The following is a 256,431-nucleotide window of genomic DNA, read 5'->3' as shown; positions in this document are numbered from 1 at the left end:
AGAAATTTCGGCCTCATCTGTTGAGGTCGCCGTCCCCAAGCCAAGAGCAACATGTTTGCTTTCCTCCGTCCTTCTCCATTTTGTTACAGCGACCCCCAGGAGGAGCATAAATATCCACCCAGCACATGTTTGTCCAGGGAGCACAGAGCGAAGACCCATCTCCTAGAATACACAGTCCTGAAATAATTCTTTAATCCCTCCTGCCCTCCCTCCTCCACCAGAGAAAAGAATGTCTCGGCTTCATTTTTTTAAGAACCAAGAAATATGGGAAAGTATGTCGGAAGGAAAGTCTGGCTTATGCTAAGTGCGCACACACATTTACATGGGCACACACATGCATAATAAAAGGTCCTGGTAGAGCCAAGAGGCTGACCGCTGCACTGGAAGTCCCGGTCAGAAATGCAAGGTCAAGCCCTGTGAACATTCCCAAGTTTTTTCCATGAAGAAGACTGAAGTTTCCTCAGTGTGATGCCAGTAGAAAAGCCTGACCTCCTCAGTGTACTGTATTTTGGTTGGTGGGCATGTCCATATGTAAATCAGAGCTGTCAGCAGGCACTTTTTATTCAGTAAGACCATTATTAAGTACAGTATTCCTCCTCTCCTCTCCCCCCTCACCCTCCCTTACCGTCCATCTCCTCCTCCCCCTCATCTCTGACCTTCCTCTCCCTCCTTTTCTCCCTCTCTCTCTGAGTAATTACAGCACGGCCTATCTGCACCTGGTCACTAATAATCCGTGCTCGTCCTTTTCTCACCTGCTCTGTCTGTCTCATTCTCCCTGCACTTCTGTCATCTCCACCCCCCCTGCCCCTGTCCGTCCATCTATCTCTTGATTTATCATTCCTGACGGAGATGGAGGGGGGTGGTGGGAGGTAGAGGTGGAGAGTAACTTGTGAGGAGAGAAAGATGACAACAAGAAAGACAAGAGGAGAGAGGGAAGTAGGAGAGAGACTGAAAGCAGAGCTCTCCCAACAAAGCAGGAGAAGAGACAGTTGAGAGAGGAGGAAAAAAAAGAGAAAGAGAGAGAAAGGAGAGAGCAGCAATCGGCAGTGGCGGCTCTTAATTACGGCACTGGGGCCGGCTTTATCAGAATCCCCTCACCTCACTGCTCTTTGTCAGGGGGTATTAAGGAGGAGGACACACAATCAGGCTTTTCATTAAGGCCCTACCGGCAGCGCACACAAAGGACGGCTTTAACAGCTGCAGAGAGAGGGACTCAGGTGGTGGCAGTGGTGGGAGGACGGGGGTGGGGGTGGGGGTGGGGGATGAAGGTGGGATGAGAAGGAGGACAAAAACAAGAGGATGAGGGTTAAGGCAAGGCAAGGATGAGGAAGGGTTGAGAGAAGAAGAGGATGTAACAGGAAAAAGACGGAGATAAGAAAAGGGGAGAAAAGAGCACTGATGTGTAAAAATGCACTAAAACCAATCACTGTTTTTGACTTTATAACAGTAAAATGGACTGAAAATGCTAATAGAAAATTCTTGTCTGGTTTTCCTCAGGTGACCCCTACCCTCTCCAGCTCATCCCCACAACAATGGCTGCTGCTGCTGCTGCCACACCAGGCCTGGGACCCCTACAGCTCCAGGTATGAACACAGCATCCACACATGACCTCCTGTAGGCAAGTGCACAAACAGTAAATTACAACAAGCCTTTAAATATCACAAACTGATAATTATAGTAGAACAAATGCTGTTTTCCATTTCACTTGGGTGGTCTTGTTGGGAATAAATCCCCCGTAACCCTGACACTGTTCACACCACACACTACTGCCCACTGAGCCACACAAGACCACAAACACCGCCAGAGGGTGGATGCACAGCTGTGTGGACAGTGAAGTGAAATCTCATAAAAACATGATCTTCATGATCAGAGCTCAAAATCACACAGAACTGACAAGTGTAACGCTCGCCTTTGGCTCTGTCCTGCAACAGGGAGTAAATGGGGGCTGAGGTAGTTGTGTTGCTGTCGAGGCGGGAGCAGGAAGACAGAGATGTTTTCAGATCGAGTGTCAGAGCTAATCTGTGGGTGATGCTGAGGAGATCTCAATCTGTTTTAACAGCATCAATAGAGTGTGATCTGACTGATAACTGTGATCATGTTGACCAAACGCTTTTCATGTCTCTACAAAATAAGTTTTGGAAATATACACTAAAGGTGTGAAAAAACAAAAAACATTTAAAACACATCCATCAATATAAAATCCTACTGTGTGCTTAAAATAAAGTGGCCACCACTTGTCCCTAAATTGTTTCATTATGGACCAGGATTTGCAGCCACATCACTGCAACAGACCACAAAAGAAAAACAAAGGACAGGGTTCTACTTTTTCAGGCACAAGCAACGGGATGGTTTGTGGTGTGTTTTAACTGATAGATAAAGGAATTTGAGCGGAAGGTATATGGCAGTTTGGAGCCATTAGATTTAAAGGGTCAAACCATGCTGTTTGTACATGCACGCATAAGTTTGATAAAGTGGTCTGCTGTGTGCTCTGCTGCCGTAAATCAGCAGGAAAGCAGGAAAGATAGAGGTAAAACAGTAAAAGAGTCAACATCTGTTATCCCAATTTAAGGAAAGATGAGTCTGACTTAGCTCCTTTTCCTGTCTGCAGATTTAGGATAAGTGGCCTGTCGGTTGGTAATCCTCACCCCCCCCCCCACTCTCTCTCCTTCTGACCCCCACATGCAGACAAACACACACAACTGGACCTCACATACTTCCACTCAGATCTACGTGGGCTTTGGGGGCCCCCCTTCTCTCCCAGGGGTTAAGAGCCTGCGCGGGCGTCCTCTCAGTTGCCTGCCTGAAACGCATTAACCTCCGCAAAAGCATGCACCCCTACCCTCCCCGTCTCTTTGACACGCATATCATAAAATATACCACACACATTAACATCTGAGAGAAGCAGCTGCACTGATGCACATATTTTCCTGTACATCTTTTTCTCTTACTGTTCATACACAGGGAATGATGGGAATATGATGATGGGCGTGTAATACATTTGCACCTGTCAGGCAAATGCGCTGCCCCCAAATGCTAGACACTACAGGGAGAGTAGAATAGCTGTGTAACTCTATCATGGAGAACGGACCCTGCTGTCATCACTGTTTTCATTATTACTCATGTGTGTGTGTGTGAGTGTGTTTAGACTGAGAATAATGTCCTCTGTGCTGTTAATACTGCTCCAATCTAGCTGTCCATATGTTCAGCTGTGTTCAGACTCACTCAAAATCTCCAGTTGAACGGCTTTGTCCACCTTGCAATTGGATTTTTAAACCAGCAGGGAGGGGCGAGAGGAAACAACAAGTACAAAAAAAACACATCTCACTAGCAGATTTCTTTCATTCAATCCGCCCAGAGAAAAACACACATCCATCCATCCACACACACACAAACCCACAGTCACACTTTGAGATTAAGGCTTTGTCAGAAAGAAACGGATTTGCCCGGGCTAACACGAGTACAGATGTCTCAATGTGGATGGATTTCCTTTGGGATCGTCTCCGCGCGGCCCCCTCCATTTGATAAGGAGGTGTTTCTGTCTGCCGAGACGAGACACGACAGTCCGTTCGGGCGCCTCGGGTCTCCACGGCAACACAGTGGTTTGGCAGGGAGGACAAGAGTGAACCCACTTAGCTGAGACACACACACACAAATAGAGATGGAAAAGGACAGATTTTCAGATACAGTGCACAATAAAGTCTCATAGAAGAGTGTATGGAAATATGCTGACAGATACACACACACACAGTCATGTCATACAGCTGCATAAAACAGGCATATTTGTAATTTAATCAATATATTCTTGATTCTTGTATCCTGTGGGTTTTGTAAAGGTGTTTAAGGCCGAGATGAGACCAAGTCTAATTATTTCAGTCCACAGAGGAATAATGTAAACTGTTTACTTCCCTTTTAAAGTCTGACTCATACATAACTATAGTGATTTAATATTGTACATGTACTGAAGTGGGGGGACTTGAAAGACTCTGACAGCAGCAGATGCAGAGATATCACAACTTTTAAGTCTCATGTATACAGTCCCAAAAACTCAACTCAACTCAACTGCACAACTCACAGGTGTCTTTTGTTAACCTGATATAGTGTATTATATATATTTGATCTCAGATCTGTTGGAAATCTGACTTCAGCATTCCAGTTGAAATTTCCAACTTGGAACTAGGAACTCTGACTGGAGTGCACCATTAGCCTGAAACAAATTACCTTGATGACATAATGAGGGACTACAAAAACAGACATATTTGTAGTTTCAAGTCAGTATATTTATAATGGAAGTATGAACAATTCTGTAACTTCTCAATCTGACCGAAAAAAATCCATAAAGCCGATAAAACAAATATATATCACATTTATTTGACAGTGTCCTCAGTCATGATTTTTGTCCTGTTAACACTGCTTTTAAACTGTATACATAGAAAGAAAGACGACTGAGAGAAAAAACTCTCAACAGCATGGCTTTGAGCTAAGTGCAGTTCTTAGAAAAATGTATTAATCTCTCAATGATTTAAAGCTCTTTCTATGTTTGAAACATCCTCCATAGAAATCAACAGAGTAGCTCTTACAGTCAATGGGAGCTTAACATACAATCCTCCACAGAAGGTTTTTCAAGGCAATGGAGGCTTTGCAGTGTACAAGGTTGGCATTTAGCATCTTAATCTGGGGGATGAGTGTGACATTGTGCATTAGAGCATGTTAATCTGGCTCCCTATTGACCCTTGATATCATTGATATCATCCACATCGCACAAATGGACTGAGAAGGACAGACAGAGCACTGAAAAATGAAAAGAAAAAATGCACTTATCTAGGCAAAGACAGGGAAAGAGAGAGAGAGAGAGAGAGAGAGAGAGAGAGAGAGAGCACAAGATCGGCAATATAGATGAAAAGGCAGAGGTACCAGAGAGGTATTTAGAAGGATGATCAGTTAAAAGGATAAACAGAGAGAAAGAGCGATTGGGGGGGGTTAGAGGTAAGTGGAGGAGAGAAGTGTGGATGTGTGAGAGGAGGGGGAGAAAATGTGTGTGTGTGACGTGGTATAAAGAGGGTCAATGGCACAGGTCAGGCATCATATGGAGAGGCAGATGTTGGAACATATTGTCCTGGATTACCGCACTGTACACCGGAGGGATGGACAGACAGACAGGCAGGGATGGGGGTGGGGGGTAGTGAGAGAGGAGAGGAGGGGAGGTAGACGAGAAATCAATCCAGCGACTTGTTTCTCCACAAAACCTTATCTGGATGAAGGAAAGAGCTCAGCAAAGCGTTTTCCTCAGGTGTGAGAATTGCTTCATTGTTAGTATCTTCTCCTCTTCCTCCTCCTCCTCCTCCTCTTCAGTCTTGGAGTTACAAGGAAATGCCATTTGGTGATAGCGGTGTGAGATCAATATGAAATCAGTAAGCAGCAGAGATAGGTGGTTGTAGTTAAGAAAGTTCTGCTTTACCACCTCTGAACACATAATGAGCACTGGAGAGGGGTTTTACAATGTATTACTCTATAATAATCCATTATATATATTATTGATGTAAAAGTCTACTTACTTATTGAGGCATTCACTTTTTGTGCTTTGTCTCCATCTGCTACATATAATTGACTCTAGGTAATTCAGCAAAGACACAATGAAAGCTACCTTTTGGCTCTTTTATAAACGCTCTTTGCAAAAATCAAATGCAAGCACAAACAGAAAATAACCTAAATAGTTGTGCTGCTTGTTGTTAAGGAAAATTCCCAAGATTTTTTGTTGTGTTTGTCCTTGAGGCTGCACCATAAAGGTATAAGAAAGGCATTGGAATCATGTTTTCAAAGTTGACCACTGTATTCATCTTTGTGTGTGGGTTGTTTTTTAGTTTATTTACTCTTTACTTCAAATTGGATGAGATGTAAAAGCAGGGAAGTGTTTGTGACTCAACACCTGCTTTCTTCTTTCTTTTTTTTCTTTCCATATCCAAAACATGCTGCAGCTGAAAAAAATGCGGTCAGACAGACAGGAAGTCAGACAGACAGAAAGACAGAGGAGAATCCATTAAGATCCATACAATAGTCCTCGTTGTCCGTGTAAACAATAGAGCTCAAACTGCTCTGAAGCGCCGCTAACTCCAACAACAAAGACCAGGCAAGCTGGTAATCTGACTAAAGCTGCAGATTATTGACCAAGACACACACACATACACACACACATACAGATTCCCACCGACTAAGATGGCAGAAGAAATAGCAGCTTAGTGTGTGTATCTGAGCGCACACACGCCATCCATGTTTTCACTCAGAAAACACCAGCAGTCACATGTCACCTTTTCACCTCTCGTCAATAGAACTCAGGCTGGACATGATTACACACACACACACTCATACAAACACACAATTGGGTAGAGGAGGGAGGGTCATGTGACATGCACTGACCGCTAGACACACTCACATGCGCACACAAACACAAAAACACATGCAGATGTCTCAGCGCTGGTCTCACATTAGGGGATTAGGGACAGACGGAGTGAGGAGCAGGTCTTAACAGTTCAAAGGGACACACGCACACGCACACACACACACACACACACACACACACACACACACAGCTCAGCAGTATGCCTGGCTAGTGAGTGACATTTCAAATTCCTTCGTTTCATCCTGCAACTACGATTGCCCACCCCCGCCCCCACCCCCATTGTGTTTCTGTTAGTGTGTGTGTGTGTGTGTGTGTGTGTGTGGGTGCCTGTGCCTGTGTGTGTGTTCGCTCCTCCGGTCACCCCAGGGGGCTTTGCGCTGTCACTTCCTGTTTGTTGACATGCATGTCGTTGTGGCGACGCTCTGGGCGCGCTCCTTGGTGCCTCTGCCCTCTGTAACGTCTATGTGTGTGTGTATGTGTGTGTGTGTGTCACTGCTCACCGGCCCATTGAGCAGGCTTTGAGTGACGGGAGCTGGCCTTGTAATGGAACTCAATTCACTCCGCAAATAAAGAGGCCTTTGAACCACTGGTCCGAATATGGCAGGACACACACACACACACACCTCACACACTCATGCACACGCACCGCCTGTGGTCCACTCGCCAGGGGGCTTGGCTGGTAGGGAAGGGAGTGGGGGAATGAGGGGTGTTCATGCTCGGCTGCACCCCCCCTCCCTCCTCCATCACCCTCTCTTCCAGGAGCCACAGTGCAGCTAATTGAAGAGAGACGGGCGAGCGGAGGCTGATCTGATCTCAGCGAGCCAGTCCTCCACCGCCACCGTGTCCACATAGCTCGCCGGAGCATGACCGATCTCCTGCTGATTTCAGCAGCAGCAGCAGCGGTGGTGGCACACCCAGTCTCCTGCATTTACCTCAATTATCATCCTTCCCCGTGGTGTCTGCAGCAGTGGCAGATGCTGACACTCTGGGCACAGGTTAACTTTCCAAAAACCAGGACTATCTGATTCACGGAAGAGGAATTCTCTCTTCCATAGTTTTTAAAATCTGTTGAGAAGGATTTAAGAGTTCATGACAAAATGCTAAGGTGAAACAAAGCTGAAAGAAATCAAATAAGGAGAAAAGAATGTGCCCAAAAGTCACTCAAACACATGATTTCTCCATTACTGTCCATCACCTCAGTTTCACAATTCAAAATTTGTTAACTCCAAAGCAGCCAGTCTCAAACTATTTGTCAGGGATGAAGTTGCCTCATTTCAGAGTGGAGTTCATCTTTTTGGAATGGCAGGTTTGTCATTTAAGAGTAGAATTGAAAGTTTGGGAATTCAATAAAAGTGTCTGTAATAGAAAACATGTTGCTCTTACAACGCTGCTGCATTGTTGCACAGTGAATATTGTTGCTGCCACATGTGAGTGACAGTCAGGCAGAGAGTATTTCACATTCAAATCTGAGTTTCTTCCAAAAAGTACTTCTTTGTGTGAGTGTGTGCACTGCCAGTTTGAATGTCTTTTTTTTCACTTGTTTGTATAAAAAGAGATAAATGTCTTTATTTAAGATAGCAGAGGAGAGCAGACGCTAATGTGGCTGTCAAGGGAGATAGAGAGAGGTACAAAAAGACAGAGAGAGAGAGAAATAGCAGTGACAGCATCTCTTCCTTGTCCATTTGCATAAACCAGCCTTTGTTTGACGCTGGTGGCCGGCAGCCAAGCGCCAACAGAAGGACGGAAGTTAAACTCAAAAAAAAAAAAAAAAAAAAAGAATGGTCCTCTTCCAGAAAAATCTTCCACCAGAAATAAATAATAACAATTATAACTATTCAAAAAAAAAAAACAACACATCAGTTACTTCTTGCAAAAACAACCGTTCTGTTGCTCTTCAGAGGAGGAGAATAACAATTCTGCGAAAAGCAAAACAGCGTCTTGGAGATTTGTATTAGCCGACATGAAAGTAATTGAGCTTCGCAGGATGATTTTTGAGGAGGAAGATAGAGACAGAAAGAAGCGTTTATGAATATTGAAGCTCCTTCCAAGTTGTGAATATTATGTTGTGTCTGTTACTGTGGAAATACTGGCCAGAGACTGTTTGTGTGATACAATGGTATTGCATAAATATTCCCCGAGTATGTTCACACCATAGCAGCTCACGCCATAATGCTTTTATTTAATTGGAAATTAATTAAATACATAAATAAGAATTGGGAAGAAACCTGGTTTTTTTGTTTCCCTCAGCAGTTATTGAATCAATTTATCTCTGTTTTAGACTATTTTATAGCGTTTCTGTGTGTTTGTGCATCTTATTGTCGGCACACTAAAAACATCGCAGGGGCACAAGACACTTCTGGCATGTCCCATCTGGCATGTAGCTTCACAAATTTTCCTCCCTCTCTCCCTCCCTCCCCCCCCTCTCTCTCTCTTCCTCCCTCCCTCTGTCTCTCTCTCTTTTCCCTCTCCATCATCACTTTTTTTCACCTTGAGCAAGAACCGGGCTCTCCGGCGTGACCTCGATAGCCGGAATGTTTTCCCTTTCTCCCACGATGCACCTGGAGGGGACATGGCCATCTCTGGGCCTGTCAGAGAGGCTGTTAGCGCTTCTCCCATGGGGTGAGGGAGGGGGGAGGACAGTGGAGATGTCCCTCTCTATCTCTCTCTGTCACACAAACAGAGGCTGGGCCACTAATGGCCTCTTCTTCCACAGCTTTTTAGCCGGCGTCTTCTTTTTTGTTTGTTCGCTCTCAAGTATTCATTTATTCATGTTGTCCCTTTCTTCTTTTTTTTTCTTCCTCCTCCGGTCTCTTCTCCCTTTCTTACCTCCCCCCACTCCAACCCTGTCTGTCTCTCTCTGGCTTCCCTCCCTGTCTCTCTACCTGTCTCTCTGACCTTGCAGCAGTTGTATGCAGCTCAGCTGGCGGCCATGCAGGTTTCCCCGGGGGCCAAGCAGCACGGAGGCAGCCTGCCACCCCAAGCCAACCTGGGCACACACTCGCCACCCACCAACACACACTCACAGAGTGACAAGGGCCGCTGTTCCCCGCTGCCAAACAAGACCAAGGTAAAAGAAAAATGTGTGCATGTTTATGTGTTTAACACCAGAACTGCCAGTGGACACTTGTCAGTTTTCTTTAAAAAGTCCAGTCTTGGAAGGAACATAAATAGACATAAAGGCTGAACATATTCATTCCTAAATTTTTAATGTGGCTTCAGATCTTCTTCTTATCAGGTTATTTTTGTCTGTACTTAAGTATTTTTTATAAATACAGCTTTAATCCTGCCAATGGAGAAAAGATAATTCCACCTATTCTCAGTGCAAATCAACTTTTTAAAAGTATTTTCCAATATTAAGTTGAATTTTTCTCAACTTCAGTGACTTACTGTTTTTATTTGAAGATAAAGATACAAATTTCTTACAAAAAAGTTCTCTGCCGGCAAATTCTTTCATCTTTTTAAGAAAGCACATTTTTTTGGACTCCGTTATGTTTAACTATCTGTATACACTCTGGCCGTTCTAGTGTTATAACACAGACAGAGAGACTGAATGTCAAGATGAGATTGTCTGTCACTGCAGTGCATGATCTGAAAATGTGTGTCCAGTTTGAAACTTGCATTGCATCCCAAATCTTCTTTTTTCCAATCAAACAAGCGTCCTGAGCAACGGTCAGCTCCTCATACTAATGCACGCCTCTGGTAAAACTTGGACCCTCAGCCCGAAAACTCGCAGTGCACCTCCGCAAAATCAAACACCATTCCGACTTTATCACAGAACTCCAGGTGGTATCTATTCGCAGCGGATTTTCAGGACTTACAGGTGTTTGTGCTGTTTTCTCGGCTGGCTGCCCAATAGGGGCGAAGGGAAGCCTTGTGTCCATTCAAGTGGAATTCTATGAATATCTGGCCGGCTGTTTGGACCCTGAACCCCTCCCCTCACCCACACACACTTATATATAACCCCCGTGCTCTGTCTGCTCTGGGACCCCCCACAAGTGTAGTGGTCAGTCACAAATCAACACACACACACTGACACACACATGGGATCAGGATAGTCTGGAACAACACTATCAAAATCCCACAGAGTTTGACAGTCTGAATGTAGATTTGTGCTAACTCCACATTTCATCACATAAACCAAACTTTTCCATTTTTCTTTCTTTCCCTTGCTTTTCTTCTCCTCTTCTCTTCCTCTCCTTCCATATTTCCACCTCCACATCTTTTCCGTAGTTACATGTAACTTAGTCATCCTCCTTCATCACTCCTTTCTTTCCACATTGTTCTTGAATTCACACTAGGTCCTGGCCCAGATTAAAGCTTGTGGTTGACCCCAGAGCTTGCACCCCTGCTTTCCTGTCCATCAACCCCTCCCTACACCTCCATCACACACACACACACACACACACACACACACACACACACACACACACACACACACATTACATCCCACCCCACTGACACACGTCTTATTACCATATATATGGAGTTGGAGCTGACAGGCAAGTGCTGCGGCCTGTGGTGGAGGGGAAGTGGGAAGCCGTAATGGCCTCCCCAGTCCAGCGGGAGTGGCAGACTGGGGAGTGGACCCACACGGACCCCGACTGGCCCCGTGGAGCCAAAATGGCCGATTGACCACAGAGCCTTTTTGGTGTTACTCCCCCATGCAGAAACACTGTGTGTCTGTGTGCCCAGAGAGAGGAACATTAGATAAGTAATGTTTCTTTCTTTTTCTTTTTTCTCTGTCTCTGTCAGTCTCTTTCATTCAGTCTGACTATTGCAGCACTCTCACTCATTCTCTCTCAAGCTCTCTCTCTCTGTCTCTCTCTGGGTGAGTGACATGTATATTTCAGAGGTGTGCTCCCCCTGTGGGCTCTATCTCAGGTCTCTAGTCATTTAGAGAGCCGCTGCCTGCCTCTGCTCACAGCTGTTTGGACTCAGGCACACACCGCTTAAGTGCTTTACCCTCGGGTGAGACATGGACACACACACACGTGCACAAATGCATGGGCGCACACACACACACGCACACACAGGTGTACAACAAGATACCAACTAGAAACCATGCAGCCCCCTCTCCTCACACACACAGACACACAGCCATGCACAAATCACTGCAGCATACATGCAGCTTTCTTATACGCAACAGTGGATTTGTAGATGTAGGCAGGCATGCATACAGACACATACAATAGTGCAGCTCAAATGATGCACCATATGCAGGCAGTTTGCTGACATGCATCACACACACGCAGTGGTGGAAAGTAACTAAACATATTTACTCTAATACTTTTATATAAAGTGGTGCAGGGATGACGTAAAGTTAGAATCCCCCTGGTTCCCACCACACAAAGCCAATGAGATTTTTTCATTAGGTTTTGGATTATTCCAGAAAATTAACTGTGACCAACTGAAGTAGCTAAAAGCTAAAATGCCAACTTACTTCCTGGTTCTGTTTCTTGAGTATTTCCATTTTATGGGACTACTAGTTACTTTGCATTAGCATTTTTTCATCCAAAACATATGATTATCTAATGTATCATTATACTAAAAAGTATACAAAGAAGTTCAAATGAGCCCCTGCAGGGTTTTTTCAGGCCTCCATGACACACACATTCAAATTGTAAATTAGCATTCAGCTGTAATGGAGACCAAAACCTCAATTGCCAACAAATGCTGCCAAATAGCACTGTTACTGACTGTGTGTGCACATACAGTCACACTCATACACTCGCTTAAAAAGGTTTTTGGGAGGAGGATTGTGGCTTTCTGTCTGCTGCAAAAATGTCATCTATTTATGACCCTTGATGGCCTGGTCTAACCCTTAAACTATGAACTTTTAAAGAATTCCTGGATTGATATCAAGTCAGTTTGGAAGCTGAATATTTCTTTTTAAATCTAATTCATTGGAATATTAATAAAGACAGTGTCAAGACAGCAGGCGTACTCCAAGTTGGGCAGGGGAGGATTTATCAGGTTGTCAAGGACTGACATGACTGTTTTCTCCAAATATAAATTAGGTGAATATTTGAGGCACATTTACTTGAGGAGTTAGAGTTTGAATTGTTGCCACATACTGTAAGAAACTGTGTCATATCTGCCTCCTCTGTGTCGTCTGCTGTCTAACAGAATTAGAGATTACAATATAATTAATATCCAAACAGTCACTTACAGCTGGAGGGAGAGGAGGAAGACAGAGGGATGCAGGAGGAGAGGCACACGTAAAGGTCTTGATATGGACGTCATAGCACACACACCTACACAAACACACGTACACACAGGCCTGACCAGGATAAATGATAGTGGCACACACACTTGTCCTGTTAATTGAACCGTCAGCTCCTGTGATAAGATGCAGTACCCTGATGTTGCTTTCACATGTCTGCATCCACAGAAGCGATACAGCCCACACACACACACACACACAATCTCTCCCCTCCTGCTTCCTCCCTCTCTCTCTCTCTCTCTCTCTCTCTCTCTCTCTCTCTCTCTCTCTCTCTCTCTCTCTCTCTCTCTCTCTCTCTCTCTCTCTCTCTCTCTCTCTGTCCCTCTGGCTCTTTGCTGTCACTCTGCATGTTTTCGGCCTCAAAGCTGGAGACTGTTTCATCAGCCAAGAGAGACACAAAAGCAATTGTATTAATTCAAGATTCCAAGCCTTTCAGAGGCTTTAGAGGCCTCTCTCACACACACACACACACACACACACACACACACACACACACACACACACACAGAGTCATGAGATTTAGAGCTTGTTGAACAATGACACATGCACACAAACAAGTCGGTCCAAGCCTCTCAGCTCCACTGTCTAAACTAATTCCTCCACACTGGCATAATGCAGGTTGGCCACCTTCCCACCATAGGATTTGGCTTGGCGCAGAGAGGAAACTCCCCCATCCACTGTACAAGAGGCGGAGGCATTATCTATTTGTAATAAATATTCAAACGCGTTCCCAGCCAAAGCCCACCATAATATGGGTCAGGATTGAGAAGATCCCGCTCAGTTTTTCTTCTTCTCCTTTCTCTCCTCTTCTTCTCCGGCCCATTGTCTCACTGAAGGCATCTTTGGGGGTCCTCCGTCTATTTAGAAAGACCCCCCCCCCCCTAATGAAGGACAATCCGGTTAGGGCCTCATCGCACACACACAAACTTGCAATCACACACACACTCACAGGCACGTACACATGTAGGGGCTTAATTGGAAGGGCTTAATTGAGTTGTGAGGGGCTCATAAGGCTTAGTACGACTCAAGGAGTGGGAATCAGGGAAAGTCGGCCTTAATGAGTGGAGATACCACACACACACACACACACACACACACACACACACACAGAGTACTTGCTCTCTTTTTGGATCCCACTGTATGCTGGATTCTTCTCCCTCTAAGCAGCAATTAGACTAATGATCAGAAAATTAGGAAAAATAACAGCTCTGTTTTGTTCTAAATTTAACTACAATAGAACCACACCTGTAATTCTAAAAGTTCCCACTGTAAAAAATATACTTAAATCGAATTAATATGTTGCTAAAAAGATAAACAAACAGTATTTCCACAGCACATACACATTGTTGTGCGACTTTAGTGGCGGGCACATTAAGCCGTCTCCTGCCCCATGTTGTGTCTGCCTTTTAATTGTGGAGTTTTAATTACACAGAGTGGTCTGTGTGCATCTGGCCCCTCGGCGATCTAATTCCTTCCTTCCTGTCATGTGACCCTCCTAGGCTCCCCCCCTGATTGGATTAGGTCATCGGCGGGGGTGATGTTGCCATGACAATTAACGTGATAACAGCCCCCGGGCTCGGTGGGGTGGTCCACATGCCGATTCATTTAGGGGGCCGCTGTCTGCCGCCTGCACCCTCTGCCGACAGCCATTGATTTAGATGAATGGGTGAATTTAATGATACAGATGTTTGAGTGCAAAGGCCTTTTTGACAGCTTAATACGTGTCTCCTGCGTCCTCTGTTCTGCTCACTGTTTGATACACAGAGACATCATCGTGTCTTTAGTCTCTCACGGCTGTAAAGACGGTCTGTCTGTGGGAGGTGTTGTTCTTTCATGAAAGACACAGAGTTCACTGTTGTTTTAATAACGATTTTAAGGTGTTTCTCCTTCTCTCGTGTCTGATTGTTGCTCTTGCCGCTGGCCTTGGTTGAAGCATGTTGTGGAGCAGCATTACACAAAGTGATACATGTTTACCAGAGCCTGCCTGTGGAGTGTGCACGTGCATGCGCATGAATCGTGTCGTCTGTGCCCTGTGTGAAGGGTGACTTTGCTATTATAGGAAGTCAGCCATTTTGCATGTGAATGTCAAGTGGTTTGCACCAAAACTGTATGAATATTAATAGTTTCGCTTATGACAAACTGTTTGGAGACGGGCTGTGGCATGCACCTTGTCACCTGTCCCGCCAGGCTTGCCTCAGATTGCTGTGCATGGGTTCCCGTTGAATTAGCACGTGTCAAAGCCTCGATTGCGGGTGATCTCAGTGAGGGATGGCGAGGGTTCCCACCCTGCCTCCTGCCTCCAAATTCCCTACGGTGGTCACAGCAGGCGAAACTGTGCTGTTTTGGTTTTTGCAGGACAGTGAGGGTGCACAGCCACTGAACCTGTCGGCCAAGCCTAAGGCATCCGAGAGCAAGTCACCCAACTCCCCCCCAACTTCCCCACAGGTCCCTGCTGCTGCTGCCGCCACCAAGCTGGGCCCTGCCGGCTCCATGAAGCACAGCGTCGCCCCCTCCAGCATCGGAGGACCACCGACCAGAGTTAGCTCAATAGGTAAGTGGACTGAAATAGCCATCACACACTCACTTCTTTTTTGTACTTTTGCCAACACTGTATTCACAAAGTTAATTGCTGATGTCACCTACATCTTCTCAAAGTTGAAAAGCAAGTTGTTGTTTCTTTGTCGTCTCTCTGTGAAAATAAGATTTGAATTGTGATAAATTATTATTTAAATGCGCACACACTCGTTCTGTACACAACAAAATGTCCAAACAAAGCATATGAAGCCATACATATTGTTTACATGCAGTATAAGTGCGACGACACTTCAGTCCACAAATCATTTCCCATAATTACCATGTGTGTCTTTAAGGGAAACAGTAATAGCTGTGCTGGTAGTGCCGATGACAAGAATAGTGTTTTCCTCGTAGTGCTGCTATTGTTGTTAGCGCCAGCATCGTAATCATACTCGGCCATATGCACACATACATAAAATATGACATAAATGAATCACTATTTTGTACTCTTAATCCATTTTTCACGCAACACTGATAGTTCAAATATTACACATATGTAACAGGCTATAATTAGTGTGTTTGTGTTTTTCTTCCATGTCGCTATTCGCCTCGAGGCTGCTTCATTGTTATGTGTTTATTAGTGACTGAAAGAGACAGAGAGACACAGGAGTGAGGGGAAGGAGAGAGAGAGAGAGAGAGATGAGGGATTAGCAATTTTTTATTTTTTTTTCCTGAGCGATGAAGCGGGGGAATAATAAAGAGAGGAGCGCATGACAGACAGGAGGTATCACCAATGAGATTAGACAAGCCTCTTACATGAGCCAGGACAGCGTAAACACCCAGCATTAATGACACAATGACAGCACACACACTCAAACACACACAAAGGCTCACACTCACACACACACACACAATCACAATCCCACCTCCTCCTCCTATGCAATAGGCAGTTAGTCATTTTTTTCTGACTTCTTGGCTAATCTCACTGTTTTTCAACAAATCGGCGGATTTAATATCAGATTAGTGGATTTGCGGTCCCAGATGTTTTTTGTTCAGAAAAATGGATTACAGTGTTTAAAGTTTGTGTGTGATCCCCCGCTGAATTATTTGTGTGTGTGTTTTGTATCAAGGATCTCAGTTGTGTCGTAGGAAACTCATGGTCCCATCTGTTGCCACTGAGTTCACCCAAGTCACCAGAAACACTCGTTATTACAGGTCATGGCAGTATTAAGGATTCCTGTTAGGAGTTCAGAGGGGAGTAGAAGGTTGCAGACAAATTGGAAAAGAGACTAGAGGCGGTCGTGTTGATATGGGAGTGTGTGTGTTCAGGTTATTTAACTGAAGAGCAGACGGATAAACACACATACAATGAATGTAGTGCAAATTGAAAAGGTGACAGTGTACACAGAGCTAAAATCTGCTTTTAGGGCAGATTTCATGCAGGTGTTTTCTTCACTAGGACACAGGATCGCTGAGTTTTTGTCTCCCAGAGAAGAAAAAAAAAACTGCAGGAATTCAGGAGGAAGTCCTGTACTTGCTACTTTGTACTTCTACTCCTCCATATTTCACAGACAAATATTGTATTTTTATTTCATTTCATTTATCTGATAGTTTTAGTTACTTGTTAATTACAGCTTTTACACACAAAATAAATGACCAGATAAAACCACCTCAACCAACTAAAACATAAAAGTAATACTATTTAATAATGATATAACACTGCATAATACCTTTCAGTTGTTGTATTTGTACTTTTACCCACCTGTAACTAAAGGATCTCAGTACTTCTTCCACTACCGACTATATGAAATTGAATTCTGCATATTGCTAAATAACTATATTCATACACGACTTGTTAACAAAGTCATTTAGACATTAAAAGAGCCTATGCTCATTTCACTTTCACTGCATCCGCTTTATATCACTTGTGTTATATGAGTTGATGTCATAAAGATGTATGTCTGGATGCATTTTATAGGCTTCAATTAAAATGAAAGCTCATGAATAAGTGCAAACCTGCAGCATATCAGATTGGTGTCATAAAGGATTCATGATTTAACTGAGTTCATTTAGCATAAAGAGGAGAGTTAGGAGATCGTTTCAGTTTGTTTGCCTCTGCTAACTTCTCCACAGTGTACCTCTCTTTCCTTTCTGACACCTACCGACCCAGAGGCATGTTCCTCTTTCTCCAACTTCCATCCATCCATCCATCTGCTCATCTCAAACCAAACTGAAGGGCTGTCGGCGCCTGTAACTTCTACCACGATCACACATTTGTCTTTGCCCCCTCCGTGTCACAAAATGCTGCAGCTCCCTCTGATCTCCCTGAGTGTTTTTGTGGTCAAAAGTGTATTGCGCCTGTCTGGAGAGATTTGGCGCTCGGAGACTAAACTTGTGTGTGTGGAGTGAGAAAGAAAGAGAGAGAGAGAGAGAGAGAGAGAGACGAGAGACACCCCCCCCCCTTCTATCTGGGTCACATTCACTTGTCTGGATGGTTGGCATCGCTGTCAGTCTGAGTGAGACCCACACACACATTCATGTGCACAAGAATATCTATCTGTCCCCCTCCCTCTCTTTTGACTCCAGATTAAAATTGACTGCCACCCGATTCCATCGCCCTCTCTCCCTTCTCCCTCCTCTGTCCTCTCCTACCCCCTCCACCCCTTTTCGGCCCTGCTCACATCCAGATTTTCCGGTTATGACTTCTGAAAGAGTTCACGGCTCTGTCATTACCAATCTGAAGCTGGTAATCTGGCCTGAGATGGCATTAGCAGCACGGATTAGCGCAGATAAAGGCCCCATAAGCCAGCCGCGGCTCTTTGTTAAGAGCTAACCCGGCTGATAGAGAGAGGCGATAGCGGTGCACACACAGCCACACACAGACACACAGACACACACACAGTCAGAGCAGATGCCTCAGATGCCTCATCAGTGGCTAAGCTGTGGAAATAATACAAATAATAGGTGTTGAGGAGGAGCGGGGAGATGTGATCTTAGCTAGGCGGCAGGGCAGATGTTTTCAACTGGGGAAATTAGCAGGACTTCAGCCATAATAAGAGTCATCTGGCCACATCTCTTCACAGCAGAACTGTGAGGGTTCACATGAAAAGAGGCAGAGGTGTGTGTGAACAGAGGAAAGTGTTGTGAAAGTGTTGTGAAGGTGTTCTAATGTGATTTAAAGGAGAGTCTAGGGTTTGAGGTCTTGATAGAGTCAGAGTGTTTATTGTTTTTTGTGTGTGTGTGTGTGTGTTGACAGCTGAGGGCAGGTGGGGAGGCAGTGGGCAGGACGTAGCAAGGCTAGCCGTGGGCACAATCTGACTCACATGCCCTGCTTGACGAGCTAAAGTGGTCAGTGTGTGTGCGTGCAAGAGTCTGAGTAAAACACACACACACACACACACACACACACACACAGATTCCCCGGCAAAACTCCCCTCATCAAGTGCATGTTAATGTCTTTACCTCATGGTTCAGGGGAAGATTTATTCTGGATGAAAACCTCCTGCCAGCTTCCCAAACATAAACACACACTCACACACTCGACTGTAAAAGCAAGATGCTATTACAAATTTCCCTTTATTATTCTCTCATTTTATTTTTCTTAACAACAATCAACATGCAAAACCAAATTAATTGCCCGCCCTCTCTCCGTGTCTCCATCTGTTTTGCCTGTGTCTCAGCAGACTTGTTGTCGTCGCTGTCCTCGACAGCCTACCTGAACGACCACGAGGCGGTGACCAAGGCCTTCGCCGAGGCCCGGCAGATGAAGGAGCAGCTGAAGAGGGAGCAGCAGGTCCTGGACGCCAAGGTGGCCGCCGTCAGCAGCCTCAGCCTCAACAACGGACGCACGGACAAGGTGAGCCGCTTTAAATCACACACCTACACACCGGACATCACCGGACATCGAACTTAAAGCACACCAGGCACAATTTTCATTATATCCTCAACTTTAGTTTATAATAACAGAAGTTCAGAAGGTCACCTGACACTTTTTAATGACATGATATGATACAAAATCATTCAAATGATCTGTTCTTCATTTTAAAATCTTCATTTACACTTGTTTTGACCTTTGGGATGATAATTCATGCAGAGATGAAACAGACAGTCTTTCTCAGAGGTTTTAAAATGCTGCTTGTGGTAAAATACTAATTATGAAATTAGGATGTTTATGATAAATGAGTCCCACACATTGATCACAAAAACCCAAGCATCCCCTGACAAACAAATACAGATTGTTGTATTTTATCTCAGAAACGCAAACGATTCCAAAGGTCTAAATTCTTAAATTCTTCCAAAATGCAAAAAAAAAAAAGAAGAAAGAAATGTCTCCAAAGTCATCACAAGCTGTACCGTCTCATTGTCAGTGTGTAATAATTTGTCTTGCCATATGCCATCCCCACTGCACTATGTAGGAGGTAAATCAGTGTACATTGTGCTCACTGAAATGTGTTGAAGCTAAACACGGCCAGATAAGGTAAAACCAGAGGCGTCTCAGAGGTAATGAGTGTGTCTGTAAGGCGCACTGCAGGGCTATGTGCGTGCGTGCGTGTGTGTGTGGCAGAGCCGAGCGTCGAGGAGACGGTAATGTGAAGTGACGGTGCCGGCTCCTCAGCAGCGTGGCTAAATTGTGGTTATTTGTTAAACACATTGGGAGTCAGCTGGTGCACGCTCACACACAACACACACACACAGAGCAACAGTGTGCTTGAAGCATCTGCACCACTGACATTCAACAGCTCTATCTGTCTCTTTCTTTTTCTTCCTTTTTTTTAAACTCAGTTTCAAACAGTCAAACCCACACTCTGTTTTCAGCCCAGGTTTATTGTCCACATTTAGACACCGTATAGGCAGTAATAAACTGTAGATACAGTATAAAGGCTCGGGTCTAATGGCCAATTAGATTTACTCTAGAGGAAGTTGGGGAGTTTGATAAATTCTGCGGGGAAGAGAATTTTACTGTTTTTCAGGAGCATATTTTACACTTTGCTCCACACATTCAGTGCATTAAATGGAGGTGTTTAGCCGTTTAACTCCACTGCAGGGGATCATAAAGTACTAGATATAATTTTATTACACTCATTTTGTCATTTCTTATTAAATTGCTGTATGTTATCATATAAGAATTGAGTGAAATTAGGAGACGAAGGAAGGTTTTCCTGTTATACAGCATTTATAATGTTTTATACAGTAGGAATTTTACCCATTTTAATGTTAAATTAAGAACATAAATATATGTTTTGTATTTTTTAAAGAGGTGTTAAACACTTGACAAGCTTAAAACATGGAGTCTTTTTTTTATTTAACATCCTGGATTTTTAGGTTGGTTTTTTTTTCCGACTCTTCCTCAGCCTCCGAACACAAAGTCGCGCTCTCTCTCGTCGATTCCTCTCCCTCCTCGGCCCTTTGGCTTTGTGCTGCCGCGAGTGTGAAGCCGAAGCAAGCAAGCTCTCGGCATTCGGATGGCGATGGTGTCATCTCTGACACACTCGGGAGGATTAGTTTTGTCGCTTACTTTGTGTCTTGGCTCCAGTGTCAGCCATTCAATCCACTTTTCTCGTGTACTGTACCAGGGCTTAATGTCAGACTAAGACTGTCATCCACTCTGTCTCCCTATTCATCTCTGTCTCTCGCCTCGCTGCAAAAAACCCCCTTGTAACAGCACATTTAATCTTAAAATCTAAAAGTGTGAGACACATTTTCTGCTTCTTTTTGCCTGGAACAAGGTTTGAATGAGGTTGATCATTTGTGTCAAATGGGGAAAATATTTCTTATTTACATACAAAATGACTGAATAATTCCAACCCAAATAGCAGATTATTGTTCGTTTATTAAAACATAATAAATTCAAAATAAAGCACTTTTTAAATGGCTTGCAAAAAAACAAAAAAAAGAGCATTTACTGTAGCATGTTTCTGGCTTTTATTCTCCCCTCCTGCCTTTTTAAGCCATATTTATTCCAATCTGGTGGGGGGGGGGGGGGATTTATCTCTAACAATTAAACTCTGTTGGACTAAAAACAGAGAAAATGCATTTCATTATCATTCTGCCCTCCCTCCATCCAGTCACCCAGCTCACCAGGGTCACATGTAAATGGAGAGGGACACTTTTTGGAAGGTTGTTTTAGAAGACGACAGTGTTTTGGGTACCGCTCCTAATCGTATAATTAAACTGTAAAATGCTGGCGCTGGTGCGCTGCGGTGCGTGTGTGTGTGTGTTCGTCGAAAGCCAGGTTCCAGTGCAGAGTGTGCCGGCTGCTTGCATTAAGCATGTAAATGCTCAGTAAATCAGCCTTTTATTGGTTGTAATAAATACCCAGGGGGCTGCACGGCGTGGCCTCACTCTCGTCCGCGCTGCACTCCCTCGTTCTCTCTCTCTCTAATGCGTCGACCCTCAGGGGCCTCTGCAAGAGAGAGGCAAGCCGCGGCACTCCACTCTCGCAGGTGGCTGCCAGGAGTCGCTGCACAAACACACACACACACACACACACACATATAATATACAATATACACAAAAAACAGTAAACATCTAAATAGGACAAAATGTAATCAACATTCTTGCACATGCAAACATACATGCAGATGTGTGCTCGAGCATGCAGCGTACGGCACTCGAACAATTTGATGTTGACAGCTGGTTTTTTTTGTTTTTTTTTTTTACTGCAACTTTGACATAAACAATATGAGAGATAAAGAGTTGGTAAATCTATTTTAAAATCAGACACAGGAATTTATATGTTTAGCCGTAAAAGGAAATGAGTTGAAAGTTTGGCGTCACTAGTTTCCTTCATTAATTCATACATTCACACAGTCACTGACTCACTCACTAACCGACTGCGAACTGTGAACTGTTTGTGTCGTGCAGGACAAGGCTGCCTTGGAGAGTCTGAGTCAACAACTGAAGCAGCAGGCGGAGGACAAGTTCAGCCACGCCATGCTGGACTTCACCATGAGCGGAGACTCTGATGGTAGGGAAGACACACACTCATGCATGGTCATGACTAAAAGAGTGTGATTTTTTAAAATTGCTTCATAGAAGGATTGGAAAATGTGATTTCTCTTACGTTTTAGAGCTTAGTTTTGATATTTCTCCACTAACACACTATGTTTTCCTGTGAAAACATGTATCTCTAAACCTTTGCCTGAGCTAAGAAAGAAAGGCAGGCTTTCAGCGTTGTGACAATGCGTTTTTCATATAATTGAACAGCTTTTTATGTAGTTTATTAAGCTTAAAAAGCAACAGAATTTTCTCAACACATTAGGGACTTCTTCCTTTTTCAGTTTATCTAAAAAAAATTACATATAATTGGTTTTCTCTTGACAGAATGTAATAAAAGATTCCTGAAAACCACCTGATTTCTGTCTGTATTTTTAGTTTACTTGACTTTTGTCTACCTCTCCTTACTCCACTTCCTGTCCCCGCCCCCCACCCATCCTCCCTCAGGCTCCCCCAGTGTGTCAGACTCCAGGATATTCCGGGAGTCTCGGGGTCGCGGCAGCAGTGAGCCGCACATCAAACGGCCAATGAACGCCTTCATGGTCTGGGCTAAGGACGAGAGGAGAAAGATTCTCCAGGCCTTCCCCGACATGCACAACTCCAACATCAGCAAGATCCTCGGTAAAAACCTTTACCCCACCCTCATCACCATACCCACTACTCCAAGACACTGTGTGTCGTGTGGGTTGTATTTCCCACTTTCTCAAACACACACACACACAAATACACACTCGCAGTGATTTCCTTACAGGCAGTGGCATCATGTAAGCGGCTGTTAATGAACGGCTGGGGAGAGCACGGCTCCGACAAATGATGATATAATTCATTATGCATTAAACAAGCAGCGCGAGGCCGCCTGACATTTCCCCCAGACCGCCGGGACCGGCCCTGACATTTTAAAGAGCTCCTAAGCGTTTTATAACACAGGGAAATCTGGTTTTAATAAGCCTCCTCTCTCTCTCTCCTCTCTCTCTCTCTCTCTCTCTCGATTGCTAACAGATCACAGAACAGAGAAAGACATAGAGAGAGAACAGCTAAGTGCTGACAGCTTTTACCCATTAAACATACAGTAGTCAAGTGCAAATTCAGACCAGATATGAAAAACACAGGGGAAGACATGCTCAAGATTACACCAACACACACTCACACATAAACACACACATGTAGTGGACTAATCTGTGAGCAGAAGCTGAGCTCAGAGAGACGACAGCAGGTTAAGTGAAGTTCTCATTAGTTGAGATGAGTACCTGTCGTCCTCGCTGCTCTCCTCATTAACCTCGTTTTTCTTCGCTCTGCGTTCTCTTTCTGGGTGAAACTCACACCATTATCTGTGTAAAACGCTGCCAAACGAGCTACAGTATGCACATGTGATGCAGGGTCACGCACGCCACACAGACATTTGTGCCTCAGACACAATGTAATTGATATCCAAGCAGACATTCATGCTCAATTTAAACCCCTTCATCAAACTGATTTTGATCAGAACTCTCTTTAATGGTTTATTTTTATGTTTACAGCTTTTCTTTAATTACCATGCCGATTTTATCTCCTGTTCTACCCTTCTGTGAAGACTCAGTACATAACAGGGATCGTTATTATTATCATTATTAACGTCGTGTTCCCTTCACTGCCCAGGCTCGCGCTGGAAAGCCATGACCAACCTGGAGAAACAGCCGTACTACGAAGAGCAGGCTCGCCTCAGCAAGCAGCACCTGGAAAAATACCCGGACTACAAGTACAAGCCGCGGCCAAAACGCACCTGCCTGGTGGATGGAAAGAAGCTGCGCATCGGCGAGTACAAGGCCATCATGAGGTCCCGCAGACAGGAAATGAGACAATATTTCAGCGTGGGGTAAGAGGCATTTTTTCATGTGTGCTGCTTAGAAATAATGGAAGCAAGCATCTTATTTTATAATTATATTCTGATTTGTTTGAATTTTGTACAAGGTGAAATAGCTTATTTAGATGTTTCAGGTTAAATTCTGAAGTTTAATTGATTGCTTTTTTCTTCTAACTCACTCTCTTTTTGGTTTTACTTTCTGTGTGTTGAATCTTTCTGGGTAGTAGATGTGTAGAATAAAAGCTCAAGGACGGTGGTTCCCAACCTTGGGGTCTTGATCCCTACAAGTAGCTGCAAAATAAATAAGAGAGGTGGTGAAATAATAAAGACAAAACTGAAGGAAGGCAGGAAAAGCATATTTCTGCTTCACTTATGTTATTTTTTTCTGACCTTTCCTAAAAACTTTTTTTTCTTGTTATTTACTTGATTATTTGACCTTTTCAGACTAAGAGAAAACGAAGAAGAAAAACACTCTTAGGTAGAACAGGTCACAACAGGTTTTGAGGGATTGTGAGTAAACATTTTAGAGGAGGAGGAGAAAAACACTTTTTTATTTTCATTTCTGTAAGGTAAATATGAAGCTACATCCATCATCTGGTTAGCCTTGCTTAGCATAAAGAGTGGAAACAGCTAGCCTAGCTCTGTCCAAAGGTTAAAAAAATCCACACACCAGACACATTATATCTTCAATTCATACAAACAGACGAGAGTGATATTAATCAAGCGAGAGCAGCACTAACATCCTTTTTTGTTACAGGCAGCAGGGTCAGCTCCCCCTATCCTCCGCGGGCGTGGTTTACCCAGGTGCCCTCTCCATGGCGGGGATGCCCTCACCCCAGATGCCCTCGGAGCACTCAAGCATGTCCAGCAGCCCTGAACCCAACGCCAACCACCACCAGAACCCCCACGTGCCAGGCCTGAAGGGGGAGGAGCCGCGCATCAAGGAGGAGGAGCTGCGGCTGGATGACAGCAACGGCGACGTGTACGACGATTTCGACTATGAGGATGAAGAGGCTGATTACGCTAGCGATAATGAGAATCATATCACCCAATAGGACGGCGCGACAGCAGCCTGCTTTTTAAGCCAATCACAGCTGGTTATCCCACACCCCCACTCCTTCCTCCTAAAATCCCTAACACGCCAATCAGGAAGAAAACTTTTCTCTTTTGCCAATCACCTTGATTCCCAACCACACAAAACCTGCCCCCCCCCCCCCCCCCCCCCTCTCCCCTTCCTGACTATCATAGACTCTTTTAACAGAGCAGAGCCAACCCCCTTCTCCCCTCCCACTGGAGTCCTGATACCAGCATCTGATCAATCAACTGAAGCACAGGACCTGTCACTCACACTGACTGTTACACAAACTGGAGTCTGAGAGGAAGAGATGACCAGAGACGACTCTGAAGCTTGCTGAGGAAATATCCAAGTACTACTGCAAGAGTTTGAGTAATGCCACGAGTGAGGAGAAATCAAAATCACACTCAGAAAGCAACCTTTTAGACCCGTTTGTAGACATTTTGAAATGAAAGACGGAACAGCGGACCTGTCAAAAGGCTAACAGATGACACTTTAAGAAGGCGGACCTGTTTATTATCAAGAGACACTTTTAAAAAAAAAAACAGCTTTTTTGTTCTTTGGTTCTATAATATTCTCACTCAGGTACACGGTGCCAATAAGTGGCTTGTGAATGTGATTTGTTGTTTTGTGCTACAAGTTTGAATAATAATAGAAAAAAGAGACTTTTCTTTTTTCCCCTTTTGTTGTAAAGCACCTGAAAGACATCAGACATGTTTATTTTTAACAAAAAGATATCTTTTCTTCGACCTCGCAGCGTGCTGTCAGCGCCCCCCTCCCCACAAACTTCCCTATTTTTCTCTGTATTTTTGTGACTGCCCACTCCCCCCACACCCCTCAAGTTTTGGAATCCAATGGGACCGTCCAGCCAGGACTGACCAGTACAGCATGGACTGTCCCACTTTTTTGTGGGGAGGTGGGGGGTGGAGAAGGGGAGTCTCTTTCCCTCTCTCTGGTGTCATGGAGCAGAAACGAAAAAGCACTGTGTTGTGAGACAATCCACCAGTTTTTCTTCTCGCTCCGTCCCCCTCCCCTCTATCTTGATCTCATCCCTGTTTTGTGTTTTGGGGGGGTGGGGTGGGGGGCTCGAAAACATTCGACTGGTGTGTGTGTGTGTGTGTGTGATTTTCTGGGCAAAAAATGTCCAGGATACAGAAAGACAGGCAACTCTAGCTGCTGCTGTTATTCACTATACCCCACACACACACACACACGTTGTTCTGTCCCTCAGTGTGTTTTCCTGCTCCCTCCAATCAACATTGTCCTGCTGTCCCCAGCGGGCAGAGCCGAGGTGAAGTCAGCCAGTCAGTGTTTCTGTTTGTATTTGAATACTGTATTTTATTATTTCTCTTCAAACTGCCTCTAGTCTAATAATATTATTAACAATAATTATAAGGATGGTCAGCGTTTCCTAAGTTTAGTAAGTTATGTACAGTATAATTTATTTTTCTCCTCTTTATCGGGTTTTTATGACCATATGAAACTATGACAGTCAATGAGACATTATTCTATTTAGCTGTAGGTATTTAGATCTAAACAAAAAGTTGTCCTCTTACCTTTCTTTGTTTTACCCTTCTTTTTTTTGGGGTGCATTCGTTTTGTATTAATCCTGCGGACGGGTGGGCAGGCAGGCAGAGTTAGGACAGTGAGCTGGACTGACAGACTCGATGCCGGCCCTCCTCCTCCGAGCTGAAGATGTAACCTTTTCATGTCCACACCCATTTCTAAAAAGCACTCAGACTCTGTGCTGTCAGAGAAAAAGAAGAACATGATTTTTTTTTATTGTTATTATAATTTTATTTGTAATGGTTATTATAATGTATAATGTGAAGTTTCCTGTGTTTTATTTTGCCTTTTTTTTTTTTTTTTTTTTTTTTTTGGGGGGGGGAAATCAGTTTTATCACTTTTTCTGTGAACAAAGAGTCCCGTCCCCGTTTACTAGTTTGGCCGCCTCACTGAGACACAGTGGAACATCATTGGCTTGGATCCACACACACGTACACATATATATACATAATCACAATCACATGCACACATCTAAAAAGAAGAGATTATCATGACAACCAAACAAATCCTATGCTGTCCTTTTTCTGCTTTTTCAAATCTAGTATTCTAGATTTCAAACCCTGTACATATATTTTTTGTTTTCGTGATAGCAGTGATTTTTTTTTAACTCTAGGAAAGCAGTGTTTACCATGATCCACCAAGGGTGTTCCACTGTGTGTGTGTGTGTGTGTGCGCGTGCACACGAGACGACCGGGCGCATATACAGCATCTTCTAAGTCACTTCTCATCAGGAGCCCATTGCTTTGTTTTAGCTCCACGCGATGCTACAGGAGCCATGACTACTCTTCAGGTGTGCTGTCACATAGTGATCCCCCCTCCCCTCACAATCATTCTTGCTATAGATGTCTCGCTACATGCCACATAATGAGCCTCTGAGTGTTAATTTTGCTGTATAGTCACCCCTGCTATCATGCCGTGGTTCAACCCGATGCTGGAGAGAAGGGGGCTAAAGTGGATCAATCCATTTTTAGGGTGGGGTGGGGTGGGGTGCATTAAAACGTCAATCATCCCTGCTGGCAAGGTCCCCTTATCAAGACAATGAAAATGATGATGATGATAATATTATTTAAGACAATCAAAGTCATGAGTGGAGCTCAAAACAAAGTAAGAATTATTACAAGTTAAAAAAAATATCTTACCATCTCAACTTGAAAAATCAAGAAAGATAATTATGTAAATATAACATAGAGTTATAGATTTATATTTTGTTCATAACACAGTGTAATATAAGTTGTATATTTCTTTTTTCTCTCCCTACTGTCTCTTTTATTGATGTTATCCATGCCACAGAAAAAGCAGGAGTCGCAGTGCTCTCACAAAAAAAATGAAGAAAAATATCAAAGAAATAAAGAAAAACAGAAAAAAAAAAAGCCGTGGGCTGCCACCACCATCTGTTCTAAGTTCACTTTTTTTTCAGTATTACTGCCAGACAAGGCTCTAATAAAGACAGCAATGTGTTCGGTAAAACTTGTGCTGGTCCTGGTCACTTCTTTCCTTCCACACATACATTCACACAATGGCTTTACTGTTCTAACACATTCATACAAACATAAATATACACCATCCCAGTTTAAAAAAGGACAGTGAACGCATCCACGCTTGTTTATGTGAAATTAATAAAGACAAAACGATAAATAAATGAGTAGATATGCACAAACTGTTACACTGAAGTGAGTTAAATCTATTTTAAAGGAATCATGAAAAAAACATATATATATAAATCTAATTTTGATGTTTTCCATCCACGTTTTATTTTTGCCTTCCTCTCAGTGGCACAATGTAAGCTACCACGGCGGTGGCACTTGCCCGTGTGTCGCCGAACAATTCAATCATCTCCATAACAACGTGTTAATTATGCTAAGTCCACCTCCTTGCCCCTCCAATCAGAGGGCCAGCTGGGAGGAGTGGAGCCGAATCATGGCCCGTTAGCAACCTGATAACCTAATTAAGCACAACAAGGGACATGGGAGAAAGAGGAGGGGTGAGGGGTGAGGGGAGGGTGAGTGATGAAATGTGTGTGTGTGTGTGTGTGTGTGTGTGTGTGTGTGTGTGTGTGTGTACATGTGCGAGTCAGAAAAACAAAAACAAAAACAAAAAGAGAGAGAAGACTGTGTACTCTCATCGTCTCTCTAAGCCCCCGTCAAAGTGCTGGACGCTAGCCGCCTGTGCTGCTGTCGCCGGTTTTAAAAGCAAAATCTTTAATTGATGCTCCCTTAAGGATGTTTAGGTCGTTCATGCCTCCACTTTTTAAGGGTTAAAAACACAAAACCCCACTCAGCGCGCCCATTAATATGCTGTCCCCATCTGTGTCCATATGTTCTACAATCAACCCCCACCGCCCCGGTCTGACGCTCGCCGCATAAAAACAGTTAAATGCACTCCGAGGAGATGATTTTACGTGATTTGCTAATTACCATAGCTTCACACACACACACACACACACACACACACACACATACAGAAAAGCCCCTTTGATGCAATAAAGAGGCACGATGGGGGCAGATCCACAACTCCTACGGTAAGTGAAGGACTTAGTTGTTCTGTGGGCATTGTGAATTTTTCAGTGGCAGCCTGAAGGTAAAAACCTGAGAAAAGGTTTATGTTTGAATAGTTGAGGAGCAGAGAGGGGATTCAGATTCTTCTTTTTCCTTTATTGTCAGCAGTACATGAGATGCTGGAGGAAGCAAATGGTGGCTAGACTCACAGATTAAATCACATGCATATACTATGCACACACCCTAAGGTGCACTGTAGGAGTTAGCTCAGCTTAAACCACAATTACCCACTGGGTATTTCCATCACAATAGTTGAGACAAAAGAGAGAAAACTATTACAGTGCTCACATCTGAACGCCCGTTCCTATTTCTCTGTGCATATGAATTAATTCGCTTCAACTTTTTCTGCTTGTGCAAATCCAGCGCAAACTTGTACGTTTGTCTCGACGAGCGCATGCGTCGTCTTAACGCCGTGTGACACTGAGCGCGGCCCTCACTCCCTCTCCTTCTCCTGCACTGGCTCGGTGAAAATGTGCAGCTTTCGACCGTGGGTGTTTGGAAATTGAGTGAAAACGATGTCACATTAATGATTTAAAGTCGGTAATAGGATGTGCTGTGACGCTGAGCCGCCAGCTAAGCTGAGTTTAAGGCTCCGGCGTTAATGTATTCATGAGGAGGAGGGATTATACAGAGACAAGAGCAGCTAGAGAGCTGAGTGCAGCAGAGCAGCCAGGGCCAACAGGCCTGTTAGATATTATATATAACTACATTTATACTGCGGGAGTGCACATTTTGACAATGCAGGAGGTGGGACTACACACTAACACACACACACAGCTGCAGAATGGAATTTAAAAAAAGAAGAAAAAATATGCGCCATATTAGAATTGCATGTAACTGTAATGCAACATATCATTTATGTTTTTGAAAATGATGTAAAGCTGCTTCTGCTGCAGAGAAAACACATGCGATACAGGACTGACACCACACTGATTGAGTGATATTAATCAATACTCAAAAAATTCCCCAAAAAATTGAAAAGACAAAAAATGGTAAATATAAAAAATAAAAGCCTATGAAACCAGATTCTCTTTTTGAGAATATAATATTGTTTAGTTGCAAGCAGAAATGCAAATAAAGCTCACAATTACATATGAAATCAAGCCCCAAAAAAACACATACTATTACAAATACATGTTTATCTGGTAGCGCTGTTCCTTATTCTTTCATCTCCGATTCTGGCAGCCACACTAATCCCCTGTCTAACACACTAATGTACACACAAACTGCAGCATCATTAAAACAGGAGGAGACGGTCATAAAAGTCTCATAAAAATGATTTCAGCAAAGTACTTAAGCTGCAACATTTTTCAAATATTTCACCAGTCGTTCCTCATTTTCAACCCAGTGGTAAAAATGTGAGAGGAGGTGTCCATGTCTGGCCGTTAATATTAGGTGGCTGATGCATTAAGAGTCCATAAAATAAATCTGAGCCTGCACTCAAACCATAAAAATAAAGTAACGCAAATGCTGAGATGCAAAATAAAATCTAGATATGCAAGCATATGGTACATTAAATATATATATATTTTATCATTTTGGCAAATGGCCACACAGTTACTTTATTTTCAGTGATTTAAGTGAGTTTTACACGCAGGATTAATGTGTGACAGTTCACATGTAGCACATATCATGGTATCACTTGACAGCACTGCTCAGTCCTTGTGTCTTTACATACAAACATGACAAAATATGTTCAATCAGTTGTAGCTAGCATCTGTTGTTTCTGGAGAGGAGAGGGGTTCGACAACGAGGAGAAGAAGAAGAACGCTATGTTTGATTAGGAGGGTTTAAGGAAACGTGGCTGATGACCGAGCAGGTTGCGATTTCATCCACTTCCTTCACTCAGGTCTCAACAAGCAAATTAATCAGCGTGACACGAGGCGAACGATCACAAAGCAGTGTCAGTGTTTGAGCGACGGCCCTAATGTGACAGATCTAAGCGCAGCGGCGTGTGTGAGGGACAGGCGTGGCACGCGGTGGAACAGCGAGGCCTGTGGGCTGATCCCCCCACCCCGATCGAGACTGGGAAAACTGGCTCGACGCCCCTGACACGTCGCCACTCTCAAACTCTCACCAGTGTCATCAGTGGCGGCAGCGGCAGTAGCTGGCCTACTTTCACCCCTCTCCCCCCATCTGTCTCCATCAAAAATACATGTATTTATTTATTTCCCTTCATCTATCCACATTTTTGAGCCGTGGTTGGTTGTTGGCTGTGTCTCTCCCAATGATTTGTGCTCATTTTTGCCCTCACCCTGCCTGTCTGGCCACATTCTTACTCTCCTCTTTTATCCCTCTCCTTTGACCTTTGACCTCGAACACCTGAGCTTTCTTCCTGCAGAAACACAACCCCACACAAACTATGAGACACACATCTACAAAACATTGTTTCTGATTCAAAGCTGAGTAGCTGAGATAAAATACACTTTTTAATTTTTGCAACACTGAAATGGTTAAAAGACTGACATTTATGTAACGGTTTGCTAAGAACACGATTGTGATATAACAAATTCGAAGAGCAGGAATGATTGGAATGATCGTCAGATGTTAACGTGTAGGTGGGCCAATCACACGAGAGCCACACAACTTTTCGCAGCAAACTTGAAAACATGATGTTGTTCACTGAGCAGCAGTATCAAAGTGAGATAAAGAAGCCCGTGGGTGCTTTAACGTCATTCCATGAAATATATATTTTTTGAGAGAAGAAGCAGAAAAAAAACCTTGTAAAACTGTTATTTTCTCTCCCCATCAACACCCTAATGCACACATGCAAATATTATGCTAATGGTATGTTAATTGGTGGAGTAGCTGCAAAGCAGCCCTGCTGTTCAAATGACTGGTGAGAAAATAGGTGGGGTCAGTCGCAAGCTGTAAAAGCAGCTCCAACACAAATAAACAAAACCCTCGGGGATTAACAGAACAAGGGCCAGTGATAAACGGATGAGAAGAGAGACAGGGAATACAACAGGCTGTGAGCGAATGGGACAAGAGGAATCAGCTCAGGGATATGGAAATAGGAAGAAACAGAGGAACAAGGGTAAAAGCAGTGAGAGCAGGAAGAGGAGTGAGAGGGGTTTACGAGGGAGACACAGGGATTAAAAGGGGACATGGTGAGGGGAAATAAGAAACAGGACAGAGGTGAAGCAAGTGATTGAGGGTAAAGAAGGCTGAAAGGGGTTATATTAAAAGGCAAGAGGTTGTAAATAAAAGGATAAAGCAATAAGCACTGTGAAAGGAATTGGGTGTAAAAAAAAAAAGAAAAGAATAAGAGGCCTGAGATAAAGACAGGAAACATAAAGAAAAGAAAAACAGGTTCCCCAAACAAAGTTTTTAAGAGTAACGTGCAAATTAATCATGAGAAAAACACCCTCAGTGTGAAAAGGCCTTAAGTCAGTCTGCTGGACGATAGCATCTTATAATAATCATCTTTATTGCCCATACACTTTGTGCACTGTTGCAGTTATGGGAAGCACATTTGATAACACATGAATGGATGAAGTTTCATACGAAAAAGGACGACGCAAACAACATGCAAAATCTTCTCTAAGAGCGAGTGAGTGCTGACTCTCCTGGAAGAAATCACTCCATCCCAATTAAAAAAAAACTATCATCATAGAGTCACAAACTGCAGATAGATGGCACACTATACACTGTACCCTGACCAATGACAACTTTCCATCTTTCAGATTTTGAAGCACGGATGCCTTCACTGTCCCACCCGACAACAACAAGTGTTTAGAAATGTAACAAAGGTTTATGAACGAAAGTGAACCTGGAACTATTCGTTATCGCTCTGCAGTGAAGACAGAAGCTCTGAGTGTGAGAGTGTGGGTTGAACGGCATAAATCTAGGCCCTCTTTTCATACCTGGTATGACAAGGACTTGACATTAACTTTTTTGGCTCACCAGCCACTGTAGCTAATGGTTTTCCAAAGTTCCTAGCCACTCAGCATTTTCACTAGCCATGAGTTTACATTTTATTTCATTTAAGTTGACTATAGAAGTAGTCAAACATAACTTACAAAAGGTGAAGTAGAACGCTTTTCTAATATAAATGACCAAATGAAGACTACATAAAATGTATATAACTGAGCTCTGACAAGGTAAAGCTCCTTTAGCTTGAAAACATACAACCAATTCAAGACAAAGACAAAAAGAGTAAAAAGAGTATCTTATTTAGTCAGCAGATGTGTCAAGTCCTGGTTAACAACTATGGACGGACATGTTGTCACTGCTGCTGCTGCTACTGTACAAGTTCACTGAAACAGAATAAAACTCCTGCTCTTGGAGGTCTTTTTGTTGGGACGTTTTAGTCGTTGCTTCAGCTATGAGTTCCCATAAACAAGCATTTGTTACATCTCGTGTCATGTAGTCTGATCCTAACAGAAAAGCATAGGTAATAAAAGCATCTTTGGTCTTGTTGCAGGCAAACCCAGGATCATAATAACAAGTAGGGCTAAATGATTTTGGGAAAATATCGAATTGCAAATTTTCTGACAGATATTGTAATTGTACAGAGCCCAGAAGGGGAAACGGAGCCAAAAGAAAAAAAAAAGATCTTGCAAAAGTACTTTTTCTTTTTTTTAAATACCTTCAGATTTTGGTCATAGTTCAGCTAGTTCTCTTTCCCTTTGTTTCACTCCTTGGAACATGCCATTGCAGAGCACAAGTTGTGAACATTAATTATCATTTAGTGTTGGTTGGTGTGCTGCTGCTGTAACAAAGCTATTTCCTGTTAAGGATCAATAAAGTAATATATTCTCTTCTCTCTTCTCTATTGATCTCTCCTGCCGGGCAGCTGACTCTCTTAACTCTGTTACTCTGTTTTAACTCGTCATAACACCAGTAGTTTCAGCTTTAGCAGTCTCCGTTCTCGCTACTAGCATGACCTCTCAGCAGGTAGAGTTTACCTGACACCAGAAAAAAGTGTAACGACTCGTCCACTGACATTCTGTTGTAAAAATAATCGCAGCACATAACATTGGTTCAGGTCACGATTTCAGTTCAAATTCAACAAATCATTCAGCCCTAATAGTGAGGACTTCAAATCACAGATGAGATGGGGTCAGTTACAATATCTCGCTTTCCTAAGTGAACAAAATGCAGTTGCAGGCTGAAGAGATTAAAACTAGAAAACAGATGTCGGTAAGGCACAAATACACCCAGTAAATATAATGTATACTGTATAAAGACTATTAAAGTGTGCAGGAGTTACAGAGTACAATGATATAAAAAAGTTCTGGGAAATTCTTCTACACAATTATCAAGAGATTCATGAAGTCTGTTTTCTACCAGGAATTATACTCTCCATACCCCATGTTGCAACATATAATTGTTTGGAGTATTGAGAGTTGCGAAACATTACAGTACGAACACCCTAAATAAATAAGGCACCCAATCGTTTTCTTATGAATCTGTCAGGGGCTTTATTGCACCAGGCCTCCAGTGCCTCTGGTCTTTTCCTGCGTGTAGTGTAATGTGTAAGAGCTCAGCAGGCCCTGGCAGGAGCAGCGCTATTTGGAAAACTGTCAGTGTCCGCTCCATGCCAACCAGCCACAAGAAACCCCCCAAAAAAACATCCCCTCTGGAACCCCCACCCCCGAATAGCTGCCAGTTTCTCAGACAGCCCACCGCTGACCCCTTCAGGCCAGGAAACTGTCGTCCAGCCAAGGAGCCAAAAGAGCCCAGGGGCCTCTGATTCCCCCCCCTCATCCCCCCTCCCCTCTCGGCCTCTAAGACGGTTGTGTTGGCTGCTTTTTGAGGCCTGGGAAAAGAAAGGCAGAGAGACATGGAGAGAGAGAGAGAGAGAGAGAGTTTTGCATGTTTGATTCAATCGCCTCGTCACTTCACTTTGCTCCACGATTAAAAAGCCCACTTACTCCTCTACTTTTCTTTTCTTTTTTTTTTTTTTTTTTAATATGACAAGGATTTCCCCAGTTTGCATGCTCTCCAGACGCCACAAGCCATGCAGCAGACAGCCATGTGTCCTGACAGTTGACTTTGAATCAGAGTTGAGATTAACTTGATTTCGCCAGCTTTATTATTATTTTTAGAAGAGGTTGCGGAAAGGTTGCATGAAAGACAACCTGCCCTCTCGGCTGTCGTCACGTATTTGTCCTCTTCTCTTGCTTTTGTGTCCCCACACTGTCTCTCGTCGTGACCAAATATGACCAGCTGGCTCCGTCCACCCCCCCCCGCCTCTGGGCGGCCCTGCGCAGAATTGTTAAGACTTTTTTCGATTGGGACAAATCCAGGACAATCCAGCCAGAGTGTGGCTAAGCGGGGGGGGTGGTAAAAACACAGGGAAAAAGAGAGACAGGAAGAGGCGCTACAGTGGAGGGATTGTCGGTTTAAAGTTTCAACTTCGGACAGCTGTTTGTATCACAAGGGTCAGAGGGATTTCCTGGATGGAGGTGTCCTAATGGCTCAGTGTTAATATGAATTCATAGACGACCCATTAGCGCCCTTCACTAACCCACCATCTCCCTCCTCTTCCTCCTCCTCTTCCTCAGTCCCACCATAATGGCCCTGGCTCAGGCCGCTAGTCTGCATGTAGCGGATATAGCATGGATTTATTCTGATGTTCAGAGGGATTACACCCTCAGTGAGCTCTGTATTATGAGTAGATTTAGGCCCATAACTCCTGAAGATAAGGGGGGATTGGGGCGATTGTTTAAACGGCATGTGTTAGCCATCATCACTGTGACACGAGGTCAACGGTATGTGTGTGTTTGTGTGTGTGTGTATGTGGGTGAGAGAGAGAGAGAGAGCGAGAGAGAGAGAGGAGGGAAATAAGAGAAAGATTCAGGACAATAGAATGTTCAGAGCGGCGATGTTCATTGAAATTCCAATCCAATCTCACTCACAATACAAAACACTATTCTGAAATGCTTTAAGTGAATTTTAATGAATGCTTTATGTAACTGAAATGCTTTTTTGGATAATGAAAGCCTTCCATTGCATTCATCAAAAAAGGAAATTCCACCGATTATGCACAATCGATGGAATTTCTTTTCGCATCATCACTTTGGTAGAGTTTCGTTTTATAAAAGAGAAATGATTACAAAATAAGGGACAGTACAATAAAAGGCAAATTGAGGTTATTCTTTTAGAGGAAAAATAAGTTGTTTGAATGATTGGTAATGCCTTTCCACAATGGATCGTTTGAAATGTAGCATTTCTGAGTCTGACCCAATTTCACCCAAATATGTCTGAATCCAAGTCGCTTTCACCTCCAAGAGTCGTATAACAAAAGCTTTTTCCAATGATAAATCATGCCACGAAACTAAAACTACTGTTTAGAGCCAGAGAGCGCTGCAAACCCAAAGCGAGACATCCAGCCTTCCTGATGGCCTGTCGGGTCCCCGGACATAAATTTTGTGGAGCTCCGACATGCTGCTGCTGCTGCTCGACAGATGTGCGAGTTCTGGTATTGTGGTGGGGGGAGAGCAGCAGTGCGGCCGAGCAGCCCTGTGGTGAGGCTTTTTACAAGGCCTCCGGGAAACGAGCAAGAGACCACACTGACCACAAAACACAGCTCCATAAACACTGTCAGAGAGCTTGACTTCAACAGGGGACGCCCGGCGCACTGAGCCAAGGACTGTGGAGGTCTGTGGGATAACTTCACTGACAATGATGGAGTCCCACACTGATACAGCACAACTCTTTATTCTGACGTTGGCCTGTGACTATTTTGGTGTTTCAAGTTCCATTAGGATGATTTTATGTATTATGTATAGGTGGGAAATTCTCAATATATAATACGATATTGGAAGCGATGAATCAGAAGTTTGTGTACAATTAAAAGTGGCTCTCTTAAGCAACAGCGAGCCAGAAGTCAGCTCTGCGAAATCCATGCTGTGAGACCGCAGAGCTCATTAAAAGTCGTAGTGAAAAGCTTACAGGTTATCACTAACTTAATTAACTTAATTATTTGCTAATAAAAGTAATTATTAGCTGCAACTCTAACATAAACAACCGAGTCTAGTAGCAGTTCATATTCGTGAATTTTATGCACATGGACACAAATTTACCTTTTTTTGTGACAGCAGCAGTGTGTGTGTGTGTGTGTGTGTGTGTGTGTGTGTGTGTGTGTGTATTGTGACTACAGCTCTATTAAACCTTTTCATGGTTATGTTTAGGCACAGGCAGCACTTGGTTAAGGTCAGTGGTTTAATAGAGAAAAAGTTAAGTCACTTTAGACACAATGTGCTGATTTAAATTTAACCAAAACTACAATCTTTTACTAACCTAAGGCCTAAATCTAAGCACAGGTGGGATATGAACCCCAGTCTCTTCTATGACGGTCATACATTTTGCACGTCTGCCATCCACCCCAACCTCTGTACTTGTAACTCTGCTTCTGTTAATGAACATAGAAATGAATTCAAAAAATGTGTTTGCAATACATGAGTTTGAAGGTCATGCTCGCTGTCACAAAAAAAAGAGTACCTTACAATTTGTGTACATGGTCACAAACTGCTGTGAGAGCAGGTTTAGCATACAGTACCAAAAGCTGTTTAATACCTTAATGAGGACAGAAGTCATATTAAAAAACTTTACAGCTTTAAGTGTGTATTGGCACAAAGTTAGAAAGGGTTTGGGCTTAACAAATGGCTGATTTAAATTTAATGTTGCTTCACAGACTAGTAATGAGCCATTAACAACTTTAACAAAATTATATTTTTAGTTGTTTCTTTAATTGTAATCTTACAGATTTGAGTGTTAAATCAATAACCTGTATGAGTTTCCCCCATTTTATAGAAATTGTAACAAATACTGAATAAGTCAAGTCAAAAACATCTAATAATGCTTTATAAATCAATAATAATATGAACAACTCGCCATAGTATGTATTTTTAACTTGCTCTAACCAATTAACCACTTAACCTGCGGGAAAAAGCTGCAGAGCACCCACGCCAAACTCCATTTAAAGTTATTAAGATTATACTAACACTTGCAAAACTATCTGAATTATCAGAAAGTGAGAATTTAATGTCTCACTAACATTCATATAAGACTTGTTGGCCTATCAGAAAGTACTTTTATTTGAGTAAAATGTAAGAGTACAGTAACAGTCCTAATCAGTGGGATATTTTTCCTCCTCCATCAATGCCAATCAATCATTCTTGATATGAAGCAGCAGTCCAGTGAGCTTTTCCCTTCAGTATTGTGCCAAGCTGTCAATTTACAGACAGAAGTATGCCGACTCCAAAATGTTCCAATAAATAAACATTACTGTGCAAGAGGACAGCTCATTCTGCTTGTCTGTGTGTGTGTGTGCTGGTAAACTGTGTGTTGCCAGATCTGCAGCCTACATTCAGACAGCGACAGACAGACATTATGTAGCTGTGTCACACACACAGAGAGGGAGAGAGGAGCAGGGAGAGAACGAACATCTCTGCTTGTTATTCAGCTTATGGATTATGTTCTGTTTAAATGACATCTCTTCAGCTCTGCAAAAACAACTTTAAAGCCCCCCTTCTTCTTCTTCTTCTTTTTTTTTTTATCATGCGACATATTTCATCAAAGTTCTTCCAAAAATAAACGCGGTCACAATGAACATGTTGCAGAAATTGAGCTGGATGGGGACCAGCAAACAGGAAGTCATCTAATCCTCTCCAGCCAGAGGTCAGAGGTTAACCTCCTGCTTTTGATGTTAAAGAGGGAAAGTTGACAGATGAAAAATATTATTGTCTCATCAAATTTTGTTACAGTGTTTTTATGTGACAATTGTTTTGCTTTCAACTTTGCTTTTTCCCCCTCTCTCTCTCTTTCTCTCTCTCCTTCTCTCTCTCTCTCAGAGTACAGAAATGCCCCAGACGGGTGTAATTGGTGTGTAGGGACGGTTGCGGCAAATAACTGTAATTACCAGAAATGACTTGTTGCATGAAAACAGTCACGCGTGTCATTTTATGTTTGAATGCGGCGGTCAGATGTCAGTGGAACTTTGGGTAACAGCACTTTGCAACTCATTTTTAACACATTAAAGCTCATTGTTTTCAGTCACGCTGCGGTTCCCGCTGAACTCTTCACACGCTGGTGTGAAATGAACTTGTGAGTGATTTTACTGCCGCAAAGCTGCTAGAAAGAGGGGTCAGCAGCCCCCTTTGATAATGATAATGCACAAAACACGCAAGCATACGGATACACATAACGAGCAGGCGCGCATGCAGAAGCACTTGTCAACAGAGAGGCGTAAACACACACACACACACAAAACTCGCTCATCATTTCAGCCGTGCCCTTTGAAGTCCTCAAATATCATGAAGCATTTACAATCTAATTATGTGCATTTCTCCTTTTTTTCCCTCTCTTTTACTCTCTCTGTTCTCCCCCCCTCCGATGCCAGCTGTGAATTGAGGGGGAGAAAAAAAAACACACACACACACACATATACGTGCAACAATCAGGAAAGAGGGAAAGCATGAAGATGAGACCGCATGGAGAGAAATAAACACAGGGAGGGAGGGATGTGGGGGAGAGGAAGAGGGGGACGTTTGTTGACAGTTGGTATGTCCGCCACTCTTTGGGTCATTAAGAAAGAGATGCCCATACCCCCACCAGCCCCCCAGCTCAAGGAAGCTGATCTACGACCTGCAGGGGAGCTTGAACCAGAACCAGGGCTCATCACTGAGGCCAAAACATGTCCCCCCAAACCTCACCAGGGTGAGGGTGATCTGGGATAAGAAGCCTCTCTAAAAGCCTCTGTGGAGATGACTGGAGGTGTTTCGTCAGCATTTAAGTTGGAGTATGTGAATTTATGAGTGAATAAAAAAGCAGCTCCGGGGCTGTAGGGGGCCTTTCTCTGGCCATATCTGTCCTCTTGGTAAATAAATCTAAAAACTGTCTTTTCACCAAGAGCCACAAAGATTCATTAAATCAAAGGCAAACTCTCACTCCGAGGGAACAAATTAGTAAAAGGCAATCTGGGGAACAGGCTGTAAGTGTTGTGTGTTAGGACAACTGCTCCTGTGTGCGAATGTGTGTCTGCTGTCGCTGCTCAGTTCGAAGTGATACAGTTTTATCTGCGATGGTATATGTGTGTCAGTATAACAAGAACATAATCTATAGGAGGGTGCAAGGTGTGTGTCTGTGTATGTGGGCGGGTAACGGCTTGTGCCTCGAGTTTGTGTGTGTGTTTTTTTTCTATGAATGCTAAGAAGGGAAAGAAAACACATTTAAAGAATGTGTGTGTTTGTGTGTACATGAAGGGGTGGGGTGGGGGGGATCATGTGCATCGGATGTGTCCCCATTTCTGCACGGTTGCTCGTCTCTTCCCCTGCTTCCAAACCCTCCACAAATCTCGGATGGCGGCAGCAGCGGCGGCAAGTGACATTTGGGAGCAATTTTGAAGTGCGCCCGCAAAGGTTGTCAAGGGATTAATCTCATCTCACGCTGGGGCGCAGAAAAAAACGGCTTCCTCCAAGAATTAAACACAATTTACCCATCAAGACAAGTCTTTCAGGATGGGAGACAAGCATAAATAATATCTCCTCGGTCCAGATTCGCTAATTTACAAGCTTAGCATCTCCAAATGTTATTAGCGGGAATGACGAGGTTACCAGAAGGCGCTGTAGGGAATGATTTGTTATCCGGGCGAGCAGCAGCTGCAGCAGAAAGCGCATGTTGGAGTGCTTGGATAGAAAGAGAGACATACCTGACACCCACTGCCTCACCCCTCCCTCCCTCCCCTGCCACTACGATACCCAGGACTGCACACACCTCAGGCTGGCAGATAGTGAACTTGGCATCTCTCAAGCTAATGTTCTTTTCCACTCCTCTCATTCTCATTCGCTTTCAGTCCTCCCCTTTCTCCCTCTCTCTCTCTCCCTTATTGCCGTTTATTTTCTCTGTTTTCCCTCAGTTTTCCTCTCTCTCTCTCTCTCTCTCTCTCCCTCTCTCTCTATCACTCTTTCTCTCCCACTTGCTCTTGAGGCTCGAAACATCAAATAGAACATTTGGGCAACCGTTGTCATCTTGGCAAATGTTGAAGTAGCTCTCATATTCAATAAAAAAAGGGAGAGAGAGAGAGAGAGAGAGAGAGGAAAGTTAGTTTTTTTAGATATTCAGCCGCTCTCAACATATCAGTCAAAGCGAATACAGATGTCTCTATGCCTCGTCCAAATATATGTTCGTTTCTTCTAAAGATCTATATTGGCATCTTTGCTCGGTCACCGTCAATCACAGAGCCGCCTGAGTTCTCTGGCCAAGTTTAGCAGAATTTTCCATGATTAACTTTGTAAATAACCAGGTGCCACCTGAATTTGGATGCTGCATCTTTTTTTTTCTAAGCTGACAAGAAGCTAACACCCTCAGCCTGACGTTGCCGTTGTTGCAAGATGGATTGCTCGCTCCATGTGCGCCTTTGTGCATGCGTGTAGGTGTGCATGTACCAAGTGTGTGTGTGTGTGTGTGTGTGTGTGTGTGTGTGTGTGTGTTTTAAGGGAGAGTATTTTGATCTGTGCTGGCTGTTTATCTTGCTGAAACAGGAGTCTCCCGTCACTCCAGCCCCTTTCTGATCCTGACAGATGAGTTCAACCCCAGCCTGCAGCCTCAGAGGAGAGGGAGAGAGAGAAAAGGAAAGGAGATGGGGGGGTTAGAGAAAGAAACAGATGGATATAAGGAAAAATAGAAATAGGAGAGGAAGTGTGCGAAAGAAAGAAACGCACATAGAGGTGGAGAAAGGGTAGAAGACAGACAGAAAGGGAGAGGAGTGGAGGAGAAAAGAGAGGGCGCTTAGCTTCACCTGCCAGTCTGTGTTAGCGGGGATGAGCCAGAGTTCCCTGCTTCTGGAAGCTTAGTGTCAAAGGTGGGACTGCAGGGCTCTGTCTGACGTGCATGTGTGTGTGTATACTGTATATATGTCTGTGTGTGTCCGCGTGTGTGTGTGGGGGCATGTGTCTTCATGCCCAGTAGGGGTTCCCCCACTCGTTCCCACTTCTCGCCTCTCCACCACCCCTCACATCACTTCTCCCTCTTGCCATCACTCAGGGGCTGGGGGGGTTGAGGGATATGTGTATATGTGTGTTTATATGTGTGTATGTGTGAATGGTGGTGTGGATGGGCAATGTGGCATCTCCTCAGACAACCAAAACAGAGGATCCTGATCTCTGCCAGACTAATTGGATGATACATCTGTGTCTTGTTTTGACAATATTCCTTTTTTAAAAACTACATCTACTACAACTACAAAATTCTGGTCGATGTTGTTTGGCAAAAAAAAAAAAAAAAAAAAAAAAAAAAGGTATTCCTGGAGTTAAAATTAAAATTTCTCCACCAATATTTGAGGAAAAACACAGCAAGCGGACATTCAAAGCTGCTGCACTGCTCAGCTAAACCAACTGTCTCTACATTATGAAATATTACACACACACCCCTAATATTTTCCATTAGAGCACCAGGGATTACCATTCATTTTTACATGCGTGGGGGAGAAAGGGAAAATAATAACTGAATGTGTTTCAAATACTCCATCTATGCAATGACATCATTCTACCAGTAAACATGTGCCACATCAGCACCAATTTAGACACGATTGTAAGATCTGAATGATCTAAAAACATCTCAGCTTACTTAACATCCCAGTGCATCCTGTTTGTCATGTCGGATACTACAGAAACAGTAACTCTGGCTGTTCTACATTATTCCCACATTAGTCAAAACTCTTTGAATTTATGTTCAGCCAACCATCAGACAAAATGACTTGAATTTCAAACTTGCAACTCTGAAAGCAGAATCAGTTACACATGAAATACCTGCTAGGGCAACCACATTGCCAGGAGAGTGAATAGAAATGAAATATGAAAGATAAAAAATATGACCTGTAAAAGCCTTACTTTTCCTACAATAACAAACTCCTGAACTAAACTGACTAACAGCTTTCTTGTTAGGGCCCAAGTACAAAGCGTGCTATTATTTCCATAGCAAATAATAGCAAATAAAACGCCTTTTTGAGGGCCTAAACATGCCCAAAAACTCACAAAACTTTGCACACGCGTCAGTCCTGGCAAAATTATTACATATTTAAAGGTTCTCATCCCCTTGCCACCCCTTGCTTGTTTGTAATCAATAAACAAAATTCAGGACCACATACATAAAATGCCCAGATGTACAAAAAAGTCTCAACGTCATGGCCTCAAACCTACAGGAAGTTGGACATTTTAATTTTTATATGAAAATTTTGCTAATTCATTCATTCATTCATTCATTCATCAATCCATTCGGACACGTATGATTGAACTCCCCCTACAGATTTTATCATATCTACCTCAAACTTCAGGATACGTCAGGATACTCTTGAGACTTTTGTGATTCACTTTAGATTACTTTAACTCTGCATCACTTTTACATCACAGATAACTCAGATATTAGACTACTTTTACCATTACATATTACTTCTAAATTTACAGGTAACTTTTACTCATTGATTATTGCAAACTACTTTTATACTACAGATAAATTTGACTAGTACATCTTTCTTCTGATATTACGAATTATCTTTAAATTACATTACTTCTATTAATACAGATTACTAATACATTACACTACTTTTAATTTGCAGATTGCTTCTATTATTACACTTTTCTGATGTTATTACTTCTGTTACATGGTTTTTGTTTAGCTCTGTGACATTTGAGAAACAGTTCTAGCGTCTCCTTCTTTCATAATTATATTTTTTTTAGCTATTTTTTTTTTAAATATAAAAATATTTTCTTACCTTCACCTTTGGTGGATCCTGTTGTTTCTGTGAATTCAGCTGAAACACACAGAATATTTGTTTGAAACCAGGTTTTTCAAAACGCAACATTAATCAAAAATAGCTACTACTAACAAGGCATAACTGATCATCATCTTTCCAATATTTCACAGTAACAGTCATTCTATCCTTAAATTCTTCCTTTTCTTTGAACTCTTCTTACATGAACTATGTAAATAAACTTAATCAATGGGTTGTATATTTTTTTTGACAAATTATGAACTATTCAGACTGAAGATCAAATATTGAACATAAACAATTTAATGTCAGTGCTTTGTGTTAGACAGTTGATGTACAGCTGTTTGTTACCTGGAGGCCTCTGTTCTTGTTTCATGGACAAAGTCTCTGCAATTGTGGGCAACGTCTTTGTGATTGTGGACGATGTCTCTGAGATCATAGACGTGTCTCGGTGATCGTCGACAATGTCTCCATGATCACGGTCAATGCAATCGTGGATGACTTCTCTGAGATCGTGGATGACGTCTCTGCGATCTTGGATGATGATGTGGACAAAGTGGTGACACCTGGAGGAAATCAAAGAGAAACATATGAAGGAAAATGATCAATGCACTACTACCTATTCCTCATCAACAGTTTAACCATGAAAACACAGAGAAATATTCAACATTACAGCTGAACCAGAACATTTTCCACACGTTGGAGGGCTGTTTCAGAAAATGAACAATTGACTATCATCACCTCCTGAAGAACCAACAAATACAACAAATACTTGGGAAAAAGTAAAATGATTAATTGTGTGTCTATCAACTAATCACTGAAGCAATGATGTACGTTACTGTGAACTGCACAACAATAATAATCACAGTTAAGTAAATCTTTGAATGCATATACTAAGACATTTTTAGGGCCCAAGCACAAAGCATGCAAAGGCCCTATTGGTATTGCTCTGATTATTATTATCGTATCAAATGAATCGCCTTTTTGAGGGCCTAAACATGCTCAAAAACTAACAAAACTTTTTACATGTGTCAGACCTGGTGAAAAATGTATGTATTTTAGTATTTCACAATAATGCTGAAAACTGTCTGCTGTGATTAAAAAAAAACACAATATGAGTGATGACAATGAACTAAAACAGTAAAGTTTGTGAGGCAGAAAATCTGTTCTTGGGTTGTATCAAAAAGTTTTCTGTTCAAACTAACAGCAAGAAACAATGACAGTCTTTAATACACTATCACCATGACGTCTGTGTCCTTCACTTCCTCCTCCCTGCTTTCAATTGCTTTCAGCTTCCGCCTGAACCCAAGTGTGCAACATGTGAGTCAACTGGCAGTACCCAGAAAAATTACTCACCTAGCATTCAACAATGGAAATTTCAGTTATACTTCTACAACTGGCCTATTAGGCTCCAGCAAGGATATATTTTCTACTTCCTGCAGGCTACAAGAACCCTATCAATGTCGCCTTATTATCCATCCCTCTCACCTCAGATGCTTGCATTCAGTTCACGCAAAAAGACCAATGAATCTCTGTTGAAGGAAAGAAACACTCTTGTGTGTCAATTGCTCTCTACAACACCTCTTATGTGCAGATTGTTAGCTTTGTTCTCTTTTAAACATTACACTCCCTTCAACTTTTAGCTCTTGCAGTTTTCTCATTGCGTTTTTCAACAGCTGCCAGTCGTGCCTATTTTGTCACTCCTTCATATTATAGTCTGATGGCTGCTACAAAAGTCAGCAAATCGCACTAGGTCAGAGAGTTTATCCCCTAACAATAAAACTTTTTATTGAATGTCCAATCTTGAGAACAAGACAAAGTAGATGGACCAGTACAGGGAACACAGACAGAAGTAGAGAGAGCTATTACGATTGACTAGCACTAGCCTGTCCCCAACTAACTAGCATGTTAGCAGATAGTTTGCTAGTTTACCAAACAGCCCACGAGTAGTCACTCCAGCATACCTGCAAATGATTTTTTTTTCCTAAACAGGTTTTACTTTTATATATCACCCCACCACACTGCTTCCATATCATTGTTATTCCTCTTGGACCCCCAGCAGTACCCTATCACACTGCTGCCGTCACCTCCTCAACTCCCACCTGCCCCTCTGACTGATGTCTTACCCCTCTGACAACCCCCCATGAGCTCTCCAAATCATTTCATACCTCTGCCGGTGCCTGCCCACGCAGGCCTCTTCCTCGCTCGCTTCCCTCCGCCAAGTCACACAGGGCCCCCCTCTGATGCCCGAGGCTCCACAACACTTTATTCCCACGTGCACGCACACAAACACACATACACACACACCACGGCCGTAGCCACCTCGGCAACACCGGGCCATCTGTAGAGTCTCCGTATGCCGGTGCGGTGAGCCAAGTCACCTGGCTGTTACACAACTACTTTTACAACCTTTCACATGCGCTCCACACGCACACCTTCAGTTAACTACACAGCCTGCAACAATGTGCGTCTTTGTGTGTGTATTTGTGTGGAGGTTGGAGGCTTTTTCTGCATGTGTGTAGGTGTAAAAGTGTGTTTCTGTGTCTGAAGGAGATACTGTAGCAGGAGAGCACAAACACAGGAGGCCAATGTGATTTCAGCCTGTCTATTGAACTGGTGTAATTGGGAGCATGACCAACAGTGTAGCGGCTGGAACGCTATATGTCAGACCAACTGCTTTTAGTGCCATCTCTCCTTCCCTTTCTCTCTCCTTTGCACACGTTCCTTGACTCTTTCATCTCTCCCCCATCGCTTTACATTGCCCGTTCTCACCTCCCGGCCCCTCAGCCTATGTGTCTCTCCTGAATGGGATGGAGGCTCATTCTTTTCACAGCCAAACATCCTCACCAAGGGGCCATAAAGAATGCACCGTATGTGCAAAAAGGGGGGTCCGACCTCTCACCCTGGCCTAACCCACCCAGAAACAAGGAAAAACAGCAGGTCTTTGTAAAGGTTTATAAGAAGGATCTGACGTTTCTCCCACTCAGCAACGCAGGGAGACCTTGACTCTGACCTCTCGTTGTATCGGGCTTCGCAAAATGGGGAGCCGTAAATGCAGAATAGTTTTCATTGAAAAGAATGCCACGCCAAAAGATGTTGCTCACCAAATAGGCCAAACTGTCTGAAAACACCCCTCCTACAAGGTGTGTGTTTGCATCCTCACATTCTGTTATTTTATTAGAGTGCTCACTTCTTGAAAAGTGGTGATAATGCTACAGGGCCTATAAAAATTAGACCTTTCAGAGAGGTAACTCAGCCACTTAGATACAGTGCCCTAGAGTGTTTCTTTCTCTTTTATTCTTACTTGTTTACCTTAAACGCCTTTCTCCACAACTCAAATCTGCCTCGTTTTTTCAGTGTTTCATTTTCCCCTCTCTCCTCTCTCTTTCTTTCTCTCAGATCTGTGACAGATAGAAAGAGGACTACAGGGCCACGGAGCGGAGGCTGTGAAAATCTCACCACACTTTTAATGACTTTTAATGAGATTCATAAAACATGCAGAAACTTGCAGAAAAAGGAAGAGCGAGAGAGAGAGAGAGCGAGAGAGAGAAAGAAACAGAGGGAGGGAGTGAGAGTGAGAGACAGAGAGAAAGCAGCACCGCCCGCCACCAAGCTGACAGCGAGCAGGCTTGACATTTGGCCTCTCGTAATTAGGGAAGTGCCAGATTCCGTCCCACTAAATCTCAGCTCAAAATCATTATTCTCGACGGTGTTGACTCCGCAATGTCCGACCCGCTTAAGCCCTCCTCGGTGCTTTTTTGTTCCCCCCTCCCCAACTCCAACTCCCTTCTCCCCCGTAAATATCGCAGCCAAAATTACATTACAGTTTTGCGCTTGCCTCCCCCTTAATTGCTTGCCCTCCAAACACAATCTGCTTTGGCAATACATAAGATGGTATGTGAGTTAACAGCGACAGTGAGTTGGCAGCGAGGCAGCTGAACGGCGGTCTGTGAAAAAAAGGGAGCACTAAGACGAGGAGATAAAGTGTGGAGGAGAGCTGGAGAGGAGCTGATCACACACAGACAAGCTGGGGAGCAGCAGACAGATGCCATGAGAGCACGGCTGTCATCCGCAAAGCCAGGGATGGAGGGGAGGAGAGGAGGGGGGGACCAGGAAAGACAGGAGGAGGGGAAGGAAAGGGGAAAGAGTGGCTGACAAAAGCAGAGGATGGAGGTGTAATGAAAAAAGGTGGGAAGGAGCAGATCAGGTGTGAGTGGAAAGAATGGGATGGAGAGGAGGAGAGGAAGGAATGAACAAAAAAAAAGATAAACTTTTAGAATTTAAAAATAAGGACAAAGTAACATACACAGGTACTATAACTTCAATTTTCCCCTTCCATGCTTCCTCTTGCTCTCTAAAAAAATTGCTTTCTTTAAAGAATGTCTATTATATCACACTGTATCTGCATAAACATTATATACATATATACAATTAGTATACTGACATTAAATATATAAATCATTATCCAAGCTAAAAAGAGTAGAATAAAATATGCTCTTGCCTAAATATGCAAAAATGTAAGAACAGAAATGACTCTGCTGGGATTTAGTTTTAGTAGTTTCAGTAGTTTTACTCTGTGCTTTATATGTTCTATAGTCAAAGTAGTAATTAGTTTATAGATTTGTGCAGTGTGGACTAACATTACAAGCCAGAAACATGAAGAAAACAAAGATCACGAGCAGGTTTAAGTGAATATGTTTCGGTGCATTCACCCAAGTTTTTTCCTCACAGGTTTCACTGTCTGCACCCTCTCTGAATATTGCATATTGATCTATATTCAGAGGAAAAGAAAACAATCAAAGACTGTGCAAACACATGTATCTGTACTTTTGCTAAATTAAATCAAACCAGTGCCCCAGTGTGCAACAGATACCAGACTGAATGTTATTTTCTATCTGTTAAATCAATTAAAATAGCAGCTAAGAAAAGCAGTCTTTTCTGTAATATTAACAAAATAAAGTAAATAAATGGGAGCAAAGAGAAATAAAGAGAGCAATAAAGGGAGTTTTATATTGTAAAAACTGCGTGGGGGTTGAAGCAAGACAGCATCCAAATTCACTATCTAATATACCAGTGATCATATTTCCATAACGTGACCTGTAACTCTGCTGCCACTCATATATGTAAGAGGAATGACAGTGAAGCTGCACCCTAACCTTTATTTTGAAAGTTAACCATGTCTCATATAAGGAGTATAAGAGGCAAAAGTCCTGTTCTCTGTATCTGTTGCAGTGCATCATTCAACATCTTTTAAATCCAGATGATCCTGTGAGTGTCATCTTTAAAAAAAAAATAGCACTGTGATTTATTTTAAGCCTTTGCAGTCGATCACTTTGTATCAGAATTTAAAAAAAAACTTTTCAAATGTGCTATAACCTCAAGCTTATACCACCCAGCATGCACCATCATCTCATTGCCCACAAAAAACTACCACCACAAGCTCATTTTTCCCCCCACTTTAAAAGAAGTTTAGACAAAGTTCCCTCCTTTTCCTTCCACTCAGAGGCTTGTGTCTTGCAGAGAGAGCCCATCACAAAGCGTCAGCTAATCTGGGAGATGGCAAAGAGGGGACATGGGTTTGACAGGGGCTCGCTTTCTCCATAAGCCTGCCATTAACGCTAATCCCTGTGGGTGACGAGCAGAGGAGGGGCAGTGGCGAGCTGGGGAGGGACAAGACAGGGGCCTGTAAATATCAATAACAAATAGGGAGATGTGGTGGTATTAGCCCCCGCCACCCAGTTCCGCTGCCGCTGCTGCTGCCACCACCACATCCTCACCCAGCCCAGTTTGGCCCCCATGTCTTTATCCTTTATCTTGCAGGGATTGGGCTGAAGTTAATCTCTCCAGCCGTTATGACAGTCAATTAACAGGGAAGAATGTAGCTGGACTCAAGATGCTTGAAAGTGAATGTATGGGGGGTTCATGGGGTGCATTTGTGTGTGTGTGTGTGTGTGTGTGTGTGTGTGTGTGTGTGTGTCAGCAAGTTTGGTATCGGGGTGTGTGTGTGTGTGTCTGTGGAGAGATGTTCCACAATGACAACTATCTCTCTGTCCGCCCCCCTGGAGAGCAGATGGGATATGAGCTTGCCAATGAGACAAGAAGAAAGAGTGGTGTGTGTGTGTGTGTGTGTACAAGTGTGTGTCAGTCATGCATATGCGCACACACATGCGTAAGGGCGCTGTGTGTGTGTGTGGCTGTTTTTCTGTGCATTCAGCAACAGTGTGTGTCTTTCCATAGTTCCACAGTTGCACAGTTCTTACAGAGACAGTCTGGTGAGTTGATGACAGTACATTTACTTAAACACTTGGCCGCCTTGTGATAATGTGACACCTATGGACGTGACTCATAGGAAAAAACACTGGCATTACAAGCATCAGAAATTAGATTTTTATCTGTCATGCTTCCACAGGAAACTTTAAAAGTTGGGGTCAGCTCTGAGGATGCAAAATCACATTTGTTAATTCATAATTTTTTAATACTGTTAATCAGGTTTGTTTCTGGTCATTTTTCATGTAAGAAATCATGAGCCATTATTAAGTTGCAGGTAACTAAGCTGAATGCAGCACACCAAACACCCAACTATTCCTTAAATTTTTTCTTAACATTTTGTATAAGCCCTTCTCCAACCTGCCAGACTTGGCTGTTAATTTTAAGATGCAGTTTAGCACTCCCTTTTCCCACACTTTGGAGGTAATATTATGATCAATAGCCACAGAGTGAATGATCTAACAGCAACAGATGGATGATTTTAGTGTCTGTGTTCTCATTATTTAGCTGATAAGTTTGCCAACGGGGCTGACGCTTAAAAAACTTGGTGTTCACTTTTGATTTAACTTCTTAATTTGAGGCAAATGATTTTTTTGAGAGACATGAGAGCAAAACAAAATGATCTAATAATTTGCTGATTATTTTCCTGACTGATAAATTAATAATTCCATAAAATGTCAGAAAACAGTGAAAAAAAATTTCCATCATTACTTTCCAAACCCCCCCAGTGACAACTTCAGAGAGCAACATAGACATCTATCAAATCAAATATCTCATCGTGTAAAACTAAGCAAAAAAAAAAAAAAAATGTGTGTGTGTGTGGGGGGGGTCGGCTAAAGGCATCGTTGTAAGCTTGTTCACCTTTTAAGAGGCTGGTGAAACAACCAGCCGGCGGTAGAGCCTGGCTCTGTCCCGGCCTCTGGGGAGAGGTTAGGGCAGCCACCCAGGTGCCCTGAACCAGAATGAGAGGCTAAACTGGGCCGTAGGATGCCCCCAGTCCCCTCGAATGCCTCTCCCAGGGCAGAGAGGATCCGGAGGCCAGCCCATTGCAGTCCAAAACTGAGCTCAAGTCAGCCCAGGGGACCAGAACAATAGCCAAGAATGTGTTCATATGGTAATGCAATCAACATCAAATCCAACCAGAACAGATTTGGGTTTTTTTTGTTTATTTATGATCCCTTTTTTTAAAGTTATGAAGGCACACATACTCTCATGCCTATAAACCCTGCTGAACTGTGAGTAAACATAGCCACATACACACATACAAGCAGCCTTACACACACATGACAAAACACACACAGCAGCAGCAGCAGCAGTAGCAGCAGTAGCAGCTGCATAAGTCTTTGGGTGAGTGCACATCTGTTAGACTGGCTTAGTACAGGGAAACTAGCTGTTGACAGCAAATGTTTTCACTCAAGCCCACGTCGTGAGTTATCGTATATGGAGGCTGTTGTGCAGAGGGGTAGAGGACGAATTAATTTATGCTCTTTCTTTCTTTCTTTCTCTCTTTGTCATTCTTTGTCTCTTGTGAAAACTCCTCATGTCTCCCTCTGGTTTTACCTTTCATCCACTGCCCATCTTGAGGAGCACTGGCCGGCAAGTTAAATCAATTACACCCCTCGGCAGATGAAATATCTTCGGCCATTTCAAATAAATGCTTTGCCCAGGTATCTCTTTAAAAAAAAAAGCCCTATTTCCAGAGGGGGAGAGGGCAGGTCGAGGCTGCATAACTCCTGACAATCTATCATCTGGCATCTCGCCGTTGCCTGTAATAGCCTCTCATACAAGTGAAGGTGGCAGTGGTAGAATGGTATGTTTTCATGTAGCTGAGATGTGGATTGATGTGATTGTATGACTGATGTGAATCCCAGTGTTCTTTCCTGTGAGTCAGACTATTTGTGTGTAGGCAGCAAATGAAAAATACCAGCATGTAGTGATTGGAACAAAATGATCTGACCCTCAACCTCTTTTTAAGCTGGTTTCCTTTCAGAGGTAGCTTTCAAGACGTTGACATTCAGTGGTATGATTACTCAGATACAGCGTGTGTTTGTGTGTGTGTGAGGTGTGGTTTACCATGAATAGGTGTTTGGGGGGGGGGTATGTGTACGTGCCATCACCTGTAGGGCTACTGGCTGGGAGGCGTTTGCGTTGAGGGCACCAAACAGGCCTTTAGAGCGAGGTTGAGTGAGCAGCACAGTCACACACACAAACACACACATATATGCACACAGACACCCATGTAGCAGCCAAGTCCAAGCCAGAGCCAAGCCAAGACTCTGTGTTTAGAACAAGAAAAACACTTTGTTTACGCTTTAGGGCCCTTCACTGCTCAACCAGCGAAAGAGGGAAATCAACTCATCTCTGGTTCCCTAACCACCGCCACGTCGTCAACAGATGAAGTCAGCATCTCACACCCAACAGATGGGGCGAGGAGAACAGCAGCCTACTTTACCAAATGGACTTTTCTTTTTCCCTGTTTCCCAATCTACTAATCAATGCCTGTCGTCTGCTGAGACGGCGCTCAGAGCTGCAGGCGCAGGAAGGTTAGGAAGTTGCTGGTTGAAGCAAAAAGCGTGACTATTTGAGGTGTGTGTCAGATCTGAACTCGCTGCAGCACCGGAGCAAAGTAAAGAAAAATAAATAAATAAAGATATAATTTATTGTTCAAAAGGAAATGTCTTTTCTTGGAAATAATCCTGCAGGGCTTGGTGGAAGTGTGTCTGCGGCAGAGGGATGTTTTAATATCAGATGCTGCTTATTTGAAATTGTCTTGCTTTGGTGAGATCAGAGCATCCAGATGATAAGGACACGCCCACCTAAACGCCCTCAATCAGATGAACAAACAAACTCTGGCTCCAGAGGAAAAAACACACACACAATCTATTTATTTATTTTTTATCATTTATCCTTTAAGTCGTCTGTTTTTTTGTCCGTATAATTCCTTTATTCTTCACACCCAAATCAAGTGCCTCTGTGCGCAGCAGATAAATAGGAATTCCAAACTCCAATGGTTCATTTGTCATGGTGTGAATTCCAAGAGTGGAATCTAGAAATAGCTCGAGTGTTCAAGCGCGGTTGTTGCCTGGGGCTCGGTGGCATGTAGGAGGCTTTGGTGATATTTGCTTTTTGCATATTTTCTACTAGGGGGCTTTTTTGGAAGGGAGATATGCACTTTTCCCATTGCAAACATTGCAAAAAAAAAAAAAAAAAAACAGAGAAAAGAATTTTTTGTGTGTGTTCTGAGCTGCACGTTGTAGGAGGCTATGCCCATTATTTTGGTATGACATTACAGTTTTAATTGAATTGAATGCAATTTATTCTTAAGAAAACTTTTAATTAAGTGCCATATGGACAGATTGTGGAGTAGTGGCCTCCATGATATTCCCTTGGGGACATTTGCTGCATAATTAAGAATATGAACTGTAATGACACAGTGAGATTTAATGGAAACTCGCAGTCTAAATAGGCGACGTTGGAAAGCCATTATTACCCAGCCAGAGAGGGCTTAGTAGGGTTCTCTAGGGACAGTGGGCTCCCCAGAGTGGAAACCTGGGAATTCAAAACCCTAGAGAACGAGAAGGGAAGAAGGTAAGGAAGGAAGGAAGCACAGTGCTTTCTATAGTGCACTCTCATGCTGAAGTTGAATTCAGATTTTTTAAATACAGGCAGTGACACTTATATACAGTTATAAGTTTAGGCTGAAGTGAGAAAGCGGGAGCTTTCAAAGCTTTTCCCTCAATACATCCGTCTTCAGACTGAATGTGAAGCAAATTTGAGCCTCGCTTTATTCAAACCAAAGACTCTGTGCAGTTTCTAATAACTGACCACAGCCAAGACACTGACCATGCCTGTGTGGATTATCTAACAAGGTACGCCGAGCATGCCTGTGTTTGATCTGTGTCTCAAAACCGTTTTTTCCTTTTGTCTATAGCTTTTCAAAGTTGACTCATACAGCCACGTCTTAGCTGAAATATTTAGCTCAAATTTGAACATATCCTACTCAAATTGATGCCTCTTTGCTTAAGTCTGTGCCAGCTGTGTCTTTCCACTGACTCAGGTGAGTCTAAGCTACGTTCAGACCAACAAGAACATTAAGAAAAGGATACAGAAGCTGCTGTTTTGGTTGCTACAAGTGATTAACTTGATGTTCTTCAAAATGCCCAATGAAATTTGTAGATTTAAGAGCTGTAATTTCTAAGTATGAACAGCTGGCTAGCTAGCTACAGAGGAGGAGGATGTGTTCCCCACTCCTAAGGCACATGATTGTTCAACTATTTCAGAAAACAGACATTAATGGTCACACTGAAATAAAACATATTTGAATTGCTGAACAGATCAGAGATCTGTGGAGTAAATTCAGAGGTCTGTAACCAGGCAAAAACATTCACACATACAATCACACTATGCTGCACTTTGTCTCTTTCATTTTGACTCACTTTCGGTTGCAATTATGGCAACCTAGCACTGAACGGTTACAGTTGTTATTGTGCATCTGCAATTATTGCAACTTGTTCTGTAGGATGTAGATAAGCTGGACTGTTTAAAGAACTCCACAGTTTGGGAAATCTAAACTCTGTTTAGTAACATTTCTTTTTACAGAGAGACATAGATAGATAGGGAGAGGATACAATGAGAAATCAAGTTAACTGCTAATGTCTAACTGTATACCTATAAAAACAGGTTGATGTCTTTCAGACTTCATTGAGGCTGCTTAAACAGTATACTCTGTGTTCCTGTAACTGTCCAGACAGCCATTTTGTAATTGTAATTTGTAAGGACTTATTACTGGCCATAGGAAGCTCCTTGTTCATTGCTCGTTTACGATTTGCTTCCCATGGGACAAACAACTTCCACAGTTATTTTTTGTGTGTGTGACGGAAACTGGAATGCCCACAATGGCTGAGAGCTGAACTCAACTTGTGTTTTGTGGGAATCTTCAATTGTTGTGGAGCACTAATAACAGTCAGAGGAAAACACAACGGGACAAGGCTGCTGAAGTCAAGGTAAACTATTTGCTGTGAACAACACACGGCAAAAAAAATAGAGAATTCCTCTTGTTGTTAGCGCTCAGTGAGCAAACAAAACAAAGAAAGGGAACAAGGAGTAAAGCAAAGATGTAAAAAGCCCCGCCGCACCAAAGAATGTGGAACTGAGAGAACAGAGAGGGAGAAAAGAAAGATTGAGAAGAAAGAAAGTGAAAGAGAGGGCATTGAGAGAGCCAAGGAGAGGGTAAATATGGAGGCCAGATAACAAGGAAACAAAGGCAAAGAGAAGAAAATCAAATAAGTGTGTGTGTGTGTGTGTGTGAAAAGGAGAGAGAAATGAAAGGAAGGAAAGACACAGTTAGCTGCTCGCAGAACAGAACAAACTCATTTACAGAGCAGTGCCAGACTTGAAAACAATTATCTGCCATCTCCGTTGCCTCTGTAGAAGAGTAGCCCGTTTTGTGGGGCTCTTTGTTTTTCTCAAGGACATATTCATTATTTCAGATGAGACCCATTTGAGTCTAAATAAAGACTTTCTCTCCTCTCTGTCAGATTCACTGGTGCTGTGATGTTGCATCTGAGGGGATGTGAAAACACGTTTGAAAAGGAGTCTGATGAAAGCTCATCTTTGCCACTAATGCATGTTCATTAAGTTCAAATTCTCTTTTATTCCACCTCCCTTTTCACATTTGAGTCCAGGTGCTAATATTTGTTTTTGTGTTTTTTTCTGTGTTTGCGCAGTGCACAAGTTCTCTTGAAAAACTGAACGCCGGAGCAAAACGGTGACATCTTTTTTTTTCTTTCGCCCGCCACCCACGACAATAGTCTTCTGTCCGAGTGGGCCCTTTGAAAAAGCAGGGCTGCATCTTTCTCCTGTGCATGCATAGAAAAAGGAAAAGGCTGGCGCTAATCACATCCAGACAAAAGACACCTCTGACAAACAGTAAACAAGGAGCCAGAAGTCTTTTATGACTCACAGGGAACACACACACACACACATTTACAGAAAGTGTTATTCCTCAGATGACAAGATTTTTGACATTGCAAGAAATAATTTGCTGTTGTATCTGTAGCCTCCTCGTTCCCTCCTAAGGTCACGACACCAAACACAGGCAGGAATCAAACTGACACGAAGGACAACACAGAAAAATAACCGCTCAGGTTTCAGGTCCCATCTTTACCTGCTCGGGAGGTTGTCTCGTCTCCACTGAAAGACGCCTGTATGTGTATGTGTGTGTGTGGAAATGAAAGAGAAGGGTACGGAGACAAAGAAACACACACACACACACACACACACACACACACACACAAACACAACACACTTCAAATGGCCTTCGAGAGTTGCTGCATTCCACATTTAATTGGAAGCGAAAAAATGCGGCATACAGCACCCTCCAAAGTAAACTTCTCACAGCCACGAGCCAGCCAATCACACCGGCCGGGGGGGCAGGTCACCCCCCCACCCTCCAGAAATAGGCACAGATAACCTATTGTTGAAGCTCAAACAGCGGTCACACACAGCGAAGACCTCACACACAAAAACACATATTCAGAGTTAGTATTACTTCAAAAGCCAGCGGTAAACATGTTTTCTAAAAAACTGGGTGCGAGGGAGCGAGCGAGCAGCAGGTACTGCAAGTGTTTTCACAGCTTTTTCATCCCCAAAAATTGTACATGCAATGAGAAACTAATGGAAACTAATGGATCAGAGTAAAAAGCAGAGCAGGGAAAGACAATGAGGAAGAGGGCATTTGTTCTGTGAGAGGGTAAAAACACAGGTATCCTTGGTAACTAGTCAAACAAACGTAATATCACATCCACAAAGATGTATTTTCTACCCTCTTACACACCTTTAAGGCTGCAAGGGGAGACAATATCACAGGATAAATGTGTATTCTTTAATTCACGCGTCATATTAATGCGATGTGACGTTTGCGCTGTAGCATCAGAATGACAGCAGGTCTGTGAGCCCATGTGGGAAATTTGACGACTTTGATCTGAGCTTGTGTGACTGCAATCCATGTCAAGATGAGGACAAAGGGCAGACAAATAAAAAAGAGAACGGAGAGTGTTTTATTTTCAACTGGAATTGTGTAAAATTTTTGTGCAGAATTATCTAAGTGTTAATAATCAGTTTGACGTCTCTTCAGCGCCTAAAAAGACAAAAATCACATAGATGTTTCTCCCATATTTCACACAATTTAGGGTTTGTTTTTGCTTCGGTACTTTCTCTTTTTTTCCCAAGCATTTTTTAAACTCACACGCTCTGAAATAAATAAATGTGTCTGAATCCAATCTGGATTAAAACATTATAACTGTGAGCATTTATCCCCGAAAATCCACCGCTGAATTTTTAAGAGGATGTGAGCACTAGTTTTTATTTAACAGCAAACACACACAGGGGGGACATCTGTGCTGAACACTGACCAAATCCGCGGCGACTTTGCTCACAATACAATTTTGTTGGAAGTGTTAGAATTTGTTTCAAGTTGATGGCACAGCCTCCATTTTGAGTTGACTTTGATATCATTCTGCGAACAGTGAAATGTCTGGATAAGTGTTGCGTTTAGGCCAGCCATCTGTACCATCTCCAACTCCAAAGCAGTTAGATGCAGAGAGCACCCTCAGTTTGAGAGGAGGGAAGAGCCGTGGCATGTTTTAAATGGTTCACTGCTGGCATCTACTGGAGACAGAGGGAACTGCGGGCGCTAGGAGGACTCAACGGACCCCACGCTCGCAGATTCAGAGAGGTAGTCACTCTCCTCTCTCTACTCCTCTCTTCCAAGTGGATGATTAACTCCACAGATGAGGCATCACCTCCAATTCCAGCATCAAACATACCATGAATAACAGATATTATGCGGTTTGGCAAAGAGAGAAATTATTTCATCAATGTTTTAGCCAAAAGTGACAGGTTTTCTGATGGAGGATCAGTTTCAACTATGAAGTAAAAATGTGCTTGATGAATCACACTAGTATACATCTCAAATATACATCTTGACCCCTGCTAAGTGTAGTTTACATAAGGGACATTTTCATACTGAAAAACAATTGAAAAATGCAGTGTTTGGATCACTTTTAAAAATGCTCTTTATCTTTGTTTCTTTATTTACATCCTGTTAATCCTTATCTCTACCTGATTAACCTGATTTAACAAGGCAAAGCAATCAGAGAAAATGGGTTTTACTTGAAATTTACAAACTATAAATTAAGAGTTGAAAGTCTTGTTTCTAGATGTAAAGCGTTAGGATTCAATATTTGGATGTGAGGTTCCCATTTTCAAGTAAAAGTCAACATTTTTAAAACATATTAATTATAAAATGATCATATTTTACTTTTTCAGGTATTGCACCATCTCTCTGGTTGTTATAATTTGCCAGGATGCCAACATGATGGAATTCTAAGATGACAGACTAGTGAAAAATGAAAAATAAATGAAACTTGAAACTGCAAGCACATTTATATTTGTTTTTTTAAGAACATTTTAACTATAGAAATGTTTTCTATGGTGCAGCACAGCCTATTCAATAAATAGAACTACTGATTTCTCTAGGGGAAATAATGGAATAAATGCCTGTACATACTCTGCATGTGTTTATGTAGCTGTTTACACACATGCACACATGGAACTCTGTGTTTATTTACCACAGCATCGCTGACAAATCCGCCTGCTTCTCTTTCCCAAGTCTAAAGATTATAAAGCACGTGACAGTGGGAGTAAAAAATAGTGTAGAAATCATAAATAATAAATAAATAAATAATAACATGCATATGACATGTTTCAACTGTCATATCAGATAACTGTGCAGCTACATTCTCCTGGGGAATTAGTGAATGTATGTGTCACCAAGTCAGGTGAAAATGAAAAATTAAAGCCGATTTAAGTATAATAAAAAATTCTATTGTTCCTCTTTCTTCATTTTTATGTGTCTGTGTGTGTTTGGGTATGTCCATGTGTGGCTTGGGAAATCACTCCTGACTGACGAGAGGCAAAAACAATCAGTGCGGGGGGGCGGCGCAGAAAAAGATCTCCTGTGTGAAGGAATGTGATTACTTTGCCAAACACAATTCTCATCTAATTCTTGTAATTGTTGCCTCATAATGTGACACATTCATATCAGCAAACGCATTCAGCTCCAGCCTGTTTAGGACGTGGTGGATTGAGTTGGAGAGTTCATCCATTACAATAAAGGACAAAGCGGCCCCCTATCTGTTTCAGACATTTGGCTCTTTATGATGCGGAGTATGGCTCTGAGGTTGTCAAAGAATTCAGGCGAAAACAATGTACGGCTTTGAGATATATCAAGAGCTCCACAATGAGATCCTGTGTTTGTTGATCATTTTGAAAGGAGACAGCGAGAGAGAGAGAGAGAGAGAGACAAACTCCAGACAAAAGGGATTGTCTTGATTATTTGTCCGTCAGCAATGTCAGGAGCACATTTATGAGCGACGATGGCTTCGAGGATAACGGTGATTGAGATTAGGCCCCGCTGAGAGAGAGGGGGCGACGAAAAAAAAGAGAGTAGAGAGAAAGAGCGAGGGGAGAAGAGTGAAGAGTGGAGAATAGGGATGTGACTAGACTAGAAGAAAGCTCTGTGATAACTGCCAGCCAACAGCCTGTTTGATCCTGAGGGATGGCGGAGGGATGTAAGGCGTTTGAAGCTGACAATCCCTTTGTGATGATAACACATGTTTTTCAGTGTGTGCGCTGATCCTCCCTCTCCTATTGTATTATGGGCAGCAGACGGCAGCTGCCTGGGCATTGTAGCACTGCCGCTAATCTGAAACAATATCTTTAGGCCCAGCGTGGTTATGAGCAGCTGTCGGCATTGTTGGAAGCGCTGCTAATCTGCTTCAGTATCTTTAGCCCCTCGTTTAGCTCTTTGATCCTCTCCCATTATGCCTCCCTTCCCATCACAACGAGCGACCAAGCTTGGCAAAGCTGTGCTGGAATGTTGGATAGATAGCAGGAAAGAGAGAGAGAGAGAGAAGGAGAAAAGGAGGGAAAAATACACAGTGCTCCCATCAGAGACTCATCTATTAACAGATGTTTCTTACTGTTTTTCCATTTGTGTCTCTCTCAGAGCTTTTTACGCCTGTCACAGCCAGTCAGACATAGAGACGGGACAAGATAGAGATGACAGTTTTTTGGGGTTTTTTTGCTCTCAAACGGCACAGAAATCTGCCAAACCCTTCATTTGTACTCCATCACTCCGTTCAGGCTTTCAACTCAGAGGTTTGCGGTCGGGAGGCGAGGTTTTGAATCCCCTCCAGGCACAATGGGGCACGAGAGCTCAGCAGTTAACATCACCTCAGCTCGTGGTTTAAATCCCAGCCCCAGCCTGTCTTTGGAATCTTAATTTTCATAGCTCCAGGAACTTTCCCAGGGGCCAAGAACTCTTTGAGGAACTTGGGAACTGTACTGGGTTCCACCAGAGGAACCAGGGTTGAGGCTGCACTTAATTCTTGCTGGCCCAAAAAGGCCCTGCTCAGGAGTAGTACTTTGCAACTGTCCAGGAACTTTTGGGTTGATGGTAGGGATGGGCATTTGAAGAAATTTGATCATCTGGAAACTAACGATCAAAATCAATTAATCATTATTTTTATACCAAAAATGCCTATGGCAATAAATGGCTACAAAGGATGAAAAAAGTGTGTTCTTCCTCAATTAAATCTTTTTTTCAAGAAGAAATTATAGTCCAAAAACAATCCTCTTAAACAAAGCCTTTAAAGTTGAACTGAAAGTAAACAACAAAGACCTGAGGCCTCATAAAGGCTCTAAGTCAAACCCAACAAATTAACAAATTAACAAACCAAAGCTATGGCGCTCGTTGGAAACACAAGTGAGAGGCTTTTACACACAGTACAACAAAGTTATCAATCAAAACAAACATTAATAAAATACAAAATATAACATTAGGCTATTTAGTGCAGAATGTAAAGAGATGATCGATAAAATTCTTAACAACCAATAATCCATCATCGATTAATTATGCCCATCCCTAGCTGGGGACCTGCACTCCTTCTTTGAGTATGCTGGTGTTTTCTGCAGCATTTTACAGCATGCTGTTTTGCTCTGTAACTCACTCACTCACAATCGAGAACAGTTTTCCAGATAACGACGGCTTACAACCCTTTCAACTCATACTTAAAACTGTTATCCTCAGGGAGATGCTAAAGAAGAGCCAAGAAAAGGGCATTCTTTTTTATTTTCAGGGTATTTACAAGTCCTTGCTGTTTCTTAATGCTATATGGTGAGGCACACAATTTTTCACATTGTGGGGAAAGCAAAGTTTCTAACTAACTAACTAACTAAATCTAATCATAACAGAGCCACAAAGGAAACGTCTACAACTGATGGCACAACAAAGTCCAGGCTTTTTTGGTTAATCTCTCCAAGTCTTTAAACTACTGTGGTAAACACAGAAACCAATGCACCGAAGGAACCTTTCAGTTCCTGGGATAGTTCCAGTGCCTGGGAATAAAAAGTTCCCAGAAACGTTTTGGTCAGAAAAACCTATTTTCAAGTCAAAGATATTTTTCTCAAGGAGAAAATATAGCCAAAATATGGAAAACTGGCAGGTAATTTTTCACAACTTATCACTGTTTTGAGCCGTTCCCACATCCTCAAAGACTCGTCTATCCTGCCAGAACCATCAAATTTCAGTCCAGTGTGACAGATTTTATCCAGTTTCCCAATCCGACTTCATTCTTCCAGGTGGAAACCAGAGGTAACATATCTCTTTGATTTTCTTGTTGTTACAAAGCATCACCAAAACTGCAGATTTTCTTGTTTAGTTTAAGTTTATTTTTCTATAATCTATTTTGTGTATAATCAGGAGTTCGTATCTAAGTCACAAATTGTGGACAATCTGATGTTGAAAATCTGAAATAATTTTAAGCCAAGAGCACCTTGGTCAGACAATGCCAACAGAAAAACACATATACACTTCCGCCACTCCTGCACTGCTTCATTATTACAGATTCACATCCTACTGTGCCTCTTCTTATACTTAAGTGCAGTTAAATTCACTGAGAGTCACCAAAATACCCAAAACAAGAAATGCAAGGTGAGAAAAAAGGAGCTTTTCTTCCTCCTACAGCAGTGAAATGTTAAACAAGGGATCCAAGCTAATAAGGTAATTATGACAAAGAAACAAATCAGGTATGAGACAAATTACAGTCCTTTAACAGCGCTGACTGTTTGACCAACACAGTGAGTAGTAGCTTGTAATGAGATGAGGTAGGTGTAGTGGAGGCGTGTCTGTGTGGGGGGGGGGGGGGGGGGGGGGGTGCCGGAGCGGATACAAGCTGCAGACAATTAACAGAAACATAAATATCTCGCCATGCTTAAGCAAGCCATTAATCAGATATAAATAGAGCGAAGGAGCCCTTTGTGATTAACGAGGTGAGACTCGCTGCTAATTACTGTTTCCCTCTCCTCTGGTAATTAGGTTGGCGCTTAGAATGGGGATGAACGGGACTTGCCCTGACCCCATTTCACCCCCCACCCCCCACCCCCGTCACCCTGCCACTGCTGGTTTGCTCTCTGCCCTTGTATTTCACTGTAGTAGGATATACGACCATGTATGACTTTTCATAGGCGCAGTATAGTGTTGCATTGTGAAGGCACGAAACACAAAATCTCAGAGAGATTTACCTAAAATAAGCAGAAGACTGAGCTATCAGATAAGTTTTGAGCAAGGGTCTAAAATTGTTAGTATAGTGTAAGTTAAAATTTAATGGTTGGGTACCACAAGTCCAGTTTTATGCCAATGAAACAATACATTCCAACAGATATTTCCTACCTGACAGAAGATGTGACTCTACCTTTAACTTCATTTGCCTGCTTTTCATACATATCTGACCTGAATAGCTACACAACAATGCTTTTTGCTACGAGTGAGAGGTAGGGATGATATCGTATCATGTAAAATTCCCCACAGTAGGAAATAGTCATACGATATGATAATAACGATAAACTCTAATTGATGACATGTGTGTGTGTAACACACCCGCAGCTCATATGCAGAATGAGAACAAGCATGGCAGAAGGCAGAGTTGAAGCTGAGGAGGACAGAGGTGGTGCCCCCCCACTCCTCCACCCAGACATCCCAGGGGAAACACTGTGATAAGATGGAGTTGAATGGTACGATTTTTTATCATCATTTGTATCGTTATCACAATAAACACCAGAAAGTATTGTGACAAAAATTTTTCCATGTCGCCCATCATAGAGAGAGGCTTCGATCATCAGACTAGACTGACAGGAGAAAACTGTCAGAACACTGGACCCATTCACGGTTCTCCAAGGCATGGGCAACTACAGGGCCCCTCGGCTCTTTCATGGTCAAAATCCAGGTCAGTTCAACAAACAACTGAAGTTGAGTGCAAACTGTTTTATTTAAATATTTTGGGTAATTAGCTTGCTTATTTAGTGTAGATACTTTGGCATTAGAGGTCAAGTAAGCCACATCCAAACAGGTTATTGGATCTATGGTTAGTTATGGTATTCTGCTTCATAGTGGCTTCCACCTCACTTAGCATCTTGCCACTGTGTTTTTAAACCCAATGAAAAGTTGAGGAAAGAAATCAGACTCTCTCCATCTGGATTTAACTCAACCACAGGGTCTGTTCTGCCTGCAGAGAACCGAGACCAATGAGATAGTCCTGCCCTCCTGAAATGTTTGTTACCGCTCCACGGGGATTTCACCTTATTGAAATGACATCTCTGATGGATGCACATCACAGCTGTGTCAGCTCCTCTCCTCTCAGCCTCAGCCTCTGACTACCAACAGGCTAACTTCACCACCACCCCCACCCCCCATCACACACACACACCCTGAGTCCTGCTGATATACAAGTATAATCCATTACTACACACTTCTACCAATTGTCTTCAGTTGGAAGTGGCTGCTATGACCTTTTTATGGGAAATGAAAATAAGTGGAGGCGCAGAACAGCCGATATTGGATCCTGTTGTTAATTAATGTGTGTATTATCCGGGTGGATGAAGCCGGGGGGAGGAAGTTAATTGAATTACAGTCAGTGAGTTGGATAATGCACTGTTGTAATTGTTCGACTGTATAAGACAGTGCGCACATTAGGGAGACGAAAGGCAGGCCTGATTTGCTTCCAGAGAATGGTAAGAAATTACTTGTTTGGTTTTGGGGTGTGAGGCATGAATGGGTTTCTAATTTAACCCTTGGGATGGCAAACTGTAAACATGTGCACTACTAAAGCCTGTGTATGCTCTCTTTATTACTGCACGTAAACAAACACATCACACGATTCTATCTTAGAGTGATTTTCACTGACAGGCATAACAAATAACATTTTGTCCAACATCAGGCTCAAGCCCCCTGAACTCACCAAAACACTTTCTGAATTTATGCCATATTGCTATTGCGTTATTTAGGCTTTATTTTTTTTATATCCAGACTGTAGAAAGGAAAACTGGCCCAGTGCTCAGTGTCACAAAGCCTATTTCAACGTGATGTTTTCTTAAGTAAATTCAGTATTTTATGTGCTTTGAATAGAGGGGGTTCAATATAAGGCATATTAATAAGCTGCCTTTATTTTAAATATAGAAATCTCTGTTAATAAGCATTAATATCACAAATAATAAATGTTGAATAGGATTATTTTTGTACCCTGTGGTGAGCTTCCTGCCAGGTTTAGGGACCTGAAACAGACTCATTTCTTTCTATAGGTTGTGCTGCCATCTTGTGGTCATGACTAGTAACAACTCCTAGCAAAGTACATGTATCAAAAGGTAACCTGAAAAGACTGTAGATGTCAGGGTATCACACAAAGAAACTTCACTTCTTGTGCCTTCTGCCAGTTTATAGACTGTAGGTTAGATTGTGATTTAGCAGCTGATTGAAGGGGGTTCATCTATTCATCTAACCTGTTTCTATTCATTTATCCAGCATCAATTATAAAATGTTTTATAAGTTTCCAACTTGGAATATTCCCAAAATTCCCCATCTTAGTATCCCATGGAAATTAAGATTTACCAAACTGACATTAAATTGGTAAATCTGTTTTAGACAACAAACTTATATTTTATATATATATTCTTATCATACAAAAATATAGACAGTACTGCAAAGCTTATACTCTGATATAGTTATAGACCATGCTCAATAGAATAAACAACTTAACAATAAAGTCATTCACAGATTTAAAAGTGTATGCCCACCTCAAGAACTTTCAATACATGACTCAACTCCATGACTTACAGTATTATCTGTGTGTTTGGCATATTTCAGCAGTACAATATGTATTCATTTTGCATGGTACATTTTTGTTTAAACTGCTCAGGAAGCTGAAAGTCAAGTCCTTTCTTTTGAGACTCTTTTCTGAATATATAATATTTACCAAACATCTACATACTCTCAAAGACCTCAGTTTTAACATTACCATTTAAATAAGTAAGAAAGTAGAAGTCTATATAATTGTCATTCTGATCCTCATTGTGCTACATAGAAAATGAAACAGTGTGCTTTATGTACAAGCAAAAAAACAGATGTCAGCACTTGATGTAGGCTTATTAAAGTAACCAAGAGATAAATTTGTTTTAGATTTTAAAGAGCCTCCTTAAGTTCCTTTTAAAAACACTAATATTTAACAGGAAGGCCAAGGACAGCAACTATTCTCTCCAGTAGATGGTGCTCTTGCTCCTGAAGTCCCACTAACAGCTGACTTCCATTACATTTTTTAACTAAATAGATACTTTCTTTTTTGCCAAAACACTAAACTTTTCTACAGACTTTCATTTCACCATTGGGTGCTTAAAATGATGCATACCAAATATTCAATGACATGACCAAAATATTTAGAGTACTGCAAATCTCATACAGGTACGGATCATGCTGAATATTTAAACTTCAGTGGAAATATCATCACAACACAGCTTAAAAAGAAAAGAAGGATGAAGCAACTCCCTCAAATAAACAGCAGACCTTCTCAAAAAGTGAAAAAAGCTAATTATTCCAATCCTTGTGTCTGTGTGGACAGCAGCAAAAACTCAACAGCTTTAGTGTTCACTCAAATTACATAATATGACCTCTAAAACACCAACAGCACAACATGCAGGTATTCACGGCCACAGAGAGACATTTAAACACCTGGAAATATACTAGTTAGCAAAGAGACCGACAGGCATGAGGTGTATTCGACTCAATGTCATTTCCCTCATCTCAAAGTCAGTGGGTTTTTGGTTAAATGTCTGAAATAAGGTCTGTGGTTTTAAAACAAGCTCAAGATATTTTCACATTAAGAAATAAAATACACCAGAAAATACCTCATTTGTGATTTTTGAGCTTTTACATGTCTTCAAAAAGGCAGTTGCTAACAAGTGTCTCAATGAGACTACAGAGGTTGTTGACATCACAATGCCACACACAAAAACCGGTCTACTCACCAGTCCACCTTTACAGCCTTGTTATGTTTATACTCATGCTCTTTCAAATGACCAATAACTTTTCAAAAGGAAAGCCATTTATAGAAGAGATCAGGAAAATTAAATTATAAGTTGAAAGCTTAGTGGTGAAGTTGACATCATACAATCACGCATCATATACCATTAGTCTTTTACTTCTTTACTTCAAAAATCATAAAAATTGTGTTCATTAGTGAGGATTATCTTGCTGAACAAAACATTTAAGTTACATTAACTCTGGTTGCTCAGAGAGCTTATTTTCTGCAATAATCTAAAACTTTATCGAAGCAACAGATTTATGCTATGTTCCCATGTCTTGCCTGGAGAATAACATTTTTCACAGACAATATGTGGGGAAAAATGTAGCAACCCTCACTCTATAATAAAGGGTCTTTGCATTGCATGCATTTAACTAAGAAAGTTAGCCCAAAAAAAAAAGTTTTGCTTGGTTGGTAATATCTTCATTTGGCCTTTTGGATCAGGGAAAGACTAACCAACTATATAATGTATTGTAATGCTTATTAATGTATTTCAGTCAATACTTGATCCATTTAAACCATGAGTTGCTTGATTCTTTGTAAAATATGAAAAAAGGTCACTGTACCATGACGTCAGCGCTGAAGTGATGAATCTCAGTGTTCACTGGGGCGTCTTGTCAGGAGTCCAGATCTGTCTCCTCATGTTACGCATCCCTTGGTTCAGCCTTTCTGGATCACCCAGAGGAAACCTGCACAGACAAATAAATATATAAAGAAATACATGTGTTAAGATACCTCCTTCACAGACTTCTTTACATGCAAACAATAAAACTCATCAGATCATTTCTTTTCTTTCTCTGCCATATTTACTTGACTAACGACTGACAAAAGGTTCTGTTGGGTGGTGTAATGTAAACAATGCAACTGACAAGCCCAGTTTTCTCGGAAATCGCACATAACAACACATAACAACAATCAAAACGTTACTTTAAACATAGTGCGTGTCAGTAGAGGTGGAACATTACATCATATGATCACAATCAGTCGGTTTCTGGGGTGTAATAACCTTAAAATGTCTGTTCTGGTAACAATATTGCTTTAAAAATGGTGAGGTTTGAGTTAATATTGCATGACGTTAGCTTTATTGTCAAACCTCATGCAGACGCCTTCGGTTCAAAAATATTGTCACCTTAAAATTTAACACTTCTCCATTAAGTTTCAGTGCATGCTGATTTAAAAACTGTTGCAAATATCCATGGGCATCTTGCTCGGAGGCTAATTCATTAGCTGGCTAATTTGCTCGTTAATGAGGTAAGCTAAAAAGCCAGGTAAAGTGAGGGGTGACACGGACACCTGCTAATTAGTGCTAGCGTTTAAATAAAATACTACTGGAATTTCACTCACCGAAGAAACTGGAGCATAGGTTCTTTGACGGTCTGTTTGACCTCCAAATGCACCAACTAGGACACCAAAGTCTCCAAAATGCACCAACACTACCAGACAAACGGCCGAGAGGTCACGTTCAATGACACAGATTAGCTGGGGTGACGCCTAGCAGAGAGCTAACGGCTAGCCCTCGAGCAGCAAACCAATTGTGACGGGGCCGAGTTGTCACTCAAAGCGGCAATGCCCCAGTTATGCATAATTTTAAGCATTAATACAGTGTTAACGGGTGATGAATAAACATGTTTTTCTATTGTAAAGTTGGGCATTTTTACATGGTAGAGCATGGGAATTGACTCGCTTTGAAAGCCACCCTCAAACGGCTTCCGAGGAATTACAGTTTTGGCACTTCCGCATTGGCGTCATTTTTCAGCCGTTTGGGTTAGCAATATAGACTGTAGGTTTGCAAACGCCTCTTTTAAAATACATACACGCTTAGAAAATAACATGTTTTCTCACGTATTTTGTGTCCCAGAATAAAATGTGACAGAATCTTGGGCTTGGGCCCAAAGTCATACATTAAACCCATTTAAAAAACGAATTAACTTTGGGACGAGGAAACCGGAAGTGCTAAAATGCGTACTATTTCCAGGTTTTCGGACTGTACCACCACTTCCTGCACCACTCAATTGTTGCTTGCAAAACGTGTTAGCTTAGCTGATACAATATCGTTAACACTGGAAAACGAGCTAATTCTCCGGGGTGTTTCCTTTAAATTATGTAGTTAATAGCTGTAGTTGTTTATTGTGAGGCCATGTATTTGTGTCACAATTCCAGAGACATGTTAATTCACAGTTAATCAGTGCATTAGGAAAGTTCTTTCTTTCTTTTCTTTCTTTAAAAAAAAAAAAAAAACTCAGTTAAACGTAGTGAAACCTGGGGAGCCACAGCAACCAAGTAAGAGGTGTCTGTTTTCTGCTAAATATATTTTTTTAATCTTTTAAATAAAATTAAATTTCTAGCTACTTTGGTAAGTAACCATACAGTTGTTTCACTAATTCTATTTATTGCTAGAATGAAATTTGTCCATCCACAAGATGAGAGAAGACACAGATAAGGGTAAATAGAATTTATTTTTCAAAGCATGTTTACAGTAACGGAAATGTCATTTTTAAATTTCACCTTTACCCCAGGCAACTATTCACTTTAATGCAACGTTTAGAAAACAAAAAAATAAAAGGACTCCCTCTATGTACATTCATTCACATTTGAGAACAAGCAAAGATATTATTACATTTGTTTACTGTACATATAAACATATGCTACAGTGGCCAGGGAGATTTAAAGATACATATTTTTTTACAATGTTAAATACAAACACACACGTCAGAAATGTAGTGCTCGTTCATGTTATAATCAGAACCGAGATTACCTCTGATACACCGTGAAATGCATTCATTTATTTCCGATGTATGGGGAAATTAAAGCCTATAGGAAATATTTCAGCAGTGTAATTTTTGAATTTGTTAATATTCTGATTATATGGCAGTCGAATTTGACCAACTACATTAATTTGTGCATGTTATGTGTAAACGTGGTGCGACAGTGTATTAAACAGACTCCAAACAGAAAACAGTCTTCCCCAGAACCATAACATGTTCCTCCAACACAACTTAAACCAGTAACTTCATCAAAACCACTTACCATCAAATGCTTTTATGGAAAATTTTCATATTAAAAGCCGACACATACACATTTGAAATTCATATAAGGTTTGACTTAAACTACTTCTTAAATCGTCCATCTTAATTCACCAGCATTAAAAACAGACAACACTAAATTAAAGACAGAAGAGAAGTAACAGGGCTACCCTTCAAACTTCAAAATTGTAAATACAAAATAAGAGCTTTCACAGGCACACAGGCAGACTAACATATCAATGTCTTCTTATCTAGTACTGTGTGGGAGTGTATACATGAATGGACAATCCTGCCTTGTCAGTTACGGAGCTTCACAAACTTGTTACAGCAGAGGTCACCTAGGTAAATATGTAACTAGCAAATATACTTTTGAGTAAACAAGAAAACTTGTATCACCACATTATACATGTGAGGTTTTGCTGAAACTTCTCACTTTTAAGCTGCTTTTTTGAATATACAATATTTACCCAGGTGTCATGTGTTACTGTACCAGCAAACGTCTACACACTCTCAAAGACCTCAGCCTTAACATTCCCATTTGAATAAGTAAAAAAATGTTGTTTTTAATAAGTCTATATAATTGTCATTCTAATCGTCTTTGTGCTACATAGAAAATGAAACAGTGTGCATTATGTACAAGCAAAAAACAGATGTCAGCACTTTGGTGTAGGCTTGTTAAAGTAACCAAGAGATGAACTTGTTTTAGTTGGTAAAGAGCCTCCTTTAAAACATTATCATTTAACATAAAGGTCAAAGGTGAATATAAAGGACAGTAGCTGGCAGCAGCCATTCTTATTCTCTCCAATAGATGGTGCTCTTGTTCCTTAGGTCCCCCTGACAGCTGACTTTAAATGAACACAGATCAACTTAACCTCTCTGAGATAACCAACTACACTTTCTTCTCTGCCAAAACTCCACACTTTTCTACAAACCTTCATTTCAACATTTGGCGCTTGAAATGATGAATGCCAACAGAGACTCAGACATCTAACAGTCAAGCAAGGCCATATCACTTATCTTAATAACATATTTGTGAACGAAGACTGGTCTACAAGTACATAATATGGTCAGTTCCTTAGTTCGTCAGGACTGAACAACAGTGTTTTGTAATATTAAAGATGATTCCCAAACTTTCCCTGAAATGGAGCAGACAATAATATGGTTTGGTCTTGTCTAGTGCAGCATGGCTTACAGTCGGTGTCACAGTGAAAAAAGTCCCTAACACTGCTGACTCATTGTGTTACCTACAACCAAATTTCTTGTCTTAGTATTATGAACATGGAATGTTCAAAATTACAGTGAGATGCATTTTTTGTCTCCAGTTAAGATTTAGACAAAAACCAAGTGTCAAAACAAACCTGAAACCTAAATTACAGTGAAACTCCCTCGAGTCAAACGGCTGCTCGGTGATGTACAACTGTTTAACTAAAAGGAGAGGTTAGATGTAAACACAAGATGCTCTCCAACAACTTCATGTTTCTACCTTTAAGTTAGAAAAGCCAAAACACAAACCCTCACCAAAAAACTACACAGCAACAATGACTACATGGCTATTTTGGCGCACCACCCATGCACAATATGCTGGGGCAAATAAGGGTGAAAACAAGAGTCACAGGGTAGGCCACGCGTTTTTTTATCACATGGGATTAACGGATCGCACTGGCCTTTCCATCTCAGCATTTGTTTCTCCTTTTCATCTTGGTTCCTTAGCAAACAAAGCAGGCTTTATTGCCATCATGTCGTTATAAATTTGGCTGGCTTTCAAGGGTTTTCCCCATGAATGTGCATATGAGGAAGGTGAATCCAGGCAATTGGATTAGTGTTTGGGCCACCTGTCAGTCATCAAGGTGGTTGCTATGTAATTGAATTTTGAGCAATGAAAAGAGCCGCTTACAAATAGATATGCTGATATCATGTTAATATCCTGATTGATATTAGAATATTGGATAATCACAATAAATCTTGCCATGTGAGCTTCACATTATAGCAGGCCTCAAGTCAGTCCTTCACACACACCCATACTATAAATTTGGGATACCTCCTGGTTAACTGAAGGTGTGACTGTAGATGATGGATAAGATTGTGGTCCATTCAGTCTCTAGAGATAAGGACAGTGGAGGGGGGACCCGTAGGCACTGAACAGGACAGACTCTCAGTCTGGCTCTTCCCCACACCCCTAGAGGGCACTAGGCTGTTGGAGTATGAGGCGCAGAGAGCAGGTTGGAGGGGAGGAAGAGCAGGAGAAGAAGGAGAAAATGAGGGGTTGGCAGCGATTATTCTGGTAAGTTCAGTGCAGCCACCTCTGGTTTCATTTTGAAGTATTGGTTGAAGCGCAGGACTGCATATCTGGCAGACAGACAGAAGTGTCAGCAATAACATAAAAATGTATGTGTCATGTTAGCTAGATGGATACCAGTGCAAAAATATCAGACTGCTTAGATCTGGATGCTTAACATTATGTTCATAAACATATGATTAAATGACTGAAATCAGAATAGCAGCAGACATAAAACAGCGCATGATAAAGAATGCTTGCTGGTATTATTTCAAGATGACAACATACCCCAAGAAGTCAAAGTCGATGGTGGAGAACTTGGCCTGAATCAGAGCCCAGAGACCCCAGAAGAAATGAGACGCCTGGACACAGAGGGGAGAGAGTGGACAACAGGGAGACACAATGGATTAGCATGTACCTGCTGTCTAAAGGTAAATGTCGTTTCTAATTACCCAACACAGCTCACTTGAGCATGTACAAAGCCAGCAGTAGCCCTATGGCTACACAGCTGACACAGAAACACAATTGCTTCTCTTGCCCATCCTCCACACTGCCCTCTTTTCCACTTGACAGTAAACAAGGCAGAATGCATCTCAGGAGAGAGCGCTGAGTCTCACAAGGGTTACAACGACAACTACAAGAGTGCCTCCTGTATGCTGGCCACACTGAGTACATCATAAATATCCTCTCTTACTGAGAGCAGGTAGAGCAGGTTATAGCCCACATCACTCTGCACTATGTTTAACCCACATCACGCTATAATCTGTGTTTGCTGGCCCAACACCTGTGGAAGCAGGGATGGAAAATCAACTCACAACAAGCCCCCAAGGAACTTAATCTACGAGAGTTTTTAGGGCTGTAATGTTAGCAATACTTGTCCTTGACCATATAACATATGTCAAGACTAGGCATGGGCCAGTATGGACGGTATGATAACCTTAAGTAAAAATATCAAGGTTTTGCAGCATCACAGTATTGCAATTACAGCTCTAAAATTTGTTATTTTTAAAATGCCTGCTAAGAAAAACAACTTTTTTCCCATTAAACATGATCTATTTTATTTTTAAACAACACAGAATATAATTGTTTCACAAATGTTTCCTGAATTGTGGACTCATCTGCAGCATTTGATGTGAATGCCCCTTTGCTGCTAATGCTACTGCTGCCCTAAAATAGAATAAACATAGAGACTGACCTTAATTTAAATTAAATCTGTAATGACAGTTAACTCTGCAGTAAAATTATGCGTACTTTGGTAATATATGATAGTACTGGATTAACCATAAAGTCAAACTATGTATTACATTATGTAAAAAACGTCTACTACTACTCCTGAGAATAATCTCAAACAATGCTATAATGCAGATTCTGTTATTTCAATGTTGATGCAACACAAGCGCTCTCTCTTCTCTCCCTCTCTCTCTGTGCAACACAGTCAGAAAAACATCAGAGAGCCATCAGTCTGTTGAGGTTGTAAAAGTGTTGTGATTTTGAACACATGTACATTATGTGGAAAACTATAGCAGTGATAACAGGACATGATATCAGCCAAATGTAACTAATTTTGCAGAAATTAGTACTTCTCTGCGTAACGGTGTTTAGTCAAGTAACGTTAGCAGGGAAACTGGCTGATGTTAGCTAGTTAATTGTTACCTGCCACAGTAGCAAGCCTATAGTGTTTATTTCACCATTGCTAGACATGCTAACTCTCACAGCTGTTGCATACGTTCATGTCTAGACAAGACTAGACCATACAAATGCTTACCAGGGCAAATCGGTTGACTTGGACATAAAGAATCTCCACCTCTCTATCAGTCACGTCACTGCCCTGGCCTTTGTGCTCCTTATAGGCCTCCAAGTAGGAGCGGAGCCACTGCAGCTGAAAGGCCCGCCCTGGATAATGACTGTAATCCACCTCGTTCAGGCCTGGAACAAATAAACGCACAAGTTAAAACATATTTCAGTGAACATTTCAAACACACATCTTTTTATGTAATACCAGGAAGGGCACTCACCGGCAAACTCATTGAAATGGTTCCCAATGTCGTAGGCTTGGTAATTGTACCCAGCATATTCGTAGTCAATGAACTTTACATTGCCTGGAAAGAGAAGCAGTGTTGTTTAGACAGAGACACAGGAAGCAGATAAAATGATTATGTTGTGTTTTCCCTTTGATAACTCAGAATGTCAAGGCTTTTCATTTCATACTGTAACTTTCTCCCTGTCTGACTGGACTGGAGTAAGAGTTTGCATTTTGAGGGACAAGGACTGTAAAGAAAGACTTGAGCACAGAAGAAATGAAATACGAGGAATTAAAGAGAGACGAATTTAGACTGGAGAGGTAGCCTTCTAAAAATAGCTGCTGACAAACATTTCCTAGAAAAACAACCATGCTGTTAAGATTTGGGGAAATCAGAGTCAACACATAAACTGAGAATAAAATCTATTGCTCTTCCTTTATGTTGACTTTGCTAGTTTAAATTAGGTATACTTAGGGGAAGCAATCAAAAAGACTAGCTAGCACATCCTCATGAAGTTTCAGCAGTCAGTCTGCAAGAGTATCTAAGTTATCAGATGTACCACTAGGTGAGTTATCAGCCCCTTTTTCCAAGAAACCACAGAACAGGCAGCCGGGACGCATTAGCAGAACTGAAAATGTGCAAAGTTTGACGCAAGACATGGAACACATACAACCGTCTCGGGGAGGAGGAGGAGTCCAGCTGCCTCTTCAAAGAATGTTTGTTTTGGATACATGCACAGAATAAAATGAAAAAAACATTTCGAAGAAAGCAGAGGGACAAAGGAGGGAAAATAGTAAAATACAAAGACGCTCAAGTTCACTGAGCTGCCAAAACAAATGTACAGCAACACACTCTTTAATAAAAAAAATATCTCAGAACTTTGTTGACTCACAGCAAACAATGTACCCGATGCTAGCAGAGCCAACTGCAATTATAGCTCTTTGATAAGGTTTGTTAAATAGACTCTCTAAAATGGTCTCTAAGTGCCCGTGAAATATAGGTGAAAATAACAGAAGATTAGAGGCCAACTTTGCTGATTTTCAACCAGCTTTTTATCATTACAACATAATAAATGAACAATGTTTACTTTTCCTCCATGTTGCCGGCACCCAGAGCTCCTCACTCATGTACATGGAGGGAAGGTAAACACTGGCTGGCTGAAAAATCGGCAAAGTCGCCCCTTTAAAGCCGATCATCTCCCTGTAACTTTAAATCCAATATCAGAGAGGGAAGGTCGGAGAGTGTGTTGCTGTCTGATTGCATTTGTAGGTCAATGAAAACATGAGGTGACTGTGTTAATAATGAATACAGAAGGGAAGCATTCAGTCATGAAGTGATGAAGTGCTGACCTCAAAATACAAACTCTTAATTTTACAAGCCCGTTTGTTACAGTTAGATAAAAAAAAAGTGGAATTTTGAAGAACAATACATTTAATTAAATCTCTCTGCTCTTAACTGTTTTTGTTTGTTTTGGCCTTAGCTTATGTCTTTGCCCTAACATGTGGAACATAATTTTTTGAGGTGTTGCTGGACTACAAGAAAGACACTTTGAGGTGGGTTACCAGCCGGCGTGTAGGTCCTAGCGGGACACAACTGAACACCTCCGGGCAGTGGCTATAGCCCCCCTGTGCAGCAGATGAAAAGGTTGGGGCAAACACATCTTTCACACATGCTCACTCTCTCACTGACACATTTGTCTTTTATCCATTCTTACTCTCACGCACAGTGTCGAAACATCAGGCCCTGCAGCCAAACTCCCAATCCTTTTTTTTTTACCCCCTCCCCTCCAACCCTCACGCATGCAACCTCACTTCCCCTTCTCACTACACTCCCCTCCAATGCTCCCTTCCCATTGGCCTGCTGTGAACCCAATAGCGTGACACCTCTGCTGCTTCTGCAAATGACAGCATCTTTGAGAGGCTTCCTGTTGGCTGCTGAACTGCAGATTTTGTGACCCTTGGGACCAAGTAAAGTGTGTGCAGATTTTTTATTTTTCAAACATCTGAGTAAAGTGAGAGGGGCAGGGAGACTAAGCATGTAAAGGAGGCTGAGAGATGAAGATAGAGAAGAAAAGCTGACAGAATCATGGGAAAAGAGCAATGAAGATATTTGAGCTTCCACCACTTCTGTTTATGGTTTTATCAATACAGGAAGTGGTGGCCTCTCGGCTGTCGCTGTCTGGCAGGCAAGCGGTTTCAACTCAGCAACTACAGCTGAGAAGAGGTGACAGGAAGCAGCGTGGTAGCTGTTAAGTTTCTTTTCATGCCTACTCTGTTTTTCAATTCAACAAGAAGATGTCAAGCACAGGTGTAAGACAGGGATTACTACGATGACAGTTCAGACAGCCTGAGTGGGCACCGTCAGAAATGTAGTAACTGAGGCGTGGAGCTGAAATGCCTGGACTCTACTGTTGTATCCATTCCATTGTGGTTTTCATTTGTGGGCATGGTTCAGCTGTGTTTTCAGTGTTAAGATTACTGTGTGATTACACCAGTAGTACAGAGATAAGGGGAATTCCTTTCTATTCTGGCTTTTAATCAATAATATTTCCAAACAGAAGCACTGATAACCTTTCATCTTACATTTTCAAAGCATGAAACATGATTCTGCAAGTCTGCAAACATGCATGAATTTCAGAAACAGACTTTTAAACGTCTGTACAAGAGATCTACTGTATACATTAACTGAGTATTACAGTAACATGTGCTCTCAGGACAATGCTGCATTTCTCAGAAGTGGATGTGCAGGAATTTACAGGAGTGTGTTGTCTCAGTATCACCAATGATGGATATCTCTCCTTGCTGGAACTGTCAGCTCTTGTTTGATAACCCGAATCACAAATTCAAGTGAGGTGTGTACATCAATTCCTCCATACATTACTGCTACCCAGACATTCCTGGTTTGTGTGCTTAGGCTAAGTTATTTCCCTGCATTTTTGCAGAAGCATGTTTCACCTTTACAGGATAAAGCTGACGATATTCTATAGTCTTGTAAATGTCAAAAAATCCCATGAAAAGACCAAAACCAACAACCCATCTCTCAGTACTTTCCAACTTCCTCAGACTGTGTCCCAGCCCTGAGCCAATTCATTCTTTCTGAGAACAAATGTCCCTTAAAAAATGGGGTAGTCACAAATGTTTTCTTTAAATTTTAAAGGTCTCATTAATTTCCTACAAAAGCTGGATACTGTAGTTGTAGTTAGCGGATATTTTCAGCTGCAGACCAGAACACGTGAATGAGCATTGAGTATGTTTTTAATGAAATTTAACATATTAAGAGCAGGACAGTTTTATGTGATACTAACTCAAAATGTCACCCACTGAAACTGTGTGGCTGACTGGTGTTTGTAATAGTTCCTCACAGCAAAAAATGTTTGTTGGATAAATTCATTGTTGATTTTGATCTTTACATGGATGTGTTGACAATTAGATAAAATACAGAATATCATCAGACATATCCATTCACTTATAAGGTCTGCTGAGTGATCAATATTGATGCTTTGAAATGGAAATTGCGGAATAAGGAGCCGTGACAGAAAGTAGCTTTATATATTTCAGGCATGTAGCTGGTGCTCAGAGTGACTTAAAGCAAGTGAAAATTATAAAACAGTATAATAATCGGTATTGTAAGTAGCCTAGCAATAAGAGGTCAGAGGGAACTGGTGGCTAAGTAGCATTGGAGGGTGATAAGCAGGTATGTGGCTCCTACTGCTGCCATGAACTCATCCCGATTAGCCTGAGCACTGGGCAGACTACGCGAGGGCCCTCAGAGCCGACTGTGCGTGAGGTTTGTCTCTCTCCATTGCCTCTCTCCAGCCTCAGCTGTCATTCCTAGGGGAGAAAGGCTAGAGACAAGGAGCTGTGAGAAGGGCCCCACCCCTCGTCGCAAGCCGACGAGAGAGCTGACAGCTCTGAAACCCTCCCTTTAACACCACCACCCTGCCTCCCGAATATATACCCCCCACCCCCTCGTAAGTCACTTACTTATCAGTTTGCCCGAGTATATGTTGCTTGACATCCATACCATCAAAAAACAGCAACATTGCAAAAGCACCAAACACATGTGCTGTAAATAAAACTTGGTATGATGTAATGGTTTTGTTTGTTCAGGCTGACAATAGTGGCTTTCCCTCTAAGTTTTCAGCAGAGAATTAGAACGACAGATCAGACATGAAATCCAAATTAGAAAAGGCTTTTAAATGGTACAACTGAAATCTGTGACAGATGCATTCACAAAAAAGTAGATTTTTGCTAAATGTATTGGTGGAACATAAACAGTTGTCTTGTCTGACCGTTCTAGTTCTACACCTGCAGCCCAATGCACTGACAATGAGTGAAGCATATGACTAGGGTTGAGAAGGTGCAGGTAACAACACAATTCAACCACACAGTAATGCGTACATCTACACTTTTGCAGTTTATATTATATTTTTACCTTCATCCCGGTTGTAGATGATGTTTTTGCAGAGCAGGTCGTTGTGGCAGAGAACGACGGGGGAGCCCAGCACCGACAAGCTCTGCTGGAGCCACACCAGCTCTTCTCTGAGGCATCGTGGGCTGGGTACCTCTATGCTCAACCTGGAGGGGAAGGCAGAGAGTCAAAGAGAGTGAGGACATTGAGAGGAGGTGGGAGTATAAATGGAAAGACAGATGGAGGTGAAAATCAGTATGGGGAACCCGAGAGTAGAATTAGAAATAAAGGTTACTCTTGGTGTAAAATTTAATTTACTTAGCTGCAATACTGCAACAATGGTTAGCATAACAGATGTGTCTCACACACCTTATGTGAATACTCCTAATTACAGACAGCAGTTAAAATGGACAGACATGACTTAACACCTACACAAATAAGCACAGTGCCTTTTTCCGGCTGCACAGTTTAGTTTAGTTCATTAGTTTATGTGCCAAATATGCTATGCTAACATTTTCTTGTACCAGACTTATTATATAATTAATTCATGCACAGTTAACATTCATTACTTCATCATTAGGACCTGTTAAGGAGGCAATGCAACGAAGGTGAACAAACATTGTGCAACACAAGGAGCGAGATTCAGGCCCTGCGGCCACAAGCACTCCACCTATTTGTTTTTGACTTCAACACACAACAACCCCAAGATACTGCGGGTGTCGCAGTCTTTCCTGAGTCTTTATCAGCAGTCCTCTCATAATGTTAATATTTGGGTGGCCTCCATGGAAATAAAACAGCCTGTAAAAGTCAATGTTTGTTTTGGATTCATTTTGTGTGCTAAAAGTGATGGTAGTTCGTTGCTGTTTTCAAACAATGAAGAATTAATGGTGCCAAAGCAGCCAGAGCATGTGAGTGAACCATGATAATTGTAACTCAATTTGCCTGTGATGTAGCACACCTGTGTTCTTCTGTGTCAGCGCTGACGCAATCTGAAACTTACATAACCTACATATTTAAATGGGGATTTAATAGCGAAGTAATGTAATAATGATTTTATCTTATATGAGATTAACAGAACACTTTAGGAGCTCACTAAATGTAATATTTATGACGCCTTCCTTGCAGTGCTGAGTATAAAAAAGAATGTGTGACAAGCCTTTTTAATTATATTGTTATTTTCAGGCTGCTGCTCTTTTATGTTTCACAGTTGTGAAACAGTGAAATTGTTACACACTCAGTTATGCCATGGCTGTCACACCTGCTGAGATTATGACAGGAATTCCACGTACTTCCCCAGTCATGTGAGCCATGCAGAACTGATGATGAATACCCTTGTGTTGTGCCATTTCACCTCATGGTTGTTGGCATCATTTGTGATTCACTGATAAGAGGCTGGGGGGTCATAGTTCTACGTGGAGATAACAGAGTAAAAAAGCACACAAGAAGGAAGGCTATATGTTTCCAAATGTATTTATAGCTCTGTTATTTCACTAATCAGCCTTCTTATATAAATATATTGTAAAAGGTCTGAAAAAAAATGACATAATAATGATGCAAGTTTGTCAAATCCATTAATTTAGGTGTACTTTTTTGACGCGGTACCAATATCAGTCTTATTCATTAATTATACTCCTAATTCATATTTAAATCACTACACTTTGGTTTTGGGAGTTATTTTTGCTGCTTTCAGTCTTTAGTTATAAATTCAAGTCTATGTGTTATTATGTCATGCAGATAACCTGCAGCTGAGTCACACTGAAAAGGTGACTGGAGGAAAATTTCCATTGTCTTTTATGAGAGCTGGGTCTCACCTGGCATTCCACTCAGGGTCCTTGAAGTACTTGGGGATGAGAGCAAAGTACTTGCCCATCTTCAGCCACAGGTCAGACTGGGGCACCCAGCCATTGTGGGCATGGATGGCGTGGTACTTGGCCAGCTGTCTGGCGATGAGCCTGCAAGGTAGAAGAGAAAGGAAATGAATGGGGGAACAGAGTTAGACTCAGGTTATGGAAACAAATCTTTAAAAAACACTATCACCTCAAGTCTAATTAAATGTTTTAATTTAACTTCAGAATTTTGGCCAGTCTTAGATAAATGGATTACATTTACAGTTAAGATTTACTTTTGAGAAAAAAAAATAAATAATTGTTTGATTTGGTAAATTAGTATTTTGGTGAAACTATAAAAAAAGTTAATTTTAAGTTTAAGACTTAATAATTAGTTTTATACTCCTGGGTAAAACCTTAGACTTCATAATATTCACTATGTCGCAATGTAAATAATATTCTCCTCACACAGCCTACATTTTGGTAAAATCTGTAAAGTAACTCTCAAGTCAGATGTTTTCTTGAATACAACCCTCAAGGCTCTTTATCAAAGCATTTTTACCTGAAAACAGGTTGGCTGCGAATGTGTTCAGGCTCCAGGGCAGTTCCTTGGAGAAATTCATAACACAGGCCATTGTTGAAGGTACAGTAGAGGCGCGGTGCACAGCGGTGAGCGTGTAGTACTCTGAAACTTTTCACCTCATTTCCCCGGTCCACCAACAGCTCTGTTTTGTTGCCGTAAATACGGACCAAAACCACATCCTGCATGGCTGTACCCACATAGCAGCCCAGCAGCTTATTGGTTATTCCATCTGTGAAAAACTGAAGACACAAGAAAAAGAGGAAGAGAGTGAGAACAGGTGAAACAATGAAAAGTCATAATTTGTCCTGTGCTCCAAGAATCTTGCTAGACGCCTACAGGTAAACGACAGCAGGACCATTCTCCACATTATGCTATTCAAGCCTGAACACCTACATTTTTTTGAGCATTACATAAGTTCTGAGAGGAGTCAAGATCTGGCAGGCAACAGAAGTTAGAGGAGGAATTCATGTCACCATAAAAAAATAGGGCATGTCTGTGGTGATTTATGTTAAGCTGTCTCTGTTGTCAAGCTGGGAACATTTTTTGCAGAGTGGGACAGGATGGGGTGCTGACATACTAGCCCTAATTGTTCACTCTAGAAGGGATTGACTGAGAATGACAGGATTGCAGGGAATTTTATTTTGCATGGAGGAAGCAATGGCTGGCATTTGCTGAGTTCCCAATTTGCTCTCATTGATGAGTACAGGCAATGGTGGCGGAGCATGTGATCTCTGCTAGTGTGTTTACAAAGCAGAACCACACCCCCAGACTGTCTGAGACTAATTCACTTTCAGGGTGTCTGACCAGGCTGTAAGGTGGCGCTTTAGGATGTTAAGAAATAATGCTCCCTGTTGTGTTCTGTTTGCTTGATTGTCAAACTAAACCTGTTTGACACTAATGTAAAGAATAAATGCAAATAGTCATGCTCTATTTGTCATCCATTTCTCCCATAGGTTCACAAGAATAGACAAGAGATTCCTACCTATACCTAACACCTCCCTACCAATCTAATAAAATTCCTGAAACTCAGTCACAGCAGCGCTGCATGATGATAATTTAAGACTACCACACTCCTCTATCTGTACACCCATCTCCAGGCAAGCTTGGATCAGTCATTACCTCTCAAACAGCTGGTGCCAGACATAGCATTCTCTAGGATTACATAATATGTTTAAGTAAGGTATAACGTCGTTGAGGTAACAAGCTTGACTGACTTTTTACAGGCTGCGCCAAAAGCGGCGGAGGAGACTCCCGCAGTCCGATCATGACCTAAGCTGACGCAGATGCTATTTGCAAAGGCAAAACATTAACCCTAACGGCGATGAAGGGAAATTTGCCGCAGTATGTCCGGAACTGTAATATAGCGAGGAAATTGTCTGTTTAAGGCGATTTTATAGCGACATTAACGTGGAGTTTCAGCCGTTATAAGCTGTCATTATGTTTGCTAGTTTAGCTTCTAGAATCAACTCACGTCAATGTAAGCTAACTTGAGTTTTAACAGGGAAGCACCTTGCTAGCTTAGCAACTTCAACTGAAAAACGAGTAAACTTAATCATGTCATACCATACAGAGAAACAGTAAAGTATAGTAAGTATTTTTTTTTTAATTATTATGAACAGCACCTTCATTTTGACCTCGGACGGCTTCCAGTTGGGTCTCAGCTCCTTGATCAGTTTCAGTGCACCGGGTCTGTAGTCGCTCTCGTCAACTGTCACATCTATTTTGGGCACAGCGGGAGCCTCGTCGGGTACGTGTATGTAGTTGGCCATGGCTTAAATCTTTATTTCTCGGGAATATATCGTATACTCTGACAACAGCGGTGGCGTACGCGGGCAGTAAAATGCGCAATGTATGAAAATGTGCAAGTAGTACAATCGTGAAGTACTCCCTATGCGGCAACGCCTCTCTAAAAAATCCCACCCACCTGAAAAAAAAATCACCCGGTGCATGCTGGTAGTCGAATGACTCACTAGAGGCGCGTTTACATCATCAGCACACGCCACCGGTGGAGTGTAACCATTAAAAATGTCTTGATACGTTACAGAATTTCTAAAAAAAAAATAACGTTAATTTAGTGCTTTAGACTAACAACAAACAGATATATAAAGTCATAAGAAATATGAGTACAAGTAGAGGACGCAACTCAAACTTCTCAGTGGCAATTCAAATCGGTGGTCCATGGTGTATACAAACAAGCGCGCACTCATTTCAGACATAGCTCACTACGCCGCTTGCGTCACGTCCGTAATCTACTTGAATGAAATGAGCTTTGTGTCAAACCTGAGTGTTTAAAAGGTCAATGTAGTGAGGGGCCAGTGGCACAGCAGACAGAGTAAATCCATTTTAATTTAGGTTAATCCGCCTCTCTTGTCACAAATGCGTGAGATGTTAGCTGTAAAGGAAAAAACCAAAAAGTTACTGATTTTAGCGGTTGAATCGGTGTCATAATAACTGACTGTGTTTAAGATCCGCCCTCTCCTCTTATACCTGTATTGTGTATTCATTGGCAACATACTGGAAATATCTATCTATCTATCTATCTATCTATCTATCTAGCTATCTATCTACCTAAAGGCCTGTAGTCATCTTAACATGAGCCTGAGCTTTTATTTTGTTTTATTAATGTGGACTGAATGGTAGAAGAGCAGGTCATTCTTTAGGACAGAAATCAGACTGGTTTTTCGGGCTCATCCTATTTGACTCCCAACCCTTAGTTTCTATAACATGTACCACATCTTGAAAAAACTGCCTTTTTATTTATAGCCATCCACCTGGGAGAACCACACCCCTAGAACCCCCAGTATCATAGGAATACCCTTCTAAATACTGTATATAAACAGTGACAACAGTGGTGTATTTCAAAGACAGTTTAACTGTGTAATGTGTTTCCTATGTGGCACACGGTTCACCCCTGATCTGACTCGTTGCTTAGTAACATACTGTATAAAATGGTGCATGGGATCTCATTGTACCAGTTGTCCTGCCCTCTATTGTTGCAACCTCTGTGTCAAACAAGGATTTGAATTTTATCTTGATACATATGCCAATCTGTCCAGTGCTGAGTCATCTCATTAACAATGCTCTCCACCCACACAGGTACACACACTTACACCTGGGAGCACTGCCCGGTGCTTTCAGTCAGCCAGCCATTACCCCTTCTCACACAAGGAGCTCCTGAGGAAGAGAAGTGCTTCTTCATTCATATTTATTACCCTTATTTGTCACGAGTCTCCACATGGGACTCGTGACTTGTTTCCACACACAAATTAGCCAAAACAACTGGAACATGTTCCTATTTACCCCTCTCTGTTAGGAGGCTTATTGCACAATTATTGCTGCCTTTCACACACATTGTTTTTCCTTGTTTTGCATAACACTCAGTAAGTAAAAACACAAGGTTGCCATATCAACCTTTTCCAGCCGATGTGGGCGGGTTCCTGTAGGTGACCCAAAAAACACAAACCCACAAGAAGAGATAGGAGATTGGCTTATTTTAGTCATTTAAATTCTCTTTGTGTGGGTAACTCTTTCTACTTCTAGTGTTTCTTGTCCTTTCAAAAGTGGATTTTCAAAATAGCAACATCCCTGAGAGCAACATCTCCTTGGAACAATGGACAGCAATGTGCAAGCTTGATAATGTCTATTGTTATAAAGCCCATGGAGGCACAGGAGGGGCCGTGGTTGCTGTTTAGGTTGAAACTTGATAAAGAGTCACTAAGACAACACGGCAACGAGAGGATTTTCCTTTTTTACTAGCAAGTATCTCTGAACATATCCAGTTCCTCTGTGCAAAGAAATGTGTTTGCCTATCAAAACAGTGTTATTGTATTTCACATTCACCCACGACTCTGTCAATGTCTCTTATCCGGAGCTGCTTGTCATTTAAATTTATGATGTGAGAGATTTGCATTCATGCTACCACTGAGTGAAACCACCTTTTCTAAACATATCACTCAAGTACTTTAGAATAAGGGGTTTTGAAAATAATTTGAAGCAAAAATAGATTCTTAAATTTACAACAGCATTCATAAGAACCAAGATCATCTCTCCTGACACACCCATGACATGACAGAATGCAGAACTCCTCCCCCTGTCACTCTAGACATTCTTCAGGCATGACTTCCTCCGCCCTGCATGACTTTACAGTTTTTAATGCTTAACATTCTCCAAAGTCTCAGTCATAGCCCTGGTGCTTAGTCAAAGTAGTCCTCTATATCAACATTGGGGTTGAGCAACTCCTCTCCATATGGCGTGAGATCCATCTGGTTGAGGATCAGGTTCTCAAAAGTCTCCTCCAGGTCTGTTTCCCCGATCAGCACCGCTCCCACCATCCTGCCTCCACTGAGAACCACCTGCAACAAAAACCAAGGAGTAGTCTGTGTGAAGCTAAACTAAAATTAGAAGCAAGTGTTTCCCCATCAGATGCTATCTCTTTATCTCTACAGTTTCAATAGATTACTGATCAAATGTTTTCCTTTCCTGTTTTCCTGGCTCAAACCCAGAATTAGATCACACACATTAGTAGCATATATGTAGACGAACAGTGGTTCCTTTCACACACTTGACAAAAATTCAAAAATGTATCACATGGCATATTTTCCAGATGCCAGTGGCACTACAAGAATGTTCAACAACTTGAGATTTTGATACTGCTCACAAAGAAGTCACAGTTCACTAAGTTTGTATGCAGAATAAATGAATCTTTTGTTTATATGTGAGTGAATCAGTGTTGGTTAATGAGCCACCAGGAAAAATACACTGGAATAACAAATAACCACATTCATTCATACATTCTCCTTCTGCTCAATATCACCTTGACATACTCCTGGCCTTTGGTGCAGCGGACCAGCAGCTCGTGATCGGGCCCCAGCCCCTGCCCGTTAAACTTTCCCAGCAGGACCACCTGTGGAACGACCAGCAGAGAGGAAGTTGTTTAAATGAACAGTGTGAATAATAAACCCAGAGGCAGAGAGAGGAGAACACCTTGCATCACTGCCAAATGACCTTGAAGGCTCCTGAGGTACAATTTGCATAGTAGATGATTAACATATTTGTTATTATGGAATGACTTGACTCTCGTGCACTAAAATGCCACGCACCTTGTAGTTGAAGAATTTGGTGATGTGAGAGAAGAGCTCGAAGCAGAAGTCCAGTTCTATTGGTTCTGACAGGATGTCCGCCACCATGCAGCGGCCTGCATACCAGCCCATTTGACGGGCCTGGGTCCACAAACGCATCTGCACACAACACACACACACACGTACACAGTATGAAATTCAAATTTATAAAGGAAAAAAATACCAGTTTTTTAAAGCTTTTTTCCCTTCTAACTCCCTGACCAACCTGCCACTAGAGAAAGGAAATAAATGAAATATACTTTTTAGTTTCTTCTGATTGGGATATCCTACAGTAAAGTAAGTAATTCTGTAAGTACTGTGTGTAAATTCAGAAACAGACTCATTAACTTCTTTCAAGTGTGTCTTTCAACTTTAGTAAAAGGTTTACAGCATGTGTTTAATTATTGATAATGGAATCATTTTGGTTGCTTTTCATAATTTACTCATGTAGAGCTGTTATACTTCTGTTAGAAATGGAAGAACTGTGGGCAGTATGTGAGAAGTGTCTGTTTGTTTACCTGCTGCCACAGTGGGCTGTGTTCCCAGCATGCAGTGCACACATCACCTGCGGCATAGACATCTGGCTCTGATGTCATCATGTGGTCATCTACCTGCAAGCCACCATCATCTGCAAGTGCAAACTTAACACATAAAACTAAAGTTAATGATTATTATCAAAGATGATTCACATTTTCTGTTCTGCTAATCCTGGTGAGGTGGTTACAGAGGAAGATCTTTGTGACGACAGCTCATCTGTCCTTTACTGACATCTAGAGGCATCAGAATCTGCTGAGACTTTTGCCTGACTTTCTCTGTCTGTTTTACTTTACTAACATTTATGGGGATCTATTATCAGAAATGGAATATAATATACAAAGATATGTTTTTATAAATGTGATCACCTAAAACTAATCATCACTGTGTTTTCGTTCACTTAGAATGAGCAATTAATGTCTACATAAGAAGTAGGTCCTCTTCATGGATGTAATATTAGATATAATTCCATAGTGCTGTCATGGGGTAGTTGGCATGGTTGTATAATAATAATAATCAACAAACTTGCAGCAGAGGACTCGGGCTAGCTTCCCTGCCATCAGCAGCAGAGCCACTGCCATCAGACTGCATGCGTTTTTGTTTTGTTTTTTAAAAACAATATTTTGGCCTGACTTTGAGACATTTAGGATTAACCTCTGTCCACCTGTGATTTAAAAGACTTTTAATAACATTTCTGGGAGCTTTTCTTGCTTAACATAGTGAGTTGTCATGTTTGTGGAGGGGCTACACACACGTGAAACAGGAGAAGAGATAAACGCAGCTGTAACAACAAAAGGCAATAGACACACACTATCTCACACTCACACTGAGCTGAAATAAAACAAGTGCACATAGATCAAGAAAATAACATATTTAGTTTGCTTGAGAATCAATGGGGAAGTTGACTCCATTTTATCACCTGACAGCCACCGCAGACTCTCCAACATGCTTGGAGACAGAGAGTTCAGGGGACAGGTGTTCAGTTGACTGCAGTTGTCGTTCTCACCGCTTGATGCCACTAAATCCTACACACTGCCCCTTTAACAGGCTATTTACAGTGACACTGTGAATATGCTTCATATCACTGTATAACAAATATCAAACTTTGTGCAAACCACTAACAAACTTACAGTTAACAGTTATTTTGCATATGGTTGAGTTTACTTACATTGTTGCCATAGAGAAATGGCTCAGCATTTGGCACGACACCGGTGGCACTGACAATAAAATCACAGCCAAATGTCTTGCCATTGGTCAGCTGGATATAAACTGGCCAGGAACCTACTGTGAGGGAAGAAAACTATAAGAAGGAGGAGGGGGGAAAAAAGTAGGATGAATCCGAGCGGCAAATCTAGTTCTCACCATTCTCAGGTCTGAGTGTTTGCTGTTGGGAATTGAGCAGCTCCTCAGAGGTGAAGATCTTTTCCACCTCACACTGGTATTCCACTGAAACTCTGCGAGACACCTGAGCACACAACAGGAGCAGGAAGTCAGGGCAGATACAGATTAATTCACAGGGGGTATTTCCCATGCAAACAGACCTCCATGCTTGATGTAGCAAATGTGTACACACTCTCTCACCTGCTCTGCTCCATGGAGAGCTATTCCTTCATGCCAGTCTGGACCGAGGGCACTACCAGGCTCTGTAGGACCAGAACTGCGCCCTTGCATATTTCGATCTGGGAATCAACAAACACATCACACACCTCAATAACATCTGTATTAAAATATGAGAGTAGGATGATTCAGAAACAGCAGCATAAGAGAAGAGAGAGATGAAGACCTGCAGTGAAGGTGTGCGACGCTCCAGCTGCTGGTTCCTCTGTGGTGTAGCGAGGCCTCTTACAGGGAGCAGCTCTCTCTGGTTTTTCAGCCTCCAGTGACGGGATGAGGAACTGGGCTGCTCCTGCATCAAAAAACGTGTTTCCTATGGCCTTGTCCTTCACAGCCCAGATCACCTCACAGCCTTCCACCTCATACCTGCACAGCACATGTTTATTAATGCTGTAAATAATCTCTGGGCATGTTGATAATGTAATATGAAGGGGTTTCATACAGTGCTCTTCAGTAACTTTTGGCTACAGTTTACTCACACTAATTCCAAGGCAATTCCACCATTTCCAACAACAACAATTCTCTTTGCTTTGGATAACCGCTTTTGAAACTCCTGAAACACAAACACAAGAAATCTGCTGAGCATCAGTGTAGAACTTTTTTTAAAACCTCTGACAAGAGGGTTAATTTTTTGACTGTTTGTAAATTAGCACAATATCTTAAAAACTAGCAAAGTTAGCAATCCAGTACAACACCGCAACTAACCAGGACCCCAGTGTTAAAATATGTGATTAAATTAATGTCTCTGTAACCGTGCCAACAAAAGCTGAACATTACAGGCATCATAAAAATAGACTGTGGCAGAGCTGCTGTACTGGATGGCATGAGATTGTACAGGTGTATCTAATAAAGAGGCCAGGGAGCATATATCCCATCATTTTTGATTATTCTGTCTTTTTAGATGATGTACACTGACATTTTTAAACATTGTCTATCAAAATAAATCTATAATATCATACAGCCTTTTTTGTACATTGAGCGAAGGTCTGGTACAATCACAAAAAAGCAGCATCTACATCTACTGAATTTGAGACTGTTTGCCTGAAGAAAGAAAAAAAGAGCACTTTATGAAAACAAACTCTAATGAGAGGGATGTTCTTTTTCTTTGGGCAAATGCTTTCTTGCTACTGTAAGAAAGTCTCAATAGCTCAGTGTCGTCAGGAATTTCGCACCACCATGTCGATAACAACACAAACATCCAGAGTGACAGGGTCATACCTGTGCACTGTCTGTGTCACGTATCCCCAGCACATAAGGGTTTTCCTGAGTTAGGAGCTTAGGTCTGCCTCCGCTGCAGATACACAGCTTCTCATAACCAAAAATCCGACCATCTGCAGTTTCCACAGACTGAGAAAAGAGCATAGAATTCATGAGAAACAGTGATTTATTTTAACACCAAGCTTTAATTTTTGTTCCTCACCTCTAACTTTGGAAAAATGCTGTTTTCCCACTAAATGGGAATGTGATTTTAGTCACAAAATTACCTTTTGCCACATTTTCAGTCTAAATCACAGAGCTATTACATCATTTTAGACCACATGATGTAACCACATGTCCACAAGGTGGCGACAGTAGACAGATAATAATAAAAGAAAAATAAAATAAATAAAGCCTTTGTAGGGATATTTTACAGGGAATCGGTGTCTGCACTTTCATGCTGTAATTCCTACTGAGTAAACAGCTAATTATGAATTACAGCATGTATGGATTTTGCAGTCAGTTTCACAGTCTATCAAATTTTACTTTTCTTTGCAAAAAAGTTACTTACGTGTGATTGTGTGTGAAGTGATTTGACAGCAGAGTGGATGACAGTCAGGTTGGGAAATTTCTCCTCCAGTACACTGGCCGGTCGCTCCTCCACATCAAACTCCTCCAGCATCTTCGACACCTTCCCAGTAATGACAGAGGAAAATGATGAAAGGCTCAGTCACCGCCACTCACTCAGAGGAACTTCATAAGACAGTCTAATGTTTGTCAAATGAGCATGAACACGGATATCATGCTCATTAAAAGCAAAACGAGCCCTTCTGTGTGGTATTTTTGTAATTATTTAGTGGATCATTGAGGTACATGAGTGCATATGGAGTGGGAGACTCAGTGGAAAACAAACCCATAGTGTCACCTTCAGCATCACCATCATCATTCCTACCTGTTTGTAGTTGGTTACTGCTTTAATATGAGGACCTGCTGTGATCAGAGCCACCTCAGCTGACGGAATCTGGGATGACAGCTGTCAATAAAGATGAAAAAATGGTGTTAAGTAGCTACATGTAATGCAATACAGTAGTGGAGCTTCTATATCTGGGTTAATAAATATATTTATCCAGAGCTGACAGAGCCTCTCTATCAGTTCATTTTCACCTGCTCAACACATGTCACACCCGCGATGCCACCTCCCACGATCACAAACTTAAACGTTTTCTCCACTTTATCTGCCATATCTCCTTTCACACAAAGCTAAGCTAACGGGCTAAGCTATCTAGCTAACACTAGCCGCCGTGCATTTTCCGACAACAAAAACATTCCTACACTCTCTTTGTCTGTCTGATAAACATTTAGAACAAAATGCTTATAGGAAATTCCTGTGATAGCTAGCCGGCCAAAGTTTTCTACAGCACATGAGACTGAGGAGTCAAGTCACGTAACTTCCGTGTTTACAAATAACTACGGCAAGCGGTAGGGAAAAGTTTTTCCGGCGCCCGCACAGGGATGACATGTCATGTCAGGCTAAAGATTATAAATACAGCACAAACCCTGCAGGTTCACTGTCTGCTCCTCAGGTTTATGTGTCAATGTGTTAAGAAGACAAAAGTATTAGATGTGTTATTATAATAATAATAATAATAATGTTCTCTTTTCACATATCAGCAGTGCTAGTCAAATCTCTACTCACTCTATTCATGCAAACCTATGAGAAATAATAAGCCCAGTCCTTTTTTAAAGCCATATCCAAGCACAATTTTGATTGTTATAGTAAGCACAATGATTTACAAATAGTCCTCTGTGTTTGTCAGGAATAATTGAAAACGAAAGCCTACATTATAACCAATACAAACCGAATCAGAGTTAACCTTACTAGCAAAACAGGCTATGAATACATAAACATAGCTTTAAATCCTGAATGGATAGTGTAGTGTTTATAGTATATACTGTCTGTTTGAGTAACATTAAGGGATATAAAACATTTTTAACTTTAGTTGACTCAGTTGTAAATTAATTTAGCAGTGAGAGCAGGTTACAGTTCTTTGTTCAAAATTTTGGTTTAGAGGCGGCCTTCTTGTTTCTATTTGAATCACAACTGTACCTTTAATGTCAGAGTTTAACGCAGCCACTGGGTCACGAATCAGACCTGAAATTCCATCAAAACATTCATCAGCCGTCATTACTGCAGCGATAAACAACTCAGCACCAGATAGCAGCTGAAGTACAGTGCCATTTGTGATTTTTCATGAAATAATCGACAGGATCTTGACACGATCCCTGCTCTCTGTCAGGGTGTTTGGTGGATAATGGCTGCATTGTTTTTGGATTCATCAGCAAAAGCCGGCACTTGTTCTATTTTTGAAAAACCTTTTATGCCTGTGTTAACCATGCATGGGAGTATTGATGTCAGTGTCTGAGATGATCGGGTCACTGGTAATCAAACGCAGGTTAATGCTGTGCGTCATACTTCCCCTCTTGATTTTCATTATATTACCCCGAATAACCCCTTCAGGAAGACAACACATACATATGTACATATACATACATACATATGGAATACAGTACTGTGATCACAAGTCTGGTCAGTCATAAAAAATAATTTGGGCAAATCTATTTTCTCAATCAGTTTTTTACTGTGAGCAAAAAGATTTTTTGAACATTTCTGTTTTTTCACGAGAGGTTTCTGCATTTCTGTTACTGTCTTTGCTGTTTTTTTGTTTTGGTTTTTTTTCTCTTGCAGGAACTGGAAGAGGATGATAGTCTATATTTCAGCTGGTTAGCTTAGCTTATCACAAAAACTTAAAACAAGGGAAACAGCTAGCCTAGCTCACAATCTCACAGATTTTATCCCCTTTGTTTAACCTGCACAAATATTCATTTTACAAGGAGCTATCTGCCAGACTGTTTCTCAGCTGGGACTCACATCTTCCTAGTTAGTTGTTTCCTGTTGAAATTCTGACCTAAGCTAAACCACTGCTGGCTCCAGCTACATATTTACCGTACAGATGTGATAGTGGTATTACAATTTTAATACTGAACTATTGCTTTGAAAGGTTGTGCTGAAAGATTGCATAAAAGCTGATGGTTGGTGCAAAAAGGACAGACTAAACTCTTTTAGGCCTCCATGTTCCCAGGCAATGACTCAAGCATGCAGTGGTGCACAAGTCAGCACTAAACACATGTAGCTTAAAGCATTCCTCTCAGGTCACCTGTCCTGTGGCAACTCCCTGCATGTGAAGTTATAGCTTCTCATTTCAGACTGTAGCTTATCTACAACTGATTTATTGGATGCTTCCTGACCTATGGAGACACATTATGAAGCTGTGTCTCCATAAGTAAAATACTTGTAATTGTTTTAATGGACATCTCCTGAAGGATTATGTCTCTTGTAACTCATCAAATAGATATTAATAGCTCACAGCCCCTGCACGCAGCTGTTATAATATGCAATAATAATGTGGCTTAAAACGCATGAAGATTTTAAAAATATATTTTCACACTTTTATTATCAAAACAACAGATGATAACATTTATTTCATATGGCTTTACATTTGTTTTCTTTTATTTATTGTTTTATTACTTTTATGTATTTTTATATTCATATCATGCCATTATGGAACATTATTAACAGAGCCACAACACAAACAAATCCAGGAAAACATACAAATGGAGTTTGATGGTTTAAATTAAAGGCACTGTTTCTTAAAGTATAAAATAAACACAATAACACTCCGTCATTCTCACAATTGCTGTTACATAAGATGACTGGTTATATCATCAGAGCACTGGGAGTGCTGGTGCAGTTTCTACAGTCAGTACTAGAGAGGCAGGTAGCTGGGAGGCTGCAGTAGGTCCCTCTTGCCGTAGGCGGCAGATCCCACGTTGGTGGGTGCGTAGACGGTGCCGATGGTGTTACTGGAGCGCACCAAGAAGTCTGCTAGCCTTTGAGTGACACAGGTGGCTGTGTTGCACTTCCTCTTCTGTATGTGGTGGCTGAGAGAGACAGTATATTCATAGCTGTGTTAGCATGTTTTTGATGTAATAAGGGAATAATAGAGCTGCTGATTTATGAACACTCTGCTACCTGTTCATAGCTGTGAGCCCTCTCTGCGGCCGCGTACCCATGAGGCCGAGGAATGGGTTAGAGACAAACCCTGGAGCTAACCAGCCTTCGCCGTCTGGAAGAGCACTTTCCTGCTCGCTGGATGAGCTGGGACTGAAGTACCTGAATCACAGAGGGAAAAGGGGCCAAACCGTTTTCACACTGATAGCTGATGATACCCTCTTCAAAAACAGCCACTAGTCCCAGGAGAAGAAGAAAAAGTGGCCACTTCAGCTCCCCCCGAGATGCACAATGAAGCACTTTGCTACTGACAGGCACAATTGGCTTCCACCTTCACAGTTATACATTAGTGCCCTGCTGCTCCTCACACAGAGCAGCCCTTCTTATCACACAGTTTCCATGATATTCAGCTGTTTGTCTGTTGACCTCGGGTTAAACTCTATATTTGTTTTCTGGCTGTTAAGACAACACCATTTAAGCAATCTGCTGGCATCTGATCTGATATGATTGAAAAGTTGAACACATATATACTGTATGTACTGTATATATCACTAGTTACTGCACAGACACACCAAAGAGCCCGCTGCTCTGCTTGTAATATATTCATTTACCTGTGGCTTGGGGCAGCGGCGACACAATGCAGCAACACAAGCAGCATCAGAAGAAACACAGGCACCCTCAGGTGATACATAGTGTAGGGTGATTACCTGAAAAACACAGTAGATACAGCACAGTTTGACTTTATTGTTACAGAGGGTGACAGGGGCATAACAGTGTATAAGAACAGCAGAAGAGAAGATTTGTGTTATCGGTGCAATACATGATGTCAAAATTTAACGCATAACACCAAGAATAAAATACTCAATGATTCAGTGATGGTAATCCACACAAACGTGAACCAGTTCTACCCTCTCTATGCAATTTATCAATGATCTTTTAGTCTGTAAAATGTCAGATAACAGTGAAAAATGGCAGTCAGCTTATCTGAAGCCAAGGTGATGTGTCTAAAATGTTTGTTTTGTTCATCCAACAGTCCAAAATCCAAAGATATTCACTTCATTATCACAGAAGACAAAGAAAAGAAACAAATCCTCACAAACAAGAAACTGGAACCAGAACATATCATTTACATATATTTGTGAGAAAGAGCACATTAATGATTGATTGATTTATTGATTATCAAAATAGTTACCAATTATTTCTGTCAGTTGGCATTTCAGCCTTACATACAGTTCTTCCAATTCATTATGCCCGACAGTAACATATAATTATAGTCAAAACAACATTTTTTTATGGCTGCATCCTTAGATTAAATAGAAAATCCAATGTTACTAACAGCAGCATGTTCATTCACATATATGATGAAGACATATGATATTTGATGTCTTTGAAAACACCCAACATGAATTGTAAGGCTCTGACAAAAGATCTGAAAAGAGGTAGAGATTTAGCAAATATCATATTCAAATCTACAACTATTGTTACACATACTAAAAACAGCCTTAGGTGAAGGAGTACTTACTTTGTGTTGTGTTTGCCAGTAGCCAGCAGATCCCAGTCTGTCAGTGGAGCAGTCCAGGGTTTGTCAGACTGTCACACAAACTGACTCCAACAGTTATAGGCTCTCTGCTCAAACCACTTGTGACATCAGCTCTCTCCAAATATAGCATTGCATTTTCATTTACACAGAATGGGAAGGGTTAGAGGAGGAGGGATGGGGGTGTAAGGAAGACCTGGAGAGTCTTATGTATGTCATACACACCCTCAACTGTGCTGTAATGTTTACTCTTAGATCCACAACAAAATGCAAACTTTGACAAAGAAACACATAAACACACACACACACACATACACACACACATTGTTGTACGTCACCACCCTCATCATCACCTTCGTCATCGTTGCCATCACCGCCCGTGATGGGACTGACCCACCATAAACCCACATCAGGGAGAGGAGCACTGTCAAAGTGGAAAGCTGTCTTCCTATTTACCTTGAGACACGTAATGAAGTTTTAGGTCGTCAGACACTGGCCTCAGCGCCTCCCTCTGGGCATCGTCAACAATGAATAATGAATATGAAGTTGAATTATCATTAATAATGAATAGTGTCTCATTATTTTGATGGGACACGTCACGAACAAGTGAGAAAGTACTAATTAGTGAAGTGTTGGTCAAACGTGAGAGTAGCACTTTACAAGCAAGTGACCTGGGAACATGACTAATTTAAAAGTGGATTAGCAATCACATCTCTCAGCAATAGTTTCTAGAAAACTTCATTTGAAATATCTGCTGGATATGTAAATAGGCAGCTGTTAGCTAACAAGTTAGCTATTATCAACAAAAAAAGATATGTCAGTGTTGTGTTTAAAGTATGTATCTGCTGCCCCCACATAGCTGATAAGCTGATCAATTATTGCAGGTTTAAATATTCATCAACAACATGATTCAAATGCAGCTAAACTCTGAGTGAAATACATGGCGTCACCTACTTTAAATCAGAGAGAAAAACAAGGACAACGACATGAATACAGAAATCTCTCATGTGAAATAACCACATCTGTTCCATCTGACCCTGAGGAAAGAAGGTTTTTGGGGGCTTTAACTCTTGGTTTCCGGTAGATCTGAAGCCGGAGAAATCCTCTGCTGTGTGGTAGCTGATGTGTTTTCAACGGAAACAGGGATTTGTTTGGAATGAATAGAAAAAACTGTTTACTTGAGATACACTGAAGGAGCAGTGGCTATCACTGTGGAAAGAAAAGTGCTCATAAAAATCTAATTATTAGAGAATGCAGAGAAAAAACACACCACACTTGATTTTAATTTATTACCATGACTTTCCGTCACTTTGATAACATCACAGTGCATGATTCTTAATGTCGTGATTATTGTTTCTGATGATCTGTGCCCATAGAGATCATCCCACCGCAGGCTGCAGGCTGCTGGTAAGTGCAGGTGGTTTTCACCACAGCTAACAGAGATGCAGCTCAGTCCTAATGGACATGTAACACCTCCAAACCCACCAAGGTCCAACGATCACCTCCCTGTGTTTCCTGTAAGTTTCCAATGAATATATGTGGTAATTATAGACCAAGACAGGATGATTTCTCTACTTTGACAACATGAGCACAAACAACACAAACATTTCAGGCTAAAAACGATTGATTTGGCCATGTGCAATAGATTTATCAATGGCATTATATCTCATTTTGCCAGCAAACACTGGTGGATTTTTAAAAAACTGGAAAATTGGATTTCATAAATAATTAAAATATTAAACTGTGGTGCGGATATGAGGGTATTTAGTAGGTTAATATGCATAATCTTGAAAGATAGGACAAGGTGGAGAGAAAGAAAAGGGAGAGAAAGAAGAATGTGGGTGGCATGTGTGGGACTTAAAGTCTATTTTTGTAAGTTATAGTCTGGGGAAACGTGTCGCTCAAATCGCTCCGATGTCTCGTCCCTTGGATTAAATAGGTGGCAGCTAAATTTCCTGCTCATGTCACAGAGAGAAAGCCATTTATACCACAACTTACCCCCAATTTACAGAAGGCTGAATGAACCCACCTGAGCTTTAGAGTATCAGAAACACTTTTCCATTCTCATTTTATACTGTTGGAGATGCTCCTCTATGAAGCAGCTTTGCCACCATTCACATTTTCACAGTCCAGCACACAAGCTCAGTGCGGCTTTATTAGTATTCCTGTAGCATTGGGTATAAGAGGGATCAAAAGTCATCAGGGGAATAATTAGCAGATAAGTAGCTAGTGCCAATAAAGTTAATGGTGCTGTGCCCTCTAATAATGACTGCTCATACTGAGAGAATCCACACCTGGAGGTTTACAGTGAAAATGTCCAACTCCAAACCAGAGTCACAGAAATAAGCCTCACTCACACACATAACCAGTTTATACGATCTCCTTTTGGCCTATAACACATCCATAGACTCACCAACACCTGTCTGTACTGCAACAACAGATGCCAGCTGTTTGCTAATTACCTGTATGGAAATGAACTGCTCTTTGGTCAGCAAGACTGGTGGTGTGTTTCAGTGCCTTGTGTGAAAAGTACTGCATATTATGGGCATATAATGACAGTACTAGTTGAAAGAAGGCATTCTAATAGTTTTGCATCAACAATGGATCAAAAATAGAAGAATAGTCCTTTTAGCTTAGGAGGGTTACTATATGAGTGAAATGACCTGGAAGTATCTCAGTGACAGCCATTAACAGAGCTGGTCGAATTCTCTAAATACTGGAAGGAAAAGCTCTTCAGTGCTTCCTATCTTATCTCCTTTAGCAGAAGAGACACTGGACCTTCCTTTACAAAAGGAGAGAATGCCATCCCACAGTTCCTTGCAGCAGCAGCATTTAAAGCCACGCACTGTCGTAGTTTCACCGCATCAGATCCACGTACATGTAGACGCAATCTTCACGTTGTCTGTGTCTGTAGCATGGTGTTGTGTGAACACTGGTTTCATTAATGTTTTTGAGATGACACTGTGCATAGGTCTGATATGTAAAATTTAATGTAACAGTAATATCACACATTCAGTGATTCATTTATTGACATAAAAAGGAAAACATTTATTTTGGCCGAGAGGTCTCTAGTGTTTTGTTTTTTCGGTCTGGACCTCACAGGGATGCTGCACATACGAGTCAGTATTTTGTGCTATTTCATTTTTATACCAAGTTCTGTTTCTACAGTTGTGGACAATATTTCTTCAGGACTAAGTGTGATATAAGAGCTCTGTCCTGTCATAAAAGAGAGGGAAATGCTGTTAGAATAGAGCTTGCTGCAACCCAGAGGAAGAAGCAGTCCCTCTTGACAAACTTTTGGCCAAACATTTCTACAGTGGTCCCATTTTTCCTTGTCTGACATTGGTCACCACCTTAGCTTTGTGGGCCGTCAGTTTTTTTTGCTGTGCTGTGTTTCTTTCTCCAGCTCATTCTTGTCTTTCAGCTTTTCTTTTTCCACCCGTGCGTTTGTCTCCACACAGACTTTGTCTTTCCGCTCTTTCTCCTCCTCCTCCTCCGGCTTCAGCCCATGCAGCTCTAACTTTGCTCTGGAGAACTCAACAGTGGCCTCTGTCAGGGATTCAGACTGTTGCTTCTCCTTTGTGTTATTTACGGAGGCGAGTCTATCTCCATCATCAACAAGCCACTCCGTTCTATGAACCTCCCCTTCCTCCTCCACATCTGCTGAAATCCTCACACAAACTTTTGGGGCATGAGACAGTTTGGGAGTCTTAGGAGCACCAGGCTCAGTGGGGTTCATTGTGGTCTTGAGTTCAATTTCCTTTGAAGCTTTTGGTTGCTGCATCTCTGTTTCCCGCTCTGGCTTTCGAAACTGTCTTCTGAGCAGGACGATGACAGCAATGATGAAGAAATATGCAGAACCACTGAGACAAGTGATCAGACCCAGGAAGATGATCCTGAAAATAGAGATGAAAAATCAAAGGCAATAAAGGGCGGAAATCTGCATTGCTGTGGTGTGGTGGAAACAAATTATTACATATAATCATAACAAACACTTTTGAGCAAAGTTGTGTTAGCAATCATGTTCTACTGTGGCGCACCTGTACATATCAGCATCGTAAATGCGACATGCACCTCTGCCCCCACACTTCTTCATCGACCACTTCAGGCAAGTCGAATCAATCAGGGCCCCAAAATACACCGGTGCAGGAATTCCACCTACAGACAAAGAACCACCCAGAACATTGCGATGCAGACAAATACTGTGTGTAGTGGCAAATTTGCTCAGTTTACTCATTAAATATGTGTTTTGAAAATGAGTTGATTAGGGAGGATTAGGAAAAAATAATGGGATGTGAAAAGTGGAGCCTCCAAAACACCTGGGAAAACCTGAAACTCAGATCCAGTCTCGTCTTTTGTCCGTCTAGTGACTGTTGTTGCTTTTCAACTAGTCCCAGGACCTTTGGGTTTATTGATATTGCTGCTGTGATACTTCTTGCTTTTAGAAGACCAGTGACATAGAGCCTTCTGACTTGTGATTCAACATGTGCCTCTCAAAAATATCTCTCATATTATCTTATTTTGACTGGCACACACCAAACTAATACAAAAATTATGCACTCAAACTAAAGGTGACATTTTTACCAAGGGAATTAGTACAGACATTGAAATGTACTTTTCATGCAACTGGAGGAAAAGAGGCTCACCAAGAGTCCTGGTTACCAAGGCCTGGATACCCAGCGCTAGTGATTTGAGCTCTGGTGAGATGCATCTGTAATTATAACACAAGCTCACTGTTATAGATCATTCTATAGAAAAAGTCTATCTTTGACAGTAAGAGTCTCTAATATGCATAAGACTGGTAGAATTCCATCAAAACAATGATATGTGATCACTGAGGCTCAAATTTTAAGAAGAATATTTCCAGTCCTCTTGGGTGCACAGACCGTATGATGACCATGTAGCCCGGAGTGGCTCCCAGAGAGTTGATAAAGGAGCTGAGAACAGACACAGCCATGTAGGAGGTGAAACTGCGGCTGCAGTCCTTGGCGTGCGGACACTGGCCCAGCTTCACTGACGTACTGCTGCCTGCTGGGAAGGAGGCTGACACGCAGCTGCAATTGTGAAAGACCTGGTGAATAAGGGACAAACAATGCAATGTAGTGAGAGGACTTACTACTCTACACTTTACAGAAAGAAATACCACGAACAGCTAACATTAATTATTCCAATATTTGCCACCTACATACTAAAATAGAGCATCACAATATAGATATGCCCAGTCATTAGTTATACAGTAAGTTTTGTCTGGAATATAATGAATAAAATATTCTCAATTTCTGAAAAATGAATGAAAGGGAATGAAAGAGAAAGAAGTAGATGATCTAGTTCTAAATAATTTTGAAATTTTTGTGACATCAACAGCAGATTCACACATTAGGATAAATGGGTCACAGAAAGAAAAATGAGAAAATGGAGGAAAATAACAAATACAAGGACCTTTATTTGCTGAATGAAGACAGGAGAAATGCAGCTGAAAGCTCTGAAAGCTAATAAGTGGACCTTTGATCTTAGATTATTTTGTTACATACAGTAGTGAATGTAATTTTGGGTTAAAACACAATGTGTGCTTTGTTGAATCCATTAGCAGCTGTTGTAAAATGTATATTTCAGAGAATAACAGAAACATCTTAGTTTTTCATCATCATAGTTTTCCATGCATGAAAGATTAAAATACATATAATAATATGCTACTTCATGTTTGACTTTAAAACAAATAAAAGTTCATGCATATATGTAAAATGGAAGAGGCCCCACTGTGTTCTTGCCGTATCCACTGGAGCCGAGGCAGCCAGCCAAACATGGAGAGATGTAGGTGATGCCGCTGTCTGAACACACAGGGTCCCACTCCTCTGCTGAACATGAGCAGTCTCTGTTACAGTCTGCGAACAGCATTTCACTGCCATATGATATACCCTCTGTCCTGCAAGGCAAAGATAATTTATATTTTATAATAGATTTTAAAAATGTAAGAGTTGATGATAAAGAACAATTGCAGAAAATAGAAATGTCAATTTATTTTGAAGCTGAAGGGTTCATATGTTTTGTATCCATTCATGTCTCAGCACTGACCCATTGTATGAAATGGTGAGGCCAGCCACGGGAATGTTGTCACACTTGGTGCCAAACTGCAACAGCAGGAGGAGGTACGCCATGAAGGACGTAGCAAAGGAGAGCTGAGCCCCCGACACCACACTCAGCTTATACCTCTTCATCAGCAGCCCTCCCAGGAAGATCCCCACTGCCACCGCTGGCAGGTTTAACACACCTAGGAGAAACACTCAAAGGGGTCAGGACACTGGGAAGCTCTTTGTACGTGAGCATTGGAGGCCTCACAGATAACTTCTGACCTTTTTCACTTTATCTCAGAGACCAAATACTGCTTAATCATAGAAAGCTTTTCCTACAGGATAAATACAGATGTCTTGATTCATTTAAATATAGTCAGGCATTTAGCCTTGACTGAATTAGTCCATTTTTGGCTCCTGTTCATACACCTTTCAGCCAGCTAGCCGTGTTAGCTGGTTAATGTTAGCTTACACTGCCAGCTAATAAAACCACAGATGTCATTTCAAACAATAAAAGCAGCAGTCAACTTTCTTCCTTCATCCATTCTGTATATTATTTGATATTTTTCTCTCAGCTCTAATCTATATGGAGTTACAACTCTACATAGACTAGATATGTTGTATGTCTACAACTATGTCTGACTTTTCTTGGATAACACAGCTGTAAAAACATGTTTTTTGTTTGTTTTTTTTTTTTTTTTTTACCTATGAGGAAGTTAGCTCTGGATGCAGACTGTCCAAACTGTTGTTCCATGTATTTGGCTTTGAAGGTGAACAGGCCGATGAAGGAGTTGAACTTCAGGATGCTGCCACAAAGGAGCAAGAAGTAGGCAGGAGTTCCTAACAGGCGCTTCAGGGACGGAAGAAACCCTGTAGAAATAAAATATTAAGTATGTAACAATGAACTGGAAATGCAATTAAATGTTATCATTATTCTGTCATGAAGATTTTTTTTACAGTACCTTTTGCGATTTCAGTCAACTTGAGGTTGTGGTTGGTGTTGAGGGCATCATCTGTCCCGTCTGGGGTCTCACGTGCTGGGGTTGGCTTGCTCTCGTCTTCCTCCTGCTTGGGCAGCGAGCGAGGCAGGAACCAGAACGGGATGCTGGAGATGAGCAGGAGAGCAGAAGACACCAAGAAGCCCATCCACCAGGCACCCACCCAGCGGGCATCTTTTGGAGTGATGGTCACACTTTCTGCATGAAAAGAAAAGAGTTTCCAAGTGAGCGCACAGCAGGAGCATGGAGCCTAATATGTGTGTGGTGTAATTTCAGTCTGTTGCTTCCTTTTGTGTGAAGTGACCATATTGGACACCAGACATTATTTGGGAAAGACAGGCTAATTTTGTCCTAATTAGCAGGAAAGGATGAGACACTCTACTCTCTAGTAACGACACTGCCGACTTAAGGTAGACTGATTGAGTTGTTTGACAAATAAATTATTGATTTTACTTATTTATCTCTGGAAGTCAAGACATTTCCAAGAGGGCCTACAGGGACAAAGTGGAGTCCAAAATCACTAAAGAGATTGATGGAGGCACCACAGCACATCACTTACACCCAACCATTCGGGATATCACACACAGCTATCCAGCATGCAGACTGGTCTCCTTGTTACTGTTTTGAGAAAATACAGGAGCATGGCAGTACACCAGAATTATGGACAGTTTTTACCACCAGGTCATTTGGCTTCTCAACTAAATTCTAACTATTGCATATTACATATTTGCTTACCTGCTTGTCTGCACTGTGTGCTACACCCGCCCAATTCCTCATTTTCATATATGTATGAATTTTTTATCTCAACCTATTATTATTCATTTTTTAAAATCTTATTCTATATTTTAATGGACTAGTGATCTTATTGCTGAGCTGACCCCGTGTTTTCTCATCCAACACATTTCATTGTACCATTGACCCTGCATTCACCTACAGCTAATAAAACTGCACTGAACTGAACTGAATTCCTCACAGGAACGCTCGGAGAAGTCCTCACTAACCTGTTCCGACAGGTGTGCAGTCTATTTTTATGATGGCATGTCAAACCTTTGCACCGTGAGCAGCAGGCTTGGTCAAAATGCGGCAGAACCAAAGCTGCAGCCAGGTCCCTGTGTCAACGTGAGATTTTAGTCAAAAAGCATTCTTTGGTTTAACTCTATGGGAGTTTCCAAACCATCTTTACTTTTGAGTACACCAACTTCAAACACATAACCACTGGACTAGTTGTAGATTTTTAAGTGCTCACACAGTAAATGTTTTACTTTCTTAAAATCACAAAGGTTTTTAATTCTTACTGCAACAGCCAATACGATGGTGGATGCCGAAAGAAATGCTAAATGAGAGAGTTACAGAAGATAGGGCAACAGAGTGGTACAGGAATGAGCCCAAAAACCTGGAAGTAAGTTAGCATTTTAGCACGCCCGGTTCCCTCATTTCAGAGTCAAAGGGGTTTTGGTTAAATTCCTGAAATAAGGTCTGTGGTTTTAACACAAGCTCAAAAAATTTTCAAATTTTATTCTACAGCATAAAATCTGTCAGTAATCCCCAACTCCTGATGTTCGAATCTTTTATGTGTCTTAAAAAAGACGGTTGCTAACGAGAGTCTGTTGATGTCTGACTGTGGTGTAGTTGGTTTATAGCCTAACATTTGCTTTTTACTTCTGGATATTGGATTTAAGCTTCAAACATCAGAACAGTGGTGTTCATCTGTGAAGATTATCTAATGAACTAAACTTTTGGATCATAAACTTTTGTTTATGACGGTATATTTTCTGTAATAATCCAAAACCCACTTGAGGGTTGGACTACAAAAATACATCATCCCTGCAGTTGTCTCAGATGTAACGTCATGACTTCCACCTTCTATACTTCTCACAAAACATATACATTACACTCACCCATATCCACATATCCAATGTCAACATATAATTTGGCACAATAGGAGCCCAGGAGGAAACCAAACATGGGACCCAGGAGAGTAATGGTCTGGAGACATGCTGCCAAGGACAAAACAATCATAAGATTATCATTTAGTATGATGTGTTCTAGAGAGGAAATGAAAGAATGAATGAAAATTTAAGCACAGCAGGGATAAGAGTTCAAACTTTAGTTTAGAAGGAAGGTTTAACTTATTAAAGGAATACACATAACTGTAAAACTACAAAACTCTTGAATAAACACAAAGGAAAATCAATGTACATATTGTATACTCCTTAAGAAATACACAGTGTGTTGAGGAAATACTATACAGATCAGCCCCTTTCAGAATCCCACTGCAAACCCAAAACAAGCAGTAAAGTCTTACCGATGTAGAACGGTGAGTTTTCAGCTTTTGCAAAGTCATCGATGTAGGAGATGCCCAGAGGTGTGACTGGGGTTTCTCCGATCCCCCGCAGAGCGTTCCCCAGGAACACATAGATCCACATGTTGGAGCCAGATTCTCTCACACAGGCTGCAGAATAACACACACACACTCATACGTTTGGGATTCATGATATTGATTTCATCACAAAGACCTGATAAATAATGATTTTAATTGAGGCAGAAACCAAAGTGTTATGTTAATGTATTTGTGTGTCTATACTGCAACAACGATGTTTGACCTTAAAAACTGTCAGGTAACTTTTTACATTATACATGTTGAGGTTTCAATCCATCACTTCAGAGTTTGGACTGCATTGTTCACAGATTCTCATGAAAAGTTTGCAACTAAAGAAAACTTTGCTGCATGTTTATCTAAAGATTTAATAAAAAAGAAATACATCAAACTTAGAAAACCCTTTATTCTCCCTTTATTCCCCTCACATGTCCCTCAGAGAGAGGAAATAATGTCTGCTACCTCAAACCAGATGTATGAATACAGTCTGGTGTTGATTAAAAGTCGTTTGAATAGGACTGCATACCTCTACATTGTATGTGACTTCCATATTATGTTTCTTTCTAAACGCATCTCATCTGAATGGCTGAACGAGATCAATACGTTGCATTCTGTTTGTGTATGACATGTTTTTTCTGAGGATAAGAATTAATTATGGCCCAACAATAGAAAGGCTGAAGCAAGATTTCAACTGTCACCCACCTCAGGGAACCAGAATTAATAGAAACAGTGAAAAATACATGAAAAGAAATGCATCCAAACTGAATTTATTTTCATGAATACTATAGACGTCTGCTTATGTCTGTCTAAACATGTTATTCTCTCTTTCTGTCTCCTCCTGTTGGTTTGCTCTGCAGTCTGTACAAAGACTGATCAGTGCGAGGCTGTGAAAACTGTGTCTCTGTTGAATTCTGGTAGTAGCGATGGGGAGACTGTCAGATTTATATTTTGACTAATCAGCCACCCAAGAAGTGCAGCTTTGGTGCTGAGCCTTTCAGTGGCTGTACATGTACACTGCATGGGAGGTGAGTGGCTTTGGAGGTCAGACCAGGATCAGTGCATTCCAGGGTTGGTTGAAAGAACACCAGTGAGTTGTTAAGGGTTTTAACCAGGTTTATATACAAAAGCAGGCTCTTTGTTTTTGCTACCCCTCTCTGTTGACCAGAGGGAAAGTCAGGGGATACCAAAGTTAATAGCTCATCTCTGTGACCATGAATGCTCAGAAATACATGACTGCACTGCACATTTAAACTGTAAATAAATAAACAGCACTTCAAATTATTGATATGTTTGTGGAATCATGTTGAAGGCCTTCATTTTGTCCCAACATATAGCTCTCACTCTTACCTGTGTTGTCCTCTAAAGAAGGCTCTATCTGAATTTCAGGTGCTTCTGATGTTTTCAGAGGATCCACACAGGCAGCGATGTTCATGCTGTCATTCTGGAAAACCTGGATGACTGTGTCATACTTATAGCTGTGAAAAACAGCAGTGACAATTAAACATTAAACAAGATTATTCGGAGGATTTTATTCATCATTTTTTAAGTTTCTAAAGTCAAGCGTTTGTTGATGTTACCGTCCCATGAAGAAGTGTGTCAGGCCAGTGAGAAAGGCCCCCACTGCCATGAGGAAACAACCCCCGGCGATGAGTCTGGGCCGATGCAGCTTGGCACCAAAATGGCTGACCACAGCTAGGAACAACAAGTTCCCTATCCCCAAGAAAGCGAACCCAAGAGAGCAGAGGAGAAAATGTGTACATTTAGAAAATCATCAGCTACAGAGTGAGGGGAATGTGCAAAAGATCAGACTTAGAGTTTGACTGTACCCATCTCAAAACTGCCATCTATGAGTCCAATGTGGGTGCTGGAGAGGTCAAAACGTCTCTCGATCTGAGTGATGGAGCTCTTCATGTAGGTTCCTGTGAGGGCCTTGGAGAAATAGGCGAAGGACAGCGCCACAATGAACAACTACAAAACAAAAAGGAGGGGGAAATATTAGCATATAGTCATCCACCTGAGAACCAAAATGCACCATACAATGTTTGGTTCATGCCACGACATAATAATCATCTTGACTTTGAAACTGTTCCACCTCCTCCACAGCAGCCTCCACTTGCTTTACTCTGTGTGTGAGCACCCTGGAAATTCTTTATTACGGAGTTAATTCCCATCAGGGATTACAGCAGCTCTCCGGCATGTTTTGCTACATACAGTATTTGATGTATTATTCTGTGTGGCAACTATAATTTCTCCTGAAAAGCTAGACAGAAAATGACCTATACACACTTATATATGAAAGAGGATGAGTCAAGTAATGGTTCAGAGCCCATCATGAGGAATCTGAGAATATACAGTACTTTGCAACCCAGTATCTATAGACTGAACTGAAATCTATGTGGAGAAAGAAAGTCTGAGCTAAAACTGTTTTGTAAGAAACATTCCATTAACTCACTGATGATGACTACTGTGTAGTGCTGCAATCAGACAGGGCCCGAGCTCACGACTGACACTGAAGTGTCTGACAAACGTTGATATGCTGATCTAGAGTAAGAATTTGGTCTGTCAAAATTTTCGAAAACAACATAAGATCAGCTCTTAGCTTGATTCTAGCTGCTTTCCGGGGAAAACATATCTCTAAAAATGTTGTTTGCCCCAAAACAGATGTGTATCTCACATTTGAAGCAATTATCCATCCATCATCTATACCAGCTCAGCCCCTGCAGGGATGAAGAGTGAGCTGCTGCCTGCAGCACACACTGCTGAGAGGTGGGCACAGCGTGGACAGGCTGTCAGTCTAACACAGTTCTGACACACGTTTGTGTGTAGGAAACTAAAACACCCACAGGACAACCCAAGCAGGCAGCTGTGCCAGGTCAAAGTTTGAGCCCAGAGTTAACAACTGCAGCACTGCGCCGCCTTTTAGGCTTTTAACTGATGTTTTTATCCAGTGCAATTTATACTGAGTGCAGCAGCAGAATGAAGAAAAACAGATTTACAAGTAACCGTGTGAAAGAGATGTGTTGATTACAGATTTAGTACTTTGAGAGTGGAGATGCCAGGGCGTTTGCTGGTCTTCTGGTCAGAGACACACAGAGCCTGCTGGCTGGTCATCCTGTCTCTGTCATCTGCTGCTTCTTCCATCCCTGCTGTACCCTCAGTGTTTGTCAGCTGGTGAATCTACAGGGACCAGCACTCAGGGCTCTGCAAGAAAAGCAGCATAGACAATACAGTGTGTAGAAAAAAAGATAGGCAGTATGCAGTGGTGGCATGTAAGTACAGTAAATAGATGTGCACATGTAGTGTAGGATTTTCATGTACTTGTACTTTAGTTGATTATTTCCATATAATGTTAACTTCTACTTAAGTACAGCTAAATACATTACAGTACATACAAAAGATATGATGAATATGCATAAACACTGTTAGAGACTGACTGAATTTATTTAATGATTAAAAAACACATGTAACACTGCACTGCAGTCATTACACACATCAAGAAATCACAGAGGATAAGGTCATTTTTGCCCATTAGGTTACTGAATTGAAAAGGTTTTAAATTTGTTGTGCTACCTTGTGAAGTGGCTCTGACTGTCAGAGTTAATCAGATATTGTGGAACCATATTTTAACTATTTTATAGGTGAGTATCATCTTGATATATATATTTTATTTTTCCACCATCAACCAGTTAAGCTTTTTAAAATGTGTAGGATCAAGATGTGTCAGAGGATGGACCTTTAATATAGCCCTAATTTATTTATTTTAAATCAAATTACTTTTTGAAATAAGTACCACCTTGACCACCTACATCAGTAGAGATATGTGATATTAGTGAATAATTATCAAGCGTATTAATATGATGTTTAATACTGTAACAGTAACGTAAGTAATTTTACTTCTAATAAGCATTCTAAGCATCCAAATCAAAATGACACCAGTGCATCAACATTTTTTTATCTTCTGTTTCTTATCAAAACACTTCCTCATGTGCAAAAAAAACAGTCCCATCACTTCAGACTCACATGACTGTGACGTGAGTGAAAACAGAGGACCTTTAACACCAGACACCACCTGTGGAAACTCCACTAGCGTCCTCCCTTCACAGTCCTCTCAGCTGCAGTCAGGAGCTGAGTCCATATCAGAGAGAAAACCAGTTTCCAGTGACAGCTATGATTTCATTCAGGTTTTAGCCTGGTTTAGACTCCCATCCAAAGCCACACATGCATACATCATGTAAACAAGAGAAATAGACAGAAAAATCACTACTGCAAAGAAACTACTGAGGAAGTTTAGTAAAATACCTAGTGCATCTCCAGGCCGAGGGGACTGGAGTCTCCCCTCTCTTCTTCTGCTCCTCTTTTACACAGGAGACAGACCTGCTCTCCTCATGCTCCTTTTCTCCTGTCTGAGGGCAGAGCTGTTACTTGGAACCAGTGGGACAAAAGGCCTCGCACATTTTCATTCCACACACATGCCTGCCAGGAGGGGGACAGCAACAAGAGAACAGGGGGAGGGTTGAGGGGGAGACAGATTAGTAACTCCAAACTAGGCCATTTCGATTTTTTTTGCCTCACAAGGTAAAACATCAGGTGCTTGTTGCTGTTACACAGGAGTCCACTTATTTTACACATTAGATTGTGTTAAAAGTAACTAATCAGTGTCATGATTGTTCAAACTGTCCTTCATGCATCAGCAGATACTGAACTGGATGACTCTGATGAGGACCTCAAAGGTGGAACAGTGTGTTCAGTGTAAATGTGGCAGGGAATGCTCTGTTAGTCCAGTAACCCGTGGGGGGTTCAGGCAGCCTGGTGGCAGGTCACACAATCAGCTTTGGCCCCACACAAATTCCAAGGATTAAGATTTAGAGTCATCACATTCCTGCACAGCAACAGTGAAAGAGGTGTTTACCACTTCCTCTCTCTGAAAAATTATACTTCGCTCCAATATTGTGCATTTGTCACTGTATCTAGTTTCAGGTACATCTAGACAGGAAAGCAGTTGGGAACTAGATCAGTTTTACCTGATGCATTTAGTCAAATAACTATATATACTTGTGTTTTGTGCAAGTCCACGTGATTTTTTAAACTCTACAAAACAAATCTTCCTAATTCTGACTGGCTCTGGTTAATAAAATCTATGAAAACTAAAAACAGAGACACTCTTGTGGCATTGCAGTGCTGTTCAATGGTTATTTTGTTGTATAGAGCACAGCCTACTGGTGAAAGCAGACACTGCACTGCCCCACAGGGTCATCAGGAGCATTACATTTGGGAAAAATAAAATTAAATGGATTACTAAAATCGTAAATGTAGAGGAGATACAAATTAAAAATAAAATAACAACATAAAATACAGAAGTTATTACACTGAAGTGTAGATATGAAATTCGGTTATAAAAGTAATAAAAGTGACTCCCAATCATAAAATATCATTATCACCAGTCATGACAGTTGTAATACATTATATAGCATGGTAAAAGGTAAAAAAAATAAAATAATAAATTAATTAAAAAAGAAAGAAAGGGCATGTTAAAAAAAAGAAAAGGAGGTCACTTTTGGTCTAATAAAAGAAAGGGGAAACTTATTTAGTGAAGCTCAAAGTAAACAGAGAGGAATCAAAGTCTGATCAGACCAAGTTATATAATTTTCTATAACCTTCAACTTTAAGCATGCACGTGTATAAGTGTAAATATCAATGCACACGTGCACAGAGAATGATGATGTAGTGTTGTTGTCTACAGATTTACTCAGAAACATAGACAGAGAAGTCAGTTTACCTGGGAGTAGTCCTCACTTATCTGTTTGGTAAGACAAAGGGGTGTGTGTTAATAAACCTGTTTGCTATTTTTCCTGAGCTTTCTAGCCTCCCTTATTGTACCTGCTATAAGCACTGTCATTGTGTGAGCATGTTAGCATGTTGACTTTAGCAATTAGCCCAAAGTACTGATGCTAGCATGGCTGATGACTCTTATTACCAATTACATTGAGTTGAGGGTAGAGTGGAGTGATATTTCTCCGGCTCATCAACACATGAGACTTTTATAAGTAGTCATGTGATCTATAGTTAGTATTGAAATATTGATTATAGCTGCTTTAATAGGACAGTAGCAGCTTTATAGTGGGATCAAAACAGCACATGGAGAAGATGTCACATGTAAACTGAAGGGCAAAAAAGTTAAAAGTTAACAGGTGAGACAACACTGTAACAGGCTTTTTATAAAAATAAATAAATAAATAATATATATATAAAATAATAAATAATAAATAAATCTGTGAATAAATATATTGTGAAATTTGGTTTTTAATGCTTACAGATATGCTTCAAGGACAATCAACAAAATTGTAAAAAAAATAAAAAAAGAAGAAGACGCAAAAAGGCAGAAATGATGATAAAACAAAATACACAGACACAATATAAACATATCTGACTCAATATATAAATTCTTATTAATAATAATTATATATATTAATTGCTTATACATTTAATCAACAACTAGTGTATAACAATAAAAACAGTCAAGTGTAAGTCACACTCCACTCGCTCTTCGTCCACTGTTCAGACAATAGTGAACTTTTCCAGACAAACAGTGGTGAGTCAGGATTATGTGAACGTTCATGACCTTCTTTGGGATTTGTGTAAAATGATGTGATGCAACAAGAAGTGTGTGCAGTGTCAAAAAGGTGAGCTATCTAAGTATGTAAAATGTTGCTGGGTCATATTGCTAACAGTCAGAATAAAGTTGCCATCCTACATGCTACAAAAACTTTTTGTAGCATGAAAAAAAAGCCTTACTGTGTCTCACATAAAATGCAAGTATGTATGTATAGTAGTAGCCCAACATGGTTCCAAGGACAGATGATATTCACATTTTTAAAAGACACTGAGATCAATTTCATTGCGTTTATTTTACAAGATGATATGGTCTGTGAGGTTGCGCCACAACCACAGTGACTAAGTACAATAAAGGCTATGATGTTGTCAGTGTCCAACATTTTTGAAAACTGTCTTTAAAGAATAGTTCTACATTTTCAGAAATATGCTTATTTGCTTTCTGGCTAAAAAAAACCCACAAGAAACATACATACAAGTCATACAAAAATGTATGGATGCGTGCATGCCTCACATCTTGTAGTTTTTACTCTTTGGCTTTGACAAACCAGTGGGCATAGCTGTTGCAAATCTCTGTGCTAAACAAAGCTAACAAACATTTGGCTGTAGTTTCATATTTCAGATATGAAAATGACTCACTCTATCACTCTAATTCTTGGCAAGACTGGCAGAACATTTTTTTCGAGGTTCCTCAATCTTTTTCTCAATCAGAGCAAGCAGGATAGTCTGAGGATGCATACTACTGAAACAAATGCAAATAAAGAAAATGCCAATACAAAGCTTCAACAGCTTTGCATCTGTATGAACATAGTGCTCATAGACAGACACTGTCAAGTATTACTTGCTCACTTTGTGTTGCTTTCACTCACTCAATCAACCTGTAACAATCACAGGCTTCATTGTGAATCTGCACATCTGCCTGGCAAAAGCAAAGCAAAGCAAGCACACTTCTTCAGCTCTGCTGGCACAGGTACCATTTACAGCAACGTATATTTAAGTAAAGGGGGTCTTGCAACAGAAATAGTCACCTAAATGAAAAATCAAATCTCTGACAGTCCTAATTATAGCAAAAACATTTACATTATGATTATCCCTTCATAATCCCAATTTTGTCATATATTTACGATGGTTTATATACTCATCATGTCTAAACTCTACATTACTTTTTTACTAAACCATTACATGCTCTAAATCCAAACCTTAACCATCCTCAGTGTCTTCATAATAACACAGTTCACTGAGGACAGTGAGGACGGCTGTATTATCTCACAAATTCTCACCCATAACTGAAAAACATGAAAGAAAACACTGTCATTAACTGATAACAACACTCAAGTTGTCTTGTAGTAGTATTTAAAATGAAATACTGTACATATTTTGTATACTGTATACATGTTTGCCAAACTATCACTGCACATTAATCACCTTGAGTGTAAGGCTGTAGGGTGAGACATTGCTATCATATCCTGACCTAATGCTATTCAAGTATAAATGGTGGACACGAGCCAAAATTTCCCAAATATCTGACATATTTTCTTCTCTCTTCCTCCGACATTGACTCTGAAATGTTTCATCTTCAGTGAATCTTGGCTGATGAGGTGCTTTGCCCACACTGACACACTCAGCAGCACATAGTATGTTCCCATTATGGTTTGGTACACGAGAAATAAAGAGAAAAAGGCCTCTAAGTTTACATGCTGTCCCCTATTACAGCATTTTTGTTCAGATGTGGATTGCATATCATTTAAAAGTGCTGTATGCAAATTTTTGCTATCGCTACATAACTTAAATTAGCATCAACAGGGGTTTATAAGCATTGAGAATTTCATTCCTTTACTTACTAAGAGCTGTCTGCAGCTTTGGAAAGCAACACCAATGTTAACTCTTGCTTTGCTTCTATTTCTGTCTCCTCTTCTACTGAAGTTAGCATGCTAACCAGCACGATCCAGTCCATCCCCTCTTGTAATACTGTTTGTCAATAGTAGGTGTGGTTCACTGCAGCGTCCAGTCTGCCCCCAGTCCAATATAAGAGGACGAAGAAGCAGCGCTGCCCAGAGGTGTATTCCAGCCTTGTGTGTAAAAGCAGCAATGGCTGAAGTTCACGTAAACAGCTGTTAATGTTAAGATTGGTTATGTAGTGATAGCAAGAATGTTCGTATAGCACTGACATGTGAATGTATTAAAATGAAGCCCTGCTCAGGATCTTTGACCTGTGAAGTGAACAAAAATATTTTTTGCACAATATCTGTGTAAAAAAAAGAGGTATACTGCTTGAAGGCCAAAGAGCATTGACACTGTACCATTACCACATTTGGGTGCAGCACAGTAGTTTGGCAACTAAAAATACTGTATGTGTTGTTCACCTGCATTACACAAAGATGTTTCTCTCCTTAAACATCTCAAATCGTGCTCTCCTCTCCTGTCCTCTCCTCGTCTTCTTTGTTCTTGGCGATGCTGATGTTGGCGTGCCCGTTGACCGCCCCATTACCCTCCTGTCCATTTTCTTTGGCCTGATTCCTCAGTGCTAACTTCTTCTGTCTCTTGACAATTTTGATATAGAGACCTCCCCACAGCATGTTGGCCAGGAAGTAGAGTCCAGTAATCAACCCCATGAATGTCATTCTGGAAGGATATTTTATTGGCGATCTTTAGTTGTAAACAAACTTGAACATGAAGGTTTTGTATAGTTAAATCTTGTTTGAACCGCTGTACAAATATTTAAATAAATCATATAAAATACCTTAATACCTGTAACATTTTTATCACTATGGTGTTTGTTCATATTGCACATTATTTAATATTTTCAAAGGTAACAATGTAAAATTGATTTTGCAAGATGCTAAAAATATTTAAATATTTTAAAAATATTTTTTTCATAATATGTATTAATGTTATTTGACTTTCAACTTTCAGAGTAAATATCCTGCTGAAATGTTTAAATTAAACATGTCTGGGGAATATTAGTCTAGAAAAAAAAGGACTTGTTTCAGTGTACCTAAAGGCATCAGCATCGTAGAGTCTACATGCTCCTCGACCTCCACACTGCTTGGTACCCCACTTCAAACATGTTCGGTCGATGAGTGCTCCAAAATAAATAGGAGGAGGTATCCCACCTGAAAACACACAGTCACATGTGCTTACACTTGTGCACACAGGCTGAATATTATCAGTGCTCTGTTATGTCATTTCTGTAACAGAGACTAAGTCCAGTACTTACCCAGAGTTCTTACTATCAGTGTCTGCATACCCAAAGCCAGTGACTTCAGGTCTTGCTGTATGGACCTGGAACATGTGTCAAAAGTCAATATTAGAAGTAAATGTAAGCATAAGATGCTCGTGATGCAGTTTGGTAGCTTCCTTTCTCCAAGTGAAGTGTGTGGCCAGGACTTAACTGTTTACTTTTCAATGCATGAATTTTGTGTCTCATTGTCTAAATCAGACTAGACCAGAGATTAGAAGTCCGCGTTTTGATTCTTGTTGACACCTTTTCATGCCGAAAATCAACAGAACACTGCAGTGGAAGATATCATTATACTCAGTTGTAATAGAGCCATTAACTCCTTCAACTTTAATGTTTCTGACCTGAGCAGTACAATGTATCCTGGCGTGCCCCCGCAGGCAGAAATAAAAGACCCCACGACGGACAGAGCCATGTAGATTTTAAATATGCGATCGCAGTCGCTCTTCCTGGGACACTGGCCCAGTACTGCAGACGTGTTCATGCCTGGAGTCATCATCTCCCCAATGCAGGTACAGTTATGAAACACCTAAAACGAACCAGAGAAAAGAGAGAAGCTGTAAATAATCACCTTTTACTGTAGGTGGGTTGTGCTGTTTATCATATTTGAGAAGACTTTGATCTCTAAAATTAAAGAGCTCATTATTTATTTAGCTTTGATATAGGTTCATGAGTACATTCATGCTCCCAGAGGGACAAAACCTAATTTTAATTATCTTTTACTGTCTCAGGCATATCAGTGCTCTGACTGTCAGCTGCTGCCTCACCATTTCCTTGCCAGTACCAGTGGAGGTCTGGCAGCCAGCAAGGCAGGGCGAGGTGTATGTCATGCCGTTGTAGGCACACACCGGGTCCCAGTGCTTCATTGAGCAGGAGCAGCCCATATTGCACTGTGACAGCAACGTCTGTGGGTTGTAGGACACCTGAGGAGCCCTGGTGCACACATGAACAGACGTGACAAATTTAGACACTCACTCATTCATTGACCTTCATACAGTAACTATGTCAAAGGCTGATTCACGTGCCACTCACCCCTGATATGAGACGGTGAGGCCAGCCACCTCTGCATTTTCACAGCGGATGAAGACCTGAATGGCGAGCAGACAGAAGGACCCGACAGAGGCAGAAATTGACACCCTAGCTGCTCCGATGACACCCAGCTTGAAACGTTTCAACACAAAACCTCCGGTGATGATTCCCAAAGCCACTGCTGGCAGGTTCAGTATACCTGTATGGATTGATGCAAGGATGGATCAATATGCTGGAATTATTTTAACACAAAAATATCCACCTGGTCACAACATTGGGATATATTGTCATAATTGGATTGGTTGAACATTGGAGTGGTTGAACAGTAGAAATATGAAGGGAACTGGGGAATTATGAGACAGTGTAATGATGCCTTGGAAGGTTGAATAGTTATAGTAGCTCAGATATGATAATCAAAGTTTGAATTCTTAGTGTTGCCAGTTACAATTAGCAATTTATCTTTTACCTTTTTACCTATTTATTAGTGACTTTTAACCAATTATTTCAGCAGCTTTTATCTAACCATTTTAACTGTTTATTCATAACTTTTAACTAACTCTTTCAATTTTTGCATACTATTAGGTAACTATTTTAACCATTTACTATTTCAAAATTGCTTTTAACTCACTATTTGAATAGTTAATTCATTACAACAGCCAACTGCATTCATAATAATAGGTAACTGTAGAACAATGACTTTAAACCATAAACATTCCAACAATAACACTGTTAGCTAGCCATGCTGGTAAACAGTCATTAAAAAATAATTATAGCTCAAGGTGTTATTTTACAGACAAACAAACACACACAAAAGAAGAGGCCACAGTGGGCTACTTACTGCTGACATGCCAAGCCAACTTTATCTCTCACAATCACACTTCCCTTCAATAACATCATTGTTTCAAGTGCAGTAAACGCAGAGTAAGCAGTCAGTTGTTGCTCTGTACCTATGAGGAAAATGGCCTTGGAGGCTGATTGGCCATAGATCTGCTCCAAGTACTTTGGCTTGAAAGTGATCATGCCAATGAAGCCGTTGACAGCCACCAGATAAGTGAGGATCATCAGTGAGAAGATGCTGTTCCTGAAGAGTCGTTTCAGAGACGGAATAAAATCTGGTGAAGCACAAAGACAGAGAAATAGTTTTATTGAGCTACACAACTGTGTTTTTTGCTTATTTGTTTGTTATCATTAACTTTTTTCCCATTTTGCTGGATTAAAAAAAAAAAATTCATTTACAAAAGAGAATATTTTGGAGACACTGTTATGATATAATGTTGTGTAATGTACTATGCTGCTCCTACATGTCTATCTGTCCTGATGTGTCATTCAACTCATGCCCAGATTGCATGGTGGTTAGTCCAGAAATCAGGGTTACTGGTCTGTGCTTGGGTTTTTATTGGCTATACCTGGTTAATGATTAAATGCATTAACTCTAAAATGGATTTGCACAGTGACACATTTCTTGGTGTTTGAAGTCTCAGAAGTGGATTAAGTTAATTGTAAATGACGCCTCCTTGATGAGTATTTCTTTGAACGCTGATCTTTATGTCAGGTTGGTTCTAAATTAGTGATGGAACAGGCTGTGTGGTACCTTTAGCCAATTCCTGGAACGTTACCGGCTTCTCTTTCTCCTCTTGTTCCTGGTTTTCCTCTGGGAGGAAATTCTCCTGCTCCGCTACTGTGGCGAGCTCTGTGCTCTTACTCTTACTCTCGCTCTGCTCTTGGCCCTGCTTGGGCAGAGTCTTGGGCAGGAACCAGAACGGGATACTGGACAGCAGGATCAAGGTGCCAGTGACAATGAAGCCCAGCCACCAGGCCCCAACCCAGCGGGAGTCCTTATAGTTAATGGTGATGCTGTCTGTGAGAAAGAGAAGGGCGAAGACAGCAGATTGTGACTCTAATCCAGGCAGTAAATAGTGAACTAGTCCAACTATGTCAACAAGGTGAAATGTTGGGAAACTGTCTGGTCTCTGGAAGACAAACCACTGCTTTTTAACTTTGCCATGAAGGTTTAAAGGGAGGAGGGGTTGGCTGTTTTGCTGAAGGACACTTTGATGGCAGATTTCGACACAAGGGAAACTCTGTTGCTCACCTCAACCCTCTGTTAGAAATAGGTCTGGACGCTGCCAATTTGCCTGTTTAACTCTTATCAATGTATGAAATAAATAGGTAAACATTAATGATGCAAGGTGAGAGTTTTTGCAGGGTTGCAATGCCACATCAACACATTTTGTACTTCTTTCCCCTGATATTGAGAAGTCCCATACCTAAATCCACTGATCCAATGTCTACATAGATCTTGGCGAGGTAGGACCCGAGCATGAACCCAAACATAGGTCCTAAAATTCCCACTGTATGGATACAGGCTGGCAAACAGAGAAACAGAGAGAGAATGGTTGAAAATAAAAACAGGAGGAAAGTGTGTTAAAGGTTGTAAAAACTAGCACAGACAACAGGTTGTAAAAAGTAACTAACCCAGATAGAAAGGAGTGTTCTCCTCTCTGGAGAAATCATCCAGGTAGGACACACCCAGAGGCATGACAGGAGTCTCTCCAATCCCTCGCAGCATGTTTCCCAGGAATACATATATCCACATGGATGAGCCAGCTGCCTTCTCACAAGCTGAAGGGAAGAAATTGGACTTAGAATGTGAACTGAAACTGCATGAAATGTTAACAATTCTTTTTTATTATTTGAGTATTTTTCATCCTCTGCTGCTGTGAATGTATTGATGTGGCACCATATCTAATCCTGAAAACATCTGAGGTTTGAATTTATTAGCTGAATACCTGTTTTGGTCTCTAAATCAGGTGTGTCATCTGCTTCAGTCATGCTGTGGTTGGACAGACAGGGCAGGATGCTCTCTGTGCTGTTGACATCTTTGTTGTGAGACACACTGGTCTCATATTTATACCTGTAAAACATCAAGGATTATTACTGAAGTTACACAATCTAGTGTTGGGTTTATCATCCTCCAGCACTCAACTGAAGCCAGACAATTTAACAAAGGCAGAACATGCCACAAAATGTAATGTATTGTCTCAATATCCTCTTAACAACAACTTTCAAAATGGCCATCAAGATACACATTCAAGGCTGGAATAGCATAAACTGGCCCCTGACCTCCAGGTTTACTGTATATCAGTTGGTTTTGGGTAAATTGAATTAAATGTAAGTTTATTAAAAAATTTGCACCGGGTTTGTTTTCAACTAAAACATTCTTTAAACATTCTTTAAATTTATGTTGCATTCAAATGGGACACACTCCTATATTACGTTTTGTCAAATCAAATTACCACTGACACAGAAACCCTCAAGCTTGGTGGTATTATTCCAGCATATAGTACTTGTTATATTGTCGTTTGGTATATGAACTGAAGTACAGTCTGCTGTGTGCACTGTGTTTGGCTTGGAGGGCACAGGGGATATATACTGTATACAAGCTCAAACTGGGCTCTAATTCATTGTGTGAATAATTGCTGGGCCACAGTGTTTAATATGAAAAGTTAAAGGAAACTGTGTACTGACGGTCCCTGGAGTAAGTGAGGCAGGGCTATGAGGAAAGATCCAGCAGCCATGATCACGCAGCCAATACCAATCAGCCTGGGACGATGGAGCTTAGCACCAAAGTAGCTAACAAAGGCTATCACCAGCAGGTTGCCTGCGGAGGAGAAGGATTAAAAATAACTGAATGAATGAATGAATTGTTGGCTCAACAGAATACTTTTTTTTCTTTATTTCTTTTAACTTTTTTTTCATCATTTAAATTTTTCAAAATATATTATTATACGTAAAAATATTCAAAAATTGCACATACCCATTTCAAAGCTGCCATCTATAACCCCAATGAGGGAGCTCGGGATGTCAAAGCGCCTCTCAATCTGGGTGATGGAGCTCTTCATGTAGGCTCCACCGAAGGCTTTGGCAAAATACACAAATGCCAGCGAGGCCAGGAAGAGCTGGAAAACAAACACAATAAGATGTTGGATGAAGCTATTCTTCATTGAAATAAGTTCAGTTAGGGGATGTTGATGTGATTAGGCTTAGAGGAAAGAGCTTCCTGCTCAGACTAATTCTCAGAATAATGTCTTTAATGTTGAAATGAATGTTGTTGCCTGTTGAAAGATGAATACATGGCTGATAATCTCTCCTCAAGGGATTTAAATGAGAGGATTAAGCTATGTTTCTGCAGTTCCAGTAATATAATGAAAGGGTTTGAAAGGGTGAAACGCCTCCCATGACAGACAAGCCTCACACGCAACACTTAAAACACATTTAAAGACTTACAGTACTCCACACCTGCCTTCAACATTGATTGGATTACATTCATTTACATTTGGTTAGAGCCATTTTAAAGACAGAAACCGGTATTTGCAAAGATTTGAGTACGTGTAATTATTTATTGTCCTTTAAGGGCAACTGTCCAATCATAGCCCAGCTTGATGAGTGTATTTATTGTAAACATTGCAAATCTAAATTTACAGCAGCCAAAAAAGTTTGATATGAACTAGAGTCACATAGATGTTTAAATCTTCTTTTTCACATCGTGTCTATGACGGGCAAAAAAAATGGATTTTGGATGCCTCAACTAAGTATAAGAAATGCTTGGATTCTAGATATAAAATTTAACAAATATTCAGTGAAACCTTCAACTTAAATCTTTGGAGACGACTTAATAATAATACATACAATAATTCTGATTGTTTTATTAGTTTTATTTTTTTTGTTTGATTAACTAGTACCAATCCAACTTGTTTGCAGCCATATCCTTTCCCCAAAGATGGTTAAAGATTAAAAGGGATTCACACTGGGCTGTAGGTCATAGACCATTCTGTAAATACACTTAGATAACTGCTGTTAAAGCCTCTCAGTAAACAACATTTAAGTTCATCTATAGTTCAGCAGGTTTCATACTTTTCCTTGATTGGGACTTCTCAAAGAAATCAGTGCAATCAACCAATATTTAATTGCTACTTAGAGCTGATAATAGTGCCCTTTTTTATATGATTAGTCTGTTATCAGAAAGCATGTAATGAATAGTCACCACACTGACAAAGTTAACAGATAAAAACAGTTCTTACATGTATATGTAAGAGCGTATACTTTTCAAACCAAACCAATTTAATCATCCTTATCTCTGTTGACCTGTCTGCAGTTTAAGACTCATAAACAGCTCTGTGCCCATTCCTCAAGCAGGAGAAAACACTCTTTTCTGTCTTTTCATGGCCTCAAAGTCTGAAATTTGCCTTTTTTGTGTTAATGCTTTACCTTTTTAGTGCCTCATTAGTCATTTATCAGGCACAGATAATGTGGACGTAAAAATACCAGTTACCAAGACAAATACACAGAGATAAGGTGGGGAGAAAGAAAAAGCATTTGGCTTGGCTTTTTGGATGTTTGTTTGAGTGTAAGTCATTCCACATTTGCAACACAGTGAATAGAAGAATATATGAAGTCATGAGTGATACTCCCTGACATTTTAAAACTAGAAAATGGTGTAATTTCACTGACCTTGAGCTTGGAGCAACAAGCCTCACGTGGTTTTTTGGACTCTACACTCATGATGCTACTGTGTGCTCAACACCAACAGCAAGGGACCTGCAGAAAGAGACCAAGATTACAAGTACATCAGAGTTTTTGAGGAAATTACATTCAAGTCACCTGATTTATCAAATAGATCTTATTAAAAATATACGAAATTGAAGAAAGCAAAGTCTAAAATGAGAGTTAAATGAGGTAACAGGATGTACAGAAAGACTCAAATCTCAGTGTAGTAGTGTAAATGAACAGAAATAATTTGTGTAATATTGTGTCCCCAGCTTTGATTTGTTGAGATTTGTTACCAAATTAACTTTCTTAGTCAGTTTTTTGATCACAATATACCAGTAGATATTATTTCCTCAGTGCATGCTAAAAAATAAGTGCAGAATTAGAAGAGTTGAAAAACCAGAAAAAAGTATTTACCTGAGAGGCAGCAGTTGTCCAGTGAGGGATGGGAGGGATGTGGTGAAGTGGCTGAAGGCTTGTTGTACCTGGTAGGACTTTGTGCTTAAAGCAAGAGCCTTATCACAAACAAACTACAACATCACCTGTAATCAGTAACCCGGCTACTCATGTGCACTTGTTGATCATGTCAATAAAAAGCCCTCAAACCTCTCAAGCCATCACGCACACAGACACGCACAGACAACACACAACACCCAAACGTGACTGCACCTGGTTGGGTAAGGTCCAGTGGGATGCATGTCTTACCAGCACCGGAAGGTTCTGGGGTTCAGTGAATGCGAACACACACAGACGTTCACGGTTTGCACACAGTCGCACATCCTCCCCTGTGAACATCACAAGCCTCCCGAGTATCCATCCTTTTGAATGTACAACAAACAGCAGCAGCATGAAGCTGGCCAAAGCTTATTTTACAAGCCTGTTGTTTCTGGTAGTTTGCTGTTCAAAGAATGAAATGCTTTCCTCTCCTGGAGAAATTCAGCTTTTGTAAGACTGGGTGTTTCCTAGGCCTGATCAAAGTCTTCCTGTCCTATTGATAGCTCCTAACAATGGCTTTTTCTCTCTGTCCTAATGCCCAAGTAGCACACATCACATCACCTGATCAGTATATAAGACATTCATTATAAATGCTCATTATTTGATTCTGACATATCTAAAATTTTCCAACCCAGGCATTACGACTGCATCAGTAATACCAGCTCCACAATGTACGATTCTTAGCTGAATGTCATATTTTTGTAATCCATACCTTCACTGTCGTAAAGAATCTTAAAGGGCCAGTTCACCCAATCTACTAAAATCTAATTTTCTTGCTTTCCTCTGTTGGTTTAATAAGAATTAAATCAACAGTGACAGAGGAGTGTTCCTGTTACTGCACTAATAGTTGTGATAGGGATTGTTTCTTCCACAGAAAGTATTTTTCATACATTTTTTCACAGTGAAGTTTCTGGATTATTTAGAGTAATGACAGTATTTTTTAAAAACTTGGACAAATAAAATCAAAACTACCTCCACGGCTAAACACCACCACTGATGAGAGGCTATGTCTTCTGTCTTTTGGGTGTAATGACCCTTTAACTTCTAGAAGAAAGGCCATTGGCACAGAAATGGGAGTGATCAAAGTCAGAGCAGTGCAGCTGCCAAAAGACACTTAGGGAGAAAGAGTGAGAATAAAGTAAATTTACTATGGGGAGGCCCAATTTTTTTTTTATGAAGCTGAACTGAAGGAAAATACGTTCTACAAACCTTGGTGATTAGTAAATGATTCATTTTACATTTAAAAGCATTGAATTTTGCTCCTCTGCTCCACCTGCAGGATGATGCTTAAAACCAGCCGTGGTACTGTAAACCTCATGAGACTCTCAACTTGGAAATGGCTTAGAGGTGACTCCCGGTTAACACGTAGTCTCAGTGGTGGTTTTCAGCTTTGTCTGGGGGGCAGAGAGAGGAGAGCGTGGGAATGGCTAGCGAAGGGGAGGAAGAAGGAGGGAGATAGATGTAAACTTAATTAGACTCTTTTCTGACAACAGAAACAGAAAAACATGTTTTTTCGAGTGAGGCTCCTGGATGTCACACTCTGTGCAGCCAAACCAGAGCAATGGTGGTTTAGCAGGATGTGAAATAAATGTGTGAGGATGTTATTTGTAAAAGTTTCCAACCCTTGCCTCCGCAGAGATCATCCAGCTTCTTTGTAAACCAATCAGGACAATCAGGTTATTAAAAACATCATCATTACAGTCAGGTTCATAAAAGAAAAGTGTGAGAATACATTGAGACAACAAAAACAGTAGATTATAGTTGTCAGTAGTCTACATGGTACAGTACATTGGGTCATACACTGGGACAGTGCTCTGTTTCCTCAGTTCCTCATAGTTTCTCACCCATTTTGTCTTTGTGAAGCTGGTTGACATAAAGAGAGAGGATAAAGTTTCCTCAGGCCTGTATTTTCCTCCTGTAATCTACAACTTGATTAGCACATTAACAAATGACAGTTTGAAACTTGAACCTGTTTTTATTCCTTTAAACCTGGTGTTTCCTGGAATAGTTGCCAGAAATAACACTCGGTCCTGTTTGTATACTCCTACATTTATGTAGTATGGATTAGGTATAGTAAAAGTCAGTGACACCAACTTCACCCCTAAAATGAGGGCCTATCATTTAATAATCAAATAGTAATCATCCCTCTGTTATGAACAAAGAGGGATGTTTACTTTTGGAAAACACCAGTGAACTAAACAGTGTCTTGAAGGTTAACAGAGGACGACTGATCAGTGACAAAACGAGAGACGGGGCTGGGTAAAGGGTGCATGATCCAGGATGTAGTTAGATATTTTCCAATTGTTTTATGTAGTTACATGTGTATAATAATAAACCTGTGTTTCCTAAAATTTGGTTAATGAGAGTTGTAAAAAAAAATGTGTGTTGAGTTATTCCACCTGTTCAAAACACTGACTTGTAATACTAAAGTCAGTCCAGCAGAAGGCAGCCATTTTCCTCCACTTCTACCGTCTTACCCTTCCTCCCATTTCTTCTTCATCTCTCCCATCTGGATCACACACAGGGATGTGATACACTGATACACACAAGGCTGGAGAGCAGCTTTATCCTGCACATTCATGGAGAAGATCCTGCAGGATGTCACACACTTGGTGAACGTCCTGGACACCAGGACGATCTTGGGGGTGACGCTCCTGCTGAAGAGGGAAACCAGTGAAATGATCTCTCCTGATTGATTTTTGCTCCAACATTTCCCCTGCACTTACTTGCCGTTAGAAAGGTCAGAGGTCAGGATCAGCTGAATAGCCCCTTAAGGTCATAGAGAGCTGTCTCTTCTCTCGCTGCCTCTCATTGAAATGCTGTACCAAGACAAATACACAAAGGATAAAAAAGCAGTTCTATGATGAGAGTTTACATCTAGGCACTATTAAGCTTTACCTTTTAAGGCCATATAGGATGGAGAATTTGCAGGATGACCACTGCTCTGCTGGTGATTATTTTTGCTGGAAGCATCAAAAAATGATAGAAAAAGATCTCTGCACACTTAGATCCATGCAGTGTTTATTTGTGACCTTTCGGTGTAACTTTACACTACCGTGAATACTAAGTAAACCTAGTCTCCAGCCTACATTTGGTAATTGATTGTAAGTTTTCTGATACCGTACTGACAATATACAGTAATCTACAATCAAACACTAACAAACAGTATAATTTAGCTTCAGTGCATCTTAGTAGTTGAAAAGTATTTACCTGAGGGGCAGCAGAGGTCCTACAGGGGATGGGAGGGATCCAAACCGTAGTTTATATTTAAAAATCATGAAATTCAGAAGGAGCTGGTATTTCTGCTGCAGGTGAAAAGTCAAAATGTTCCTCAAAGGTTCTCCGGTGTGGAAAAGTTTCGATATGTTAGAATCAAATTATGAGCATTTATAATGAATATCTCATACACTCTGTCTGATGAGTCTGATTAAGTGATGTGATATGTTTTACTCGGGCATTAAGACACAGAGAGAAAGCCATTGTTAAGAGCTATCAATGGGACAGGAAGACTTTGAGCAGGCTGAGGAAACACCCAGTCCTCCAGGAGAGGAAACAACAAACTATCAGACTATTGGACACCTTCACTCTATTCAGGACAATAACAGGATGTCAAAACCTGCACAATTAAAGCCAAAACTACCTGGATGGCTAAATGCCACCACTTTTGAAAGGCTATGTTTTCTCTACTGCCACAAAAATGGGAATAATCAAAGCCAGAGCAGTGTGAAAGAAGATGCAATAGATACTCTAGTGATTAGCAAATGATTTACTTTATTTGATTGAAAACAGATTCAGTAATTGTTTTAAATAAAGACCTTCAATTTTAAATTAATTTATTTTAATTTGGAAGTCTAACAGATACATCACAGAACTGTGTATTCTTGGATTTGGTCTGTGCTGTCTGTGCTCTTCAGCGCAGTATGCTACAGGTTCTACACTCACAGCTGGTGATATGCTTGTAGGTATAATGTCTGGTTGTGAGGTCAGTGCACTGCAGGGTCACTGATCTCCTCTCTGTGTGCTGCTTCTGACAGCATCTGCTCTCCTGCTCCACCTGTAGGTCAGCAAATACCAGCACCCTGATGCCATGGGCCGAGGTACAGATGGAGGAGGAGGAGAGGTGAAGGAAGGGGAGACGGAGGGAGAGAGAGAGGTGTCACTATAAGCTTAATCAGTGACATTAACCACACAGGACTGAAGGAGCAAATAATCACGCAGCTCCAGACCTGAACATGTGTTAATTGTTTGTGTTAAGTATTTCTATTGACCAGCAGTGGTGGGTAGAGTAGACAAAAACACTACTCAAGTAAAAGTATTGTTACTTTATAACATAATGACTCAAGTAGAAATAAAAGCACCCATAAAAATAACTACTTGAAGTACAATTTATCAAAAACAAATTACTAAATCAGAGGTTGTAAATAAATCATGTTACTAACCACCACTGTTGACCAGTTACATATTTCTTCTCACCTGGACTGAGATGCACACTGGCCCTGACACGCAGGCATCTCTATGACAGTAGTGCAGTTGTCTACAGTGATGCTGAAGTTGGACAACTTGGGTGCACAGCTCTGGTTACCTAGAGTTGAAGGAGATGTAATATGAGAGATGAAGATGAGTCATGGCTGTTAATTTGCACAATAAGTTTGCAACTGGAGTAATGGGACCATTTCGTTCTCAATATTTGTCCCATTCATTGGCGTTTGAATACCGAATTGCCCCACATTAACTAAAAGTACATGATCTGAAAGGTAAAAAAAAGGAAAGTGAAATGATCTTTCAACAGCTGATCAGTTATATCTGACAGCTTTTTATCGGTTCTAAACTTACATGTAAAGCAGCAGTGTTGGTTATCCCAAATCCTGTCCTCCTGGAGAAAAAATCCACAAGAATCCATGATCAGAAAAATACTTAATTATGGTTCCGGTGCATCAGCTTTGCAAGTATATTGTCTGATATCTTAAAGGTGCTCTGTGTAAATTGCTTCTTTGCTTGCCAAGAGCTCAGTCATCGTTGCATTTACAAGACAAGAGGTTGGAATTTTCCCTTTAGGCAGTGCTACTTCTTCATCCTCTCATGTTGGACTGAGGGCAGACTGGATGCTACAGTGACTCAGTATTACAAAGTGGCATTACAATATGGGATGGGTTAGGGCTAGCAGGTTAGCACACTAACTTCAGTTGAAGAAGTGACAGGAATAGAAGCAAAACAAGAATTAACATTAATGGCATTGCTTTCCACCACTGGAGACAGCTCTTGGTGAGTAAAGGAATGAAGTTTGATACTGAACTTGCAACATTTCTTCTAGACTGGTGAGCAAACAGCTGTTAATGCTAACGTTGGCTATGTCACGATAGTGAAACATGCTTATAAACTGGCTTATAAGCCTATAAAATGTTACAATTATTAGTTTAAAGAGCAGAGCAGGGCTATGAGGTACCTCAGGACAGTTTTCTGTTGGACAGACTCTAGTCTCAGTCTGAACACCCTCTCTGCTGCAGCTGAGCGACATGCAGGGATGAGCGGCATCCTTCCACGTGTCTCCCACCTTCACACACAAAGATACTATCATTACAAGGCACTACACAATATATTAATTCATTTCATTCCTTTATTAATATGAGATCCACACAACATACCTTGTATGTCTCGTCATTATAACTGCAGGTCTTCTCAACTGAAATATAGCACAGTAAGTAAAAACAGTCCAGGTAACAAGGATTAAATATGTATTAGTATTAGAGGAGGAAATTATCTGAGAGCGTTAAACCACCATTTTAAAATATGTGATGAAATACTGGTGCTTACCACAAGCCTGATCACCACAGCAAGATGTGTTAACCAAAACAGCATTGGGGCCACAGAGAGGAGCTGGCTGGACAGGTTTTGGAGAACACTCTTCTGTTCGAGTCTGATTGTTACACGTACACAGCTCACAGTGGGACTCCCACACCTCACCAGGCTGGAAGACAGGTGTAGAAATACTTTTTAAATCTACAGTTTATATAAATATATAAAAAATGTTTTTACGTTGATGACACAACCATTCTCACCAGTTTTGGCTCTCCAAGTGGTCCTTTACAGTCTGTCAGGAGAAAAAGGAAAGAAACTCACACTTTTCTTCTGTAAGAGTTCAAACAAAAATCTTCCAGGAGTTATTGTGACCCTTATAAGCTATAGCTATGTTACTCACAAGGACAGTCAAACACACAGTCGTTTGAATGATTTCCTGCCCTGAACTGGCCGCTGGGACAGAAACAACCTGTACTGCGTTTCTCGAGGGAGGCGCCTGGATATCGCACTCTATGCAGCCGAACCAGAGGAAAGATGAAGATAGAAATGAGAACATCTCGACAATCTTGACTACTCTGGATGTAGAAGGATGTGAAATAAATATATATGGATATTATTTGTAAAACTAAAGTCTCCTAACCCTCCAAAGCAGAAGTCATCCAGCTTGTCTTGACATTCTTTGTAAACCAATCCTTTTTGGCATGTCACATCTGAAACACAAGAACACGCAAGTTATTAAACTGGTTGTCAGTTTAAGGAACATTCTTAAGCAACAGCAGCAAATTTTTGCAGGCTTTGCTTTGCTGGGTGTATGTAAAAAAAATAAAAATAAAAGACACATACTGCAGCTTCCGTTAGTCAGTTGTCTCCAGTCGATGCAGATACCAGCAGTGATGCATTCCCCAGCAGCTTGCTCTAGAGAGGAGCAAGCACTGTGTGTGGTCCCACATGAATCAGACTCACAGTTCTTCTTTATAAGTTTCAGATTCACATACTCACTACAATTTAAAAATACTCTAAGGAGACAGAATAGAGTAGAGTTTTAGTCAGTGGTTAAAGAAGACAAACTGCTGAAACTGCTGGAAAAAAACACAGAAACTAGACACAGAGAAAACTAACTTAGGTGTTCAACGTGGTTGCTAGGTTGACATTTAAAGGTTCCCTGGAGGTTTTTAGGGTGTTAGCTCCTATGTTTCTATATTGTCACAAAGGTAGTTCTTCTGTAAAGTAAAAGCATTGTGCCTCACATTTATGACTCATAGTATGATCGTAGTACAGTCTGTGTTAGTGTGTGGAGCTTACGGATGGTCTAGCAGCTCACATAGTGGGCTCGCAATGCAGATAGCGGTGGTAGGGGGTTTGTCAGTGGGTCCCAGAGTCGGCCCAGGATGACAGGGTACGTTCCTTGGTGCAGAAAAACAGGCTGGCTTCAGGGGATCTGCGGACACCCAGTCATAGGCCGTCTTATCACAGCAGCTGTTATCCTCGATCTGCCCTCCTCTACGAATACATGTTCCGCCACCACATACACCTAGAGAAAAGATGGAGAGTACATATATATTTTAATGCACATTAACACCCATTCCATGGACTGACTGCATTAAACAATCAGGAAAGGAGGTTTTTAGTTGCATTTCAAATGACAGAAATAATCTTTGTCAGGAGATGATGAATAAAAAAGCAAGAGAAACTTAAATTTATCAGGTGGCCAAACACAAAACTCCAAGTGAATGTTTGTGCCACTATACGTCTGTTGTTGTGTTGTATTGTGCCAAAGAGTTTCTTTGGGACTGTTGAGTCCAGTGGGCAGAAATAGTTTATGCAACACATACTAATTAGCTTTGTTAGCTATATAACTTGCAAGTTAATTTAATAAAATGTTGTCCCAAATGTTGTATCACTGTGACAGACAAGATTAAGCTGATGGTAAGTTCAAAAAACTTTGTGAAACATAGAAGGATTTTTGAATAACCCGAAATTCCTAATAATAGACAAATACACGCCGATAGACGATATGCACTTGACCACACCTGTAGAGCATTCCTTTCAATCGTTACCCACCACATTGTCCCTGGGTGTTGTTGAGGAAGTGTTCCATGGCCAGACTGACCACCAGGGTGTACGACGGACTTAGAGAGACATAAGAGCGGATCTCTGGGATATGGATTGACACCATGTACCCTGTTGTCTCAAACCTCAACGCTTGCTCCTCATATGGCGGCTGTATGGTCACATTGTTCAGAGTGGCCTATGACAGGTTAGATCAGTGTTACACCAATTGTCTCAAACTTTATCCTTAGTCAGTATTCTTAATGTACAAAGATGCATGGTGATATGGTTTCAGTAATATATCCTACCTGTACTGCAAACAAATCTGGGACGATACTGAGTGTAGCAATATTGTTCTGATATTTCAGGATGATGCCCTTGGCACAGGAGCCTTCGAGCCCTGGCACACAGTAGAAGTTGTCCACAGCAATGGACAGATGATGTTGTGGTGACTGCTCCTCCACCAGGATGTAGGTGCAGTCATCCAGGAAATCAAAGGTTACACCTTCGAAAGAGATGTAGTGGGGGTCCCCATATAGGTCACAACGACCTAGAGAGGATATGGTAGATATGGACAGACAAGAAGACATCTATGAAAAAGAAATTAAGCCTATCCTTGGAAATGGCACTGTCACGTATGTAATTCTCTTTTGACATTTGCACTTAGTCCAAGCACCAATGTTCCTGCATCCTCACAGAGCCACTAACTTAGCATAGACTTAGTCTTGTTATAGGGACAGATACATTAGTTTGGATTGATTCACGGAAATTGGGAGCAAGATAACTTGATACTATTCTATGGAGCAGCACTTTGAGCTATAACTCAATATAAACTATATTGTTTAACCATATGAAAAACAAGCAACTGTACACGTAACTGTTAATATACACAGAAAGAGACAGACACAGATACACTTACAGTCACATTTCCATGTTTCACAGCATCCGTCTGAGACTTTTGTGACCTGATCTCTGGGGCAAGTGGGAACTGTGGGCTCTGGACAAACCACAGGGGTCAACTCTATCTTCCCATTTGCACAGGTCTTATAGAAACAGTCCTCTGTCCATGTGTCACCACAAGCCCAGATTTTCTTCCTCTTCAGGTCTTTACAGTCACTGCATGGTGTTGTGTAAGTTGGTGACGTTGTGAAACTATGTGTCACTTCATGAGATGTTGGTGATTCTGAGTTGGTAGTGGGTTGAGTGGGGGTAAAAGAGGTTTCAGTGGACACTTCTGTGATAGTAATTTCAGGTGGACCAGAGGTTTCAGCAGGTGTAGCATTTGTTGCAAATGTGGTTGTTAACTGAGGTGTTGCTGTTGGCTCTGTATGTTTTGTTGTTGACTGAGTTGAGGAAGTATCTGCTGATGTTGCTGATTCGTGGGGCTTTGCTGTTGGTGTCCATGTTGACTTTGCTGTGCCTGTCTCTTCTGGGATGAAGTCAGTGGTCGTTGACCATTTTTCAGTAGTAGTTGAGACATTGGTAATGGCTGCCAATGGAGTAGTGGTAGTGGAAAGCATTGTTGACGATGTTTCAGTGGTAGTTGAGACATTGGTAATGGTTGTCAGTGGTATAGTGGTACTGGAAGGTGTTGACCATTTTTCAGTAGTAGTTGAGACATTGGTAATGGCTGTCAATGGTGTAGTGGTAGTGGAAGGCGTTGTTGACCATTTTTCAGTAGTAGTTGAGACATTGGTAATGGCTGTCAGTGATGTAGTGGTAGTGGAAGGTGTTGTTGACGATGTTTCAGTGGTAGTTGAGACATTGGTAATGGCTGTCAGTGATGTAGTGGTAGTGGAAGGTGTTGTTGACGATGTTTCAGTGGTAGTTGAGACATTGGTAATGGCTGTCAATGGTGTAGTGGTAGTGGAAGGCATTGTTGACAATTTTTCAGTGGTAGTTGAGACATTGGTAATGGCTGTCAGTGATGTAGTGGTAGTGGAAGGCGTTGTTGACAATTTTTCAGTGGTAGTTGAGACATTGGTTATGGCTGTCAATGGTGTAGTGGTAGTGGAAGGCGTTGTTGACGATGTTTCCATGGTAGTTGAGACATTGGTAATGGCTGTCAATGGAGTAGTGGTAGTGGAAGGCGTTGTTGACGATGTTTCAGTAGTAGCTGAGACATTGGTTAATGGCTGTCAATGGTGTAGTGGTAGTGGAAGGTGTTGTTGACCATTTTTCAGTGGTAGTTGAGACATTGGTAATGGCTGTCAATGGAGTAGTGGTAGTGGAAGGCATAGTTGACGATGTTTCAGTGGTAGTTGAGACATTGGTAATGGTTGTCAATGGTGTAGTGGTGGTGGAAGGTGTTGTTGACGATGTCTCAGTGGTAGTTGAGACATTGGTAATGGCTGTCAATGGAGTAGTGGTAGTGGAAGACATTGTTGATGATGTTTCAGTGGTAGCTGAGACATTGGTAATGGTTGTCAATGGTGTAGTGGTAGTGGAAGGCGTTGTTGACAATGCTTCAGTGGTAGTTGAGACATTGGTAATGGTTGTCAATGGAGTAGTGGTAGTGGAAGGCGTTGTTGACGATGTTTCAGTGGTAGTTGAGACATTGGTAATGGTTGTCAATGGAGTAGTGGTAGTGGAAGACATTGTTGACAATGCTTCAGTGGTAGTTGAGACATTGGTAATGGCTGTCAATGGAGTAGTGGTAGTGGAAGACATTGTTGATGATGTTTCAGTGGTAGCTGAGACATTGGTAATGGTTGTCAATGGTGTAGTGGTAGTGGAAGGCGTTGTTGACAATGCTTCAGTGGTAGTTGAGACATTGGTAATGGTTGTCAATGGAGTAGTGGTAGTGGAAGGCGTTGTTGACGATGTTTCAGTGGTAGTTGAGACATTGGTAATGGTTGTCAATGGTGTAGGGGTGGTGGAAGCCATTGTTGACCATGGCTCAACTACAGTTGACACAGATGTAGTGGTTGTTGTAGTAGAAAGCACAGTTGTCTCTGGGGTGGTGGTGGTAAGTGCTGTTGGGGTAGATGTGATAGTAAGCTGTGGTGTTTTGAAAGCAAGTTCTGTCAAACACTAAGTAAGTTAGGTAGTAGTAAGTTAATATAATTAATACTTACGACAGGAAATGATTCCATTTTCACAGGGGCTGACAAGAATAGAAAAGAAGTAAGAAATATCGAGTAATGAATGTAATGACTAATTTTAAGTGCACAAATTCTCATAATACATTACACTGTGCATTACAAATGGCTCATCTTACCACTCATCAGACTCTATCCTCACCACTGCCCCAGGCTGAATGACTGTGTTATTGAAATAACAGGTGCAGTTCCTCAATTTGGTGCATTCACCAGTATTTTCATCATAATATGGTGCATCTTTTGGACATCTGGGGTAGCATCCTTTTCCAAGAACAAACATAATGTTAATGGGTTACAGTTACTCTTAACAATGCCTAATTACTTAACATAAAGGCATAATTGTAATACATTTAGTTGTTATATTTGAATACTGGGTTACCTTCCAGCTTGTGAGTGAAAAAGTTGCCTTTTCCACAGGTTAGCATCTCACCACAGGCCTCATAGTGCCAGCTACACTGGCCCTGCTCATTGTAGTAGTCACAGTAGACAGCTAAGGGTGACATTATCACAGGTTAAATTATTACAGATTGACTTATAGTATATTTTTAGAGAATTTCCAGTAATAATTAACCCACCTTTCATCATACAGATTGTTGGCTATATTGATTGATGTCTTACATAATGTCAGTTTTTGGCATAATAACAAAGATTTACTTTTGAATTGTTGGAAATGTGCAGTATGTGAGATAATATTCAACTCTTTAGCAGGAAAGTTTGCTTTTTTTTTAATGCATAGCCCACTAAAAATGTGAGTTTTATTAAAATGCCTCTGATCTGTCACATCACTGTTATCTCCCTGTTAACTACCTGAAAAAAGACAGCTTTAAGAGTTAGGTAAAACTTCTGTGAGGTTACAAAAAGGGGTCTTAACTTACGACACAGATCAGGAGTTCTCCATTTGACACACACATCCTGGTCACTGCAGGCCTCAGCATAGGCTGCCACAGCTGTGCAGAAGCCCAGAAACTTCCCTTCAAACTCACAGGAGCAGGACTCCTGCACACAGGCATGGTAGTAGGGCTCTGGGTCCACCTGGGGATGGTTGATCATAAAACAGATTTCTTATTGACATGTGTAGGGGCTCAGGAATCTGTTAATGTTCATTAAAATAGTTATTTGATTAGATAAATTTCAGTGTTGACTGTTGTTATGGGTGATTGGCTCCTTAACAATCTGAGTTCCTTTTAGACTACACCCTTAACCTTTATTCCACTCATCTTCCCAAATTTGTAAGAGTCCCTAAATAGAAACGCTGACCCTGATGATAGTGGAATGCTAAACATGTATAAATGCATACTTTTAAGTGGCAGTCTTTGAATGTGTCCCCTCTAATGATCAGACAGCGCCGCATGGCCCAGGCTGAGCAGTAGGAGTTACGTTCACAAGGAAATATCTCAGTGGTCACATCAGAACAAGGAGGTGTGGCAGCCTTCCAGCTGTTGCCAAAGGCCAGGGGGCTGGATACCACTAAAAACATATTTTTGTGGGTTATTTTAATAATCATGGAGAACATATATCTGAATCATAAAATAAAGAGAAAAGAAATTTACCTGCAGAGCCACTTATCTGTAGGTCATTCATCTCATTGGAGTCAAAGTTCCCACAGAGGCCACACACTCGCCTCTACAGGAGAGATGATTAAAACATTTTGTGTCAATTTAAAAAGTATGAAACATCAATTGCTTTAAGAGAGGAAAACATGGAGTGACACAGGAATGTTTAAAATTCAAAATACATCTTAACATCCTCATCTCACCCTCCAGTTTGGCTGCAGCTCTATAGTGATCCTGGTGTGTTTGTCCCAGATGAGAGTTATCCCTTTGCTTGGCACTGAGATTATGATGTAGAGCCCAACGGTATGTGTGGTGTAAAGTGAATCTTTTTGCAGAGTCCAGTCTTTTTGGAGACGTCTGGTCACTCTCATGTCACTCAGTGTTAGACTGACTATGCCCTGGATGGGATAAGACAGGACAGTTACAACCTTTATGCGTGATAAAATTCAGTCTATGGCACACTATTACACTTTAAATCATCACAACCTTAGGTGAGTGAAGAACCAGTTTATTATCTCAAAGATGTAGTTGATTAAATGGATGAAAGGATAGAATAACTAAGCATATAAGTCAATGAAAAGTATACAGCAACATCATCTTGTGAAGAGAAATTGGAATCACAGAAAGTCATCCACCTGCAGGTCCAGGACAATGGAGCGAGAGCAGGTCAGTGCCTCATCACAGCAGGGTACGCTCTCCACCCTGACAGAGAAGGAGCCAGTTGTCTTTCCACAATAATCCTGAAGTAAAAAGAGCAAAGTAAAAAAACATATAACTATGCAAAATGTGACAAACTATAGCCAATATTTAAAAAACGCCATAGGTCAGGGATGTAATGTAAGTACTGTACCATGTCCCTTAAATGAAATATACTGGAGGTCTACGAAGTCTGATCAAAGAAATATGCAAATAAATAATTTTTGTCCGATCTTTAAACCAGCTTTTATGTTTGGTCTCACCTCTATAAGTGTGTACTGGCAGTGTCCATCAAAGCGGTACCACTTAGAATCAAAAGTCTGGTAATGTCCATTTCCATAAACTTGACACTTCCCAGGACATGGCTCGTCTTTGCAGCGCCACTGGCCCTGACCACAGATACTGTGAGACAGAGGGATGTCAGTGTTGTCACTTACAGATGAGATATTGTGAATGGACAAGAAGTAAAGCAGCTGCAGGTATTACCATGTTTTACAATTGGTTTTGACCTGCTGTCCGGTGCTGAACACTTTACCGCCATACACACAGGTGCAGTTGTCCAGAGAAACACAGTTTCCACTGTGATCTTCATACTGGTCATGTGGGCAGTAACAGCCACTCTCACAGGTCAAATTGGCAGCCTAGAAATCACACAAAAAGAAAATCTTTTAGCTCAACTACACAAAAGGAAGCACCACCACAAGAACCATGTTTCCTTAATGCTTACAAAAATCACGAATAAACAAAATAATGAATCTTACAGTTTCAAATAAAGAATGAATAACACTAATACATGAATAACATATAACCTGTTGACCTACCTGTGGTCTGCTGAGACTGTCACAGGTTTTTTGAGCCGTGTTAACCAGGTACTCTGAGCAGTGAACACAAACCTTCCCATTTCTACAACCTGAAACAAAAATCAATTGTTTGCTCATTGTTTGCTATTTGGCACAGTGTTGTTGAGAGATTTGCTTGTAGTGTCAATATGCTCCATTAGACTCCATTAGATTTTGTATTACAAAATTAATGCATTTGCAACAACAAAGGAGCTTTTGTTTATTCTCTGGTCAGAAGATAACAAAGATAACTATGATTTTAAAATATATACAGAATAATTTATAATAATACAATATTTATTTACCACAGTCCTTGGAACAGCGCAGTTCTCCATTCTCACAGAGGCTTCAGAAGACACAATATTAGATTTGAGATACTGAACAATAACTGAGCTAACATTGATGTAATCAACTTATAAAACAAGATGTTAAAAGGTGTTTCATGGTTACAGACACTTCAATGATGAACTCACCACTGTCGTCCGTCAATAACCACAGGCCCCGGCGGTGTTGTACTGCCATGGTAGTGACATACGCACTCTGCCTTTGGGGTGCAGGTGTGTCCTTGGTTCAGGTGGGTTCCTTCAGGACAGCCACAGCCCTCCACAGGAGCATCATTCAGCCAGCAGCGAGGGTCAGGGCCAGACAGGGAGAGGCACGTACGGTTGCAGGCCCGCATGTCGTAGAAGAATTCTTGGTTCTTTTGACATTTCAGAGCTGACACACAAAATTGAGATTAATACTAAACAGGCAACTGTCATATGGACAGTCTGACAAAAGAGGAGGAAAGTCTTTTGAGCTTTTTATATTTATTTAAAGCTGAACTCACTGCAGTTGGTAGCTTCCCTCCAGTCACCAACTGCAACACCCAGGATGGCGCAGGCTTTGGCATAGCTGCCCAAAGCAACGCACAAACACTGCTGCACATTGCTGCCACAGTTACAGGTTCTCTGAATGCATTCCTGAAAAGAATAATCAGTTTCATGTTAACAGGAGTTCATATTTGCTGAAAACATATTAAGATCTCTTATTAAGAACTGATGTGTAAGAGTCCTCTTACAGTGTGGAACTGGTCAGTTGGGATATGACTATGGCATTTAGCAAATATCCCAGTTGGGTTGTTCAACACAGAGCACTTTTCATCAGCAAATATTTCTGCAAAAAATACACAGTAAGATAATGAAATATGTTTGCTAAACCATTAGGTGATACATTAGAGGTACAGAATGTGTTAAGTAGAACAGAGAAGCAAACAGGCTGGTGTTTTATTATGTCACTGATTGGTACCATTGTCTGTGTTGCTGCAGGTTGGGGGTATGTTCACTGCACAAGTGCCCACACTCCAGGACAGAGCAAAAGGCTGCGGTGAGTTCTCGATGATCCCGCTGCTGGTGGTGAAGTCGTCTGTGGTGTCGTTGTTGCTGTTGCCACAGAGACCTGAAGGACAGACCGACTCGGATAACAAATCCAACTGGAACGTGGCACATATAAAAACATTAAAAGTCCAGGGTTGCGCAGGCTGCAGGCCTTATGGCCGGACATTGAAACATTGTCAGCCTTCTACTTTCTTACTGTTACAAGTCACCTCACTGTCATTTTTTAAACTAATTATAATCTAAAACTGGATGAAGGATTTTTGTCATCGGACGTCTGGTTCTTCAGTAATTAGAGAAACAAGCTGAGCAAAAATCAAACAGTGTCACAGAGAAACACTGATTTGTAATGTTAAACCGCTTTATTTAGTGTTTTTTTTAAATAAATTTTGTTAACCCCCTCCTGGCTGGCTACTTCTGTCATCCAGCTGGACATTGTATGCACTTGTGGAAAACCCTGAAAGTCATGGTGAAAGTGAATCCTAGTGCCAGTTTGTTTGGCCTGCGTGTTTAAGATCCTAACCTGAGATTGCACCAGTGTGGTTTCTGGGTGGAGTGATGTAGAGCTGAATTTCAGGAGACATCTGGACTTGGATCTTCATACCAAAGGATGTGTGGACTTGGACATACATGGAGGACTGCCAGAAAACCAGGGCATGATCTGACATGTGACAGAGATTAGTAAGTGCCTCGGCAGACAAGTAACTAAACCATTATTATTGTCTGTTTTTGTCTTTTCTCAGAGTTTCTTCTTACCAGACTGATGCAGTTCAGTTATCTCCTCTCCTCCTAGTTTAACACTGTTGTATGAGAATGTATACATTTCCTGCAAAACCCAAAGGACATTTACATTCACTTTTGATACTCCTGCTTGACATTTGTTTGATAAAATAAATCATATATCTTTGACATTAATGCACCTGAAAAAGCTGAAGGACAACTGTTTTCAGAGACGCTTCCTTTTCAGAAAACTTAACAGTTATCGATCCAATTGAGACCCTTGAAAGGAAGATTTAAAAGAGCAGTGAGGATCCCAGAAAGGCACCATGAGTTGGTTAATGTTAAATGTTGAAATAGTGGGAAATTTTTTTACCTGTGATGCCACATATGCACATTTACCAGGGACGACATATTGTTTGCCATCAAATGTTGTCACAAACGGCCCCTCAATGAGACATCTGGCTGGGCAGAAGTTTTCAGAGCAATTCCAACTCCCAGCCCCACACACACTGAGAAGAGTTCAAATTAAAAACTTCAAACAAAAAATTCATGAATTCATGAATCTTCCATTAGCATGAGTAATTTTTTCCTGCCTCCTTACCACAACTGACATTTGGTGCTGCGTATGTCTCCAGTTAAGTAGCTCCTGCCAGCAAACACACAGGGGCAGCTGGACGCAGTCACACACCGGAAACCAACTGCATGATCATTAAGCACCTTACCTACACACAACGTTTAGTACAGTCTTAACAAGCAGATAAGCAACAAACTCACTGTACATCGCGAAGAACTAAATTATACAGTCAGACAGTGCTCACCCATTGGGCAGACACAGGAGCTTGTGAGATCCTGGTTGGAGAATCTGGGGTTTAGGTTGGAGCAGCTGGGAATGAAGGCAGCACCCTGCTCTACATAAAGCAGGTCTCCTGGACAACTAGGTGGAGCTGCACTCACCCACAGAAACAATCACATCAATCAACTGTAACTAAAGAAGATGTCGATCAAACCAAGTCTATTAAGTCCATGTCTCTTTTTTAGACACTAATTTGAGTTGCTTTTCAACTAAAATTTGACAGTAAATTAATCAAAAATCACCTACCACATCGGGTTACCGCTCTCCATATGTGCCAGACATAGCTGCGATTTCCACACTGTTGGACAACTTCTTTGAAGAAAGCACAGCTGATGTATTTATTGTTTTCATGGCTGTAAATGTTCTCCTCACACAGTTGGATATACTGAGGCGTCCTGGCTTGCAGACAATCCAAGGTGTAGGAGAAGAACAGTCTGCATTCCTGCAAACATCGGCAAAGAAAGCACATGCATATCTGGGGCTTACTACAGGAAGTGTGAGGCTGTTCTGTGTTTCCTTTCAGTAGAAAGTTCAGTAGAAAGCACATCATAACAACATCCCCTTGGTTCTGTTTTAAAGTGAAATGGCTACTTATTGCAACAGTTAACTTACTGGATTCACAGCAGAAATGGGATCTCGGGTTTGACATGTGTCTTCAGTAAGTTCGCTGTCTGTAATCAACTGCTGCCTGCTGCCTAATTTCACAAAAAGGTACTTTGTTAGAGCAAACTGTATGTGAACAGTTATCAAAACTTGCAAAAACAAAAGCTTTTACATTTGTATTATCACCTATGTTATAGAAAATTCAAATGAAACTGACATTTTAAGAACTTTTTAAGAACACACCTAAAGAACATCTAGGCCCACTTAGCTTTAAATTTTACATTTGTGCTTTCTCTTGACTCTTAACATTTTCCGTTTATTTGATTTTAAAGGTGCTATATGTTACCCCAGTATTGGGAAATGGATAAAGGAACATGCCTGAATGTGTATCCTTAAAAAAATACTTATTTGAAAGGAAAAAAACATCTTTAAAAAAGTAGTAGCGGTAGTAGTGATATTGCTCCTAATGTTTCTACTACTATAATGCAGCAACAAGTACAATTACAGTCATACCTGGAACATTGTGTTTTCCACACAGTCCGGTCATGTCAGTGCTCAGCTCCTGCTCCAGGTCCACCTAAACACCAAGTCATTAGAGAAGCCTCAGTGGGTGAGGTTAGTGTAGAGCTCCACAATACTATACAAGCTGTAAATATTCTTAACAAGATGCATATGTCTGGTTTGTACGCAATTGTGTGCCTGTATTCATGCCCTCCTGCGTATATATCTGTAGCAAACAGGAGCAGATAGGCAGCGTTAGTGTCCCTCACCCACAAAGTGCCTATTCCTCCAGGTACACTATGCCAGGTGACGGACAGAGGAAGCAGCGAGCTCCTTAGTTTAGTGTAGATGCCGTAGTGAAAAATATGCTGGTAGGTGTGATCATACGGAAGTGAAACACTGTCAACAATTAAACATACAGAGGAATCAGCACAGTGACCACAGTTCTTAAAAAGATAATAAATAATAACACTGGTAAAATATTACACTGCCTACCTCCCCCACAACAACCTGTTAAGTCACCTTGCAGATTGTGAGGACCTCCAGTAAAACTCTCACAGTAGGTTTTTAATTAATAATGCACAGTCTCCCAGTATCAAAGTTAATAATAAACTAACAATGATGACATTAAGTATACATAAAGCTGTTAACCACCTGTGTGGCTGAACATGAAAGCTAAATGATCTGAAGTGTCTTGGGGCAAAACCCTCACCAACTGCTATCTCACACTCTTAATGTAGTTAGAGAGATTTAGTGAGAGTATATTTTTGATCTAAAACAAATACAGATGTGAAATTAAATCAGATTAACACAATAAAGAGTTGGGGCCAAACCTTCTCGTCTCCACCTGGATGCTTCCATTCTGCACAACAGTTCTGATTTTGTTGATGATGATCTCGACTTGAAGCAGCAGCCCGCTCGCACCTCGCCGTATGGTGATGTCACATTCAACCCGGTTGTGGGTGAAGCGGGTGAGGGTGAAAGGGCAGTTGGATCGCACATAGAAACGCGAACCATTGAAAGGCTGGACGACACCACTGCCAAACGTCCTGCAAGTGTCTGATCACAACAAAAGTCGATGGCTGAAGACATGACTGAATTCACTGATGAAGAAATTCACTTGGGCTTTGAAATATTAACTTCAATTTACCAATTAAATGTAACTTTAAGTTTTACAATTCCTCCAAATAATAACCTGGAGAAACAAGACCAATTAAGTCTACTGTATAGAGAAATATGTGACTAACTTCTTAATGTTTGCCATTTAAAATCATTAAACACAATGACCAATTATTGTTTCAAGATATGTTAATAAGTAACTGATCAAGATCCAACACTGACTGACTTATACTCACATTTCTGAGTTTCTGTCGTTGAGATTGATTCACCTGTCCCTAAAACTAGGACAGAAATAGTAACGATTATAATTACGAATAATAACACAAATACTTTGAATATAACTCTTTCATAAACTGTGAAGTTGCTTTATCTACAACAGTAATTTATAAATATGTTTAATCACATGTTTTACTCATTTGTAAAATAAATGTAGTGGAGTAAAAAGAACAATATTCATTTAGCAAGTCCTTGTCTCGTGTTGCCTTTTCTGCTAAAAAGAATTAATTGATATTCAAATGATTAAATGAAAGATTGCATGGTACCTGAGGCCAGTAGAAAGCAGACAGCCAGCATCCATCTCTGTGAGGTCAAGCTGCCTGATGCCCCCATACTGCAGGAGTACAGGTGAAACCAGGAGGGACTGCACAAACATCCCACCACAGGGCTTATATACACAGCGTCAATGCGCACACACTGCCTGAAACACCACCTTCATTTTTTCAGTGAAAACACCAGGAAAGAAAACACTGATTAAACATTAATCTAAACGGCAATTAAGCAAAAATGGGGAAATGATCACACAATGCTGGAAAAACCAGTTTATTTTAAAACATATCCTGCTTATCATGTTGCATTTGAACTTGCAAACTACAAATCTATCTAATGGAAACAACAGTCCATGTAATATATACTCCATGAGAAACTGGGAGTGTGCTTTTGCGTGTGTGAAGGACAAAGGGAGATCTCAATGTGCAAAACTTAGCGAAGAAATCCAGACATGAATGGATGTTTTAGAGACTAAAAACGAGTAAAAATACATAATGACTGTGCTATTTTTCCTCAATTTTTGGGATCATTATATCACAATTACTTTTGTCTTCTTCATAGTTTCTCACCCTTTTTTGTCTTTGTGAGGCTGGTTTACATAAAGAGAGAGGATAGAGTTCCCTTAGGCCTCTACTTTCCCCCTGTAATGTTGTACTTCAGCTGGTCTGACAACCCACCGAAAAGTGAAATGTGATTGTTTGTATGAAAGAGAAAACTTGGTCAACAAGAGGTCAGACAACTACAGAAAGACTCAACATCAAGAGCAGAGTTGGAAACTTGAGCATGTTCCCTCTTTAAGGTGCATGTTTCCTGGTGCAATACTTATTGCAATACTACGTGCAATATTAATGATGCCTGGTAAATATCTGTGGGGTTTTTAAATTGGAATTAGAAACTATTCTTTTGAACATATTTCATTCTTTCTGCAAACTATTGAGTAAAACTAAGGGAAACAGCTAAAGACAGCAATATGTCAATGCCAACAACCTCACCCCTAATGGGTAAGATATTAAGTCCTGTGTTATGAAGAAAGAGGGATGCTTACTTTTGGCAAACACTGGTAGGCTAGATAATGCCTTGCAGGTTAAGAAAGGGCAACAGACTAATGACAAATGAGGCTGGGTAAACGGTCAGGGTGCATGAACCAGGATGTAGTTAATTATTTTTCAATTTGAGAGCTGAAGTCAAGTACCACATCACATTTAAAGATGTATTCTGCAGCTATTCAGATTTCTTTTTAGTAAACATTCTATTTAGAGCTGCAAACTGAGTCAAATGCTTATTATTAGCTTAAATAAGTGAGGTGGTAAAAGGATTAAGTGGCTTATCAGCACATCAGTAAACCTGAGATCAGCCACCTGTCACTTGAGACACACTGTAATTAAAATTCCTAGTGTGTAGAAATTAGAACTCAGGACTGAAGATCAACTGTAAATATACATTTTCTGAAGTTAAAGGTAAAACTAAAGTCAAATTTGTACTTCTACTTGCCTGTACTTCTCTCCTGCTATGTTCCTAGTAGTGATTTGCTTTATTTCACAGGTGAAGCCTGAATATTGAGTCTTGGTTAAAGGAGGAAATTATTCTGTTCCAATATCATAAACACAGAAACAGAGGAAAAACTGCTGATACCAGCTGCTGCCACCTGAGGCTTGGAAATCTGACAACCCATCAGGATGTTAAAGATGTTCCACCCTTTCTGGCTGAGGGCCTTCATCAATTATATCTGGCTGCAAACAATACAGAGGCTAAGTCAATCAGTTGCACCATGGAAGCTGCTGTCTTACTTCAGATCAATAAAGGAACACAACTTGCCTATTTAATCAATGTGTATGCTGCTATGAAATGTCTACTCACAAATTAACTTCTGAGCTTGATTTCTGCGTCCACATGGTATGCAGGCTGTTGGTTTAGAAGCAGCTGAAATGGAAAGAGTTTGCTTTATTCTCGTGGAGCATGAATGAGTTCAGTAAATTTTATGGGAATCTTGGTCTGATTTTGGTGATAGTGAAAAGATCAAACACTGCCTGATTTCTAGCTGTGATCCACACCAAATTTTAGATTACCTGGCCAGTTGTCGACAGCCTGACCAACAAACATCACCACCCTTAGGCCCTACTACTAGCAGATCTAAATCAGCTGGAGTCACAAGGTTAAATTCTGTTGGAGAGACATTATAGGTTTTCACCATGAAACCATAAGCACCACCATGTGTAACCCTGTCCCATTATTGCCCTCCTTCTCTAATGGACTCCATCATAGGCCATTATCAAGCCATACTCATTCTCCACTTTGTGTGACACCACTGTCCACATATTGATCTGCCCCATACATGAATGCACATGGATGCACTTACAGTCAAGCCATTTCTCCAGTCTGCAGCCATATAGCACATTCACAGAGGTTACTCTTTGTGTTATAAGCTTCATCAAAAATGGAGAAGGCAGGCAGTGATAATGGTCGAGTGTGTGAAGATAGTTCTCAACAGGACAGATGAAAATGTCTGGTTTTTGGACTTGAATATGTCAGCCTGGGATTTTAGAAAGTGTGGTGGGCATTGTCCATTATTCTTGAGATTTTATAGACCAAACAATTACTAAATAAATCAAGAAAGTGATCTCATGAAAGCAAGTATAGTCATTGTGTCACAAACTGCATCTCCCGGCAGTGATCATAAAAGTGATCATTAGGCAGGTTGTTGTTAACCTTGAGTAATGCCAGATTACTAACTGTGAATCATTCTATAAAGGTAAGTACAAAGGTTATAAGTTTGATAATGTCTTACACTTGGATTCAACTCTTTAATAGACATTTAGATCCCAAGTTCACAAAGACAGTGGATCTGTTCTTGTTGGCAGAAATTTTCGATATCTGAATTCACTGAACACTGAAATATTGTATATTCAGTTCTTTTGAGATGATTAACTTGTATGCAGGCCATAGCCAGTACTGTACTTTTGTACTTTGTCCCAGGAAAACTTTAGTGTCAGACATGTAATTTCCTGCATTCTAGTGAATGTTTAATGCATGTGAATCACTGTGTAACTTACAAACAGCAAAATTATTATGGGGAAAAAAGTTTATCTTAACAATTTTGAAAAATAAATAAGTAACAACACCACAATATGCCTGCTGCAAAAATTAAACATAGCTAGTTAGCAAGCTAATTTGGCATTCACGCACTTTGCTCAGTTGTGATATCACTAAGAGCTAGTTAGCTACAAACTTATACAGCTTCATCACGTCTCTTCTGGCCAGGTAGTTAATTTTACCACAGACACTGCAAGCAACCTGTTGCGACAACTTTATTACTGTTGGCTAGTTTGCTAGTTACCCCTGACCCACCGGAACAGCACCTTCTCTGTGTTCCGGGACTTCCCGCTTTACCGCTAGCAAGCCTAGCTAACTAGCTAGCTACAATTAGATTGCATTAGCTAACGCTAGCTAATTATTCGGGTAGCTAGCTTGATAACGTTTAGCTGATACAAAATGTCGCTCGAAGGCGCTGCTGTCCCACGGGTTGTTAAGGAACCGGTTCAACAGATATGTGAACAAGGTAAATATGTAACGTTAATATGTACCTAGGCTGATCAAATTCTGGTTTTCCAAATAGAGAATATACTTGTCGGTAGACAAACTCTTACTTACTGCTGGTAGGGTCATGTCCTTATCCATTCGACTATCAGATGTGACAAAAACACGGGCACATATCACTGATAAATAAGTTCACATTGGCTTAAAAAGTCTTATTTAGCAGATCGATACGACTGTGGAGCTTTTACAAACACTTCGTTCAGATTTGTTGACTGTTCTGCCTGGTGTTTTCTCCAACATTAGCCTAACAGATACGTCGGCAGGGGGTTTGTAAGTGTCACAACACATTCGCTCACATAATAAAATGAAATGTATTCGCCACATGCACATAGGTCCAGACCTGGTCTAGACCTCATAGCTGACTATGGGGCTGCTTGTGTGTTCAGAAAAGGGGTACAGTAGCTCAGATACCACCTGTTCTCCAGAAACACGGAGCTGTAATACCACAGTTGGTCCTGCAGAGGGCAGCCATTTTCTTTTTTCTTTTACAGTGTGTCAGGTGAAACATCATGATTATGAAGCCTGTTTTAAATGTGTCTTATCGGTATGAATCTATATTTATATTTGCATATATCAACTAATTTCATGAATATGTTATATGTAGACTACATATATTTACATTCAGTTACTTGTGTGTTAAGAGGGGTAGATGTTGCTTGTGCCTGCTGTGTGTGTGTGTCTATTTTCAATGTGCAATTTCCATGTTTTAATTGAATTATAACCCAGTGAATCCTTACCATAAATGATCTACTCTCTCCACTCCAGCATCATGCTTTCAAAACAATATTTCTTTGCGTCACGCCGACGCTGTTAGTGACGGAGTCGTCCACTACACTCCTCCTATCTTACCTTTCCCTCTCCCTCAGTCTTCTTCAACTCTCCCATCAGGACCACAGGGATGTGATAGGCAACACTGATACACACAAGGCTGGAGAGCAACTTTATTCAGCAGCCAGTGTTTGTATTTGGGAGTGGTTTCGGACAACAAACTTAGCAGCAACTCCAGACTGAGGGAGGGTAAATTAGTTAAGTGGGTGAGTGTGTTTTCTTTTTTTAAGAGCATCAAATAGAACTCAGCAGCACTGTCTTGTGTTGTATTTCCCATATGTCGCGAAAGCAGGTCGACCATGACTACAACCTCCGTAGTATGAGCAACCTGATGGGCGAGCGGTGGAAGAAAGTGAACGACGGAGGAGAGCGGAGTCTCATCAAAGCTCCCTCCAGCGCCAGCATCAGCAGCCAGGGCGCCTCCGCGGGAGCCTCCGCCGCCGGGTCCACACCACCACCAGCAGCAGCAGCAGCAGCCTCCTCTTCCTCCACCGGGGACCTGGAGAGGGCTGCCCGCAAGCAGTTCCAGCAAGATGTCACGCCCGGCTTCGTCTACGTCCTGGCCGTCTTCTCCGCTCTCGGGGGGTTCATGTTCGGCTACGACACCGGGGTGATCTCCGGGGCCATGCTCCTGCTCAAGAGGGAGCTGGACCTGAGCGCCCTGTGGCAGGAAGTGCTCATATCAAGTACTGTGGCCGCGGCCGCCCTGTCTGCCCTGCTGGGCGGCTTCCTCAACGGGCTCTTCGGGCGCAGAGTGTGCATACTGGTGGCCAGCTTCTGCTTCACCGTCGGGGGGATCGTGCTCAGCACCGCCCCCGGCAAAGAGGTGCTCCTGACGGGGAGGCTCATCGTCGGAGTGGGGCTCGGTAAGACGCATTTTGCATTGCATGCATTTTTTTGAGCAAACATTGCATTATAATCCTACAGGCGTGGGTTTTAGCTTGGTTTTGTGAAAACAACAAACTGTGAAATGAGTTTTAAATTACATTTTAAAAACACTTTATTGCATTTAAACTGTCACAGAGCCAAAGACAAAGTTGCTTCTCATGGAAACCAGTGAAATAATCTCACCCTGTTGACAGCAATAATGACAATGTAACTTTTATTGATTTTTGCTTTAATATTTCCCCTGCTCTTGCTCTCCATAAGAAAGTTCAGGGGTCAGAATCAGTTGAAGTGGTCCTCAACGCCAGAGGTCTTAAAGCCTGCTGTTGTGTTTCTGTTTGTTGCTCTCCGTCCTCCTCCCCTCAGCCCCTGCCTCGGGGCCTGATATTTGCAATTACTCACAGCTTCTGATTACACAGCATGGCTCTCTGCTTGCTCAAGCTGCATGCCACTGGCTGTCAGACAACTTGCTGTCTTTGTTATTATTCTCCTCATTATGATTATTATTGGATTTGGTTATGTACCATTAAGTGATAAAGGGGAAAGTCATTCTGAATGACAAATACAGGGCGGATATTATCCCAGCGTGCCCAGAGGAAGCCAAGATAAACCCACAAAGCACACACACAAAGAGACTTTTAGTGTCAGTGAGGTTGCTTTCATTACACCCTGATGTCTGAGTTGCATTTATCTGATTGGCTGCCCCATCCCTGCTTTCTCCCCTACACACACCTTTGCACATTCCCTTTCCACTACTTCCTCCCCTCTATGAATATTTTTCACTCTCTGCTTTCTCCCCTCTTGAATCATCCCTCTCTTTGCCTCCCTGCGTCCTGTGCATGCTTTTACATGCAACATGCCTTTTGATCAAAATTCAATGTACCCCAAATTATTTATAGTGGCTGCTGTTACTCATGAGTCACATCCTCCGTGCAGAGGGCTGTTAAAACTGGCTGAGCGCCACGTTGATGGCACTCGTCTGCTGCTGCCACCTCCTTTGAGAGTAGTAAGCGCTCCTCTCTGCGATGAGTGGAGGAATTGCAGAACGTTTTCCCCTCCTTATCTAACCTCTGGGATAGGAGAAGAAGCTTAATTCTATAATAAACATCCCTGACCATAGTGAAGAACTACATGTTTACTTCCTCTTCAAACTAAATTAAAGCTTCGTAGCCCTAATATCTTCAGCTACACTGTGCATGTTACAGCATTGAGAAAAGCTCATAAAACATATATTAGCCTTTTCCTTTGCACTAAAACAGTACAAAGGAGAAGCCAGTTCTATAAAGACATCAGTTCTTCTCAAACTTATTTTTTCTGTGTATCAATTAGAGCATTTACAGAGGAGTTTATAAAAACAAGCTAAACAAAGGGTTCCGTTGATGACAGCAGATTGCTGCCACTTTTTTTTATGAAGACAAATAGAATGTGTAATTTTGAGCAGTTAACATAGTAAGTTAGACAGATGGTTCTGATCAGTTTAATTATCCAAATTTTCTGGCATACAGAAATGCAAATGTTTATAAAATTCCCCATTGCATACCCTTTGAATCTTATCCATCATGGACTCTCTCACTTCCCATCCACTTCTTTTTTTCTTTTTCTTTTTTTTTTGCATTGCCCATAAAGCACCAGAATGAAACCTTATGAGGTTTAGTTTACTTGTCGCGGGGAGTACTAGTCTGCATGTGAACTCTAACATAATGTCATCTGGGGATCTGGAGGAGCTTCATGCAGCCAGCCAGCTTGATATATCTTATTGGCTTGTTGCAGATACGGTATCTTTGTGTTGGTGTAAATGTTAGCCAATAAGTAACAGGAAAATTGTTGAAATTGCCAAGTTAGGTTTGAGTTTTGTATAAAGACTGCCACCTTTAAATAGTTTGTCCACCACTTAGATTAAACTCCTAAACATCAATATTGGTATTGCCCTCAAAAATCCACTATTGGTCTGGCTATACTAGGCATGCTGCGTTAAAGGAACTATTTGTAAGCTTTGCAGCGCCTGCACAGCCAACATTTACTTACCAGTCTAGAAGAAACATTGCAAGCTCAGCATCAATCTTCAGTCTGTTACTAGTCAAGATCTGTCTCCTGTCACAAAAAACAACACAACAAACCATATGCTGACACATTTTCTACTCCCACTGCTCTTTTGCCAGCACATTCATTGTACCCTTTTCAGGATATTAGTATACTTGTTGCTGGTGGAAGCACACAGTGATTGTTTACTACTGTAGGCTTTTTGGAAATTTAACACTAGACCTGTCGCGAAAAAATATCCTATGGCAGTAATGCCAGTATGTTATGCCAGTAATGTTTGTTTACAATCACAGATAATGAAAGGTGAGATGGAAAAATAAATATTTTAAGAGATTTTAATATGAAAAGATAATAGGTGAGGAAATTATGTTGCCTTTTCCCAAATGAACATGTGAAATGAGGATTGAAAATACTGCTATCATTTACACATGAGCTCTGATTTCTAATATAGGGAGGAAACTAATCACATGGGTCATTTCGGCTGTTCAAATTATAAGTGGCTGTTTCATTATAAGTATCTCCTCCCCTTCTGCCATCAAAATCTTTTCCCATACAGTGATCTTCATTACACAAGCATGCACGAGCCAGGCCCTGATGGATAATGAAACACATTCTGGCACTGTAATTAGCTGCTGGAGACACTAATAAAGCAACATTTTTCATCGCATGCAATTATTCCGGCCCGAGCCTGTCACCTGCACGCTCACATTAACATGACCGCCGGTTCTCAGAGAAGCCCAATTGCTTAGCATTTCCGAGCTGAACTCGCCAAAAAGGTCATCAGAGCTGTTTGTCAGACCAGGAAAGGCCATACACCGCCATGCCCTGCCTCCATGTATCTCTACCCGTACGCCCCTGGTATGTCTGCTCCTGGCCAGTTATTGTTGAGCTGACCTTTGCCTGAGCACATGAACTGTTGTGTGTTGCGAGCCGTTGTTAGTCTGAGCAGACAGACCGTATTGAACCAGACTGTCAGGATTGACAAGATTTATTACACGACTTGGCAACTGCAATTTTCTTGCCACGCAGGATATTGGTGGAAAGATGTTTCAATCTTATAGGAGAAATCTACTTTTGTTAGCCATCTTTATTGTGTGATTTTCAATTAGTTATTTTGCAGTAAGCAGAAATTTACTTACTTACTTTACCAACCAACCATCTCTACATCTACTTCAGTCAATGATTTACAGAATCCCTTTAAGCCGGGCACACACTAAAAGATTTTTACAATCTTAACTGATGTAGAAAACACATGATGACAAATAACCAACACAGTCACACCACACACTAATAGATTCACCACCAACAACCAGAGTCTGGACTCTCAAAACTCCAGATCTCACATCAAATGTGACTTTTGTGACATCACTAACTTCAATTCTCAGTGAGCTCTGTGTGCCGAAAGGTTGGAACTGAAGGGTTAACAAGAGCCATAACATTTTTTTAAAAAGAAATCTACTCTAATACCTGCAGCCTCAGTTAGTCAGAATCTATTCCCCCACACACAAACACACTTACGCACAAACAGAAGTACACACAGTCATCCTCCCAGTGTGTGAATAATCCTGTTTTCTGGCTAGATTGTCAAGCAGTTGCTAATGTTGAATTGTTCTGTCCTTGGAAACAGTAGACGGAGGGTCTGCATAAAAATAGTGCTCTTAATTAGATTGTGATAACATTTAATTATTACCTTGAGGCTTGGTAATTAATTGGTTGGTTTATATAATTAAGCCGCAATTCTTGCACTAACTAGGTGGAAGCCAAATGTAGACTTAATGAGAGATTTGTTTATGCGCATATTTTTGTTGCAATGTGGAAATCACATCACTAAAATGTCAAGTGTTTAGGAAATGAGTTGTTTCTGGCTTGACATTTGTGTATTTTTATTTTTTCCCCAAAATGGTTTTGCAAGAACAAGAAGTCATAGAATTTTGTGTGACGAATCTCTGAGGAAGTTACATCATAATGAGGAGCTATATAGTAGTAGTGTACGATAATATGCCTTTGGACAAACATAATTGTTGACTAAATCCAGTGTGAAATAGGTACATGTTATTTAATTTAATTAATAAAGGTCACAATCTCTCCTGCTTTTATCACTCATCATCTTCATTTAAAAGTCAACAGCAGCTTTGTCTGGGGGAGTTTTTGCTTTTCCTCAGTCTGCATTTTCAGCAATCCTCCATTAGCATCTAATTAGCTTCCTGCATCACAACCAGCTACTTAGTACCAGAAAATGTCCTGCCTATGTCTTTACTACATCACAGTGAGGGAGGATCTAGTGAAGTATCTCCCTCGTACTCTGATCAAATGAGTCAGTCCCGAGCTTTGTACTTTGTGCCTTCAGGTTGCCTTCACAAGACCAGACAGATCCTTTGTTTAACTGTGCTTTGCTGCTTTGAGGCTGAGTCTGACCAGACAATGACTTTAGAGTCTTTTTCTGTGTGTGTGTGTGTGTGTGTGTGTGTGTGTGTTGCTGGGAGCTGTCCCTGGTGCTGAAAACACAGCTCATTAATGAGAAAGGGAACACAGCGTGTCTGAGTTTGTAAGAGACTCATATCCAAGTGAGTGTAAAAATGCAGCCTGTAATCGTGGTAATTCTGCTTGTTTTTGCAGTTTCTCCCCTGGAGAGCTTCAGAGGAATATGAAGACTTAAGATGCCTTCACTTGTATCAAAATACTGTAATGCCACTTGACTCGAAACATGTCCTCTACGCAGTCAGAGTGATGTAGGACGAGAGCAGCTCCCACTGAATCTAGTTTACTTTTCTGATCTCTCACTGTCTAGTCAAAGTAAAGTTCTGCACAGAGAATGACACTGATCAGAATTAGACACCAGCATTAGACTTAAGAGACCAAAACAACAACCAAAGACATACAGTTACATAATGTAAAGATAAAATATGTTATTTCAACTGTAACTTTACTTTTTTTTTGAATGAATAATTTGTATTTTGGTTATATGTATATTGAAAAACAACAGTTAATTTCCCACAAATTCTATCATAGTATGTAACCGAAAAAGGCCTATAATTATGAACATGTATTACTTATTGTTTCAGCACAGTGATTTTTCAGTGGAGGTAAAGCTTACTGGAAATATGCAACATCAACACACAGGATATGTGGAATTTGTAGCATTCTTAAAAATGAACAAACGCTGCTTTTTTAAAGCCAGTGCAACATAAAATGACTATTTAGCTGCTCTAGACACTCCTAGCCAGAAATACTTCATTTTAGATGGTCAATAAACTGAGGCAAGGCTGCACAGTATTTGACCTTTTTTCTGGCCTGTAACGGTTGTCGCTTTAATGGGATCGAGCATATTTGCCCTGTAACCACCTGCAGCAAGATGTGAAATGGAAATGATCCTTTACTCAGTAGATGCTGTAGTATCTCACTAACAGGCATATGGGTTGTCTCTAGCAGCAGGCGTGGCTTGCATGGAGACAAGCTGCTGATGCATATGGATAAATAGATAGAACAAGGGAGCAAGGAGGGAAATCTAGCAGAGAGAAGAGGGAGGAGAGGAGGTCCAGTTGAATGAGGGGAATACAGATGGAGACATTACAGCCAATAAAGATCTTAAGGATTCCTGCTACGCACGCTGAAATCTGTGCATATGTCTATGCATGTGTGCATCTGCATAATGTTACACAAGTATATAAACATACAGTGTCACACAGTCACAATTCAGCTGTCTGTCAGATAGATAGGAGTGAAAACAGATTTCTTGTCTTTTGGTGTTTGCTGTCTCTGCTGATGAACTGCACTATAGATTGGAATGAAATCTATCTGTGTCTACATTTTTCACAGCACTCAGAGAAATCAGAGTACAGAGGCTAATCACTGTTCCCAGACATATAAATAGAGCTAGATATTTCATACCAGACTCAAAGATGGTCTGGTTTCATTTACTGAGTAAGGGATCATTTCCATTTCACATCTTGCTGCAGGTGGTTACAGGTTATCCTCAGTGAGATGATCTCACCTTAAATGAAACCAGCTTGCCTGGTGTTCAAGTCTATGTGCAGCCAAGAATTGATGTGACACTATTGTGTCACTATTGTGACATGTTAGCGATAACATGTGATTCCTGGACTTCTGTCATGGCAGGGTCTTATGTAACGATACGATAACGGTACATTACATTAGAGAGGACTGGCAGATTATTACTCATACAGGTGCTCACCTAGCAGAGCTACTGACTCATGTCTGTCATGTCTGTGATGGTCTCTACATTCAGGAAATGTCCTTTCTAAGAGCAGAAGACAGCTGCTAGAAGCTAGACTGCGGAGGTATTAATTTTGTTTTTGAGGATGGAACAATTTCTCACACAAATATAGGAAGGCTAGTAAATAGTGGGACAAACCGGCAGCAACACTGAATGGTGACACCAAACCTGATGCTCTTAATACATTCATGGTTATAAGGTTTCCAGAGGTTTCCTAACATTACATGGCAACTTCCAAAACCCTTGACACTTCAAATAACATAGCTGTCAGTGTACTTCTACTTCTACTACTGAAGACCAAAATTAAGAAGTTTCTCACAGAATTCCACCTATTCAATCAAAATTGTATATAATGATCTTTAGTTTGGCACAGGCCATAAGAGTCTGTGTCTGTGTGTTATGCTGCTAAGTCATGCTTCAGGGTGAAAAGAGTATTAATTTGCAGGCCTTTGCTAGGCAGCAGCAGAGTGTGCTGCTTATGTTTCTGAAGTAAAGAGCAGGCTGTGATCAGCTGAATGCTAAAGCCAGAGCAAAAGTCTCTTAAGATGTATTTCTTCTATGCACTGTTTCCTAAAAGTCAGGTTGTACTGAGAAACTTATGGGTGGTGTCACAGATGCGACATGTCACAAGGCCACTGCGCCGTGTACACGACAAAACAAGTACACTGTGTTTTGTTATTTTAAAAGCTCTAGTGCTGCTGTAACCTCTGCCACAGAGGTTATGGGTTTCCCGTCTCTCTTTCAGCAGCATCTCTCAAAAGCTTATGAATAGATTTCCATCAAATTGCCCAGAGCAGACAGGCTTCATGCCAAAGAGCAGCTGATTAGATTTCGGTGATGATCTGGATCTTGGATTTCCGCCATCAGATGCTAATCCTTTTTTAGCCATAACTAAGATAAAGATTTGACTCTAAATCTTCAGGATGTGTTTGCACGGTCAATAAATCAATTTGGAAGAAAAACAAAAGAGACAAGAATCATATCTCTCGGTGTAACCGCAGACTGGAAAACTGATTTTGGGGTCTTCTCTGATTATTCAGAGACATGACCACAGGGCACTGAGCTATGACTTTACCCAGAGTCCCGTGTGGTGGACACTGCTTTGTCATGCTGATGAAGGTGAGTTCCCTTCCCAAACCTCTGCACTCTCTTGTGAAAAAGCAAAAAGGAAGAAGAGAAATCCTCCTCTCTCTCCCTCCGTTATCGATTTGCCTTCCCAGAGCTGCCACAGTGTGGTGCCCGCTCGGAGACAAGCGCGCCTGGTTTCCCAGCAAGTGGTTTCCATAGCAACAGGTAGCCACGTAGTCATGGCGGGCTGTTGAGGGCAGGGTGGTGGCAGTAAGGAGGGGAAGAGAGGGGAGGAGAGGGGAGGTGAGGAGGGGGAAGTGTAGAAAGCAGTGGCAGACTATTAATAGAGCTTATCAGGAGCCAGCTGTAGAAAGCTACGGTCTCATGGTACCTCGTCAGATTCATCCTGGGCAAACACACACTGTTTGCTCTGTGCGTGTGTGTGTGTGTGTGTGTGAGAGAGAGAGAACACAAGTGTGACTGCATGTGTGTCTTGTTGTGAATGTGTATACACTGTGTGATCACAGTAGTGCACAACCCATTACTGACATGGACTATAGTATTTCTTTGTGTCTGTTGGGTTTGCTTTACATCCACATGACGCTGTTGTTATTGTTAATGTCAAGGTCAAAGGTCAAAGTAATTTTAAATAAGTAACTTTGTTATCAACAATAGAGGTAATTGAAATAATTGAAATTACTATTAATGATGTAAAACCCACATATTTTGTAAAACAAAGCACAGATTTTAATAAAAAAAATCCCCTTTCACATTGCACAGATCAATCCATTGTAATTATGAAAATATTACTATAGCAGCATTAAGATAAGTTTATTAGTTTAATGTTGATAGATTCATACCTTATGCATCATGTACAGTTGTAATGTAAACTCCTTTCATGTAACTGTATTTCCTCAAGCTTTGCTACAGCAGCTAACTCTCTTGCCTCCCTGCAGGTATTGCCTCTATGACAGTGCCTGTGTACATCGCTGAGGCCTCTCCACCCCATCTCAGGGGTCAGCTGGTGACCGTTAACACCCTCTTCATCACTGGGGGACAGTTCACTGCCAGCCTCATCGATGGCGCCTTCAGCTACATGCAGCACGGCGGGTGGAGGTCAGACACACAGACACACATTTCAGACATACGAACATAAAATGTGAAGTTACAATTTAGACCAAAAGCACAAAACACCAGGTGCATGTGCTTCTCTTATGTGGGTACACAAAGGACACCAACAGAAACAGATATGATATTAGCATCTTTTCTTTGGGTTCTTATCATATCAAATGCCAGAAAAAGTCGTCCTGGCTCAGACTCTCATTTTAAATGTCAGCACATGCATGGGTCAGCCCCTAACATTTGCTGAGAGCAGACGTACTGTACATTTGAAAGATACAGTATGCTTTCTTTTATCTGTTACCTTCTCTTTTCTTTCCCGCTTCTGTTTGCGCTCTTTCCTGACGTCACACTGAATGCCGTTTTATAGTCTCTGGGGTGTTTGAATATTGAGCTGTATGATAAGAATCGTCCTTTTCGTAAGGATTTGCTTCAGCTGCAGTTCTGATGGAGACAGCAGGGATCGTTTAGAAAGCCCTAGATTGGCATGATTCATACATGATAATGGCTTTTTGGAGACACTTATTGAGTTTAGAGCATGAATGTTGTCTGATTGACGTCTGTGTCTGCGCCACAGAAGAACAGCCTTAAATGTCTGGTTCACTTCAGTATAAATGTATGGATTTTTGTCCTCTCTTTGGACTTGATAAAATCAACTACCTGCTGCTTCTACACTTCTTCTACCTCTAAAATTAAAGCTCTATGACCATTTATCACTATTACAGTCTTTTCCTCCCTCACTCACCTCTCTTGTACCCTCTTATTCTTTGGCCTTCCTACCATATAATTCTTTTTGGATTCTCAGGGTGACCTTTTTGCAGAATGAGTTGAACCCTGATTGCGTGCATGAGTGGATACAGAGCTGCAATTTTCCTCTCAACATAATAGTCGAGTGTATCACTGGTTTTGTTTGGGTAAAGTTGCTCTGTCATGATATGAGAAATAAACTTTATAGTTTGGGTTTGAAGTGCAAAACATAAGCATGCATTCAATTAGTATGTTTCTGTGTGTACTAATGGTTATATTTATATTAAATAATTTCTTCTAGTTTATTTTATACTGTTCACTTAACCCTATGGACCAATTAGAAGTATATGTCTGTAATATACTTATAGTAACTGGTGCACATAATTACAACGCTTCAAATGTTACATTCAGGCTTAAAGCTGGATGCTAATTGCAAATGCTAAGGTTATTTTAAGCAGAAGAATCTAAGCCTTGACATTCTCCCCCATGTTTAATTTTAATGAACTAAACCACCTGATGCTTGCTGGCAAATAGCTCAACATAAATGGAATACTGAGGACAACCTTTGTGGATCATATTTCTGCATCAAATTCACATTTGCGTGGCATACTCCAGTTTACAAAATCTGTAATTACCCCAAAACTCTGAGCACCTTTTTGTTGTTTCTGTGATTGTAATTCAATTCCTCATTCTGTGCATTCTCCCCCTCCCTCTCTACCTCCTCAGGTACATGTTGGGTCTGTCAGTGCTCCCCGCCGTGCTCCAGTTCATGGGATTCCTGTTCCTGCCGGAGAGCCCTCGCTGGTTAATCCAGCGCGGGCTGACCCAGAAGGCCCGCCGTGTGCTCAGTCAGATCCGGGGCAACCAGAACATTGACGAGGAGTACGACAGCATCAAGAACAGCATCGAGGAGGAGGAGAAGGACAGTGGAGGAGGTGAGTAGACGGGAAGAGAGAAGGAGGGGAGTTGTTCAAGGGGGTTGACAGGGAGGCAAGAGAGGCAAAAAGCTTTTGGTAATATCCATAATGAGTTGGACATCAGTTTAGCATGCAGACATGACATGCAACGCCTTTAGAGTGAAGCTGCAGCAGTATGAAATGGTGGGATTACAGTCACTTGACACAACTCTAATACGGCATTAGTGCTGGAGCTTGTGCTGGATTATATGTATGTACTGTTTCCTGTGAATCCCTTGTGTGTATGAAAGCAACTTCAAGTGTCAGAATGGTGGACCCCGCCACAAACAATTAAAACTGTTATAGAGAAGTAACTACTGACTGTAAATAACAACTGACTGGAAGGCTATTCCTGAAGAAATTCAGATGGTAAATAGTTTCAAAACTGGGGTCTGAGTTCATGAAAATCTTAAGGATCATAACTTTAATATAGCACTGTTCCTACCTATTATAATTGTGAAGGAACATACAAAGCACAAGGTAAGCACACTTTGTACAACAGCTTGGTAGAACAGTACAACTAGACCATCTAACATTAAATTCTTGGAATATTTTATTTTTATTAAGCAAAGTGAACCGGTGTTTCTCCACGTTTTTGATTACCTCAGCAGCTAAATCTCGCTGTCAGGTAGCTTTAGCTTAGTTCAGGTAGCTTGTCAGACTTTTGTAAGAGTGGAAAAATAGATGACCTCCTCCTGCAAAGGAGTACATTGATGTGGGATTCAAGAGATGATTGGAAATATGTTTGAAAGGAACTGGCTAATTCCTGCGATCATATTATTAACACCTCACAGCTGGCAGAGTCACGACCTTGGGCCTTGAAGGCAGCAGAATCCTTTTCAGTCTCTTTGATTCTCCTCGGTGAGGCTGATTAGACAGTTCATGCTCCCCTCCTGCTGCGTGATGAAGTCTTTCCTATTGAAGCAAGTCATTCAGTTGCTCAGTAACATTCCCTCGACGCCTGGGGCAATGGCGGTGGCCTGTCAATAGAGCAGTGTGAGCAGAACTGTGGCTACTGTAATTTGAGTTTCTGTGGGTGGAGCTATTTTATCCGCCTCTTCATCTAACATGACTTTCGGTGTTCGTGATAACTTTGTTGTTCTTCTTTTTATTCAGAAAAACATCTGTTACCGTCAGAAATATAAAGTGGATAATTTCCTATACAACAGGGATGTTTCATCACACCTCAACAGGTGTGAAGAGGAGCATGTAATCCTTTTAGGTCAGCCATCCTCTGAAAATATCAAAGATTACTACTTTGAGTTGGAGTATTTTCAATTTTGAGACCTACTGCTTTATACAACGAAGTTGTGTGGTCAACATCCCATCATTTCAGCTTTCAACAAGGTGAATCAGCTTTAAATAGAGATCTCTGCTGGACAGTGAGAGGAGGAGGTTAATGTGACAGAGCAGATAGAAATGTTCTTCTTCGTGATCATTTATTGTGAGAGCGGACCTTTTCTTGACCACATGGATGCTGCTGCTTGATGTGACACTTTGCCACTGTGAGCAGATGTATTCGAACAAGGTTGTCAGAATGATGGCTGATTGAGTTTTATAAGCTAATATTGCTGTTTCATCACCTCAAATCTCCTTTCAATCCTTGTTCAAACCAGTTGAAGAAATCACTCCCTATTCACATTTTATAATAGTCTTTATCAGCCATCTGTTTGTGCTCATGTGTGTGTGAGAGAGCAAAAGTGAAGTACAATTAAACCCACAAAAGAGAGACATTATGCACATTCACACACAGAGCATATGGTGTCATAATTGCTGCAGTGATGTGAATTTAAATTCAATCTCTGAAGCTGTCTTTGTGTCACATTCACTCCTTACAACCCTCCTGTTTCTCCCTAGAACCCTCCTTTCAAAACTGTTGTGTCATTTTAATTTTGATTTTATTCATTTGTTTACAGGGACAATGAACATTGATAATCATAACTGTGAATGTGCCAATCTTACGCAAAAGGCTGACTCTTGTCCCATGGCCAGATGTTAAATTAGCCACTGAAATAACAAAGCAAACCACATGTAAAATCATAACAGGAGAAGGAAGGCAGGCAAAGCTTCAAACACACAAAAAAGCAGCTGACATGTAGTAGGAAATGTTTGGAGGGTGGTGTCTTTTTTTTAGCCTCTCTAAAGTCAAAAACATGAGAACAAAAGTGTAAGGAATGGATTAAATTGATTGTGTGGCAGCTCTGATGTAAGATGCAAACTTAAACATCTATAGCTAACTAGCTTAGCAGTTTAACCCTGCATTACTTCCAAGGCCAAGGAACATTTCATTAGCTGCTGCATTTTGTGGGATTATGATGGATTATGATGGATGGCACATACACCATGTGGCAATAAGACTCTGTTATATCTGAGTTTAGATTAGCATTTCAGAATGTCCTGGAACAATCCTGTGGCCAAAGTTCTTTTAAGAGAGCATTACAACTGTGAGACACATTGGTTGGTCCTCAACCAAAAAGATGTTTCTCATGTAGAATTAAAAGTGAAACATACAATACAATAAAGCACAAAGCGTAGTGTCTTAGCTCAGCAGCCAGAGAGGGTTAGCATCAGTCTCAGCCATCAAGCTAGCTTTAATTACTGTTAAGCTTGAATCTGCTTTTGTCACAATGCTCAGAACTGGTCTGTGAAGTGGAGATGACGTTGGAAATGACTTCTCTCTTGATACATATCTCTTAGCACGAAAACAATTAAAGGACAACATTTCCACATCTATCGTAACAGCTACAATCCATGTACATAACATGATTCCCCGATTCACTCCATCTAAAAATTTGGGTACAATATTCCAGTCTCTCAATTGTGCATTTGCTGCGAAAGTCTTAATTGGCCATTACCTCCATGCGTGAAACATTAAAGTGATACGTGTATCTCATTCCCAGGTCTTTATTTGTTTTATAGCTTTCTCTGCAGAGCTTATTGTTTGTTTGAGCCTGTCTATGATGAGGAGTGCCTTGAGAGTAATGGAGGGGAAAAGAGAGGAAATTGGAGGGTTGATTAACAGGCAGGAGAGGATAAGTGGGCTAAAAGACTGAAAGAATAGTAAAAGAAGGTGGAGATAAGGAAAGGGAGAAGGAGAACTGGATTCATCCTGCAACTAATCAACCTTGACAACAAAGGACACATAACTCTGGAAGGTGTGGCATACATAGATCCCATGAGTCCGTGTGTCCTGTATCACACAGCATGCTCCCATAATCATAATCCTCTGCCTGCTTGTCATCTTGTAGCCATTTAACACTTGGATTCAATCTGAAATGTGAGTAATGGACCCACTGTCTAGATTTGAGACATGGGAATATTGTTGTTTTGCTTGAGTTTGACTTTGGCGTCTCTGTAACTCCAGTTGGCATGGCAGACAATTTCCTGCAGAGACGCTGCCATTATTCTGTACACAGCTCATCATTTGGTTTTGGTTTGGATGATGATGATGATGATGATGATGGAGCTGGAGGATTGAATTGGCAGCTGGCCCATGGCACATAAATTGGAAACATACCAAATGAATTCTGTAATGACAGTTGCTTTCTGCTGAACTCTGAGAGAAGTTCCTGACAAGTCACTGTGATTCACCAACTTTTGGTACATGTGAGAGAAGTACATTCTCATATATGACATTTCACAATCTCAGATCCCTGATTGAGATTGTTTTATTGCTCTGCCCTAACTTTAAAGTGTATTTGAGTATCTTTTGATTTGCTGAGAACAAAGATTTCTTTTTGCTTGTTGACATCAAACCAGCTCTTCATCAACAAATCAACACTAAATGAGATGATTTGAAGACAGCAAATGAAATATGTTTTTTGTTTTGAATGCATAAATGCAATCAGAGCCTCTTGGACTATGGGTCAGAATCGTCGCTCCAAGTTGCTTGCAGTGTAAACACATAGTAGCATTACAGCTTTAATGAGGGCGTCCAATTAGGTTACCAGACAGCGAGCTGTTTCTAGACCTGCAGCAAGACCACTGTGTCTGAGGTACTGCACGCGTGGCCAACTTCTTTAAGTTTGAGGAGGTTTTATTTTGTCAGCTCACACTGCAAAATTCATGTAGTCTGAGATTAACATAAAGAGTGTTTTTTAAACTTTGCGAGGAATCAAACAGAAAAGGAAGACAGTACATGGCACAATGTTATTTGACCTTTTTAATTTAGTTCCACCTTTCTGAAGAACTAAAAACCCAATGCTGCTCATGTCTCCCCTCATCCTCTCCTCTATATTTACCGTACTTCTTTTTTTTTCTTTCTTTCTTTTTGCTTTTGTAAATATGCACATATGTTCAAACGCTCTTTCTCAAGATCTGTTGTAGCGCTGTAACAAAACAGCTCGTGTTTGGTGTTTCCTTTTGTGAGGTCTTGAGGTGCTTTGTGACTAAAATGCAAAGTGAAGAATCTTTTAATGTGTGACCACCATCTGTGCCACATCAATTCGTGGCTACGTTTGCAATTTACATGCTCTTCTTTAGGGTCGGTGTACGACCTCGAGACCAGCTGTCACCTAGCAACCAGACAGACAGACAGATGGAAAGGACAGAGAGATTGGTAGACAGACAGATGGAGGGAGAATTAACTGGTGGAAAAAAAACACTCTTGTGGGTTCAAAACTATTTATTTGGTTACTGAGCCGTCTGATTGGCCCAGTCTTTGCAGGTGACATCGAACCCACACCTGATTGATCTAGGAGCAAAGTTCTTGTAGATAGACTGATGTCAAAGCACTGGAACAGTGTGCTCCATGTTTTCCAACACAGTCTATCTCAGGAGTTAACACTGCACAAACCTTGGAACAAAATGCCAGGAGAGATTAAACTGCCCATAAGAAGGAAGAACAGAAAGGAGGTGACTGACGAGTGCTAGCATGTCCCAGCTAGCTAGTGTGTTAGCGGTTAGCTCGCCGGTATTTCACCCAAGTCAAAGCATCGGCAAGATACATGGGTTAATTTTGCAGGGCCACATTGATAAAACCTTTGACAGGCCAGAGTGATTCTGTCTCCAACAATATGAACTTTTTTTCACATGCAGCATAAAGCAACTTGGGTTAAACACTACTCTGATAAACATTAGACGTTGTAAGGTATTGTAAAGGCCAAATTAGCATGGATAGTTTAAAGAATTGCAAGCTCTCCATCAGCTTCTCTTTTTTGCCCTTTAGAGCACTTGTTAAGTCTGCTGTTACACTTCAGCTGGAGATTCTCATAGAAAACTGGCTTCACTCCTCAGACCCCATAATTAACCTTTTTCTCTGAGAGATCTGCTCCTTTGGTTTGAAATTCTCCTCTGTGATTGGCCCTTGCTCTCTCTAACTTGTGGTCAGTGGCTCCACTCATGAGCCTGACAAAGATGTAAATGTTTACCTGTAGCCTCAAAGTGTGTGTGTGTGTGTGTGTGTATGTGTGTGTTTTCACCTGGAAAAACAAAGGCACACAGCCCCTTGCTGACATGTCAGTTACCATGGAAACAACACTTCTCACCCCCCCCTTTTTTTTACCTCCCTCTCACCTCTCGACGTAACAGTGATTATAGTGTGTACAACCCTCCCATCCTCCCTCTCGCATGCACGCACACACACATGCTTAACACATCGTGAATTGCCAGAGGTGCAAAAAACACCCAGTGGTCAGAAAGCTGATAATGACAGAGGGATTATTATAGAAAGAACAGCAGTGCACGTAGCTTTTCATCACATGGCTCCCATCGCCTCCTGTCAAAGTGCTGTCAGTATCCTATTTAAGGCTTATTTTACATGAATTGCAATTCTCAACCGTGCGTGTGTTGACATTTGCTTAGTAGAAACTAACATCTACTCACCAGGAATATGACCTTTAAATCCTAATCAAAAAGCAAACTTTTCCTATTCTTCTGGAAATGGTTTATTAGTACAAATGATTGAATCCAAGACAATTCAGTCAGAGCTTACTGTAAATATAAAAATATAAGGTTATGGCAGCATCTGTATTCTCTCCAATTTAAAATGAATTTCCAATGTTTCTTACATAATATCTGTGTTTCATTTTAGTTCCAATAAAATAATAGTGGATATTGTATCTATGGTTGTATTTTTGGTGCTGAAATGTCAGGGTTATGTAGAAATAATGAAAAGAACACAGACTGCCAACTTTATCTTTCTCTCTGAAACACATTCAAAAATGTGATGATGATGTGCTGTCACCTCCAAGTCAATGAGCTGCGATTACCGTCTTTTCAGCCTGAGAGGCGGAGAGGAGGCGGGGGAGGGGAGGGTTTTTTTAGGGGGAGGATAAGAGGGGAGGGGAGGAGAGGTCGAAGACAAAGAGAAAGTGAAGTGGAAAATGGAGGTGTTGGGGGCCAGCAATTATGATGGAGAAGCAATATTGTGGCAATATTGCGGGCTGGTCCTGTCAGCCATTATACTGCCATTCTTCACCAGAAACTTCATAGTGCACTGTATTGAACACATTGATTTCTTTGGAAGGCCTGTTCATAACAATTCTTGTTTCAAGCAACGCTGAGCAGAGTCAGATGTAACCTCAGAAAAACAAAGGGCATGTGTGGACACTGAGTGATGGAGGCAGCATCAAGCAGTGAATCACTTTATACGCAGCTATTGTACATGACATTTCTGTAACAAAGAGATATGGAGAGCACTTTTAAAACATTAGCAAAGCAATAAACATTAAAGGAAAAGTGATTCAAAGTCTGAATACATCTACATTTTGTTCAGTGGAGTGGAATTCATCTTCCCACACAAAGGCTTGTAGATTGCAACTTGAATTTATGAATGGAGGCTGTAATCAGCCTGGATTCATGGAAGTTATTATGGAAATGGTAACCAGTTTTAACAACAACATACAAGTATCTTCTGAAACCAAAAGAAAGTGCATGTATTCGTTTATGCAGGTTAGATTATTAGATTGTTTTCTGGTCCTCCATTAAGCCTTGATTAGACTCCAGAACACACATGGACAGCTGCAGATTTGTATACAGTTGTGCTCCCCTACAACTACTACAATTGGGCGAATGCATATGTTCCAATCCAATGTTCCAGCCATGAATCAGCCTTTACTCAGGTGTGTCCAGTGGTAGGGCTGAACCATTTTGGGAAAATATCTAGAGCCACTGTTGGGAGAATTTTTCTTATAAAAGGTGATAATTTGATCTGACTCATGGATGTTTGGGTTCGACACCTGTCCATCTATGATTTTACAGAGACTTACAACACTTGAAGGAGCTTTTCTTGCTCCTAACGTAGTGAGTTGTCGACCTGTTCCCTCTGCGGCAGCAGCCATTTCAGCACCACAAACTACTTCTGATTGGTGAGCATGACTGTCTGTCACAGAGGGCCAACAATGCAACGTGCACTGGGTCAGAGTCAGGAGTTGTTAAAATAATCGCAGTCTTTGCGGTTTGCTAATCGCATTACTTCAAATTGTAATTTTGGTTAAAATTTGATAAATCATTCAGCCTGCAGGTTGATGAAAGTGATGACAGTGGATCAAAACAATGAGCTTAAAGATGCTAAAATGCTCAGTGAGTCACGTGTTCATTGTTGAAACAAAAATATTGATTAGTTCAGCTTTAAAGAGTGATACACAGATATTTGGTAGAATATCCCTTTAAAGAAAGACATCTGTTTATTCAGTCTGCACGAATCAGTTTTGATTTCGGAGAGATGAAAGAAATCGCTCAATGTCAAGCACTTTGACATCAATTTAGCACAGTGCCATCACTACATTATATAAGACGTCTTGGTAGGCCAACAGTCACAGCCAGTAATCAAGATGAATGCACAAATGTTTTGTAAATGAATGCAACTTCATTTGAAAGCTATAAAGACGGAGAGAGTTGAGACAGATTTAAAGTAGGGACTGTAGCATTACATACATAATCACAACATCAGTTGAGGCGTGGGGAATTAAATTAGAGCTATGTAGAGTCTGTTTTATATTTGTTTATTCATATCAGTTTGAAGACAATTGCTTTTCTCTGTATTTATTTGTGTTCCATCTCCTCTTAAACCTGCCTCTCTGTTTGACTCAGGATCGTTTTAACCATTTGTTTCCAAGTAATTGACTGGTACACTGTGTTACTTGTCAACTAAAGCATTCAGCATTTATGCTCTTGCTGCCTGTTTTTAAATGATTTATTTTATGCCATTTTTTCTGTTATTCCATTATAATCGCTACTTATTCATACGGACTCACAGGCACAAACACGTTGCACGCACATCTGACAGATGTCTGAGACCAGGGCTTTACACAGAGGAAAAAAAGAGTTTGGAGTTGCAGAACAGCCTCATTCTGCATCTTAAATTCAAGCATGACCCATACATATAAATCAATAAATAACCATCATTAGGTTTGAGTGACCTTTTTTGATGAACTCAGTAGTAGCCGCCTCACATCGAGCATCACAATTTCTTGACGTAAGCTTGGGTTCACAGGTTTCGCTCTCAAATCAAGACTTAATTGAATCTAAACATCCTAGAGGCACTGTCTTCTCTGCTAATCTACTTTCCAATAAATTTGCTTTCTGCTCTAGTGCTCTTCATTCCCACTTGTTGTTCCACCCCTTGTTCTTAAGCATTAAGAAAACCTAAACGGGTTGACAGAATATGTGAGGGTAATGTGAACAAATATTTTGATACAAGATAAGTGGAAATGACACGTTGCCGTTGGTTTTTACAACAATGAGCCAGTGGCTGGGGTAGCAGGGTGGAGTGCAGGGAAATGAAGCCAACATCCCAACTGGGAAATTATTATTGAGGCTGCATTAGCAGAGGATGCAAAGCAAGGCAAGCTGCTTCTGCTGAAAGCAAAGAGGGGAGATTAGGGAATTATCTTTCTCCTTACTGCAGTAATTGGTTTCTATCTAGGCCCACATAGTCCAAAAACAAAAGTATGAATGCATTCAAATCCAGATTGAAGTGATCCAGTATTTTATCGCTATTGCAGATTGTTAATTCACTATTCATCAGTTGCAGAACTATATTGATCCTCACAGTACGTGTAGGTGCTCACATTATTCATTACTTTTTGTTGAAAAATCAATACACAATGCAGAGCATGGGATTGTTTTTTTTTATTCTCAGCAGAAAGAACAGGTAAGCTAGAAAGTTTGGAGAAGAGTTAGAAATGTTAATTTGTTTACAGATCAGCGCGTTACTGGATGACACAGGGAGTTGGTGTATTTTTCATAAGAAAATACATTTTTAATAAGTCAATATAATCCATTGAAGCAAGAAACCACAATGTCAGGAGGAAATTGAAGGCTTAAAAGAGGAGTTTGACATTTTGGGAAATTGCTGTACTCGCTTTCTAGCCAAGAGATGGATGAGTGGATACATTTTCTCATTGCTCCCAAGAAATAACTGTCCATAAAACCACAACCTATTGTGTTCACACTTTTATTGCATCAGATTAAATAAACAAGATGAGCATTAGAGGTGGTGGTTGGTTGATTTTGTTACCTCTGGACAGAGCCAGACCGGCTGTTTACCCCTACTTCCATTGTTGGTGATATGCTAAGCTAAATCATCTCCCAGCTCTTGCTTCATTTAAAGGACAGACATTAGCAAAATGTCCAACTACTCCTTTAATAGAAAGAATGTAGTGCAGTAACAGACTTTCATTTACATGTAAGTCCTGCTCTCCAGCTTTACACATACCAAGACCTTTTAATGTGACAATCTCAGACAAAGATTTGCGCCTCCACAGAGTGGCACCTCCCTGGATTTGATGACCTTCTCACTGACTAAAGAAAAAGTAAAAGGGATCTTGAGATGTCTGAAAGTTTGAAGAAGTGTATTTTCAGTGTACTGCAATTCCTCAGCCTTGACTAATCATCACTCAACTCACGATAGAGGGAAAACAAAAGGAGATTTTTAATGGCACAACCGGAGCTTTTCACGTATTCGACTCGCAGAGCACAACATGATGAAGGCTACTTCAACACGCAGCAATATTCTCCTGAAGATGCTGCTTCAGGGTCCCAGTTTCCACATGCCAGTGACGATAGCGAAGCCGTGACTCATCCAGAGATGCTTTATTCAATTAAAATACGCTTGTTGAATTGGTATGTTTTGGGTACAGAAACTCCAATGAGCCCTGGCTGAAATTAACAAGCACAGTAATGGTTATGACGCAAATGTTCCATCCATAGATGAGGGTTTATTAGGTCAGTAAATTATTTTTTGGCAAAACTATTAACCAAATAGGTTTTAATGGGAAACAGGGAAATGAGAAATTCAGATGATATGGGTAACAGTGCCTATGTTTCCTGTTTCCCCTAAACCGACTCTCTCTGACTCACTCCCTCTTATTTCTGTGTGCGCGCGCGTGTGTGTGCACCCTAAAGGAAGACCCCTGTCATTTGCACTAGGGCAGGTGTACAGCAGGGAAGTCATGAATCTCAATAACTCATTTAGATTGATTACCAGCAGACTTCAGAATGGCTCCAGCAATGTTATTGCTGGCCAAAACGCAAACATGGGAATGGATAGATAGATAAGTGTGTGTTTCTGTGTGTGTGTGTGTGTGTGTGAGAGAGAGAGAGAGAGAGAATGCAGCTTTTTGCCGCTGAATTTAAAGGAATGGATGCAGCAGACATGTCTGATGAGGTTTCTTCTTTACACTGGTTCATTTTTCTTGCTTAGAGCACCAATAATCAATCAATCAGAAATACCCTTAATATTTTCTATAACCTGGACCTGAAGCCAAACAGAAAGATTTTTATTTTATTTCAAGTATAGACACACTGTTTGAAAATCCCATCTAGACTGATGAAGCTGTTGACCTGTTTCTTTCTGGTATTGAGCTCCATACAGATATCTGATGGTAATTTGAAACAAATGTGGAAAAGCTTTGTTTGGCTCACACACACTTTTTGATCCTTAGAACCTGGTCCAAATGAAAATGCTGCCAAGCATAATAATGAAAAAACCAAGTCTATATCCACTGTGCACTCTGTTTTGGATGAAGCACACATTTCAAAGTAACACACAATCAATTACATCCCATTGGTACATTCAGTGTAGACAAATATTTTTTCAGATTTTATCGCTTGGAATTGAAGAGCAATCAGTGCTAAGAGTCGTTCATTGTTTTCATCACAGTTTGCTGCTGATTGCCTTGAGGAGACAAATCTCTGTGAGATCACTCTGTCTCTTCAACACACATTTGTTTCCCTGTTCAACATTTAAATGCCTCAGGCCCTCTCAAATAACAGAGCCAGCACTTTAGAGCAATGATAAGAAGTTTCAAAGGAGTATTTCATGCACCCTCTATCTCGCTATTACAGCTTGTGTCTTTCGCCTGAGATTAACTCTTCTTGTGGCTCTTCTTGAGGCTTGATACATTTTTATCTATTTATTTGTCATTTCGTCTGTATCACAGAATATTCATAATATTTATCTTTGCTTGAACAGATCCCATCAGACATCGATTTGTTCACTTAATCTTCTTTTGGAAGTTTTGTTTTGAGCGAAGCTGTCTCTGCACATCACGAACCGCTGCCTCTCCGCCGCGTGGCACAATAGATTGGTATGAGTGTTACTTAAACCCACTCCATCTGCCTCGAGGCCGCTCAGACAAGAGGTGTGAATGAGTCACACAGAGAAAAGACAGTGTTTAAAAAGATTTTGACAAGATCAAATGTGAGAAGTTCTTTGCCGCTAAACTGCTTCTTCTCAGTTTTTTATTTAAGGAGAAAGATCTGACATTATGTTTTAGTTACGTGCAGTTTAGAAGTTCCCTAATGGTGTGATATTAATAACAACATCTGTAGAGGCTGTCTGAATGATTTGAACTAAAACAGAGTATTAGGATGCCATGGCAGTTAAAACACCAGCAGGTTAAATATGGATGGCAGCCAGTCGACTGCTGTTTCCAATGACAACAGGTTCTTTTCCCCCTGTGGTTTTCCTCTCACCTTTTCTTAACTCTCAGTGTCTTTGACAGCAGCTTTTTTCCTTCACTTTCCTTTCCCTCTCTTTTCCCTTTCTTCCCCTTCCACTGCCTCTCTCTCCCTTCCTTTACCTTTCTTTCATCTCATTTCTTTCCTTACTTATAGTTTCCATTCCCCTCTCTCCTCTTCTTTAACTTTCTTTCCTTTCATCTCATTTCTATTCTTTCTTTCAATTTCCATCACTCTCTTTTACTCTCCTCCTTTCTGTTCCTTTCCTTTCCTGTCTTCCCCACTCCTCTTTCTTCATTTACTTTCATTTCTTTTCTTTCTCTTCTTTACCCTGCTCACCTTTCTTTTCCTCTCCATCCTGCTTATTTTGCCCCTTCTTAGCTTTCCTTTCTCCTCCTCTTTTTTCCTCTTTCCTTGTTTGCTCTTCTTTTTTCTCCCTCCTTTCCTTTCATGTAATGTCCTTTCCTCTCCTCTCCTCTCCTCCCCACTGACCCCGCAGGAGAACCAGACCATATTCACATCACAGGCCCTTCCACCCAGCAGACATGAAGGTCATCTCTGCACCTCTTCAAATGCAGATCACTTGTTTCTCTCCTGCCGCCAAACACACACTTTTGCCAATGAGTCTCTTTACAAACACTGATGTGGCCAATCACTCTGCTTTGAGTCGTGTTTGCTGTTACTTGTCTCAAATTGAACGCACTGTCTGCATTCAAATTGAGGTCCATTTGTTTGGTGATTGACTCTTGACTTGAGTGGAAGTACAAGTACTGTTGATGTTCTTGACCTCCATTCCCGGTGATAAGATTGTGAAGCCATGTCCAACAGAGAAGCAAAGTGGGTTTACTCAGCTACTTGGTTAAATCAGTCCAGACAGAAACGATAGAGACTGGATGGCGTGAAGTCAAAAGCCCCTTTTAAACTGGACAAAGACACACCTTTGGCAATACAATCAAAAACCTTAGATAAGGACCATGTATAGAATCATATACATATATATATATATGTGTGTGTGTGTGTGTGTGTGTGTATTTAATCTATCTAATCTATATTCTATGTGTTTGTGTGATCAGGTAGAAACCCTCTAACCCTGGCCTGAACTGTGCCTTGTTAAAGAAACTGTGCTAAAAAAGATAATGGAGTACAGTGCGAACAGAATGACATTGACGTTGAGTTGCTGCCACTCCAAACCATGTCAGCAGTCACCAAACTCATTGTGTTGCAGAATGAGCAGCGAGGAGAAGCTGCACTGACAGATAGAGAACAAAAGAGCTTCTTTCTCCGAGCTCTCCACTCCTCTGTTCCCCTGTAGGTTTTAAAGCAGCTTATTAATAATTGAGCGAGGAGAGAGTTTTGCAATTGCAGATCTATCATGATTCCCCCTCTGCACCTGTCACAAGCCCTGCATGGGTAGATGGATACTGAACCAGCCTCTTTCACACTCCCTAACACTGTATGTTTTATGGGTGGAGGGGTGGGTGGGGGCACAGGCAGGCCAGATGCACCATTTTGCCATTTAAAAATGTGATAATGAATATCTGCTGGCACAAAAAAAGTTGGCTCCGACTGTTGATGAAAATCCCCACATGGCAGATAAGACAGGATGTGTGGAGAAAAAAAGGAATACAGTATTTGAATGTGCAATTTGTCTGTGTATATCCATTTCAAATGCAGTTTTCTCCTGTGTGTGCTCATGACAGCGACTGAAATCAACTCAAACATGCAACACCACAATATGACAACATTGTTAAAAGGCTTAGATTACAAGCTCTGCTGCACTCCTCTCCTTAGAAATGAATGCAGTGATGTCGTCTGATGCTGTGTAAGTGTGTGTGTTGTCCATCCCTGCTGCAGAGTAACAGGATATAAAATGGAAAGTGTGTGTGCACGGGTTTCTGTGTGCCTGTTCCCCCTAGGCAATCAAGATGCCTTGTATGTTTCTGTCTCCATCTCACACACACACACACTAACACACACTTGTTATGTCTCTATTCTCATCCCTCAGGACCAACTACCCACCAGTTTGGGGTCAAAGTGACAGCAGCAGCAGCTGATTCTTGCATAACATTTGTTTTTATTTTAGCGAGTACTGGATGGCTCCAGTTTACCCACTGAGCCATCATGTAGAAGCAGGAAATTGCTTCTCTTCAGAAAACGAAGAAGAGTTACATCCTTGAACTTTTTGCTGTGTTACTTTTCTGCCTAATGATGGACAGTGTGCCTGCAGGGGAAGCTGTCTAAGCGCTGAATAATAAAAAATCTCAGCTGGAAAAATCAGATGGAGTTTAAAAATGCATGCATCTCTGTGTCGCTTCGTCCTCTCAACTTCAGGTGCCTCCACTGGTACGATCCGATTCATAACCAGGCAGCAGTGGCGGCAGCTTTTCAACACTTTTCAGAATGGGAGAAGTTACAAAGCCAGGCTCAGTTTTTTTCCAATTGTTTCCAGTATCTGCCTCCTCTTGTGTCGCCCTCTTTCTTTTGCTACCAAGCTGCAGAAATGGACAGAAACAACACAACAGACTGACAGGAGAACCTGAAAGGCAACCTCCTCTGCTCCATTGATTGATCACTTTCAATTGTTTCAAACTGGAGCAACGGTGGTTTTGTTGACACACACATTGAAACTCTTTTAACCTTTTAGAGACACCGTTAGCTTCAGCGCTGACAGCAGCTCCCCTTGATACACAGTTTGCTCGGGGTGACTGTAGCTGCTTTTGTTTCCACAGCCTAAGGTGCTATATTTTCTCAGACATGCCTGTGATAATGACTTAGAGAGAGAGCCACACTTGGAGTCACTGAACATATCATAAGATAAAAGGGTTTGACTCATCAGAGAACTTTTAAAATCAGAAAGCCACTGGTGCTGGGAGCTTTGTTTGATACAACAGGTTACCTCGCCCAAGTGCGTGGGCACGTTTAGGCTTTCTTTAGTTTTGGAATTGACTGTAGGAATAAGAAGGGCACCCTGAAAACTGGCCTTTAGAGCGCTATCTGCTGGGTACATACAACAAAGCAAAAACTAAGGGATTTTAGAGAGAGAGGATTAGAGGTTCAGTTCAGTCTTTTATTTATCCCAGATGGGCTCAACCTGGCTTGTAGTCAGGTGACAACAATAAAAGACAACAACAAAGTACAGAAAGAACAACAAATACAAAAGTATACTAAGTAGACACAAGGTTAAACATGGCCGTCAGTGTGGGTCTGTGGGGCACCTATCAGCTCGTCAGCCACCTTCACAATATGGCTCAGTTGATTTTCATCCTTAATGTTCCAGTTCCTGTACCAAGCAATAATGTGAGAACAGATTGGATAAAGGACTTGTCTATATCAAAACACTTCCTCAGGAAGTACAAACGTTGCTGACCCCTCCTACTCAAGAATTAGCATCAAATTTCAGTTTGTGGTCGATGACTGACTCAAGGTACTTAGGCGAATGGAAGGAGTCATAAATTTCAGAAATGGAGAAGCAGATTGCCATAATCAGGTGGTGACTTTGTGGAGAAAAGTTTTCAACACCAGCTGCTCATCAAGAGAAAAGGTTTGGCTGATTTTTCCAAACCTGTTATATCTGTCCAGTTTTTGAAACTTTGGTGAGTAATTGCATAGGTCTAATGAAAATTCTAAGTATATTAATGTTGAATTAGTATAAGCTCCATTGCCACTGTTGTGTATTTGTGTATATGTGACTCCATCCATTCATCCATCTATCCATCCATCCATCTGTCTGGTACTCGGCTCTTGGCAACTGCCGGCCCCTCACTGCCCTTAGATAAACACAGCTGCTCCCCCTGCACCTGCAGACAGGAGCTTTGGATACCAGCAAGATTTGATCAGCTCCACTTAAAATGGTGTTTCTAACCTAACACTACAGGTCTGCGGGGATTCTCAATCATCTGGGAAAGAACCAATCAAGGTTCTTGCTTTCCAGACAACATGATTATTTTTAGATTTCGAAAATGTGTTGGAACAGGGTGCAGCCACACATCACATATAGTTTTTTCATGAAATTATCGTCTAGAGAGTTAGAGTAGATTAATATCACTCTAACGTCTGTCTGTTAAGTATCAAACTACATAGTGCATTCTCTCAGTGTTAGTTGAATGCAAAGGAGTGTTCATGCATAATTCCAAGATGGCCGCCTGCACTGCTAGCCTCATCGTCAAATTATTTTCCAACCTAAATCAGCTATTTTTGCTATGTTAATGTATTTGGAGCAATGGTGAACAGTAGCTTTGCAGCCATTTTACACAGGTCCATTGACACGTCTGTTGTAATTGCCACTATCCGTGATTCGGATGCACAACTCAGTTAATGTGTTATATCATATTTGTTTAGCCTGTACATAAAAACAAAGTGACTCAAAAAATGACTCATTGTGTTTTTAACTTCTTGTTTTTTGCCTAGCAACCGCGTGGTAATGACAACGCTACAGGAAGTCACTTCTCTTGTCAAGACATAGCGTAGCACCTATTTCCTTCTTAAACGACAACTTGTCATTTTTAAATTCTGTTTAGTCACCTTAGATGACTTAAGCAGTAAGCAACTATGTGTTATTTTTTAAACTTTGAACAGAGCCAAAGGTTTCCTGTCTTAATGCTAATCTATACTATGCTAATCATCCTGCCTATAGTTTCACATTTAGCGTACACACATACGATGACTCTCAGCAGAATGAGCATGTTTCCCAACATGTCAAACTATTCCTTGAACATGAGGGTATTTTCGCATAAACCTATAGCTTTAAAGAGATATTTAGCTTGTTTACATGGCTTTACGTGGCTTTTTAATTGTAACATTAACATTTAGGAAAAAGTTGTTTCTTTGTAAATTAGTGAAACACAAAATAGGCTGCATGGTGGCTCCATAACATCCGTTGCACCTAATTTCTATTCTCTATCAGTCCTGACCTTCTGTTCTGATCTTGACTGTGTTGAGTGCAAAGTGTCATGATCCGACTCTGATGAGGGAGCGGAGGAGAGGTGAGAAATGTGAGGAGAGGGGAAGTATGTGGAAGAAATAATTAGAGGGGAGATGGAGGTTGAGGTAGGAGGGCTGCAGATTGCCAGCTCAGGCTTCAGTCCTTGATTGCAGTCCGCTCGGTTACATAAGTGAAGCCCGCTTCCAGCCACTTACTTCTTCGGGACATGGTGATTGGATGGATTGAAAGTGCTATTCCTGTCCCCCTTAAAAGTGGAGGTATTCCTCTTTATAGATGGACTTCTACCTTTATAATTCCTCCTTTGCCTCCATCAACCTGAGCGTCTGTTTGTCTGTCCTTGATTGGTGACCAGCTCCTCCCCTCCTGATTCTGTTGACCCTTGGACAGAAATACATCTCACTGATTTACAAAAGATTTGTCCCTCATCTCCCCCTTTCTCTCCTCACTGTATATTTCATTACGCTGACAGTGGCACGTGTTTGAAGCGTGAATAAAAAGAAACATCTGACAGGACCAGCGGTGCTAAATGGGCACTCTAATTGGCCGGGGGTTGTCAGGCGGAGAAGTTGGGGGTTTTTCCCAAAAGCAGGTAGTCGAGAAAAAGAGCTAATTGGAGATTCCTTTGCTGAATATCAAAGAGGAAACAGAGGAAGAAGAAGAGGAAGAGGGAGCCGGGCCCGTTTCTCATTAAAGACACATGCCAGTATTCCCCTGCTCACTGTACAAACAAACTGTATTATGGTCTTAGAGTAAGGCTATTAGTATTTGCTGTATTGAATACTGATAAGGTGGGAAATCAAAGGGGATCTGTGCAGGTAGTGATGTTGCAGGAACGATCACAGAGCTCATGTAGGTAGATTGACATTAGAAAAGCCTGTGTGCGTGTGTGTGTGTGTGTGTGTGTGTGTGTGTGTGTGTGTGTGTTGGCCTGTCTACATTTAAACTTGTGTGTTTTGCAATCACATTCACTTCATCTCTCAAGGGAGCTGGCACATCATGATATTTTTTTCTTGTATTATTCATGCATTTAACCATAATTTACACCTGAATGCATCATTTTTGAATGAGGTTTTGTATTTACTCAGTTTTTACCTCATAGTTTAAACTAAACTCTGTATTTGTGGCCCTGTAGGATCAAATGAATGAAATGTACAAATAAAAAGAAGCAGATATTGTTGGAAAGCTTTAATGTGGAATACTGATGTGCAATTACTGCAGTGCGATGAGACTTAATCACTGTGCTTGTGGCTTGCTGGTAGCTCGCTGACTTGTTTTTCATTGCCATCCTTCGTTTTCAATATCTCATCTGATTAAATTACAGTTGGGTGGTGCTCAGCTGAGGAAATGAAGCTGTGTGTTTTGTGAGGTGTGCGACTGTCTCTGCACATATACTGAATGAATGGGAGTGGACGTGCTTGTTTTTGTGTTAATATGCTTGCATATGCAATGTTTGTTTGGTGACTCCATGTGTGAAAAACAGAGCAAGAGAGAAGCTTCTGCTTGTATGATCGATTGCATGTGGATGTGTTGTGTGCTGAGTAAATTTAGCTCCTCTTCAGGCGGCCGTCTCTGGGTAGCTGATTTCGGCCTATGAATCCTGACTTCCCTGTTGGCTAATCAGATAAAGGTCCTCTGTTCTGATCTCTGGGGATCAACCAATATCACTCCACCAGGTCAATGCCATGGAAATGGCTCAGCTCCATAAATGCATCACTTCCTCCTCACTCTCTGAGGTTAGAGCTCTGCTTCATTAAACCTTGACTTTAGAAGCTGAATCTGAGCTGTTCATGGGGAATATACACTAACTCACTGAGAACACAATTCTGACATAAATCACTACTGCATTTTTAACACTTTTAATCTAAAATATTTGTAACCTGAGCAGGCGAAGGCATTCAGTTTCCCTAGCACCAAGAATTCAGAATCCTACAGTTTTCCATAATGCAGCTGGTTAGTGTTTTTCATAAAGTGGTGCAGGGATGATATATTTTTGTAGTCCAACCCTGAAGCTAGTATCACCCTGGTTCCCTCCATAAAAAGATCATTTTGGATTGTGGGTTATTATAGAAAATAAACTGTGACCAACTAAAACCTGGTTTAAGGACTCAGTCCTGCAGCTCTCTATCAGATTCCCCCTGCTTGAGAAATGCACGTCTTTCAAACTCTTGTCCCAAATTTATGATACAGGATTTTTTGTTTAAGGACCCAAAATAAACTGCAACAAAAGCCAAGAGCACAATGATATAATTTGCTGTAAACAGTTAAACAGATTATTATACTGTCATATGAGAAGAAAACATAGAGCAATAGAGCAGTAAAAATCTTCACATCTGAATCCTTTAAGTAATTAGTTTAGTGGGAAATGAAAACATCTGTTTTTATTTCACTCAGTGCAAGAACAAAACAAATTTCAGCCTGTTTAGTGTAAGAATATAATGTTATAAGTATCTAATTTCTATCATGCTAATAATACAAATTGTCATTTTAGATTGTGATTTAGGGAGCAATTGACCAGACAAACATGACACTGACTGTCATAAAAACGACGATAATTAACCATCAAACCTTAAACTGTGGACACGCTGCTGTGCTTGATGGTTGTAGGGCTTTCACCACATATTCTGTCACTGCTCTGTGATCTTTATTTACCCTGTCCTGATTGATGTAAGGGAAAATGGCATTTCAGATCAACACAGTGAAAATAATATTAATTTTACATTATCATTGTCATGTTAATAGAAATAAATTGTCAATACACTATAAACAATCTCATGTCATTATACAGGTATACAAGACCACTCCCCAGTCAGCACTATAACATGTGAATAACAAAATAATTATTCTATTTAAAGTCAGAAGAGGGTGTATATTTTGTAAAATAGCCGTGGCTCATAAATCAAGGTCTGAACCAAACTCAAAAACACAAAACCTGATGACCCTGAATACAAATGAAGCATTTTTTTCAAATTGATTTCTAACATAAACCCTAAGGAAATAACTGCAGAGCCTGTTTATATGCTGCAATTTTATTTCACACTTATAAGGGACACTTAGGGAGAAAATGTAGCTGACAAACTGAGGCTTCTGTAAGTGCAAGACTTTATGAGAATTATAAGTCAGTTATGACTGCCTCGGAGTGTGTTGTGAAAAATGCCTTTCATTTCGTAAAAAGGATGTGAAGTGGCTTTTGCGGTGAAAATGCAGACTAACAGGTGAAAGTTAAAAAGACATTTCAGCATTTCAGAATTGAAAGAAATCAAAGATTATAATGCAACTTGAAGTCTGACTGGCAGCCATCAAAGGGAAAGGTTTAAGTGTGTTTGTGTGTCAGCAGGGGCCCCCTTTACACAGTCTGGTCTGCTCAGCAGATAGCTGAAGGAGACGTCCACCCACGCACAACTGCTCCCAAACAATCCGCCTGCCTCATCTCATATGTGCTGCCTCATGTCATCCTTGTTTATGATATATTTGTATGTTCTTGTGTGTCCTAGGGCTACCTGTGTTTTTCTTCATGTGTCTCCCTCTGCACTCCATGTGTCCTTCCTCTTTATCCGACAGCTCCATGCTTGTCTCTCATCCTATTAAGACCTCTCGTCCCAGAGGAACTGCTCATCTGGGTGTGTGTTGGAGATCACAGGCTGGCTCTGTTGCCGAGCCAAGTGGGACTCAGTGAGGCCAAAGCCGCCGTCTGAGTATTTGTTTCATCCCAAACTGAGATATCCCACCATCTGAAAAAGAGGGGAAAAAAAAGGCAGCTACTGCGCTGTGCTGAACCTCAAGAGAGCTATTTTCTTTTTAAACTTTTCCAGCACTGTGGGGAGGTCAGAGGTCAGAGTCAGCATCCCTTTGCTAATGAAGCCTCAGCATCCTGTGAAGGAAACTTCAGTGAGGCAGATGGTTGCTGTCACAGGGGACTGAACCTAGGTCTTCCGATTTGAGGACAGTATGACTCATTATGCTAACCTGATGCCCAAATCATTAATATATTATGAATATGGGAATTTATCAGCTAACAGAAGTGTACTTTGGAAAGTTTCTTAATGATCCCATTAAATTAAAAAGACTGTTAAAGGAGTAATTTGAAAATTTGGGGAATATGTTTATTCGATTTCTTGCTGAGAGTTAGATGAGAAGACCACTCTTATGTCCAGACGATAAATATTAAAGTACAGGCAGTAGCCGGTTAGCTTTGCCGCAGGAAGTCAGTTGTTACATTCACGCTGGCCTCACTTTTGTAGCAGCCGGGGTTTTGCTCTTCTTATGGTGGGCAGCTTATTTCAGGAACGAAACTCTATTAAAGTCAGTGTATGCTTCGCAGCGAAGCTCCTGCCGAGTTTGAAATTGATTTCTGCTGTGCCTCTGCTTGTGCCTCCAGATGGCCCGGTGATCTGGCGGATGCTGACCTACCCCCCGACTCGCCGAGCCCTCCTGGTGGGCTGTGGTCTTCAAATGTTCCAGCAGCTTTCGGGAATCAACACTGTCATGTGAGTCAAACTACCCACTGCAATTCTAGGTCAGACCATGAAAGAGTCTGCAGTGGTCAGTGTGAAATAGGATGTAAGGAACCGAGGACAGGTGCCATTTTTAGCTGTGAAGTGTGCATGGTTGTGTATGATTCAAGGTTTCATGATTTAATGCCAAGTCTGTTCAGACAATTACAGTTCAGAGGGGCAGGTTTGTTTGGAATTTACAAGTTGTCAGTTTTTCTGTCTGACCAGGTTCTTGTTATGAAGTAGGAGCCTAAATTTAGCAAAAAAGCAAAATACAAAGGGACTGATTAATTTGCAGTTGACTCTTTACGACTACAGAATTAGACTTGATCAGTGCACACTAGGGCTTCTTTATTGATCTAACAATTCGATTTGATTCGATAACACAATGCATGACAATGCATTGTATCCCCAATTTTCTATATTACTGCATATGGCTACTTTTTCATCTACGAATAAAAGCAGGCAGATGAATATATTATTAAGAAAAGGGCTTTAGAAATCAGTGTCAACATAAATGTCTTATTATTATAAACCAAATTACATAAATTGTATAGGTCTAGCCTTCCTATATTTGTGTGTGAAAACAAAACTAATACTTCTGCACCCAAGCTTCGGCTTCTAGCAGCTGTCCTTTGCTTCTCAGGGTTAAAACAGCTAATGTGGCTACATCAGCCAAGGCTGGAAATTCAACAAATAATGTCAGTAGGCGATAATCGATTATGTTGTGTTACTGCTGCGATGCAGAGTCGTCCATGTCCAACACCCCTAGGCACACAGATGCCCTTTCTTCTCTCTTAAAACACCTAAAATGCAGAGGAGTACACATATTCAAGTACTACAGTAAAGTACAATTTTGAAGTACTTATCTGTTGCATCTATCTGACAGCTGGAGTTTCTAGTTACTAGTATTACTAGTTACTACATTAGCATTAACACAGCATTGTTGTAATGGTGTCACTCACTTCACACTTTGAGAGCAGATATTGACAGACCTGATGGCTGTGTAATTGATTTCCTCATTGAGTTTCCATACATGCACAGTGAGAGAGAGAGAGAGGAGAATAACTGGCTCGGCCAAAAACAACTCGGCTGTTTCCCAACCTGTAGGAAGCTTTATATGTCCATACAGAGTATCCTGATAATGACTGAAGCTCATTAAACTTTGAGGATATAATTTATCAACAGAAACAGAATAATAATTTAAGGCCTTTTCACATACAGCACGACATGAATATAGAACACAAAAATGCAAGATACTTGCCCATAAATATACAGAAGCTGAAGCTCCACTGTGACCGGTTTGCGGACATATTTTTAGGATGTTTGTGGGACAGTTCGAGGTCCTGTTGGGGATGCGACCGCTCCATTTGAGGAGGCAGAGACCAACTACTGGGATCCTTTGACTCAGAGCAGCCTCTTGACGGTCTGTGTGATTGCGATGCCTTTATTTGCATGGGCGAAAGCTCAGAAAAATCAATTTTGTTTTCGTCAAGTTGAGTTGTTCTGTGTCAAAGTAGTCATAATAAAAAACCCCAGCTCAAAAAAATAAATTGACGTGCAAATTCATTGTGCGAAAAAACACCCACAGTGTGAAAACGCCTTATTGCCCAGTCCTATATATAACTTTTAAAAATGTGCCGTTTTGGTGTCTATCCTGGGGACACAACTAACTCCTGACATCTTGAACATTCACATTTTTCTGTATTAATCCAACATACGTCAACATAGCTAATAAATATATATGAGTCGGGGAAAATGTGCCTGTGCCAGCTGAAGCTGCCTTTGTCATTTCTCTTTACCACAGATCAAACAGCAGAGCCTGTAATGTTACTAGATCATATTTCCATTGAAAAGGCAAGTTCAAGTGTGTTTTTATCTCCTCCACCCTCAGGGTTAATCAAAACAATGATGATACATGACACTGAGTCTGCATGTCACCTGCCTTCCCATTCAACACAAGAGAGGATCTAGACAGATGCATTTGGCTCAGCAGCACAGTATTAAATCACAAAACATTTCTTTCATCTTTCATAACACACCGTACACCGGGGAGCCACAGCCCTCATCGCATTACTGCCCTCTTGCCTGTGAAGGGACGGGGCCGCCTTTCCTCTTTTATTCTTTTTATCTTTCCATCTGAGGAGATTATGTCATCTGTCTCTATCTCTCCTCCCCTTTAAGATGAAGTATATCACTGGTTCTGTAAACAATCTGGGAATATGTGCTGTTGCTTAGCAACCGGTGGAGGTGAGAGTAATAGGATAAGTGTGTGCGTTTCTGCATGCACGTGTGATTCAACTTGGCACTCCGGACTTTGGCATCTGCGCATGTGCACCTGTGTGCTGTGTGCGTTTGACATATGTGTGCTCACATGGATGAACGTGTGTGTGTGTGTGTGTGTGAGAGAGTTTAAAGGTATGGGCCAAGAAATTCAGCCGTGGTTGAAGTGCAGAGGTGGCACTCTGGATCGGTCACAGACGTCTTTATCTGTCTCGCTGAGCGTCTGCTTCTCTTACTGTATGTTCGTCTTCATCTCCTGTTTCCAGTCGTCTGAACAGCAGAGGGGACAAACTAAATCTGTCACAGCTCTGTCCCCATCCACCTCTCTGTCTCTCCGACTTGTGCGTCTGCCAGTCTTCTGGTCTTTCAGAAAAGCCTGCTAGTTTATCTGTGTCAGCAGCGACCCATTTACACAGCCTTCGATCTAGATGGTGCAGAGATTGTGTTATGATCACACCTGGCATTAAAATGTGTCTCCGCTCTACAAATTGAAATCTGATTGCCCTTTCATTCACAGAAAGACCCACTGAGGCTTCCTTTGGTGATAATTACATCCTTCAGAACTGACATTAAAGACCTCATCCTGCTGACAATCAATTTTTGAAGACAATGTCTCAGTTTGAGTTGTTTGCTGTTTGTGTGGTTTGGTTGGAAATGTTTATACAAGTGTTCTCGGGACATATCAGAGACACTGCACATCTTCGCAGGTGTTTACAGTTATTATTCCTAAATCTCCAGTCAGGTCGACGGTGAGCAGGTAATTACATGATTGACCAAAGTCAATGCACCATATTCAGTGGAGTATAAATGTAGCTTTTATACTACATGTCTATGCACAGCAGTTTTAGGACAACTAACAGTCTCAGCTCACAGCACAAATCAATCTGATTTCAGATTTTGTTATTTTTTTACCTCAGTCTGAACAGTCACGTCGGAATTCACTTGACTTTGACATCAACTCTGGACAGTAACCTGTCCCTGTTACAGGTCAAGATAACCCAGCTCCTACCTGCTCTCTGAGGGAGTCAGGTAGCCTGAATTGAGAGTCTTGTAAGGAGATGTCATTAAAACTTAAGAGGGGCCTCTAGGGACATTAACCAGAACTAACTGGCTCAGACATACAAGTGAAAAAATCACTCATACACACTCACACACACTACTGATTTTAGTAGAGCTTTTCAGTGGTGTCTGTGACAGTTTTTTACTTTTGCTTTACTTTTGCGAGAAGTGGAACTTTCTCAAGATCTGGAGAGACTTTTGCGAGATCTTGCAAAAGAAAGTTTCAGTAAGTCAGTTTACCTCCGGGTTGGTTACCAATTGTATGTGCTTTTGTCAGTTAGGCACCACGAAATGATGGAACACACACACGTGTGGGAGAGGTCTGTGGAAATTTATTTTGAAGTCATTAAATCAGTACAGAGCCTGGAAGGGCACATGGAGGAAAATCTGAGGGTTGAAAAAAAACATTATGTACTTTTGTGAGATCTCAAGAAAGTTTCTCGTGATCTCGCAAAAGTACTGTTCCAGTGAAGCTGATCACACCACTTCTGGCTCCGACTCTGCATCCACACATACTGTGTGTGCCACACTAGTGAACACATGTAGATCAACAGTGGATATGAGTATTAAGGACAAAATGGATTTTCTTATCTGAGGGTGGTTTGTTTTTGTAACTGGTGTGAATAACTCATAGTAATTTGATTTCAAAACCATCATTGTCAGAATCTGGACAAAAACAGCAGGGACTGGGTGGATCCAATTAGAAGACACTTTACCTCTAGACAGGGTTGTAATCAATACAGGCTGATAAGAGGCAGCAGACAAACTAGACCAAACGTCAGACAGGTAAACAGCTGAGAAAACATGGAACAGCGAGAACACTCATCCAACTCAGACAGTCTTGCAGGTTGATGTGTGAGGAAAGACTGGGTCAGAGGAAGACAGTGCATAGACACCAGGCACAGGGAAAGAGGAAGGGAAAGGCCATGGCTGTTGCCATGACGATGGTCCCCATTGAGTGATGAACATAATGTAAAGATATAAAATATTGATCTTGTCTTCAAAATTGATAGCTTGATTGTCTATGCTTGTCTGTCTTCTAGCTTACATAATGTACTTTCTCTACGGGGACTTCTTCTGTCCATGTCTGTATTGTATGTTCTAGTCCTAATCAACACCTCTTTGTTTTGTTTTTTTTTCCCCCAGCATTGACGTCACTCGTCCTGTGTGCTTCTTACCTCTGTATACTTCCCCAGCCTGTCTGTCTGTCTACTACCTGCCTTTTTGTTCCTGTGCAAAGCTGCCAGGCTAGCCCTATTAGCCACTGAGATATAAAGGAGGTCTGGGGAGCCAGTAAATCAGCCGGGCTTAGAGACAAGCTCCGCTCTCCCTGTCCCCAGCTGCTTTCCCTGATTAAAACCGCCGGCCTGGCACAGAGAGAGAAAGAAAAGGGCAGCGAGAGAGAAGCTGGCAGACTGGCAAAAAAATAAAAAATGCAAACCAAACTTGAAAGGCACATATTGTCTGTCACTCTGCTCTAACGGTCCGCTTTCTCAAGTTGGGAACTTGACAGGAACAAACTGATGGAGTTCACAGATTTTTTTCCTCTAAATCAAATACGCTCAGACGGAGGGAACACTGGAGTCCGTGTTAGCACGTTGTCCCACATGAGGTCCTCCCTTCAGTGAGATAAAAAGTGAGGCTGTAGTCCTTCACAGGGAAATAAACAAAGGATCAGCTGAGGTTGTAATCGAACTTCCAGCTCGACCAATAAAACCTTGACAAACTAACAAACCATTTGATTTAGGTAGTTAACAAATCTGCCACAGATCAGCCCAGGAAATTGAGAGGATCCCTCATCTGTCACAACAAAATCATCAAAAGATACTGGCCAGAGTCAAAGGTTCGCTACGTTTTTTACTCTCCATCTTCCCCTTTCGAGGTCACATGCTTTTAATTGGGGCTCAGGTGCACAGAAAGAAAGACTGGGGTACAAAGAAGCTGGCGGACTGTCACAAAGAGAAAATTGTGACAGAGAAGCTGTAAAATAGAGCAGGAGTATGATGGAGCCAGGTCGCTTTAATGGGAGTGCTGTGAATCCAGTAGTCAGTCATCTTACAGTATCCTACTGAGATCTTCTCTCTGTTCTGTTCACTGATGTACAGCTCAGGAGACCCACAGTATTCTGCCAAATGGAAATTTTATCTCAGTTGAAGCTGATGAGGTTACTCTTCCAAATTATATCCCTACACTCCATCTAGTGATAATGAGCAGTGAGGTATAGATGCTTTAGGATGGTGCAGGATACTGCTATTAGCTGATTTTCAGACAATCTCTGCTTGTTCAGTCGCTTACTTGCTTTGCAAATTACATTTGATCCAAGTCCAGATCACACACTTGCATGCAATTAGTGTTCTCACTGGTGGCAGTGTGCTGTCTAATCACATGCATTTATGCAGACAAGTTCAGATGAACTTCATCCAAACTCTTGGTTCAGCAGTGATATTCTAGCAGAACACACAACTGCTGAATACAAGTGTGAAGACCCACAATCACAGCCAATCAATCAGTCTGATGAAATAGATTGGCTGAGGCAGCCGGAAGCTGCACTGTGAGACTGGATGGTTATTACCTTACCCAAACTAATGTTATACTATATATGTATATCTACTTAAACACAAATAATGAGCTGATATGTGGGTAAATGATTAGTCATCACTTTTCAATAGACCTCCATTCCATTCGTCTTTCCGCTCCACGTGACTCGTGTCCCTGAATGTCTCCCTTCCTGACTGTGCGACAATGGATGAAGGAATGGATAGGTGTATAGATTACATAGATAGATAGATGGATGGATACAGTCTGCCATGGCAGGTTGTCATTCAAAACCCTCTGTCTTTATCAACCTTTCCGTCTCTGTTTTTCAGTCATAAATGTGGAACAATGTGGTTCACCATGGGGTCAAATTAGATATCATCATTCCCCATTAGCAAATGGATCATTTTGATTCAATTAGCCACACGATCTAGCATGTAAAGGTCACTGCAGGCTGGTGGGGACTGCTGTGTGTGTATGTGGTTTTGTGTGTTTGTGTCTCGTTGGGGCAGGTCATCAGACTGTGTTGAAAGGAAGGAAGAAGAGGGTGGAGGGGGATCAAGATGGATGACATGATGTAGGGAGGGAACATAGATTTATAAAGGAAGACAGAGAAAGAGGAATAAAAAATACTCAGTACAGCAGCTATGGAAGTAAAACTCTGTGTTCTTTCATGCTGATCTTTGGTACATTTTGACAAGCCGTTTGAAAAGGTTTGTGCTCTTGAGTCAAGGCTTCACAGTATCAGATGCAAAACCAGGAGCGATTTATTACATATCCAAAGGACAACAAAGAGTCAAAAATGCTAGTTAAGAGAAATGTGGATTTTTGAGACATGCATTCCTGTCATGTCAGCATAATAAACTTTTTTTTTCAGTCATATTCTTGTCTGTTCATGGCATGAAGTTCATAACAGAGAAACAAAGAGTTAGTGAGTGAAAAGCCCAGGTCTACAAGAAGTGGTCAGAATATACAGGGCAAAATGGTAGTACAATTTTTGTTAAGTATCCCAAAGCAGAGTAAAATACCAACTACTAAATAAACATTGAAAGGTGGAGGATACAAAACCCTGACATTTTTTTGTGTAATGATCAGCGGGGCAGGCTACCATTGTGCACCGGTCTGGCATGTTGTTAAGTAATGTCTGTACATGGTAAAATAGAATCATAAAGAAAATTTCTGTTTGTCAACATGTAGTGCAAATCCAAGAACCAAAAAAAAAAAATAAATCTGCCAACATCAGATTTCTCAAAAAATCTAAGATTGTGATATTATATGCACCTATTATATGATGTGATATGATTAGTATGTGTTGTTGTCTTTAGGCAATTGGGTGTTTTGTTGTTGACACAGGCCAGTTGGCCCTCACAGATGGTCCCACAGACAAATGTCATGTTGGAAATGTCACGAAACGCCAGTTTTACATGGTCACCCTGCTGGCAGGCCTGCAAAGCTGGCATAGACCTTCCTGTTTTGTATATGTGTGTTTTTTGTGCGCGTGTTAAGAGAAATGCCAAAATTCAAACCAGAAACACAGAGTTTTTGTTGTCGTCGTTGTTTTTTAATGTGTCTGTGTGTGTTTGTATGTTTCCAAGCGTTTCTAAGCAGCTTAATCATGGCAACCTCCTCCACTGTCTCCAGTCGCAGCCAAACCTCTTTAATGAGAAATATTCTAATTTTTCCTCTAATCAAATGCACACAGGAACACATTACACACACACTACTCGCAGCAAGATCAAGGTCATTTATAAAGCATATTTTGTAGACGGACTGGTATTTACTATAGATGTGTATATTATAACACATTTTGAAAAAATGGAGATATTACACAAAGTCTTGTATAATACAGATAATTCATAGTAAAATGTAGAACAGACTGGAAGACACCCTCACAGGTGTTTTCTCTGATTTATAAACTGGAAATTTGCAAAACTGTAGGTTAACCTATAACACGGAACGTAAAGGTGGTTGGAAAAAAAACATCTTGCAGCATAATCTTGACCAGATTTAATGCAAATTCAGTTGAATTTGATAATTTCCTCTTGTTTGTTTTGATAACACTGTTAGGGCAGGGCAGCTCACACCTTTGACATTTATATGAACACATGTTTATTGTCCTCAAATAACTGCCAACATTGCTCCTCCCAGTTTCACCCTGAGCTCAGGTGCAGTCTGTGAGGATATTAAAAACACCAAGGCCTGTAATTAGTTTTAACACCAAAGATGTTGAAATACACTGCAGGTGAGTTAAGGTTAGCAAATTTATTCAAATATGCCAATACTTCTAACATGACAGGACAGCTAATTAACTGCAACAGCTTCGACTTTCCAAATCTCCACTCCAGTGTTAAGTGGTAATTGATTACACCTGTTAAAGCAACAGGAAAGTGAAATGTCAATCATGCACTTTCTGTACTGTACACGCCCACAAAGTCCTAACAGGAGATGTAAGCAGGCAAAATAAGTGGAATCACCTGCGTGGGTGTAATATGAACATGCAAGTCTTTAAAATCTAACCTTTCTTTCATTGATATTTTTTTACATTGACAATTAATGCAGAATTGTATCACTTCTTTGGAGGGTCAGGCAGGCAGAGCTCGGTGTGTTTTTATTCTGTGATGATCTGCAGATGCTACACGTGATGCTCTGTGTGTGTGTGTGTGTGTGTGTGTGTGTGTGTGTGTGTGTGCAGCTCTGAATCAGAACATCCAATCTGCGATGTACCTATTTGGGCTGAGCGTTTTTGTTCCAGAGCATAAATGCGATGCAGCTCTGGTGTTCGTATGCATTCATTTGAAAAATAGGCCAGTTCCCAAGAGAATCTCCATCTCTCTCACACACATTCTCTCTCTCTGTCTCTCTTTCTGTCTCTCCCTACATCTTTTCCTGTCTGTCCATTTGTTCTTGTTTTCACACCCACATCCCTCCTTGTCTGTTTTCTTCAACCATTCATTCTCCTTCTCGCCTTCAATCCATTTCTCACTTCCTTCCTGCTCCCTCTCTCTCTCCCTGCCTCCTTCTGTTTCTCCGCTCACACCTCGTCACTTACTCTCTTACTCACTGAATCGGTCAGTCGTTCATTTGCACCCACTCACTCGCTGCTTGCCCACTCACACACACACTTACTTATTTGTTAGCTCCATCTTCCTCTCTCTCTCTCTCTGTTGCTTTACAGTTGATCCTTCCCTTGGTCTCCAACTCCCTCTAAATCCATACTATTAAGTTACATAATTAGATCAGTGCTCTGTCAATAAGTAGCACTCTGTTAGAGCATTTTGTCTAATAGCCGAGGAAAACCTTTCGCTGCACTTCTCTTTCACACCCTCACGCACACATTCAGGTTTTTGTCATCACTCATCATTTACTGCTCCAGCAGAATCATGACCTTCTGTCAGTCTGGCAGCTTTGCTTCATTTCCTCCAGGATGAAAAGCAAGGTTTTGGAGGATTTGAAGAACCATTTCAGCCATTTTGCAAGTTTTAGCCTGTGAATTAGAAATAATGTTGTATAACCACTGAATACAAGGTTTGATTACCTGATGACATAGCAGTAAGTTCTCAACCCTAAAACAAAAGGCCTTCCAAATGGACCTTTATGACCATTCCAAAATTACTCATATGAGTCTGATCTGCATTAAAGCCACAGACAGGTGAAGCGAGTAACACTGATTATCTTGCTATAATGGCACAGGACTGTCAAGGAATGGGTTATTGAAACTGATGTGGTGGAAGCAGGAAAAATGGGTAAGCCTGAGAGTCTGATTGATTTCCTTTCCTGATGAATCATGTTTTCTTTTACATCACTTGGGTGGCCATGCCCATTGTTTACCTGAGGAAGAGACTGCAGCAGAATGCACTATGGGAAGGAGGCGAGCCGGCGGAGGCAGTGTGATGCTCTGGTGCATTGTTCTGCTGGGAAACCTTACCTTTAATTTTGTGGCCGATTGGCGTATGGTACTGTGAAGTCAAGTTCTACATAGTCTCATAGGCAGAACAGTGAGTAAAAGGTTATCTGTGTTGCATCTAACTGTTTTCTATCATCATCATCTGCTAAATGAGAAGCAAAACCATTAGAGCTTTTCTCTTTGTTTCCACTTTGCCATTCACTATGTCACCAAGCCAGAAGCCAATGGTTTTCACGTTGCTTTGAAATGAACTAAAAACAGACTCTTGTCTCAAAGGTGGCAAAGGAAGCTCGAAACTTGGGATACTTTGGAAAGTGGTTGACAGTTTATATGATTTGCAGTTGAATAGCTGAAACCCGCAAAGCCTCAGTGTGGTCCTTTTAAGACGACATGCTGTGTACTCCCAAGAGTCAGCAGCCTCCAAGACGATCCAGTAATGTGTCAGTAAATGTCAACCATGAGTCAGCGGCGTCCTCACACCACCACCCATGTGAAATGGACTAAGAACAGCGGGGGGTGATCGAATGTAAGAGGGAGATGAAGTGTAGCGAAAACGTCTATTTTCCATCTGTTTAAATCAGCTAAATGAAAAACACCCATCAGGTCTGTGTTCATATTATAAGTGTTTTACTCCTCTGCTGTATCCCAAGCATAGATCAACATATTTCTGTTTTCAGTGTTAATAGAATGTAGTTGGTAGTAGCAACCACCTCTAAAAACACCAGTTTTTGGCTGGAGTCTGGTTTGGAATATTTCATGTATTCCCCTTCCTGTTGCTGGCTATAAATGACTACCTTACAAGGTGGTGACACTCCAATACAAGAACTGACATTGATGCATAGAAGTATCCAAGAAACATGTTTGCGTGCATGCATGTTTTCTCTTCCGCCTGTCACTCTCTTCTTCCATTTTCTCTCCACAGCTATCTCTATCTCAGTCTCTCTTATTACTTCTCTCTTCTCCTCGTGTCTCTCCCTTTCCTCTTCTCCCCACCCCTCACCGATGCCCCATGTTGTCACTCTTCTTTAATGTGCTGAATGAGAGGTTTGGAGTCGATGCGTGACATGATGTGTGGATCCGTGTTTCCATTTTCAGACCGGGGTCAGGGCCAGATCACACCTTCTCTTATTTTGTTTCACACCGGCGCTCCACAGGGCCTCTTATGTAAAACACAGTGGGTGTGCCTGTGTGTGTGTTGATGTTGATGATTTTTTACTATCTGAGTGTAGGAAAGAGAGCGTGAATCTCCCTACAGCCACTCTATTTATGCCTTTTGTTTGCACAGGTAAAGATAAGCACCATGTGAAGGTGTTAGTAATCACACTGAAATGATTTCAGTACAATGCGGTCATCAGGGAATATTACCAGGGCTCTTTCTGACCTTTGTACATGTTATTACTGTCTGTGTGTAATGATGGCAAACCTGGATTGAAAGCTTTTTCTTTTCGCTGTGAATGGCTGTCCATAATAGCTGCTCTTATTCAGGGATATTCCACATATATAATGAAAAATGAAAGATGTGGAAGGTTGTGCTTAATAACTTATGTGCAGTTATAGCACAAAGTGACATTAATTTGTCCAATATATCCGTTAATATTCAAGAATTGTGCAACTAACCGATCGAAGTAGTGGTATTCCAGCAACTCCTGTTTTCTGCTCGGTACGTTGCCCCGGTGCGTTGTTATTGATCAATAATACACAGATTCCAAAGATTTTGTTTTTACTCAAAAAAAAGAATATATATATATGTGTGTGTGTGTGTGTGTGTGTGTGTGTATACATATATATATATCAGACATCTGGAAATAACCTTGGAGGTCTGTTTAATTCAAGTCCTGCTTGGAGTGTTTCCTGCCACGCTCTGATGTGTGTTAATAGTTGACAAGTAATTGGGTTTCAGACTGAGAGGTGTCACTTTCTATCAGAGTTGACAGCTTAAACCTGTCTTCTTGAGGCTTGCAGCACTGAAAAAAGTAGATATTGCCAATATCATTGAGGAAGAAATACTCAAAAACACTAAGATGAGGCAAGAAGTTTCACTTATTTCCTATCTGTGTCACTACAAATGAAATTTCACTCATTGTCAGTTGGACTGATTCCATTCACAAAGAAATAAACTGTCTCATTAAAATGCAACCACGAACCATGTTCGTGCATCTTTTTCAGCATGGAAACACAAACAAAACTCAACAAGACTCCCAGAAATTAACAAGATTGCAGTTTTTAAGAATTTTAATGACACGCCAAAATAAACACTGAACACACTCTGTAACCGCACTGTTCTGTGTGTGTACCCATTAAAATGAGGCATTCTCATCTGGGGAGAAATTTCCATGAGACTGCCGAGCTGCGGTGCTTTCTTTCTGCATTGTACCAAAACTTCACTTTGTCTCCCAACTATTTTTCCCCGGAGATGATTGGTGAAAAAATCACACTTGTGAGGCAAAGTCGATGCTCTTTGCAGATGTGAGCGGAAATTAGCAAACTGTACTTTTCTCAAGGTGTTGTCGCCTGCTAACAGCCAGCTTTTCATTACAGCCTACACTTGTTACTAGAATAACAACTTAGCACTTTATGCAGGAGGACTATACACGTATAAAAGGCTGCAGAGGATGGATAGTCAGTTATCAGACATTAGACAGGAACACGTTCACCCCTTTGAGCATCTGTCGGCGGCTTTTTGAGTCTGAGATGCCATTTCTAAGACGCTTTTAACATTTAGCACAAATCTAGGTACAGTAGTCAGAACAAAAACGATCACTTTTGCTTCTGCAGGCTGTTATTTGCTGTAGTTTTTAAGTCAGAACATCGTGTTTGTCTAAGTGTGTATGTGTGTGTGAGTGAGTGCTGTAATCAGTAAGATGCAGGGCTGGAGATGGAGCACAGCAGGCTCCACTGCTGAGAACAGAAATAATGCTTTTACTCCCGCTGCTGCTCTAAAACCAACTAATTTCTTTTGTGAGTTTTTCAGTGTATGTGTGTATCTGTGTGTATCCATTCAACACATGCATTTGCTGGTGTATATCTAACTTTGCAGATGACTAATAAAGCCTTCTGTAACTTTTATCTCCCAATGCTCTTTAACCTACTGTAGGTCAAGCTTTCAGACCAGAATTTCATGCCATCTTGTTCCTTCCTCTGTTCTGTCTGACTGGATACCATGGCAGAAAAGTATTAAGTGTTATTATGCAAATCCCTCAAATGAATGTCTTTGTTTTGGGAAAGAGAGAGAGAGAGAGAACAAGAGCACGAGAGAGATAACAGTGCTTTTGAAGCGATGAAAAGCAGAATGCTAATTCTGAGCTGCCTGTAGAGACACAGAAGCAGACAATGCTGCAGATTCTTTTAGTTTGGCTTTTTCTTTAATGAGTACTACCTCCTTTATGTTTGTGTTCTCTCATCCTTATCTACTTTATATGCATGTGTACAATGTGTTTTCTCTGTCCATCAAACACGCAGTTTGCATAGTGACACTTTGAGTTCTTGCAGGTGTGTGTGTTTGTGTGGCCATTATCTTTTTCCCCTTTCTATCTTGGTTACATGATATCATAATTGAAGTGGGAAGTGGACCCCATGCAGGTGTCTGTATTGTTATTGACCACCGCCTGTTTAGAGCGTTGTTGATGATGATTGGAAGTAATCTGCCTACGTGGAGCAACATGGTGCCAGAGTTGCGAGTATAATTATACCGTATGAGAACAGAGAGAAAGAGGAAGAGCTGTTAAGAGTGACTGTTGAAAGACTATTTATAGATGAATGCTAACTATCTCTAGATGAGTGGCTGGTGTTCAAGTAGAGAGGCTACAAGTGGTGGGTGAGTGGCTGGCTCATAAGAAGAGCGTCATTGTCATAGTTTATTTTATAGATGTATTTATCAAAATATTGTTTTTTGATCTGTGCGTTATTACGGTAAAGATTTAGGCTAGTAGGCTAGTCAACAAGAAACATTATCTATCGTTACATAGCCAACACTGCCATTAACAGCTGTTTATTGTTTAAGACAAGAGATTAGATTATATACGTCCTCTGGGCAGCACTATTTCTTCAACCTCTCATGTTAGACTGAGGGGAGACTGGAGGCTACAGTAAATCACTATCGCAAAGCAGTATTATGAGATGGGCCAGGGCTAGCTAGTTAGCATGCTAACTTCTGTAGAAGAAAAGAATAACAAGAATTAACATTGCCATTGCTTTCCGACTCTGGACACAACTCTTGACGCGTAAAGGAATGAATTTTGATGTTGAATTTGCAATATTTCTCTGAGACTGGTAATAAAATGTCAATGCTATGTTAGCTATGTAACAATAGCAAAAACTCACACAGAGCACCTTTAAATAATCAGGTTAAACATCTTTACAAGCTGACTCCCTGTATTTGGACTTAATTGCCTTGTTCCCACATCTCAAGAATACAGTGTTCCCATAACTGATGGAAACAATGGCTGCAACTACAGAAATAAGAAACAAGTTGTAACAAGTCAGAATTATCCGTCCCACAGGTACTACAGCGCCACCATCCTGCAGATGTCAGGAGTGCGGGATGACAGGCTTGCGATCTGGTTGGCCAGCCTCACCACCCTCACCAACTTCCTGTTTACCCTGCTGGGAGTGTGGCTGGTGGAGAGAGTGGGACGCAGGAAGCTCACTTTGGGAAGCATCGTGGGTACGTTGGTCAAAATGTCCACATCAGGGCGTGGTGTGTTCAAATCCCAGTTTTTGTAATGTCATTTATTCAACAGGTACATGTTTGAGCTTGAGTCTGTTGGCCATCGGTTTTCTGCTGTCTGCCCAGCACAGTCCTCCTGTCACCTTTCACCCGTTAGACCCGGCCATGGCAAACTCCACCTGCTCCAAGTACCAGTGAGTACACACACACAAACACACACTCTTCAGTTTGGTTCCAAGTGTTTCAGCTGAAAAACTGCCTCACTGCATGGAATACACTGACCATTTATGTTTCTTTAATAATTAGAGAATTTTTAAGCATGTTCGTGTTGTATTATGATATAGATAAAAACAGAAAGGACTAAAGGAAAATTTGCTAATAAAACATATCAAACCATATTTTTTAATGGCTTATTCAGTGAAGTGTTGATTTAAGAAAAAAGAAAGTAGTGCCAACATACAGTATATGCAGAGTCACATCTGTACTGTACATTAGAAAAGGCCTGAGTCATAGTATTCAAACCGCACTGTGACTGATTTATTAATAACTGGATAAACTGGTGGGTTGTAATGGAAGCAACTGTGTAAAGATTCTGTGTAAGTATTATTCCTGCCTGTGTGACTTTTATCATCTCCCAAACACCTAGAACCATCGCTAAATCAGCTCCAATTCACTTCATTGTCTCCATTAGCAACAAAGGCCAAACACACTCACATAGACACGCCGAGTGTGTTTCCACACGAGAGAGCCAGAGATCAGATGCCTCCGTGTCCCAATTTACTCTCACTTACACAGACACCAGATGAAACTCGCGTGTAACAACGCTCTTTCATCATAACAACAAACAACACCTAATGGACTCACTGTCCAGCACCCACTCACTGTAACACACCACCACTGCACACAAACACAAACACAGAGATAATTTGAAGAGATGAGTGCTTTTACCACACTGTTGAGTTCACTTTACTCCATATGAGCCCACACATCCCCTCGCTGACCGCAGCCGAGCATCAGAGCCACCACAGGCCTGCTATACTCATTCTGGATGGGGTGACTCATTTAAGGGCATACTCTCAAGGCGTCCCAACCAGGCAGGGGCTGGTATGATATTCTGACGGTATGATAACCTTAAGCAAAAATATCACAGTTACATGGTATTGTGGTATTGTGATTAATGCTCTAAAATGAGTTATTCTGAAAGGCTTTTTTTCCTACTGGTAACAGGCCCATGCCTAGTCCCAAGTGGAGTTTGACTATAGTTGGGAAATGACGCAACCTCTTGATACGTTGCCTTTAAATGATCAATTAACCATTCATTAAGCCCCACACCTCTTAGTTACTGCTGCAAGCTTTCAATATTTACGCTGATATTAGCAAAGATTCAAGCTGAAGCTAAGCTGTTGCATCTCTCTTCTCACCTTCCCACCTTCCTTCAGGTATTAATACATGGTTTTATTTTCATTCAGCTGACTTCAGTGTGTAATTAGAGCAAGGTGCCCTCCACACAGGGAGAGTCTGCACTCTGCAAAAATAGATCTGTGAAACAAAGCACACATTTCACGCAGTTCAACCAGGCGCTACAACAACAAATGTATGAGCGTTCCCTAGGTCGGCACTTCAGACTCTCTTACATGTGGCCTGCTAATCACATCACTGACATGACAAGATGCACTTTCAATTAACTAAGATGTAACAGAGGGACAAGACAGGATAAAGATATAATGATGCCATTTGTTTTTTGTAATTTTGATTTATTACTTCCTGTATCTGAGGAACAGTCCATACATTAATTTCATTTGGGTAATGAGGCATGTCTTAATGAGAGGGGGTGGAGAGCAAAGCTGTCCTCTCTTCTAGTTCCATCTAGTGAAATACAGTTTGCTTGTCAGTATTCTACAGAAGTCAGTGTACAGCAAAAACAGTGAGTACAGGAATGTGGTGTGATTGATTGTGTTCAGGGGAATTAGAGCTAATGTAAATGGCGTCTGCTGTTTGGCTTCGCAGGCTGTGCGAGCCGTGCATGCTGGACCCTGGATGTGGTTTCTGTTACCGAGAGAACGGCTCAGTGCTCCTCACCTCCTCCTGTGCTCCAGTCAATAAGGCCTCCACCGAGCACGCAGCATGGGGCAGGTGAGTCACAGGATGCTGCATGGGTATGTGCGTGTGTTTAGGAGCCAGCGGATGGCTGCAGATATACATGTATAAACCCAACTCGCTTTAATGTGAAATGACACAGTTTCACCTTGAATTGGGCGTTGATGTCCCCTCTTCCAGATGCTCCAACTCCAGCCTGATGAGAGATCACACCTACTGGGCCTACAACTACTGTCCCACCTCCTACTCCTGGCTGGTTTTACTGGGTTTGGTGCTGTACCTAGCTGCTTTTGCTCCAGGTAAGACAGACAGGTTCTGTCCAGCTAAATCCTGGCAAAAGATTTGTAAAATCTGAACAAATGAAAAAAAAAGTGAGACCACACACATGACAACGAATAACAACAGATTTCACAGTTTTGTTCTGATAGTATGTGATGTGCAACGAGAAGACCAACCAAGCTGGTTGTGACTTTTATCGTTCAGCCATGCCACGATGTGTTAAATAACACTGGGTCCTCTCTAAAGGTTTTACTCACTGAACTAACATAACCTCCCAATATAAGAGTGTATTATTACTGTATTATCAGTGTCTGTCCTCATTTGGTTCTGGCCCTCGTTCTCTCTGTTGGCTAAAGTAATCGGCAACCACAACAGATTATGAAAAGGCAGATGGAAATTGCAGCCAATCACCTTTTTATTTTTTTTATTTTTTTTACTGCTTTGCATTATTGTTGTTTCCACTGTGACTGTGGTAGAGAGCCTCACATTGATAGCTGCAGCCAAGTGCGCCATTGGCTACACCTACAAATGGTGTAAAGAGAATCATCTGAAGCTCAGCTCCAGGAATTTAAATACCCCAGACACAGACTGGTCATTTTTCGGCCACTGTGGACATTCAGGAAGGAAATCTTACCCTGTGAGAAAGTCACACTGTACTCCTCCATCTGTTCTTCTGTTTTATAATAAAAGAGATTTTGTCTCCATCTTTTCATGAAGAAAAAACACAAGGCTCATCTCTTATCTCTGTCTCTCAGGGATGGGTCCAATGCCGTGGACCATCAACTCAGAAATCTACCCTCTGTGGGCGAGGAGCACGGGGAACGCCTGCGCTGCCGGAGTCAACTGGACCTTCAACATCCTGGTGTCTCTCACCTTCCTCCACCTGGCTCAGTACTTCACCTACTATGGTCAGTTTCCATGCTGCAGAATTTAGCAGAAAAAAGCAAAATACCTTCAGGGCTTTTTTATTCTTTATCTTCGTGAAAGAAAGAGAAGGAGACAAAGTAGGGAAACTATCATGATTTTCCTATCAAACCAAACTCAGACTGTAATTTTAATCAGACACTTATGTCAGGAACAATTAGTCCCTGCCTTCAAGTGCTGTCAGTCTTCATCCAGTGCTGTCAGTCCTTACGCAACCCTGCAGCAGGTCTTGTGTAACATCCTGTTCATCCCTGCCTTACGTCAAGAGCAGCAAGGAGGTAAGAGCTGACTGATACCCCAAGGCGTCACCAACCGTTTTTTTACCCTTCAGCCCTCCTCTTTACCTCCTCAGTCACTGTAGTTCAGCAGCAGGTTTCTCCTTAGACAGGAAGGAACTGACCTTTCGTGGAATCTGGCGATCGATCCATCAGGGGTGATTGTGGAGGCATCCTGAGATGCAATGGGTTAATAATCAATTTCAGTCGTTCATCCCCTTTATCCACTTTATAAAAATCAAGAAAAAATGTGTCAAAACTGTAAAGAAACATAATGATGTTGTCATAGAAATGGTAACGCACACTTGTCTGTAACTTTAAAATGTCATTCTGCTTTGAGAAGGAGAAAATACAGATTGCAGTGGCTGGGAAATCTCATTAAGCCTCTTGTCACCATTTCTAGATGAATGCTTGTTTCTAGGTGCATTTGTGTCTCTATGTAGTTCTTTCCTTCTGTTAGCCCAGCTGTAATGTCCACTTTGACAGGGGCATGTTACTTCACGTTTAGTGTTTGGTGACCAGCTGCCTGAAAACAATCTTTCAGTTTGGTAAACCATTTTCGTTTTTCAGCACGCACACATCCACATAGAGGATTGTGGGCAGTCAGCATGTAATATCAGCTGCCCTCAGGATCTCCTGTCACCATCTCAGTTTCTTTCTCTCTGTCTTAGAAAAAGCTCTCGAAGGCTGTTGCAGTGTGTTTCTTGTGTTAGTGGGTGGCCGTCCTTACTGACAAGTGTGTTCTTTTGTTTCATCCTCCCAGGTGCTTTCTTCCTCTACTCCAGCATGGCCTTGCTAGGTTTCATCTTCACGTATGGCTGTCTGCCAGAGACTAAAGCCCGGCGTCTGGAGGAGATCGAGGCGCTGTTCGAAAACCAGCTTTGTTCCTGCGGCGCCTCTGATTCGGACGAAGGGCGGCAGGTCGAGTACATTCGAGTCAAAGGTTCAAACTACCATCTATCGGACAACGACGCATCTGACGTGGACTAGGGAGTTTCGTTAACTTGGCGATTAATGAAATATGCGAGTCTGGGTCTGTAATATTTATATTTTTGTGGGTGGACAGAGGAGTCACTGATGAAGTTCAAAATAAGAGTTTAATAAAAAGGCCTTTTGCTTGTATTAGTAACGTGAGTTCACTTTCAAATCAGTCAATTCAGGAATCCAAAAATCAATGAAATACTTTAGTTTGAGTATGAATGTTTTGTTGTCAACATAATCTCTGAGTTGAGGGTGAACTGACACTAAATCTGGAGTCAAACTTGCTTTAGTCGACAGCTGATTTCTCAACCATGCATGTGGAAAAGGCTTAAACATTCACATAGATTCAACATGAATTCATAGAGGTCCGACGTCTATTTTACGGACACTTTGGGCAGGAAACATGACTGTTGAACACACACTGAAAATACAAACTATAAGGGATGGTGTTCTTTACAAAAGGGGAAGGAAAATGTCCCTAATATTTTGTATATTCACTGAGTAAATATCAATTATTATTTATATATGATGTTGTCCGTACAGTATAAAGAGTGACATGACACAGTCATCCTGCAGCATCATGTCAGAATTTGTTTGCATTGAAAACGGTACAGTCAGTGTGGTGTTGGAAACGAGGTTTGTGTGTCCACAAAATTTCCAGCTGTAACTTACCGGTGATCTACAGTACCATTATGCCTTTCTACATGAAACACATCTCAGTTAAATGTTGTTTAAGCTTGTAGCGTTGCACATTAATGTCAGTTCCTTGTGATGACAGTCGTAGTTTGTGTTTCATATTTTCATGAAAAGCAAACACCTACAGAGCCCAGGAGGGGGCATAGAGGAATACGAAAAAAAAGATGCACTTTTGAAATATCTCAAGAAACTTTCTCGAGATCTCACAAAAGTTTCTTGAGATCTTGCAAAAGCTTCTGGGGATCTTGCATATTTTTTCTTCAACCTTCAGATTTATTTATTTTCCTCTCTGCCCCCTCCCCGACTCCGTGAACACCAGAGATGTACAGTATATTGTTTAAATTTAGCAAACTTGTATTGTCAGTGGGTGCCTAAACAAACCACTTACCACTGCAGTAGCACTGAAATGAATCTAAGTTCTGTTGCCATTGTTTATTTATTTATTTATTTATGTATTTAAATAAGATTTTTCCAATGCCATTTTTAACATAATACTAGAGTTTAATGTCACTCTGTCATTCCAAAATCTACACTATGAACCAATGTTAGAAACCTGCGTGTCATGAACTATAGCTGGTTGTTATTGCTGGGTATGTTGTACATTTAATATCCAGCAAAGATGACCGGCCTATTCTATCTGTAGTGGTAAAGTAAAACCTTAGTTTTATGATTGAGATTTCAAGTATTTCATTCTATCTAAACATGATAATATTAGTGCCTGTGTATTGTGAAGGTGCCTAACGGCCATTTTTCAGTCACATTCCCTAAGTGGACATGTATGTACTACGTCATATTATGATAACTACTAAGCCGACATAGCTTTTTTTTTCATTTGACATGTACATATTTGCATTTCACCTGTGATGGAATATTATTTTTTTACTGTCATTTCATGTATTTAGATTTTTGTCTTCCTCCATAGCCTTATGTACAAATAGCAGAGCATATCATTTATGTGGTTCTCGTGTCAAAAGTCGAGGAGTAGGATTTAGTGTAATTTGCCAGTGTTGTTTTGTAAAGTAAAACTGTGTGAGGTTACACCTTGTTAGTCAAATACGCATAAGTTTCAGTGTATCAAAACTGTCTGAAAGCTTACAGCGGAGTTAACTTTATGTAACAAAACAAAACCGGTGAATAAGGATCAGTTAATGTGATTTAATTCCACTTTTAATAAACTTTTCAAATAAGAAGTTGTTTATCAAATGCTCTGGCACAATGTAGTGATATTTTAAGTGACCCTTAGAAAGTGAGTGGTATTTTCAAGGTGTCACATTCACACATGGATGCCAATAGAGGTTGTAGATCACTTTAAAAGGAACCAGTCCCAGGCATTAGCACCTTCACATGAAAACCCTATAACTGTCCTTCAAACGTAAACAGATTTCCCCAAAAAACAGCTTTACAGGACCATTATTTACAAATCATTATGGTTTACATTTGCTGGTCAGTTTCCAAAGCATGCTGACATTTTTGACCACCCTGCAAGGTGTCGCTCATTTCAATTCATTTCAGTAAGCAACGAGAAACAACTTGCACAGACTTTAGACTGGCTTGAAATTGGCAGAAAAGTGAACATTTAAAACAACACAGCCTCCGCACAAAAACTGTAAAGGCTTGTCGCATGGTTTTGAAAATGATCAGCAATACTGTAAACTACCTGTGATTTGGCTAAAACATGCAAAATATCTAGTGAATATATCTAGTGAATGGTCCTTTAAAAGGAACCCCAACAGCTTATATAATTGCTGGTAATAAGTAATGATGAGAAACAACCTGCATTTTCTGTTTATTCAGAAAAAATGACTGGCCTCTGAGTTTTTCTACCTTCTAAAATTGGCTTATCAACCTAAAAAAGTGAGGAAAAGTAACCACGCAGGGTAAGGTATTGTTTTAACTTCATTCGGTCCAGGATGAGGTGTCTTAAAACTACACAAACTAGTTTTGTACTCAGAGTATTACTACAACACACACAGACGCAGCCGTCCGTAACACAGAGTGTGTAATGAAAACTTGTGTCGACCAAATATCTTAACGTGAGGCTGCACTTCATCAAAGATGATAAGGATCATGTGATGTCCGGCCCTAGAAGTGAAATCGTGTTAACACTGTCCTATATAACAGCGGGGACGGTTAAATGTATATTTATGGTGAAATGGTTGCAGTTTTTTTCTATGTGAACCAACTACATGTGTTTCTACAGTTTACGAGGAACTACAAAAATACTAATTTAACAAAAAAGAGTGCTGTATAGTTTATTTGATTCTTGTTCAAGCTGTAAATGTTTTGCTAGAGTTTATATTCTATAAAAAATAAATATCTTCATGAAATCTTAACACTTGAATATGTATATGGGGAAAGAAATAAACTTCAATCAGCGTAACGTTCCCTGTGTCTCTATTAACACCTATAATAACAAACACTAAACATTTTATGTGGTTTTTGTGCTTAAACTTAAACATGCACAGAACAGGCATGTTTTTTATTTCCTCCCTCCCACAGTCCATCCATCCTTACCATCCCTCCTTCCCCCTCTGCTTGAGCAGGAGCAAAATGTCAGCTATTTCCTGAAGTGTTTCAGCCTCTTCTGAGAGTCTGTTAACTCTGGTGGCAGATGTGACCTCCTCCCTCACCTCCTCAGAGTATCCTTTCATCAGTGGGCCGTTCTCTTGTTGCCCTCTCTCATCTCTGCCCTCTCCATTCTCCTTACCTAAATGCAGAAACAAAAGGATTTAATTTCCTACTTAAGTTTCTCAGCGCACACATGAAGTGACACTCCGTCTCGTTATACCTCTGCCATCAGTCAGTGCATCTAGAAAGCAGTTTATGGATCTCTGTGGGAACACTTTGCTGTCACCGCCGTCAGCATTGAGTTTGTTCATGATGCTGCTGCCTGACAGGGAACCAGCTTTGGATTTCATCTTGCCCCAGGGCGTATTCTTCCCTCCGCTCCCTGAGCTGCCCGATGAAACTGTGTGTGTGTTTGGCTCTGTAGCGGTATCCGTCTGCCTCCCTGTGGCTGCGTGTTGTACTGACATGTCGACAGGTGGCAGGTACAAGCTGTTCTCAGGGACCTTGGATACTCTGTCTGCAACAAACCTGCACTGAGTGGAGGCGTCATGTGTCTCAGCTGCCGGGATTTCCACAGTTTGAGTTCCCGCGTCTCGGGTTTCACCGGATGCTTTTTTGCATTTGCAAAGATCTGGGCTCTGAGTTTGAGCCAGAGGATGAGGAGATGCAAACTGAGCCGTGCTGCTTCCTGTCTGTTGGCCTAAGGCTTTGTCTGGGCAAGCCGCAGACTCCATAACTCTCTGATCAACTCTGAGGTTCATTTGGGGTTTTATGAGCGGGGTGAGAGGCCTGGGACATTCTGGTTTCTCCTGTGAGACCAGGTTTGGAGCATCTGCACAACAGGATTGTTCCATATATGAAGAAGAAGAAGCCTGTAGACACGGCTGGCAGAAGTCTTCATCCTGAGATACAGTTAGAAAAGGAAAACAACAGTGTTGATTTTAAGTGTTAACTACTGCTGATGGGTGTTGATTAGATCACTGTTGTATTGTTCCATTAAAAACAAGAGATACAGAAATTTAAATTAAACTTTACTGTGGCTTGAACAGGTTACAAACTTCTACTTGGACAAATCCTCCCAGTGTAACTTAACTTACATCATTTGAGTCTGAACTGAGGTAACCTTCTCTACAAGAGTAACTTGGCGAGTATCCACAACCACTCATGGGTCCTGTGCTGTGTCCAGGGCATGCTGTGGGATTATAAAAAAGGCATCTATTCATTTTATTTTCTTTTTCTTCCTCCAGCATTCACACAATGAATGGGGAACTTAGTTTGGAGATGCTGAGAGAAACTTACAGAAGTTGATGTCACTGCAGTTGAAGAGCTGAGAAGGAAACAGAACAGGCATGTAAAAATGCAACTGTCTACATTAGATGTACAACATACTATGGAAGTCCTGAGAGGCAGAATTTATTTATTATTATTTATTTATTTATTTTTATTTTTTATTTATTATTTATTTTCTTAATGATCTACTTTGCCCTGATTTTTATTGTCTTATTTCAGTTAGTTCCATGGCGATTACAAACACAACCACTAGATGGCAGTAAAAGGCCAATTTAACACACTCACATGTGGGAGAGAGCTTTCCTCCATTTCCACGCTCTGTGAGCCAGGAACAGTTCTGACAGTAAAGATTAAGAAAGAAAACCCAACATAAGAACAACTTGAAAGCATAATACATATAGATAAGAATAAAAATTTGCTTATATGAGGTATAAACACTTACTGTGGTGCTGAAGATTGGACTGGTGTTCCATCTTTGAGATATATCTTTGATTTTGCACTCCCAAAATGAGAAGCTGAAATCAAATTTAATGTTAACCTGAAACAAAAAAGATTCCTTGTACTTGTTTAAAAGTTTCAAATGGTGACAGTATTTACCTTCTCTTTCATATTCCTCATTACTGAAGCCCCTGAAGACCTCCTCCTCAAACCGCTGCCCAGTTTCTGACTGGTTAAGCATGAAGTCCAACATGGGCTCCTTGTCCTGTGGTTGAACTGAGAGAGAAGCCGACCTCTCCTCCCTCTGTTTTACTGCGATAACACACATGTGCTTCAAGTGGTTAGAAAACTGACAAGTTATTTCAAGGATAGCAAATAATCCATCTACATCCTAGTGGTGGTCTCACACTGGTTCTGGATTTCCAAACAGGACTTGGGCTGCTGTGGGTGTCTCCAGTTGGTAGAAGGGTGGGTTTGATCCACACGACCAGGGTGTACTGTCTGTCATACCTCTGGGCTGGGAGAATGGCTGAAACTATCAAAATAGCATTTCTGACACATCTACAGACACAGAGAAACAGATCTATCCATCTCCAACCACCTCTAACTGTTAGAGGTATAATGTTATATAAATGTAAGAAAATCCTTGAAATATTTTATTTTATTTTCATTACCTTGATCTGCTCCAGTCCTGAGGTGTCCCAGGGTGGAGGTGAGCAGTGGGGAGGTAGCTCCATCTGGCCTCTCTGCTGGAGATTCAGCTTCAGGGGGAATAATCCTGGGGGAGAGCAGTTTGATTCAGCCAACAACTGACATGACATTATGTTTCCATGCAAGTCTGATCTATAAAATACTCAACAGCACCACCTCACCTTTGCTTGAGGTTGACGATGTCGAGGAGAAGGGGCTGAGGGGGTCGGCCAAGGGCGGCAGGTAGTCAGACGCACTGTTGTCTGAGAAGGCCGACTCCAGCACTGGTGACAACTTGTGGTGCAAAAAAAACAACAAACAAAAAAAGAAAAAGAGTGACTTTTTAGCCAAAGGATCCTAACTTCTGTTCATGTGAACCACTTGTTATAAGAGATAAAATATGAATAAGTGGAAAGTAACTAACTTGATGATACTTGAACGCTTGTGGAATAACATTCCTTCCCTTTCTTGTTTCTTGAACACTATACATTGACATAGAATAAATACAGTGTGAGAAATATTCTGGTGTTGACAGTAGATGCTTTTGAACAACCCGTACTCCAGCTGTACCTGTACTGAGGCTGGCTCTCAACAAAACTCAGCTGTGATGGAGAACAGGGGCTCATTGGGAGTACCAGGGGCTTATTTTGCTTAGTGGATCGCCTTTTCCCGCTGCCGAGGATTCCTACTTTAGGAGGATCTGAAACACAAAACACTTTTTACTGCTAATATTTGTCACAATCAGGCGTTAATGAAGGTGCACAGTGTTAGAGACAAGTCTGTGATCGTATACTGGAGCATTCATGTATGCAAAACAGTGTTATCTGATGTTTTACTATTTATAAAATTCTTTATTTCCATGTACTGTAACTTCTGTGTCTGATATCTCACTGCATAACACACCGTAAATATGTGTTATCACTTGCATTTTATGTAAAATTCTTGATTCTTGGAATTCTTTATCCCCCTGAACTGATGCTTCTTTTGAAAGTTTTTTTCTTATATCTGCTGACATGCAATGCATTTCCTGCACAAGCTGTTACTTCTCACCTTTAATTTCTTTCTTAGAAGCAATCTGGTTGACAATAAACAAAGTCACTAGGTCCATACTTCCAGAAGCAGAGCCTCCAGACGATGCTGGTAGTGCTATACCCAGGTTTTTCAGTTTCTGTTGCAATTTCCTCTTTTCAAAGAACTCCTGGGAGAAAATAGCAAACTTTTAATATTCAGGTGGACACATAAAAGGAAAACTAAAAATTACGGAAAATATTAGTTGGCTGTTACCCTCTGCTTTTTGGCGTCATTCTTCATTACTAACCGGTTCCTGCAAAGAGTCGTTACAGCGTTAACTTAGCTCAGCTTTCCTAACGTTTATAAGCTATAATTAGCACGATAGTTAAGCAAAACATTCCCATCGTTCTTACCTTGAGCCCCCAACCCAATTCATTTTCAACGGCTATAATTATCAGAGAAGCAATAAAACGTCAGTGAGGTAAGTGATAAATAATATTTTTATGAAAATTCAGAGTAAAGTCAATATTTTTGTTGGGTAGCTAACTTTAGCTAAAGCTGTTGCTTTAAATATGTAAAGATGCGCGAGGGACAGCCGCTGTCCTTCCACGCGCCACTCAGAAATAACGTGTATTAATGTTTGATTAATGTAACTTCCACTGTATCTTTCTGGAAACCAGAAATGTATGTATCGTTTTTAACTTCTTTTTTCCGAAAACGAAATTGTAAGGACACCGTGTAAATGTACAGTAGACACAGCAGAGATAAATTTATTTACGTCCATCGCGTAACCAATCATGTTTTGCTGGGGGCGCGACCAATGAAAAATGCCGCTGTCAAAGCGTAGGACGGAAATAAGTTAACGTCAAGATACCGGAAACAATTACAGGAAGTTAGGAGAATAGTTTAAAAAAAAAAACCACGGTCTTAACATTTCCTCGTCGAAAAGGGGAAGATGGCCTTGGCCTTTTATTTTGAAAGCTTTAACAGGAAGTGCAGTTGGTGTTGTTTGATCTACTTGACGCTGGTACAGAAAGGAGCAGAATGTAGCGGTACATGTATCGGGCTCGTTTCACATCAATCCAGCCATCAGAAGTCCTTCTCTCTTTTTATGTCGACGGGGTGAATCCGGTTTGGGGGATGGGTGTTTTAAAGATCGTTAGCAGAGACGTCTAACGTTTGAAAACATGTCCAACATCCTCGATGCGGCGTCCAAAGTAAGATGGGACCGCACGGCTGCGGCGAAGCGAGCCGTGTTTCTTGCGGCTGCTGCTTACGGTGTCAAAACATTGTACCCCATCATCTGCAGGCAGCTCAGCAAAAAGAAGGATCCCAGGAATAATCGCCGGGTTTCGAAGGCGGAGAATGGCTCCACTTATTCGGGGAAAACGCAGGCAGATGCTGTGGGTCTCAGGAAGGCATCCCCCGGTGTGAATGCACAATTTTTCAAGCAGATCCTCGAACTTGGTAAAATCCTCTTCCCAAAGCTCGTATCCAAAGAGCTCGGTTTGCTCTCCTTGCACTCGGTGGCGCTGATATCCAGGACGTTTCTGTCTATATACGTGGCGAGCTTGGACGGCAAGATTGTCAAAACGATCGTGGAAAAGAAACCCAAGAGCTTCATCATCCAGCTGATCAAATGGCTCCTCATTGCCATCCCGGCCACGTTCGTCAACAGCGCCATCCGGTACCTGGAGTGCAAACTGGCTCTGGCCTTCCGCACCCGCCTTGTGAACCATGCCTACCGGACCTACTTCACGGATCAGACCTACTACAAAGTCAGCAACATGGACGGGAGACTTGCCAACCCGGACCAGTCTCTCACCGAGGACGTGATGATGTTTTCCCAGTCGGTGGCTCATCTCTACTCTAACCTCACCAAGCCCATACTGGATGTGATGCTGACCTCCTACACGCTGATCCAGACCGCCAGGTCTAGGGGGGCCAACGCCACCGGGCCGACCCTGCTGGCCGGGCTGGTGGTCTTTGCAACAGCGAAGGTCCTACGCGCCTGCTCGCCCAGGTTTGGTAAACTGGTGGCCGAGGAGGCTCACAGGAAGGGCTACCTGCGCTATGTGCACTCCAGGATCATTGCAAATGCGGAGGAGATCGCTTTCTACAGAGGACATAAGGTATGCACGACTGGATGTTGTTATTGTAGCTGTCATGCAGTGGCAGTATAAGCCGGGATGAACTATCATTTCCAGCTGTGATCAATATAAAATACAGCATTAGATCACCATGTGCTGTTATGGTTTCTCAGTCAGTCTACACAGAGGGTCATGGGGCAAACATTTGCCTCCAAGTTCCCACCCTGTAAAAACTACAACCTATATTCTCTGGCACAAATAATAAGTAGGTGTTGTTTAGGCCTTAGAAACTAAAATCATCAGCATTTAAAGTAAAAATTGAAATTATGAGCCAGTATCTTATTTCAGTGACAGTGAGGGAGTCCTGTATCTGTGATTCATTAAGAAAAGGGAAAGTTAGTACTGGAGCACTGCCTTAGTTTGTGGGACTATGATGAAACACAAAACTTTATTTAGGAAAAAGCACAATGTGAGAACAGTTTAAACTAAAACAGTGAAGGTGTAAGAATTCAGTTTTGACACAGCATCAGGACCTGAGCTGATCTTGCTCTTAGTGGTGCAAATCCCTGATTACCAAAAAGGAACTCATGCAGTAAACCTGGAGCTTTTGGGATCCCGTGAGGTCTCAGGTTCTGGGGCAGTCGACCACTTTGCTTGGTTGGTATTCCAGTGTTGGGTTAACTGTATCAGAGTGATTTAACCCTCATGTTATTTTGTTTAGACTCTGTCCCAACCGTGGCACTTATACATGCAAAATCAATCAATACAGGTTCAGGCTTATGTTCATTTAATAGTCACATGCTACACAATGTTTACAAAAAATGCTTTAAGTCAGTGTTCTGCTATAAACTGTAACTGTGATTGTTCTGTCAGGTGGAGATGCGTCAGCTGCAGAAGTGCTACCGGGCCCTGGCGGACCAGATGAACCTGATCCTGTCCAAGCGTCTCTGGTACATCATGATCGAGCAGTTCCTCATGAAGTACGTGTGGAGCGGCAGCGGGCTCGTCATGGTGGCGGTGCCCATCATCACGGCCACGGGCTTTGCAGACAACGGTAATAAAGAGGCAGTACAGGCAAAAAAGCAAACAACATTTAAATCACAGATCCTCCTGATAGTATGTTGTTCCTAGTGGTGTTAGCTCATCTCACACAAGGGTCATTAGCATCTCCAAACCCAACCAGCTACTGCTTCCTCCTCAAGCAGGAGCTGATTAGCATGTGTGAAACAGTAACTGCCTCCCACACCTCCCTGATGACATCTCAGCAGCATCAAAATAAAGCTATAACTGAGTCCCTTTGTTTGCTGTTCCAGTGTCACTACCGCTATTTAAAGACCTCATTTCCATGGTATTCTGACGCTCGCAGGCACAAGTGTGGGAACATAGTTTCAATAGGCTCACATGGGGAAGACTCAGACTTTCATTTACAGTTAACTACAGAGCTCAAGTTTTTCTGCTTAAATAAACACATCTGTAGTTTTACAAACCACTCATTGTCACTCTCTTTCTCCCTCTTTCTCATCTTCCAGAAACAGCAGATGGTCATACGCAGGTGATGGTGAGCGAGAGGACGGAGGCTTTCACCACTGCCCGGAACCTGTTGGCCTCAGGAGCCGACGCCATTGAGAGGATCATGTCCTCATACAAAGAGGTGAGGAAGCCGCACAATCTATCTGTCTCTGCTTTAAAGGTTTTTCTTACCCTGTTTTCTAGTAAAGATTTAAAGTTTTTACAGGAAGTACTAAAATAAAAGTAAAAAGTAAATATCAGGGGAGCTGCCAGACATGGAAAAAAGGCCACTTCACAGCTTCATAGAAATGAAAATAGATTGTGGATCAGTGCTCCAATTTACTGATCAAGGGCTAAACAAGGCCACAGGAAGAGCTACATTTCCACCACCACAACACATATGTAATATAATGATCTCAGATATGCACAAGATAGACAGATGTATAAGCATGAGAGGTTGGGTCATTTCACTGGCCAGAAACAGATGGATGAATGCAGAGACAGAATGATTGACATACTGTACATCCTTCATTCTTCCCCTGATGTGAGACTCACTGTTTATGAACAGGAATGTATTTCGAGTCCAGAACTGAAAAAAAAGCAAAGAAAGCAAAAGCGAGTGAATGAAAGGCCTTGTTCACCGAGGGCCAAATCCCTGATCTCTCGTTGCATTTTAATCCAAAAAAAAAACCCAGACCCATTCATGCATTCTCTCTCTCTCTCTCTGGCTGCATTTTGAGGTCCATAAGAGGATTTGGCTGCAGCACATTTGTGGTGAAGCTGTATTGCAGTGCAGCTGGTTTGTACTTGTCTACTTCTGATCAAATGCCCATTCCTGTGTTTTGGCTTTTTTTTCAGGCCATCCTGTAATTTGCTTAGCCTTTCAGGTGAACTTGCATAGCATGTCTGTCTGAGTGTGACAGTTTTAGTAGTCTGCATTTGTGGTGAGGGGAGGAATTGAAACTCTTCTAAAAGGCATAGCGGGTGGCAGTCTGCTTCCTTTACTGTGAGTCACCTTCTCATTGTACCACTTTCCTCACACCAGAATAGGAACAAGCAGGGCCAAACACACACAAACTCAAGTCTGCAGAAACACAGAAAAGCTTTAACTGCTGTCACATGTCAATATGTCATTTCATCGCAACTATCTGGTGCAAAACATGTCCCCTTAAGATGTGAGTTTTAGCTTGCATGCAGCTCTGCCCTGAGTGTGTGTCGGGCACGGTGAGCGGTGGCAAGCCCCTGCATGCAAGGCTGAAAGATGTGCAAGTGTGTCTGCAATTTAATAGGCAGCAGGGATGGAGCACATTCCTGAGGCAGTGTGCCCTGCTCACGCCTCCAAACACTCTGCCTATCTAATATGACAGTGTGCAGAGTGTGTATTTGTTTGTGTGTGTGTGTGTGTGTGTGTGTGTGTGTGTGTGTGTGTGTGAGTGTGAATGTGTGTGTGTGAGTGGTCAGATGACATGTCCCAGCTCGTGTTAGTTTGTTATTCATCTTGTGGATTCTGGCTGTAGATTGTTTTTCCCTTTTGTTCTTCACAGGCCTGTTCTAGAGATGAGCCCTGTCTGTGCTGTCTTTTTTTCTTCTTTTTTACAGCTTTAATAGGCAGCAGTTCCTCTAGATTGAATCTACTGCCTTTCATGTCACTATAGGTCAGCCAGCAGTGAATCCTGGTGTTGTGTGTGTGTGTGTGTGTGTGTGTGTGTGTGTGTGTGTGTGAGCTCCTTCTCTCAGGGCTTAGCCTGGCTGTGAATAATCCTCCATCTGTTGATCTTTCAGCCCACACTTCTGCATCTCTTCCTCTCTCTGTCTCATAATAGTGTGTGCTTAGACACTTTTTGAGCAAATGAGGAAGGACTATTGTCAGATGTAGCAGCCCGAATTGTCATGACTATCATACACGCACTCACTCATGAGAAGACGAACCACAGCAGTGTTCACTTGGTCAGTGCCTATATTTGCTTCTTTTTGAACCCCTAAGGATCGTAAAGACTATTATTTTTAATGGTGTTGCGACTCATTATTAACCGCCTTGCTTCAATTACACATCAAGTGGTACACACAGTGTTCAAAGACAAAAACTGAACATACTGTACCTGCACATAATTGCACTAAATGTTAAATAAACTTTAAACCATAATTTCCCTCATCAGAAATGTCTAACAACACCAAAATGCATGCCATGTGCCACTTTTCATATTGTTAAGTCATTATTTCTGCATGATAACATATTTTTCCACTTAGATGTTTTGTTGGCTTAAGCTCACATCATCACCACATGAGGTAGCCTCACTTAATATGTGAGTAAAACTGCCGAGCAAACTACAGTACTGATAAGTAATAATCTTAACATCAGACTATTGGCTTTATGTCTTCACCTTTCACACAAGGAACACAGTTGTCCCTGTCCCTCCATCTTTAGACACATCTCATTTGTGGTTTGCTCTCTTCCTCCTTTGAACCAGTCACATCTCTCTAGGCCCACATGGTGTCCGTGAATTCCAAGAAATGGTGTTTGCTGTTTAATACAATCAAGCTGTGTCAACAGCCTGCATTGCCTCGCTGCAGGGTGTAGCACCAAAACCAAAGCAAGAGGGTGATTTTTCTAGTTTTTGTTGCTTCTTTCCTTATGAGTTTCATTATATTTTAATGCAGAACACCCTCCACTTGCTCATAAAGATATTTGTTTTGCTCTTTCAGTGTATTTTTGTGTTTATCTTGTGTTAACATATTTTTGTTTCTGTTAAAATGATTACAATGATTATTATTATTATTATTATTATTGTACATGTATTTGTTCATATTTTTCTAATATTATTTAGGTAGTTTTTGATATGCTCTTTCATTGATTCTGTCTCCCAGAAGCCATTACATGTAAGGTACAGCAGTTTTTCGCATCTGTGTGTGGATGTGAATGTGTGTGCTCATTTTACATACTGTAAACAAAAACAGACAACTGATGCAGGAAATTATTCTTTTACTTTTAGCTGCTGTTTCAACATATATAAATTACTTATAGCCAATAATTTTAACTTATTTCAACTATCTGACTATGTTATCTGTAGCAAATGTTTAGACCTCTCTGCCTGCTCTTTATGTATGTAGATATGTAGATATATTTTAAAATCACACTTTAATTGCTACAAATCTGCTGACCAATTTCTCCACATAGTCACTGGCAACTGCAGAAGCACCCCTGGTTGAACCCTAACACTCTAACACACACAGATTTATCAGCACATGGCCATGACAGTGACCTATATCACAGTCTGATGTTCTCGTGGGTCACGCTAATCTCCCTCTGACATTTACCAGACAATGACCTTCGACCCCTCTGTGTTTTGGAACAGGTCACAGAGCTGGCAGGCTACACTGCACGAGTCCACAACATGTTAGAGGTGTTCGAGGACGTCCAGAGGGGTGTTTACAAGCGCTCCTCTGTATCAACCACAGCAGGAGCAGAGAAGAAGAGCAAGCCTGAGATGCACATAGATGGACCACTGGAGATAAAGGGTAGGCCTGATTGGCTGTGTGCACACATACACCTCTTTCTGTATTTAACTGAAAGAGAGAAACAGGTAGTTACCAGTCTAATTTGCCAGTCCTATCATCTGCATGCCCCTTGATACTGTTGCTATGTTGGGAAAACCTTTACCACTTCTGCTGTTTGCAGTATGGAGCAAACTGTGGTTAGTTTGCCTCAGTGCACTGTGTTAAATAACCCCAACTCAAGTCAAACAATTGTCAGCATTACATCCAGTGTTTATTGTCAACCACTCCCCCACATTTTTTCACAGATTTGTCTAAAGTAGTCCAAATTAGCACTGAGTTATCAAATGATATGTGAGGTTAAAATACAGCTAAATCTCTGGTGCACCTTTTTTTCTTGGCTTTCTGTCTTCCCACACAAGAAATGGGCAACTTGCATAAGCAGAATAAATTCCTAGATCACCAACAAGGTCAAAGGTTGGATTCATCGCATAAATATCCTTGTGTAAACATCATATGACCCCAGAATGAATTTCCTGTTAGAGAGATAAGAAGAGATAAGTGAAGTGGTAAAGAGGGATTTTTTTTTATCTTTAACCCCATAATTCCTCCTCTGTAGGAATTATCCCATCCATATCCATGCTTATGCCTTGGCTGAGAGAGTCTAATCCTTTATTTCTGCTCTAATACACAGTCACTCTGTGTTTCTGACCCTTCGTGTTCTACCCTCCTATGTTTTTTTTCTCTCTTTTATGTCTCCAGGTGAAGTGATAGATGTGGACAAAGGCATTGTGTGTGAAAATGTACCAATTATCACACCAAATGGGGATGTTGTGGTGTCTTGTTTGAATTTTAAGGTGAGACAGTTGTACTTTATTCTCTTCTGGCCTACTGTATTCTGCCATTTTGCCTCTGTCATGTAGTTTATGTAGCATAGAATGGTCCTTTATTCCAGCACCAAGCTCCACTTTACATTACATATTATATTAACTTATATATTTGCACACACTTGAGTGTTTCAGTCTCTCTCAGAACCTCCCCTCAATTGTCAAACTCTCTGAAGACTTGGTGGTGCTTATTAGCATTTAAGAACAATCCTCTGTGGTCTCATTTGGAGCAAGTTGCATCCTTTGGGTGTCAACGTGTTGCTCGCCTCAGGCGGTAGGCTGCTGCAATGAGAGGATTCTGTGGTGCTTATAATTACATAACAATGCTGAAAAAAGTTACATGTCACTTTCCAAACAATGTTGTCAAATGTTCAAATGTTGTTAGGATAGCACTTCCCCTTCCTGTACACATATAATGCTCTGTGTGTGGTGCATCTCAAATTTCAGAAAGAGGCTGGGGGTCCACTGATCCCAGGGCACTGTTTTTTTGGATGTGGATAATTGAGTTAGCTCTAAATCATTGCTAATAATTTGACAGAAGCCTGGATTTTTCAAAACTTGCTCTAAAATGGATCTAAAACAACAAAAACTGCAGGAGTACACATTGAACCCCTAAAATTATTATTTTAAACTGAGAAATGTCAACATAATAATGCCTTTAGATGAGACCACAAAGAGAAATCGTCATGCGGTTGCTTTGATTATCGCAAGCTGATAAAGAATTAGCACGATGATTTCATGCTAGACTCCTGTGGGAGTATTGCTTTCAAACAGCACTAGCAGCTCATGCTAACAAACCTCTGCACAGACTGCACCAAGCTGGGTCGAGGTCAGTATACCTGAGTGCCACTGCGACATTGAGCTGGTTGCAGAAAAATATGTTTACACTGTGCTTTCACCCACATGTTTAACTCTATACACATACACATCAAAGGTTCAGTGACTGTTTCTGTAGCATACATTAAAGAAACAGTGACCGATCAGTTGGTGAGATCACTGATGAGTTAGCTAAAATAAAGCTAGCTAAAGATAAAACAAGCACCATAAATAATTACTAAAATACTTCTTTATTATTATTCATCATATTTGAACCACCTTCACCTCTTAATGATACTGATAGCCGACTCCATTCCGGGGGGATTAATAAATTGTCTCTCCATTTCAGGTAGAGGAGGGCATGCACCTATTGATCACGGGGCCTAACGGCTGTGGGAAAAGCTCTCTGTTCAGGATCCTCAGCGGCCTGTGGCCTGTGTACGGCGGCCGACTACACAAACCCTCCCCTCAGCATATGTTCTACATCCCTCAGAGGTATACACACACAAAGGCGCTCTCTCACACATCTAATGTTCTGGTTTCTCGCAGCAGTGAGTCGTACAGAAACAACTCCAGGGTTTGATTATTGTACTGGTGAACCCTACTAGTAACTTAATCTATTGTAACAAGACCTGTGTGTGTGGCTGGAGAAGAGAAACCAGAGCACTGGCCACAGTGAAATATTTACCACCCAGACAAGGCTTGAAATGCTTTCAGTTACAACCATTTCATTATGCTTAGATTACAAAAAATGTAGGAGAATGAGGTTTAAAGACGACGAAGTGAAACTGTCTAAGGCTTTTCTGTATCTGCATTGACAGTTTTGCTGGTTGTATTGTAGTCTCTTGACAGTAAGTATCATCAGTGTGCTGTGTTCATAAAGTGTGGATAACACAATCAGCCATGTGTCCCCACAGTGCATCATCTGCTCCAGTGATCTGTGATAACTCTCTTGAATGATTAAGGGCGGCTGGAATCATTCAACTACTACTGACCTCTTAGGAATAAAATGCACCTGATGTGTTATAGACTGATAATATCATGAACTCAGTGTTGTGTAGAGAGCTACAACTAATGATTGTCTTCATTATCAATGAATCTGCAGGTCATTTTCTCAATTAATCGTTTTGCTGTTCTGTCGATTGACTAATCAATTGATTATTTCAGCTCTAGTGTTTATGCAGCAAAGCATATTTTTGAGACTGTCCATTCTGCAGGGATTTTTGTTTGATGATCAGTGAGTCATCCAAAAATTCAAACTGTAGAGAGGTCTGTTGTCCTTAAACTGAACTGAAGTGAACCAACCTTCAGATGTAATGTTACCCAGGGCTGCTCAGAGCTGCAGATTCAGCTGACTCCCTCCTGCAGAGCAGTGAATATTTTATACACTGGCTGAGACAACCATGTGGCAGCTGTAACAGAATCCAATACATCTGATGATCTACAATAGAAACAGCAGAGACATAATGGGTGTCTCTTTCTATTAGTATTTGTTCTCTTAAGTGTTTAAAAAGTGTTACACTCACAGCCTCTTTGTCAGCCTGTTCTTTTCTTCAGTGTCAGGATCACTCAGTGAAATGAAGGGTTAACAAAGGAACACTCAGTGGGTAATGTGTGTGTGTGTGTGTGTGTGTGTGTGTGTGTGTGTGTGTGTGTGTGTGTGTGTGTGTGTGTTTCTCCAGGCCCTACATGTCAGTGGGTTCACTGCGGGACCAGGTGATCTACCCAGACTCTGTGGAGGACATGGCTGCCAGAGGCATGAGTGACAAGGACCTGGAGGCCATCTTGGACATAGTCAACCTCAACCATATTGTCACCAGAGAGGGAGGTAGGCTATGTAATGAAGAAAGCTTTACACAGAAGCTCAGGCATCAACTGAAACCTAACATAAAATCAACTAGACAACTACACAAAATGAGCATCAGGAAATACACAATAAACAATCATCAGAAAATATAAGATACATCTTTTAAGACATTTTTAATATAAGACATATTTTAATTTAATAATACTTATATTAGATCAGACAACAGATTTTGCTGATCTACAAAATCAGCCGTCTTTTAGTGTTACAGGTTAAAAAAAACTGACTCGGATCAAACTGTAACAGCAGTGCAGATTTTGTGGTGTTTTGAGATCAAACAGACAGTTATGTACATGTACCAGCCAGAAGTTTGAACTTGTGCACTTGGGTATTACTTGTATTGCCCAAACTTGAGTCTGTGGCTAATTGGCAGCCACTCTCCTCTCATTGCCAAACAAACAGGCCCATTGTTGAAAACCAACTACTGAACAAAGCTTAGAGCTGCAAGAGGGTTTAATGTATGAATGGCTGCACTGTGAAAATGTTGAGAAAGGTCTTGATCACACACGCAGATGAATCATGCATATGCAGTTGCAAATTAAGACACACATGCAATATTTCTGTTACACAGAACCTAGACTGGTTAAACTTTTAGCTAACATTCGATTTGGTCTTTCAGTGCTGCCCCTCATATGTGATGGCTGCTGGTGATGACAGTTACATAAAAAATGTCTGTTTACATTAAAATTAGTCATTGCATCGTCCAAAGTATATTTTTGTTTATCTCTTTATGTGATGATAAGATGCATCCCAGAGTTCCTACTACCATAAAATAGGTCAATGCACTATAAAGTTTTTGTGACTCATCAGGCTCTAAATCCTGATGCAGACATCTTCATCCTGATATGGATATAACTGGAAAACATGTGCTCTCATTATCTTTTGTCCTAAAATATCACAATTTTTAAACGACATCTTGGCAGCAAGTGCTCTCAAGGTTGCGTAACATCTTTTTTTGTTGTTGTTGTCTAGGCTGGGATGCTGAGCTGGACTGGAAGGATGTGCTGTCAGGGGGCGAGAAGCAGAGGATGGGCATGGCTCGCATGTTTTACCACAAGTAAGGAGAGACCAATTTAGCCTCCGTACACCTGACATATCACAGACCTGGAGCATAAACTGCTAACTTTTTGTGTATGCATGTGATCTGACTACATAACCAGTCTCATTAGTCACCAGCTGGATGGATAGCAATTATTAAAACCATTTCCCCTGTGTATGTCAGGCCTAAATATGCCCTGTTGGATGAGTGCACCAGTGCTGTGAGCATTGACGTGGAGGGAAAGATTTTCCAGGCTGCCAAGGACGCCGACATCTCTCTGCTCTCCATCACGCACAGACCCTCCCTGTGGTAAGACATGGAAATTTACTTGTCACCAGAAGTGAGGTAGTAAGGACACAAGTTATTTTTTTCACTCTCCCGCTTTAAATCCTCCCCCACTCTCCAACTCCAGGAAGTACCACACCCACCTGCTGCAGTTCGATGGCGAAGGAGGCTGGCGCTTCGAGCAGCTGGACACGGCAACACGCCTCTCCCTCACCGAGGAGAAGCAGCGGCTGGAGGCCCAGCTGGCCGGCATTCCCGAGATGCAGCATCGCCTCAATGAGCTCTGCAAGATCCTGGGAGACGACTCTGTCCTCAAAACAGCTGAGGAGTGAGAAAGAGAGAGGCAAGGGAGGGGAGGAGAGGCCCAGAGGGGAAAAGAGCAGAGCAGAAGGAGGGGGGAGGAGAAGAGAGTGTGGGAGACAGAGAGGCAATGAAAGAAAAAGAAATCTGGAGGTGGGGGTTGTTAGTATTTTTTTTTTTTTTTTCAGGCTTGTTTAGATGTTTTTTTCTTTTGCTCTGAGCCTCTTCCGTTGAAGCAGAAAAGCTTTTAATGCTAACTAGTCTCTCAGCTCTCCCTTCTCCTCTCCCACTTCTTTTCATCTTTCCTTTGCCCTGCTCCAGTCTGAGAAGTGGATTGGGGGGGTGGATTCAAAAGTACCCCCCCCCCCCCCCCCCCCCAAGTGACACACAGCGACTCAGTTATATATTTTAAATGTTTGATTTTAGCTTGTATCAACTCTCAAGATCATGTTGCTACAGTTCAAAGTGACAGAACTGATCAATCTAAATTAACTGAGATAATGAATTTGTTTGTTTGTTTTATAGCACTTTACTCTGCTTTTAGAGGGCTGGTTCTGTTTGTCGTGGTAGCTCCCAGTGAAATAAGGTGATAGCTGCATTTTAGCTGGAAAACGTTTTATGTAGAGTCGCTAAACAATGTCCGAAGCAGTATTCCACGCCCTCGTTGGGTTCTGCAGGATCCACATTTGTTTTTACCTCCATAATTTAGCAGTAGGTTTTAGTTTTACTGAACCTAATGTGACCTTGTTTCAAAAAGGTCAAAAGAGACTATTTTTCAAAATGTCACAATATGCCTTTGCTTGGTTTGTGAGCATAGCCGCGGTACAATCCCCTTCTTCATACCTCATCTTAGCCCTTAGGTTATTGCAGACCCCTGAACCACTTTTATATCAGCTCTGTTGTCGGAAAAAGAGACGATCAGAGGTCTGTTATTAGACAAATTAGTGACGCAGGTCTGACTCCACAACTATAGTTTTCTGGTTTGCTGAACAAATACAATGAGCTGAAGAGGCCCTCTTGAGAGGAAGAGGACCAAGCTGGTAGTCTGATCTGTCTGTGAACACTCACACAGACAGTATAATGAATACTGCACATGGGTGAACAGGTAGCCATACAGACAGTGTAACTGTCAGATACATTTATACACTCTGACCACCTGACAGAGCTCTCCCACCCCCACCCTTCTTTGTGTTGACACAAAACACACTCGAGTGTCTGCTGTGTGTCAGACGCCTGCTGGGACTGCGCTAAGTCAGCAGTGCTGCTCATGCTCTGTTTAGGTACACATTATGACATGATGGTGGCGGACAATGAGCTGATACATTATGTCAATCAACAGCTTATGAGGAGACTTCATATAAATTTGGCAAAGATGGAAGAAATACTGGAAGCTGATCATTGTTTAATATCATGAAGTGTATGTTTACATGCACTTAAATAAGGCCTTATTGGGTTACACCTAATTCACGTATATTTCATAATTCAGTAGTAAAAAGCCTAGAGGTCAGGCTTGTTTATAGATTGCAGACTTTGGAGGTGCTTTGGCTCAAAGGCACTTCAGCAGTTTGTTTGCCTCTTGACTAATATTAGTTTTCCAGTTGCTGTCAAAGTTAGATCGTTTTTCCTCCTTTAGCCTCCATGTTTGTTACCAGGAACTCATCAGAAGTTGTGATACTGTGAAGTTAATGATTTGTTACACTGACATCATTTTATTGTCATTAGAAACACTGTGTTTTCATGTGACGGTTCTACGCTGTGGCAGTGGCTGCTTATCTGTTTATAGGGTACTTTCTTTGCGTGGTTCAGACCTGTGTACACACTCAGTGTCCTGCACAGAACAGCTGAGGAACAGTTAATTAGTTAAATGGATAGGAGATCATTGTGCCATTCATTTATAGTCTTCAGATTTCACTATAGACACATGGAGTTTTATATGTAGTTTCATTTATCAACCAAGTGGTATCAGTACATTTAACAGCAGAGACTGTGTGACACTAAAAATCTTTCTTAGTTCACCTTTAATTTAACATTTCCTCTGTAAAAATTTGTGTTGGACTACATTAGAAACACAACTGTAGTGAAATCTGTATGTATTTGTATGATTGGTCCAGATGTTGCACAAACAGGGGAAACACAGGACTTCTTTTATCTTCTTCTCACACTGTACGGCAGACAGGACTCAATCGAGTGACTAGCACAGTGTAATAATATCAAGTCATCTCACTGGTTAACACGCCACTGTTTTTGTTAACGCACACACCAACACCACCATGCCAGTGTTGACTTCCTGACAATCAGTCACATCATCAGCAGAACACAAACAAGGGTACTGCTATAATTCAACACGGCTCGCTGTTATCATTCAGAGAGATGGGTAAATGATGGTAAACTGATTTTAGGTATATAACTGCACCTGCATTATCAGATTTGGTGTGGAATTTACAGTGTATGTCGTTTTGTATGCATGTCAATGTTTAACTACTCCCTCAGGCCTTTTTGTTAGCCTGAGCTCCGGCTGCATCCAAGATGTCTAAAAGTGCCACATCTTTCCTCCATTGAGAATTTAAACCTTTGAAACCTCCTCTTTTGGCTTTTCATGGACAGTTCAGGAAAAAAAGGATTTTAGACCATTTGAATGCAGCCTCAGTCTGCTGCTCAGGATGACGGCTGCTCAGTTACCGAAGGACAAACTTTGATTTTCTGCTCCCCTAAATGTGACTGAAGAAGACAAAATAATTAATGACTGAAAGTCACTGAATTCCTTTGATATCTAAAGGAATGAGAACTTGGTATGCTCTGTGATGGTCTTGTAACGCAAAGAAAAAGTAATTCTGCTTCCATTTGGTACACAAGAGAGCATCATGGGCATTACTGTAGGTCTTTAAAATGGCATGTGCGAACCTTTCAAACAGCAGCATGAACAAGAGTTTCTGACCTGAAACATGTCGTCAGTCAGACTCTGTCGACAGGGTGGCTGCTGAGCCGCTGAATGACACAGAATTTGCACAGCGGCGCTGAAACATGAGGTCAGATAGTGCCTGAAATATGTGGGCATGAATATAGTTTCAGTAATTATGCGTTATTTCATGGTGAAAGGATGGGATAAGAAATGATGAGGTGCCTTACAAAGTGCTGCGGGAAATATTAGGCAAAGAGTGGACTGTGGACTGATAGGACTAAACCCAACACGTCCATTGATAATAATTAAGTCAGGGCTAGCTGCTCTCCAGTGAGTGCAGCAGAAATAAATCTCCTAGGGTGATGAGGTTAGAGACTACTAGGGGTGTTGCGATATTGGTATCGGTGTTGACAATAACTGATATTTTAAAAATGAAATATTGATAACACATATAATATCATAGATTTTTGCTTATCAGTTCATTTGCCTTTACACTATCCATTAAGTGTAACTGTGTAACTTTTGTACACTTTTGTACAGTTGTAGTTACAGACTCAGATTTTCTATAAATATATATTATTATCACTAATTCTTTTGGCCATGATAATTGTGACGGCCCTAGGGATGGCTACTCTACTACATACAGTAAGTTTCTGTGACTTAACATGGCTCCTCATCATTTCTTAAGCCCTTAGGAAACAAGTTCAGGCCTGTTGTGGCCTACTACACTGTATGACCCTGTTATATACAGTAATGACATCCTTACTAACCAAACGTTGACACTGAAACTTTCATTCAGTCATCCCTTTTGTAAGTAAGAAATTGAATGTATCCATCATGTATGATCAAGCAAATCTATAGGTTACGAAGACAATGAATACAAGTGGTCTGGTCATACAAGTCCCTTTTTCTGTTTGACATTTGACTTGAGAATTTTTCAGTTGTGTTACTAGTGCATGTAACATTATTTTGTTAGAGCCATGATATGGTGTTTCAAGTGGGATTTTCTGTGAACTGGGATCATAGGTGAGGAAAACGCTTCTCATTTTGAAATTTCATGTTGTTCCAGTAGTGCAGGACAGTCCAATCAGTATTTAAGGTAAGTATATAAGGTTGAGAGTTTTTGAGATATTGATTAGACTGTCCTGGAGCACAGATACAACATGACAGTGATTCTCCCTCAAGGCCAGGGATTACTACAGTTTGAACTTAATTCATCAATCAAAACTCCAATATAATATAACTATTTTATATTTTGACTTCTTGTAATATTAGCCCAGACCTTCCTTATTGAGATCTCATTGTGCATGTGTAGGAATCTGTATTCTTTAACCATAGAATCAAGGGAGGTACATCAACATTAAGGTCATCTGTTCAAAAATCATGTGCTACGGTCACTTTACATTGAAAGATGAAGATGTATTTTCTTGTAAATAAAACAATACAGCGCAACCTCAAAGAGTGGGTCGTCTTGTGTTAATTTCCCTGTTGTTGCTTCACAATCTCCCTGCAATGCTGAGAAATCAATGTCAATGGTCATTAAGTGGTTTATGTGCTCATACCAGCTCTTCTAATGTAACAGAGAATGTAGTGATTCTGTTCTAATCACGTAGAGGTAAAATGGACACAAAAATAAACCTGACTCAGCAAGCCAAAGGTCATGCCACCATTTAACTGTGGGATATTAAGGCTTGTGATGTCAAAAACACAACATAATTGGGATTCTACACGGTTGTAATATCTGATTCTCTAGGCTTTCCACTTTGAGCAAACTTGAGCTCGCTGAGGAGGCCTGCAGCTGTGTGTTGCCTTGAGCAGATGTTACATTTTGATGACCTCCAAGTGGTACTGCGCTATTTTTGTTGCACGAGGTCGAGCAGAGACTGTGTCCAAGTTCAAAAGTACACACTAAAGGATTTCACTATGTTGAACAGCTAAAACAGAGCAAAGATGGACTTGTCTTGTGTCATTTATTGTTAGTATGAAAGTGTGTTCATTTCTTTTGTACAGTAACTGCATGAACACTTACAACTAGTACTGTAAATACTGTATGCGAGTAGTACTTTGTAGTATGGGATTGGGGCACAGCCGGTGAGTTTGTGAAGCCATCTGCTGGCAGAATCAAGCCACACATTATTTCAGTTAACGTCAGGTGCAATAATATGAGTTGGCCACAAGATGGCGGCATGCTCATTAAGCCATTCTCATTTATTGACCCTACACTTCTCGAGAAGAAATACAAAAAAAAAATCTGGTTTATTATGAAAATATTAGAATTACAGGGTATGTAGCCAAATTACACAAAAACAGAATGGAATTTGGTTTTATTTGTATGATTTTTAATGACATTCAGCTCATTTTTGGACACATTTATTGATTCAAATTGTAATTTCGGGTCATAGGTCATAGGGCATTGGGCCTGGAAATCATGTCCGGCAACCTGAGGAAAAAATGTGGGGGTGTGAGTACAATGGTAGGAGTCTAAATTATCTCTCAAGAGTTTTTTTTAATTATTATTATTATCCAAACAACTTCCTTTAATGAATTGGCAGAAGGTTAAATTGGGCAAAAGTCTGCATATACACTCAGTTGTCAGTTTGCTAGCTACACTTAGCTAAAGCTAATGCAGGCTACTGCATTAAATGGTAGCTTCATGGGGGGTAACCTGTGTAGTTTTTGCTCTGGAAATATTATAAAGTTATAACTAGAGTTCAAATAATAGTAAACCTATACGTTTTCTACATATACATTGTCCTGTGAGTGAGGTCGTCCCCTGTCTGCATTGGTACAGCTCAGGAGGAGGAGTCTGGTTACGTCCCTCCGTCTTGGAAACCACACGCCGAGCGGATCCTGGCTTGTCCACACTCAGTGCACTCTGCCCGGGCGAGAGGTTGGAGACGATGCCGCTGGAGAGGTGACCACCGCCGGATACCTCAGCGCACCTGCCCGACCATGGCAAATCAATAGATAAATAAATAGGTCATAATTAGCCGCTTCATCTGATCTGATATCAAACATGGCTCCTGTTTCTAGGAGGAGGAGGCGGTGAAAGCGGCTGGCGGTGGAAGCTCAAGATAGAAGCGCTCTTCCAGGAGGGTGGGGGCTCTCTTGTCTTGTAAGAGGATAAAGAGAAAAGGGAAATCAAGCTGTTTTTAAGCGGATTGTTTGGGCCAGCACCTCGGTGAGACCATGACCAGCGGGCCGGATGAGAGTTCGGTGCGCGTCGCCCTGAGGTAAGGATGCAGCGGCGGACCCTCCTCTCCTAAGATGCTCTGTTGTCACACCTGCTCGAACTGTGCACATGTTGTTCCTGCCTTTATTCCTACTCTTTAACCGCCAATCACTAACCATATATTCATTTAACCAACATAAACACATGCACTTGAATCCACCACATTATTTCTAGTGCACCCACTCTTCTTCTTGTGTCCCCAAATCCCTTCAAAACAACACCCCTCCCTCCTTAAATGTGCTTTTATTTTGAAGCCGTTTTCCAATATACACGTTCTCATCTGCACTCCCATGCCCGGAGCTGCAATTTAAAGGCTATTGCATGATTAAAACAACAAATGCAGACCACTGGCCGATGAGTACATGACCTTCTTTTGTTAATACCTGCACTGCATGTACATGCTGTGTAGTGGATTTATGAATGAAGATCTACAGTAGGTGTGAGGAGGGATTAGGCCAGGCAAAAGCCTGTTACTATTCCCATACATTGTGTCTCCTGCGCAGCACACAGTGGCTGATGGTGTTTTAAAGGTGGCACCGTGTTGTTATATTTTTATTGGATACAGTGCGAGTAGTTGTGTATTTTGTGTTGTATATCAGGCCGTGTGCATTTGCTGTGTCATGCTGATCTGACCTTTGTCCCCTGGGCCAATCCATGCTGTCACTTACACAGCAGACACACTGAGATAGTCACCGTCTGGTCCCTGTTTATATCAGGACTTAACAAAGAAAAAAAAAAAAAGACACAGAGGCACAGTCCAAACAATAAAACACATAACAAATCAATACAGGCATCAATAAGCTGATATGATAGGGTGGCAGCTGAAGTTGTGGGACAGGTGCCTTGTTTGTAAATGTGTGTGTGTGTGTTTTGGAAAGGCAATCTGAAACGTCATGTGAACTGGATCAGTGGAAGAGAGGGGGGACAAAAGCTTGTTCCTCTCATGTTTCTCTTTCTCTCTTTCTCTCTGCCTTCACTTGTTATTGTGCATTCAGACTTTGACCCAGAACTCTGTTTACTGAGCCAACTCAGTTTACCAGCCCCGTCTCTCTCCTTTATAGGTAGTAAATAATCTCTTAGTGTATCCCATCAGGCGCTCTGCTCATTCAGCGCTGTGCAGTCTCATTAATAAGATGCCATAAGATTATATTTGTAGACAAGTAATAGACAAAAGGACCCATAACCACACATACAGGTGTTCGTCTTTCTGAATGGAAACTACCTGCTATTGTGTCTTCTTAAAAAGCTCTGGCTTCATTAATTATTTGGTGACCTCTGTCATCTTATTTCCTAGTTGGCTTTCCACCTTTAGTCCTGTTGATGGTCAGCCAGCTATTCATTGGTTTACTCATTTGTCTTTTGTTTCTTTCTTTTTCTCTTACATTAATTTATTCACCTGTTTATTTAGAGTTTGCATTTTCATTTCTAAGTGACCACACAGACAATTGCATGAATTGAGGAAAGATTTTTTTAATGATAATGATTGAAGAAGAGTCAGCATTTCAAAGCCTCTTCTGAGGTCAGCTGTGGGTGTGGGACCTGAAAACGCTTTGTCACTAATCTCTTTTTCTTTTACACACACACCCATGGCGATCACAGTGAGACTGAAGCTCTCCTGACTTTGCCTGCAAGCTCCTTAATCTTCCTGTATCACATCAGACATCTTCCTCTGTCTCAGATACAAGTTGAAATTCAGAAGGGATATATTTGCAGGGAAACTGTAGGTGCTGTAGGTGTGGACATTTGGAGTTGTCTTTAGTGAGAAAAGCCCAGGTGGCATGACATTAACGATGGGTCAGCACGCTTAAGTGTCCCAGGAAACCACGCAAGTGACCCATTATATACAAAACTAGAACCCTGGAACAGGCAATACTGACTTGATGTGTCAAATACCTGCTGATAGGGAAAAAAAGTAAGCCAATGATACATTTAAACTGTTAGAGCAGTAAAACATGTGAAGGAATATTTAACTTAAAGCTGCATTAATCAATATTTTTATACAAACAATAGATCAAACAATTTTGTGCAATATGAAATGTGCTGCTCTTAGTGACAAACCCACAGAGAATTATCACTTGGCTCAGCCTTAAGAACCGATTTTCTGTCTTTCAGCTCGTTGTTTTGGTTTTATAGCTCACTGCTTTATTGTTCAGGTTCACTCTCACCTCTCTCAGTCATTTCTGGGAGCGGCAGGCAGCTGTTTTCAGAGAAAACCACTTATGCTAAGGTAAATGCTCAGCACCTAACAGCAGAGACAAAATTAGCAGGTAGCTGTTAAACATAGCGGTGCATTTAGCAAATAAAGCACCAGATTTTTATTTCAAGAGGAGAGTAAATAATGAAATTAAATCGTGAAGGTGGCTAGAAATGCTACTACAAACTAATGCTAATGTTGATTTACATCTGCTGACTGTGTGATAGGTAACTGTTTGCTAACACATTCGCCACAACTTTATAACAAGATAGTAAGTAAACGTTGTGTTTAACATTTAACACGAAGATGAGCTAGAAAAACCATTGGAAACTGTCAGTAAACACTGTGAAAACAAATGTGAAAGAAATACAAACTGTAACAACAGGGAAAAATAGTTTTCTTAAGTTGTCACACATCTTTGGTTTGCTGATGAAGATGGAGCCTTAAGACAAAATGTGTCTTCTTTAACTGAGAGCGAAATTTATTTGTACTTAATAATCACACCTTTTCATCTGCTTCTAAATCACTGCGTTCATGCTTTTGAAGATCAAACTACAGCTCCATGTTGGTGTTTTCAGCTCGATTAATCACCGTGGCAACATTCTAATTATTTTAGAGCTTCATAGTTGTGGTGAACCTGAACTTTAAAGCATCTGAGAGGTTTTGACTGGCAGCTTCTCCCCACTCTGTAATAGTTTAGTTAGCTGTATGTGTGTGTTTGCTGTAAGCAGCTAGCAGGTTGCCAACCAGTACCTGCCTCAGCCTGCGAGGCTAATTCTGTCTGTTAGCAAGTCCCTAATCCCCCACCCCAACAGGTCCAGAGCGATGAAATGCTTCTTTATCATCCTGTCTTTTTTTTTCTAGAGGTAACAGGCCAAACAAGAAAGAGAGAAGGGTCTGGAGCCTGAAAAGAGTGAAGGCATTTCAGGGAGTTTTTTGTACTTTTGATTTATTACTGGAAAGATGATGTAATGTTAAAGTCTTTCGAAATGCACTTGCCTCTTGATGGATCTTCAGTAAGATTATTTAAACATTAGATGCGCGTGCTGAGCTGTCATCTGTGAATTTAAAGATTTTCAAACCTGACAGCTTACAGATGGGACTCCTCTTCAGCACATGGTTGGATGATTCAGCAAACACACACAGTGTTTGCTGGGCTATCCTCTGTGTGAATGTATGTCTTTTCTTATGTAACACCCCATCTGTGTGCGTGTGTGTGTGTGTGCGTGTTCCCTTGTCCCATATTCTATGAAAAAACAATACAACACGTTAACGATTTATCCAAGAAGTAAGTCACGGCACAGACTTTGCCTGAAGGAGTCAGTCAAGTGACTTATTAGTTTGTCAATATCCTTGAAGTGCAGCTTTAATAATTCAGAACCTACAGCCAGAATTAGTCAGCAGTGAGGATTCAGGTTTCGTACTGTTGAATTTAGAACTGATAGCTCTTCCTCTTTAATTAGATGCAACAGAGTGAGTGGTTTTGAAAGTGATGAACTGGCAAACTGTTGTTTTATTCTCATTTTAATGCTTGAAGAGGTTGCTTCCACTTTCTCTTGACAGATGCAGTTTAGATATGAATCAAAGTAATTCACTACATTGCAAAACGCATATAAAAATCCAATATAGACCAGTCTTACTCCTTTATTTGTAAAATTGCCCCAAATTGTCATGAGGGATTAGACCTGAAACACTGATATTGATTTATAAATCAACAGAAAATGAATCAGTGGCTGTTTTTAGAACTGATGAATCATTTAAGTCATTTTTCAAGCAGAGTATTATTTGATGGTAAACTGAATATTTTTGGGTGTTAGACTGTAACACACAAAACAAGCAATATGTCAACTTTCTTTCTAGAAAATTCTGTTGGACATTGTTCAGTATTTTCAAAAATTTTGTAGAACAAAATGATTGAGAAAATAATCTTCAGATGAATTGATAATGCAAATAATTGTTACTGGCAGCCCTGAAAGGGATACTAATGTGGTGTAAACAGAATTGAATCATCTCAGTGTATATATTGTCATATTGCTCATGTCTTTTCAAAATCTTGCAAAAATGCAAATGAATTTGTCAAACTAACTCTAAAAACCCCCAGCAACTCTACTCCTTTTTTAATATTCAAATTGTCTATCTCCTATTGGCTCCTCTGAGTGCCTGTCAGATAAAAGTCCCTCCCCTTTGACCTTTGCAGATTATATTTGAGGGCAAAGGCTGTGCGCCTGCTGCCCTGATACAAAAGCATTGTGTGTGCTCATATGCTTCTTTCTCTCTCTGTTTGTGTGTGTGTGTGTGTATGCATGAACCTGTGTTTGTCCAGGCATATTCGCCATAAATATTCATGAAGCAACTCAAGTGAACTGAGACGCAAAGCAAAGCTTGCTGCAAGCCATCTGCCAGCTGCTGTCATGTGATACCGCAGCTGAGATATTCAATAATTTCTGTCTAACCAGCACAGGCAGAGCTTCATTCAATATGGATTTTTTTTAATGAATGTAAGATTAGTATTTATTTAGTGAGGCTGTATTTTTCAGGTCACACAAACACCTTATCTTGGTATTTTTTTCTCATCATCTTTGAATTTCCCATAAATGTATGCAAAACATGTTTTTTTCTCTGCTGTCCTGATGTTTTTCCTACATTTCACTGCTTTCACCTTGGATTTCCATTTAACTCCCATGTGTGCCATGACTGGGCTGAACTGTCCTTGTCAAAAAGGAATGTTTCCATTAAGCTGGTATCAGTTGTTGGAAGCCAGTGGCGTGTGTGTGCGTGTTATCCTCATACGCCCTCACTGGCTGCCAGTCAGGGTGACAGCAGCCGCCATCTTTTGCCACCCCTCCGCCTCTCCCTCCTTCCTCCCTGGCAACCTCTGACCCAGGAAGCGGACAGCACTGCAATTGGTGACCCCACGGCAGCTTGTTTTAGCCGTCACTGTGGTAACCATGGGTCCTGTGAATGGATGTCAGTTGGCCACCATATGAAGGACTCAAACGCTGAGTCAGCAAAACGCTCTCTGGCTCTTGACCCCTTTCCATGTTCTCGGTGCTATCGCTGCCTTGCTGTTTTCACAGCAGATCCTGAGGGAAAAACACAGATTCAGGGTCTTTGTCATTCGTCTTTATCACATCCTGTGGACTGGTCAGAGCTTTCTCACCAACTGCAAAACATCAAGGATGCAGCCTTCATTGAGATTAAATGGAAATCCCCTGAGTTCTTGTGGTGCCCAAATAATTTGACTTTAAGTTTGTCATTTTCCTTTGAAATTTTGCAATTCTGTGCCCGAGTTTGGCTGCACTCAGCCTCTTAGCAGTTGAGGACTAGACAAGTACACTAAAGAGAGTGATACAGTGAATTGGCTCTTGATGTCAAGACCAGCTGTTGGACAATGTAAAGACTGTTACTAAAAACACAGTACTTGTTGTCCTGCCGGATTGTGGTGCTTAAAGCAGTAGCAGCTCACTGTGGCTGTGCCCTTTTCTCTTTTTTTAACATCTTGTTTCTGTTTCTTTTAATTCGTTCTCTTGCTCGGGGCGGCCATTAGCTGGTCAACACACACTCGCATAGAAAATACGAACACACGAGTGCACCTGCTGGCTGATGCTATAAAAAGCCATTACTGTCTTTGTGTGTGTGTTTGTGCATACTGTTATATAAGAACATCATGTCAGTGTACCTGAAGGCATTTTTGATGCATGCACACACACACATTTAAAAGGATGTGAATGAATGCAGATGGATGATCATGTTTCCTGTGTGTGTGTGTGTGTGTGTATGTGTGTGTGTCGCTTGCTGAAATCTAAGTGTTTGTGGTTCTCTTGTCTCAGTTACATGAGCAGGACGGGGCCAGCAGAGTATGTGTGTGTGTGTGTGTGTGTGTGTGTGTGTATGTGTATGCATGCTTCTTCTACTACATATATGGGGTCTGAGAATTAGGAGCCTGTTAAGGGGTCACAGTTGTGTAGCAAGTTTAAATGTTTGAGGGTTAAGACTTTGACTTCAGTTGTGATGGTTAAGGTTAGGGTAAGGGGCTAGTAAGGGTGTGACAAGATGTGTGTGCTGTGGTGTGGTCCCTCATTAACCTCTGCTGCATCAGTCCACAGTTAAGGCACCTCAGAGGACCACAGTCCAATCACATCTTCTTTAAAACACTCAGACATTCTTCAGCTGCTTAGCCTCAGTTGTTATTGAGGCTGATGTACAGCCAGTGTACCAGCTGCACATACATTAGTTAGCAGTGTATCATTTGTATTGAACTGTGTTTGTGTTCAGCTCAGCCTCAAAACTCTTCTGTTACCTCCTCAGATGTTTGTTGACTGTGGTTTTCTCTGGCTGTGGGGTTGTATTAAGACAAGGGGACGTGCCTATCAGTGGGGAAACAAATACACATCTTTGCCTCGGTTTGTGAGCTGGCGTCCTCTATCCTTTCCATAGGCTTTGTAGGCAGCTTGACCCTTTAAAGCTGATTGGGCCTGTGCCTGCATATTTTAAATACATACATTAGAGCAGAGTTTTAAAAACACAAAATCTCCAGCAACTTCCTCAATATTTGGTTTTGTCCGGTGCATTTTTAAGTATGTTAAGATCCAGAAATACATGATGTTACTCGATGATGTCAGGTGATGAGTCAGTGTGGAGAAAAGAGTCTTGTTGTCTGCTGCCTACAGGGCTCAGATGTTCCTTTCTCTTTCTGCTGAATCACTCTGTGCCGTCCGACTAAACTAAACCCCAAAAATCAGATGAGTGTATTGGATTTAGGTCGGCAGGGATAAAGGAGCAGGGTTTGGTTTTATTGTTGTCAATGATGATGCAGAGTGATCGGCTGCATCCCTGGGGAGAGAATTGATTGGATGATTGTCAGGAAAGGGGGTGATGTCAGCGTGTGATTTGATTGGCTCTGTTTAAGGAAGGATTAGATCAGCAGCATGGTGGTAATGGGCTGACTCATTTTGTTTTTTATCAGTATCTCATTACTTCTTGTTGTTCACTAGGTCAGCAGAGGGGTAATGCTGGTGGTAATGATGTGATTTATTTTCATATTGTCTGTCTGTTCTCATTTCCAGGATCAGATCCAATTTTTTTATTTAAAAAAAATCCAAATGCCAGTGAGGTGGTATCCAAGAAGCTGTAGTCAACTCTTCTTTCTGCTGGATGTGTGAGTGTGTGTCAGTGTTGTAGGGTGTGTGCATGTCTCTTATTTTCAGTAAGAGAGTTTCCTAAAATCATTTGTGGCAGGGTGAAGTCTTAAGATTTTTAACTTTCATCAGCTTTCATCAAATTTCCTCTTCACTTTAAACTTCCAAAGTCAAGGTGAAGTTGTACGATGCGTTGCTGTATAGCTGTGTGTGTGTGTGTGTGTGTGTGTGTGTGTGTGCGCGTGTGTGTGTGTGTGAGGAGTTCACTGTTTCTCATGCTGCCACTGTAATCGCAGTAATGAGACAGAGAGCAGGAGCCTAACAGGACTTGTCACATGGGGAGAGCCTGACAAAGCCCCTCTGTGTGTGTGTCTGTCTGTCTGTAATATGTGTGTGTGTGTGTGTGTGTGTTTGAATAGGTATATGTGTATATGTACTACAATGTACTGTATATGTGTGTATTCGTCCGGCTGTCAGGCCTTTAAGTGAACTATATCTCAGCACTCTGAACTTCTCAGTGCGAGTCAGAGCCTGCTTTTATTGAATTGTGCTTAAAAGCTGCACAGTTTACTTTCATATCAGTAGTTGTATTGCAGTAGAATTGCATAATGGTTTGATTGCTGCATTGCTAATGGATTTCACTGCTATTTGTAAGACTTCCTATCACTACATAGCCAATGTTAGCATGAACAGCTGTTACTGAGCTACTTACCAGTCTAGAGGAAATGTTGTGAGTTGAGAGCTGTCTCCAGCAGTGGAAAGCAACGACAATTATTATTGCTATTATTACTATTGCTTCTTTTCTTCCACTGAAGTTAGCATACTAACCAGCTAGCCCTGGCCTGCCTGTCACTTGCAATAGCAACTCACTGTAGCAGACTTTTCAGAAGGTGGCTCTTGACAAGCGACCATCGCCACTATGACCACCAGCTCCCAGCAAGAAGTCATGTTCGGTGGCAGAGAAAACTCACAAATATCCCCTTTAAGCACCTGTTCTCTCAAAGTAGTAGTAACTTAAGGTAGTCATCAGGCTGCTTCTGTTTACATATCCTGAAATTACACTTTTACATCACACTATTTCTTGGCTGGTTGTAGCTTCCTTATCAACAGATGCAAGTTGCATGTACTCTTTCTTTTTCAAATCAAACAACACAAACCTGTATGTTATAATGTAAAGTACCTCATGATAAAAAACTACATACAAAGTTCACTGCGTAAATGTATCCGTTTAATCCCTTCCACTCTGGAACTTCTTAGAATTTTTCTTCTTAGTATCCAAGCCGACAGGCTGAAACTGTCATAGCAGATTAATGTTTTGAACAAACGCTAATTACACACAGGTTTTGATTCTGCCTTTGGGGCCCCTGATCTCTGTGTGTGTACTTGTGAATGGGAGTTTTCATTTTTGATTTTCAGTAACACTAACAGCTTTTCTTGACACTGTAAAACATGGTTAATATCTGAGCAATGTAATTAGATAGCTACTACCCTCATTTATATTGAGTGAACAACTCCCCAAAACAGTGAAATTGTATGTACAAGAGTATGAAAGTATTGAGACATGCTTCTCTGTGTGCATAAGTGTTATAACATGCACATTTAGGAAGCAGTGGAGTTAGATTTCCTGGAGAAACAGCCTGTGCGGAGCCTGTGTGTGTCACTCTAGAAGGTGGATTAGTGCTGTAAGTCTCTGCAGTGCTGAAGGGCAGCCCTTATTCAGCCAGGAGAAAAGAGTGTTTTGGGTTGAACCAACAGAGTGAAGCCTGCTAGATCATAATCACAGCTAAAGTCAGTCAGTCAGTCACACTAATAATACACCAGCAGGACGTGCTTCACACCTAGCTTAACCTTCATCTGTTTATGTTTAACTGAGATGTTTGATGCCAGAACTTGTATAAGTTGTGAATATATACATCCAAAAAATAGAGGTCCATTGTGTCACAGTGCTCAAACATCATTAATGTAAGGCTAAGACATATTTTACATTTATCTTTTTGAGATCTGTTACACACCATCACAAATGTAACAATGCACAACATGGATCAAACCAATTGTCTGGAGACAGTAGTTTGCAGGTTTTAAGTCTACATATACTATATATTTACAATTTTACAAAGCATAGTTTACATTTTTCTTGAAGGTAGCCACTGACTTTCACTGATTTTAGTGCACTATCAGCATGAGTCATTGATGTCCAATACGGAAAAATGTAGATAAAATCAGTGCTAATGCAGCATGATGCTAGCATGTCTTTTTGTCTTTTATCCTATCATAACAGCAAATGTTACCATGCTATCACACTGAAGCAAGATTGTTAACATAGTAAACAACATGGTAAACACTATACCTATGAAGTGTTAGCATGTTAGCATTGTTACTGTGATCTGTTACTGATGTTATCATTAACTCAAAGCAACATTGCACCATAAAAAATTGTAGGAATAATTCCCGTGACTTGTGAGTTAGTTGGCCTGGGTTTAATTTCTTGGGAGTACATTCATGAAAACAAGGCGTCACAATTGATTTGACAGGGCTTTGTAGGAAAATCTTAAAATTGGTCCTATTTAGTGCCTTTAAGAGCCCAGAAATTATTGAGAAAGAAATAGAAGGCTGAATAAGTTCAATGTGGACGTTTATGTGAAAGACCATCATTACACAGACAGATAATAGGTCTGTTTAAGTGGATGGTCCGGGGCTGCTTCCTAAGGCGGAGATTGCCATCAGTGTTTTGTCTGGGCTGTAACCATTATGTCTAGTTTCTGTCCCTCTTTCTTTCTCTTTTTGTCTCTCTCCTTCCTCTCTCTTTATGTCTCTTTCTAACATTTTCTCATTTCTTTTCCTCCATCCGTGGTCCCTTTGTGAATGGTGGGACCCTGGGGATGTCGTAGAACTCAAGATACCAAACACTGCATCATTGCTTTGTGGAGGCAAACAGTCCTGGCACTTATTCTAAATGGGACTATAATAATACAGGCTTGTTCCCTTGGTTCCCTTTGAGCAACAGGTGGCTGACTTCTAATTCTTAATTGAATCTGACATTTTATACATTTTGACATCTCTTGTTCAAGTCCATATTTTGTTACACTTCTTGCAAGCACTCAAAGTGAACAAAAACCCAGTGACTTAATGCCCTCGTAAGCAGCAGTGAGTGCCTCCATTGTTACACTGGATTACAGAAATGGCTCTCTGTCAAGTTTTGGGAAGGTGGCCAAAGGGATTAATGCAGATTCACTCCTGTAATGCCCTAAACCATCCCACTATGTAGTCACAGTCTCCTCAGATGACCTAAACACTGTGACTGTAACACTTACATCAGTTTCACCTAGAACAACCTCTGTTTAGTACAGATTAGTGAGCACATTTGTCAAACCTAAAGCTACACTAATCAATATTTTTATATTAACAATGGGTCAAATGAATGTGTGTAATGTGAAAAGGGGTCACTTGTAAAGATGAACTCACCAAGAATTATCATTGTCATTGTCACAAAGGAAGCAGCTGTGTCACTGTTTGACTAGCTAGCTAACATTAGCTTGTGATAGTTGGAAGCATCAACTGATCTCAAACCTGCTGTTTTGTTGAAGTGTGTTCACATTTTACCCAGTAGATGTCACTGGTGAGCTTTACATCCATTATATTTACTTTCTAACCAAAAAAAAACAACAAATGTAAACATCATGAAATGCTATTTTTTGCCATTAGTTTTTTTCCCCCACACTCTTAAATCACAAAAATGTATTTATTCCCTCATTCATAGTCAATGGCATTTTCAAAATAATGGAGTAATGGCAGCATCACACACTGCTACCTCTAGTTTTCATGCAATTTTCCAATCAGTTCTTGCCAGGCTAGGAGATTTTTCAAGTGAATGTTGCCTGCATTTCAACAATATTTTTAATTATACTCCTATAATAAATAGATTTTACTATAGAATTAGAAAAACCTAGATATTTCTATAGATATAGAACTAGATTTTTAAACATAATGGGTATTTAAAAAGCAATATCTTGCTGCAAATTTTGTAAATACACATTTTGGCTAGTCTCACCTGCTTTGGCTATCAATAATTAATGACACTGCCCACATAACATTTATCATTCATTCTGTGATAAATTGGGCAATCCACAAGACAAAGCTGACAGTGGCAGTGCTCTGTAGGCTGTTGAATTGCTGCAGGAAGGATTGTGTTTCTCCTCAAACCTACATCAATCGGTCCATCCCTGGCTCTGTCGTCTTTTCTCATCAGGGTTGCAATCCCAGAGCGCGTCCTAGCTGGGGTCTGATGTCACACACACAATGACACTTCTGTGGTTGTTTGCTACTGTGCTACTGTAGCCTCACTAGCTTCTACTTTTCCTTTTTTTTTCTACTCTCCATCTCTCTCTCTCTCTCCCTCCCTCGCTTTCTGACAGTCCTTTCAGGCCATTCAAAAGTTCTGTAGCCTCTTGCTGTGATGAATGGGAGAGTCTTTTTAATGGAAACACACACACACAAAAAAGCCACTAATGTGCACATAGAACTATTGTACACAAAATGCAAACTGCATGCAAAACACCACATTCTCCTATACAGTCACACACTCTGCTCAGAGAGATCAACTAAAAGCCATCTAAAACAATACTGTTCTGAGACTCTCAGGTTCCTGGGTTGTTATTTTCAGTGCAGTACTTATCTGGGTGCATTTTGTCTGAAGCCTTGAGGAAATTAATTCAGAACCTACAGCAGATTTCCTAACAGGAAATTTCTTGTGTTTTCTAATACACATCCAACATTATTTCTGAGCATGTCAGTATTATATCAGATATTTTCACCAAGTTTTGCTCTGGAAGATCTTCAGCATTTTTCTGTCGAAGCCTCAAATATTTCTGACATTTAAATTCTTCCAATATGTCCAAATATTTCCTTGGTCTGCCTCCAGTATGTCCACTTCCTCTTCAGGTGGACAGTGAGTTCAGTGATGAGAGGCAGAGGGGCATCATGGGAGGAAATGATGTAATAAGAGTGTGTTTATTTGTACTAAAGCAAACAGCGATTCCTTAATAAAATCCAAGGGCGCGACTGTTTACCCAGAGCTCTCTCACCCTTGCTCTCTCTCGTGAACAGTGAAGGCACTGTAATGTGCAGTGGCACTGCATGGCCCTACATGCACATATAAACACACTCTCACTGCACAGTGGTTGCACTCATCTTCTTACAGCTCTGTGAAATATTACCTGTCTGTCTTCCTCTGTCTTACACACATACATTAACAAACATCAACAAACCAGAGCTATGAATATCCCTGAATTTAAAACTAAGTCTAAGAATTGTTGTCTATGTGTCTTTCCTTCTGCCAGGATTCGTCCTCAGCTGGCCAAAGAAAAGATAGAGGGTTGTCACATCTGTACATACGTGATGCCCGGGGAGCCCCAGGTGGTCCTGGGTAAGGACAAGGCCTTCACCTATGACTACGTCTTTGACATGGACACCCAGCAGGAAGCCATCTACACCCACTGTACCGAGAGACTCATTGAGGGCTGCTTCGAGGGCTACAATGCCACCATCTTCGCTTATGGACAGGTTGGTCAAGAGTTTGCTTTTGTTACTTTTTCTTCTCTAGCAGCACGCATACGTACATGTTCACATTTGCTGATGTTTCAATTTTGCATCGCTCGAGGGGAGGGAGCGGCCTCCAGGAAGATTTATGGCAGCATGTGATATGGAGATGATTTCATTTCATATTATCAGAGGAGTAATGAGGGAGTGAACAGGCCTCACAGCCATATCATCTCTGTCAATACCACTATCAGCTGACATGTTCCAACCTGCTCTCACCACCACCCTGTTATATTGGCTCTGATAGATCGGCCTGAGAGGGAGAGACAGAAAAAGGGAGGTTTATTACCCAATCAAAGCAAAGTGGGAACAGATTGCTTCACCTCATACCACAGTAGAGAACTGAGGGACACAATCAAAACATATTTCATTGACATTTAACAGACAAAACTCTGACCTGCCCACTCGCCAAGAGTTGTGGAAAATAATATCAATGCTAACTCTTGGTTTGCTTCTATTTCTTTCACTTCTTTTCTTCTGCTGAAGTTAGGCATGCTAACCAGCTAGCCTCTTCTCATAATACCACTTTGCGATAGTGAGTCAGTGAGTCCAACATTTTTTTAACAAATCTTTAAAATTTCAGCAGAGCAAAATGTGAATTAATATGCAGAGCCCTCACACTCCAACAGGGAATTGCAACTACACACACCGTTTTAATTATTTTTGGAAGTCTGTAAATGTCTGTCCATCAGAAACAAAGTGCATGAAAAAACAGGTGAAATTCCCACAACATTTTTCTTACACAGCATCTCTTGCTGCAGCTGACACTCTCTAGTTCAACAGCAGCAGTTAAACTTTCCCTCTTCTTAATCTTTCCCTCCACTCTCCTCCTCTTTATTCTCCATTATTCTCTCCTCACATTGTTCCTGCAGCCGTTGTGCTCCTGTCAAACAGGCTTTCATGGTGTTAATGGAGGCCAACACACAACCCCACCCCACACAGACACTCACACACACACACACACACACACACACACACACACACACACACACACACACACACACACACACACAGAAGTATGTGCAGATAATCACACAGGTGCAATCTCATACAATAAAACAGACAAACACACAGTCTTTCTCATTCACACACATTTGCACCCACACTCCCTCATCTATCACATCACACACGCAGACACACACACTCCTGCCAGGGTCTCTTTCAGGCGTTTCAGCAGGGAGGAAAGGGGTGACGTGAATTTGAGCTCAATGTTACATTCCTCTTTTTGTCACTATGGTGACCACATAGAGAGGTCCCCTCTGACCCCCCTGAAATACTCAGAGCTGTACCCCTACCCCTTCCTTTAATGATACGAGGCTTTCTTTTTGACATGTTTTTTCTTAAAGTTGGGACAGTTTAGTGCAGAAACACACACACAGATTGATTAAATATACAGAAACTCATTAAATGTCAAAAGAGACACACATTAAAGTAACTGATGAGTCTGTCTTCTTTCCTCTGTCCAGACGGGTTCAGGGAAGACCTACACCATGGGAACCGGCTTCGACGTCAACATCGGAGAGGACGAGCTAGGTATCATTCCCCGGGCCGTCAACCACCTGTTCAGGGGGATCGAGGAGCGCAGACAGGCCGCCACCGAGCAGGGCAGGCCAGTCCCTGAGTTCAAGATCAATGCGCAGTTCCTGGAGGTGCAGAGACATACACACACACAAAACACACAGGCAGAAAAAAACAGAAAATTTTCACAGAATTAAACCTAGAAATTAACATCAGCACTCAGTCTAAACTCAAAACATCCAGTCCACTTAAGGTCCATTAGTTAGATGTAGCCAGAACATGCAGACAGCAAGAGGGCAAAGGTCAGCAGAGGGTGAAGGGCTCAGGTCATTAAAATGTCCAGATGACTGTCGTTAGTCTGTCTCTGTGGCTTTATTTTTAACTGCCAACAAGGGGCTGCCAACAGCTGGTGAGAAAGCAGCTGAGGAGAAAAAGATGAGGCTGGGAAGTAATGACAGTCAATGACAGACAGATGACAGTACTGATGATGTATCAATATTCCTGTGTGTGTTATCAATTTTCACTCTCCAGTTGTACAACGAGGAGGTGCTGGACTTGTTCGACTCCACACGAGACATCGAGGCCAGGAAACAGAGGTCCAACATCAAAATCCACGAGGACGCCAACGGAGGCATCTATACTGTGGGGGTTACCACCCGCACCGTCACCTCTGCGGCTGAGGTCAGATTTTAAAACACAACATGGCTCCAGAGCAGTTTTCTTTTGCCTTAACGCCACATTTGTAAAGGCACTGAAGTTACTTTGAATTCTGAATTCTGAATTCTGCTGTAGTATTAGACAGTGATTTGTGATCTTTCTGTGGAGAGATGTTGTTATTTAACTTTTTAAGTAGAAAATATCATGTACTGTATTTCATGAACCAGCCCATTTTTTTATATTGTCATCAATTTCCTGTGTGGGTATAAACTTAAGCTACAATATGAGTATACATACTTTTTGTTGTCTTTCATTTCTCCCTTCCACCCCTCTGCTAACAGATGATACAGTGTCTAAAGTTGGGCGCTCTGTCTCGTACCACGGCCAGCACCCAGATGAACGTCCAGAGTTCCCGCTCTCACGCTATTTTCACCATCCACCTGTGCCAAGTCCGAGTCTGCTCTCCTGATAACAACGTATGAACTCTAAAAAACATGTTTAAATTATAGCAGTTGCTAAAAAGCAGTTTGCTCTTACATTTACTTCCTGTTCCTCTCTCTTTATTCCAGGATAATGTGACAGATAACCGTTTAGCTACCGACTCTGAGATTAATGAGTTTGAGACGCTGACAGCCAAGTTCCACTTTGTGGACCTGGCTGGTTCAGAAAGACTGAAGAGAACCGGAGCAACAGGAGACAGAGCAAAAGAGGGCATCTCCATCAACTGTGGGCTGGTGAGGAAGCTCAGAATATATCTGATTCGTAGGTTATGCAAAGCTAGAAACCTGTCCTTCTTGAATCAATGTTCAGTGTGTGTGGAGAATTTTCTGGAGCAAGGGAGCCCCCACATGGCCAGAACATGAATTACACACATTTCTTTCACGAACATGAGCCATTATTTAGAGCACTTATACCAATACATTTCCCATTAAATCCTGCCAATTTGAACTGTTCCTCTTTAATGCCGGTCTTTCTTCTGTTACCTCAGCTTGCCTTGGGAAATGTCATCAGTGCGCTGGGGACAGGAGTAAACGCTCCAGTCACGTGCCTTACAGAGACTCCAAACTGACACGGCTGTTACAGGACTCATTAGGTGGCAACAGGTCTGTGGAGCTGAGTCTTATAAGAATATATTTAACACTGTGCACAAATGGCAAACCGATTGAGCTTATTTATCTATATAAATTAATAGTAATTCATTAGGACTGATTGTTCTTCATCTCTGTGTTTTCCAGTCAAACCGTAATGATCGCTTGTATCAGCCCGTCAGACCGGGACTTCATGGAGACTTTGAACACCCTGAAGTACGCCAACCGAGCACGAAACATCAAGAACAAGGTGATGGTGAACCAAGACCGAGCCAGTCAGCAGATCAGCGCTCTGAGGACAGAAATAGCCCGACTGCAGATGGAGCTGATGGAGTACAAGACGGTAAGACCGCACAGACAGTAAATGGAATAACAGAAAAAATAGAGGAAACATGGAGAAACACTCTTGATGATATTAATTGCCCTGTCCGATACCCAGGGAAAGCGAATGGTGGGTGAAGATGGTGTGGAGGGCCTCAACGACTTGGTCCATGAGAACTCCATGCTGCAGACAGAGAACAACCACCTGAGGGTGAGGGTGAAGGCCATGCAGGAGACCATTGATGCTCAGAGAGCCAGACTCACACAGATCCTCAGTGACCAGGCCAACCAGGCTCTGGCTAAAGCAGGTAGGCTAAAGCAGATTCAAAAAACTACTGTAATATTGTGCTGCTGTAGCGATGAACTACATTATATTAGCCAAGGTAAAAAGACCCACAAACCATAATGCGGCAAATAAATAAATAAAAAAAATAAAAACAAATAAAATAAAATAAAATAAATCAAAAAAATCTATATGTATTTACATTGCAGTGTCGTATTTACATCTTTTGATTAACACTGCAAGTTATGTGAATCTTTGTTAGCCAGTTCTGCTAGGTTATTAGCTTACAGTGTAGCAGCACAGGCAACCATATGAGGCAGTTAGCATGTTATATACACCCATTGTTATGAAATAGTATAAAAGTGGCATTATTTTTGCAGTTACTGAGAGTTATCATCTAATTACTAATCACTTATATGCAGTTTTAAGTACTAAAAAGAATTTGGATTTTTTTGGTGGTTGTTTTTTTTTTTTTTTTTTTTTACCATGTTCACCATTTTACTTTAGTATTTTGACATGCTAACATGTGCTAATCACCTCTAAATACAAAGTACACCTGACCTTAGATTATTCACCAAAGCATTTGTTTGTGAACTACTGTAAGAACAAAGAATAGTTCTGTAGTAAAGCTGCTGTATGTACGCCTGACAAGTCCTTTAACTCATGCTAAAGTTAAAATGATGCCTCTGTTTCTAGGTGAAGGCAATGAAGAAATTGGAAACATGATTCAGAACTATATCAAAGAAATCGAGGAGCTCAGGTATGTATCCTCACAAACATTTTTTGTCAGACATTTAGCACAGTTAAAACCACTGACATAGTGAAACACAACATTTGAACATTTGTCCTTCCTCAGAGCTAAACTTCTCGAAAGTGAGTCTGTGAACGAGAACCTCAGAAAGAACCTGTCTCGGGCCTCCACTCGCTCCTCGCTGTATGGAGGCCCCGGCTCCTTCTCCTCTGCCCTGCTCGCCCCCGAGAAGGAGGCCAGCGATGTCATCATGATGGCCAAGAAAGACTTGGAGAAACTCAAGAAGAAGGAGAGGAAGAAGAAGAAGAGGTATCCAGTAGTGTAGGGCTTCTATAGGAGCTCTGTGTATTTGTTGCTGTGGCAGTTTTACCAGTTTAACAAGTTGTTTTTAAAGAATTCTTTGAAGAAATGAAATTAAGTGTATGGGTCGTATTAATACTCCCAAAAAACAATTACACTCACATTAGAGCTTATAAACGTCTTTGGAGGTGTATTAGAATGACACAAACATTGTGAAGAAACTAAAACGACAGGGTCTTGATGTTTGTCCGTTGCCACAGCAAGGGCGTGTTGGCCTGGTGTGTTGTGGGTAATTATCTCCTGGCTCCCTGCATCAGCTTCTTACACCCTGATGTTTCTTTGATGGAGTTTATGCTCGCTTTAGATGGTGACACGATTGATAATGATGGACTAGCTGTGGCATGCTGAGTATGTGGCTATGTGTCTGCATTTTTATTTATATACTTGTGAGGGCCAGCTTGACATCTACACATTACTAAGAAGGTGTTGTGCAGTTGTCTTTGTAATCTACGTCTCCACAACCGTCATTTGAACACACTGTATTTGCAAGGGTCTCTGCACTCACCTGCTCTTTCTTGCTGCCCTCTCTCACTCTCTGTCTCTCTCCTATCTTGTGTAATATTCCCTCACTCGCCCCATCTTCCACGGCTTGTCGTCACCTTTCTACCTCCTCCCTCCCTCGCCTCCACACCTCACCATCCACCCCCTCTCCCTCCCCCCACCATCATCCTCGTCCCTCTCTGAAGGCTGAGGCAATATGAAGAGAATCACCACCAAGAGGTTGAACATGCCAGGTTTGCTACGTCCCCATCTGGGATTGGGTCAAATACACAATCTGAAACTTGGTTCAATTACCAGCTGGGTTCTGGCCCAGTGGTGCACTTCATGTCTTTTTTGCGTTCAGACTGAAATGCACCAAGTAATTGACAAGATTTCAGTCAATTCTTGACCTAGGTCTTAACCCAAATCTTCCTCTCTAAGTTCCCACAGTGACTAATATCTGACTTCTTCTGCGCCTACAGGTGGTTTACACTCCTGGATGGAGGCAGATCTCTTAACTGAGCTCTTACCTTTTCCTCTTAACCCTCTTTTCTTGCTGTTTTTCCTCTTCATCACACACTACAAGATATTGATCAGATATCATCATCCTCAAACCTCAAAAAAGGATGAAAACTGGACTTGGATTTGACTGAAAATGCTGAAAATATCAGGGTTTATTTTTAAAAAAATTCTTGTGATATTTGGTCAACAAATCTTGTAGTAGTGTGTGGCAGCCCTTTATACAGTGAGATTAATGTGTAATATGATTGGTAATAACTGTGAGTCATGATCATTTAATCATATTATTGGCCCCTGTGTGTCATTAATGATGCCCCCAGTGAAATCAGTCATTAATCAAAATTGATTCCACATCTGCTCCTGATCCAATGACATGCATAATCATTTGCATGTACCCTTTATCCATCTTTGTTATAATTTAAAATGCTGACACATCTGTCCGACAGTTTAAAAATCCTGCTTTTTTTTTCTTCAGCGTTCTCAAAGAGGAAGTCCCAGACAATGACCAGGAGCGAGGCAACGAGGAGGCGGAGGTGGTAAGTGGAGAATGACTGGATCAAGCTTATCACACTTTACTTAGTGTATTATTGTCCTCATGCTGCGTGTGCTTTTATACCACCAGGAGGGCAGCGATCACGAAGAAGGTGAGGATGCAGATGGAGAGGAGGAGGACTTCGACATGGCAGGAGAGGAGACGTCTGATGACTCTGACTCTGAGGAACTGGAGGAGAAAGGTTAGAAAGTCTTTCACATGACAAATCATCATTTACGGCCTGTTCTCTGAAGTGGAAGTGAAGTGGAAGAGGCAGAATCAGGATCTAATGATGCATGGTTGCCTTGCAGAGAGCGTCCAGGCTGACCTGGCCAACATCACCTGCGAGATCGCCATTAAGCAAAAGCTGATAGATGAGCTGGAGAACAGCCAGCGGCGCCTGCACACACTCAAACAGCAGTACGAGCAGAAGCTGATGATGCTGCAGAACAAGATCAGAGACACACAGCTGGAGAGGGACAAGGTGCTGCACAATATGGGTAAGAGACACATCCAAACAGATAATTGACTCAGTAATGGGCTGTTGTTATTGGTACCTAAATACCCGCTTGAAGCATAAGATAAAGACATTTAGCTTTGTCTGTTTAGGCTCAAGCAAAACAAATGAAAGGCTGCTCTGTCTTCCCTTTCTTGCCCCTCTTCAGGCTCAGTGGAGTCAGGTACGGAGGAGAAGGCCAAGAGGATCAAAGTGGAGTATGAGAAGAAGCTGAGCTCCATGAACAAAGAGCTGCAGAAACTCCAGTCAGCTCAGAAAGAGCACGCTCGCCTGCTGAAGAACCAGTCGCAGTACGAGAAGCAGCTCAAGAAACTCCAGCTGGATGTGACCGAGATGAAGAAAACCAAGGTGAAGAAATGGATTGAGTTCTCGCTTTTTTTGGCATAAATAGCCTTTCTTTTACAGGTGACTTGATGCAGTGCTGAATTTATCTCCTACCCTGCTGTATTGTGTTCATCCACCAGGTGGCGCTGATGCGTCAGATGAAGGAGCAGCAGGAGAGGAACAGGGCCACAGAGTGCAGGCGAAACAGGGAGATCGCCTCTCTGAAGAAAGACCAGCGCAGAGCCGAGGTGCAAAGAACGCTCACTTCGAGCATTTTAATCCTATTTGTATAATTTTTCACAATATTTGGTGTGGAACTTTTATTTTACTGATAAGCACAGGTATAGACAAGGTGAAACCTCCTAATCTCTAACTTTATAGGCTGGCACACACCACTGTGTCAAAACATCCTGTATACTTCATAGTTAATGCTCTAAAACTGATTCTTCCTAATATTTGCCTCGCTTCACAGCACCAGCTGAGGCAGCTGGAGGCCCAGAAGAGACAACAGGAGTTGATTCTACGTAGGAAGAATGAAGAGGTAAGATGCTCATAGTCACACAGGGAGGGTTTTGAAATGAATCCACACCTACAGTACATTATTAATTCTGTTCTTTCCCTAATGTGAACCATTACTGTCTGTGTTGTGAACTGTATCAGGTGACAGCTCTCAGGCGGCAGGTGAGGCCCGTGTCTGGGAAGGTGAGCAGAAAGGTGAGCTTACCTGAACCTCTCCAGGAGCCGTCACATCGAGCCACGCCTGGAAGGCTGCAGACCTCTGGAGCATCCCAGTCCAATGGAGCCAGGTGTGTCATCTGAGCCTGTGTATAGTTTGTGTGAGGTGGTGTGTGCCTACTTTACACTTCTAAAAGAAAAATGTTTGCCTCCTAAGGAGCTCCCCAGTGCGGATGGGAAGTATCTACCTCAGCAGGACAGCCAGGGCCAAATGGCAGTCACTGGAAAGACGTGTCAGTGACATCATCATGCAGAGGATGACTATCTCTAACATGGAGACAGATATGAACCGACTGCTAAAGGTAACACCAGGTTATCATGAATATAGAAAAAAACAAGGCAAAAGAGTCCTGGAAATGACTCCTTTTTCTCCCTGATCATCATCAGCAACGTGAGGACCTGACCAGGCGGAGGGAGCGAGTGTCCAGAAAGAGGGAGAAGATGGCGGTGGACGGTGCAGATGCTGACCGCTCCCTGGCCTCCCTGAATGAGGAGCTGGAGTCTCTCAACGCCAACATCGACTACATCAACGACAGCATTGCCGACTGCCAGGCCAACATTATGCAGATGGAGGAAGCCAAGGTGAGAGAATATCAGGAATCTAACTAATCCTTGGAACACATGATGTTTGTAGTTGTGATGTGATATAACTAAAGGTGAAGTATGGTAAAGGAGGGATTCTTGACATGCACTTTGTACATTGTCATAATAAAGGCAGTGCAATGTATGTATCCACACACACAGTAGATAAAAGTGCATCGGGCACTCACTTCTCATACCAGCAATGCCTCGATGAAACAGCTACCACTGGCAGTGCAGCCCATTAATGCAGCAAAAAACTTGGGCACAGCAGCCTAACGATGCAAAGATGTAACTTTAACGGCACATTTACCCTGTCAGTCTTTGATGATGCTCCATAAATTGCTTCAATTAATTATTGTGAAGTTTAAGGCATGAGCGATTTATGAGTTATGTCTGTTTGTCAAAGTGGTTTCCAAAATCCTGTGGTTGCTCTTATCAGTTGTAAGCCTGCAGTTTCTTATGAGGTAGCATTGACAGCACTGTTATAATGTTCTGTAAACTGATGTGTGTGGTATTATTGTTGAATACCTGTGAGTTCCTGGGTTACACCATTATAACTTATGTGTAGGCCAGTAAAGACTGAGAAACAGTTGCTATAAAATTAAAATATTAGTAAAATATTAGTGCTCTCTAATCAAGTGCTTTCACTTATGTAAAGAGGAAGTCACTCTAGCATCACACACTGTACTTAAACTACTTAGAGAAGTGTTAGTAGTATTCACAGTTAAGAAAGCAAACTAGCGTTCTTTTTCAGGTATCATCAAAAGTAACTGTAAAAAAGGAAGAAAACTGGAGTTGAATTTGACAGAAGATACTGAAAAAATAAAAGGGCTTATTAAAAAAATGTGTGGTATTCCTTTAAATATCACCCAAATTACACTATAGATAAATACTTTGTCCAGAGTGTCTTACAAAGACACATTAATGGATGTGTTTTTATTCTGGGCTTCAGGAGGAAGGAGACACGGTGGATGTTACAGCAGTGATCAGCTCCTGTAATTTATCAGAGGCTCGTTTCCTTCTGGACCATTTCGTAACTATGGCCATCAACAAGGTACCTGCCGCCCTCACTGACTTCATGTTCTCTCTGTATTAATGTAATTAGTGTGTCTTTGTTTGCGTTCACGTACTGACAAGAGGTGAAGTCAGGTTTCTGTATTACTTAGGAAGCAATTTATTTAATCCATAAGCTTGCTTACTTTATAAGAGTCATTTGATTGTTGATGGACACTATATTGCTGGTTGTTGTGGCAACTTGCTCACTCATCTTTTTATCTTGACCTTGCTTTCCTCATAGCCACGGTTACTTTATAAGATTGGATTCAATGAGACTTTAAATGGAACAACTTGATTAAATTAAGTCTCAATTAGATTAGATAAGATTAGATTTGATGAAACCTAATCGGTGCAGTGAGGAAATGTGGTTCAACGCAGCAGCAAAGAACAGGACAGATCGAACAAATGAAGAAATGGAAGTTATTAAACCAGCTTGCTGAACTTAGAGGACCTAGAGCCTTCTTTGTCTTTGGCTGTTCTTGAGATACACAAGTAATAAAAAATAATTTATCACTGTTTTCTGCTGTGTTGTCGCTGTCAGGGTCTGCAGGCGGCTCAGAAGGATTCTCAGCTGAAGGTTATGGAGGGCAGGTTGAAGCAGACAGAGATTAACAGTGCCACCCAGAACCAGCTGCTGTTCCACATGCTGAAGGAGAAGGCTGAGATCAACCCGGAGCTGGATGCTCTGCTTGGCAGTGCTCTGCAAGGTAGGAAACGCCAATAAGATCAATACCAGTCTGAGCATGTCAAGCACATTCACAATCACCTTTTCAGGCATCTTTTCTTTGATCATGTGGCTATACTCTAGTTTACAGGCTTCAGCTCCCTCTCTATATGCAAAGAGAATTGATTCTCTGTCACTGATATATTTATTAGCAAGAACATGTCAAAACTTCATTGAAGTCCTTATTAATTAACACAACAAGCCTGTAAAATAAAGAATAGCCCTTTTCTCATCTTTGGGTTTGATTTTGATTTGATTTCTGTTTGTTTTCTCTGTTGTGTTGGTGTGAACTCAGAGTTAGGTTACCTGTCACCAGGTGAGTATCAGACACACAGAAATGTGACTGTGTTTGAGAAAGAGTTGCACATGCACACCACAAAATTTCCATTGGATTTACCCTCAGTTTAAGACAGATAAGAAAATGGGAATAAATTTCAAGATCAAAAGAGAACGTCAGCCTTTTGGTCGTATAGATACATTTTTGCAGGATAAGGGTGCTTAGCAAGAAACACTGCATTCTGCCTAAGAACTGCTTGTTATTCTGCAGCAATAAACTGTGTATTTACACATTATATTTGCTGTACTCAACAAACTATGTTTCATCAGTAGATTAAGAAATCTTGTAGTGTGCATCAAGCCTCAATCCTTTTAAAAAAACTAACCAAGCTGAAGTAACTCTGCCATGAAGTGCATGACCTGTTGTGTTAAGTTTCCCCTGCTAGTCAGTCCCAGTTAATCAAGCTGTTGTCGCTAAAACTAAACAGCAGTAAAAACCTCCACGCTGCATCAGGACTGAAAACTAAAGTCTTGTGTACCCAGCAGTTTGTGTCTATATTTCCGTCCTCCCTGTTACACAGGAAACATACTCCAGCACTGTAGCCTCTGGTCACATTACACTAATGAATCCCGACCATCCACCTATATCTAAAACTAAAGCTGGTGACCACTGGTGACCTTGACATAAACTGCTGGAGCTATTGTCATTGTTGTGCTGTTATAGTTAGATTTCTGAATGGATATTGTCTTTTGCAAGATTCTGTGAAAATACAGTTTGTTAGCAGATACTCTACCAACAGAAAACAGACACACAAATTCTGTCCAAATTTAATGAGAAACCACATTTTTCAGTTTGTATGTTAATGTGCATGTGTGTGTGTTTCCCTGGTGCAGAAAACGGAGATGACAGCAGTAGTGACGAGTCCACCCCCAGCCCGGCCACAGAGGGCAGGTAAATACACCCTCACAGTATTCCACTTTTACTTTCAAACTGGTATTATCTTCAGAAAAGGCGGTTCAGGGCAGACTGGGTCCAAGGAGCATTGTAACACTTCTTTAAAGGTGTTGGTTTATCTGCACAGGTTGACATTAGTGAATATTCAATTTATTTAATGCAGAAAATGTTCAGTTTGGTAGAAGAGAGTAAAACTAATATACATGCATGTGGGAAGGCTAAATCAAGTACAGTATATGTTAAATGTCATTGTTCCTTTAAGTTTTAAATCTCTGTTTGTTAAAAACAGTGTCATAAAAATGTGCTTTGTTATTGATTCTGCTAGAGCTGGTGTAACTGATTATTTCCTGACTATGTTTCAGCACACTTGCATCAGATCTAATGAAGTTATGTGGTGAATCCAGACCAAGAAGTAAGGTACTGTGCTGTGCATGAGTTCATTTCTTTGTAGACCAGATTAAGTTAAAAATGAATGTCTTTCAATATGTAGTTAACTTCCTGTAAATACAACTTTCCATTCCACACCAGTTATTTTTAGGATTTGGAATAATGACCAACTGGTCCATTGACTTGTGAGTCAGCTGATGATTGAACCAAACATTTCTGGTCCCTCAGGCTCGCAGACGGACCACCACCCAGATGGAGCTGCTCTATGCCAGCAGTGGGGATCTATCCTGTGAATCCCCCACCGGAGACTTCTCGGCCCCTCTGCTGCCCCTCTCAGAGCGCCTGGAAGGGCCGGCAGACATGCAGGGTCATGCTGTTGGTCAAACCCCTGACCGCGAGCAAACTGTTTCCCCATCTGCACTGTCTGCCCGGCCAGCTGGCCTGTAAGTGTTGAAGGCAGTATTTCTCTGCAGCAGACAAACATCTAAAGAGCTCTGTTCTGAAATTATGAATATTTATTTTGTTTTGGCGGATTATTATCAGGATTATAAGTACAAAATGACTCCTCAATTTTACTGTCTGTAGATCTGGATCCAGGTCACCTACAGGGTCTGAGAGGAGGCAACTGGAGCGCTCGCCCCTCAACCGAAGGAAGATGCAAGAGAAAGGACCCACAGCAACACACATCCCAGCACCTACACACACCCCTCCTGTTGGCATGGCAGAAACCAAAACTAAAGGCAGCGACTACAAAACACTGTAAGTGAAAAGTACGGTTTAAAAGGTACTATGATGATGGCAGTGTCACTCTGTCAGTCTAGACTGGCATATCTTGACAACTACTGCATGGACTGCCATGGAATTTAGTACATGTCCCTCTCAGGATAATTTCCAGTAATTTTTACTTGGTGATTCAAGTTCTTTCCCTGTGTTTCTGCTGTTTCAGTGCAATCTTTGATGTTATCTTGTTTTACTTTGTCAGGTTGGATGAGTCACCTGTATTTGAAGGCCACAGGTAATCTACATTTAACATCCAGTTTTATTAAATGTCAGCTTTTTAAATAGGACCCCTTTGGGCTGCTTCTCTTTAAAAACAAATTTAAACGTTCTAGTGTTTTATGTACCGTAGCATAACTCTACAGAGCTAGTAGAGTAAATGGAAGCTACTGTATCATGTGTGTTGTAGAGGCGTGATCAACCCTGTGACAGCCCCTAAGAACAGCCGGGGGGCGAAACTTCAGTGCGTCTACGTAGCCGAGGGGCACACCAAGCCTGTGCTCTGTGTGGACGCTACTGATGATCTCCTCTTCACAGGATCCAAAGGTAAAAAACCAAGATTATTTCCAACTAAGAAAACCCTTCTTTCTGTTAAAACATTAATCCTAAAAGAATGTTTCATCAAACTAAATCATCTGTTTATTCTCCAACGTCTGATGGTATGTGTGTGTTTTCAGACCGTACATGTAAAGTCTGGAACTTGGTGACGGGTCAGGAGATCATGTCTTTGGCAGATCATCCCAGCAGTGTTGTCTCAGTCAGGTACTATAGCAGTAATAGCAGTATTTACTATTACAGTGCTGTAATGTACTTTTGATAACTTACCTGTTTTTACTTGTTTTATATTCCAGGTACACTTCTAGTCTTGTCTTCACTGTTTCCACTGCTTACATCAAAGTCTGGGACATACGAGATTCTGCCAAGTGTATACGCACACTAACGTAAGTGCACCACCCCTACATCCAATATCTGTCTTTATGCAAGTGCAGTGCTTCTAATGGGGATCTGTCATACAGGTCATCTGGTCAGGTGGGTTCAGGAGACACTTGTTCCTCTGTCCGGAGTTTATCCATCCCACCAGGAGAGAGCCAGATCAACCAGATCGCTCTGAACCCTTCAGGCTCCTTCCTTTATGCTGCTGCTGGCAATGCTGTGCGCATGTGGGATCTCCGCAAGTATGTTTAAACACAGATAAAGAGTTTTGCCTGTACAATCCATTTATGAGAAGAAGACAGAACAGAATTAATTTCATTGTTTTTCTCTTCTTTCTTTAGGTTTGTGTCCACAGGGAAGCTGACAGGCCATTTGGGACCTGTCATGTGTCTGACTGTTGACAAGTTAGGTCATGGACAGGATGTTGTCCTCACTGGATCCAAAGACCATCATATTAAAGTAAGATACACACACAAAACTAATACCTCTGCAGTCGAGCTTCACTTACTGAATGTACAGAACATCACAGACATGACAGATGAGCACCCGTATGAGTAATATGCCAGTCCTCTAATGTAATGTACTGTTATTGTTGCATAAAGGAACCACTGTTTCCTTTATGCCGGAAAATCAACAAGCAATGTCGGAAGACTGTAATCAGTTATGTTGTATCACTGTTTTGATGCCGAATCGTCCATGACCACATCGCGATGCATCGTAGAAACAATTATTTTCAACGTGCTTCCTTTTCCAGATGTTTGAGGTGACAGAAGGTGTTCAGGGTAGCATCACCTCCAGCCATACATTTGAGCCCGCTCATCAGGATGGTGTGGAGTCCCTGGCTGTGAACGGAGATGTTTTCTACAGCGGCTCCAGAGACTATTACATCAAAAAGTGGGACCTAGCTAGCAGAGAGCTGCTACAGGTAATCTAATACCATCGCCTTTGGTGTCTACTGTAATTCAAGCTTGGTTCCCCAGATTTCTAAGTTTTATATAAGCTAAGAAAAAAAAGTAGAATCTGCCCTAACTAACTGTCAGCTGCTGTTGCCTCTAGCAGTCAGCCAGTGCTCAGGCAGACTGGGTTAGCGCTCTGGGCGTGGTGCCAGGCTCCCCGGTGCTGCTCAGCGGATGCAGAGGAGGGCTGCTGCGCCTTTGGCACGCTGACTCGCTAGCACCCCTCGGCGAGGTCCGGGGACACGACAGTCCCATTAATGGCCTGGCCACCAACAGCAGCCAACTGTTCACTGCTTCTGAGTGAGTCACAAAACACGCTCATTCGAATTTTTGTGCTTCTTTTCCATTACTGTAAAGCCTATAATGATGCAATACTGTGTTTCTGACAAACATACTAACTCTTGGAATGGAAACATGTGGCTGTGAAGCCAGCATTGATTGGTATGACCTGTTTTTTTTTTTACAGTGACCGCACAGTGAAAATTTGGGAAGCTAAAGGATCCCTGGAGGAAGGAGTCCACTGACATCTGATTCCTGATAAATCACAGAGCAGATCTGAATGCGAGCATCAAAGTCCTTCAACTAATCTAAATAAAACAGGCAAGCTGTGGATGGGAGCCCAAAGTGGATCAAGAGCCTGAAAGTGTGGGCCTCAGACTGAGGCAAAATCTTTAAACAACAAGATGGATCATCAGTAAAGCTCCAAGGACCACAGAACAGCTGCAGTGAACAGCACCTTTCATAACTGTGACAGCACATGATAAAATGAAAGTAAAAATATGGATTTATGGATCTGTGTGTATCTATCCAGGAGCCTCTGCTGTGCTTTCAACATTCCTCTACTCAGTTCAGCGTAAAACAACATGGATACCTTCTATGCATGAATTTTTCTGCAGCCGCAGTGAAAAAGAAAAAAAATAGGTTTTCGTGCAGTGCTTTGCTTCTTTGCACCAAAAACCAAGACAAGCATTTCCAAGTCCTTCAAATCCTCTGCTCACCAGCAATGTGAGTCTATCAGTCTATCCCATATGTTCACATGATGTGTGAGGTGTTGTGTCTTCTTGTTATTGCTCTTCAGGTCATTTCAGGTGTGTGTGTGTGTGTGTGTGTGTGTTCTTTGTAACCTAGGACCAAATAACTACTGAAACTGATTAAGGACTTGTTCAGCTGTTACTGCCAAACTCTCTCCGCTGGAGAAAACGTCTCTGTGGAGCAAAAGAAGCCCTTAAATAAAACATAATGTGATCCTTTGACAATTTACTCATTTTCAACTTCAAATTCCTGTATTTTTTTCCAATTGGTGTTCCTTTTAAATGTGTATCGTGGCTGAACAGTATTTTGCCATACAAAAGCAGAGAGCAGTAACTAAAGGAACGGTGAACAGCTTGAATTTTTAAGAATAATGATTAATAAAATTTGATTTACTTAAATTTGAAATAATGATGCACTACATAAATAAAAAAAGCATTATAAAAAGCATTATAACCACATCAATCCACATGAATTCATCTAAATTCTGAGGCTAAAACAGCACTCTGTTAAGCTAGGCTAGTTAGCTTTTTTTGCTCTATTATGATCAAATATAGCCGCTACCTTATTTCTGCGGCATAACAAACTTAATTGCTAAGATGGTGGAGGATCGAAAAGCCAAAACACTGATTTTCAGGTAGGTAGGTAAATAAGCTTTTACAAGCTAGCCATTTACATGATGTTTTTTTTTTCATTTCTAAAGCATAATGATTTTTATATGGTACAACAGCTGTCAAAAAGTTTGACTGTAGTCCTTCTTAACTCAGTTTTGGTTCAATAAAGGTAGTTACTGCGTTTTGGTTTTGTAAGGTACCAGAAAAACCATTTGCACAGGCTGTGTAAATTAGTTTGTTAAACCCAGGCAGAGTAGCTGTTCCATCCAGGTTAAACTGTGTTAAAACGTGTTTCCCCAGCTTGGATATTTCAGACGAAGGTAAACACTGTTTTCCTTTTTGTCAGCGATGTGTTGTCAGCCATCAGCTGGGTTTCTGGTTTCAGTATTCTCTGGTTGATACACAGACAGTTTTGTACCCTTAAGTGGTGTTTTACTTTCCCGTGCTTTCCTGTCAGCATGCTCCCCTCCGGCTTCTCTGACCTCCATCTCTTAGGTCTCTAGCGCACATTTTCTCACTTCCAAGATTTCGATTCTTCAAATGAAAAGGTTACCCACTGAGTATTTACTTTCTCTAACCTTTAGTAGCTGTGCAACAAAAAACTGAAGTATAGCTCTGGCAGGGAGTGCTTTTAGGAAACTCCTGCTGCACTCATATAACACATAGTTTGACAGTTAAATGACAGTGATGAGAGGCTGTTTCTAAACAGAATAATGTGAATGTAAATCATTCATGCTGATGCAATCGAGCACCTTGTAATTTCTAAGTCATGGAATATGATAGACGCATTTTGTGAACGCATTCAAAGATGTGTGTGCATGTGTGTGTCTTTTAGTCCAAATGATGTGATAAGTTCTCAGTCCGTTCTCCATATACAGTGCTGTTCATCTCACATGCTACAGCTTAGCATTTCAAAACATCACTCTTTCAAGTGGAGTGTAAAAAGCTATTATTTATTTATTTTTCTTTGATTTTTTATTTTGCTGTTGTGTCTTCCTTATAAATCAGAGATTTTGAAGTCCTTCCCATCTAATACCTCTGATATCTGAGCATCAGAGACGATGGACTGCACAGAAGTTATGGGATGGATTTCTCCATAATCAGTGCCTGTTAGAAATCCTAAACTTTAGATGTTGATTGTAGAATCGCTACCTGATAAATGTGGACGGTCCCTGATTATCATGAACTGTCTTACAGTTACACTTGCTGCTCTGGTTTGGATATTGGAGGCAGACACTGTTAGCAATGTTGAAGTCAATGGGACTAAAATAATTGCACTGAAAAATCACACTTTTGCAACAGTAAAGGCGTTTCCCATTTGAGTTTACACAAGAGTGAAACTAAGTTACAGGAAATGCTTTTCAGTCCCACTGGCTTGCACTTGAATCGCTAAAGAAATTATCCCAAAAAGAAAAATTGGGCTGTTCTAATTCAGGATGAATCTTAATGATCCTCTTAATTGTAGTTGTGTCTTATTTTGAAATTTGTCTGTAAATCTACTCTCATATGTAAATATGACTTGTTTTTTTCCCCTGCTGATTCTGTTGTGCACAAATTCAAGTGATTAAAATATCAGCTGTGGTGTGAAAATAGATTTTAAAATAAACTGGTTTTACAAGTGTCAAGTGTTTTTTTTTTTGTTTTTTTTTTTTCATTCTTTAACCATGTATTATGGGTTACAACCACATGGTGGTAGTACTGTATAATGACACGTGATGTACTGGATAAGTAATGATTTTGGATCTGAGATGTTTGGAATGTTTCACAGTCGTGAGCGCTGTGTTTCCCTGCTATGCTCTCAGTGGACACAACTGCTTTGAGGGCAAGGAACACAAAATTCAAATTCTGAGTTATCCCTCTTCAATTTAGAGAATCATTTCCAATTAAATTCCAGGCAATACCCACAGTCCATGAATACTCCATACGAATGACAAAAATTCAAATGAAGCAGCTTGATCATATGAGATGGGTCATGAAAACAGCTCTCGGCAGTGTGTTTTACCACCTGTTATGAATATCAATAATTATCACTATTATTCTAATCTGTAAAGCTTTTATTTGGTGCTTCCCCTACATCTTATACCTGTCTCATGAGGAATGGGATGAAAACGAATAATAGCACACCTCGCTATACATACATTACACAGTATCTCACCTCACAAGAATTTCTTGGCCCTTTCTACCCTTGTTTAATCATCATTTATCTCCAGCTTGCTTCACTCCTCTTAATTATTACTGCAGGCAGTAATATTGTGTCCTATGATTTAGTCCGGAGACACAGACAGAGATAGAGAGGTGAAAAAGAGTCAGAAACTCCCCCCAAAGACACAAATTAATGTGAACAGTGATGGAGGGATCAATATTTAATGTTCAGCTGTACTGAGAGCGGCAGAGTGTTAATTGGCCTCGCAGGAGCAGAGCATTGACTCATGGCTGCTTCACACTGCCTCATATGTGCACTGAATTAAACTTCTATTCAGTTGTGCTTTATTCTATTCAAACAAGTGCTTACTGATGACATAACACACCCCCACAATGCACCAGAGAGTGGTCATGGGATTAATCTAAGGATCCCCAGCAGATTACCACAGTAAAATAAGAGATAAGAAAACCCAAACACTGCACAAAGTTATGTGTATTTTCTGTAATTTTCTCTAATGTTTGTTTTCTTCTTTCTCTAGTCAAGCACTGTATTGTTTTACATCCCCAGACCAGGGGAACTCATTCCTTAAGGCAGCTATTTTAGTTTAAGTTTTGCTAGTTTTGGTCAACGTTAGCATCAACATCTGTTTACTTACCAGTCTAGAAGAAACCTTGTGAGTTCAGCATCAAGCCTCTTTCCTCTGTCAATAGCTGGCTCCTGCAGCAGAGAACAATGTTTTAATTAAATTACAATATGGTTGTCAGGCTGTTGTGTTCTTTTGTTTTGTCGTTATGCCTGTTTCTGGACATGTTTTGCATGTATGCAACGTTTGTATGCTTAACCCACCTCTGGGTATGATGGGAGTCACAAGTTTCTGGCTCTGTTATTTTGAGGGTCAGGACTGAAAAGTTTGGGAACCCCTGGTATACACTGGCATTATTATCATTATTTACTGAAGTTTTATATTTAACAGACAGACATGGGAGTGGGAACAATCTTCTCATCTAACTCTTGGAGAGGAATCAGATGAGCTCAGTTCCCAGAAAATTCAGCTGTTACTTTAACATGACTATTTTTGTCATTTGTTAATACAAGTGCAGACACCATTTAGATTTCACATGAGCTTTCATACCTGATCACAGAGTATCTGTCCTACCAGTTCCTCATGATGTTTATGTCTATGAGAATCAAATGACGCCCATATTAACCGCACATGGTGCACAACCCTGACGATCAAGTTTCAGCAGGAGTCAATAATGACTTCTCAGACATGTGGCGTGGGCTGAGAGTTTCACTTTCAGTTTAATTGTAGCACAACCTATGATGGGTTTGGGTGACGAATCCTTCTCTAATCTGTTCAGTGAACACATTGATTGGCGGTGAGCAGGGGCCCCACCGGATCCTCTCGTTTCACAGCTAAATCCGTCTGAATAATGTTATTTGTCCAGCTGCAGGTGCCTTGTATTTACTGAAAGATTAAAATCAATACAGGTTAATTTCTATGTGAAATGGCTTAGGATGAGATGTAGTGATGTCTTTGTGTGTGTGTGTGTGTGTGTGTGTGTGTGTGTGTGCCTTTCTCTCCTCAGTGGTGGAAATAAGGAGGAAAATACATTTAATGAGGTACTGTATGCTTTAAAACAGTAGGATTTTTCACATTAATGTTTGGCTATTAGTTGGAGAATTAGAGAATTTTACTGCATATTTAATTTTTTTCCCTTTGGATTAAATCATGAAACAAATACAAGCATCATTAGCGCCAAGAATGTTTTGTTTCCTGAGATCCTGTGGTATGCAAAAGCACATCTAATTTGCATTCATTTCTTTGACAGCTGTATGTAAACAAACCCAAGACGAAAGTGGAAGAAGACGTGGCTGAGATAGAAACAGACACAAGGGGAAGAGATAAGGTGGTGAGTGTGTTTGTGTTGGGGGGAAACAAGCCGAGACAGCCAAATGGTAGTTAAAGACGTTTTTTCTGAGCAGCAATGAGGCTCAGGAGGACAGGGTCAATATTCACCACCCCGGCTCCTATCTGTGAGCGTCCGCAGAGTGAATCCTCCTGCTAAAAATACCAGCGCTGCTGCTTTATGACCAGAACTGATGATCTGTGATATTGCTACTTGCTCTTCTAATGTGGCTACAGAGATCCAGCTTGTCCCCTCTCAGCAGTTGTCAAGCAAAACAGACTGGGAAGAACGACAGTTTTAATATAATGGTAAAGGCATTTTAGCATGAAATTAGAGGGCAGTGCCTTTGAGGAAATGACATCTGTATCATTTTGAGTCTCAGTAAACAGAGTAACATGGAAAGGTTGAAGTGGAGATGAACAGAAACTACAGGAGATGACCAATCAGGAGATTTTTAATGTGGGTGTAAGGGGATATAACTGATAGTAACAGCCATAGTGAGCAGGTCAAGCACTTCTTGCATTTGCATTTGGAAAACTCTTTACATTCAATCACCTGCTGTAGATCTCTTCACATAAGTGCAGGTCTTTATCACTTGTGTGTCAGTGACTGATAATCCAGAGAGCTCTCCAGTTGAACTCCATGTAGTGGAGAGTAAATGAGCACATTAGAGATGATAACTACCTACGACTTTAACTCCAGGGCAACAGGACATTTAGCTATGGCCGAGCTGAAAGAGACAAGGTAGAAGGACATTTTATGCAATTTACTGCACCAATTTAGACCAGGCTTAATATTTTAAACTAATTGATGTATCAGGTAGGCAGCTGTAGCAAACTGATTTTAGTGAAGCAGGGTGGCTCTTGGAATGGTGCAACATTTTGCTCAGATGCTCATGGTTTCCAGAGGATGAATCCTGTAGAGTTTGGTAATGCTCTTTTCTTCATGTGCCACCACAAGGTTGACATCTGTGGTTTTGAGTGAAATGTGTCAACAATTACCAGATGTAAAGCCGTGACAGTTGGTGCAGATATTCTTGCCCCACTCAGGAAAAGATGTAACTGCGTTGGCAATCCTTTAAATTTTCATCTAGTGCTGACATACCTCCATAACTAACACCAGTCCCTTCAGCCTCAGCTGTATTTTGTACTTGCTAATTATCTAATGTTAACATGCTAATATGCTAACCTAGATGTTAGCATTAGGCTCAAAGCACCAGTGTGCCACAGT

The 256,431-nt window shown here is 41.2% G+C and overlaps 12 protein-coding genes and 2 long non-coding RNA genes across 34 annotated transcripts in view; 4 read left to right on the top strand and 10 right to left on the bottom strand.

Moving 5' to 3' along the window:
- The window catches only part of sox5 (SRY-box transcription factor 5), a 213,121-nt gene extending 185,046 nt beyond the window's left edge, over positions 1-28,075 (top strand). For 13 of the 18 annotated variants that reach the window (XM_051077570.1, XM_018700507.2, XM_018700506.2 and 10 more), the window contains 8 exons: positions 1,498-1,583; positions 9,297-9,461; positions 14,973-15,168; positions 18,812-18,987; positions 21,996-22,098; positions 22,575-22,748; positions 23,763-23,979; positions 24,725-28,075. In XM_051077570.1, the coding sequence (XP_050933527.1) occupies positions 1,498-1,583; positions 9,297-9,461; positions 14,973-15,168; positions 18,812-18,987; positions 21,996-22,098; positions 22,575-22,748; positions 23,763-23,979; positions 24,725-25,022 (1,415 nt within the window). In that variant the 3' untranslated portion in view covers positions 25,023-28,075. The remainder of the gene's footprint in view (positions 1-1,497; positions 1,584-9,296; positions 9,462-14,972; positions 15,169-18,811; positions 18,988-21,995; positions 22,099-22,574; positions 22,749-23,762; positions 23,980-24,724) is intronic. The other 5 variants (XM_051077575.1, XM_018700503.2, XM_018700505.2 and 2 more) reach the window with 4 other exon arrangements.
- On the bottom strand, positions 25,579-68,342 carry LOC108899817 (uncharacterized). The gene is made up of 5 exons (XR_001963605.2): positions 67,960-68,342; positions 67,182-67,304; positions 44,231-44,445; positions 43,883-43,921; positions 25,579-26,789 (listed from the first exon to the last, which is right to left on the bottom strand). It is a non-coding gene; the product is annotated as an uncharacterized LOC108899817 (long non-coding RNA).
- A 710-nt stretch (positions 68,343-69,052) lies between these two features.
- Positions 69,053-82,676, bottom strand: etnk1 (ethanolamine kinase 1). Its single transcript, XM_018700496.2, has 8 exons — positions 82,376-82,676; positions 80,733-80,992; positions 80,156-80,296; positions 78,369-78,511; positions 73,929-74,012; positions 73,679-73,839; positions 72,202-72,275; positions 69,053-71,984 (listed from the first exon to the last, which is right to left on the bottom strand). Exons 1-8 carry the CDS (start codon positions 82,520-82,522, stop codon positions 71,912-71,914), a joined length of 1,083 nt encoding a protein of 360 aa, XP_018556012.1. The 5' UTR covers positions 82,523-82,676; the 3' UTR covers positions 69,053-71,911.
- Positions 82,677-83,941: 1,265 nt separating this feature from the next.
- On the bottom strand, positions 83,942-90,685 carry pyroxd1 (pyridine nucleotide-disulphide oxidoreductase domain 1). 2 transcript variants are annotated; one of them, XM_018700494.2, is made up of 13 exons: positions 90,380-90,685; positions 90,168-90,248; positions 89,787-89,906; positions 89,237-89,365; positions 88,498-88,571; positions 88,188-88,384; positions 87,986-88,083; positions 87,767-87,869; positions 87,573-87,688; positions 86,389-86,511; positions 85,853-85,990; positions 85,567-85,656; positions 83,942-85,105 (listed from the first exon to the last, which is right to left on the bottom strand). In XM_018700494.2, the coding sequence occupies exons 1-13, from the start codon at positions 90,455-90,457 to the stop codon at positions 84,947-84,949; spliced, it is 1,506 nt and encodes a 501-aa protein (XP_018556010.1). In that variant the 5' UTR covers positions 90,458-90,685; the 3' UTR covers positions 83,942-84,946. The 2 variants fall into 2 exon arrangements, with proteins under 2 accessions (XP_018556010.1, XP_018556011.1); XM_018700495.2 differs by having other exon boundaries at positions 87,573-87,685.
- Positions 90,686-92,708: 2,023 nt separating this feature from the next.
- LOC108899816 (calcitonin gene-related peptide 2) lies at positions 92,709-94,915 on the bottom strand. The gene is made up of 4 exons (XM_018700480.2): positions 94,807-94,915; positions 93,896-93,991; positions 93,306-93,446; positions 92,709-93,214 (listed from the first exon to the last, which is right to left on the bottom strand). Exons 2-4 carry the CDS (start codon positions 93,973-93,975, stop codon positions 93,040-93,042), a joined length of 396 nt encoding a protein of 131 aa, XP_018555996.1. The 5' UTR covers positions 93,976-93,991; positions 94,807-94,915; the 3' UTR covers positions 92,709-93,039.
- A 2,917-nt stretch (positions 94,916-97,832) lies between these two features.
- LOC108899847 (solute carrier organic anion transporter family member 1C1) lies at positions 97,833-108,744 on the bottom strand. Of its 2 annotated transcripts, XM_018700537.2 has the most exons (16): positions 108,564-108,744; positions 108,285-108,389; positions 107,304-107,465; positions 106,091-106,232; positions 105,842-105,974; positions 105,612-105,739; positions 104,193-104,339; positions 103,786-103,884; positions 101,852-102,085; positions 101,595-101,759; positions 100,894-101,089; positions 100,579-100,744; positions 99,708-99,892; positions 99,468-99,532; positions 98,862-98,979; positions 97,833-98,717 (listed from the first exon to the last, which is right to left on the bottom strand). In XM_018700537.2, the coding sequence occupies exons 3-16, from the start codon at positions 107,403-107,405 to the stop codon at positions 98,192-98,194; spliced, it is 2,406 nt and encodes an 801-aa protein (XP_018556053.1). In that variant the 5' UTR covers positions 107,406-107,465; positions 108,285-108,389; positions 108,564-108,744; the 3' UTR covers positions 97,833-98,191. The 2 variants fall into 2 exon arrangements, with proteins under 2 accessions (XP_018556053.1, XP_018556051.1); XM_018700535.2 differs by lacking the exon at positions 108,285-108,389.
- A 1,802-nt stretch (positions 108,745-110,546) lies between these two features.
- On the bottom strand, positions 110,547-121,257 carry LOC108899832 (solute carrier organic anion transporter family member 1C1). Its single transcript, XM_018700520.2, has 15 exons — positions 121,105-121,257; positions 120,652-120,738; positions 118,958-119,099; positions 118,669-118,801; positions 117,930-118,054; positions 117,616-117,762; positions 117,408-117,506; positions 116,732-116,998; positions 116,088-116,252; positions 115,144-115,339; positions 114,879-115,044; positions 114,456-114,640; positions 114,091-114,155; positions 113,869-113,986; positions 110,547-113,495 (listed from the first exon to the last, which is right to left on the bottom strand). The coding sequence occupies exons 2-15, from the start codon at positions 120,700-120,702 to the stop codon at positions 113,273-113,275; spliced, it is 2,082 nt and encodes a 693-aa protein (XP_018556036.1). The 5' UTR covers positions 120,703-120,738; positions 121,105-121,257; the 3' UTR covers positions 110,547-113,272.
- A 3,746-nt stretch (positions 121,258-125,003) lies between these two features.
- On the bottom strand, positions 125,004-141,089 carry LOC108899824 (mucin-19-like). The gene is given in 44 exon segments (XM_051077872.1): positions 125,004-125,261; positions 125,656-125,764; positions 126,016-126,055; positions 126,626-126,733; positions 126,825-126,862; positions 126,994-127,147; positions 127,239-127,270; positions 127,379-127,488; positions 127,619-127,688; positions 127,822-127,994; positions 128,281-128,509; positions 129,040-129,226; positions 129,336-129,577; positions 129,947-131,162; positions 131,942-132,002; positions 132,248-132,389; positions 132,508-132,618; positions 133,004-133,160; positions 133,426-133,595; positions 133,679-133,751; positions 133,885-134,079; positions 134,317-134,421; positions 134,641-134,779; positions 134,864-135,018; positions 135,199-135,287; positions 135,522-135,562; positions 135,690-135,933; positions 136,046-136,178; positions 136,277-136,371; positions 136,504-136,653; positions 137,113-137,250; positions 137,346-137,415; positions 137,510-137,572; positions 137,574-137,588; positions 137,683-137,818; positions 137,911-138,031; positions 138,128-138,253; positions 138,409-138,604; positions 138,775-138,857; positions 139,279-139,342; positions 139,536-139,665; positions 140,100-140,325; positions 140,622-140,666; positions 140,928-141,089. Coding segments are annotated over 44 exon segments (6,417 nt in total). The 5' UTR covers positions 140,995-141,089; the 3' UTR covers positions 125,004-125,092.
- Positions 141,090-142,574: 1,485 nt separating this feature from the next.
- On the bottom strand, positions 142,575-144,881 carry LOC127143525 (uncharacterized). The gene is made up of 3 exons (XR_007815023.1): positions 144,580-144,881; positions 142,789-142,851; positions 142,575-142,661 (listed from the first exon to the last, which is right to left on the bottom strand). It is a non-coding gene; the product is annotated as an uncharacterized LOC127143525 (long non-coding RNA).
- LOC108899822 (proton myo-inositol cotransporter) lies at positions 144,102-199,817 on the top strand. Of its 2 annotated transcripts, XM_018700488.2 has the most exons (11): positions 144,102-144,487; positions 145,646-146,219; positions 154,537-154,696; positions 156,173-156,381; positions 177,624-177,732; positions 192,019-192,182; positions 192,259-192,379; positions 194,193-194,318; positions 194,463-194,581; positions 195,317-195,469; positions 196,524-199,817. In XM_018700488.2, exons 2-11 carry the CDS (start codon positions 145,673-145,675, stop codon positions 196,748-196,750), a joined length of 1,935 nt encoding a protein of 644 aa, XP_018556004.1. In that variant the 5' UTR covers positions 144,102-144,487; positions 145,646-145,672; the 3' UTR covers positions 196,751-199,817. The 2 variants fall into 2 exon arrangements, with proteins under 2 accessions (XP_018556004.1, XP_018556003.1); XM_018700487.2 differs by lacking the exon at positions 144,102-144,487 and having other exon boundaries at positions 145,382-146,219.
- LOC127139017 (uncharacterized) lies at positions 199,211-202,225 on the bottom strand. The gene is made up of 8 exons (XM_051077605.1): positions 202,141-202,225; positions 201,893-202,045; positions 201,738-201,810; positions 201,581-201,632; positions 201,305-201,332; positions 201,103-201,197; positions 200,226-200,907; positions 199,211-200,144 (listed from the first exon to the last, which is right to left on the bottom strand). The coding sequence occupies exons 2-8, from the start codon at positions 201,984-201,986 to the stop codon at positions 199,948-199,950; spliced, it is 1,221 nt and encodes a 406-aa protein (XP_050933562.1). The 5' UTR covers positions 201,987-202,045; positions 202,141-202,225; the 3' UTR covers positions 199,211-199,947.
- On the bottom strand, positions 201,985-204,251 carry LOC108899823 (uncharacterized protein C12orf40). Its single transcript, XM_018700491.2, has 8 exons — positions 203,848-204,251; positions 203,708-203,747; positions 203,474-203,621; positions 202,994-203,123; positions 202,848-202,905; positions 202,606-202,717; positions 202,408-202,511; positions 201,985-202,268 (listed from the first exon to the last, which is right to left on the bottom strand). Exons 1-8 carry the CDS (start codon positions 203,868-203,870, stop codon positions 202,137-202,139), a joined length of 747 nt encoding a protein of 248 aa, XP_018556007.1. The 5' UTR covers positions 203,871-204,251; the 3' UTR covers positions 201,985-202,136.
- Positions 204,252-204,447: 196 nt separating this feature from the next.
- Positions 204,448-220,074, top strand: LOC108899821 (ATP-binding cassette sub-family D member 2). The gene is made up of 10 exons (XM_018700486.2): positions 204,448-205,566; positions 206,398-206,578; positions 207,054-207,175; positions 210,387-210,549; positions 211,288-211,382; positions 212,578-212,723; positions 213,911-214,056; positions 215,065-215,149; positions 215,315-215,440; positions 215,544-220,074. The coding sequence occupies exons 1-10, from the start codon at positions 204,622-204,624 to the stop codon at positions 215,746-215,748; spliced, it is 2,214 nt and encodes a 737-aa protein (XP_018556002.1). The 5' UTR covers positions 204,448-204,621; the 3' UTR covers positions 215,749-220,074.
- Positions 220,075-221,021: 947 nt separating this feature from the next.
- Positions 221,022-252,773, top strand: LOC108899834 (kinesin-like protein KIF21A). The gene is given in 40 exon segments (XM_051077643.1): positions 221,022-221,088; positions 221,407-221,529; positions 221,649-221,848; positions 234,516-234,738; positions 236,241-236,423; positions 236,824-236,973; positions 237,291-237,425; positions 237,519-237,683; positions 237,938-237,962; positions 237,965-238,052; positions 238,185-238,380; positions 238,477-238,666; positions 239,338-239,401; positions 239,498-239,701; positions 240,439-240,486; positions 241,227-241,287; positions 241,374-241,485; positions 241,595-241,783; positions 241,949-242,148; positions 242,265-242,372; positions 242,597-242,665; positions 242,785-242,930; positions 243,017-243,161; positions 243,247-243,441; positions 244,394-244,495; positions 245,039-245,204; positions 245,517-245,537; positions 246,392-246,449; positions 246,815-246,869; positions 247,068-247,282; positions 247,425-247,598; positions 247,822-247,854; positions 248,026-248,162; positions 248,294-248,378; positions 248,468-248,557; positions 248,633-248,791; positions 248,891-249,008; positions 249,304-249,474; positions 249,606-249,805; positions 249,972-252,773. Coding segments are annotated over 38 exon segments (4,782 nt in total). The 5' UTR covers positions 221,022-221,088; positions 221,407-221,529; positions 221,649-221,804; the 3' UTR covers positions 250,030-252,773.
- Positions 252,774-256,431: the final 3,658 nt, after the last annotated feature.

This window comes from Lates calcarifer, linkage group LG18 (genome assembly GCF_001640805.2).
Source record: "Lates calcarifer isolate ASB-BC8 linkage group LG18, TLL_Latcal_v3, whole genome shotgun sequence".
NCBI lineage: Eukaryota > Metazoa > Chordata > Actinopteri > Centropomidae > Lates > Lates calcarifer.
Note: the sequence above shows the minus strand (reverse complement) of the source record. Positions and strands in the feature narration are given on the sequence as shown.

What these genes read in the sequence shown, in the direction of transcription:
- etnk1 (XM_018700496.2), bottom strand. Translation starts at nt 82,522, where the DNA reads ATGGCCAACTACATACACGTACCCGACGAGGCTCCCGCTGTGCCCAAA. An exon ending in CGTCCGAGGTCAAAATGAAG is followed by an intron (nt 80,993 to 82,375) that starts GTGCTGTTCATA and finishes TTGTGTCTTCAG; the next exon opens with TTTTTCACAGATGGAATAAC. An exon ending in GACCCTGAGTGGAATGCCAG is followed by an intron (nt 78,512 to 80,155) that starts GTGAGACCCAGC and finishes CTTCCCCTCCAG; the next exon opens with GTTGAGCATAGAGGTACCCA.
- pyroxd1 (XM_018700494.2), bottom strand. Translation starts at nt 90,457, where the DNA reads ATGGCAGATAAAGTGGAGAAAACGTTTAAGTTTGTGATCGTGGGAGGT. An exon ending in GTGACACAGACAGTGCACAG is followed by an intron (nt 88,572 to 89,236) that starts GTATGACCCTGT and finishes TTTGTGTTTCAG; the next exon opens with GAGTTTCAAAAGCGGTTATC. An exon ending in CATTTCTCTATGGCAACAAT is followed by an intron (nt 86,512 to 87,572) that starts GTAAGTAAACTC and finishes TTATGTGTTAAG; the next exon opens with TTTGCACTTGCAGATGATGG.
- LOC108899816 (XM_018700480.2), bottom strand. Translation starts at nt 93,975, where the DNA reads ATGTATCACCTGAGGGTGCCTGTGTTTCTTCTGATGCTGCTTGTGTTG. An exon ending in GCCGCTGCCCCAAGCCACAG is followed by an intron (nt 93,447 to 93,895) that starts GTAAATGAATAT and finishes TCTGTGATTCAG; the next exon opens with GTACTTCAGTCCCAGCTCAT. An exon ending in GGGCTCACAGCTATGAACAG is followed by an intron (nt 93,215 to 93,305) that starts GTAGCAGAGTGT and finishes TGTCTCTCTCAG; the next exon opens with CCACCACATACAGAAGAGGA.
- LOC108899847 (XM_018700537.2), bottom strand. Translation starts at nt 107,405, where the DNA reads ATGGAAGAAGCAGCAGATGACAGAGACAGGATGACCAGCCAGCAGGCT. An exon ending in CATTGGATATGTGGATATGG is followed by an intron (nt 102,086 to 103,785) that starts GTGAGTGTAATG and finishes CTTTTCATGCAG; the next exon opens with AAAGTGTGACCATCACTCCA. An exon ending in GGCTACATGGTCATCATACG is followed by an intron (nt 99,533 to 99,707) that starts GTCTGTGCACCC and finishes TTATAATTACAG; the next exon opens with ATGCATCTCACCAGAGCTCA.
- LOC108899832 (XM_018700520.2), bottom strand. Translation starts at nt 120,702, where the DNA reads ATGAGTGTAGAGTCCAAAAAACCACGTGAGGCTTGTTGCTCCAAGCTC. An exon ending in CTTGTTGCTCCAAGCTCAAG is followed by an intron (nt 119,100 to 120,651) that starts GTCAGTGAAATT and finishes TTTGTTTTCCAG; the next exon opens with CTCTTCCTGGCCTCGCTGGC. An exon ending in CATTGGATCAGTGGATTTAG is followed by an intron (nt 116,999 to 117,407) that starts GTATGGGACTTC and finishes TCTTTCTCACAG; the next exon opens with ACAGCATCACCATTAACTAT.
- LOC108899822 (XM_018700487.2), top strand. Translation starts at nt 145,631, where the DNA reads ATGTCGCGAAAGCAGGTCGACCATGACTACAACCTCCGTAGTATGAGC. An exon ending in ATGCAGCACGGCGGGTGGAG is followed by an intron (nt 154,697 to 156,172) that starts GTCAGACACACA and finishes CTACCTCCTCAG; the next exon opens with GTACATGTTGGGTCTGTCAG. An exon ending in TCAGTACTTCACCTACTATG is followed by an intron (nt 195,470 to 196,523) that starts GTCAGTTTCCAT and finishes TCATCCTCCCAG; the next exon opens with GTGCTTTCTTCCTCTACTCC.
- LOC127139017 (XM_051077605.1), bottom strand. Translation starts at nt 201,986, where the DNA reads ATGTTGGACTTCATGCTTAACCAGTCAGAAACTGGGCAGCGGTTTGAG. An exon ending in AGGAAAGCTCTCTCCCACAT is followed by an intron (nt 201,333 to 201,580) that starts GTGAGTGTGTTA and finishes TTTCCTTCTCAG; the next exon opens with CTCTTCAACTGCAGTGACAT. An exon ending in CTGCAGTGACATCAACTTCT is followed by an intron (nt 201,198 to 201,304) that starts GTAAGTTTCTCT and finishes ATAATCCCACAG; the next exon opens with CATGCCCTGGACACAGCACA.
- LOC108899823 (XM_018700491.2), bottom strand. Translation starts at nt 203,870, where the DNA reads ATGAATTGGGTTGGGGGCTCAAG. An exon ending in TTCTAAGAAAGAAATTAAAG is followed by an intron (nt 203,124 to 203,473) that starts GTGAGAAGTAAC and finishes TTTGTGTTTCAG; the next exon opens with ATCCTCCTAAAGTAGGAATC. An exon ending in GAGAGCCAGCCTCAGTACAG is followed by an intron (nt 202,906 to 202,993) that starts GTACAGCTGGAG and finishes GTCAATGTATAG; the next exon opens with TGTTCAAGAAACAAGAAAGG.
- LOC108899821 (XM_018700486.2), top strand. Translation starts at nt 204,622, where the DNA reads ATGTCCAACATCCTCGATGCGGCGTCCAAAGTAAGATGGGACCGCACG. An exon ending in TGTCTTGTTTGAATTTTAAG is followed by an intron (nt 211,383 to 212,577) that starts GTGAGACAGTTG and finishes TCTCCATTTCAG; the next exon opens with GTAGAGGAGGGCATGCACCT. An exon ending in ATGTTCTACATCCCTCAGAG is followed by an intron (nt 212,724 to 213,910) that starts GTATACACACAC and finishes GTGTTTCTCCAG; the next exon opens with GCCCTACATGTCAGTGGGTT.